The 286,479-nt window shown below is 47.6% G+C and overlaps 3 protein-coding genes and 1 pseudogene across 11 annotated transcripts; 1 reads left to right on the top strand and 3 right to left on the bottom strand.

Annotated features, from left to right (window-relative positions):
* Nucleotides 1-713: 713 nt before the first annotated feature.
* On the top strand, nucleotides 714-135,500 carry TTC7A (tetratricopeptide repeat domain 7A). Of its 7 annotated transcripts, none has more exons than XM_003908604.5 (20): nucleotides 714-1,242; nucleotides 9,847-10,010; nucleotides 15,688-15,856; nucleotides 34,858-34,988; nucleotides 38,768-38,883; nucleotides 53,118-53,196; nucleotides 54,024-54,181; nucleotides 54,763-54,826; nucleotides 65,869-66,006; nucleotides 66,577-66,660; nucleotides 71,221-71,325; nucleotides 81,852-81,969; nucleotides 83,485-83,542; nucleotides 84,060-84,132; nucleotides 89,030-89,190; nucleotides 106,091-106,207; nucleotides 109,652-109,749; nucleotides 111,770-111,904; nucleotides 120,708-120,910; nucleotides 133,665-135,500. In XM_003908604.5, the coding sequence occupies exons 1-20, from the start codon at nucleotides 1,059-1,061 to the stop codon at nucleotides 133,884-133,886; spliced, it is 2,577 nt and encodes an 858-aa protein (XP_003908653.1). In that variant the 5' UTR covers nucleotides 714-1,058; the 3' UTR covers nucleotides 133,887-135,500. The 7 variants fall into 7 exon arrangements, with proteins under 7 accessions (XP_003908653.1, XP_021780497.1, XP_009182414.1 ...); XM_009184149.3 differs by lacking the exon at nucleotides 133,665-135,500 and adding an exon at nucleotides 122,686-123,022 and having other exon boundaries at nucleotides 1,059-1,242; XM_009184151.3 differs by lacking the exon at nucleotides 133,665-135,500 and adding an exon at nucleotides 112,920-112,974 and having other exon boundaries at nucleotides 1,059-1,242; nucleotides 120,708-120,818.
* Nucleotides 135,501-147,074: 11,574 nt separating this feature from the next.
* Nucleotides 147,075-206,426, bottom strand: STPG4 (sperm-tail PG-rich repeat containing 4). 3 transcript variants are annotated; one of them, XM_009184146.4, is made up of 8 exons: nucleotides 206,036-206,425; nucleotides 204,969-205,232; nucleotides 202,745-202,804; nucleotides 201,228-201,485; nucleotides 181,625-181,689; nucleotides 181,372-181,426; nucleotides 150,660-150,764; nucleotides 147,075-147,219 (listed from the first exon to the last, which is right to left on the bottom strand). In XM_009184146.4, exons 2-8 carry the CDS (start codon nucleotides 205,047-205,049, stop codon nucleotides 147,103-147,105), a joined length of 741 nt encoding a protein of 246 aa, XP_009182410.1. In that variant the 5' UTR covers nucleotides 205,050-205,232; nucleotides 206,036-206,425; the 3' UTR covers nucleotides 147,075-147,102. The 3 variants fall into 3 exon arrangements, with proteins under 3 accessions (XP_009182410.1, XP_003908666.2, XP_017803004.1); XM_003908617.5 differs by lacking the exon at nucleotides 150,660-150,764 and having other exon boundaries at nucleotides 204,969-206,426; XM_017947515.3 differs by lacking the exons at nucleotides 147,075-147,219; nucleotides 150,660-150,764 and adding an exon at nucleotides 172,789-172,986 and having other exon boundaries at nucleotides 204,969-206,425.
* Nucleotides 189,387-190,859, bottom strand: LOC110741056 (annotated as a pseudogene).
* A 3,580-nt stretch (nucleotides 206,427-210,006) lies between the features above and the next one.
* CALM2 (calmodulin 2) lies at nucleotides 210,007-224,554 on the bottom strand. Its single transcript, XM_003908607.4, has 6 exons — nucleotides 224,399-224,554; nucleotides 218,705-218,735; nucleotides 212,248-212,391; nucleotides 212,057-212,163; nucleotides 211,516-211,651; nucleotides 210,007-210,648 (listed from the first exon to the last, which is right to left on the bottom strand). The coding sequence occupies exons 1-6, from the start codon at nucleotides 224,399-224,401 to the stop codon at nucleotides 210,620-210,622; spliced, it is 450 nt and encodes a 149-aa protein (XP_003908656.1). The 5' UTR covers nucleotides 224,402-224,554; the 3' UTR covers nucleotides 210,007-210,619.
* Between the last annotated feature and the right edge of the window lie 61,925 nt (nucleotides 224,555-286,479).

The following is a 286,479-nucleotide window of genomic DNA, read 5'->3' on the forward strand; positions in this document are numbered from 1 at the left end:
GTAACAAGTCTCCTGGCAAGGGTGGACCTCGGCGGGCCCCGCCCCGTAGTCCTGTGAACTTCTGGGCACCCCACAGCGCCGAGATAAACCCTGCTAAGCGCTCCATAGAGCTTTGATCACAGTCTTAGACCAGGATGAAGAAATAAATAAATACCAAGTTGGTGAAACAGCCTAAAGCCTTTAAGAAATCCAGGGCAACTGAGATTCCACAGAGGACAGGTCAACGGGTCAGGGAAGTCAAGTTGGAAAGAGGGACTCCGCTAAAATAAGAAAATACAAATGCTCTCAGCAGAGGGGCGTCCAGAGAGTCGCGGGCCTGGGAACGGGCCTGGGTCCTCGCGCAGCAGGCCAGCTCCCAGGAGGCTCGCCGTCGGGGTTGGGGCCCGTCGGCCGGCCTCTCCCCATTTTTGTGACGTGTCGGGGGCAGCAGCGGTGACGGGGCTACCACACAAAGCCAGGTCGTCGGGCGGTGGTCTCCCAGGCCAAGAGCTCCGATGGGATGGGGAGGGGGCGGGAAGCGAGGCGCCCCCAGGCGCCCGGGCTCCGCGCGGGATTAAAGTGAGCTCGAACTCCGCGGCGGCGGCGGCAGGGGGCGGGTACCGGGGCGTCCGCGAGCGCCCGTCGCGCGCCTGGCTGCTGTGGCCGCGCTGGCAGCCAGCGAGCCGGGCTCGCCGAGGCCTCGCCACGCCCCCGCGGGGGTGGAGCCGCGGCCAGGGGCGGGTCCGCAGCTGGCGGCGCCGGGGCCCGGGGCGGAGGCTGTGGCAGCAGCTGCAGCGGCGGCGGCGGCGGCAGCGCCAGGAGCTGCTGCAGCAGAGGCGGAGGTTGCTCCTGTACGCGTCCGGGCAGCTCAGCCGGAGCCGCAGCCCGGAGGCGCCGGGCGGTGCGCTGGGTGCTGCTGCTGCCGGCCCTCCGCCGCCCGGGCCCCCGCTGCCGCCCGGGCCCCGGCTGCCGTCTGCGCCCCCGTCAACCCCACCCGCGAGTGCGCCCCAGCCGGGACGCCGCCCCCGGCCGGGTCTCCACTTCTTGGCCGCACCTTCCATGACAGCGCCCGCGAGAAGATGGCTGCGAAGGGCGCGCACGGCTCCCACCTGAAGGTGGAGAGCGAGCTGGAGCGCTGCCGCGCCGAGGGCCACTGGGACCGCATGCCGGAGCTGGTCCGGCAGCTGCAGTCGCTGAGCATGCCCGGCGGCGGAGGTAACAGGCGAGGCATCCCGAGCGCAGCGTTCACCTTTCCGGACACCGGTGAGTGAGGGAAGAGGCTGGCTCGCCGGCAGCTAGCGCGCGAAACGCACCGCCTCCTCCAGGAAGCGCGCCCAGACCGTCCTCGGCCGGCAAAGGGCGTCCACCCGTCCACCGTGCTGGTCTTAGGAGCAGCCAGGGTAGTTAAGAAGGTCCTTCTGCCGCGAGAGAAAAATCACATGTAGTTTGGGGGCTTGGAGGGAAGAGAAACGGCTTTTCCTCTCTGTCCTTTAGGATAATGTGGCTAACTCTGTCTACCGTGAAATGGTGGTATCTGCACATTATGAGATCAGTGCATTGGCTGGACTCTTGCCCCCCACCGCGGTCCGAGGGTGGGGTGTCCCTAAACTCCAGCAGGTGAAGTGTGTCTGTCTCGTCTTTGTTCATAGTTCTTGCAAGTAAAGTTGAAAACGGAGCTCTGTCCGCAGCAGACAGGGGCGAGGGTTTGACTAACCCCAGGGTGGGGTGGTGGAGAAATGGGGAAGAGGCTTGGCCAGCCTCAGTTTTCTCATCTGTGGCGATCTCGGGACACATCCAACTCTGGCAGTTGGTGGCTTTAGCAGTAGGGCTGGTTTGGCTGGGCCGGGCTCTTGTGCTGGGGCGGGAAAGCACCCTGATGTGGCAGCGGGGAACACCCCGCCCCAGCCTCTAACCTCAGATCCTGTTCCTGGGGCCTTCACCTCACCCTCCCTGAGTCCTCTCTGTGGGCACAATCACTTAGGAGGCTTTGTGGAAGGAGGCAAGAAATAAATGAATACAGATACAGTTTTTAAAGACTGCCCAGCCTGTGGAAGGCTCTGAGAGTGACAGATCGTGATAGTAATAGTAATAGTCAACAGTTATCTTGTGCTTCCTGTGTGCCAGACACTGTCCTGAGCCCTTTAATCAACCCAGTGAAGCAAGTACTCTTGTTTGCCCCACTTTACAGATAAGGAAACTGAGGCACAGAGCAACTAAGTAACCAGTAAGTTGTGGAACCAGGATTTGAGCCCAGGTTTTGAGTACATCCTTTAAATCACTTGCACTATTACCTCTCAAAGATGTACAGCACAAAATCCCTGTCCTTGAAGAGCTCCCACAGTGGCAAGAAAGTGATTGGAGGGCAATTGTTTGTGGGTTTTTTGTTGTTGTCTTTTGGGTTTTTTTGTTTTTTGTTTATTTTTGAAGCAGGGTCTCTCTGTTACCCAGGCTGGAGTGTAGTAGTGCCATCTCAGCTCACTGCAGCCTCGACTTCCTGGGTTCAAGCCAGGCCTCCCAAGTGGCAGGGACTGCAGGTGCTGGCTACCATGCCGGGCTAATTTTTGTAGTTTTAGTAGAGAGGGGGTTTCGCCATGTTGCCCAGGCTGATCTCCAACTGGGCTGAAGCATTCCGCCCACCTGGGCCTCCCAAAGTGCTGGGATTACAGGCATGAGCCACTGTGCCTGGCCACTTTCTCTATTTTCTATATTCTTGTGAACAACCCTATTAGGAGGGCAGGAGTTATTGTCCCCATTTTAGACATAGGGACACCAAGGCCCGGAGAGGTCACATAATGTGTATGTGGGAAAGCCTGTACTCAAGCCTGAGTCTCTGCCATCAAGTCTCTTAGTGTCAGAGCTGGGGATGTGGACCCTGGGCTGGCTTCACTGTGGGAACTGGCTAGTATAAGGAAGGACATGAAGGGTCAGCGGGGTCTCTCCTGCCAGTTTTGGAGTCTGTGAATGATTTTTCTCCCACTGTTAAATCCAGATACACTATCACAAAGCATGCACTCACACTGGGACATATAGTCATACACGCATATGCACACACAGAAACATGAGGAACAAAAACAAATGCCTCCCAAAGCCCGTGCTTAGAGCGTTGTTTGGATTGACTGCTGTTTTGGTCCTTTCTCTACAGGGTTCCTTGATCACTCAAGGGATTGAGAGCTTGTTCTTTTTTGGGATTTGATGCAGACTCCCCTGCATCCCTGAAGGGAGATTCTTCACATCCCACTTGGCCTGTTTGACTCTTACGAGTCAGTGATCTGAAGCTTCCACAGTTACAGAATTGGGAGAGGTTCTGAGACTGGGGGTTGAAACCCATTTTACTGAGGCCTTGAGGTCCAGCGGTGTCTGATATTTCCCACAGAAATGAGAAGTAGCTCCCAGAGGCAGATTCAGGGAGCAGAAGGGGAAGATGAGCTGTGGGGACTCTTTCTGATATGGGGGGGATGAAAGATCAGTAGATGCTTCAGCAAAATAGGCCCCTGTACCCTTTTCCTGTCTGAGGTTGCTCCTTGCCACCCAGCCAGGGGGAAGGTGCTTGCTACTGTCTTCTCACTCACATCCGGTCTAGATTTGGTCAGGATGGAGCAGGGGAACCCCAGAGTCCTGCTTGCTGTGCTGGGGTTTGTTCATATAAAAACAAAGTTCCCATCTGAGTGATTAAAAAATAACTTTATTATGAAGAATTTTCAAAACATTAAAGAACATGAAAGAATGAGTCCCATCTATCCATCAACCAACTTCAGTGATACGAACTCATGAAGTCTCATCTGAGCTATACTCAACCCATTTCTCCTCCACATTTCAGTTTTTCAGTATGTACTTGTTAAATAAGATCTCTGGTTTTTTGGTTTTTTTTTTTTTTTTTTTTTTTTTTTTTTTTTTTTTTTAGAGACAGGAACTATCTCTTTCACCCAGACTGGAGTTCACTGGTATAATTATAGCTTACTACACACTCAAACTCCTGGGCTCAAGGGATCCTTCCACCTTAGCCTCCTGACTAGAAAGAAGGGCAGACTGGGCAACAAAGTGAGACCCATCTCTACCGCCCATCCCCTCCAAAAAAATTAGCTAGGCATGGTGGCACACACTTGTAGTCTCAGCTGTTTGGGAGGCCAAGACGGGAGGATCACTTGAGACCAGGAGTTCGAGACCAGCCCAAGCAACATACCTCAGGCACACATCAGCAAACCCAGCTAATTTTCAAATTTTTTTGTAGAAATGGGGTCTTGCTATGTTGCCCAGGTTGGTCTCGAACTCCTGTGCTTAAGCTATTCTCCTACCTCGGCCTCCCAAAGTGTTGAGATTTCAGGCATGAGCCCCCACACCCAGCAATAAAAACTCTTTTTAAAAATATAGCCACTGTACCATTATTATACCTTACAAAAAAATCTAACAATTACATTTTACAATTAGTTTATTAGAGTCAGGATCCAAATTAGGCCACACATTGCACTTGATTGTTAGGTTAGGTCTCCGTACCCCACCCAATATTTTGTTGTGAAAATTTCAAATATATAGTAAAGGTCAAAAAGAATTTGCAGTGAACACCTGTGTACCTATTAACCTTTTGCTGTGCTTGCTTTATTACATATCTGTTCTCTACCTATCCATCTTGAGACTTTCTTTTTAATTTTTTTTTTTTCTTAGAGACAGGGTCTTATTCTGTCATAGCTCACTTCAGCCTGGGCTCAAGTGATCCTCCTGCCTCAGCCTCCCAAGTGGCTGGGATCACAGGTGTGTATGCTACCACACCCATTTTTTTTTTTTTTTAGATGGAGTCTTGCTCTGTTGCCAGGCTGGAGTGCAGTGGCAGTGGTGTGATCTCGGCTCACTGCAACCTCCGCCTCCTGGGTTTAAGCAATTCTTCTGTCTCAGCCTCCCAAGTAGCTTGGACTACAGGTGCACACCACCACACCCAGCTAATTTTTGTATTTTTAGTAGAGATGAGGTTTCAGCATGTTGGCCAGGATGGTCTCTATCCGTTGACCCCATGGTCCACCCGCCTCGGCCTCCCAAAGTGCTGGGATTACAGGTGTGAGCCACCGTGCCCAGCTACCCAGTTAATTTTTTTATTTTTTGTAGAGACAGGATTTCACTATGTGCTCCAGGCTGATTTTGAACTCCTGGACTCAAGCAATCTTCCTGCCTTGGTCTCCCAAAGTGCTGGGATTATAGGTGTGAGCCACCATGCCTGGCCTTTGAATTTCTCCTAATCTGTAGTCACCCCACCCCGCCGCCCTGCTTTTTTTTTTCTTCTCCTTAAGACTGGAGATTGTTTTGAACATTTCTTCAGTTTCAGTTAGAAAGGGTTTGTTCGAGGCAGATGGCCTCTTGCTAGTTTCAGTCTTTTCCTCCTGGCTGTGGTTGGCAGGTCCTAGCCCTTTATAGTCCTGGGAGGTGAGCAGCTGCAGAAACCACTGTGCCCCTGTTTGTCCCAGCGGGGAAGGGCCCGGTCTGAACCCTGGCCTGGCTGGCTAGACCAGCGTTTCCTGACTGTGAATGGGTGGGTTTTGGAAAGGGGATCACTGTCATTCAAACATGGGGTCTTGAAGGGTGCCCCTGTGACCTGGCACTCTTGGAGAGGCCTGGAGGGGATGTGAGCTGAAGGGGCTGTAAGGAAGGTAGGCACTGAGGCCTTCCCAACACGATGGGGTTGGGAGACTAGGTGGCCAGTAAGTGGGGCTTTGGGACTTTGCTGAGGGCAGGGTGCTGAGCAGGGCTGCAGAATCAGCACCCAGGTCGGATTCACTATCGGTCTGATGGGAAGGTCTCCTTAAACGCCCCTGGGTAGAGGGAAGCTGCAGCACTTCACCAGAACTGGGATAGAAAGGAGGTTTCAGACAACAGGATGATAAAAAGCAACTTGTTTTCCCTTTGGAATGGCAGAGAAGCCTTTATCCACCTGAATTCTTTTTTTTTTCTTTTTTTTTTTTAAATTTCCTAGAGATGAGGTATTGCCCTGTTGCCTAGGCTGGAGTGCAGTGGAACAGTCGTGGCTCCCTACAGCGTTGAACTCTTGGGCTTAAGCCATCCTCCCACCTCAGCCTTCCAAGTAGCTAGGACTCTAGGCATGTACCTATAACCTCAGCTAACTTTTTTTGTGTGTAGCGACAGAGTCTCACTGTGTTGACCAAGCTGGTCTCTAACTCCTGGTCTCAATCCATCCTACCACCTCGGCCTCCCAAAGTGCTGGGATTATAGGCGTAAGCCACCACACCAGGCCTGAATTCTTATTTAACAACTAAAAGTCTAGAAGTTCTACTTCCGAAACATCCTTCAGTTCCATAGACTGGACAGTTGAGAATAGTTGGATGGAAAGAAGAGAGGAAGGCAAGAGAGAGGTAGGGCAGGGAGAGGAGAGTTGAGCAAAGGAGGAAAAGAAAGTGAATTTCTGCTGCCTCCTGGGTGTCTGGTAAACAAACAACAAGTAGATTGAGTTGGGGGCTGAAAGGGGCAGGCAGAAAGCCTTCTGAGAAGGACCTGAAGTGTCAATCAACAAAATAGTCTGAAAGTCACAGGTATATGAAGGTGAGGACAGTTCTTATCCCTGTCCTCGGATTTACAACTAGCTTTTAATGTACTGTTTTAAGTTGTTAAGACTATTGTTTATTTTGAAATTACCAGCAGCTCTGTTCTGCATGGGATGCAGGACAGACAGGGTATTTTTTGGCTGTGTTATGTTTTTATTATTGTTACTGGCTGTGACTCTAACAATACTGCATATCTTTTTATCATCTATAAAATGGTGATAATACCTACCTTTCAGGGCTGTGGAAATGAAATGATGCTATATGAAAAAGTGTCTGGCCCATACTAAGCCTTCAACAAATATTAGTGCCTCTTTCGCAGTCAGTCACTCTTATGGTTTAGAGATATGTGGTGAAGGATCAATTTTGTTTTGTTTAAATTCCCAATCTGGCCAGGCACAGTGGTTCACATCTGTAATCCCAGCATTTTGGGAGGCCGAGGCAGGCAGATCACTTGAGCCCAAGAGTTCGAGACTAGCCTGGCCAACATGGTAAAACCCGGTCTCTACCAAAAATACAAAAAATTAGCTGGGTATGGTGGCGTATGCCTGTAGTCCCAGGAGGCTGAGGCAGGAGAATTGCTTAAACCCAGAAGGTGGAGATTGCAGTGAGCTGAGATCATGCCACTGCACTTCAGCCTGGGTGACAGAGACCCTGTCTCAAAATAAATTCCCAATCTGTTATGCTCCGATACTTTCATAAAGTACAATAAAAATGAATTACTAGAAAAATAAAAGAAAAATACACAAAATACTACCTCCCAATTTTTTAGTATTAGATTTCAACAGATTTAAAATTACTCTGTCAAATTTCTAAAGGTGTACTCTTAAGTTTCTGCACTCATCTCCTTGGGATTGGATCACAAGCATTGAGAGACCCGCACCAGGCCATGGCCAGCCGCACTTGGAGCAGCCCAGGTCCAAAGGGGCATGCTGTGGCGGGGAAGCTGGTTTCTTTGGTGTGAAAGCACCCAACCAAGCAGCTCACCCAAGCGAGGAGCTCTGGTCTGGGCAGGTGGATGGCAGAGTGCACGGGATGGCCGCCGATGGTGCTGTGTCTGGTCGCACGGTCACCCAAGGGCGCGAGCCCTGCCAGTGCACAGAGGAAAGGGGGCAACGAGGCAGGGACCAGCTGGGGGGCATGGCCAACGTCCTGAGGGGTTCGTTTCCCTCTTTAGGCTCTGACTTCAAACCCCACCCCTGGCTTTACAGAGGCAAAGCAGGTTAGAAGCAGGGAGCAACTTTCCCCAAGGCCCACAGCTCTGGAATGCGGCTCTGACTGACTGGGTCTATGAGGATGTGCAAAAATAATTTTGATGTATGTTACCAAATTACTCTAGAGATTCTACCAACTTATAGTCTGCCAGCAATGAATGATAGTTTGAACCAGGTACTTTTTGGGCCATTTCCTCAAAATGTTAATTTTAAAAGTCATGAGGTACGTAGCAAAGGATCCCATAACAGGTGCCTTCAGAACGAAAACCCCCTGCGATGGTGTTCTCAGGATTCTGAGCTTTAGAATCATTCTCTGTGGGGAATCTCCCTTATGATAAGACATTCGTCTTCAGAGGCATGAAGTTTTTTGTGTTTTTCTAAAGATGGGGTCTCCCTGTGTTGCCCCGGCTGGTCTTGAACTCCTGGGCTCAAGCGATTCTCCCACCTCAGCCTCCCAAGAAGCTGGGACTACAGGCATGCACCACGGTGCCCGGCTAAGGCGTGCAGTTTTGGACCAGTGGCTATGAGATGTTAGCAAACTGTGATATCCTGAGAGTGAGGAGGGAATGGCAGCCCTGTACATCTGAGAACACTGTCCTGGTAGCAAAAAGAGCACTTTGAAAAAGATGGCACCAAGCAGTCATTTGTAGGGACATTTTTGGACTGGCACTTAACTCTCGATCCTGATGGCTTCCCTGTGGGGTAGAGAGATCCGATTCACTCAACAGGTATTTACTCAGTGCTTATATTGAATGGTGGGCCTGCTCCTCACCCCAGTTGTTGGGAGGGGCAATGAGCATAGCCACCCAAGAACCATGGTGAAACCACCCTTGACCTCAGACCCTGCACACTGAACACCCGACTCCCATGCTCGAGCCGCCTCTGCTGTAGGTAGCAGGAATCTGGTGGTCACAAGATGAGCTTTCAGTGTGGTAAAGGGAGGCAGCAAATAAACCAAGCTGTGTATTATTTTTATTTTTATTTTTATTTTTTGAGACAGAGTCTCACTTTGTTTCCCAGGCTGGAGTGCAGTGGTGCGATCTTGGCTTACTGCAACCTACACCTCCTGAATTCAAGCAGTTCTGCCTCAGCCTCCCGAGTAGCTGTGATTACAGGTGCCCATCATCATGCCCAGCTAATTTTGCATTTTTAGTGGAGACAGGGTTTTGCCATGTTGGCCAGGCTGGTCTCAAACTCCTGACCTCAAGTGATCTGCCTGCCTTGGGCTCCCAAAGTGCTGGGATTATAGGCGTGAGCCACCGTGCTCACTAAACCAAGCAGTATAAAACCACCTACTAGGTGGTGAGGGATGCAAATGAGCTACCCTCATTTGCAGGTATACCCTATATGTGAGAGAACTCCAGAAAATGCAGAGGTATTAAACATGTTCGAGGATTTGCCTTGGCGACAAATAGATCTGCTTCCCACCTAACTCTACCGTGGCTGCCAGGTTATCCTGAGTCATGTCAAATTGCCTTAAAAACGGAATGGTGCAGTGGCTGATGCCTGTAATCCCAGCACTTTGGGCGACTGAATCAGGAGGGTCACTTGAGCCTGGGAGTGCCATGATCATGCCACTGCACTCCCGCTTGGGTGGCAGAGTGAGACTCCGTTTAAAACAAACAAACAAACAAACAAAAACACTTAAAAATGGAGAAAACCAATTATGGTTACATAGAAATTAGCAGCATGTGAAAGTACATTATTAAGCCACTTCATGTATTTTTCCTCTTCAATCATTTGAGGAGAATTCCTTCTTGGTTTAAGAACTTATTATCCACAGCACAGCGTACGTATGACTTTGTCCCTTATTTTAAATTCTGAAATTCTGGGAATTTGTCCCCAGGTCCTGGGAACTCTGTATTCCCAACCATTAAACTACAGCAGAAAATAAATCCAAAGGGGCAATTTGTACTGTAATCGTGGTAGAATGCCTGTGTCTTTTCTTTAAAGGCTGTTGAAATTTATGGAAAATGTGCCTTTATTTTCTCAGACCTGAGCCGTTCATGTACCTGGTAGGGGTGGTTGGGTGGGTCCAGGAAGGAGTGTGCACTGCCCTCCATTATCCGCCTTGTTCAAGGGATTGCTGCTCTGATCCCTGCTTTGCTTTGCAGATGACTTTGGGAAATTGCTGCTGGCTGAGGCCCTCCTGGAGCAGTGTTTGAAGGAGAATCATGCCAAAATAAAAGACTCCATCCCTTTGCTGGAGAAGAATGAGCCGAAGATGAGCGAAGCCAAAAATTATCTGAGCAGTATCCTTAACCATGGGAGGCTCACGGTAAGTCGTCGGCCTTCAAGCGTGAGACCTCCTCTCCTCATCTGTGTTGCCTCCCATCTGTCCAGTCCTCCCTGGAACAAATGACTCCCTGAGTCATTTGGTCACCTGAGCAACAAGTCTCTCTTACAAACTGCCCTTACACTTACAGTAGCCACTGGCTGCATGTGGCCCCTTGAGCACTTGGGGTATGGCTAGTCCACATTGAGATGTGCTGTAAGTATAAAACATACACAAGGTTTCAAAGTCTTAGTACAAAACAGAGAATATAAAAGAGCAGTAACTTTATGTTGATTACATGTTCAAATGGTATATTTTGGATATATTGAGTTAAAGAAAACGTTATTAAAATTAATTTCACCTTTTACCTTTCTCAGTGTGACTAAAAATAATCTTACTAGACATTTTTAAATTACACATGTGGTTCACATTTGTGGCTTACATTATATTTCTGTTGGACAGTGCTTGGTTGACTTAATACGTGCCTGGCCCGTCGGGCACGGTAGCTCACGCCTATAATCCCAGCACTTTGGGAGGCCGAGGCGGGCGGATCACGAGGTAGGAGATCAAGACCATCCTGGCAAACACGGTGAAACCCCGTCTCTACTAAAAATACAAAAAAATTAGCCGGGCATGGTGGTGGGCGCCTGTAGTCCCAGCTACTCAGGAGGCTGAGGCAGGAGAATGGCGAGAACCCGGGAGGTGGAGCTTGCAGTGAGCCGAGATTGCACCACTGCACTCCAGCCTGGGCGACAGAGCAAGACTCCAACTCAAAAGAAAAAAAATATGTGCCTGGCCCTCTGGGCTCCTTGGGTCAGGGGGCTCTCAGGGAAATAAAACTTCAGGGAACCTGTGACCTAGTTAAAAACAGGCAAACATGCAGAGTTGGCTAGGGACAGAAGAGCTCCATAACAGGGCAAGCCCATTTAAGTCCACATGCAAAAAGAAAAAAGTCCACGTGCATTTATCAAGCACTTACTGAGTACAAGACACTGAGGGAAGTAGAGGACCCACCTCTCCCTCCCAGAAGGAGTATAGTCACAACTTTCTCTGGACTTTGCTGTTCAAAATGTGGTCCACCCACAAGCAGTGTGGGCATCATTTTGGAGCTGGTTAGAAATGCAATTAGAATTAGAATCTGCGTTTTAACAAGCTCTCCTGGTGATTGATATGTGCATCCAAGTTTGAGGCTGTGGCTGTTCTAGATTACAATGTATCCTTAGCTATAATAGTGGCATGGGTATGTCATTAGAAACTCAAAGAGGAGGGGGAGGGGGTAAAAAAAAAAAAAGAAACTCAAAGAGGAAGTGATCCCTCCCTCCCTTCTTCCTTCCCTTCCTTCCTTGCTTCCTTCCCCCCCCAACCCTTTCTTTCTGTCTGTCTGTCTGTCTTTATTTTCTTCAGGGTCTTGCTGTGTTACCCAGGCTGGTCTCCAACTCCTAGGCTCAAGCAATCCTCCTGCTTCAGCCTCCCAAAGCATTGGGATTACAGGAGTAAGGCACTGCGCCCAGCTGATTTTTAAAGAGATATTCCAAAGTAATATATTCACTTCCTTAAACCTTTTATTCCAACGTACTGTGTGCAAGGCATTGTGTTGTGCGCTCTGAGGGCAATCAAGACAAATCTAGTGTGGACCCTGCCCTCAAGGAGGCTGCAAGTCTCTTGGGAAGATAAGTCCTGTCAGTAAGTAAATAGCCTTCCTCCAAGGTGGACCATGATAGGAGTGTTATCCACGAGGAAGCAAGTCTGAGGGGGATGCTCTTTGAGGGTAAGCAGAGAGCAGACTCCGGGTAATGTAGTACTAGAATTGGATCCTTCTGGGGCTGGATCTAGACAAGGTTGTAAAGGTACTTTGGGGCTAGGAAGGGCAGACTGGAACACCAGGCCAGGATGTGCAGAGCTTATTCTGTGAGGGAGGGAACGGGAAGGGACAGGGGAGAGGAGAGTGTGTACTAGAAGTTTAAGGTTACTGCTTTTAGGCTCCTTGACAGGTATTGTAGCACTGGGAGGTTTGTATTGGGTTAAAATAACTGCCTGACCGTGAGCATGTCCGTTGACCCCACAGACCTTCCAGTTTATCATCTGCTGGTCAAAAGGGTTGGACCAGATTGATGGGGTTCAAGCTTTTCCCATCAAGACCTCTTTAATTAAATGTTAAATGTTTAAAAATTGTTTCAAAAATAAACATGATTCAGGCTTATTGTAAAAATTCCAGTCAACAAATAAGTAATTTGAGTGATAAATAGTCCCAACTGGCCTATGACTTACGCCTGTAGTCTTAGCACTTTGGGAGGCTAAGGCGGGAGGATTGCTTGAGCCAGAAGTTTGAGATCAGACTGGGCAACATGGTGAGACCCCATCTCTACCAAAATTTTTTTTAATTAGCTGGGCATGGTGGCTTGCATCTGTGGTCCCAGCTATCCAAGAGACTGAGGCTGGAGGGTCACTTGAGCCCAGGAGGTTGAGGCTGCAGTGAGTTGTGTTCATGCCACTGCACTCCAGTCTGGGTGACAGAGCAAGATCCTGATCTCTAAAACCCGGTCTAGCTCAGTTGTGTGGAGATCAGCAAAAACAAGCCACTTGTCCTAAACTCTGTTCTCCACGAGGTTGAGGCTTTGCACCATCCCATGTAGGCCTCCAAGGAACCTTCTGCAATGGTATTTACTATTAGCCCCATTTCTTTTTGTTTTCTTTTTCAATTTTTTGTAGAGACAGGGTTCTCACTGTGTTGGTTGGGGTGGTCTCAGATTCCGGGTTTCAAGCGATCCTCTTGCCTTGGCCTCCCAAAGTGCTGGGATCATAGGCATGAGGCCCTGTGCCCTGCCAAGCCCCATCTCTGAGACCCAAGAACAGTGATGACAACCCAGGCCTTTGGTGTCTACAGCCCATGCTCTAATGCTGTCTCTCACTTCTTGGTGCTGCCTCCCAGAGTACTGGGGTGGAAATAAAATAATGACTAAGAAAGTTGGATTCATGTGACGGATGGTGATCACACCCCTACTTTTATAGTTCCCACGTTAGTCCGTGAAGTATTTCCTCATCCGTTCTTTCCTCATACCTGGGTATCTCCGTGAAGTCCTTTTTCCCTTTTTATTGACAGGGACAGTGAGGCACAAAAGGAGTAGGTGATGCACTGATCCACACAGTAGAGGGGACTGTTCCCCTGGTAAAGCGACCTCCTGCGTGGCACCCTCCCACTGGGTGAGGGTTCCGTTCCCTGACTATTGGACTGATAGACCAAAAACATTTCATATCCACAGGCATGGGTCCCACGGAGGGCAGCGGACTTTTCATGCTGCCAAGTAAAGACATTAAAAAGCAAGAAATAGCAGCAAAATGATACCATTTTCTGCTCTTACTGTGCCATAACAGAAAAACAGCTTAGCATTGAAGGGCAAGGTAGATATCCTTTCAGAACTAAGAGCCGTTTTTTTTTTTTTGAGACGGAGTCTCGCTCTGTCACCCCAGGCTGGAATGCAGTGGCACGATCTTGGCTCACTGCAACCTCCGCCTCCCGGGTTCAAGTGATTCTTCTGCCTCAGCCTCCCGAGTAGCTAGGGTTACAGGCGCGTGCCACCACACCCGGCTAATTTTTGTATTTTTAGTAGAGACGGGTTTTCACCATGTTGTCCAGGCTGGTATCAAACTCCTGACCTTAGGTGATCTGCCTGCCTCGACCTCCCAAAGTGCCGGGATTATAGGCATGAGCCATCGTGCCCGGCCGAGCATCTTTTTAAATAGTGTGAATGTGGCTTTATAAAACATGCCCTGCATTGTCTAATTTTTCCCCAGCTTGGTGGAAGCTCTGTTGTAAACTGCCAGTGGTCCTCCATGAACCACCACTAGCCACACGCCATCAGCATGCCTGAAATGTCCTTCTGTGCCTCGCTGCCCTTGTCTCCATGTACAGGATAATGATAATTACACATACCCTGTATTTATCTTGCTCTTTTCCAAAGGAAAAGTTCAAAGCTCTTTTCTGGACTTTACCCTATTAACGTCCTCAGCATCGCTGTGATAGGCGGTGAGGAGTAGGTGTTATTATCTCTCCCTCACCCACGAGGAAGACGCAGCCCGAGCAGGGAGGAAATGAGCCCATGGCTAGAGACCAGTGCAGGGAACGCAGAGTCACTGCCCAGCCTGGAAGGACTATAGGCTGCATACCTCTGGGATGTGTCATCTGTGGCCCTGGCCCAGGGAGTGGGTGGCCTATCTGAGGAGACTAGCAAATCCCCTCAAAAGATTCAACTTTGGAGAGTTAATTAATAGAGTAGGTCAGGCGTGCAGAGGCTGAATGGGCTCATTGGTAGAGGCATTGGAGGAGTTCAGCTGAAGGGAGCTCCCTGGTAGTCGGGGAGGCTTTCAGGAGAAGGTGGGCCTGAGCAAGTCCCCAAAGGATGGAAGAGGATCTGGTTAGGTTAGGGTGAAGGGAACCTGAGGAAGCACAGGGAAAAGAGGAATGTGGACTCACAAAAGCCAGAAGGACGAGTGGGGAAGGAGAATTTGGCTTCCCTGGAGCCTGTCTGTGCCACGCTCCATTTCTCTTGGCTTCTGAGAGGGCAGTAGATGGTAAGGAGTGCTGGAGGCTTGCCCTGGGGTCACAGGGACCCCAGACTCTTACCTCTTTGCAGGGAGACAGGGGCAGCACCTTCCTGCCAGTGACAGATGCCAGGAGTGGGACCAGAGCTGCATCTTTGGGGAGCTTTATGGACAGATTGGTGCCTGTGTGGCAGGAGCAGTGCCCAGGGCCTGGCCCGTAGGCATTGTGAGCCAGCTGAGGACAGAATCAGAGGCAGCGGACCAGAACAAATGGCCTGAAGAGGTGGGAGGTCACAAGGAGAACTGGGGCCATGTCCAAGATCAGAACACATGCGCCAGGATGGCACAGCCCAGGGCCAGCACAGCCTCCCTCAGGCAGCAGCACAGGAGCCCAAGCCAGAGTAGGGGTGATCAGGGCTGTCCAGACCACTGCAGGCCCTAAGGGAGGCCCTGAGAGTTCCTCTGTGGGGTGGAGATTGAGATATAAGCAGCTTTTGAAAAAGGAGGGAAAAGAAACCAGGTTTAAATTCAGCCACTCTTGGCCTCTGTGATTCTGCACTTTGACCCATTTCTGATAGGAAGAGGATGGTGACGCAGCAGGCCCTCTCCTCCTCAATCTGTCCCTCCACCACTGTTGGGGAAGGCATAAGCCTCCCCTACAGGCTGTTTCTGAGGCCTTTTACCTAATTATGATTTGCGTATACATGTACACAAGAGGACCCCCAAAATGAGAAGCCTGGGGCTCCACAAAACTTAGCTCCATCTCTGACTCTCCACTTGTGTTTAGAATAAATGCCTGAGCTTCTGCGTGACCCCCATGGGCTGCAGTCTTTGGGGGGCTTCAGGAGAGGGAAGACAGGGCCTAGTCTGCAAGGTCTCTGGAGTCTTGCTGGGGACATAAAACGCACACATTTGAAACAATTAGGAACTCATATGAGAATTTCTTTGAGAGCCATGATGTAGGCTATGGACCATGGGTGAGAGCGGGGATCATGTGCTTAAGCATCAGGGAAGGCTTCCTGGAGGAGGGCGGGGGAATTCTGAGCAAGGTCTGAGGCAAACAGGGTCAAGGTTCAGTGGGGGGTGTTCACCCCAAGGTGCCTTTCGGGGAGGTGCTGCTAACATGTCCTTGTCTTTTCAGCCACAGTACATGTGTGAGGCCATGCTGATCCTGGGCAAACTGCATTACGTGGAGGGCTCGTACCGAGATGCCATCAGCATGTACGCACGGGCCGGGATCGATGACGTGTCCATGGAGAACAAGCCCCTGTATCAGATGCGGCTGCTGTCGGAGGCTTTTGTCATCAAAGGTAGCTGTTAGTGCCAGCCTGGGCTCCCCTCCACTGTGTGCAGCTCACTGCACTCTGACTCCCAGGGCCCTGCTGGGCTCGTGTCCAGATTCTTCACCCCGGTAGTGCCCATGCCCTGGTACTGGTGTCCAATGTGGATGCTGGTAGTAACTGGCCATGTTGACATTGCCTGGTGCCTGGGACATCAGGAGACTCAGATTCTCGCCCTGGCTCTGTCAACAACGATTACCCTACTGTGTACCCTTGGGCAATCACCTCTTCACTTTCTTTGGCCTCAGTTTACTTGTTTGGAAGATACGGTTGTAATACCTGCCCTCCCAGGGTTACCATGACCAAGAGGCATCAGCGGAGTTGTGTAGCCAGGTTGAGAAAGGTTTACAAAGTATGACCTCTCACTGGCAGGCTGGCTCTGCTGACTGGCGCTGGCCCCAGAGCAGGTGCTGGGCGCTGTAGGAGTCTGCTACTCCTCAGTTATTTGTTGGGCACCTGCCGTGAGTGGCCCAGGGAGCAGGGGCTGAGACCCAGTGATGAACAGTTCAGAACTGGTTCCTGGAGGAGTTCTCAGCCTTCCAGGGACAAGGGGTGCTCGGGAGGGGATTTAGGGACACAGATCAATGATGTAGGAATTTCATGAGGGGGCTGTGGACAGCCCAGCTGGGGAAACCATGCCATTTAACAGGACCCCAAATGTGTTCAGTGTTAAAGTCATCCTACCCCAAACTTTGTGCTTCAGGCTCCTTCTTCACTGGATCCCTGGCTGCGGGAACCCCTCTGCCCAGCCTGCTGTCAGGAATCTTGGATGTTTGATCATCTCCCTAGTGCCGCACAAACCAACCCCCAGAGAAAAGTCTAGAAAAGATGGCTGTGTTGGCTGGGTGCGGTGGCTCAACCCTGTAATCCCAGCACTTTGGGAGGCCAAGGCGGGTGGATCACGAGGTCAGGAGATCGAGAGCATCCTGGCTAACATGGTGAAACCCCGTCTCTACTAAAAATACAAAAAACTAGCCGGGCGTGGTGGTGGGCGCCTGTAGTCCCAGCTACTCGGAGGCTGAGGCAGGAGAATGGCGTAAACCCGGGAGGCGGAGCTTGCAGTGAGCCGAGATCGCGCCACTGCACTCCAGCCTGGGTGACACAGCGAGACTCCGTCTCAAAAAAAAAAAAAAAAAAAGAAAAGATGGCTGTGGCTCAGTGGGGATTTGGTACCTGACATTTGTAGAGTATGTGACACCCTCTATTATAGATAGGGACATTCTCTCCATCTTATATGTGGGGAAACTGAGGCCCAGAGAGGATAACTTGCCCAAAGTTACCCAGATTAATGGTGGAGCCAGTACAAGAACCTCCATGCTCTGACTCTGGCCTTGGAATATGAGTCCTCCAAGGCCCCTGCAACACACACTCAGTTTCCCCTGTCTCCCCTGGGTCCCAGGAGGAGTGACTGTGACATCTGTGGAGGGCACACCCTCCTTGACTCTGGCTGCTGGGACTTCCTGAGGGGGTTTGCCCACCCCAGATCCTTGGATCCCTTTTCCACTGGGTCCACACCATGCCAGGAAACCTGGCAAGATGGTCACTGTGGGTGGACCCAGCGCCAGCCGGTGGGAGGGCAGGTGCGTTTCTGGGACGGCCTGGTCTATGGGTGGTCTTCTCCGTTTGCTCTCTCATCCCCCGCTCTGCGCCTCTGGCACAGGCCAGCCTTGGGGGTGATCTGCATTTGGCATTTGGGTCTTTCAGGTCTCTTAGAAACCCTTTCAGCCATGGACGCCCTGAGCGGAACCCCCTTCCTCGGGCTTCCTTTCTGGGACTTTCTCCTGAGCCTGGCTCAGGACGGATTGCCCCCTGTCTCCTGCTCTCTCCTCTTTCTAGCATGCCTCCAGCTTCTTGGGGGAAACACAGTCCCGGTGGTCAGAGGTTCTGCAGGGGAGGTAAGGAGCCGGGCGCTGCCGGCGCGGGCTGCTCGGTCGCGGGCTGTGCTTGCTCCCGTTCCCCAGTGACTGCACATGGCCTTCCCTTTGCCTGCCTCCTCTCTGCCTGTCCTCCTCCCTGTCCTGCTGCAGTGACCATGCCTGCTGCCCGGCATGCTGAGGTTTGCCTGACCCTGCGTGTGCTTGAGACCATGCACGTGGCTACCAGGGTGTGCACGATGTTGATCTGCCTGGGTTTGGGGGATTTGGTGGGTCTTCCCATGCAGAGTAGAGGCCACACCCTTCGGGGGCTGAGGATGCTGGTCGTTGGTCCTGACTCCACCTGTGAGCATGAGGGTGGTGGCAGCAGGGGCCACAGAGTTCACAGAATGCTGATATTTATTCAGCCCCCCTCCATGCCAGGTAGACCCTCGTTGAGGCCCCTCTGTAACCCTCTGAGGTGGTGTTCCCCTCATTCTATGTCACGGATGAGGAGTTAAGGTTGGAAGAAGTGAGGTGATTCATGCGAGGTCTCACAGGAAGTGGCGGAGGCGGGATTTGAACCCAGGCAGCTGGAGCTTGTGATACTGTTGCTGAGAATCCTAGGATGAAAGGAATCAAGTGATCCAGGCCAACCCCTCATGTTACAGTTGAGGTAACTGAGGCTGACAAAAATGAAGCAGCTTGCCCAGGACATCAGTTAGCGTGTATTTGAACTGGAGTCCTCCGTCCCAGACAGCCACTCGATCTTGGGCCCCATTTGATGCTGGGCTGCCTGCAGGAGCCAGACTGACCCACACTCAGCACTCCTGGCCAGACTGTTACGCCATGGCTTGACTGGCCATTTTTCACAGGAATCTGCTCTGTGGTTCTGTGTGGTACTCTCTAGTGGGGTGGGGAGTCTGGGTCTCAGGCACACCGGACTGGAGGAGGAGGACAGGGCCTGTGTGTCACAGGGGGGCCTGAGCTTGCCAGACTGGGAGGCTCTGTGGGGGCCCCAGTGTGGAGCGATTCCAACATGGAGCTGCTGTTCTTTTTAGGGGATTCAGAAACAGGCCCTGGGTCTCTTCACCCCCACCCTCAAAAGACATAAAAACACATTCCCCTCACCCTCTTTCCCCATCAGAGTAGAGGGACTTGCACTGTGACCCTGTGAGGCGTCACTCACAAAGGCCCGGCCTTCCTCTGAAATGTGCACCCTTGTATTACACCCAAAGATGCGTTCTGATTCCCGGGAAAGCTTTAGATGTCAACCCAGGAGCCTGAGTGAAGAGGCAGTTGCAGCAGTCTTGGGTTTTCATTAGCCAGTGCAGAGACATCACATGCATATTTGTGTATATAAGGTGTAGGGGAGTACATGACCTCCACCTCCTCTGAGGGGAAAAGAGTTATTGTCCATGTCACGTCTATTTAGAAACAATAGAAAAACCACATGTTCCCCACTAAGATAGAAAAATAAGACAACTTCATGGGAAGACCTGTTGTTTCCATGTCCAGGTGGTCTGTGCCCAGCCACCAGCACTCCTGGTCCCGTAACATTTGAGTCACACATGTGCTCAGACTGACCAAGTCCAGCCAGGAGTAGGAGACTGGATTTTAGGGCCTCTTGGTAACCTGGGAGGTGGGCTGGGCCCTGCTGGAGGCTCTGGAAGAAAAACCACCTCTTCCCTGGTCCTGCCTTCCGCTGCTCCTGGCTGCAGAGAAGTCGTCATGTTGACCTGTTACTCAGTAATGCCCTATCCTGTGGCCAGCTGCTCCCAAGTCACCTGTGGCCCCGGGCAGAGCCTCCCCTGCCTGTCAGAATCCCCTGTTTGGTTCTTCATTTCCCAGGTACCAATTTCCTGAGCTCCTCTTGTATACCTGATGTTTGATGGCATTCCCAGAAACGTGGGGTGCAGACCCCTCCCTCTGGAAGCTGAGCCTCTGATGTATGTCTCTGATGTATGTGTATGTAGGGGGATGGGGGGAGGTGGGATGATCATATGTGCACCACCCAGGAGCTTGCAGGGCCCCCCCAAACCCACTGAATCAGAATCTACCCCTTATAACGTTCCCGGGTGATGTACACACACATTACAGTTGGTGAGACACTGCCCTGGAACACTTGTTTAATAAATATTTGTTGACTGATTTTTTTGTTTGTTTGTTTGGTTGGTTGTTTTTTGAGACTGAGTCTCACTCTGTCGCCCATGCTGGAGTGTGGTGGCGCAATCTCGGCTCACTGCAAGCTCCACCTCCCGGGTTCACGCCATTCTCCTGCCTCAGCCTCCCGAGTAGCTGGGACTACAGCCCAGCTAAGTTTTTGTATTTTTTTAGTAGAAACAGGGTTTCACCGTGATACCCAGGATGGTCTCAATCTCCTGACCTCGTGATCCTCCCGCCTCAGCCTCCCAAAGTGCTGGGATTACAGATGTGAGCCACCACGCCCAGCCTTGTTGACTGATTGTTAACCTTCATCTCTCCTCTGTAAATGGGAGGTGGTTGTTATGCCCATTTTGAGGATGAAGAAGCAGAGGAAGTTCATGCAGCCTGTAAGTAGCATTGGTGGCCAGATGGATGTCTCTAAAGCTTGTGTCCCACCTGTAACAGAGGAGCCGGGAGGCAGGAGGTGCTGGGAGGCAGATTACGGTTGCCTCTAAGACGGGTCACACAGATGAGGACTTTCTCCTCTCTGGGCCTCCTTCAGCCCTGGTGAAGCCCTGCAGTCATTTTCTTGGCATTTGCTTTCCCAGGGCGGTTTATGGGTGTTTGTGGATGAGTTGTTCAGAAAATTTGCTTTTATATTTCAACGTAACATCAGTCATCTTGGTTTAGACTAGAAGCCCACCCCTCTCCTACCCCATTCCCCAGGACCTGCCATGGCCCCCTTGTAACTTCTGCCAGCCCACTGACCCCTGACCAACCATGTCAGATCAGGGGAAGGCCCTGGAAAGGAAATGCTCCCAGCCAACTCCAAGTGCAGGTGACAGATATATCTTCAGATGAAATAGCTCCATTACCATCCTTGTTTGTTTGGTGAAGAGGGAACATCATCCATTTACTCTGTATTAAAAATAATCAGGCCGGGCACGGTGGCTTACGCCTGTAATCCCAGCACTTTGGGAGGCTGAGGTGGGCGGATCACGAGGTCAGGAGATCGAGACCATCTTGGCTAACACAGGTGAAACCTGGTCTCTACTAAAAATACAAAAAATTAGCCAGGCGTGGTGGTGGGCATCTGTAATCCCAGCTACTTGGGAGGCTGAGGCAGGAGAATGGCATGAACCTGGGAGACGGAGCTTGCAGTAAGCCGAGATCATGCCACTGCACTCCAGCCTGGGTGACAGAGTGAGAGTCTGTCTCAAAAAATTAAATTAAATTAAATTAAAATTAATAAAAATAATAAAAAGTAATCTAAGCTGGATGCGGTGGCTCATGCCTGTAATCCTAGCACTTTGGGAAGCCAAGGCGGGCGGATGACTTAAGGTTAGGAGTTCGAGACCAGCCTGGCCAACATGGTGAAACCCTGTCTGTACTTTAAAAAAAAAAAAAAAAAAAGTACAAAAAATTAGTTGGTCATGGTGGCATGCACCTGTAATCCCAGCTACTTGGGAGGCGGAGGTTGCAGTGAGCCGAGATCACACCAAGGCACTCCAGCCTGGGTGGACAGAACGATACTCCGTCTCAAAAAAACAAAAATAATCTAGAATGCTTTCAAGGCCCTTCTAGGATGGCCTGTCTTCAGTGCTGCCCACTCCCTTGGCAGAACCCTCTGCATTTGACCCCATGTGCTCATGGCTGTGAGCCCTGTCTTCCACTGAATTCCAAGCCTCTTGAGTACAGGTGTTCATTTCTTTTGTACCCTCAACCAGTCTCCCTCTCTCCTTTCCTGAAGCCCCACCTGTCAGCCTAATGAGGTCTGCTCCTGGTATCCAATATAATCTGTGAAGTTCTTCCCTTCACTTCTTCTTGGGACATTGTGCTTGCCTTTTTTCTTCACTCTGCACATAGCTGTGTCCTTACATTCTCCTCTGACACAGTTCAGGTGCATCCTGTGCCAGAAGCTTCCCTTAGTTGTTCAGCTTGCAGCATCGTCTCCCTCCTCCCAGCTCACTTGGACCTCAGCCCAGTATGCACGTCCATTCTCCCCAGTTAGGGGTCAGTATGTTCCTTCCGCCGAGTGTCTGACCTCTTGCAGTTGTATCCCCCAAGGCTCCTGGCCTGTCTCCCACAGGAGGAAGTAAAATTTGTCAGCAGTTGATTCAGCAAACACCTGCTGGGGATGCCAAGTTAGGGTCACTTCCCTTGAGGGAGTGGCAGGCGGGTGAGCAAAGCGTGCTCCTGGAGGGATGCAGCTCCAGGAGAAGCAGCTGTTTGGAAGACCCCAGAGTGGCTGGTCTGCTGCTCCTGCCGTGGCTCGCTGGGGCAGTGTGGCAGACTTCCTGCCTGGCCGTGGTGTCTCGGCCATATGGCTGTCCCTAGTTTTGTCCTGTGGGAAGCTCTGCCTTGACTCTTGGCCGTTTGGCCACCAGAAAGGGCCATTTGTGAAGAGTCCCCTCTGGGCCACTGCTTCTGGGCAGCCCAGCCCCTGATGGGAGTGGAACACTTGAGCCTACCTTATGGGTTGAACAGTGCAAGGACTTGTTTGCCAGGTTTGGGGTCTGTCTGCCTCTACAGCTCCCTAAAACTCTGTAGTAATAAGCCTTTGGGCAATTGGCATTGCATCATCTTCATGGCTGAGAACCTAGAGCCAAAGATTGTGTTGACTCTAAGTCCATGGATCTAGATCCAGGCCTTGAGGGTCTATCCCTCAGCAGCAGGCCTCAGGGCTCCTCTCAGGCACCCACCCCTGGTTCTCTAGCAATGCAGTGAGGTTTGCATGGGGAAGGATTCAGGCCTTTCCAGTCTTGTCTCCTAATAGAGTCTGGTCCCCCTGTCTCCTCTGGCACTGCCTTCAGCAAGGACAGGGAATTTTCAACTCCAGTTACCTGACTTCACTCTCAGCTGTCTTGCATTGTTTTATACAGACAAAACTTTCCTATTCAGAGGGGCTGCGAGGAGTGATGCTTGTAAGGCTTATTTTTATAGGGCTTAGCATAGGCTCCAAGAAGCATCTGGCATAGGCCGGTATCCTGAAGTGTTCTACCACATGCCCAGTGTCTCACCTCAAGACAAAATAGGCTGCATTCCAGCCGGTGGTGCTGCTGCTGTGTATCTGGAATTCCAGTTTCTTAGCTGGGAGATGGCAAAGTCCTCTCTGCCCCACCTGACCTCAGCCCAGCCAATTTTGTATTTCAGGAACTGTCCCCTCGGGCACCATGCCTCTGGGGATCAGTTTCTGCGTAACCAGACTTATGGTTGTAATGACAAACATGCAACTACAACTAGTTGGAAAGTAGCAACAAAAAAGAGGAGAGACTGGATATTTATGGCCCCTTGTAACTAGAAAGTTGTTGGAGCAGCATGGCATCAGGCATAGCTGAATCTGGGGGCTCAGCGAGGTCTGTTGAGGTCGTCCTCAGCAGCTCCAGGAGTACATGGTTCTTGCAGCATGGCACCCACTACCTCAGAAGGAGAGAGTGCCTGGGGAAGCTTCTCGCGGAAGTGGCTTGGTCTCATGCCCACCCTGGAGCCAATCGTGGTGCCCAGCACCTAGGATACTGAGCTGGTACCAGGGGTGGGATTTCCCCCACCCGAATCCTGTGGACTGAGATGCAAGAATGATTCCTCAAAGGAAAACCAGGGTACGGTTATGAAAGTAGGTGAAAGGCATGGAGGCAGAGCACCAGAGTGCAGGCAGCAATGATTCACCTCAGGGTACACCAGTAGTGGAAGGGTCAGACTGTGGACGTCGCTCTCTCTGACTCCAGCATTCGGGCTTGTTCGATTGAAGCACTCTTGCAGAGGCAGGTGAGATCCAGCTAGTTGTGGGGCCTTCACAGGTGAGCTGGGTGGTGAGCCTGAACTTGAGGATGAATCACCGACAGTTGAGTGGAAGAGGTGCCTTCCAGCGAGGGAAGGCCAAAGGGAAGCCCCAGGGGGAAACAAGGGGAGGTGGCTTGTTTGGAGGTGCAGTGTAATCATAATTCTTGGAGCCAAGAGGAGGTGTGTGTGGGATGGATTGGGAATGAGCGTGAGGGCCAGGTGGGCTCCACAAGAAGGCCCAGAGCAGAGAGTCCATGGTAAGGCTCAGGGTGTCTCTCTTTACTGGGGTTCTAGAACTTTGGCTGCGGGTCACCACACCGTGAGGTGCAGCACAGCCTGTTCTCCCTCAAATCAGGCTCACCTATGGGTCAGCACGCCATCTGTGGTCAGCACGCTGTCTGGGGCAATCTTCTCTAGGGTCTGGAGCTGGGGAGTCTGGGCCCTAGACTAGGATGAAGCCTTTGTGGATCCAAGGTAACGAATCACCCACTTTTTTATTGGTCTGAGCTCCGAGAGTTATTCACTGGCTTTGATTGGCTTCCAGGATGTTTTGGGGCCTGCTCTTTGGACATCTCCAGCCTTAGCCGGTTCAGCCTCCCCAAGCTCCAGTGGGTCTCTTCCATTTCTCCAGCCCTAGCTCAGTGTGCCAATGGCGTGGAGAGTGACTCATATTTCTCCAGCCATTCATTCTACCTTGAGCCTGGCAGACTTTAGTCATTGGTGCCTAATTTAGGGTTCATTGTGGCTCCACAGATAAGAGCGCAGGCCTCTTGAGAACCTGTCCTGCCCCCAGTGTCAGCCTGGCTGGCATGTGTTATCCTTTACCTCACACTCAGCACCAGGGAGGTCCTGGTGCCCTGACCCTAGTACACAGGAATTCTGCATTGCAGTGGCATGCTAGGTGGTGAAGCTGCTGTGCAAAGTCAAAAAAGGTGAAATGCCCTCAGCAGCTGGAAGGATTATGATCTGCAGATTCTCTTCTCCCAGCCCCTTGAAGGTGGGCTTCTTTTTTTACTCTTCTTTTTTGTCAGTGTAACCCCAAGCTATTCTGCTGTCACCTGGAATTGTGTCTCTGATTACAACTTTTAAAAAAGAAAGAACACTACGCTGCTTCCAGGACAGGATATGATAGCATATTTGGTTTTTGTGTTTTTAGCCCTGGTATGGCGGGAATTCACTGTTGATTTTGGCTTCCCTCTCCAAGGGGTGTGGGCTGTGTGCCTCACACGGACAGGAGCTCAGTCCTTGTGGCACTGCTGTCCTGGCCCCAGGTGAGAGGCTGGCTTCCAGATGCCGAAGGAGGAGCAGGCTGCTAGGGGATCAGGCCTCATCCAGCCAGAAACCTGGATCTAGTTGACACTGGTGCTTTTAGCTAAGGGGTCTTGGAATTAATCAGTTTTCCCTGGATTCAAATTTTTTTGTTTGTTTGTTTAGATAGTCTTGCTCTGTCACCCGGGCTGGAGTGCCAATGATACGATTTTGGCTTACTGCAACCTCTGCCTCCCGGCTTCAAACAATTCTCCTGCCTTGGCCTCCAGAATAACTGGAATTACAGGCGCGTACCACCACGCCCAGCTAATTTTTTGTATTTTTAGTAGAGATGGTGTTTTGCCATGTTAGCCAGGCTGGTCTTGAACTCCTGACCTCAAGTGATCCACCCGCCTCAGCTTCCAAAAGTACTGGGATTACAGGCGTAAGCCACCAGATGCCCCGCCTAGATTTTTTATTTGTAACTCTGGAGAAGGGTTAAACCCCTACCTAAGAGGTTATTGTGAGCATCACTTGAAAATATTTTCTAAGTGCATACTTTTTTTTTTTTTTTTTGAGATGGAGTCTCGCTGTGTTGCCCAGGCTGGAGTGCAGTGGCGTGATCTCAGCTCACCGCAACCTCCACCTCCTGGGTTCAAGCAATTCTGCTGCCTCAACTGGGATTACAGGCATGCGCCACCATGCCTGACTAATTTTGTATTTTTAGTAGAGATGTTGGTCAGGCTGTTCTCGAACTCTCGACCTCAGATAATCCTCCTACCTCAGCCTCCCAAAGTGTTGGGATTACAGGTGTGAGCCACTGCGCCCAGCCAGCATACTTTCTATGCTTTATACTATTTCATCTAATTTAATGATCATGGCTACACTACGAGCTAGGCCTTATTAGTAACTCCATTTTGTATTTGTGGAAACAGACTTAGCACTCTCTGAACATTTTGAGGTATATCCTTCCAGTCTTTTTTTCCCTATAGGCTTACATGTGCTTTTAAAATGTAAGTTCATGGCCGGGCGCGGTGGCTCAAGCCTGTAATCCCAGCACTTTGGGAGGCCGAGACGGGTGGATCACGAGGTCAGGAGATCGAGACCATCCTGGCTAACACGGTGAAACCCCGTCTCTACTAAAAAATACAAAAAACTAGCCGGGCGAGGTGGCGGGCGCCTGTAGTCCCAGCTACTCGGGAGGCTGAGGCAGGAGAATGGCGTGAACCCGGGAGGCGGAGCTTGCAGTGAGCTGAGATCCGGCCACTGCACTCCAGCCTGGGCGACAGAGAAGTTAGTATTTCATGAGTCGTTTTTCAATACACCTCTATGTCACTGTAAGTAACCTCATAGCATTTCATTGTAATGTCCTATCATAATTTTGTGAAGTCCCATCATTGGACCCGTATGATAAATCTTTTTTTTTTTTTTTTTGCCTTTATAAACAATACTGAAATGGATATCCTTGAAGCTAAATTTTGCATACATCATTTTTTTTTTTTTTTTTTTTGGTGGAGATGGGGTCTGTGTTGCCAGGGCTGGTCCTGAACTCCTGGGCTCAAGCAATTCTCCCACCTCACCCTCCCAAAGTGCTGGGGTTATGGGTGTGAGTCACCGCCCCCCGCTTTTTCTTTTCTTTTTTTTTTTTTTTAAGATAAATTCCTAGAAAGTAGAATTACTGAATCATAGAGTATACATTTTTTTGGAGACTTTGATACAGAAGCCAAATTGCCTGTTTTTTTTGTTTTTTCCGTTAAAAAATTGTGTTGGCTGGCCGGGCGCGGTGGCTCAAGCCTGTAATCCCAGCACTTTGGGAGGCCGAGACGGGCGGATCATGAGGTCAGGAGATTGAGACCATCCTGGCTAACACAGTGAAACCCCGTCTCTATTTAAAAAATACAAAAAACCAGCCGGGCGAGGTGACGGGCGCCTGTAGTCCCAGCTACTCGGGAGGCTGAGGCAGGAGAATGGCGTAAACCTGGGAGGCGGAGCTTGCAGTGAGCTGAGATCTGGCCACTGCACTCCAGCCTGGGTGACAGAGCGAGACTCCGTCTCAAAAAAAAAAAAAAAAATTGTGTTGGCTGGGCAAGGTGGCTCCCGCCTATAATCCCAGCACTTTGGGAGGCCGAGGTGGGTGGATCACCTGAGGTCAGGAGTTGAAGACCAGCCTGGCCAACATGGTGAAACCCTGTCTCTACTAAAAATATAAAAATTAGCCAGGCATGGTGGTATGTGCCTGTAATTCCAGCTACTCAGGAGGCTGAGACAGGAGAATTGCTTGAACCCAGGAGGTGAAGGTTGCAGTGAGCTGAGATTGAGCCACTGCACTCCAGCCTGGGTGGACAGAGCAAGATTCTGTCTCAAAAAAAAAAAAACAAAAAACAAACAAACAAAAAAAACAGTGTTAAATATACATACCATAGAATTGACCATCTTAACCACTTTTAAGTGTTCAGTTCGGTACTGAGACATTGTTGTGCAACCAATCTCCTGAACTCTTTAACATTTGCATTATTGTGCAACCAATCTCCAGAATTCTTTTACCTTGTGAAATCGAAATTCTATGCCCATGAAACAGCAACGCCCCGTTCCCTCCTCCCCTAACCCCTGGCAACCACTCTTCTATTTTCTGTTTTTATGAATTTGATTATGCAAGTACTTCGTGTAAGAGGACTCATACAGTATTTGCCTTTTTGTGTCTGGCTTATTTCACTTAGTAAAATGTCCTCAAGGCTTATCCATATTGTAGCATGTGTCAGAATTTCCTTCCTTCTGAAGGCTGAATGATATTGTATTGTACGTATGTATATATGACATTTTGTTTATCCGTTCATCTGTCAATGGACACTTGGGTTGCTTCTACATTTTAACCATTGTGAATAATGCTGCTATGAATGCTAGTGGACTGATATCTCTTTGAGACCTATTCTTTTGGGTGTACACCTGGAAGTGGAATTGCTGGATCATATGGTAATCCTATTTTTAAATGTTCTAATTTTAACAGAGTGATCTGTGAGGGTTCTTTCCTACCTGGCCTTCCAGTTTTCCCCTGAGAACTGAGTGAATTGCATTTTTTCCCTTCTTCCCCTGGCTGCAGGGTACCCAAGTCTGGGATTCATCGTCCGTGGATGCTGCAGCTGTACCTGCGCCCTTTTGACAGGCTGGGTAGGTGGGAGGGAAGGGGTTCTGTTGCTGAGGAAGTTTTCTGTTTTCTACCTCTGCATCCAGGGCCCAAAGCTCCAGGGCTCCAAGGGTGGGGCTTCTTGGAAGGGTGGCTGCCTGGGATGTGATGAGTCATTCAGACTGAAGGAGCTGGGACCAGCCTGGTGTTGGGTCTGAGGCTGTGCCAGGATCAGCTTGGCTCCAAATCGAAAGTTCTGAGTTAATGAAAAAGCAAGTCCTCCTCTTGCAAGGGACCTCTCCTAGAGCTGGGTGTTGGCACAGAAAGGCCCTTGCTGGTGGGAATCACAAGGCAGTGCCTGCCCCGCAGGGCTGCGTTACAACCCTCCGATGCCTCAAGGACTGGGCTCAGGGCAGCCCACCTTTATCCTGGATTGAGTGCTGCGGTCTGGCCGCTTGTGCAGAGGCACTCACGGGGCAGAGGGTAAAGCAACCCAAGCCTGGAGTCCCTGGGTGGTCTTCCAATCAGATGTTTGTGGGCAGGAAAATAGACCTTATCAACCAGGGGACACATACAAGGTTGCCTGCCCCTTTTTATGGGCAGAACTGGGTGACTGGACTGTGACCTTGCTTAGGAAAAGCCACTGCCAGCTCCAGAAACTTTTTGGCCCTGTGTATGTTGGAAATTGCTTTACAGAGGACCACCTCAGTGAATGTACCCCTGTACTTTGAACTTTTGTTTCTCTGAGTCATGACAGCTCCCTTCAAAAAGGCATTATCTCCATTATTTTTAGATAAATTTTCATGTAGTGAGATGTACAAATCTTAACTATATAATTTCATGAATTGGACCAGTTTAAATATCCATGTGACCAGTACTGTAACAAAGATACAGAACATTTCTATCACCACAGAAAGTCCGCTTGGGCTCTTTTCTAATTGGTCTCCACCCCAGGCAACCACTGTTTTGTTTTTGCTTTTTTTTTTTAAAGAGATAAAGTCTTGCTATGTTGCCCAGGCTGGTCTCAAACTTCTGGGCTCAACTGATCCCCTGCCTCAGCTCCCACAGTGCTGGGATTACAGACGTGGGCCACCACTCCTGGCCTTATTTTCTACTGGTATAGATTAATTTACTCTTTTGAATAAATGAAATCATACCGCATGTATTTTTTAAATGTCTGGTTTCTTTTGCACAATGTAATTTTTAAGTAATTCATTTGTGTTATGTGTATATGAGTTTTAAAAAAAAAATCTGAGTAGTATTCCATTATATAACTATACCACAATTTGTTTATGAATTCTCCAAGAATTTTTTTTTTTTTTTTTTTTTGAGATGGAGTCTTGCTCTGTCACCCACACTGGAGTGCTGTGGAGCAATCTCAGCTCACTGCAACCTCTGACTCCTTGGTTCAAGCAATTCTCCTGCCTCAGCCTCCCGAGTAGCTGGGATTCACAGGCATGTGCCACCATGCCCAGCTAATTTTTGTATTTTTAGTAGAGATGGGGTTTCACTATGCTGGCCAGGATGGTCTCGATCTCCTGACCTTGTGATCTGTCTGCCTCGGCCTCCCAAAGTGCTGGGATTACAGGCATGAGCCACCACACCTGGCCCAGGAAATATTTTTTAAGTGGAGAGGGAGGAACTCCTTTGGGCCGTACACTTGGCTATGTGAATACGCTCATTCATCTACGCATCCATCTGCATGCTTCCTAAACACCAGGCCCTGGCCATCACTGTGGTGCAAAGATAATCAGAAATGGGTAGAGAGGATGATGACAATGAAGGAAAAAGGCACATACATAGGAGATGCAGCCAAACTGTTCAAGTGGTTTAGACACAGGGAGGCTTAACTCTACCTGGCAGAGTTTCAGAGAAGAGGTGGCTTTGCTTTAATTTTTTTTTAAAATTGAGATGGGGTCTTGTTCTGTCACCCAGCTGGAGTGCGGTGGCGTAATCTTGGCTCACTGCAGCCTCCGCCTCCCGGGCTCAAGCGATTCTCCCACCTCTGTCTTCTGAGTAGCTAGAGTCACAAGTGTGCACCACCAAGCCCAGCTAATTTTTTCTATTTTTGGGGAGACAGGGTTTCACCACATTCCCAGGCTGGTCTCAAACTCCTAAGCTCAAGCAGTCGCCTGCCTGGGCTTCCCAGTGTGCTGGGATTACAGATGTGGGCCACTTTGCCTGGCCTACTTTGAGCTTTCAAGGAGGATGGGATTTGAGGTTCTTGGAGAAGCATGGTGGGGAGGTCCCTGCTGAGAGTGGAAGGAACAAATGCCACACGGGGAAGGTGGAAGCCCCACAGACCATTTTTCCTGAATTCACAGCTTTGCAGTGGCCAGCCCTCTGGAGGCTTGGAACTGGCAGCTTGAACTTGACAGCAGCTGGCATCACCCATTCCAGTGCTGGACCCAGAGGTGTGGCAGGAGGGAGCCCAGTCTCAGCACATCTCTCTGGGGACCACAGGGCAGCTGTGTTGAAACAGATCCACTCTATGTCCCCTGGAATTGGCTGTGCCCTGCCATGTGCGGTTGGTCTCCTGGGCCAGGCCTCTCAACAGTTCATAGGTTCGCCCCACCTTCTTGCAGGGTGGATAGGCTGCATGTCTAGGGAGCAGGGGCTGGCCCAGCTCTGGCAGTGAGCAACGAGGCCTGCCTCCTTGATTCTTTCTCGGTTCCTCTTCCCCCTTTAGTCCTCTGGAATGAGGATCCTCCCCCTCCTGGTTGTGAGTCATTTGGCAGGAGGCACATTGACACGCGGTGACCCAGGCACCTGGGTCTTTGTGTTGAGCAAGGACCTTCATGTTCTGTGCCCGCCTTCCTCCAGGCCAAGGCACCTGAACTTTGGATCTGGTCACACCCCAGCCTGGCAAAGGACAAGGTCACTGAATCTGTGTGCATGGGAATGTGGCTAAGAAAAACAATAATTCCTTACCTTGTATTTGCAGAGCACTTTGTTTTCTGTCAGACATGACCAGGCTTGTGTTTTTTCATCCAGCCAGCAAATGCTTGTCCAGTACCTACTGTGTGCCAGGTGGTAGAAAAGTAAGCACGATTAGGTTGATGTCTTGAAGGAGTCTACAGTCTGGGGAAACATATGAACAAATAAGTATAAGAAATGGTGAGTTAGGAATATGTGTAGACTGGGGCTTAAAGGAGGAATGTTTGGTTATACCAGGGACTATCAGGAAGGGCTTTGTAGAGGAGGTAGCATTTACTAGGTCAGAATGTGAACAGTAATTTTGGGTAGACTTGGTGGGGTGGATACACTCCACGCAGGATGAACAACTTGAGCGAGTCAAGAAGGCATCCTACAACCAAGCAGTTGGGAGCAGGAGGTCGGGTGTGGATGTGGCAGGTAAGGCGAGAGATGAGGCTGGAGAACTGATACCAGGAGGGCCTGGTATGGAGCCTCCAGAGGTTGGACCTTATCCTGTAGCAGTATGGACCCCTGGAGAGTTTTAGAAGGATCCCCCTGGGGATTAAAGTGAGACTGGAGGCAGGGAGGCCAGTTAGGAGGCCAATATAGTCATCCGCTCAAGACATAAAACCTGATATAAAGTAGTAGGAAGAGAGGAAGGGAAGGTTTGAGGACTTGGTCATTACGTGGATGTTGGGGCTTATAGGGCAGGAAACAGTTGAGGATTCTTCTATTATACATTCCTTCAGTAAGTTCGTCTTCACATGTAAAGTACCTAAAGTACCGTGTGGGCACAAAGACGAGACAGACATTGATTCTCCCCATTGAGAAACAATAGTTCAGAAGGACAGCACTCTCTAGTCAGGTCTATATTAGCTGCAAGTGTCAAAAAAAGGGACAGCAGGAGGGAGGAAGGGAGAGAGGGAGGGAGGAAGGGAGAAGACATGGGAGGTATTTAATGGCGCTCATACACTGGAAAGTTCCAGCAGGTAGAGCTTCAGGCAAAGCTGGATCTAGGTACTCAGTCTCTTTAGAAATCCACCCTTCTCCATCATGTCTTACCTTTTCTTTGCATGGATTTCATTTTTTTCGTGACTAAGAGTTTATTCAGTATTTTTCCTGTCTTAAAAAAAAGTAACCTGATGCAAATAGAGTTGTTTTTCTGTACAGCATTAGTTTCTAGTATGGCTAACAATGCTATATCCCTTCTTTGTTTCTTACAGATTGTTTTTATTTTTTGAGCTTTTTGGTTTTGGCCTTGAAGCTTTTATTTAAAAAATGTTTAAATTGCAGCAAAAAAGCCCCATACAACATAAAATTTACCATCTAAGCCATTTTTAAACGTACACTTCAGTAGTGTTATTTATATTCACATTGTATAGACTTCATTTTAAGGCAGGTTTTCTCTAACATTTCTAAACTGATGTCTGATACCAGCTTAACCACCCCAGTGGAAAGAGTGACAATTCTGAGACTGTTTTTTATTGGCCCAGATTGGGCCATGTGCCCACACTTAGCTGATTGCTGTGGCGGTCATGATCATCTGAGATTGCAGGAGAGGTGGTCAAAAGGAGAGGAAGGTGCTATTACTGATAAATGGGAAAGTGGTCGTCCCCTGCAGGCAGAGACCTGAGCATGGGTAACTTCTGCAGGGAGGAACTGTTGGGTTCCATGGGAAGCGTGCATGTAAAATGCTGCATAACTTGAGCACCTACTATGTGAGGTGCTGTGCAAGGGTTGTGGTTGTTCAAAAAAGTTCATATTTGCCCCCATGGAGCTTTCAGCTAGCTGGGGAGAGAAGAGCTGGCCAGAGATTACCAAAATACAGTGTAGAAAATGGTGAGCACCAGGAGAGTGGATGTTTTTCTTCTAACAACTGCAAGTGTAACCAAGTAACCCCATCTTCAGGCCAGAATTCATTGTGGCCCAGATGGTATTGGGTCCAGATAGTATTATGGTAAAAGATCCTCTTTTTCCTAGTCATGGGCTTACAACTGTATGCTTTTCAATTAACCAAAATGCACCCCAAGGGGCTGTTTGAGGGGCCAGAGACCTTGTTGCCAATGTCCAATCCTATTCCCTCTTTAAATCCAAGGCCCAGGAACAGAATGGAGCCCCTGAAAATGAGGCTTGTGGAACAGCAAAGTGAAGGGAAGGGGAGAAACTTGTCCTTGCATTTTATGGAGGAGATAAGAGTATGAAATTTCTGGCTGGCTTTTGCAGCACAGCCAGGTTCTCCAAGAGTGGCATGACAGAGAGAATGGAAAGAGAGAGGAAAAAGTAGAGTGACAGAAGAGGAGCTTGAGAGCCTTCCAGCCACCACATGGTGCAGGGATACTCTTGCTACCCTCATTTATCCCCGGTCAGGGAGGGCCTCAGTGCCCGGTGCGGCAGAGAACCGATCCCTCCCACTGCCGCAGGTCACCGGTTGAGGTGAACTGTTTCCACCCGGAGGGAGCTCAGGAAAGAAATCAGCCTGTACACAAAGTCATTACATTCACACAAACAAACGGCGTGCTTCCAAACAAAATCCCCAGTCTGAGTAGAGGGACTCCAGGGCCTGAGTGGAGTTCTGAACCCCCTGCCTCAGCTGGAGATACCTTGACAGGCAGCTGAGTCCCTATAGTGCCACAGATGCAAATGCTCAAAATGCCCAAATGATGCCAGTAGCGGCCAAGTCTTCACAGAGTGAAGTCCCAGGGACACCTAGAAGAGACAGAAAAACGTCAGGTATAGTCTAGCTTGCTCACCCAGTTTCAAGGTTGCTGGCTTCTTCAGAGGTCACTTTCTTTGTACCAGTGAAGCATTGGAGGCAGCAGATGTCATGCCAGGGGGTGAAAGGGAGGTTCCCCAAAACAAGAACATTTTGGCAGCTGCTGAGAAATCCCCTTAACATTTCTATTCTAGAGTCCAGTAGCCAGGAGCAGCTGGCACTCCCAGGCATCCCCCACCTTGCCTGGTAGTGAAACCAGGCTGATAGGCTCAGTCGTCCGAAGTGTGCTGCAGCCCTCGTAGGGGCCACCAAAATTGTAACTGAAACGCAGTTCAGTCACTCGCCACTTGCAGAGTCCAATTAACAAGAGTGAGGTCTGGAATAAAGAAAGTCACTTTATTCCAAAGCTTAGCTTAGGGGAAGAGGTACAGGCTCCTGCCTTAAAAGGTAACCACTTCACTTCCTGGGCAAAAAGCCGGAGCTTTTAAAGGGGAGCTTGGCATGAACGCCATGCAGAGGAGGGAGCAAGCAACTGCAGGGTCTGCATGACTTGCCTTGGTGCCTTACCTAGCAGGTAGTCGAGCTGGCACCATCGTGGGCAGAGCCAGGTTGTAAAGTGAGCGTTGCTTCAAGATACTCTCCGGTTGGGAGAGAGTTCCTTCTCAGTCACACTTTAGGATGTGAATTGACTGTTATCTCTAGAGGCAGTCTCCTGGTGGAAAAGTTCTGGCTCTGGAGCTTCTAAGTCAGCACATGGATAAGCTTGCTGTGTAGGGAGTGTCTGGTGAAGGGAAGGTAAATGTTTTGCATTTCTAAAGAGCTAAGTAGGAAGTGGGGAACAGGAAAAGGAAGAAAGAGGAAAGAAAAAAATACGTTTTTTTTAAAAAACCTCCTTCTCTTTTGCTTAGAAAAATGGGGATACTCCGTTACAGAGGAGGGGTCAGGAGTGGCTTCCCGGGGAGTTGGGCTGGGATGATGCAGTGTGATTCCCCACGTGCTGTCCCATCGCTTACTCCCAGCCACTGCTAACACCACCGTCGCTTCAGCTTCCTCCTCCCCTCCGCAGACCTCCGCCTCCTCCTGGCTGCACCAGAGTGTCTGCCCCCTCGGACGAGCCCACCCTGGGCCCATGGGGAGGGCCTGGAGTCAGGGGGCCCAAGCAGGACAGGTCTGAGGCGCCCTCTTCCTCCTGCAGGCCTCTCTCTGGAACGCCTACCCAACTCCATCGCTTCCCGCTTCCGCCTGACGGAGAGGGAGGAGGAAGTGATCGCCTGTTTTGAGAGGGCCTCCTGGATCGCTCAGGTGTTCCTGCAGGAATTGGAGAAGGTGAGCTGGAAATAACACCATGGTAGGAGCTGCTGTCTATTGAGCACCTATATCTACAGATCCCACTAAACCCATAGGTCACCTGTGTGCTAATTAGAAGGCACCTTCTCTGTCCCCCAAAGACACTCTACTTCATAGGTTGGAAAACTCATTATAGTATACTGAAGAATGAGACTCTTTACTGGAAAATAGTTTAATAGATAAATGAGTCCATGCCATCTGCTAGGCACCAGGAACTCCTTGGTGAACTCATCTTGCAGCACCAAACATGACAGCCGTGTTTGTATCCATTAACTTGTTGACTCCTCACAGCCACCCCTGAGGTTGGTGTTGTACTTATCCCTGTTTAATAGATGAGCTTTAGGAGATTGAATCATTTGCTCACCATTCTTTCCCTGGCAGGGGTGGTGTCCGCCTGGGTCTTGCAGCTGGACATCCTTCCCTGCTCTCGGTGTCCCAGAAGCTCCTCCCTGGATCCTGTGGGGGAAGCAGGATCTTGGGATTCCTTCTCCGAGCCTTTCAGAGGCTGGTGAAAGAGCTGGTCACAGGGCCCTGGCAGTTTTCAGATCTCCCTCCCTCTCCATTCCCTATGGTGGGTCTGGGTTAACTGTCTGCAGGGTATCAAGTACAGGTGGTAGCAGCGTTTGTGGTAAGTATCCCAGCCCTTCCCCTTCTGGGAGGCTCTGGTTTATTTTTTTTTTTTGCTTTTAATTTTTATGCATTTTATTAATTATTATTTTTTAGATGGATTCTTGCTCTGTCACCCAGGCTGGAGTTCAGTGGCACGATCTCAGCTCACTGCAACCTCCGCCTCTGGGTTCAAGCGACTCTTCTGCCTCAGCCTCTTGAGTAGCTGGAACTATAGGCATCTGCCACCATTTTTGTATTTTTAGTAGAGACAGGGTTTCACCATGTTGGCCAGGCTAGTTTTGAACTCCTGACCTCAGGTGATCTGCCTGCCTCAGTCTCCCAAAGTTCTGGGATTACAGGCCCGTGCCCGGCCTCCATTTTATTCTTTTTCCCTCCACATCTTAATACTATGCCATGAGGGGTCCTTAGTTCAATGCTAAGGGGACAGGAAACTGTATTCAACAGAGATCCTGCTAGCCCTTCTTGAGTGCCTGCTTTTGTGTCAGACACAACTCTAAGCACTTTACATTCATTCTGTGATTTAACCCTCACACTGACTGGATGAAATAGGCCCTGTTGTCGTTTCCATTTTACAAGTAAGAAAACAAATTTGAGGAGGAGTTAGCCTGCCAGAGCTTACCTCATTAATAAGTGGTATTGGCAGGATTTGAACCCAGGGAGTGTGGCTCTGAATGCTTGCAGGGAAGATATTGGGGGTGATGCTTAGGTAAGCTGTGGAGTAGATATTTAACATGTTAGATGGAAGGTTCTAGAGCAGAGTAGATTAGGGTTGGTGCCCTGAAGGAGGAGGTGGTCATGGACTGAGAGACTTAGAGCCCAGGAGACACTTGCACCTCACCTGCCTCGGCAGATGCCAAAATGTCAGTCCGGTACCCATTTTTGTGATGGGCCATTTTGGAGGAGCCTACCCCAGGCCAGGTCATTTCCCCTAGAACAGGATTCTCAACCTCAGTGCTGTTGATATTTGGGACTGGAGAATTCTTTGTTGTCGGTGGGGGCGGGGGGCTGCCGTGTATATTATAGGATGTTTAGCAGCATCCATGGCCTCTCCCCACTATGCCGGTAGCACTGTCCCCCTCGTTGTGACAACCAAAAATGTCTTCAGTTACTGACAACTGTCCCCTGAGGGCAAAGTCACCCCCCTGCTGACAGCCACTGCTCTAGAAGATGTCTCCTTGATTGGACTTCAGGAGGAAAGGAGAAGTGACTGATGGGCTCAGCAAATCTAGGACCTGAGTGCCCGTTCTCTGGCAGAGGCCACTTAGAGACTCAGCATGGTTGAGCTGACCTCTACCAAAGGGGAATGGGTCACTGCTGGACAGTAGTAGTGTTTTAGGAGTTTTTCATGTTTGCATTGCATGTGGTTGGGAGGAAACTTTCATGGAAAAGATAAAATCTGCTGCTCATCTGGAAGCCTAGGCTTTGGACTTTCAAAAGGGGATTAAGGTGATGAGCTATAGTGCCAGGCACTGTACTGTCCCTATCAAATGTCTGATGATGATGTCCAGGGCCAGAATCAGTGCCTGGTAGCAGTGGGCAGACAAACGGGGCCCTATAGTTGTTATCTTAAGTTGAGGGAGGGCAGGCCATAGAACCTTGTGCACCCTCAGAAATGCTGTGTGTCCCTCCTGAGACCTAGTCCTGACCTCTAAGGAACTAAGACCCTCTCTTAAATCTACTCTGAATTCTGAAAGAGGAGGCGGATGCCTCAGATTTTTTTCCCCTCAGATTAGACAAAGGAAATGGTATACAGAAGGCAGGCCAGTCTTGTTGGGCTGGAGGACCCTGTTAGGGCTGAGGCTTTTAAGCAACAGCTCAGTTAATGATGTAATTGTTCCTCAGCTTTTCCTGGAACCGGGGTGGGGGGGGTCTCAGTTCTCTGCATGTTCTGATGTTCCATGCTTGTTTGACAGGGACAGTACAGTGCCTGGCAGGCACTCAGATGTTTGTGGAATGAATTAACTGATACATAGTGCAAATAGCCTGGAGTCCGTTCCTGGCTAGGCTTGAGTTTGAGGTCCAGACTGACACCAGCTTTGTGACTTTATGCATTAAATTATTATTGATGGATTGATTGGGATGGAGTCTCACTCTTTTGCCCAGGATGGTCTGGAACTTCTGGCCTCAAGCGATTCTCTTGCCTTGGCCTCCCAAAGTGCTAGGATTACAGATGTGAGCCACCACATCTAATTTACGCTTTTGATCTTAGACATTTTCTGAGCCTCAGTTTCCTCGTCGATGAAATGCAAATAAAACCAGCCCTGTAGGACAGTTGTGAGACATAAATAAGATATGGGCTTGGGTGGCGATTTTGTAAGAGTTTCATTTCCCCTTCTCTTTCCTTAACTGGAGGTGAGGTGTGGACAGCAGTGAGACTAAGGAGACAGCTCCTGTCCTGTGGGAGTGAAGTCTGGTGGGAGCTGAGGTTTGCATACGCAGAACAGGGCAGCAATGCTGCTTGAAGTGGTCTCTCTACCACGTGCTCAGACAATGAGTGCTGTCTGGTTGAAGAGCGAGTGCTCAGCATGGCTCTGTACAGACAGGGAAGTCATCCTGCAGTAGGGGGTAAGAATGGAGAGGGGAACCTGACTGCGCTGGCTCTGCCACCACCCCTCAACCTGAGTGGCCTTGGGGCAGGAAGAGACCCTCTCTGTTCTCACCTGTGAAATGGAAATGATGACTGTTCCTACTTAGTAGAGCTGCTCTAAGGACTAAGTGAGTTAATGAATTTAAAGCTCTGTGATTGTTGAATGAATATTAGGGGCTTAGTGTGGTGGCTCATGCCTATAATCTCATCACTTTAGGAGGCCGAGGTGGGACGATTGCTTAAGCCCAGGAGTTCGAGATCAGCCTGGGCAATATAGTAAGACCCTGTTTCTTAAAAAAAAAAAAAAAAAAAAAAAAAAAAAAAGACACAGGGCTTGTGGGCATCTAACAGTTGGATGGGGAGAGAATGCTTTAGACATATTTTGAGTTAAAGCGAGTTAGATGGAGCCTGGTCTGAGAATTGCAACAATGTGCCCCTGAACAGCAGGGACTGGGATGGTGATGAGGCCACCTCCTCTTGCTGAGTGACCCCCTGCTTCAGAACTTTGAGACAACGGCTCTCTCTCTGTTCCCCTTCCCAGACCACAAATAACAGCACGTCGAGGCATCTGAAAGGCTGTCACCCGGTTGACTATGAGCTCACCTACTTCCTGGAAGCCGCCCTCCAGAGCGCCTATGTGAAAAACCTGAAGAAGGGGTAGGTCACTGGTAGTTGAGTGAGTGTGGGAACAATTCCCCTGGGCTGAGACTTTTGACGTGGCCTTAAGGCTGCTCTCCCTCTTCTCTGGCCTGTGCACACATACTCTCCCAGGAGGATCGGTGGGGACTGGCTTGTGTCACATCTTGTCAGACAGGAGTGTGCAGAGGCGTTCTCAGTGGGAAGGACCATGCCTCAGGAAGCCACGGAAGCAGTAAAGCCTGTGTGTGCTCAGGGGAGACTGCCAAGAAGAGAAACAGGAATGGGCATCTCAAGAGGGTAGGGTGGAGGGCTGTTGAAAAAGCAAAGGACAGTGAGCTGGCCAGTGGGTCTGGTTTTGTCCACTGTCGTCTGCGGTGTGGATGAAGTTATTTGGTTCCTCTGAGCCTCACGCTCCCCAAAAACCCAATGGGAAGGCAGATATCGGTTCATTCCAGCTTTTAAGGAGTGGTGAGGGATGAGGGAAAGTATGGTAGAAGTAAAGTTCTGGCATCACACCAGGGCTGTGGCTGTCCCTGCTGACGAGGCAGCAGAAATGCTTGTTTTCCTGTGGGTTGTGTTGAGGTCCTTCGGAATACTGGCCTATCTGAGACCTAAGAGCCACAGTGCCTGGAATGCCTTCCGTAGGCTTTTGCTCCTGGGTCTCTTGAGTTCCCTCAGTATTTATTGATCATTATCTTTACCGTCTTAGAAAAAGGGAAGTGGCAGGATAATAGGATCATCGTAGGGAGAAGGTCAGCAGTAAGACATACGAATAAAGATCTCTGTGACATGAATAAGTTTAAGGAAAAGTGCTGTGCCTTGATACGCATATGCAAATATCTCCATAAACCTTTTTAGTGCATAAAGAGCAGCATTGCCGCTAGCACATCCCACCTTCAGCCCTAAGGTGGTTTTCTCCTTTCTCAGTAAACAGAACATACAATCAAGTTTTACACCTCGATGTTCCGTTGCCCAGGGACGGGCAGGAGACAGATGCTTTTCTCTATCTCAACTGCCAAGAGGCCTTCTTTCCTCTTATATTAATCCTCCTCAGCACAGACCCTTCACGGGTGTCAGGCTGCGGGACGATAGGTCTTTCCCTTCCCATGAGGCCATATTTCAGACTATCACACGGGGAGCAACCTTGGACAATACCTAGCTTTCCTAGGCAGAGGTCCCTGCGACCTTTGGCAGTGAACGTGTCCCTGCGTATGTGAGATTAAGAGAATAGTGATGACTTTTCACAAGCATACTGCCTTCAGGCACTTGTTTAACAAAGCACATCCTGCACAGCCCAAAATCCATTAAACTTTGAGTCACCACAGCACATGTCTCTTGCAAGGATAAGGTTGGGAGTAGGGTCACCGATTAACAGCATCTCAAATACAGAACAAAATGGAGTCTCTTATGTCTACTTCTTTCTGTATAGACACAGTAACAGGCTGATCTCTCTTTCTTTTCCCCACAACTTGTTTAGTAGAATAAAGCACACTTACTGTTTTCTTCTACCTGATACTCTCTCTTTTTTTTTTTTTTTTAAGACAGATCTTGCTCTGACATCTAGGCTGGAGTGCAATGGTGTGATCTCAGCTCACTGCAACTCCCGCCTTCTGGGCTCAGGTGATCCTCCCACCTTAGCCTCCTGAGTAGCTGGGACGACAGGCATGCACCATCACACCTGGCTAATTTTTTGTATTTTTTGTAGAGAGGGAGTTGCACTTTATTGCCCAGGCTGGTCTCAAACTCTTGGACTCAAGGGATCTCCTGCCTCAGCCTTCTAAAGTGCTGGGATTACAGGCGTGAGCCACTGTGCCTGGCCCTACTTTATACTCAGTACAACACAGGTCATTTCTGTGACCAAATGTGGGGTTTTTTCCCCCACTCACAACCAGTTCTCTGACACCAGCTGGGTTTCCTACAATTAAATTCACCTCTGATGCTTGATCTGGGCCCTGGCAGGGGCAGGGGAAATGGAAGGGGTCTGGGAGGGGCACAGAGGCTCAGTCCCTTGAGAGACTGCCTTCCATAGCAGACACCAGTCACAAGTAGCAGGTCCCCAGGTTACCAGCAACTTCTGTCTGAATTGGCTACAAACAGACAGAAGTTGGTTCCATAAGTTGCAGAGGAGCTCATGGAACCCAGGAGAGCAGTTTACTTGCTAGATGACTGGTGTACAGTACCACATAAAATGGTACAGCCTAGCCAGGTAGAAGAGGTGCATAGGGTTAGGTATGCGGAAGGCATGCGGAGCGTCCAGGCCCCCTCCGGATGCACCACTGCTGCATGTCCAGCAACCTGGAAGCTCTCCAAGCCCTGTGCTTTTGGGTTTTTATGGCTGCTCCATTATGTAGGCATGTTGTATTAAATCACTGGCCACTGGTGATCAGCTCAACCTTCAGCCCCTCTCTGGCCCCTGACAGAAAAAATTTGCTGATCTATCCCCCAACTTTAAATAATCACTTTTAATATTTTGATACATGTCTTTCATGTTTTTCTATGCATAGATACACAGATTTTTTTTTTTCAACAACCACCACAAAATAGTATCCTAGAGGACACACTGCTTGTAGCTTGCTCTTTCCACCCAGGCTTGGCTGTGAGCCTCTTTCCTTCCTGCTTATCTCCCTTCCCCACAAAGCTCCTCGATGTGGGGGTCGAGGAGGAGGTGGGCCAAGTCCACTCCTGCAGGTGGGCTGAGGGCTATGTGGGGCTAGGCACATAGTGGACTTGTGGCAGGTCAGGCTTGATCTGGGCACTGGTGGGGACAGGGGAAATGGGAAGAGTCTGGGAGGGGCAGAGAGGGTGGGATGACGCTGAGGATTGTAGGACAGCAGGAATCTGCAGGAGAGGGTCCATGGCTAAATAAGTTTGGGAAACAATGGATTGAAGACCTCTGAGAGTCTCTAGAACCAGAGCCTGAAGGTGAGTCATGCATCTCCAGGAGGAGGCAAAGGCCTGTGAAGCTACTGACTGTTCGATGTGGTGCCCTTGTCTGGAGTGGGTCTCCAGGTGCTCTGGGACTGCCAGGGGAGCATTCTGACCAAAGCACACAGGTCTGGCCCAGGCAGCTTTTCCATCTAGCAGGTATCCCTGCCCAAGAGAGCTGCATATCAGTAACCTTAAGCTTGAGTTCTCAATTGCCTGGAAGAGAAGGAGGTGGAGTTGTTTGTCCAGAATGTGGAACAGGCCGTGGTGACGTCACTTCCAGGAGGCAGTGGCTGTGATGACTGCAGTGGGCAGGTGGACCTGGGCCTTGGGGAGGCAGACCTGCCCCAGCAGGACCGTTGGCCCAGGGGAGGCCTATGCCCTCTTCCTTCTCTTTCTCTCCACCCTGCCCTTGCTGTTGTGGGGGCAGGAACTGCACGAGTCCCTATCTTCCAAATGGAAAGAATAGGGTGTAAGGAGCCGGGAGCAGTGGCTCACACATGTAATCCCAGCACTTTGGGAGGCTGAGGCGGGAGGATCGCTTGAGTCCAGGAGTTTGAGGCCAGCCTGGGCAACATAGGGAGACTTTGTCTCTACAAAAAATAAACAAAATTGGCCAGGCTTAGTGGCATGCACCTGTAGTCTCAGCTTCTTGGGAGGCTGAGGTGGGAGGATCATCTGAGCCTGGGAGGCGGAGGTTTCCATGAGCTGTGATTGTGCCACTGCACTATAGCCTGAGTAGCAGAGTGAGACCCTGTGTCAAGAAAAAAAAAAAAAGAATAGGTTGGAAGGGCCCCTTCCAACTGGGAAACAGGCTGCCTCTCTTTCTCTCCTCATGCCTGGCAGACAGGAGAGTGAGAAGCACAGCTGTGGAGTCAGCACACCTGGGAGTGAATCCCAGCTCTTATGACAAGCTTGTGTGTGCATGGGCAAGTCCCTTGAGCTCTCTGAACCTCTGCTTTCCTTACCTGTAAGGTGGTGGTGAGGACCATGCCTGCCTTCTCATAGCGTTGTTGTGGGGATCATATTATATGTGAACACCCACCCACCCACCAGGGTGCCTGGTAGATCACAGCTGCCTAGAATTCATGCCTGTAATTCCACAGCTTTGGGAGGCTGAGGTGGGAGGATTGCTGGAGCCCACGAGTTTGAGTCCAGCCTGGACAACATAGTGAGACCGTCTCTACAAAAAAAATTATTTTTAATTAGCTGGACATCGTGGTGTGCACCTGTGGTCTTAGCTGCTCGGAAGGCTGAGATAGGAAGGTTGCTTGAGCCCAGGAGATCGAGGCTGCAGTGAGCTGTGATGACGCCATTGCACTTTAGCCTGGGCAACACAGCAAGACCCTGTCTCAAAAAAAAAAAAATACAAATACAAATAAAGGAAAAGAAAAGGAAAATCAAAGCCAGTATTATCATTTGTTTTTCTTATTTTTGTGTAGTCCATAGCTAGACAGGCTGCTGGCCCAAACATGAGCCACCTTTTGTTTTCTTTCTGTAATTTCTCAAGTTGTAGGCCAGGGAGGTGGTGGTGTCTCTGTTTGGAATGTGTGGCTGTGGAGGCTGGGAGAGAAGGCAGTTTACCCGTAAGGGTAGGACCCGCTGTGGAGTCCTGGGCTCCTTGGACCACCTGTGCCAGAGGTGGGGCTGAGGACAGCCCAGGGGCACTGAGAAGTGCAGCTTCCTTGCTCCACCTCCACTATCTGCTTTTTTGATCCTTTTTCGGTTGCTGAGCTTTGGTTTCAGAGAAACAGTGGCCCGGAGTGCTGGTTCCTGTTTTCATGGCCCGGCAGTTGAAGCTGGAGACCACCACTCCCCAATGGCTGCTACTTGGAGCCCCCTTGTCTCCTTCTGCCAGTTGTGAGCTCCCAGGGATGAGTCTGGGGGACCCGAAGAGAGGCCGTCCTCAGCTCTGCCTGCGGGAGATTTGGGAGGAGCAGGGGTCACCAGTCTAACTCCTCAGTGATTTATGACGAGGACCTGGGGCAGTTGTGCCTGTAAGGCAGAGGTGGCCTGCCGCCTGGTTTTTTGTAAATAAACTTCTGTTAGAACACAGCCATGCCCATTCATTTACATATAATCTCACCACAGACTTGAGTAGCCGCATTTGGGACCTTATGGGAAAGTCTGTAAAATTTGCTGTCTTTATTTGCGCTTTAGAGAAAGACAGTTTGCTGGCCCCTGCACTACAGAGGTTAAGGAGTCCTCAATTCCTCCCTCCCAAGGACCTGCAGAGGCACGAAGGCCAGAGGGGCTGTTCTTATCTATGAAAGCTTCCTGGAGTGGATTTCGTGGGGAGGGTGGGGAGGGGACGGTTCTAATTTCAATACTCCATCTCCTTCATTCATCCATTTCAGGGATATTTCTTAGGATAATGCATGCCCCTTAGGAAGTGCTAAATTCACACCAGGCACCTGCATATGTGTTAGTCCTGCCAGTATTCCCTGAGGGAAACGCCATAGTTAGCATCCCTGCTTCACAGATGGGAAATCGAGGCACAGGGAACAAAAGTGACTTGTCCTCAGTAGAGCCAGGATTCTGTGCGCAGGGCCCGGCTGACTTTCTTAGCTGGCGGTCTTATCTGATAGGCTACCTACCCACAGCAGGCATTCTGTTACTGAGCCCCTGGGCCACCACCCTTGGGGTGCTGCTAACCTAGTGTGGGTTCCCCAAGGATGCTCGCGCCCTGCAGGTGCTGTGTCCCAGCTTCTGGTGTGAAAACTTTGGTGGGTGCTCTCGCCATCTGGAGGAAGTAAGGGTGAGGCCCCGGGGGTAGAGGCTACTCTGTGGCCCTGAACAGGTTCCCCATCTGCCCCCTGTAGTTGGCTTCCTCCCCTCTAAGTGCTTCTGTTTGTCCGTGTCCCAGAGGGTGCAAGGGTCCAGTGAGAGGGAAGGAATGCAAAACACCTGGAGTATTTTCACAGCTATTATCTTCCTCTCCATTGAGAGCCCCCCCACAGCCACCTGTAGGGGTTGCCTGCTCCCCTTCCCCACAGCTGAATTTTCTGCAGGTATGACTTTAAGGTGAACATCAAGGACAGCCAGGAGGGAAAGAGGGAGAGAGACCAGCGGCAGTCATGCTTCTGCTGCGGGCCTGGCTGAACCATGTGTTTGGTGTACAGTGCTCTGGGAAGGCCAGGTGACCCCAGTCACTAATGAGGGAGGCTTGGAGAGGTTGAGTCACTTGCCCGAGCTCACCCACTGGGATTCCAGCTTCGAGCCTGAGCAGCCTGGAAACTCATGCCATTTCCAAATTTGGGGGTGTGGAAGGACAGCCTGGGGAGCACATGGGTGTGTGGGAGAAGCCAGAGCCTGGTGATGGCTGGGAGCATAGAGCCGATCCACAGTGTGCTGACTCCCACCTCTCTGGGACCCTGCATCACCATTCTCAAATGGTGTCTCCCCTTCTTGGGGGTGGTCCCTCCCTCCCCAGAGCCTGCTTCCCCTTCTGCACTCTGCTGAAGCCACAGGAGGGTTGTGGGTCTGTGTGTATGCAATGCAGCAGTGGGCGGAGGTGTTGACTCACCATCACCCCCCAGAACGCCCAAGCAATTTCAGTCACTTTCTGTTGCTGTAGCTCCACCCCCTCCCTTCCTCTTCTTTCTTCCTGAGGCACACATTTTGGTCCTTACAGCCAGGATCCTGGCTCCACCCCGCCCCAACCTCACCACCCTGAAGAGGGGTAGAAATTGAGTCATCATTTCTTTTCAAGGAAACAGCCCAAACATTTGAAAGTCTTGAAAGTCTTGGCGTGTAAGTAGCAGTCCTAGGACACGTGGCAGTTACTCAGCCTCTCTGTCTATTTCCTGTGGCCCATCCAGCCCAGAGGAGCTGGAGTTGCAGCCTGTGTGCCTGGCTGGGCTGTAAATAATTTCTGTGCGCCTTTCCTCATAATTGTGGCTAATATTTGTTGAATACTTACTCCATGCCAGGCCGAATGCGAATGCCTTTCTGTATAATCCTGTGAAGCAGGGACTAATAAAATCCCCATTTTACTGAAGAAAGGAGAGGTTAAGTAACTCGCCCAAAGTCGAAACTCACAAATGTAAACCCCATGAGCCTGGTGCTGAAGCTGGGTCTGTCCAGCCCACGGCACCACGGCATGTCTACATCAGTGAGCCTGTGTAGTACCACATTGTCCCTTGGGCACAGTGATATCCTCGTAGGTGAATCGTCAGTTCCAGTATTTTTTTAATATATTTGTTAGGAAGTTAAAAAATAATATAAAGATATCTTAGCCCAGGGTTGCTCAGCCTCAGCACTGTTGATATTTTGAGCCAGGTAACTTCATTGTGGGGCTCTCCTATACATTGTAGGTTTTAGCAACATCTCTGGCTTCCACCCACTAGATGCCAGGAGCACCATCCCTCCACTCCCCCCACTGCCCCCACTCCCCCTGGCCAAAAGTGACTCTGGAAATGGTTCCAGACATTGGCACATGTCCTGGGTGGGGGCACAGTTGCCCCCAGTTGAGAACCACTGTCTTAGCTGAAGGTGCTAGAAGCAGAGTACCTGTCAGATACTGACGTCAGCTCATCTGCATTAGGGCAACTCTGAATGGTCTGTTAAAGGGCTGCGGAGTCAGGGCAGCGTTTTCTGCTGGTTACATTCCATCCTGCCCGCCTGGGCTCTTGGGATGTTTGGGAAGCAGGGAGAAACCCTTCTCGGTGTTCAGGGAGCTCACTACCCCATGAGGGGAGTCAGGTTTAGGTGATGAAGCCCAGAGAAAGGCCCTCAGTTCCTGTCCCAGGTTGCCTCTGAGTGCCTACTATGGGCCAGATGCCCCGCCCTCACTGCGGGGTTCAAGCTGTGGCCAGGAGGAGGTCCCCTCCCGTGGTGGAGTGACCGTCCCAGAGGGGAGCCTGTGGTGGAGACGGTCAGGCAGTGCTCTGTGCTGGGGGGAAAGAGCAGAGAGGTGGGGGTGCTGCCTGGGCTGGGGTGGACCCTGAAGGTGTCTGAGGAGCAGTTCACCCCAAGGGGCCAAGAGTGGAGCAGAGGTGCTACAGTTCCTCAGGGGCCCAGGGAGAGGGGGAGATGGTGGAGCCTGCCTCCTGCCTGAGCTCATTCCCACATGGGCCTGGGTGGACCCAACTGCCAGCGAGCCTAAGGAGACCCTGCTGAGAACAGGGTGGAGCTAGATGGCCACAGGCAGTGCCCGCCCCCAGAGTTCAGCTTGTCCCTCCCATTGAGGACTTGACCTAATTTAAAGAGTGTGCTGTTGTCCACTGTGTATGGTGGGTGGCAATTGCTGGACCCCAGATGCTTTCCTTGGAGCTTCAGGAAAGCCTGAGCCTCCCCTTCTCTGGCTAAGCCTGAGACTGCTACCCAGTTCCTCATCAGGATGTCTGAGGGATGTTAATTTCCTCCAGGAGCCTTGCCCTATTGATTCAGCGGCTGATTCCCCCAGATGGCTCTTGCCCCTTGCTCTGTGGCTGATGACAGGGTTCCTAATTGAGCTAGAACTGAAGGCACAGGCCTGAAAGGGCCATCAGGAATTAGGAGGCCCCAGTGCAAAGGAGCCAGCGGTGGGTGGGGGTGGAGGGCATCTCTTCCCCTCACCACCACTAGAGGGCAGCCGTGGACTCTGTTTGGAGCCTGACCCCAGGCAGTTCGGCCACTTGGTTGCCAGGAGGGGGCACCTTTCTGACATGTTTTCTTGGGAGGTGGGCAATGGCCGCTGGGCCCAGGGTTCAAACTATAGGGGAGGCTCCAGAAATAAGCTTGGTTTTGTTTTACATGAAACTGCTCCAGGGTGAAGCAGTGGGGGCCTGGAAGGGGAGGGGGGGACCTTTCAGTGCTAGGGAAGTTGGTTGTCCCTGTCAGTGGCTATGACTGCACTAGGATGAGTGCCTGGGCATCTCCCAAGAACAAGAACATGAGCCGACTCTGTTCCTTTACCCAGAGTGGGCAACAGACCATTTCTCTCTGAGTTGGTTTTTCCCTTCCTTCCGCCTAGACCTGGCAGCAGCTATTCTTTGCCCTGGGCCCAGAGTGAGCTTAGTCCATGCACGTTGAACCAGGTGGGCTATATGTTTTGTCCTTGTTCTTGTAATTTTTTTAAGTTTGTAAAGCAACATGTGCTCACTGCACCAAAATCAAACAATAGAGAAGGGAGTGGATGTGTTTTCTAAGGGAGTTCCCTAGGACTTTGGCAGGTTGTTCAGGCGTATGAAAGCACTGTCCCTTTCCGTGTGTGTGTGTGTGTGTGTGTGTGTGTGTGTGTGTGTGCGCGCACGCGCGCTCCACCTTTCCAGCTGGATGCCAAGTTGGAGAGGCAGCAAAGGCACCTTAGAAAGCCCAGCCTGCTGTTTGCCGTGACCGCCATGAGGGGTTCCATCAGTAATTTTGCCTTGTTCTAGCAGCCACCTGGTATCTGCAGGGCTAGGGGAGGACAGGAGTCAGACTGTTGTCACAAATCTGGGGTTCCGGTGCCACAGTCACCCGACAGTGAATCCTGTTCTGAGAGCCTCCTGGTGCTCTGTGTCATGCTTTGGGGCACAGGGTAACCTCTGAGGCCCATTCCAGCCTCTCTGAATGCACAGCCTTTGTCCACTCTTAGCACCACCTCCTCAACCTTCCCCACTTCCATCCCCCACCTCACTAGAAAGGAAAGAGCCCGGCACCTGGACGACATCCTCAGTGCCACAGGAGGGAAATGTCACAGCCCTATTCTGGGCTGGGAGTGAAGAGGAATCCTCTGTTTGAAACAGAGGATTTGGGTCTGCAACAGGAGTGAACAGTTTGATGACCCTTTGAACTTCACCTGACCTTGTCCCCTGATTCACCCGTTCAGCTGTTGGGATCTGCCAACTGGCTATGCTCTTCTGGGTCTTTGACCGGTAACCTTTCGTACACAGTTAGCGGTACTGGCCCTGGAATGGGGACATCTGGCCAGGGCCATATGCATTAGTATCTGTTTAGGTTCCATTCAGCCGTCAGTTCCATGTAGTTTCTCATTCTCTGTTTCAGCTCAAACCCAGTCTTCCCTAAATATTTTTTGAACACTTACTGTATGGAAAACACTTGGCCAAGCTCTATTGTGAACAGAGCTGATGACCAGGCACTTGGTAGGCAGCTGGCACTTTGTAAAGACTTGGCAAATTGAGTCCCAGGAGTTCTGGAGTTCACATGGTCAGGAAAAGAAAATGTAACCATGCTGGGTCAAGAGACAGGTGTTGTCTTTTTCAGAGGTCTCAGGGTGAAAAGAAAGGAAAATCTGAACCCCTTTGTGCCTGCCGTAAGCCTGCCTCTCCCTTTACATAAGTGACGGCTTGGAAAGGCACGCATCTTCCAGGCTCTCTTTTTCCTGTTGGAACCTAGGGATTTATTTATTCAGTGATCATTTCTTGAGCACCTTCTATGCACCACACATTGTGCTGGTACTGGGATAATGAAGCCTACCTCCCTCACCAACCTCATGGGAAGCTGCACGGACTGAGTGAGGCAAAGGAAGGGCTCTGTGAAACGTGCAGCACTGCCTGCTGCCGCCCAGGGACCTGGGGAGCTTGCCAGCCCCTTGCACATCCCACCTAGAGGCTCCCCTAAGGTGAGCCGTGTCCTTGACCCATCATCACACCCACATCTCTCTTTCTGTTACTGGCCAACCAGGCTTTCCTTGACTTGGAATAAATGGCTTCATGGCTTCTCCCCACGCAGGCTGTTTCTGGGCCAGGGTTTGTTTGAGGCCCTGTTTGGATATTGTTAAAAGTGGGCAGCTTTGCTCAGAAAGGTCAGCATGAGAGACGAGAACAAAGAGATCTTTCAAGCTGGCCTCTGGCAGGGCAGCCAGGAATGGCTCGGAAAAGCCCCAGTTCCACCTGGCACTGGCAGCTTCAGAGCTGTGACGTGATTGCTCAGGCTCACGGCCATCTGCAGAGCCCTGGAGAAGCCCCGTCGTGTGCCTTCTCATTTCTCAGAGGGGTAAGCTGAGGCAGAGGGGCATTCCCAGGTCAGTGTTAGCTGGGACCCCGGATCTCTCCCTGTACAGCCCTGGATACTGGGATCTCTGGGTTTTTTTGTTTTTTTTTTCTTGAAGGGCATTCAATAAAAATTGGGATTTACCCAAAACATCCCTGAAGGTGATTATTTGGTTTGCTAAAGAACTCCTGGGAGCTTATATACCAGAATCCCTTACAGATTTGAAAGTAGTAAAAAGACACAGCTTTTAGATACAGAATCCTAAAATGCATAAGATGCAATGCTGATGTGCTGATTCCTTGAGAGACAGAGAGTGTGTGTGTGTGTGTGTGTGTGTGTGTGTGTGTGTGTTTTGGAGGGGAGTCTGCGTTTCTCCCAAGCTTCCAGGTAATGCCAGTCTGCTGGTGCAAGAGTGTTGATGATGTAAAGGCTAAAGGCTGAGCTCATTCGGCAATGCAGAGAGAGGACAGTCCTTGCGGTGGAGTGGGAAGAAGGGGCCACAGTCATTCTTGGCTTTGGCCTTTTGGTAGCAGGTCCCAGGACCTGCCAGCCTCCTCTGGGCCACAGGGCCCTAGGCAGCCCCGGAGTCCAGCCCTCTTCAGCCTGCTGCTGTTGGGCCCAGCTGCCAGGGTTGTCTTAGACTGATATACCAGAATCAGCCAGTTCTTTTCTCTTCCGGGAGCTCATGAGGTCTGTCCTTTTACTCAGTTTACTGCAGTCTGTCTTTTCCCTGTCTTCTGTTGGTGGCTGGTGCTGGGCTGTCCCCTAAGCTGGCCTGGCCTATGGGACCCTTCAGCTTTGTGACCACCTTCCTCCTACCAGCCCCCAGCCCCACAGAGGACAGAAGAACAGGCTTCCTGGTAGATAAACCAGGCCCAAGGGCAGGCCCGGGCCCCCCACAGGAAGCTTCTTTGGTTCCACTGGGGCCTCTGTCTCGGGAAATAACCCAGAGCTGGGGAGCAGGCCATAGGCCCAGAGGTTGGGACTATAGGCACGGGCACCACCACAACCCAGCTAATTTTTGTAGTTTTAGTAGAGATGGGGTTTTTACCATGTTGGCCAGGCTTGTCTCGAACTACTGACCTCAAGTGATCTGCCAGCCTCAGCCTCCCAAAGTGCTGGGATTATAGGCATGAGCCATCACACCTGGCCCACCCCAGAGTCCTTAATTCAGCAGGTCTGGGTGGGGGTCTCAGAATTTGCATTTCTAACAAGTCCCTGGGATACGGATGCTACTAGTCCAAGTACCACATTTTGAGGCCCTCTTGTCTGAATTATCATTTCTGTCCAGGTGTGGTAGTGGCTCATGCCTGTAATCCCAGCACTTTGGGAGGCTGAAGTGGGAGCATCACTTTAGTCCAGGAGTTCAAGACCAGGCTGGGCAACATAGCGAGACCTCATCTCTGCAAATAAATAAAATAAATTATCATTTCTTGGAGTGTGGGACGAGTACTTCTAGTGACACACAATGTGGTTTTAAGTGATGTGCACACTAACTTTTAAAAAATACTTCTGTTATTATTAAGGGAAGGTGAGTTATCTACTCACCTTAAAAGAAGAAGGAAGATATAAGGAAAAGTATGACATAAATAATAGTACTGGCGATAGGCAGCTAGTAGTAAACATGATGAATGAGGTATGCAGTCTACAGAAGTCTGGGAGACACTGAGCTAAGTGAAGTCCTCATTTTACAGACCGTACCCAGACTTGATGGTCTCTAAGGAGGCTGAGGTTCCCTGTCCTGCTTGCCACTCCCAGGTCTTCAGAGCACTTGGCAGGCTAGGGAAGGTCATCGTAACTCTGATCCTACCCCAAGAGTCTCCATTCTCAACTCTGAAGACAAGGGACTGTGTTGGTAATGTTGGTAGTTTGCACGGTTTTTGCTTGCATGTCCTGAGGCCAGAGCTTTCCAGAAGGTGAGGGACTTGATCTGCAAATGTGTCCTTTCATGGCTGCCAGGCCCCAAAGCCCCCAGGAGCCTGTTTTGTGCATGAAATTGAAGCAGGGGCTTATGTAACTTTCCTGGCTGCCAGTTTGGGCTGTTCACCCTCTGTAATCTTAATTTTTCTAAATTCGCTGTCCAGCAGCCTCTGCTTTCCCTTGTGTGGTGTGATCCAGGGAACCCCCTGAGCGGATGAGCAGGGCAGCCCTCACACTTTCCTGAGCATGTGCTATGTGGCAGGAGCTGCTGGGCGGAGCTTTAGGAACGTGGGAGTGATGTGCCTGGCCCTCAGGAGGCCACAGTGTGCAGTGGTCAGACCTGCAGGTGGATAATGACCTTGAGAGGTTTTACTTGCTTCACAAGAGGAATTAACAGTCAGGGCAACATGGGGAGGGGTCTGGGGAGGCTTCGTGGAGGAGGTGACATTGGAACTTACTTTTGAAGGATGAAGTGGGGAAAGGCTGTGTAAGGCAGTGGAAGAAGCCAGTGCCCAGACTTGATATAGGGGATTGCGGTCGTTCAGACAGGACTTGCTCGAGTGCTGGGGGCTGAGGTGGGAGAAAGGTGAGGGGCAGACCCTACAGCCTCAGACGCTATGCTGAGGACCTAGACTGGATTCTGTGAGCCCTGGGACCACTATAGGGCTGGATTTGAGAGAATCCAGGTGACCTTCCTGCATCCACTAGACCCCCAAGGCGCAGTGGGAGCAGTTTTTCACATTGCAGGCCACAACCTGTTAGTGGGAATGCAAGATCTATTTAGTGGGCTGCAGCCAGCATGTTACAAAACGAGGGTAGAGGGAGAAGGAAAATGGAAAACCTCAGTGTTGATTGCACATCGGAGAGATGGGTATTGTGTCGAGAAACTTCGGTTTTATGTCAGGGAAGTGTGTGTGGATACTGGGTTGCAATGTGAGATGTATTTCTCACTGTGGCTCACACTTTTAAAAGCTTTAAAACTATTTCAAGGCACAGAAGGCTGACTGGAAGTGGTGAGATTGGCTGGTGTGGTCATCAAGGCTCAAGGTGAGGCAGGCCAGCCTGGGGTCATGGTACTAGGGACAGAGAGGGGAGGATGGAATCCAGCATTGACCAGATACAGCAAGTGAAGCTGGAAAATTTGAGGCTGACTCAGGTCAGAAAGTCACCAGCCCAAGGTTCCTGGGCCAAGGTCACACCTTGTTTGAGATACTCAATCTTGGTACCCCTTTGGTGGTAAACTGGAAGCCCAAGTTGCTGGGGGGAAAGAGGGGAAGGGACTAGGGGAAAAGGGATCCTCCTTCCTTTTTGTTGATGTCCTGGGCCTCTAAAGTCCTGGTGTTACAACTCTAACTTTTCACTCCAGTTGTTGAATGTGTTCAAATAAAACTCTAGCAGGCAGCTCCTCCTGGGATCTGCTGGTATGCTGAGAGCATCCTTCTTTGCGAGCTAGGCTGGTAACAACTCTACTTCTGCCATCCTTCCACCAGGAACATCGTGAAGGGCATGAGAGAGCTCCGGGAGGTGCTGCGGACTGTGGAGACCAAAGCAACTCAGAACTTCAAAGTGGTAATGTGGGGTGCTGGCGGTGCTGGCTTATTCAGGAGTCAGTTTTGGTGGGAGACAACAGAAGTCCTTGCAGGGAACCTCTGAAGCAGGGGTGGCAGTAGGTCTCCTGCCTGCTCATGGCAGAGGTTGGTAATCACTCTCAGCATCCTTTCCCACGCAGCCAGGGAGGTGCAGCCTCCTTCTCCCTGTAGCACCGCAGATAGCACCTCATGTTAAATCAGATTTCAGATCTACTGCCAGCCCTTCCCTGGGCAAACTGTGTTGACAAACTTGCTACCACCACTAGCAAGGTGCTATGCGAACTTTTAGGGATATGTTTGCGATCCTAATAAATAACAGTGACCCTGCTTGCCTGCCCCAACACAGGCCTGCCCTCCTAGGCCTTAGTTCGTCCAAACCAGAGCCACAGGTGCTTCTCATGCTCTAATTCTCAGTCAAATAATCAGAAAGGCACCTGGGAGAGAGAGCTGCTGTGCCTGTGGCATTATGCTCTTCCCAACACTGCAGGGGCCTGCTGAATACTCAGAGTGGGGCTGGGCTCCAAGGGGTCAGGAGAGGGAGAAAATACTCCTCTTGTCTAGGAGAGGAGAGAAGAGAAAAGATGAGGTAGGAGCCGTCTGAGGCCAGCAGAGGGGTGGGAGCCCCAGTGTTGGAGGGACTGAAGGAGCAAGGGGGCTCCCTTGGGAGTGGGGTTGGGGGGCCTACCCATAGGGCTGCACATTGCAAGGGGGGCAGATTTAGCTGGGTGATGGGCAGAGGGCATTCTAGGTCATGCTGGGGTAGAGCTGACAACTGTGTCTGGGTCTGAGTGCTTCCCTCTCTGCCAGATGGCGGCCAAGCACCTGGCGGGGGTCCTGCTGCACTCCCTGAGTGAGGAGTGCTACTGGAGCCCCCTGTCCCACCCTCTGCCCGAATTCATGGGCAAGGAGGAGAATTCTTTCGCCACGCAGGCCCTGCGGAAACCTCACCTCTATGAAGGAGACAAGTAAGTTCTGCCTGCCCTGCTGCACCTCACCAGCCTCACATCTCGCACAGGGTTCTGTCCCCACTGGTGGCTTTCTCTTCGCCCCATGCTCTCCTCCAGTCTCCACTCAGCACACTGCCAGGCAGCCTCCTCAGTCTCAGCAGGAGCCAGATCAGCTAGAGAAGGCAGGTGATGGGGTCCAGGTTGTGGAGATAATCCTATAAGGCACTCGGAGGCCAAAGAAATCATTTGGAGGTGACCTGTCTTCCCAGTAGTCCTGTCTGATACACCTCTCTCACTTGTGCCGTTCCTCGAAGGTGGGGTCGCTCGTTGCCCCAGCCATTCCCTGCGGTGCTGGTGCTGGGAGGAAAGTTTCCTCCCCAGGAGCGTCCGCACTATTCCAGCCCAGCGGCCGCCGCCCACCGCGGCCTTTCAGATCCAAAACTCTGAGGCATATGGTATCCAGTGCCCATGAATTATGCAGGAAGGGGTCACCTTACCGGGCTGGGGCTGACTCCAGGGCAGAAGGCTGGCATGGTGGGTCAGTGGTGCTGTCTGGTGAGGTGCGTGCTCTAGCCAGGCCTGTCATTTGTGTCTTTCAGCCTCTACTGCCCCAAGGACAACATCGAGGAAGCCCTCCTGCTCCTCCTCATCAGCGAGTCCATGGTAAGCTCCAGGATGTCCTTCAGCGGCCTCTGGCCCTCTGACCCTGTGGGGAAGGGCTGTGGGGCCCAGGTACAGGCCATCCGTGACCTACCCAAACTCTGTCGCCCAGGGATACTCCTAAAGTAGATGCTTCTTGGCCCTGGGCCCCCATACGGCAAGTCTTGCTCATTAGGTTTGGGATTGGCTATAGAAGGCTTCATTTGGAGGCCTGCATTCTGCTGCTGAACAAGTAGATACTGAGTGCCTGGAGCCACACCCACCTCTTTTGGGATTAAAAAAATGATCATCAACAAGGTCTCAGTAAAATGTTACATAGCTGTGTGCTGGGTGCCGTGACAGATACAAGAACATGGCAGGTAGGGAATGGAAGGAATGTGCACTTTGGAGTCAGAAAGCCTGGAATCAGGTTCCAGTTCTGCATGTTAGCTGAGGGCTGGGGCACATCACTTATTTTCTCTGAGCCTCCGTTTTCTCCCCTGTAAGATAACAGTACTCACAAAGGTAAGCGTGCCTATGGAAGGAGTTCATTTATTCACGCAACAGCTATTTATTGAGCATCTACTTTGTGCCAGGCCCTACTCTAGATGCCAGAGATGCCGCAGCAAACAAATGGAGAAAAGTCCTTTCCCTCATGAGCTTACGTTCTAGTGAAGAGAAGCAGGCAGTAAATTAATCAAAAACTACAATATGCAGGGTGTCCACGCATGAGTGCTATGGGAAAAGAACACAGAGCAGAAGACGAATTGTGCTAGACGAAGCACACATGAAGTTGGCTGTTTAGACTTTTCTATAGGACCCATTGCTCATGTCCTAGTCAGGAAGATGAGGCAAACGCACCCATGTGGATGCACGCACACACTCATGCATGTGCACATATGGTGGCCATGGTACCAAGGAATGTTTGCCCAGGGCTAAGCACTTTGGAGGCTCAGCGTAAGGAGAGTGCAGTGTGGCTGTGTGGTTGAGAAGGTGGTAAGATGAAGGATGGACTGGACTCGTCCAAAGAGGCCACAGGAAGAATGGGACAGGAGCAGCAGAAGCCAAGCACAGAGAAGTCATCTACATGGTCAGGTCCAAGTCCTCCGACCAAGGGGCCCGTCAGAGCTGGTGAGCTGGGAACCACCGGGTTGAGAAATTGGTTTTTAAAAAAACAATGCATCTGAGAGCAGTGTATGGATGCGGAGGTTGAGAAACCAAGACCCCATGAGCAGGATCCCTGAACAGCCAGAAATGAATGTTCCCTTGGATGTCTGGGACCTTGCGATGCCAGGGCTTGCTTAGATAGCGTTGGTAATCAGATTACCTCTGGTGCCTCAGGCCTCCCAGCAAATAGGAGCAGGCACTGGGCTGTGGGACAGAGGGATTGCATCCTGCCTCAGCTGGGGCTGGTCCGTGTTGGATCTGAGAGTTTCTGTGTAGGGTGTGGATATTTGGATGGGAGTGCCAGCTGGCCAGGGTGTTGCCCTAAAATGTTTGCCTGTGAGGTGGGTAAGTGGTTGCCCAGGGGAGGGGCCATCTCACTGGTTAGCAGCTGTGGAGATAAGAGGCACCGTGTGCCACATCTGATTTTCATGGGAGAACAGTGTGCTTTTTACTTTTAAAAATGGGCCCTTACTCTGACCACAGACTGAATCCTGTACAGACCAGTACTCCCATCCCCTCTCCATTTTACCACATCCACCCTCCAGTGAGACTGCACTGGAATCACCTGTCTGGAAACATGGGTTTTTTGTGGTTTTTTTTTTGGTTTTGTTTTGTTTTGAGACAGAGTCTCCCTCTATTGTTTAGGCTGGAGTACAGTGGCGCAATCCTGACTCACTGCAACCTGTGCCTCCCAGGTTCAAGTGATTCTTCTGTCTCAGCCTCCCGAGTAGCTCGGATTACAGGTGTTCGCCACCACGCCTGGCTGATTTTTATATTTTTAGTAGAGACGGGGTTTCACCATGTTGACCAGGCCGGTCTCGATCTCTTGACCTCAGGTGATCCACCTGTCTCAGCTCCCAAAGTACTGGGATTACAGGCGTGAGCCACTGCACCCAGCCTAAACACCGGTTATTTTGTAGCCTTTGTGTACTGACACTTCTAGTGCAGTTTACAGGTAGGTGGTGAAAGGCTGAAAACAGGGTCATCTGTTAGGTGAGCATTATGTTCACCTAATTGAAATTGCCTAATTTTCAATTGTTTATGACCTACAAAAACAACAGTTTCATAAAAGTTCACTCTAATACTATATGTTCCCATCTTACAGATGACAAAAGTGAGGTCCAGGACAGGTATGGCTGTTGGTCAAGGTCGTATACTAATAAGCCTTGAAGCCATGACTCAAACATGTCCTTCTCCCTCAGCAGTTTCCAAGCCCCAGGATGCAGGGCTCCTGGACTTCCATCCTGGTGCTTCCCTTGCCCACTACTCTGATCCTTGGTCTTCTCAAGTGTAAAAGGCCAGGGAGGTGACTTTGGGGATCAGAGGGCTTTGTAAAAGGGACAAGCCTGTCAGGGTAAGGATGGTCATAATTTTTCTCCTGGTAGGGAGTGAGGCTGGGCTCTGTCTTCCCAAGTCATTTTCTGTAGCCTCTGCTTGATCGAAGTCCTCAGGACAGAGTTCAGATGCCTTTCAGTTAAGGCTGTCCACCCACTCCCAAACCCTCCAAGCAGAGAATGGCCTTTCACAGAAACATGGCCCATGCTTGGAGCCAGGTGGGTTTTCCTGAGTATGCGTTCTCTTTCTTTTTTTTGTTTTGTTTTGTTTTGTTTTGTTTTGTTTGAGACGGAGTCTCTCTCTGTCGCCCGGGCTGGAGTGCAGTGGCCGGATCTCAGCTGGCTGCAAGCTCCGCCTCCCGGGTTTACGCCATTCTCCTGCCTCAGCCTCCTGAGTAGCTGGGACTACAGGTGCCTGCCACCTCGCCCGGCTAACTTTTTGTATTTTTTAGAGACGGGGTTTCACCGTGTTAGCCAGGATGATCTCGATCTCCTGACCTCGTGATCCGCCCATCTCGGCCTCCCAAAGTGCTGGGATTACAGGCTTGAGCCACCGCGCCCGGCCGCGTTCTCTTTCAAGCAGCTCTTCCCCTTTTGCAAGACAGTGTGGCTGGCAGCCTGCCTCAGAGACTAGGGGTTAGGGGGTGGGTGAGTCTGGGTTGGCTGGCCAGGCGGTGTCCTGGGAGATTCCCTGTGGCGCAGGAAACAGGCACTGCCCAGACACTGTTTGCACTGAGGCTGGGAGGAGGCGCCTCTTGTGGGGCTGGCTGGTTTGTTTCCCCTTATACCCAGCCTGTTAGACATTCAGAAACTTGAGGGATTTGGAGGAGAGTGTTGGCAATGTACTTAGCTTTAGTGTTTCGTCTACGGTGACCTTTTCCCCGGGTGCTGGATCTGGCCTCTGTGGCCGGGAATGGTTTCTCCAAGTGGCCAGACCTGCCATTTCTCCTGCCTTTGTTTTAAATTCTCCTTCCCTCCAGTCTCATTCTTGAACAGTGAGAGGACTAGGGTATGGGTTCCACTCTACCAGCTTCCCAAGCTCCTGCCCTGATACCACTCAGCTGAACCCCAAGCCTCCGTGTACCTGTAGGGTTTTCCTCATCCCCCTTTCATATTGTCTGGGTTTGGCTGCAAATGATGGGCTTGGAGAGAAACCTCTAGAACAGCAGCTGTTGGCCTTGGCTGCTATTTAGGTTCTCCTAATACCTGCAGAATGTGTTATGCTGCAGTGAAAGCTTTTCCTGCAGAGCCAACCCAGGAGGCATCATCATCATTGCTTCCACCTCCAGGACATCCAGAGCAGCTGCTGCAGGAAACAGTGTTTGCAGGCTTCCTTATTTTGTGGTTTGGAACTCAGAGGAGTGGCTGTGTGGTATGGGGCTGCTACCTTGGATATGGTTTTTATTACAAGCTGACTATGTGCGATCAGAATGAATGAGGGAGACCTTGTCTTTTCAGAGGTAAATAGAAACCTTACTAATGCTTTCACAGGAATGGAAGGAGGATATGAAATATAACTGGTTGAAGATGATTTGTGTTTTAGACCTAGTTTTGAGTCTTTGGGGCCAAAATGGCATTTAAAAATCCACCTACTTATCATTGATTCATTCATATATCCATTATCTACCCACTTTCCCATTTATCCTTCTGGCCATCTACCCTCCCATCATTTCTCCATCCACCCATCCTCCTACCCACCATTCATTCATCCACTTATTAATCCATTCATCTATCATCCATCCATCCACCCATTAATCCATTCATCTACCATCCATCCATCCACCCATTCATTCATCCATCTACCCACCCACCACCAACCATGCATCCCCCTACCCATTCATCCATTTATCCATCCACCTCCCATTCATCCAACCACCCTTTCATCCATCCATCTACCCACCATTCATGTATCCACCTATTCATCCACCTATCATTCATCCATCCACCCATCATTCCATCCATCCCCCATTCATCCATCCAGCCACCTACCAACCCTGCATCCACCTACCATTCATCTGTCTATCCATCCACCATGTATCCATCCATTCATTTACTCATCTATCCATCCACCTACCATCCATCCATCTAATCTTGTTCGAGCAGCTACAGCATGCAGGACCATGCTCAGCACTGTAAAGACAATAATTAATAGTTCAATCATAGTTCCTGTCCCAAATGGACTCCCATCTACTGCAGTTTGTTCCCAGGGATGTAGAGGAAATCCTGGTCCCCAAATCAGAAAGAATGATCCCAGTCTGCTGAACCTCAAATGTAAATTCTTGTTTTTGAAAGAACTGTGTATCAAACCTGCCTGATTTTCTGAAACAGTTGGGGAACTAGGAGATACAGGAATCTTTATTATTTCTAAAATACTGATCTGGGACATAAAAATATGTGCTAAAGTAAACTGAACCCTTGGATCCCTGTTTCTTTTTGCTGGCGAACAAGTTGCTGCTCTTAGAAATGGAAAGGGTACAGAGCCCTGGTGTTGAGAGAGTGGGGTGGATAGGTAAGTCTCTGAGTCCTGGGACTCTGCAGATTAACAGACTTTGTGCCATGCCCAATGCTGGGCATCTGGCTATTTGAATCTTGAATTTACCATTCACAATCTATGTGGCCTGGGTGAGCTTCTTACCACCCTGAGCCTCGGTTTTCTCATCTGTAAAATGGAGCTAATAAGGTCTCTCTTGTATGACTTTGGTGGATTAAATAAGAAAATGAACGTGAAGGTGCCTGGTACATTTTGGTTCTTCAATATGTGCTCATTTTGTCCTGATAAATACTTGATTCTGACTTAGTCATTTTTGAAAACATTTATGTTCAGGTCTGATTGGGAGATAAATTGGATTAAGGATGCCATTCAGTTAAAAAAACAAAACAAAACAAAACAAAAAGTGCTTCCTGGGCTTGATTCCATCAGGGATTCAGCAGATGAGCACAGATTGTTTCAGCTTTTGGGATCTGGTTTGCTACAACACAAGGCCCTGCTCTGCTAAAGGCTGAAGCGGTGAAGGGTTTGATAACACTGCCAGCTTAGAGCCCTTGGTTCAGTGGAGGTGGGAGAGCCTCTCTCTAACTGGCGGAAAGAGCTGTTTTTTCTGCTGCAGGAGCCTGATGCAGCAGGAGCTTGGAGGCTGGCATGGGCCTGGCCTGGGTCGCTGGGTGGATGGGACATGTCACAGAGCATGTTATTTCTTGGCTGTGTGGACTGGCAGCTCAAGAGCCAGTGGTAATTATGTCTGCTGATGGGGACGACAGCACAGGGGGAGCATGACAGTGTCCTCCAGGGAGAGGGCGGGTGCTGGGTACAGATGCTGCCAGGAGACTTGTTTCCGGGGTAATTTTGCGGAGGGTGGGGGTGGCAGCAGCAGGCCCTGAGCCTTGTTCCTTGGCCAATGGAGAGCCTGTTTTTGAGAATGGGGTTGATCAGGGCCTTGCTTGGACTTGCTGCCCAAGGAGCATGTTCTTTGCAGAGAAGCAGCACCCAGGGCCTGATGGGGGAAGCCTGACCTTGTGTTTTGCTTCAGTTCTTTTATAAGCAGAGCCAGCCCAGGGTCTCTCACGGCATGGATGAGGCTATTGGACACTTCCTCGGAGGTACCTGGAGGCAGGGAAGGAGCCAGAAGTGAAGTCAGAATGTCTAGGCTGTAATTTAGGTCCCAACCCCGTCTCGTGTGCATTGGAAAGCTTACCTGGCCTCCCATCTGTAAAGTCTTCCCACCTGTAGAATAGGCTGAGAGTACAGAAGATTGTTGTGAGCGTTTTGAGATGCCGTACAGAGGTACAGAGCGTGCTCCACATGGTAGTTCCCTTTACTTCTCTTAGACTGGAGCCCTGTTTATGACCAGGGTTAGAGAGGAGAAACAGGGCTGGGCAGAAGGAGAGGTTAGTGCTGCCTGTGGCCCTACAGCCACCAAAGGATCAGGACTGGTCTTGTATCTTACCAGGTTGGAAAAAGCTGGCAGAGGAGCCCCAGGCGTCTAGAGCTCAGGCAAGCCACAGCGGTCCCAAACTGGCCGACTGAGGGAACGGGGGGTGGTTCAGCCTCAGCTCCCTGGGACCTTGCGCAAGGTAGTTCACCTTCTGGGGCTCAGTGTCCTTATCTGCAGAGGGTGGAGGGCAGTCAGTGATTTCATCCCTGCCCCACCATGGGGTTACTGTGAGGCCAGATGAGATGGTGGACGTGACAATTCAGCTTCTAAAAGAGTAATGTGGGCCAGGAGCGGTGGCTCAAGCCTGTAATCCCAGCACTTTGGGAGGCCGAGGTGGGTGGATCACTTGAGGTCAGGAGTTCAAGACCAACCTGGCCAACATAGTGAAGCCCTGTCTCTACTAGAAATAGAAAAAAATTAGCCGGGCATGGTGGCGGGTGCCTGTAATCCCAACTACTCGGGAGGCTGAGGCAGGAAAATCGCTTGAACCCGGGAGGCGGAGGTTGCAGTGAGCCGAGACCGAGCCACTGCACTCCAGCCTGGGCAACAAAAGTGAGACTGTCTCAAAAAAAAAAAAAAAAAGGTAATGCGTGTCACACACATAGGGCTGGCTATTTGACCAAGAGTAGTCCCTGCCTTAGGTTTCTCATGGGCCAGCCTGCCTGAGGCCTTTCCCTAAGGTCCCGTATTTGCTTCATGGATACTTGGTCAAAGACCAGAAATGTGTTATGCTCGCAGTGCTGAGCTGTTGGGTGATGGGTGTATGGGGACTAGCGTGGTTTCTTTGGCTTCTCCTCTTCTGACCTGCCAGAGGGCTTGCAGTGAATGTTCTTTAGTCTAGGAGGGGCTACCCTAGGAGAACAGCCAGAAGGACAAAGGCCAGGAGCAGGACAACTACACAAGCGCTAGATTTAAATCCTGGGATTAAATACATGGATTAAACAGAGCAGTGCATCCCCAGCACCGGGCAGCCTTGGGGTGGGTGTGGGGATTATGGCAGTGCACACTAGGCAGGGAGAAACCAGAGGAGAATATTCTGCCATATTCTAAGAACAGTGAGAAAGAGACGGTGAGAAGATTTAGTGTTCATGTATTACTTTAAAGGTCACAAGTGCATTCACATCTGTTACTGCATTTGATCTAGAGGATATTCTAATGAAAGCAGGTCTGAGGCCACCTCAATGGTGGAAGGGAAAGAATGTAGCTGGGACTAGGTCAGAGCTACTGCCAGAGCATGGCGGTACACCATGTGGCCTCAGGGCAGTGAGCCAGGGAGGAGGGAGCAGGACAGCTGGGGGTGCTGGGAGGGCACTGATGCTCCCATAGTGTCTGAGGCCCTGGCCCCTGAGCTGCACATGAATTTTATTCTACTGTGGCTTACCCACCAGCCCCCACGCCTGCCTTTTCTCTGTCCCATTTCCCCCTACCCCGCCCTGTTGCCATGGTTACACACACAGGCACTGCCCAGCAACCACCAGGACTATTTCACTTTGGCCCTGCCCCAAAGCCATAGTAACCACTCAGCCCACTTCCACTTCTGGCTGGGGAATCACAGCCCTCTCTTGCACAGGCCCCAGTTCGCACAAGTCCCTAGGACCCCCAAGGAGCCTTCCTGGCTGTCTGCCTATTGAGGGCCTATCACCAGCCTGAGGATTTGTGCTGCTGCTGCTGCTGCTACTGCTAGACTGATCCTCTCTTCTGTTCCTATTCTTCTGACCTAATTAACGCCCAGTTCTGAAAATTCACCCCTCCCTCTGCCAGACACAAATTCAGACACTGTTGTCTTAAAGGTCAAGGTCTAGAGTGGACAGGGGGAGGTTTCCACTCCAGGCCCAGAATCTTTCTCTCCTGAGTGTCACACCCTGCGAAGGCAGGTTGAGTCAAGTTCTGTGTGTGCGGCTGTGCCTGGGGCCAGGAGTCTAGCTGTGAGCAAGAACTGGTGAACCAGATGGGGGCGTATGGGCTGAGGTATGGGCTGGGTGGGGGGAGGACGGGAGAGGCCTGACCTCTCCTGGTGAGATGAGTCAGGGATGGTGCTGTAAGAAGGTGGTCCTGAATGGAGTTTTGAGGAGCTAGAAGGTGTCCAGGTTGACAGAGGGAACTGCAGCATGACCGAAGATGGGCCATGGTGACTATAGGGACCAGCAAGGGGTTCCATGTCACTGGAGAGAAGCTGGCCGGTTAGGCAGCCCCAGAAAGGAGTTTAGACTTTATCCCGATGGCCATAGTGATGGCTCGCGGCCCACTATCCCCTGAACAAGACGGGTCTGCACGGGCAGGCAGGCGGGTCCCCAGACCCTGGATGTGTCAGCCAAGCTGCTTCCCACCCCTGCAGACTACCTGTCCCCACTCCCTCCCATCAGAACCTCTCACTCCCACCAGAATTCCAGGTCAGCTTCCACTCGGGGATGTGCATTCTGTACTGCTGCTCCTTCCTGTTCTCCCCACAGACAGAGCCTCTGTGCCCCATCCTCTCACTCCCGAGCCACTCCTGCCTGGTGGAGGCCGCCCCTGTGGGTCCCCACCCGGGATGGCCAGAGCTGGGGAGCTACTGGAGGTGGCAAAGTGGGGCAGTACATTGCCAGGGATAGAACAAGGGCTGTATTCCTAGTTGGCTCAGGGGACTAGCTCCTGCCAACCCTCTCCCTAGAATTTCTTCTCTCTTCCTGTTGGTGGCTGTGTGGGTGGACTTCACTGGGAAGGAGGGGGATTTCTTGGCACCTTCTTTCTCCACTCCTCTCCTTCAACCCTTTGGAGCTCCTGAGTGGCTCCTGTTCCGCAGGCTGACTCCAGAACTCAGCCTTGCCGGGATTTCCGGGCATCCCGGCACCCTCTCCTGGGCCATCTGAGTCCGTGAGGGCATGGGCAGCACTCACCAACTGTGGCAACGGGGCAGCCATCAGAACCCCTGACCATCAGTCTCTCAGTGACCAAGCTGTCCCCCAGAGTGAGTCACCTCCTTGGGTCTTGGAGGTGTTTTGGCTTCCGGAGGCCTCTAGGAGGACACACTCCAGCCCTGCACTGCGGGACACACCCAGAGCCTGTGGTCTGGAGGCCTCAGGGGCTTGGGCTTCTGCCTCCAGCCCCTCACCTGGAGGAGGGGAGAGCAGTCCTGCTCAAGGGAAGCTATGAGGCCCACTTGCTGCACAGGAGGGATGGGGTGGCTCTGATGAGGGAGATCTGGGTTTTTAGGGCTGGCAGCTCCTTTTTATTCTGTTAGGAAGGCTGAGTTCTTGGTCTTGAGGTCCTGTGTATGGAAGCAGAGGAGAGCAAGTCCCATTGCACAGAAGGAGACTCAGACAGAGGGAGGGAGATGCAGGAGAGAGCCCCATTTGGCAGAGGGGAATGGGCAGGAGAAGGGAGAATGCTGGGGGCAGCCAGCAGCAGCATCTGCCCAGAGCGCAGCTCTGCCCAGCTCCCGCTCAGCCCTTGGAGTGGGGATGGGGATGTGACTGTTTCTGGCCCCAGAGTGTCCTCTGCCTAAATCCCTGCCCTGTGGCTGCTCGGAGGCGCCCATGACCCCTGCAGTGGGGGAGCCTCTCCCCTTCCACCCTGTCTCTTTTGCCCCCAGCCTGCGTGTTGTCCCCAGGGTATAGAGGTGGGTAGAGGGGTGGGACCACCTGCACAGACCAAAGAACAAAAGAGTCCCACATCCTTGATGGGGGGCTTCTGGCTTGGTGATGAGGAGCTCCCCTCTTGGAATTAGGCAGAATTTCCCACTCATACAGCACATTTCCCTCTCCTACCCCCACCCCCAGCAGCCATCTGGCAACTCTGTGAGCTACTGAAATCCTCGGCGCTGGATGCCAAGAGCGGAGTTCTTGAGTGTGGGGAAGCTCTCCCTGGGGAGGGACGGAGGAGAGTTTCCATGGTTGGAAGGAGCCTGGAGAGGGTCCAGGCTGGACACAGAGGGGAAGGGAAGGGGGGCTCTGGGAATGTCCTTGTCAAAGCTACTTGAAAGACTGAAGAGGAAGAGAAGAGGGCACTGGGGGCCACAGCCCAACCTCCCCACCAAGCGTCAAGCAGCAGAGCCACCTACCCGATCCAGGCACTTTCACATCTTAGCCGAAACTCTTGCTGTAATTGTGAGAATTGCAAACACACCAGGGACTGTTCCATAAAATGACTGGCCTGTGCTCCTCAAAAATGCCAGTGTCATGAGAGAAAGGTGGAGGGCCTCTTCCAGATGCAAGGAGATTAAAGAGACATGGCACCCAAATACAAGGTATGATCCTGGACTGGATCCTGGAATGAGAAAAAGTAACTGACTATAAAGGGCAATAATAATTCTATAGAGAGAGGAACATTGAGGAAGGGTTTTCGGTTATGAGACTATTCTTGCAACTTTTCTGTAGGCTTGAAATTTTGTAGAATAACAAATTTAATACCAGAAGCTTGACCCCTCAGAACTGCTCCCTCACCCAACCTGGGCTAAAGGTGGAAGATTTTCTCTCTTGGAGAGAGCCTTTGTGGAGATGAGAAAAGGCCGTTTCTGAGAGCGTGGCCATCTTTCTGGTCTGGGTCAGTGGCAAAAAGGTGATAGTGTCTGGGCCAGCAAGGTGGGGGCCCCTCGAAGACGGACACCTACTTATCTGCTGTCCTCACTCTTACCCAAACAATGTCCCACCCACAGGCCACTCGAGACGTGGTGCTGAGCCGGGTGCCAGAGCAGGAGGAGGACCGGGCAGTGAGCTTGCAGAATGCTGCAGCCATCTATGACCTCCTGAGCATCACGTTGGGCAGAAGGGGACAGTATGTCATGCTCTCTGAGGTACGGCCGGCCATGCAGCCCATCCCACTCCCCAGAGTCAGGCAGTCTGTAAAGGAAATCAGATGGAGCCATTTGTCCCTTCACCTGTCCCTCCCCTGCCAGGCTGCTCTGCCGCTTTGACCTTGGCAAGTTGTACAAGTCTCAGCTTCCTCACTGGTGAAATATGGGCAGTTAGAGAACCCACCTCACAAGGTTGTTGGGGAGAGTGCATGTGAAAGGCTGAGAACAGCGCCATGTACAGTAATAATAAATGTTCCCTGCTATTTTTATTGCATGTCTATGTTTTGAAAGCACTTTCACAAATCTTACTCCATTTGCTCTTTGGTATCACCCTGTGAGATCATTCACATGTTAAGGAGGTGAACTGAGAGGGTGGGAGACTTGAGCAGGGTCACACAGCATGCCAGAGGCAGGAACTGGGTTTCTGCAGGTTGTCTCCCAGGAGCCAAGTGCGGGCCTCCTGCAGCCTCCCAAAGGCAGTGACTTGGGCAGTGACTACCCTGGAAGGGTGTGGGTGGCTGGGGTGTGAGGACCCCTGGTGAGTAAGTGCTGACTATCTCCCCTCCCCAGTGCCTGGAGCGAGCCATGAAGTTTGCGTTTGGAGAATTTCACCTTTGGTACCAGGTGGCCCTCTCCATGGTGGCTTGTGGGAAGGTAAGGTCCAGGGGGTGCTAGGGGTTGTACACTCACCCTCAGGGGGCTCTGCTGAGGTGGATGGAGGGGTTTTCTGGCCAGGGGAGAGGGTGGGGACTATCCTGCAGCTGGTTTGAACCTCCAGGAGAGTGAGGGGCGTGGGGTGGGCTACACAGACACCTTGTGTGAATTCCTGTCCACATGTGAGCTATGAGTGTGCCGGTGTGCAGGTGTGAGTCTCTGGATGCTTTTCTCTGCGCGTGCGTACATGCACGGGAGCACTGTAACCTCTGTGCTGAAGAGCTAATAATGTGACGGCATGTGGCAGACATGAGGTGTATCGAGGGGAGGGAACGTTGTTCCATGTGGGCTGTAGCTCTCATCCTGTCCACTGAGCATGGCGTCAGGAAATGGCCTGCTTGTGGACTGGAGACTTGCCTCAGAGGGAAGCTTAAAGGGTGGAGCAGAGCAGCAGCACCCACAAGGGAGTTTGTAGGGAGTACTGCATGATGCATGGGGCCAGGAGCACCTGGATGGGGACAGGGCCCGGCGGGATGCTGCCCAGAGCAAGGAGCACCGGGCATGAGTTCGCTCTCTATCCACCCAGCTCCGGTGCCGTCACCCCTGCTTTCTGCTCCGATCAGAATTATACTTACATAAGCCTCTATTTTAAGCAGTGACATGAAAGGAAAACCTTTCTGGAGCTGAGTTCTGAGGGTGTTGGGGCTGAGGATGCTATGAATGCAGGAAATAAGGTGGCATGAGCTTGCAGATTGTTCCAGGAGCTGTAAATATCCAAAGCCCTTTCATGGGGCTGAGGGAATTCCTCGCCCCCCTGGCCCATCTGTGCCACGTTCCATTTCTGGCCCCGCAGCCGTCTCTCAGGAGGGCCCTCCCAGCTTGCCAGTGCCTCCTCCACGCACGAAGGGTGTGCCAGCCAGCTCGGGGCCTCAGCAGCCGAGGCAGGCCAGGTCCTGGCAGGGAGGGGGAAGAGGAGCAGGTGCTGCAGCCTGACTGTGGGGAGAGGCTTTTTGGGGGAGCCTTCCCTGTCCCCATCTGCTGGGCATGTGTCTTCCCAAACCTCTGTACTCTCCCCCATCACATCGGACACCTCGCAGAACATCTTGAAATCACAGCATGATCTCCTTGGCTTTGTGCTTAACAGGGTCTTGTTGAGGCTCGGGGAGAATTCAGAACACAGGGCAAGGCCCTGGCCCTTCAAGGGTTAGGGAGTGAGAGAAACCCTCCTACAGAACTGCAGGCAAAGGAGACAACGTGGGCAATGGTGGAGGGGGTGGAAAAGATGAACTGGCAGTAGGGATGGGGACAGGAAGGTATTGAAGGCAGCGGTCAGCCTGGGGTAGTAGGGACAGGGCCGGGAGGAGGTGGGGCTGGAGCTTCCATGGAGCCTGGGCAGACAGCTCACAGTGGCATGGGCCTGTTCTTCCTACCTCTGGGAAACACAGAAAACCCGTCTAATCTTGGTACAGTGAGTACAGGTGGGAGAGACCTAGGGCCAGAGCAGTGATTCGAACCCTTCTGTGGGTCATGGACCCCTTTCAGGAGGTAAGAGAAGCTGAGGACTTCCGCTCAGAAAAATTGACTGCACATGCAAGTTAGCTTTAAATCCGAGAGAGGCTCCTAGAAGCTCTCCAGTCAGTCAAAGGTGTCGTGATAGTCTGGGAGGTAAGGAGTCTTCTGCCTCTGACTAGCTGGACTCAGAGAGATCCAGACACAGCCTGGCACCATCCCAGCATCTAGGGAGCTGGTTTCATGACTTGGCTCCTTCACAGACCAGCAAGGTGGCCCCGGGAGTGGGCTTGCATCAGGGAGTTGAGATTGGCCAGTTCCTCATGCATGAGGCTCCATGGGCTGGAGACACTGTGCGTTCGGTGTAGCAGGAGATTGTTCTGGAGAGCGTTCTCCACCCGCCTTGGGAACCCTGCCCACCAAATCGGTCTGCCTGATTGTCCCAGGCAGCCCTCAGGAGTGGCCAGACCTTGCCTTTGCTGAAAGCGTAAGGTGGAATCAAGGGCCTGTATCTGTGATTGTGCCCGAAAGGCCTTCCAGAAGGTGAGTCTGGGCAGTTGAACCTGCAGGAATAATGGATGAGTTCCGTGGCGTGATTTAGGTCGTTCCTTCTCTTGGTCTCTGTGCGGCAGTTGCATTGGCTGTGTTGCTAGGTAACCAGCATGACAAAAAAAAAGCTGCTGCTCCGGCTGCTGAGTCCTCAGATGGCTCCTTAAATAGCAGCGTTTTTTGGTGTACATGGGGGTGGGGTGGAAGGGGGTGGAATGCAGAGGGTCAGGGTTAGAGAACCCTGTATGGCAAGGATCCAGAGTTTAGCAGCCATGAGGAGGAGGCTGAGAAGCCTGAGGCTTGCTAGGGTGTGGATGGAGGGTCTGGGGAGGGACTTGGAGTGGTGTTCCCAGGGCAGGGTCTCAGGAGGAGGTAGATAGCCTGACAGTGCCTTCAAGCCCCTCATACCCCCTGGCACCCGCCCACACTGGGCACGCTGTGGAGTCTCCCAGCCTGCAGGAGCCGGTCACCTGCTAACACCCTTTTGTGCTTGGCCTCCTACCCTCTTGTTTCCAGAGAGAGCCATGGGGGTGGTGGCCTTTGTTGTCTCTCCCACCCTTTCTGTGGGGTCCTTTGAGGAAAGAGCCATGGCCTCATCCCCTTTCCTGAGTGACCCCACAACCCCTAGCCCGGTACTGGGTTCAGAGCATACCCTTGGCAAAGACACCTGCAGTTGACCTAATAAGTCTGAGTCAAAGCCCAGGGAAATCTATCACGTCTGGGTTGAGAAAAGCTCTTCCTTAGATGGCGGGGAAAATGGGAGGCCAGCTGGAGGGAGGCGGGGTGTCCAGGGTGGACACAGACCATTCAGATCCTAGCTGTGCACCTGCCAGTTGCTCATACCCTGCTGTGAACAGGGGAGCCTCCCAGAGCCTCCATTTCCTTCTGTACCTCCAGAGCTGGGGGGATATGAGAGCTAATTAATGGGGGATTGCTTGGCCCACAGTAGGGCCCAGTACATGGGAATTGTCATAGTTACACACAGGTACCTGCAAACCTGGAGGTTGCACAGGTACAGGGGTGTACACACTGGGAGGATTACTGCTGAGTTTCCTGGAAAAGGTTCCAGCCCAGAGAGAGAGAGTGTGTGTGTGTGTGTTTGGGGTGGGGGGGCGGTGGGCAGGGAAACAGGAAACAGGCCTCCTTTCTGGCCACAGTGGTCATCATAGAGGCAGTGTAGGGTAGTGGTTAGAGCCAGGCTACGTTCAAACCTCAGCTCAGCCATTCATAGGCTGTGTGGCTTTGAACAAGCTACCTAACTTTGCATTTCAGTTTTCCCACCTGTACCAAGTAAAGTCAGAGTATCTACATCATAAGACTGCGTAAAAATTAAATCACTTGGTATTTAAAATGCACTTAGAACAGGGTTCTCCAGCCTCTTTTCTGTAATGGGTCAGATAGTAGACGGTTTTGACTCTGCAGGCCCAACAGTCTTTTGCAACTATTCCACTCTGCTACCGTATCAGGAAAACAGCCATAGACAGTATGTAAATGAATGCACATGGCTGTGTTCCAGTAAAACTTTATTTACAAAAATAGAGTGCCAGATTTGGCCTGTTAACTGTGTTTTGTCAACCCCAGACTTAGGACAATGCCTGCATATCCCAAGATCTGGATAAGTGTTTGCTGCTGCTGTTCTTATTACTGTTATTGGTAACATCCCTGTCTGGCCGTGGCTGCCCACCACCTCAGCCCTCCTTCACACTTGGCTGTCCTCAGCACGTCCAGTCTGAGCCCTGAAGCCTGGGGGGATCCTCAGATTCCTGTCTGGAGGTTCTCTCGGGCTCTGCCAGTTTAGAATATCTCCACTTCCTCTCCGCCAGCCTTTATACGACCCCCAACCCCTGCCATTGGCCATGCCTCCGGAGTCCTTATTTATTATTATTATTATTATTATTTTATTATTATTATTTTTTGAGACACAGTCTCACTGTGTCACCCAGGCTAGAGTGTGGTGGCACAATCTCGGCTCCCTGCAACTTCCACCTCTTGGGTTCAGGCGATTCTTGTGTCTCAGCCTCCCGAGTAGCCGGGTGTGGACACACGCCTCCACAGCCGGCTGATTTTTGTATTTTTAGTAGAGATGGGGTTTCACCATGTTGGCCAGGCTGGTCTCAAATCCCAAGCTCAAGTGATCAGCCTGCCTCAGTCTCCCAAAGTGCTGGGATTGCAGGTGTGAGCCACTGTGCCCAGCCCTCATTTAGAGAGCCCCTTTCTACCTCTAAAATTTCTGTGCTTGAAATTTGAATTCCTTTTGGAGAGCTTCCATTTGTTGTCATGTTAGCGGTCATCATGTTACCTAAGGAGCAAGGGTGACAGCTTCTAATCTTCAGATGAGGAAACTGAGGCCCAGGGAGGGATTTCTCTGCCCTGGCCCTCTTCCTGGCTCCTGAGAGCAAAGGGATACAGAGCAAGGCTTGGTTGTTTGGGGAGCTCGCCCCACTGTGGGCCCTTGAGATCCAGGGCTGTGAGTGACAGTGTTTCCTGCTGTTTTTTCTGCAGTCAGCCTACGCCGTGTCCCTGCTGCGGGAGTGTGTGAAGTTGAGGCCCTCGGACCCCACTGTGCCCCTGATGGCCGCGAAGGTCTGCATCGGGTCCCTTCACTGGGTGAGTGAGCTGTGAGGGCAGGGCCCAGAGGCCTTCTGTGGGGAGGGTGGCAGCAGCTGACTGTGAGTGGGGTGTGCACGTCTTGGCATGTATGTGAGGGTGCATGTGGAAGGTGGAGAGGATGGGAGCTATCACGCAGATGGGCCTGGGCAGGGAGAAAGTCTCTGAGAAGCCACCAGCCTCCATCTCCAAGGCAGGGTCCGCTGACTCAGGATGGTGTCTGGTTTGCGGTTCAGCCTTGAACTGTGGCCTCCAGAGAGTGAAATATAGGGAAGTAGAGGTGCCCCCCACCTGCCCAGCAGCAGGGTAGTAGGTAAGACTTTGAGTTACCTGGACCAGCCCCATCATTTCTGAGGCTTCAGATGATCTTAGCATCTAATCTCCAAGGGGTGCAAGGCACGATTCTTGGGGCAGAGCTGCTCTTGGCGACATGGGAAGGTGGTCTTTTCTGTAAGCCCCTCTCCTTCCTCTTGGCTCTAGCCCTCCAGGGCCCTGCCCTGTGCTCCGCTGCTTGCTTACTGCTCTCTGCAGAGGCAGCTGAATTGTTAGGAGGCTATGGCTCCAGGTATGCCCGCTCCCCAGTTGGAGGCCTTTACTGCAGGCACCTGAAGACCTGCATGAGATCAGCAGCTTGAAGTAGTGAAGGAGAACAGGGCCAGGAGCCCAGGTCCCCCGCCTTGCTGTGGTCCTCCTGCCCCGGGTCTGCTCAGAGGCTGGTCCAGGCCTATGGGGGCTCTTGGGCCACGGCACTGGGCCCCAGCAGTGGGGCCTCTGCGCAGGTATCTCTTCCAACTGGGGGCTCACTTCTGGACAATCTTTGCTTTCTTCAGTCCCAGTCAGCTTGCTGATTTCAGCCTCCTATTTCTACCCTCTCAAGCAACACAGAGCAAGTGCATCCTCCCTCCCACACGGTGGATATCAGGCCCTTCTGCACCCCATTGTCCCCAGTTCTTTCATCTGCTCTCTGGGCCCAGGGTCTCCTAAAGTGGGCACTTCACCTGGAGATGGCCTCCCTGTCTTCCTGTTGGCCTGATACCTTCAGCCACCCCCTCACCATTGTGTGCCCAGCTTGTTCTAAGGCAGCAGGAGCCAGGCTCTGGGTGCATACAGCAGGTGCTTCGTAATTAGCAACCTTTACAACTCTTCTTGCCACTTTCCCTCCTGTACACAAACAAATCATGGATTCTGGGGAGGGAGGCAATGAGCCTTCCACAAATTCCATGTTCCAACCTTTCTTCCCTAGGATTGGAAACTGGCCCCATCCCTCTGCTGGGTCCCCTCCTCGTCATCGCAGCAGGGCTCGCCTTGTCTCTGCTCCAGGGAGTCAGTCCTCCCAAGCACAAAGAAGCTGGGTGAAAAGAGCACCTGTCCCCTTTTCCACCTGGTTCTCAGATCTCTGTGTCTGCCGTGCCCCATCCCCTCTGGCTGATCAGGAAGAGGGGAAAGTGTGGCATCTGGCTCGTGTTCTTTATGCTGTCGTTTAGGTTGGGGAGAATTACATGAGATCAATCCTGTAATAGGCTCTGGGCTTTTGGAAGGAGCAGTGTAATGAGGTAGTTAAGAGTTTCACTGCCCACCCACTGGGTACCCTAGAGTAAGGCACCTAACCTCACTGTGCCTCAGTTTTCCCATCTGTAAAATGGAAACAGGAAGTCATAAGTCTCCTCAGGTGGGACATAAATGACCAAGTAGGGAGAGGGCTGGACAGGTCAGGGAGGCATCATGGAGGAGGCAGCCTCAGACTGGACTCAGAGGGCAAGGGAGGATACAGGAGGGTCAGAGCCAGGCCTTTGCTTTCCCCCGCCTCAGGAGTATCAGGGAACCCTTGGTTCCCAGGTCTTTTGGGGAAGACAGTTGGCACCCAGAGGTAGGGAGACCTTGTGAGCAAGCACTTTAGATGCGGGCGGCCCATGGGTGTTGAGCACATGCAGCAGAGGATGGAGATATGAGCCAGAGTGTGCAGAGCGGGTGGGCTCCCCGACCCCAACTCAGGCCGCTGCTTGCTCCCTGGGCTTCTGAGAGGGGCCTCAAGCTCATCTCTGAGATGAAGCCCAAAATACTCATCTCTGAGGGGGTGTTGCAGGGGAGGGCATCTGTGCCCCTCAAGGCTGCCAGCTCTGAGGTAGCTGTGGGTCCACCCAGCCAACGGCCGCCCTTGCCAGGAAGCCCTAAATTTAGGTCTTCCCACCATGCAGGAGCTGTTTCCCTCAGCAGCATAATTACAGTAATTATGTGCATTCAGATTACATGGTAATAAAATTAGGATCAAATCAGTCCAAATTGAAATCAGATGAGTTAGGAGCAAAGTAATCAATGACAACATAAATAGAAAAGCCCAAAAGGAAACTTAAACATGCAGACTTGTCATCAGAATCGAGGAGAAGAAAGGGTGAGCTGTTTAACTTCGGCTGGGCAGCATATTTGGGTTTAGGGGCTAGTTTGAGCCAGGGTTTAAATCAGGCACAGGCTAGAGTGATGTCCCACGGATGGCCTGGGGGTGGACTCCTGGCAACCTTCCCTAATCTGGAAGCTTCACCCCCTGCACTTCCTACCTGTCTTGGATACAGATCACGTCACGTTGTGATCATCTGTGTTTCCTGAGTGCAGGAATTATCTGTCTTTTCTTTGAAACCCCAGCCCAGGGTTCAGTGCCTGGTGCTCGCTGGATGGATCCTTCTTGCTGATGGACACATTCACTTGGCAATGAATTCTGTCGTATGTGGCGCATGACTTCCCAACTAGATGGGGAACTTGCTCACTTGCCATGTCTTGCACTCTGACCCCCTCTCCCCAACAGGAAGCCTTCATATAGTAGGTGCTATACTAGTAACTGACCAAGCGACACACACCTCAACTGGCCACGAAGGGACGGGATGAGGGGTCTGTATTTGGTTTGGGGGTTCTCCCAGCACTCTGCAGCTAATTCTTGCTCCCTAGGTGGCACTGTAAAGAGAGCAGGCTGTGGGGTATCCAAGGGTTCTGAGAAGGGAGGCAACAAGCTCCCCACAAATTTCGTGTTTGAGCCCCTTCTCGAGGACTGGAAACTGGCCCCATCCTTCTGCTGGATTCCTGCCTCACCATCCCTAGTTTTACAAACAGGGTCAGCCCTGTACTCTCTGTTCCCGAGGCCCACAGTGAAAAGAATGGGTCTGCCTGGCAGGCAGGGGGTGTTTGTGCATGAGACGGGGCACAGATCCCAAAAGGCGGCTCACACCCCCTTCGTCTCCTGCCTTTGCAGTTATTCTGGCTCACGTCAGCCCCCAGCAGGCCCCGCCAAGCCCCATGAGCAGGGGACAGAAATCTGGGGGTGGACAATTTGGCCTGGGTTGCAGGAAGGGAGGCTGAAACTAGGACATTTGAAAAACGAGTTGTGCTGGGTGAAGCTGGACTGGGTGGCCACGTGCCCAGAGGCGGAGCACCTGCTGTTCCCACGTCCTGTCCTCATGCCCAGAGCCACTGTTGGATACCCCACACCCGGTCTGGGTCTGAGAGCAAGGTTGTCTCTTGGAGATTGTGGCAGGCAGAGAGACGTGCATGGTCACGTGCTGGCTGGCTGATTCGGGGGTTTACACCAGGGTGGGAGTAGCTGAACAGGGTTGAGTTTGGAATGGGAGAGCATTGACCCTGCGGCTTAGCCTGAAGCTTCCCTTGGTGAGGGAGGGCTTCCCAGGCTCTGACTCAGTGACGCCAGAACTGAAATCAGAGAGGCCTGCATGGCAGCCTCCTGCCTTGGCATGCCCAGCCTCCTGCCGGGGTCCCTATATTTGCAGCAGAAGGAAAGAGAGATGTAAATATTTTTTTGTATCTGAATTCATTTAACTTAAAAAGTTGAAACCTTTACAGGAGGCAAAGAGGATAGGCTATGCATGTGTGGTGTCACACAGACAGGAGAGGAGTTGCAAAATGGAAACAGGGCATGCTCATCATTGGAAGGGTCTCTGATGCCATCTCTCACCTCCTTCCTGAGGAAGGCAGCAGGGGATAGTGGAAAAGTGCATAGGCTTTGGAGGCAGAGATGGTAGAGTTCAAATCTCTGCCTACCCATGTACTCCCACTTACTAACTGTGTGACTTTGAGGGAGTAATTTACCCTGTCTGTGCTTCAGTTTCCTCATCTGTAGCCTGGAAACAATCATGTCCACCGTTATAGGGTAGCTGTGAGTATCAGAGATGACATGAAGAGTGCCCCCACTTAGCACGCTGCGGGTACCTGAATGGTAGCTATCACTATTGTAGCCCCTTGAAAATAGCAGGCACACAGAAAGGATGCGCCTTTATGTTTTTGACTTCATTTTTCAAATTCAGGGGTGGGTAGAGCCAGGAAGATGGATTAAGTGTTGATGAGGCAGGGGAGAGAGAATGCCAGCCCTCCTGCCACCAGCTTGTAGAAATTGGAAGAGTGCCTACTCCTCCCAGGGAGAAAAAAAGGGGATTTTTCACCAGAGCAGCTAACAGCAGGTTCCGGGCTCTGTGGGAAGGAGCTAAGGAGAAACTGGAGGTGCTCTTAAAAACTCTGCAGGCTCAGAAATGAACTTTCTCTAGTTCCCAGAAAGAGAGGAACGAGGGTGAAGATTTCCAGGGTAAACCTCTTTGGCTCACTGCAAGGTGAGGTAACCCTTGAAATGGAAGGCAGTCCTGTGAATTAGCAGAGTGTGTGAGCAAGAGGCCAGTCTGTGTAGGGACCAAATTCAAGACACTGGAGAGACAGAGAAACTTGTAAAGTCACAGGAAATTTTTCCTTACTTATGTAACACAAAAACAAAGGAGCAAAACATTATGTCCTTCGATGCATCCTTTTTCCAGAGGGTCAGAGAGGAGAAACATGAAAACCTACAGAGGGCTGTGAATCAGCATCGGGAGACTGGGGTTGGAAACACAGCTCTGCTACTTCCTAGACAGGTGACCTTGGGTAGGTCGCTTCAGCTCAGCTCCCTCTGCCTCCGCGCCTTCTGCTGTGAAACACAGATGCCATCAGGTAGCTGTGGTGCTGTGAAAATGCCAGGGGAGGCCTTCATCACTGTAGAATTGCAGATGAGAAGGCGGGGAAAGATCTTCACCTGGGTTTTAATGGCGAGGTTCCATGGCTGCCCTAGATAAAGAAGTCATTCAAGAGCAGTGTATCATTGGGAGAAGGAAGGTTGAAGAGAACTCTGGAAACTCCTCACCCTAGAAGTATTTTGATGAGCAAGGAGGGCCCGGTGCTGTAACCTGAGCTTGCTGCAGAAGCAGCAGCCTGGACTACAGAGCCACCAGCTGTTAACTTGGAGGCCACAAGGAGGAAGTGTCTGGAGACAGGAAAGGGCACATGAGGTGCTAGGCAGGGAGGAAGACGACTGGAGTAGAGCAGAAGGGCCGGCGCTGGACCACTCCGCAGCCATCTGATTAGAGCAATGTTTCTGGATCGCAGGTGGAGCCCATTCGTGGGTTGTGAAATAGGACTCTTAAAAAAAAAAAGAGAATTTGAGGCCAGGCGAGGTGGTTCACACCTGTAATCCCAGCACTTTAGGAGGCCAAGGTGGGTGGATCGCCTGAGATCAGGAGTTCGGGACCAGCCTGGCTAACATGGCAAAACCCCATCTCTACTAAAAATAACAAAAATTAGCCAGGCGTGGTGGCAGGCACCTGTAATCCCAGTGACTCGGAAAGCTGAGGCAGGAGAATCGCTTCAACCCAGGAGTCGGAAGTTGCAGTGAGCCGAGATCGTGCCACTGCTCCCCAGCCTGGGCAACAAGAGCGACACTGTCTCAAAAAAAAAAAAGAAAAGAAAAAAAATTTTTGAGACTGGTGTGGTAGCTCGTGCCTATCATCTCAACATTTTGGGAGGCCAAGCAGGGAGGATCGCTTGAGCCCAGGAGTTCCAGACCAGCCTGGACCACATAGTGAGACCCACCCTGCCCCCTGTCTACAAAAAATAAAAATAACAAAATAAAAATTAAAAAGTTAAAAATCAGCCTGGTGTGATGGTGCAGCCTCCCAGCTACTTGGGAGGCTGAGGTGGGAAGATCACTTGAGCTCAGGAGGTCAAGGCTGCAGTGAGCCATGACCATGCCACTGCACTCCAGCCTGGGCTACAGAGCGAGACCCCATCTCAAAAATAAAATAAAACCTTGAAATAAACTATAGATTATCAGAGAATAAGACAGGAAATACTCCAGTGTATTACCCAGTGGGGTGAGTGGACCCTGGATAGGGGATGGAAAGCTCGACCAGCTCAGTATAGTGGACTGTGTGGGGCTGCGGAGGTGCCAACTTATCCACATGTAGAGTCACTCCTTGTCGGTGGCTGAGGATCTGGCTGAGAGACAAAAGGCAGACAGTAATGTCTACTCTCTGGATTCCAGAGGGTCTTTGATGCCACTTCCCAATTTGTCAGATCATGTAGCTATGAGGAACCAGGACTATACTCAGATGACACTTGCCATCTGAGATTTAGGCTGAGATTTAAAACCCTGGAAGATTAAACAAATTGTATAATACATATACAAAATATGTGTGTGTGTGTATATATATATAAGTATATATGAGTATTATAATTGATATACATATATATGTATATCTATATCTATATATATCGAGATATATATAGATATATATATGAGCCTGGCTAGGTGCAGTAGCTCACTCCTGTAATCCTAGCACTTTGGGAGACCAAGGCAGGTGGCTCACTTGAGGTCAGGAGTTCGAGACCAGCCTGGCCAACATGGCGAAACCCAATCTCTACAAACAGTACAAAAATTAGGTGGGCATGGTGGCACACACCAGTAATCCCAGCTACTCAGGAAGCTGAGACACAATAATCACTTGAACCTGGGAGGCAGAGGTTGCATTGAGCCGAGATCACACCACTGCACTCCAGCCTACTGGGTGACAGAGTGAGAGTCTGTCTCAAAAAAAAAAAAAAAAAAAAAAAAGCTGACCGGGCGCGTTGACTCATGCCTGTAATCTCAGCACTTTTGGAGACCAATGCAGGTGGATCACCTGAGCTCAGAAGTTCGAGACCACCCAGGGAAACATGGTGAAACCTTGTCTCTACTAAAAATACAAAAAAATTAACTGGTATGGTGGTGTGTGCCTCTAGTTCCAGCTACTTGGGAGGCTGAGGCAGGAGAACCACTTGAACCCCAGAGGCGAAGGTTGCAATGAGCCAAGGTTGCACCACTGCACTCCAGCTTGGGCTACACTCCATCTCAAAAAAAAAAAGCTTATATTATTATATTAAAGCTTATATATATATAAGAAAGTGTAGAGATATCGTATGAAATATACAGTTATATATCTACATATGTAAATATAAAGATATATGAGTTACAACTATTAATAATAGTTAATATTTTTTTAAGCACTGCTGTGAGCGTTGCCCTGTCTTATCTCATCCTGTCCTCCCAGCACCTCATCCAGGGAGAGACACTGTTGTTATCCCCATTTTACAGAAGAGAGAGGCAAGCACAACAAAACAAAGTGACTTGCCCAAGGTTAGCAAGTGACCAGCCAGGATTTGGACCAGGGTAGTTGGCCCCAGAGCTTGTGTTCTTAGCCGCTAGGCTGCCCTGCCTCTTTGCATGAAGCACCTACTCATGGATGTGGGGCTGATTCCAGAGTTGGGTGGGCTTATAGTATCTCAAAACAGAGGTGGCAGAGTCAAATTCTCAAGGGCTTTTGGATTTCCACTCTTGTGACATTATTCTTCCCTTTTGCCAGCTACAGTACCCATGTATATTAATACTGTGTGCTATTGTATTATATATTGTCATACTTAATGGAATTGATCATACTTTTTTTCCTTTCTAATCACTGCTGTGACTCTGCATGCAAAAAGCCTGCCTTGTGGTATGGTAATAGAAATCAAAATTGTGGCCAGATGTGGTGGGTCACACCTGTAATCCTAGCACTTTAGGAGGCCGAGACAGGAGGATTGCTTGAGCCCAGGAGTTCAAGACCAGCCTGGGCAACATAGTGAGACACCATTTTCTGTTTAAAAAAACAAAAAGAAATTAAATTATGTTGGCCATATAGGGAGATGGTACATTAAGCCTTGGGATTTTGATTTGAGGCAAATGCTGACACCATGCTTAGAGACAGTTTTAAACTACGTGGACAATGCTGGCAAGTACTGGAGAAGGAATGCTACTAATCTCGGGGTCAGAGTGGATCACAAATTGGACACACTAAGGATGTATGTCTTCACTTTGTAAAGCTAAAGGGTGATGAGCTCTTTTAATCCAGAATATGATGTATATGAACTGGAGAACAGATACTTTGCCAGTATTTGCTGAGCTGTGTTCCTGGTACCCTCGCTGCATGGGTTGCAGGAGCTGAAGCTGGCATCTGCTGAGCAGAAGGACATGGCCATGGGAAGAATATGTATTCATGGAGTGCAGCAGGTGTCTGGATTCTTTTTATAACTTGTGCTTGGTGTTTATAAGAAAGCTTGTTCTGTTTGAATGGAGCCTCATAATGCCTGAGATAGTGTGTGAGATGAGCCTCATCAGCCAGGGGTATATTAGGAAAGAAAGAGGGTGCTATTTGCTTACTTTCCCCTCCCTTGTTGCCTCCTGTTCTACCTCTGCCACCTCCTGGGGTAACTACAGCCATGTGATAAGCTCTTGGAGTTCCAACAGCCCTACATCAGCACCACACAGTGGGGCCTTAACTAGGGGCCACCTGGTCCTGCCAGCTCCTCAACCAGGCCTAGCACAGGGCCTGGTGCTACAGAAGCCTCAGTGGAGGGCTCTGGGGAGGAGGGAGGAGCAGGGGTCCAACCTGCCATTCTGCAGATGAGGACCTTGAGACACAGAAACTGAGTGTGTTCTTCAAGCCCCACAGCTGTCAGGTGCTGAGCCAGGACTGGAGCCTGTCTAGGGCTTGTCTTCCAGTGCTCTTCTCACCATGTGGCTCTGGCTTCAGGCCCCGGCAGCCCTCCTGAGTCCTGCTGCTGCGTGGCCCAGGAGACAGATCTTAGCATCTATAGCCTTGGGTCCACCTGGCCGGCTGAGGCTGAGCTGTAGACAGCTGTGGGGTTTCCCCAACTATGGCCTTCCATGAACCCTGGGTTCTCGGGCCTATTGGTGCCAAAGGCAGAAACCCAGCTCCGCAGACACCTTCATCCTTCCAGTGGCCAACCCAGCAATCTGGAAGCAGCCCACTGCCCAGGCTGGCAGCTTGAGCTCGCCCACGAGGTGGCTGGAGGGCTGCTGTGGTCAGCTGAGTCGGGCATGATGGGCAGACAGCCTCTCCCGCCATCTCCCTCCAGGCCATCATGCAGCTTCCTCGGCTTCTCTGTGCCTTGGTGTTGTTTTCTCCCCTGTGCTCTTCCAGTTTGCACATAGCTGACCCTGGCTAATAGCCTCTGTCTCATGATCTCAGTTCCTAACTCCAAGGAGAGAGAATCCACTGCCCCTCTTCTAGCTGTGGCCAGCGGTCAGGCGCCAAGATACCCAGAGCTGCCCATCTCCTGCTAGGGGGATGGGCCTGAGCAGGGATGGGGGCCAGGCAGGGGCAGCGCTGGCTTTGGGGCCAGGAGCCAACTTGGGTTTGAATCTCATTCCCTGGTCTCATGACTCTGTGAGCCTCTGGCCAGGAGAGATGCCCATGGCTGGGGGCTTTGATGTCTGGGTGGCCCTGAAGGGTTTGCATATGGCATTCAGTCCCTTGCTGTGGGTCAGCACCAGTCTTAGTGACAGAGGAAGCATCCCTGCCCTCTCTGGAAACTGGCATTTTCAGTGACATGAACTTGGGCACACTACTATACCAGGCATGCCATTTCCTGGGTTGGATGGGAGGAAGGGGGCCTTTTTTGGAGGCATGTGTGCCATGAGTGGGCATGACCAAGGCCCTGGCATTCCCCTACCCCCTAAACCGGCCTGACTCCTGTGGGGACCCAGAGTGTCCCCAGGCCCGCCTTGTGTGTGCCCCTCTCTTTGTGTCCCATGTCATGTGTGATGATGTGTGCACATGTGACCCATACCGGTTGGTCCATTTCCAACTGGAACAGTCCCTCCTGCTCCCAGGACAAAAACAGCCCCAGGCCTTTTTCCCCTGAAAGTTTGAGCTCCTTGTCTCAGAGAGGGAGCGAGCTCATGGACGGGGCCACAGTGGCTGCCTGCCTGCTCCATGGGGCTGGTGACATCCAGCAAGACACGTGTTCCTGAGGCCCAGCCCCAGACCGCTGCCTGCCCCCGCCCTGGCTTCCCTCTCTGCCGAGCAGGACAGGCACAGACACAGGCCCCTATAGAGGCCATGGGAGGAAAGGAGCTGGCCCAGACTGGCCTGGTCTTGGGTTCATGCTCTCAGCAGAACAAGCTCTGGGGAGCTGGGATCTCTGGGGCAAGGGAAGCTTCTCCCTGTGAGATACGTCACTTCCTACCTCCAGGGAGAGAGAAGCCACTGCCCCTCTTCGAGCTGTGACCAGTGGTCAGGCGCTGTGACCTTGAGCACAAGCTTCTGTTTCGGGAACAGGTCCAGGGAGCCACTCACCGGTAGAGGAAACTCCAACCCCACCCCCATGACCTCTGTTTCTCCTCTTTGCAGCTGGAGGAAGCAGAGCGCTTTGCCATGATGGTGATCAGCCTCGGAGAGGAAGCCGGGGAATTCCTCCCCAAGGGCTACCTGGCGCTGGGTCTCACCTATAGCCTGCAGGCCACCGACGGTGAGTGCCAGGCCCCAGGAGGCTGCTGCTTGGGGATGGCTCAGGCTTCCTAACTGCCTCGGAGGTATCTTGTCCTACCAGCGCCCATCCCCTCAGGCCATGCCTCCATAGGCACCCTGCACTCCTCTGGGACAGATGCCCATGTGTGTACACACACACACACATGCATACACACACTCACGCCCCTCCGACCCATTTCCACTGTTTCGCCCGGACTGTCGCCACCCTCAAACATGCCTTCCTCTCCCCTCTTCATGGACCCAGTTCCTCCCACCCCTCAAGGCCCAGCCCCAGCTCCAGCAAAGCCCATACTGATCTTCTCTGTGGAACTCCTGCTTCCCGTCTGTAATGCGCCATCAGCCTTCCGCCGCACAGTGTCTCCATTCTGGTTCTCATAAGCCTGCCCTTACCCTCAGCACTGCTATGACCTTCTGGAGCCTTTTAAATCCTCCTCAATACATGGCATAGGGCTGGGTACACAGCAGGTGCTTAATAACTACTTGTGCTCGGCTAATGGATTCTGCTCCTTCCTGCCCCACACCTGGCCTTCTCTCGACAACCCTGCCAGCTCAGCCATGTGTCTCACCCCGTCTATCAGGCAGCCACCTACTTTCATCTCCTGGTAGCTTGCTTGAGGGATGGGGAGTGACGGGCCACCACCCAGACCAAACCTGGAATAGTAATCAGCCCATGCCCACCTCCCCCAAACGCCAGTCGCTGGGAGCGGCAGTCACGGTGACGTAATCAGCCCATGCCCACCTCCCCCAAACGCCAGTTGCTGGGAGCGGCAGTTATGGTGACATCAGGTATAAATGAGCCCTACATAAGGAACACCTGGGTCTGCACATGCTGGTCAAGTGAGGAAGTCATCAGCCCCTTTGTCAAAGTCTACTTTGAGCAAGAACCCTCCTTGTGCCTTTAACTCTACAAATAGTGGTTGTTGTCTAAGCTTTCGAATCTGGGGAGCTCTGACAACTGTCAATGCTTGGTCCTCGCCAGTGGGATTCTGATCAGGTTTGGGAGGGGCCTGGATACAGTCATGTTAAAGCTTCCTGGGTAGTGAGTTAAGTGTGCAGCCAAGGCTAAGAACACCTGCCCTGCTGCATTTAAAATAGGATGCAGTTTACCAGAAAGGTGCCTGGTTTGGGTTCAAACTTCCTAGTGGGCCAGGAATCCTAGAAAGGTATGTGGCCAGGCAGAGGTGGTAGCCTCTCTCTCAAGATTTGGGCCTCCTGAGTGGGATGCCCATGTCGTGGAACGCTTGTAGGCATCGGCCTTTGAAAGGGTTAAGGTGGTTCAGGTGGTGGAGAATGCAATGCAGTAGAAGCAACTGGCATGCCAAGGAATGTGCTAGAGGCCAGGACATTGGCCCAGGCTGCCAGAGTTTGAGGTTTGCCAGATGGGGCCCTGGTGGGGCCTTTATCTGCAGAGCTGTGTGCTTTGAGGATGGTGCAGGGCTGGGCCGGCACCCTTCAGTGACCCCTGATGGCTCAGTCTCTGTCCTGTCCCCTGCAGCCACCCTGAAGTCCAAGCAAGATGAATTGCACCGGAAGGCACTGCAGACACTGGAGAGGTGAGTAGGCTCCCACCTGCAGCAGAGACCCCTCTTGCCTTTGGTGGCACATTCACAAGCTTTACCTCATTGGACGCTCTGATCTGGGCAGAACAAACATTTCTATCTCCATTTTACAGATGAGGAAACTGCACACAGCAAGCAGGGATATTCGTTTGGGGTTGGGCGGGCAGCCAAGCCCTGCCCTCAGCTCTGGGGGGGAGCTCCAGCAGCCACCAGGCTCAGTTCCTGCTCTCCCAGGGCTCAGGGGTCTAAAATGGGAATAGTAACCCATTGCTGTTGTAGTAATTACAGGAGATAAAGCAGGAAAAGCACCTTGCACAGTATCCTATATGTAACAGGGGCTCAAAATGGCATTCGCCTCCTTCTAGCTCCTCCCCAGCCACCCCTCCCACTAAACCCACCCACCCCTCCCACCACCCCGAGCCCTTACAGGGATTTCCTGGCAGATGCTCAGAGCAGCGGGGCCAGCTTCTCTGCCCTGGTGCCTGACTTGTCACTCCCTCTCCCCATACAGGGCTCAGCAGCTGGCACCCGGTGACCCCCAGGTCATCCTCTATGTCTCGCTGCAGCTGGCCCTCGTCCGACAGGTAGGTTGTCCCTGTTCCTAACCCCCGGGTCCCCGGGGATGCTGATCTTCTCCTGGAAACCCAGCTTACCATCTGTGTGACCCTCTGCAAGTGACTTCACCTCCCTGAGCTTGTTTCCTTATCTGTCATGTAAGCCCTTTGAGCCCTCATCAGAGGGTCCCAGTGAGGATGAGGTCAGGTAATGTGGGTAAAGCCGTGGCAGATACACAGGAAGGGCGTGTTCTCCGCCTTCACTCCCCCTACGACATTTCAGTGGCCTGAGATGCCGATGAGTGACCACCTGTCACTCATTTGTTTGTATCCTCGCCTTCCACTGCCTTTTCCCCAAGTGTCTTGGGGATAAAGTGGTGGGTTCATGGAGCTATTGCAGGATGGGCTTTCTCTGTGACCTCCAAGCTACTCCTTCACTGTGTGGACACCACCATCAGGCCTTGACCTCTGGGGCCCCATAGGGGCCTCCTGTCTGTTCACTGCTGGCTCCAGGACCACCCCCACTATGACTCTGCAGGCAGACCCGCCTTTTCCCCAAGGGTGCTGAGAGAATGTTGGTGTGTCCAGGACTCCCCACCTCAGGTCCTTCAGAGCCTCCTTTATTTCCCGTGGCATCTCAGCCTGCAGGCTGGTACTCTGGGCACACACACACAGCCTCTAAAACAGGACCTCTCAGGTGACTTGACCCTGATGCCTACTGATGCCCCCCACCTGAGTGCCCAGGGCTTGCAGACAAGCCTTTGGCTCCCACAGTGCGGTCTTCTCGCCTGCGTCACCCAGGAAATGGGCTGAGCTCCAGGCTGGTGGAGGGAAGCCCACAGAAGCCCATGTACTTGCTGTCAGGTGGAGGGCAGCCCTGCCTGCTGGGGGTGCTGCTGTGTCCCCCATACCAGCCTGGGGAAGCCCTACCTTCTGAGGAGGCAGGCCACAGCAGTCCCATTTTTCACCTGAGGACACCACTGAGGCCAAGCCAGCATAGAACCCAGGCCTCTGATCCACAGCCCACGGGGTCTAGGTACCCCGCTCCCCTGACCCTTTTGGAGATGGGGCCCTGGGAGCGTGCTCACCGGCTGGGGCTTAGTCTTATGGTCAGCTTGGTGAGCTGCGTTCCTCCTGCCTCTGGGGCAAGCCAGGCTCTGCCTTGCGTCAGCCTGACTCCTCCTCTCATCACAGTTACTCTCAGTACTGGGACCCCCTCCCTGTCACCCTATGCCTAGACCCTTATTCCGGCACCTGTGTCTGTCCTGACCTGAATTGTCACTCTGTTTCTGAGGCATTCTGTCTCCCTCTCCAGGTCCTTCTGTCTCAATCATTTTCTCCCCAACAGCCCTGATGCCATTCCGGCTGTTGTTTCCGCTGTCGTTGGCAGCTTCGCTCCCTTCCTCTTGTACCACTCCTCCCCCTGTGACTCCCTCCATCCTCCTCCACCTCTAGGCTGCGCCCCCACCCTGTCCCCACTCCTCACTCCTGACCCCAGGTCCTGGACAGGCACGGGGTACCTCTGTGCCCCTCCGGGAGCATCCCTCCACTCCTAGGAACGCCAACAGAAAGACACCTGACACCACTTTATTTTTAGTTCTCTGTAAAAGAACCAGTGCTTTTCTTGCTAACCAAGGGAATGATAAACCTCTGGTGATGCATTTTTTGACCTGTTCAATTACTGACCCCTCTCTAATGAATAGCATCCATCCTCTTAGAGAGATGGCGGGCCAGGCCAGTGGAGCCTAGCGCCCAGTTTCCTTGGAGACCTCATTTTGGCAGCCTCAGGGAGTTGAGAACTCAAGAACTCCCTGAATGGACAGTCCTAGCCTGCCTGGGTCTCTGAGGCCCCCAGCCGGCCCATCCTGCCCAGAGCACGTCTGGCTGGCCGGCACAGTGATGGCTATGGATTTGGATACGTAGCCCAGGATAGTCGGGTCTGCTCTGGCAGAGTCACCAGCACAGGAGCAGCCTTAGGGCCACCAACAAGCCGAGCCAGTGGCCCCAGTGATCTTAGCGTCCTCCTCATATGCTCCTTGACCTATCCACAAAGTAAGGTGCCCAGGGGAGAACTCTGGGCCTGGCATTGGTGCCCACAGCCTGCACAGAGGCCAGGCTGGAGACCAACACAAAAGCCAGGCAGACTGGGGACCCAAGGCACCACGAGAAGGGCGGAAGGCTGGGTTTGAGGTTTGGCAAGAAGCAGGACTCTTAAAAAGAGACTCATGAGGTTCCTGCAGGGATGGAGCCCTGACATGGAGAGAGTCACAGGAGCTAACGCAGCTCCCAGGCCTGAGAGCACGGAGGAACAAGTGCCTTCAGGCTGGAAGGAAGGGTCTTTCCTCTTCCTTAGTTTTCTGGCTTTGGGGCTTGAAGAGGGAAACTCACACTTCAGAAGTGTTTGTTCCGCCAGTACTTTGCAAGGCATTTTTTATAGTGTCTCATCTCCATGGACACTGAAATAGGTTTAACCATTATCCTCATTTTGTAGCAGAGAAACTGCAGCTTAGAGAGGTGAGTCTTCTTGCCCTAAGATACCAGCTGGGAAGTGGCAAAGCTAGGAGCCACACCCCAACCTGACCCCAGAGCCTCAGAGCAGGAGAGGGTGTTTATCTGTCAGCCACACATCAGGTTCTTTCCACATCACCGCATGAACATGTTCAGAGCAGAGGGTCTCAGCCATGGGTATGTAGCTGGCAGATTCTCTATCCCAGGGCCAGGCGTTCCCGGCCCTCCACCTTCCAGCCTGCCGCAAGTTTCTCTCCCAAACCTCTCTCTCCAGACCTGGTCACAGCCTTTCTACAGGGTGCAGAGCCTCAAGCTAAGGGTGCTGCTCAGTGAAACAGCAGTATGTGGGGGAGAGGATTCCCTGCATTCTGGGGAGTCAGGCCAGGTCGAAAGTACTAGGAGTCAGAGATGAGGAGGAGATGGCCAGCTGGGCCCTGCCATGCCCCTGGACCCACAGCACAAGGAGGGCTGGCCTTGACCTGGGACAGCTTTGAGGCCAGGCCCGTCACTCACCAAACACAGGCTTAGCAGCCTGCATAGCTCACACAAGAGCACTTGGCCTGGAGTCAGGACCCCCATCTGAGAGTGCCTGCTCTGCTGCTAACTCGCTCTGCTGCTAACTCGCTCTGCTGCTAACTTGCTCTGCTGTGTGAAAAGAATGGAAGGGATAGAAGATAGCATTTTTGCACGTACCTTAGCTCTTTGTACCCTTCTGTGGAAAAGCATATGCCTAATTTGCAGATAAGGGAACTGAATTCAGAGAGAACCAGGGACAAAGGCGAGTGAGCGGCAGCGCCAACTCTAGAACCCAGCTCTTGTGTATTCACAAATACAGGACCCCTCCACTGGCCAAAATGAGCAGGATCAATCAGCTCAGATGATAGGCAGCAGGTGGGGGCTGCCCCAGGCAGGGCATGGCGCAGGGGTGCCCAGCAGGGTGCAGGGGCCAGGGACTATGGGGTGTTTTGTAGAGAACGAGGAGATGACATAAGGGGGACAGCGGGCCACCTCAGAGGTCAAATGGGACTGTGTAAGGGGCTGCTGCAGTCACCAGGACTGGCCAACCTCTTTTGAAGAAGAGAGTTTATGTTGGTAACTGCCAGAATTCTTTTTTCTCCTTAATGCTTGTGGAAACATTCCCCAGACCCTGTCAGGGATGCACAGGCCAGGGCCCATGGGGCGGGGAGCTTTTTCTCTGAGGGTAGTAACCTCCACAGCTGAATGTAGATGGGTCTGGGGACGTAGAATCGGAGGCAAGGAGAGGGGCCTCAGGTGTCTCCTGCATCCACGGGACTCTTAGGGCCCATCCTGGGGATGTTGTGTTATGCTGAGAATGGTCTCTTTAGGAAAGGGCTCCTTGAACCTTCCACATCCTCCCATAAGTCCAGCTATGGGCAGAGACCCATCCTGGCAAGGTGGCAGGCAGCCAAGCAGGTGTGTGGTCTCAGCCCTGAAATAGTCCCCATAGGATGTACTGGGGCACCGACTGACCCCGTAACCCTGTTACCACTTGCAGGTGGGGCCCTGGCCACAGCTGCAAATCATCCATGCCCTCTGCAGCCAGATCCAGTAGAACATTGGAGTCCTGCCTGCGGGGTTGGCGGGAGCAGTAGAAGGTGCCCTTCCATGCTGCACCAGCCCCTCCTGGGCTCACTGACTGGGCTACTGGAGCAGCTGGGGCCTGCCCTCTTTCATGCAGTGCTCAGAGAAGGGAGGCAGCAAACTCAAGCCAGTGAAAGTTGGGACCTGTGGTGACCCCTGGTCTCCCCACCACATGAAGGAAAGGCTTTCCTGAGGCCACATCCAAATCCAGACCCTTCGAGTATGGCTCTCCTGACCCTGCATAATCTGGCCTCATCCCACCTGTCCAGAACCAGGCTTAATAAATATTTGTTGAATTGAAAAAAAAACACAAGACTAGAATCTGGATTCTAGTCCCAGATTCCCACTGTGCCCATGTTAGAGGCCAGTCTCCCCATCTTCTAGGCACTTGCCTCTGCATACTTCCCTTCCTGTGGTCAAGCTGCACCCCCTACCTGGAGCACCCCGTTTGCATCATCTCCTCCTGGAAAGCAGGGTCTCCTGACACATCAGTAGAACTCCAGGGTGACGTTTCCACACGTGGCTGCCTTGCCCTGCGGCTCCCACTCCTCCCATTTGGGAAGTACCTCCTGGTGGCTGCCCTGGTCCTTTGTGCCACACCACAAACCTGCTCCTCTTTATTCCTGAGGGTGACAGCAGACCCCTCCGCGCCAGGCCATCTGGGGCAGGTGTTTTCTCACAGCAGCATCCCTGCCCCCAGTGCCTGGGGCCCCCTTAAGTTGAGTGTGGGTGCCTTTGTTGACTGGCACCTGGCTTCTGAGTCCCAGGGCAGCATGTGCCTGGGGAAGGGCACTAAGCTGGTGGGTTCCTTCGACAGATCTCCAGCGCCATGGAGCAGCTGCAGGAGGCCCTGAAGGTATGCAAGGATGATGCCCACGCCCTCCATCTGCTGGCACTGCTCTTCTCCGCCCAGAAGCACCACCAGCATGCCCTGGATGTTGTCAACATGGCCATCACCGAGCACCCTGAGAACTTCAAGTAAGTGCCCTGAGAACACTCTGGCAGTGGGGGAGCTGGCTGGCCTCTGCAGCAGGTGCCCATGCACACCTGCCCTGCCATGGTGCCAGCCAACACACATGGGGTAAGCACCTGCTGCATGCACAATCCCTGGTAGAGAGACAGGGGGGTGAGGACAGATGGGGTCAGCAGATAGCTCTGGCGCTCTGCACCAGGAGGTGCCTGGTGGGGAATAGGGTGCACGTGCTGCTCCTCAGCCCCCATGAGGTGGGGTCTGCATGGGCTACAAGGGAGACTGCTTGAATGCACATGTTTGAGCTGCTTCTGCCTGCCCTGGGCTCTGCATGAGCCTCAGAATGAAACTAACTTGTGTAAGTTAATCATAGCCCTAACACAGCCAGCCAAGGATGGGATTCTAACACCAGCTAGGCTGGCGGCTGGAGACAGGGGTTACGGCCCTCCAAGGTGATCCTGCTCCTTCATATCTCCCCACCTCCCTCATTTACTGCATCAGCCAGATGCCCCACTTCTTGGAGCAAGGTTTAAGTTGCACTCGGCCTAAGTGGTGGTGGGACGCAGAGGACCTGCTGCCACCCAGCCAGGACACTGGGAACAAGGCCGTGCTGGGCCAACTGAGGCGGGAGGATGTGTTGCTCTGTCGGGGGAGGAAGGGGGAGTCATCTTTTGATTTCTGCCTTCTGCCCCTAAGGGCAGGTGACACTGAGTGTAACAGGCTTTGTTTCTCAGAGTCCTGTGATCCCAGATAAGGGACCTCTGAGTAACCCACTTCCCACTGTTCCACCTTAGGGCCTGAAGGAAGGTGATTTAGAACCAGCCCAAGGCTGTCCCCTGCAGACAGCAAGGAAGAAGCTAGAGTCCTGGCTGCCCTGATAGGTGACTCATGCTGTGTAAATAGGTTCACAAAGGATTAGGAAAAAATTGCTGGGTGATGAAGGGAAGCTTCAGTGGTCCCAGCCTAGGGAGGTTCCCGTCACTGGGCTTTCACCTCCGTCCATCCCCAGCCCATCAGAGGCAGGGCTGACCACAGGGGTGGGTTCAGGTTTTCCTGCACCCTTGGCCTCCTTCAGACGACAGCAGATAGTTCTGCTCGTGGCCTTTGCCAGCATGCCGAGCACTGCTGTTGGTGGCTTCCTCCTCCCCAAAGCTAAAGAAAGGTGCTTTGGGAGTGGCAGTGTTTCCTAAATATAAACCCCATAATGTGCCTCCCTGAAGAGGGGAGCCCCAGTGACCAAGGCCAAGGACAGGTGTTCATCCTGCTGGTCAGCCTGGTCTGCAGCCCCAAGACCCCTGAGCCTTGCCCTGCTTGCCCTGCTTCCCCTAGTCCACACTGACCCCTGCCCCGCCCATTCCCCCTCCATCCTGGCCTAGGCAGGTCCCCGCTGCTCACAGCCAGGTGTCAGCAGAATGGCCAACTCGACACAGCCTGTCTTTTGTGTTCGTGGCTGGCCCTGATTCTGAGCCTTGCCCCAGCGGCGTTCAAGAGACTACTAAAGGCCAGGCACAGTGGCTCATGCCTGAATCCCAGCACTTTGGGAGGCCGAGGCAGGTGGATCACCTGAGGTCAGGAGTTCAAGACCAACCTGGCCAACATGGTGAAACCCTATCTCTCATAAAAATACAAAAATTAGCTGGGCGTGATGGCAGGTGCCTGTAATCCCAGCTACTCAGGAGGCTGAGGCAGGAGAATCACTTGAACCCGCGAGGCGGAGGTTGCAGTGAGCCAAGATCGCACCACTGCACTCTAGCCTGGGCCACAGAGCGAGACTCGGTCTCAAAAAAAAAAAAAAAAAAAAAAAAGAGAGACTACTAAAAGTCCAGTCACTTCACCCCCAAAGGCCAGTAGCTTAGGAAATCCTAACACAGAGAAAACAGTGTGTGTGGACAAGGGATTAGTTACCTTGTCTCATTAATCCCAAGTACAGTACAGTAATATGAGGTACAAACATTTTATTTTTAATGAAAGTGCACAAAAGATGTAGGTTCCCCACTCCTAGTGCCAGTGCCTTACTTTGATCCCAGCTCCATCCTCGCGCCTCTCTGGCAGGGTCTGACCCACTGCCGCTGGCCTGCGTGCCTGTGTGTGTTTCCACTTCAGTTAGGCTTCATCGGAAACTGAAATGGCCAAGCAGAAAGACTTAGAATCCTAGGCTGGGGAAAGGAAAGGGCTCTTTGTCCACCCTGGGTCTGTGGAGCACAGGAGAAGCAAGAGGCCTGGCTCAGCTCGGCATCAGAATTTCCTAATGAAATCTTACTTGGAAACTGAGACTGTGATGCAGGTGGGAGCACCGCTGCTCTGATGGAGCCAAGGAAGGTGATTCACACCTGCCCAGTTCCAGCTGAGGGGGCCCCTCCATCCCAGCACCTGGCATCTCACCACTCAGCATCTCTTGCTGACTTCTGAACTGATTGCTTTCTACCAGGCTAAAGCAGCTCCCCTGGCCTGCTGTGGGGAGGCTAACTCCCTTTTTTGGAAATCTGGCTGCAGCCCAGGCTGTGTGAGGTATGGCAGAAAATGGGGTCTGCCCAGTGTGGGGGACCCACCCCTGTCTCCCCATCAGCTTCCTTGACCGTCACCCCAGGAGTGCCTCCTGCCTTCATCTTCCCAGGCTCTTGGACTGGGCTAGGAAGCTGTCCATTGCCCTGTGGGCAGTATGTGTGCCCCCGCTGCTGCCCTGCCTCGACACACGCACTTTCCACCCTTCCCTTCCTCCCATGCTCACTCAGGTGCTGACTCCTTCCCCAGGAAGTGTGCCACTCACTGACAGTGTCCTTGGTCAGGGGTTGCCTTGAGGTTGGTGACTGCCCCCAGGTGGCCCAAGGGTGGACATCTGGGTCTCCAAGAACCCCTGGACCTGAACTATGACATTTTGTGCATGCGAGTCTGAGTCCATGGAAATGGCTTTCAGCAGATTCTCAAAGGGAGCCCGACCTCAAAAAAGGTTGAGGAGCCCTGGTGCAGACTGCTGTTTGTCAACGTGCAGGGTAACTGTACCCCTGTCTCTCGTGCTTCCCCAAGGCTTGCAGGGAGCTTCCTGGAGAGCAGTGTTTGCAGGCAGGAACCTCTGCCTTGGGAACAACTCACCCATGCAGACATCACAGAGCAACTGCAAGGGCTTCAGGAGCTGTGGAGGGTGGGGCCTAGGGGCTGCAGGAGGGAGTCAGCTCTGAGGTCAGAGGAAAGCATTCCATGCCCTGAGGGATTCTGAAGGTTCTTCTGCAACCTGTACTCTACTGTCACTCACAGTAGAGTACGTGTGCTGTGGAGCATTTGGGGATCTGCAGGCCCCGCCCCCAGTAGTGCCTCACTTTCCTCAGTCTGCTTGTGCAGGGCTGTGGGGCTGGGGGGAAGCAGCAATAGGTTCTTCGTCTTGAGCCACCATGAGCTCCTCACCTCCAGGATCCCGAGGAGCTCTGTTTTGATCCAGCTGGCCCTAAAAGGCTGCAAAACTAATTGGGGGAAAAAAAATTACAGGGACTTTTGGCCTCCAGAATTGTAAGAAAATAAATCTCTGTTGTTTTAAGGAAAAAAAAAAATTGTGTCTCTATATACCATTTATAGAGACATAATACTATCTATACGGCTGGGGTAGGGCCGAGAAATCTACCTACCGCCAAACTATGGTGAGTGACCACAGGGTATGACCATCGTCTCTTTGTAAGTAAGCCAATACTATTCGCCACAGATGAAACCTCAGAGCATAGAAACTCATGGATTAGCAGGAAATGTCACTGAGTCCATTATAGGTCAGGGATCACTGAAAAATGTCATTGCTCTTCGATTGACACTGCACCCTGCTTCCTCAGCTGCTCTCTGCATTTGAGGAGAAGCCGTTTGTGGTTCCAGCTGTTGCCAAGGCAGTTAATTAAACAACCGGTCTGGTAAATATCACTGCGGCAAAACAACAAAAACCAAACTCCCTTTGTCCTGACCTCATCGTCCCCAGCAAGGTCTGTATCCACAGGACACTTAAAGGCACCTTATAGAGGGCTGTCCCAGTGCCTGAAGCCTATTAGAGGCGTCTCCTTTCAGCCGTCAGTGTTAGAGGCCATCCGTGCATGGGATCCCAGAACCTGCTTCAGGAATGGCAGAAGCTGGCTCATGCTGGGCATGGGCTTTGCCTGTTTCACCACTTTCAGGGAGGCCTGCCACAGGGGAGGAAACTGGTGGGGGAATGGACCCCTGTCCATGTGAGCTGGTCCTTGTGTGAGAGCCACAGTGAGGTCCCAGCCCTTGAGTCATGTCTGTCACTGGCCTGTGCCACCTGCAGCAACTCACTCCTCTTCCCCTTGCCTCTGTTTGCTCATCTGCCAAAAGACGGACACCTACTCTGTCTTCCTTGGCTTGTGAGGTTTATTGTGAGACTCAGGAGAGGGCACACAGTCGATGGACAGCCGTGTTTGAAAGGTGGCAGTATGGAGGGGAGAGGAGGCTGCCCACCAACAGCATCAGGCTGTATCCTGGGTCCCAAGTGTGGCAGTGCCTGGGGAAGGCCAGATAGGCCAGGAGGCGCAGGCAGCCGAGGCTGGCCCCTGACAGAGGCAGGGAAGGAAGCTCTGGGGAAAGGTTAGTGAGCTCCTTGACTGCACAAGAAGTCACCACTCCCATATAGGCAGACTCTAGGCTCCCGGAGAAAACCCAGCTTTTGTGGAGTCGAACTTTTGAAAAGCTTTCTGACTTCAGGTTAGAAAGCAAAGCAAAGAGGATCTTGATTTCTGTGCTGTGGGATGACCTTTAGTTAGTGGAGCTTGGGTTTAAAAAGGCAAAAAACGTGATGAGGCAGAGACAGCCCCACAGGGACAGCATAAACCTCGCGCGGTGGGAACCAGACACCCCAAGCAGCTTCCTGAAATCCTGTGGGCTTCTGACTAAGCCCTGGACACATGTGCCGGCTGGGCTGTCCCCGGCCAAGAGGCCAGGCCCGCAGGGGGCTTCAGGGGGCAGCAGCTCCCTATCCAGGCCTGGGTTCCGGGCCAAGCCGCGGAATGCGAAAGGTCCCGTGCACGCTTGGAGATGCCTGTGCGAGTCCTTTCTTCTCGTTTTGGGTATGAGAGGCAGCTGGGAGGCCCTACCAGGGAGGGGCAGGAATATGGGGTGAAGGGGAACGGGCCACTGATAAGCGTCCTTTCTGAAGCCATGGGCTCCGTGGGGCGATGGTTTTAGGTAACAAATTCCTTGGGCTTTAGTCAGGCCGCTTGTAGTGAAGGTCACCATAGTAACCAAACAAAGTTCCTCGGCTCATGATGGGAGCTTTCCAATAACCAGCCTGTCAGTCACAGCTCCCGTCCCAGGTCTGGCAGTCTGCCAGGCTGGTTTTGAAAGCCCAGGCCGTACATAGGTCAAGGGAAGAACAAACAATTTCCCCTTCCCCTCTCCACAGTGGGCAAGGCCACCTCCTCCCACCCCCCAAACCTCCGTCGGTGGTGGTAGGTCCGCTTGGGAGTTTCTGCTGACCCAGTACCGGTCTCAGGGGACTTGGAAAGTCCTGGGGGAAGCTTTCAGAGCTCGGGAGACCCTCCCCAGTACAGGAACAATATGGGCCTCCCAACAAGCCAGAGCATGTGCCTGTAAACAAATGGAAGCACACAGCCTTCTGCTCAGGAAACCTAGACTGTTTGGAAACTGTTAGAGCTGATAACCAGGCGTTAGCTGGAGCCATACCTTGGCTGACTCTAGCTAAGGCTAACGTTGGAGCTCAAGGGCACCCCTGGGATCTACCTGGCGTACCTCATGTTTTTTTCAGGTGGTGCATGTGATATATTTCTCATGGTCCATTCCACTGAGCAGGGGGATGAGTCCCGGGGCTTCTGTTAACATTTCTGACTTAAACCCAGCGTGTTTATTTGATTGTTCTTATTAAGGACTTGTAGTATATCAAAAGGATGCTTAGCATAGCAACACTCCAGTGAGGGGCTGGAATCAAAGGTATTAACACAAACATAGTTTATCACTTTGCTGGGTTCATTAAACACGTTTGGCTGCCACAGCCCCTGAGGAGGACACCAGCCATGGGGGAGCCTTGCAGGCCATGTGGCAGAGGGAAGTGTTAAGCCGGTCATCATCACTGGCAGCACCGGATCCTTCCCCAAAGGTCAGTTCCTCATTAGATAAGCTGAGTTGACATTCACATTTCCCTTCGTGGGTTGGCCCGTGAGAACCTCTGTGACCTCGCTCTGTGTGACATGTATAGGTGAAAGATAATGGTCATCATTCTCCAGTTAGTGGTCTGCCTGCATTCAGACTTCTAGCGTAGATGACACAGGTCATTTTGTTTGTCTGGGGAAGAGAGGAAAGAAAGGAAAAAGGAAGGAACATAGATATTTTCAGGCCTTGTTTTCAAAAGTGGTGGTAACCCTTTCCTTCTGGTACTTGTTGCTTTCCCTGCTTGCAGCAGGGGCTGGAGGCAGGAATTGTGGCCCAGGGCACATGGTTCTCTGTAGCAGGAGAGGCCCAGCCCCAAGACAAAGCCTTTTTGCCCCTGGGAGAAGGCCCATGCCCACGAAGCAGAGCTGACCTCCCCTTTGCAGTGGGAGATCTTTAGGTCCCTGGAGGTCTGACACAGGGCAGAGAGACCAAGGCATTTGCTTCTTTGTGTCTCAGCCCTGGCTGGGAACCTGCCTTTATTCCTAAGGTAAGAAGACCTAAGGGTCTTCTTTTGGGAAGTTCTTCCACCCCTGAATGGCCATGAAAAGGCTCTGTGTGGTTTACATTTAAGTCTTTCAAGATCAAGAATTTGTGTTTGGGGATCCTCTCAGGGTAGCTGGAGATAGCTGCAGGGAGGGAAGCCGAGACCTGAAGGCCAGTTGTGTCAGCCCAGAAACAGATAAGAATGCTGTGTGACCCTGCGGCCAGCTGCAGGGTGGGGCCAGGCTGCTCTCAGAGCAGCCCTGGGGTCCTTCACCAGATCAGGGACAGTCTTTGAAGTAAGGAGGCGCTAACTTCAGGAAACCAAAGATTTTGAGGCTGCTGATTTTTAAAGCTTCAAAGTGAGATCAGGTTAAATGAATTCATTAAGAGGTGGAAGATCATCATGAGCCTTATAAGATTAGAGGACATGGGTCAGTCTAATCCTCTAGACCCAAGGAAAAATAAATAGTTTTAGGGTTAAGAAGAGCTGCTAAAAAATGTCCCTTCTGTGTTAGGGATTAGTCTCTGGGAAGGTAAGAAAACCGGGGCTGACTGTGGCCCGCCCCCTTTCAGGGAGGGTAAGGCCTGTTAGAGTCCTTTAAAAAATCATACCTTCTAGGCTGGGCACAGTGGCTTTGGGAGGCCAAGGCAGGAAGATCACTTGAAGCTAGGAGTTTGAGAACAACCCTGGCAACATAGCAAGACCTCGTCTGTACAAAAAATTTTAAAAATTAGCCAGGTGTGGTGGCACACACCTGTAGTCCCAACTACTTGGGAGGCTGGGGTGAGAGGATCAGTTGAGCCTAGGAAGTTGAGGCTGCAGTAAGCTGTGATCACACCACTACACTCCAGCTTGGGTGACAGAACTGTCTCTTTAAAAAGGTCCTGAGCAGTGTTGGATTTAACATGGGTGAGAGACCATGTATCTGGGAGACCTAGATCACTCAGCACATCCCCCTGCATCCTGGCCAGGGTCTGGGTGATCACACCTGAATGGGGGTGAGGGGCAGGCTGGCCCCTCTCTCCCACTACAGGCCTTTGTTTCTGCCCTTCCTGCCCATCTTCAGAGGACCCCCTCAGGTCCACTTTGTCCCCGGAGCCCCTGTACTTCAAAGCTGAACCCCTCAATTGAGTACTAGATTCTGTTCTTCTTGTGTTTCCTAATGCGTTGGATGTCTTGTCTGAGTTTAGAAGTACCTTTGGGGCAGAGACTGGCCTCTCCTCTGCCTGCAACCCCCATGGTAGGGAAACCCCCACTAAGCACAAAACACACTCCAGTGGACCCTCCAGCTGCTGGACAGTGGGAGCTGTTTCGTTTTTTGGAAGCAAGAGAACCATGTGGGGGATTTGGGGATCTCACAGCCAGAGTGCTGTCACACCCCTCACCCAGTTTGGTTGTTTTGGTTTGGTTGCTTTGTTTTTTGGTCTTTACAGCACCCCTGTTTTGAAGATGAAGAAACTAATGTAAAGTTAGATGATAGCTCAAGATCACGTTGCTGATGAATAGTGGAGCAGAGGCTAGAACCCATGCCGGCTGATTGGCAGGACCACCCTGGTATACTTGAACTCCAAGAGCTTCAATAACAATGATGCACCCAGTGCTGGTTCCTGCCGGGCACTGCTGTGAGCACCTTGCTGCATTAGCTCTGTAATCCGCTCAGCACCCTAGGAGGGGTAGAAACTGTCATGATTCCCATTTTATGGATAAGGAAACAGAGGACTTAAGTAAGCACCTGCACGTAATGGGGGCTGGGGGACTGAGAATGAAAGTTTGGGCAAACTTGGATTGAACACTTTCTGAAGTGCCAGCCCCTGCTGGGCCTTTTATGTGCATGATGTCCTGCAGCAGTCCTCAGGGTAAATAGATGCTGTCATTCTCATTTTACAGATAAGAAACTGAAACTCTAGGCTTGGCGCTGTTGCTCATGCCTATAATCCCAGCACTTTAGGATGCCAAGGCGGGTGGATCATTTGAGATCAGGAGTTTGGACCAGCGTGACCAACATAGTGAAACCCCGTCTCTACTAAAAATAAACTTTAAAACAATTAGTGGGATGTGGTGGCGCATGCCTGTTGTCCCAGCTACTCAGGAGGCTGAGGCAGGAGAATCGCTTGAACCCAGGAGGCGGAGATTGCAGTGAGCCGAGATCATGCCACTGCACTCCAGCTTGGGCAACAGAGCGAGACTCCATCTCAAAAAAAAAAATAAAAGGGAAGGAAGGAAGGAAGGGGAAGGGGAAGAAGGAAGGAAGAAAGAAAGGAAGAAAGGAAGGAAAGAAACTGAGGATCTGTGACTTGCCCAAGGTCACATGGCTTCAAGGAGGGACACTTTGGTCATCAGACTTGGACCCTGCTTGTCACCACTGAGTCCAACTTGGTGCAACCCCGGGCTGGGGCCCATTTACTATACAGGCTCTGGCCTCCTGGCCAAGGAATTAGACTTTCCAGAGGCATGGCCTCCTGACTCAGAGAATAGCCTGCTTTTTCACTCAATTATGTGTTTTCTATAAAAATAGAACTCTTCATTAAAACAGCTCAGCACAGCCATCAGCTGCAATTACTAATTACTGTCCTTTTAAGAGATAATACCCCTTTCTATGCATTCACCACACCTGCTGCCACTTCCCGCCCACCCCGCCACCCCCTCTACCCCCACCCCCAACACACAGAGGGTTCCCAGAATGGCCAGGAGCCAGAGGGATCCGGAAGAGCTGCCCAGGGCCCAGTGAGCACACATGGGACCAGTAGGACCCAGAAGAATGGAGAGTTTCAGGGACACCCTGCAGCTTTACTTCCTTGGAGCTGCTTGGATCCTGGGAACACCCAGTGTTCCAGTCCTTGGTGAGCCCTTGTGACTCAACTTTCCTCTTCCGTTCTTCAACAGTTTGTTGAGAGCAGGCACCAAGGATACAAAGATAAGAAAGACCTAGTCCCCGCCCACATGAAGGAAGGATCTCGCAGGAAGACAGGTCTGACAACAGCAAAGATGACTGAGAATGACAGCTAACCTCTCTTGAGGGGTGACATGCGCCAGGCACAGGCTCTCTTTCCTTTACTCCTCCCAGCAACCCTCCTGGGCAGTACCATGACTGTCCTGCCTTGCAAATGAATAGGTACCATCAGAGGTGAAGGCACTTCTAGGAAGCAACAGGGCCTGGAAGTATACCCACGTCATCTGATGCTAAAGGCCATGTCTCAACTGGGAAGTGGCTCCCTCGTGTACATGGTGGTTACTCTGTTCAAGTGTTCGTTGCAGGTGCTGAGTAACTACAGGGAGTTACTTTCAGGAACATGAAAGTAAAAATGTGGACCCGTCGTGCTTGCTGCCCACACAGCCTGTGTGTTTCCCTGCAGCCAGCTCTGCTCTGCCAACTTCCCCTCCCACCAAGAGTGGTGTGCTGGGGTGAGCAGCCAGGGCCACAGGAAGGGTGAGGATTGGTGCCCCCAGGTAAGGCGATGGAGATGACCTCTGACCCCAGGACTATGCTTTGCTTAGCCAGAGACACCACAAAAATATCCCGTATTTACAGGATAACTATTTTTTTTTTTTTTTCGTTTTTGGAAAAGCCATACTAAGGGTCTCACCCTCAGATCTCTTTATAGCGGTGGGAAGAAATTGTTTGTCTTTGCCTTACATGGGAATAGCTCCAAGTCTTAATCCTTCCAACAAATAATTAGCAGTGTGATCCTGCCCTAGGAGTGCAGGCGAGGCGCGGCTAGGAAGAAAAGGAGGAAGAGGAGGCAGATGCCAACATTCTCCTGGGAACCTCCATCATCAGCCCACACTGGAGCGATTGGGGAGATTGGCAAAGCTGGCGGCCTGTGGCACAGCCATTTTCTAACGGGGAATAGAGACACCAGCCTCACTGGTCTCGGTCTTCCTCCACAGAATCAGGGCTGCCCTCGACATACAGACCCCGTGGGCTGAGATGTCCCATGGTTCAGCAGGGGCTGGCTCTGTCAGGTCACCTGAGTGCCTTTCTGTGCCCCTGGATGCTGCATCACGCTTGCAGATGACATGGGAGTCGGCAGGTCCCAGCGGTTAGGATGGTGGGTGAGGGAGCACTGAGCCTGGGTGTGGGGTGGCCAGTGTGGTCTACCAAAGTCTCTGGCAGCATCCTGATGAGGGCGTAAGCACGTAAAGAAGAGAGGGCTTATGTCTGCACTGGGCTCCCCACCCCGACCAGGGCCTGTGTGCCACATGGCTTGGATGGGCCTGCAGAGAGTACCGGGAATGGGTCACATCTCAGGACCCAGCCATCCTTCCCTAGCCCCAGCAGTGTGACCAAGCACTTGGAGTGTTTACACTGACCCACGCTCCTTCCCCTTTTCCAGAGTGAACACTCACTTTCACATCATCCTTCAATGCCGATGGCATGGCAAGGGCGTATGGCCTTAAAAGACCTCAGTGTTTACTTCACATGGGCTTCTACAGCTTAAACAGGAAAATGCTTGCAAGAGGGGTCACAGCGAGGATGCTTTGTCCAGAGCCCAGTTCCTGTAGCTTTATGTATCTCCTTTCATCCTCTTCCTGTCATAAGCCTGTCTTAGGTCCTAGGAGTGAAGGGCCTAGTTGAACAGGCCAAGAAGCTTGGGGCTTTCTGGGAGCCTTCAGAGGCACCTGGCCTGGAAACTTGCTTCTTGGGATCTGGCCGGCCTGCAGCTTCAAAGCAGGAGTCCCTTCCCTGTGTGCTGGAGAGCTGAATGCAGCTGCTACTGAGAGGTCATCACAGTTCAGCCTGGTGGGAGTTCGTGGGACAGGTGACTTTACTCCTATTGTACAGGTGTGGGACCTGTGACATGCCCAGCTGGGTGACCACAGAGCTGGGACTTTGGCTTGAGTTTCTGATTCCTGGGCCAGTGTGTATTCACTTTGAGTAACGACACAGTGTGGGGCTTGAGGACAGTACTGTGACCGTTGCTCTTCTGGAATGGCTCTTATTGCAGGGCATAAATGTTGAAAGCTGCTGGATTTCAGTATTCAGGCATTTCGATCAGAGACTCTCCTCAGTGATACTCTTTGGCCTTGCCCAGTGACTGTCTCCTGGGATGGAGGCCCTCCACCCCCACCCCAGTCAGGAGGAGCCAGAAGCTTCCACATCTGGAGCCCACTGTTCCTCCCCAGGTCCTGCTTTCACAGGGAGGAAAACTTTGCTTCTGGACAGTTTGGAATGGAATTGGCCAGCACTCTGCTTGTCAGCTGTGGGAGTCCGGCCCACACTGCAGCTATGGGGAAGCAAGTAACAGGCTCCAGGACTAGGCAGATACTGTGTGCTCAGCACTGCGCCAGGCACTGGGGAAGGGCAGCGGGGCCCTGCCTGCAGGCACTTGCAGAGCAGTTGGGGACGCACGATGAGGCACAGGACAAGATAAACGGCGGTTTCACCATCTATAGGCCAGGCTGGCTGCACACTGATTCTAGAATGTCTGACATTAAAAATGCTTGAAATGCCAGGTGCAGTGGCTCACACCTGTAATCCCAGCACTTTGGGAGGCCAAGGCGGGTGGATCACCTGAGGTCGGGAGTTCAAGAATAGCCTGACCAACATGCAGAAACCCTGTCTCTACTAAAATACAAAAAATTAGCCAGGCCTGGTGGCACATGCCTGTAATCTCAGCTGCTCAGGAGGCTGAGGCAGGAGAATTGCTTGAACCTGGGAGGCAGAGGTTGCAGTGAACCAAGATTGCACCATTGCACTCCAGCCTGGGCAACAAGAGCAAAACTCCGTCTCAAAAAAAAAAAAAAAAAAAAAAAAACTTGATATGAGTTTATTATTAAACTCTTAAGCCTAGGTGGCAAAAAAAAGATTATATACATAGTAGGGGAATGGAAAATGGTTTCCCTCCACCCTTCTAGGGAGGAGGGCTTTGACTGGGCTATGAATTAAATTGACATGACAGATTAATGGGAGAAAAAATGTATTTAATTATATACATATGCACGGAAGTCCCACTGAATATGAGATTCAAAGAAAGACCAGATGAGTGAAGCTTAATAGCATCTGGAGCTACAGAAAGGAAAAGGGGGTTGGGGTTCCCATGGGTGGCAGAGACAAGTTATAGGAGGGTGACAGAGAGGAGATGATGAATAAAGGTTCTCTTGTTATGCAGATAAAAATCTCTCAGGTGATAGAAGTTGTCAGGAGCAGCCCTCTTCTTTATAGATACTTTTACTATGTCGATTTCCCTGAGAGATGGAAGTTTCTAGGCCAGGCAGTGTGGCTCATGCCTGTAATCCCAGTGCTTTGGGAGGTTGAGACAGGAGAAACATTTGAGCCCAGGAGTTTGAGACCAGCCTAGGCAACATAGTGAGACCCTGTCTCACAAAAAATTAAAAAATTAGCTGGGTGTGGTGGCCCATGCCTGTTAGTCCTAACTACTCAGGAGGCTGAGGCAGGAAGATTGTTTGAGCCCAGGAGATCGAGGCTGCAATGTGCTATGATCACGTCACTACACTCTGCCTGGGCAGCAGAGCCAGACCCTGTCTCTTTAAAAAAAAAAAAAAAAAAGAAATTTGTTTTATAAAAGGGCAGCTTTTCAGAGCTACTTCTGTGTCTGCAGTTTCTTGGAATAACTAACTCAAAATATGCCGAAGTATATTTTGGGGTGGCATATTCTGGTCTCAAATAGTCATATTTTAGGGTGGTGTGTCCTGAGCCCCAAGTATATATATATGTATAATGTAATTAAGTGCTAATGGAACACAGTGCCAGACATTCAGAGAAGGACAGCGTGATTACATAGGGACATCTTGGAGGAGGGCTGGAGCCGTGGGATTGAAATAGTTTTTTTAGTCTCAGAATCCTTTATTTAAGTGGTGTTTTAAGCTCAGTTGGTTTATAAGACAGATAAGCAAGGGGAAGGGGAGCCCAGGCTTGCCTACTCTATCCCCAGCCCCAACTGCCAGCAGCCTCCCCTCAGCTTCGCGCAGGAGTCACAGCGTTCTGATGAGGCTGTGGCCACAGCTTCGATTCCTCCTGGCTGTGAGGGCCCCCAGAATGTCACCCACCAGCCCTGACGGCATGCCAGGGCTCCGCCAGGCTTCCTGCTTCCTGAAGACATGGGCTAGGCATTGATAGGTGGGTGAGTGGGCAGCAGCTACCTGTTGCAGTGGACAGGATGGAGAGGGGCCTGTGCTCCTTAGAAGAGCAGCTGAGTCGCTTCTTCTGAGGGTGTGGAGTTGTTTGCTGATCCCTGTTGGGAGTGGGAGAAAGTTCTGCAGTGAACTAGAGGCAAGCCAGCAGAGGCGCAGATAACCACATCCTGACATCAGGATGGGGGTGTGCACAGCCCCCATGGGGACACAGAAAGCCAGAGGGTGACATCTGGTTAGGAGCTGGCTGGGTATCAGAGGGGGAAGGGTGATCTCAGTAGAGGCTACAGCACAAGCACAGCACGACGAGTCCGGGAGCCTATTCCGAGGCTCAGGGAGCTGCTAATACCCATGTGATCAGTGTACCAGCACCCAAGGTCATGGGGAGGATGGCAGGAAGGGAGGGTAGAGCCAGAGCAGGAAGGCTGTGAAGGCCACACAGAGGCACAGAAGGCGAGGACCACGGGGCAGGGCTCTTTGCGGAGGAAAATCCCTCTGGCAGCGCTCACCTGCCAGCCCGAGGAAATCTCAGGAACAAATCTGGATCCTCCCAGGATCCTGGAGTGAAAGATCAGACCAGAGTGACTGGTGGAGCACTTGCCCCAGCCCAGAAAGGATGCGGTTGGGTTGAGAAAATCCGCTCTGGGCCACTCATGCTAATGGAATGTCAGCAGCTGCGAAGGTACAGCCTGCCTTTGGTAGAACTTACTGTGATGCCAGCTCAGTTTTCAGCCACTTCTTTGCCAGGCACATGGTGTGGTCGCGTCTGCCCTAGACCCATTCCGGCCCTCAAAGATGAAGAAAGTGAGAAGGGAGCTCTGGCAGAGAGAAGCGTGCTGAAGAGGCAATGCCTGCAGAGGGCCCGGGGAATGCAGCAGGGCTGGCCTGCCCAGGGAGCTGTCCCCAGGAATCAGCCCAGCCCAGGGGACTTGGCTGTCTGAGGGAGGGGCTTTCCCACCTCACTGACACCTACTGCTCCAACCAGCTGCCCCACCTTCCACACCCCAGCCTCTTCTCTCTCCCCAGCTCCCAGCCAAATCCCACTCCACCCTGCTTTTCACCAAACACCAGCTCCAGTAAGATCCCTTTCCTGTTTCTTCCCCTGCACTGAGTCTGATCCAAAAATACAGCCCTTGATTCTCTGGTCAATGTGTCATTTATAGTGCTCTAATTGTCTCGAAGGCAGCCATTGTGTTTTCTTCTCCATATTCCTGAAAGCAGAGGCCCCTGGTACTTGTGGAGTGTTGGATCCTTTGCAAACCTGGGGAAGGAGAGTACAGTGGCAGGACCAGTTGTCCCCAGCAGTTGCCCACTGGGGTCATTCCTACTCAGGGCTGTGTCCTGTGCTGACTGTGCACTCGGGTCTGTGCAGTCCATGCTAGGTTGATCCCAGTTTCTGCCCTTGGGACCTGATAGGCAAGCCAGGTGGTCCTTAGTTATGTTCCAAGACGGGTGCAGGGCATCCTAAGAATTGAGAGAGGTGGGATTTAAAGCCAGGCTTGGGATGGATGAAAATGAAGAGAAGAGGTGGTATCTGAGGGGCAACCTGTGTGCAGGGTCAGGAAAGGCATTTGGGGGATGCAGTGAGGAAGAAAAATTCTTGTCTAGAAATCCCCTCTTCTGAAGATCCTGGGGCAAATTCCACCCTCTTCATTCTCTACCAAGTTGCAATCTAAGAGACAAAGTGTGGAAAGACAGGCAGAGAATAAGGACATCAGAGGGCTTTATGAAGCTGGGAGCCCAGGTCTCAGGGCAGAGGCCCAACTGAGAGAGATCAGAGGAGCAGCTGCCAGGGCCAGGCCTGGCCTCGCCAGGTGGCGCCTGCAGCCTTCGCAGTCTGGGTGGGGACCCTCCGATGGAGCAGGCCTGTGTGCTACCCTCGGGCGGGCTGGTAGAACCACCGGGCAGTGTTCAAGTGCAGGGCCTGACAGTCCCATGGTCTTGCTCCTCAGCGGTGTTGAGAAGAAAGGGCCTCACTACTCAACCACTGGTGAGAAGCAGGAGGTGCTACTGTCTGGCCCTCAGTGGTTCAAACTCTCCGCAGGCTGCCCAGGCAGCTGGTGTGTGTTGGTACTGCTGGCAGTACCAAGGTGAAAATATGGCTGGACTTCCAATTTTTGCTATATAACCACTGCCTGGACCCCTCCAGAACCCCCAGACCTCCCCAGCATCTGAAGGGCCAACACCAGTCACAGCAGGGCCTCCAGGGCTCCACCCCAGCTCTTGATGAGCAAGTGTCGTGACTGGCCTGTGAGAAGCATTCTGGCTGTGCCTGCTGTGTCCAGGGCAGAGGGAGGGAGCCAGCCACCCCTCCTGGGGTCCTGCCTCCAAGTGGGACCAGCTCTTCTTCTCAGCCATTCTAAGGGCCACTCCCCACACTGGTCTTACCTCAGAGGACTTCAGGTTTTCAGGTCGAAAGAAATTCTGAAGTTGCTTGCTCTCATTGCACAGTAACTGTCCCTAAATGGTGATTGAAAAGGATTTCACGTCACTTTAATCCTATCGATTATGTAAGGGGAGCTGGCTATTTTGGGAAATCCAAGAAAGAATCCTTTGATAAAGCATAACACCGCCTTCTTTGTGTATCTCCAGGGTCAGGAAGCAAACTTTGCAGTTCCACTTAGGAGGTGTTGCTTGGGCACCTATACTATTGTGGCTGGCAAGGTGGGAAGCGGAGCTCTGTCCTTAGGGGACCTCCTTGCCAGTTCCTTGCTCTACCTTCACTCATGGATTCTAAGTCACTGTCTGGACGGGTCTCTTATCCAAGGTCCCAGGCTGGGCCCTGTGGGGAATGTGAGTGTAAGCCTGGTCCCACATTCAGTAGGCACAGGGCGTTGCTTAGTGGAGGATGTGGGTAGGAAGAGCAAACAGAGCAAGACCTCACAGGGCAGTGCTTCAGAGATGGGCAGGATGGCACGTGGTCAGGGGACACGGGGCATCAGCAGTGTGGGCACTGACAATGCTTCATGGGGTGCTTCATGCTTTGGCAGCCAAGATGGGAGAAAGTGAGGCACAGAGAGAAAGCAAGTGGTCCAGGGGCCTGGCAGAGGCTGCCGCCCTCATGACACTCTGCCTTCTGCAAGCTGGGGAGGTGGGCATGTGGGGCCGTCCTGGTGGGGCAGGATCCTCAAGTGAAAGTGGGCCCTCGCTGGGGTGTGCTGATGGCCGCTCCCTCCCCACAGCCTGATGTTCACCAAGGTGAAGCTGGAGCAGGCGCTGAAAGGCCCAGAGGAAGCCCTCGTGACCTGCAGACAAATGCTGCGGCTGTGGCAGACCCTGTACAGCTTCTCCCAGCTGGGGTGAGTGGCCGTCGTTATCTCTTGGGTTGCCAGAGGGTGGTTGCCAAGGCATCAATCCACAGCTGGGTGGCCACCATGCCTGCCAAGATGGGGAGGAGAGGGAGGCTGTTGAATGAAAGCATGGAACTTCTTGCCCACGGAGCTTTTCACATCTGTAGTCCAATTTGAACCTCCTGACAGTCCTCTATGAAGTACATAGAGACCCTGGGTAGGACATTGAGGTTGAGGAGTGGTAAGAAGGAAGAGAAATCATTCTTGAGCGCTGGAGCTGGGTGCTGGGCTTGTTCCTTTATCTTATACCTCAGCTGCTTACAGCTTATGCATTATCAGATTTTATTCCCAGCCCAGTGAGGAAACTCAGACACAGAGACTTTATATATAGCTTACCAGAATCACTCGCCTGGTAAGTGGTAGTGCTGGGACTTGAACCTGGGTCTCCTGAGTTCCAGCCCATGGAGGCTGTCACTTCTTTCCTCATTCCATTTGGAGGCTAGAAGAGGAGGAGGAGGTGGAGTCCTGAAGGGCCACCCCTTCTTCCCTAATCACCCACGCTCTTCATACCTCCTGTCTCCTGCTGGAGACCCTGGCCTGGGATCTGGATCTTTCATGGGCCAGAGCAGGGCAGTCATGTCCAGGCTGAATCTGCAGAAAGTCTTTGCTCAAACCCAATGGGACTCCTAGGCTTAGCCTATGTGGCCCAAAGGGAAAGAGGGCCTCCTGCAGGTCAGGGGCCCTGCCTCTTCCTGATCCTCTTGTCCTTCTTTGAGATAGCTGGCTGTGTCATCTCCCCAAGGCCTCAGGGGACACCCGCCTAGTGTGTATTTGTGTTTTCACAGAGACTCTGGGAGCCCAGAAGGCTTCCAGACTCCCCAGAGGAACGTCTGTAACAGTGAAATTTACAGAGGAGGGTAATCTGATGGAGTAAAACACCTTGGGCAGAGTCAGCCCTCACTTTGCAGGCCTGGGAGACCAGGGCAGAGCAGGACCAGTGGGTGGAAGCTGCCAGAAGGACACTCTGGGGTTGAAGGACTTTTCAGAATGGGAATGTGAAGCCACCTGGCAACTGGATGCATGAGGCCGAGGGCCACACTCTGGGTAAAGGGACCTGCATACCGATGACCTTTTTCTCCTGCTCACTGGCTGTGGCCACACAAGCAGGTGCACAACCCAGCTCCCCTCCTGCAAGGGGGTTGCCCTGGAGCTGGCTGCTCTGTTCCTGCATCCTTATCTGGATGACTGCTTGTCTCTTCCTCCAAGTGGTCAGTCGTGGTGGGACCCCTCTGAGCTGCAGCCTTGTCTCCCAGCATTGAAGACCTGGCCTGTGCCTCCATTGGAGCAGCAGAACTGCAGGCTTGTCACAACAGGAAGCCCCTAAGTACCTCTCCTTGGCTGCCCCAAACTAGATTTTACAAGCCCTGGTTTCTGATCTGTGGCCCCAAGTTCAGAAAAGAATCCTCCCTATCTCCTGGGAAAGCCAGGAGGATACTGGATCCAGGCTTCTGGTCCAGATAGCCCTGTCCTACACTGGGGGTAAAATCTAGTTTGGGGTAGCCAAGGTTTAAGACCACAGCTTGCAGGTCTGGCCTAGCAGACCTTCACTATCAGCCACACCGTCCACTGCTTTGCTTGGGCCAGCCCCACACTGCTGGTCTCATGTTCTAATTGCCCCTCAGGCCCTGTCCAGATACCCCTCCTTCATGGAGCCACCGACCACCCAGCCTCTAAAATGTTTCTTTCAACCCTCTCATGTGGGTTTTTGCTGATTGTTCAACTTGAACTGTCCCTTCTCCCCATCTGGGCTGTAAGGTTCCTCAAGGTAGGGACCATGCTGTATGTTGGCCTAGAACCAAGCGTAGTCCTGGAGATGGACTCTTTCTGGAGCCCTAGGAAAGGCCCCTTCACGGGATGGGAGAAAGAGTAGGATGGGAAGCTGCACCCAGCCCTGCTTCACGCCAGCCCTGCACCAGATCTGCCCACATTGTCTCATTTACTCCCTATGACCACCTTGTGTGATGGACATTCTCATGATCATTTTCAAGATGAGAAACCTAAGACTTAGAAAGGTCAAGTAGCATTGCCAAGGGTCACAAAGCTGAGAAGGGTGGCCCATGATTCCAACCTAGTGTTTCTGGCTTTTTTTGTTTTGTATTGTTTTTATTTTTCTGAGACAGGGTCTCGCCCTGTTGTCCAGGCTGGAGTGCAGTGGCATGATCACAGCTCACTGCAGCCTCTATCACCTGGGCTTAAGCAATCCTCCTGCCTCAGCCTCCCAAATAGCTGGAACTATAGGCACTCACCACCATGTCTGGTTAATTTAAACATTTTTTGTAGAGATGGGGTCACACTGTGTTTTTCAAGCTGTTGTTGAACTGTTGCCCTCAGGTGATCCTCCTGCCTCAGCCTCCCAAAGTCCTGGGATTACAGGCATGAGCCACCATGCCTGGCCTGTCTCTGGCTTTTTTGCACCACACTTTGTGCCTCCTGGGAATGGGAAGAGGTGGGAGAGGAAGGGAATCAGCCCAGAGCCATTGTGGTTTTATAGATGGTTTCCTCTGATGCCCACTAAAATTCCCAGGCCCAAGCTGAAGCCAATGTGAGCCTGAGTTAGGATGGCAAGGACACCCCTGGTATTCTTTGTGGGATCATCATCTTGGTGCTTCTCTGAAGGAAAGAAACCTTCTTGCCCTGCCTCCTCCTCTCCTGTGCCTTCTGCTTCTCTTCTCTAAGTTTCCCCAGTTGACAGGGTCAAAGGTTGTGGGCTTCCTCGGTAGTGGGAATGTGCTGGCTGGGACTGCTTGTGCCCTGGGATGGCCACGGCAGGCTTAAGCTGGAGGCTATTTCCTGGTTCCCCCCAGCCCCCACTCTGTGAAAAGAGGAACCCCTCCCCCCGCCAGCAATATAGCAGCAGGGATCTGGGAAATTGGGGACAGGGGTTGGGGGACAAGATGGGATCTCCATGACTGTTTAATCTGCCACCCCAGGGGCCTCTGCTGGCTCCTCTGGGGACACCCTGGCAGCCCAAGGAATGGAAGCCTGAGGCAGGGGGTGGCATCTGGGCCCTTTTTCCACAGGAGTTTGGGGGTTGCAGCACTTCTGGTGCCCTGTCAAGACCAGGCTTTCCTTGGCAGTCAGTCCACAGTCCCCACTCTCTGCCTGGCACTCTGCTGGATGTTGCTTCCCCTGGCCTGGGGAGCTTCTGACCTTACCCACTTCAGAGAAGACAGTAGGGAGGGTGGGAGAGTTTCCAGGCCTCAGCCTGTGTGGCATGCTACCTATGTTGATCCCTTCTGCCTCTCTGGTGATATTGGTGACTTCAGCTCTGTCTTTGGGACTGAACCCACAGCCCCAGAGCCTGCCTAGAGTGAGGCTGTCCCATTCTCCCTGTCAGTCCCTGTGACGCTAGCCCTCTACCTTACCGGACCCTGGCCCTCTTTTGCCTTCTAGAGGCCTGGAAAAGGATGGTAGCCTCGGTGAGGGCCTCACCATGAAGAAGCAGAGTGGCATGCACCTGACTTTGCCTGATGCCCATGATGCAGACTCTGGTAAGAATGAACTCCTTGGGCAGCTGTGTGCATGGACCCACAGCTCACGCTCCCAGCTTGAGAGCACCAACATGGAGAGGGGCACCTCCTGGCCGGGCCAAGCCCACCACTGGCTCCTTGCCAGCTGCTGCCCAGGTGCTAAGGAGCTACCCTTGGGCAACTTCTAGGGCTGATCTTGGCTCTGGGTAGGGGCTGGCTGCTGGTCCCACAGCAGGCGGTGGGCAGGGGAGGAACCCTGCCTCCTGCATGGGGGTGAAAAAAGAGGAGCCTGGCTGGAAAGGTGGCTGTGGAGCACAGAAACCATTTCCCCTTAGGCTCAAGCCAGAGGCCACAGTCCACCTAATGTCCTCGGCAGATCAAGTCAAATATAAAAGAATGAACTGAGCTCTTTACAATTCTAAGCTGAAAGCAGACTCTTTGCTGGAAAAACTCCTCCTGAAACCCATGGCTTGTGAAATTCGAATGAGTTCAGGAACTGCAGACTTACATTTTTCAACTGAGGACCTGCTTAAAGCAGAACACCTTCATTAAAAACACAAGAATGAGTCATGGGAAAGAAAGTGTGAGCGGAGTTGTATCTAGTGGAATTGCTCGTTTTTTTTTCACTTCTGTGGACATGAGCCAAGGTGCACCTTTGTTGTCAAGTGACAGAGTTGATTTCAGAAGCCAAACCTAGCACCCGACTTTAGAGGCACATCTCAGGGGTGTATGGCTGTATGCAGAGCTTCTGTCTCCCAGGAGGGAATGGTTAAGGTAGGGGGGAATGGTAGCTCCCTTGCAATTAAAGAGGGAAGAATCGGCCGGGCACGGTGGCTCAAGCCTGTAATCCCAGCACTTTGGGAGGCCGAGACGGGCGGATCACAAGGTCAGGAGATCGAGACCAGCCTGGCTAATACGGTGAAACCCCGTCTCTACTAAAAAAATACAAAAAACTAGCCGGGTGAGGTGGCGGGCGCCTGTAGTCCCAGCTACTCGGGAGGCTGAGGCAGGAGAATGGCGTAGACCCGGGAGGCGGAGCTTGCAGTGAGCTGAGATCCGGCCACTGCACTCCAGCCTGGGCGACAGAGCGAGACTCTGTCTCAAAAAAAAAAAAAAAAAAAAAGAGGGAAGAATCATGAACAAAGTTATTAGGACTCCACGTACACTTGTCTCATGAACTGAAGTCATCCGTGGTTTGCCCTGAGGTCTCCTGAGTTTATTGGAGCCTTTATTGCCTCTGTGACAGAGAGAGAGAAAGTGCTCACATTTCACCTGCATGGGAATTATAAATGTCAACAGCTTATGTATCCTGAACCGGAGCCCATGTCACTCAGAACTGCCACTGGGAGAGGTTTTCCAGAGGGCAGTATTCTGACTTGAGCTGCTATCCAAGGGTCCTTCTCAGCACAGCCTTGAATGGGGACCTTTCTACAAACAAATGAGAATATGCACTTGTGAAAACAGAGTGAAAATAGCCAACGGAAGAAAAGAAAAATCACTCCGAATTTCACCACCTAGACCTTAATAAATGACCTTTCAGACTTTTTTCCATGCCCATATTTCTTTTTTATACAAATGTGGTCCTGTTCTTTTGTAACTTGCTTGTTTTCACCTAACTATGTAGTGCAAACATCTTTCTACATTGATATCTGTGTTTGTACTTTGTTATTTTAATGACCGCAGAGTCTGGGATGATTATACCCCCACTTATTTTTAATCAGTCCCTATTGTTGGACACTGAGGTCATTTCTGTTGTGTTCACGTAAAGAGCATCTTTGTCGACATTATTGTTTTCCTAGGAATAGATTCCTAGTGAGATCTCTGCCTTATTGTCCTCCAAAGAGCTCCCCTCCCCAGCTGTGGGTGAGAGGACATAGTGGACCCTCCCTAGTAGGTCTGTGAGCTGCTTTCTGGCTGCCCAGCCACACCACCCTGTTTCGGGGTACCCTGTCTCCCCATGGTGCTGGGCAATGACTGCTCCTGGAGCCTGCAACATGTGGACCTCTGACCACTGCTCAGCTCATGCCCTCTTGCTCTGCAGGCTCCCGGCGGGCTTCATCCATCGCAGCCTCCCGGCTGGAGGAGGCCATGTCAGAGCTGACTATGCCCTCTTCGGTCCTGAAGCAGGGCCCCATGCAGCTATGGACCACGCTGGAACAGATCTGGCTGCAGGCTGGTGAGTGCCCTAGTCCCAGTGACACACACAGCCTGTCTGCAGGCTACCCATGCTCTCGGAACCCTGTCCTGGAGAAGGGAGCGTGGGGAGGTGGGGACTCCTTGCTAGGCCCACACGGGTTATGGAGTCCTCGCCTCTGGCAGTGCGTCTCCTTCTCTGCCCAGTGGAGATGGTGTCTACCTCCCTGCCTGGGAGAGCTTCCCTGGCAGCAAACCCAAACATGAGAGGATCGGAGGTCCTGAGAGGCCACATAGATGGACAGTTGTCTCGGTCTCAAAAACGGGCTTCAAACCCTAGAGAGCTCAGAGAGGGGAGGTGTGGAGGCCCCAAGAAAGAGAGGGCTGGGGTTAGAATTCATTGAAGGTGGAGGAAAGACTGGTAACTTTGAGGTTGCCATTCAGGTGACAGTCCCTGTTGGTAACTAAGTGGTACCATTGCCACCAGGAGTCAGTCTGAAGGCCAGCCAGTGTTGAGGAGGCAGGCTGCAGGAAGCCTGGCTCCAGAGTCCCACAGACCTGGGTTCTGAAGGCGGCCCACAATTGGCTAGCCCTGATCTGAAACGAGCCAATGTGTGACACAGTGAGGGTGGCCATTACAAGCGCTCAGCAAAAGGTGTTTGGCTTGTGTCTTGTCCATGGCATGGCAGTCATGGTGGAGGAAGAGGCAGCATGGCCCCATGGACAGCGAGTGTCCTAACACCAGCTGATGAATGCCCGGGAGGGACTCGCTGCCAAGAGTTTAGAAAATTTACCCTGACAGTGGTGTGAGAGGTGGATCAGAGTGGAAAGAGAGAGAACCAAGGCCAAAGATGACAAGTACCTGAATGAAATAAAATGGCAGCAGAAGAGAGAGGAGGAGGATAGGCTAAATGGACCCCTAAAGTACCCCAGGCCAACACCCCCTTGGCCTAGAGCTGCCCAAGCGAAGTTCTGGGCCCAGGAGCACCTCTTACATTTTCTCTGATTACCCTCCTCTCTGCTCCTTCCCCATCATGGGGGTGCGCTGTTGTCCCTAGGGGGAGTTGGAGAAGAAACCGAAATGATGATCTGTTACTGGGACATGGGGATTTGGTAAGTCAGAGTCAGAATGTGCTTGTTAGCTGAGAATCTAAGGTTTCCCACTGCATGTTCCTCACATACGGACACATTAGTATGCAGCACACCCCCACTCTCCCCACTGTAGGTTCTGAATCTGCAAAAAACACTGGACAGGATTCACAGGAAGGCTAGACATGGGAGCAGTTTAACAATGCAGAAACTGCCCAGTTAGCAGCTCAGGGTGCCCTCGGAGGCTGCACTTGCTCCACAGTCAGCTTGTTGGGTCTTAAGTAGGAAGAGGGATGTTGAAAAATCCAGAGGAATAGTAAACAAGGCCTTGCCTTAAGCAAAGATTCCCGTCTTCTTCTAAGACTTCTAATGACTTTTAAGACTTCTATGACATCTTCTAAGACTTCTAAGACTAAAATAATGACTTCCAACTTCCAAGGGGCTGCATGGAGCCCCAGCCCCCCCAGATTCGCACCCATGCTGAGGGCTTCACCAGCTTTAAGGAATGCAGCATAACACAGTGATCAGATTCTGCAGTTGTGGGTTTCCTGTGCCGGAGCTCCCAGGCCTTTTGTTTGAATTATTTGCCTTGGTTTTTTTTTTTTTTTTTTTTTTTTTGGCGGGGGTGGGGGTTGGTGTTTTTTTGTTTGGTTGGTTGGTTGGCTGGCTGGCTGGTTGGTTGGTTGGTTGGTCGGCTGGTTGGTTTTTTGAGTCAGAGTCTCACTCTGTGGCCCAGGCTGGAGTGCAGTGGTACAATCTCAGCTCACTGCAACCTCCACCTCCCAGGTTCAAGTGATTCTCCCACCTCAGCCTCCTGAGTGCTGGGACTACAGGTGTGCGCCACCGTGCCTGGCTAATTTTTTGTGTATTTTTAGTAGAGACGGGGTTTCACCATGTTGGCCACGCTGGTTTGGAACTCCTCACCTCAAGTGATCCACCCACCTTGGCCTCCCAAAGTGCTGGGATTACAGGCATGGGCCACCGCGCCTGGCCTGATTTGTCTTGTTTGTTTACTACCATCATCACAAGCTTGCTTGCAGTTTTCAGACTGTATTGCTGTATACTAGGGATACTAGCATGTTCTGGTAACTCCAAGTAAGGTTAAAGGCCCTCCTGAAGCCCGTAATTAGACTTGGGAATGTCAGTAGAAACACACGCTCTTCAGTCATTCGCATATGAGCCTTTCTTCTCTGGTCGTTATCTTAGGTATTCACTCCACAGGAGAGAACTCCGAGAACAGCATCTGAATGCTTTGAAAGTGGCGCCGCGTCAGGGTCAGGCAGTGTAGTATTAGGAGACCAGTGTGGGTGCATGTAAGAACAGATCCAAAATAGCAGTGTCTTGCACAAGGTGGATGCTTATTTCTTTCTCATGTAACAGTTTAGAGATGACAGCCTTGACTGGGACAGCGACTTTTCTGTCCCTAGGGTATCACTGTCGTCCGTGTGGTCCAGGATGGCTCTCTGCCACATTCACATTCCAAGGCAAACGATTAACAAGGAAGAAAGGCACCCCCTTCCCTATAAGGACATGTCCTGGAATTGGCACACATCACCTCCCCTCATGATCCATTGGCCAGAACTTAGTTATTTGACTGCCTCTAACTGCAGAGGGCTCTGGCAGATGTCATTATTCCAGGTGTCCCATTAAAAGTCAGGGCATCAGGCTGGGCACAGTGGCTCATGCCTGTAATCCAAGCACTTTGGGAGGCCGAGGCAGGCAGATGGCTTGAGCCCAGAAGTTCAAGACCAACCCAGGCAACATGGTAAAACCCCATCTCTACTGAAAATACAAAAAAAATTATCTGGGCATGGTGGTGCATGCCTGTAGTCCCAGCTACTCTGGAGGCTGAGATGGGAGGATCACGTGAGCCTGGGAAGTTGAGGCTGCAGTGAACTGAGACTGTGCCACTGCATGCCAGCCTGGGCAATGGGAGTGAGACCCTGTCTCAAAAAAAAGCGGGGGGTGGGATCTATCCTGCTAGAAGAAGGGGAGAGTAGACTGGTGACTGGTGCATAGCCGCCACAGCCAAGAAATGAACATGAGAAGGTGTCCTGGCTCTTTCATTCTGAGCATGAGAGAATTCCAGGGTAATTTGCACCCCCTGAGCCCTCTCCCCTCCCCTGGCTGCCATCATCACTAGCAAGCATCTACCAAGCACCTGTTGAATGGAGGGCTGCCAGGACCAGATCACCAGGGCAATGATCTCCCTAAACCGCCTCCCCAACCTGACCCAGGCTAAGAATATGATCAGCATCCCCACCCCCTCCCACCCTGCCTAATGACTCCACCAGCTGCAGCAAATTTGCAGGAAGGGAAAAAGATGTCTTGATCATTTTGGAAGGAGCTAATCCCCCTGGTTTGGTTCAAGATAAATTGCATCCCAATCTGTTTGGCAGTAAGTTCCATCATGAATTCACTCTTTAGTTGAATTCAAAGGGACTGTCGTAGCCTTCCTCTCTCATCTCTTGCCCTCCTCCCCTCCCTTCTTCAAGCCTCCTTCCAGTTCCAGTCCAGTATGAGAAGCTGATGAATGGTACCCACTTGAGAGACGGGCTGCAGGGCAGTACCTCTTGGGCAGCGGGTCTTTGTGAAAGTGAGAGAGGCACAGAGTCCCATAGACGCTCCAAGATCTGAGTGTTGGGAGAGGTGCTTTCCCTAAAAGCAAGAACCACCCCTTCATCCCCCATGACCCCCCATGATCTCAGGTCATGGCTCTGGGAGCTCACAGTGCACCAGAGTGGGAGACGCATGTAGGGAGCGTTCCCCTGTCCTGGAGGTCCAGGGGCTCATGGGCAGCTCTGGGCTTTCTCTAGGTTTAGGGGAAGCTGGCCTGAGTCTCAGCTCCCCGATGCCAGACTCCTGTGGTCTGGTGCTGGTGTCCTGGCCTGCAGTTGGAGGCCACCCCAGGTGTCTCCTGGGCAGAGTTGGGGGGCTGGGGTGGGGTGGCCAGTGCTGTGGCTGAAGCAAGTGTTTATGATGAAGCCATAGTCCAGGGAGAAGCTGGTGCTCGTCCTTGGTCCTGCATGCTCCTCTACTCTTTGTCATCCTTCCTGCCCCCTCCTGTCTTCATTCAGTGCCTTCTTCCCACATCCTCCTCTTCCCTAGCTCCAGCTTTTTCTTCACTCCTCCCAGCTTCCCGAGTCAGCGAGGCTACTCAGAACAGGCCCATGCAGCCCCTGACTGCCTTGTGCCCTCTGGGTCCCAGGGATGGAGGATCTCAGACCAACCTGAGAACTCCCTGCAGACCTTTGGATTCTCTGTGTTGGCCTGGGCGTTCTCCATTCTAGCCCCCTTGGTCTTCACTCTCCTTCCTCCCTTGCCCTCTCCCCACCTTCCTTTTCCTGGACATTCATATGCTCTGAGCGACTGATGCTTATTTCCTTTGGGTCACCAAAATGGCCCCCACTGAGGATCAAGGCTAGCCACGGTGAATTTCTTTGGGGGGCCTAATCTATTTTTCTACTGCCCTGTGGCTCACCTCTCTGAAGTCAGGGGGAGGGTCTCTGTAGGAAGCACACTCACCTGGGGAGGCCCTAAGAGGTCTTAGGAGTGGGCCCAGGCTCTCTGTACCCTGCTCATCAGCACAGGGCCAGCCTGCGGGCAAGGCCATCCCTCCAAAGAGGGTATGGAAATAGCCCATGGAAAGTGGGCCCATCCCCCTGCCTGGGGTGGGAGAGCCTCGGCTTTGCTAGGAAGACTGGAATCAGCTCTGAGTGCAGGGTTAGACCAGGATGCCTCAAAAAATAATAATAATAATAAAAGGGCCTCTTGCAAAGCTCCAGGGAACAGATGTTTTCCATTTGTAGCCTGCCGAGAGAAAGCACAGAGGGGAGAGGGGTGGAGAGAGATGTAGGGAAGAGGAAGAAAACCGGAGACAGACAAGCAAGAGAAGAGGTCAGCGGGTAGGCAGGAGGATGATGAGAGCAGAGAGAAAATCAGAAAGGGGAAGAGAGAGTGAAGGAATGGAGGGGCCCCTTGACGCTAAGGGTGCAGCAAGGTCCTGTGTGCTGGGCTGATGACCTCGACAATGAAAATTCAAGGAAAATGTGGTGCCCTGGCCAGAGGATGCTGGAATGGGTGTGGGCACCACTGGGACCTGGCAGCCAGGGCCGGGCTGGGAAGGATCAGGGCCGTGGGTGGATGCGGTGCCCCAGGGCTCCTGCAGCCGTCTGACCATGGCTGGCAAAGCGTCGAGCAGGAGCCGAAGGCATCTGCTCAGGAATACTGAGACTAGCAAGGGGTGGTGCACTGTCACCCCAGACCTGTGGGCCTGTCTGCAGGTCAGAGGCCTACCCTGGAGGCTGGCCCTGCTGGGCACTGTCTGCCAGGCCTCCAGAAGCCCACCAGAGGCTTCCCTGGGCTCTGGTCTGTGTCTTCTGGTTTCCTGTCTAACTGGGGATGGAGCCCGTCAGTGGAACAGCCCTACGGTTCCTCAGGACGTGTTCTCTGGTGTGTGGCCAGCCCAGCAAGGCCCAGGCCTCTGGAATACCCAGGGCCCCGAGGCAAGACGGATTGGGATTGGGTGGGGTGCCCTTTAGTTAAAATCTCTTGATGTGAATGCACTATGAGGGGTCCCCAAGGGAGGGACCAGGGGCAGCCTCTGGAGACAGGGCAGCAAGTTGTAAACAGCTTAATGAGCTGTGCCAGGGCCAAGTGGTCCAGGGGAGTGGGGAGCTTGACCCCTGGGCCCTCAGCTAAACTGAGCTTCTGGCGATGGAGGAAGCAGCCACCCAGCAGAAGTGACACCCACACACTTCCTTCTGCTTCTCCTCTCTCGTGACCCTGGGGGATTCTGCCACAGTGGAGCCCAGCCCACCTTCCTTGTCCTCTTAGTCCAAAGGCCTCTGCAGCCTTCAGGCTCCAGCTCCGATGCCACCTCCCTCAGGAAGACTTCCCTGACCACACCAGCAGCACCGACCTGGCACCTCTTGAGTACCCATAACACTCAGATGTGGCACTTGTCATTCCACTGCCCTGGTCTCTCAAGTGGTTTAGTGGTTCAGCTGCTCCCACCCCTGCCCCCACTCTTTCTCCTCCTCATGGGGAGACCAGGCACGTAGTCAGTACTCAATAGTTGTATGTTAAGCACTCTGTTCAGACGCCCAAGCAGCAGCTCAACAGCAAAGCAGAGAGGGAGAGCTGAGGCTGAGATAACCAAATCTCTGACCCCTCCCCCCACCAGCCATCTGCCCCTGGGTTCAAAGCCCCCATTTCCTGTGCTCTCTGCCTTGGGAATCTCTATTTCAGGCTGTCCCCAGGGGCTAGGGCCCGCATTTCTCTCCCATATCCGGAAAGCCTGGCTTCTCTGTGTTTAATTCTCTGATCCTCCCAAGTTATCACCTCCACTAGAGAAAAAGAGTCTTCTCACTCAGAAAGCGTTGTATTTTAGGATATGGCAGGCTACTCGGGTTGCACAATGAACCTTAGGCAGTGCTCGTGCTATGTACCCCAGTGCCTGTGTTGCAGTCAAGGCCTTAGTTAGGCCTCTCCTGCTGCCTATTGGGACAGGAAGAGAGAATGTCTGGGCCTGGTTTCTCCACCTCTTTCTGGGAGATTCCCTTGGGCATATCTGTTCTCTCTCCACCCCAGACATAATCTGAACTAGGGTAACCTCAGCTGTCAGCTTTTGCTAGGCAGAGTTCTTGGCAAAACCACAAGTCAGACTCTGCTGGCCCTTCTGCGTTCCCCGTCTGTATCTTGATCCTTCTGTGCCTTCAGCATAGGCTAGGCCCCAGGAGTGGGCTGCCAAGCCTGGGGGCTGCTTTGGACAAAGGCTGAGTGCCCAGTGAGGCTGAAGAGCCGCGTCTCCTAAAGTGCCTTAGTGTGGGGTGTGCCCGTGGGTCTCAAATGTGTGTGTGTGTGGGCTGGCCTGGATTGGAGAAAGTGCCCCATTCCCTACTCCTCTGGTTCCAGGACAGATCCTCTCCTGCCTGCTGGCCCAAAGGGGTGTGTGTCTGCTTTGGAGGGAGGCCACGGAACTGCTGGGGAGTCCAGCCCTGGCTTTGCCCTTTCTCAGTGAGGGAATGGGGCAGGGTCCTCACCTCCTAAGCCTGCTTTTTTTTTTTTTTTTTTTTTTTTTTGAGATGGAGTCTGGCTTTGTCACCCAGGCTGGAGCACAGTGGCACTATCTCAGTTCACCACAACCTCCACCTCCCAGATTCAATCAACTCTCTGCCTCAGCCTCCCGGGTACTGGGATCACAGGCACCCGCCACCATGCCCAGCTAATTTTTTTTGTATTTTTAGTAGATACAGGGTTTCACCATCCTGGCCAGGCTGGTCTTGAACTCCTGACCTCGTGATCTACCCGCCTTGGCCTCCCAAAGTGGTGGGACTACAGGCGTGAGCCATGGCGCCCGGCCACCTGCATTTTTTAAGTGAGGATTATGCCTCCTTCCAAGACTTGCTGTCAGGATTAATGAGAAAATGTTTCCCAAACCCGGGCTTGGCCCATCAGCTGTCCATCAGCGCAGGGGAGGTTTCTGTAGCTGTTACCAACAATGCTTGGTTTGTGCCCTCCTTTGCCCCTGAGCCTCTTCTCCCTCATCCTCCCACCCTATCTTTGGCAGGGTCATTTGGTTCTCCCTGGCTCTGAGCACATACCCACCTTCAGTCAGCCCCTGCCTGGGAGACCAAGGGACCCAAAGAGAGCTCCCTGGTCTGCTTCCATCCCCTTTTCCCTGGACATGCAATGAACAAAGGAAGTGAAGGAACACTGAAAAAGAGGCTGCAGTCACCTGAGCAAGCTTTTAGCTCAGGGGACGCCATGTCCCCTCGCCAGGTTCTGAAGTCAAACGGCCCAATGCAAACCCTGGCTTCACCACTTACTCCCACTGTGGCCTTAGTCCAATGCCTTGACCCCTTTGTGCCCAGTTTTTGCCCCTCTAAAGTGGGGTAATAAAAGTACTTGTGCAGGGTGTGGTTTCTCATGCCTATTATCTCAGCACTTTGAGAGGCTGAAATGGGAGGATCTCTTGAGCCCAGGAGTTCAAGACCAGCCTGGGCAACATGGCAAAAGCCCATCTCTACAAAAAATACAAAAATTATCTGGGCATGTTGGCACATGTCTGTAGTCCCAGCTACTCAGGAGACTGAGGTGGGAGGATTGCTTGAGCCCAAGAGGTCAAGGCTGCAGTGAGGCCGAGCATAGTGGCTCATGCTTGTAATCCTAGCACTTTGGGAGGCTAAGGTGGGCAGATCACTTGAGGCCAGGAGTTTGAGACCAGCCTGAGCCCCTCTACCAAAAATACAAAAATTAGCCAGGCATGGTGGTGCATGCCTGTAATCCCAGCTACTCGGGAGGCTAAGACAGGAAAATCACTTGAACCCAGCGGGGCAGAGGTTACAGTGAGCTGAGATCGTGCCACTGCACTGCAGCCTGGACAACAGAGGGAGACTCTGTCTCTAAATAAATAAATTAACTTTTTTTTAGAAAAGGCTGCAGTGAGCCATGGTCACATCGGTGCACTCCAGCCTGGTTGACAAAGGAGACCCTGTCTCAAAAAAAAAAAAAAAAAAGCTTGTTCTACAGGATTTTTGTGAGCATTAACTGGGATGATCTTGGTGCCATTGACTGGCACTTAGCAAGGTGCTGTTCCCACTACATCCCATAGTCAGTGTGCCCCATGCTGTGACTCGGTGGGATAGTGTTCGTCACCTAAGACCGGTTCCCCAGCTCTGAGGATGCAGGGAGGGGGTCAGGATGCCTCTGACTCCCCACAACTCACACCTCCCACTGCCCTTCTGGTTTTGCAGCTGAGCTGTTCATGGAGCAGAAGCACCTCAAGGAAGCAGGTTTCTGCATCCAGGAGGCAGCAGGCCTCTTCCCCACTTCTCACTCAGTACTATATATGCGGGGCCGGCTGGCCGAGGTGAAGGGCAGCCTGGAGGAGGCCAAGCAGCTGTACAAGGAGGCGCTCACAGTGAACCCAGATGGCGTGCGCATCATGCACAGCCTGGTGAGTCAGACCCCGCCCCCCTCCATCCACACTCCCGCCACCTCCTCCCACAGCCTCAGGGCCCTTATCCCCCTTTGTCCCTCCTTGTCCCCATACTCCACTGCCTGCCTGTGCCTTGCTACTGCTGTTCCCTGGTGTCTGGGGGAGGGGACTTCCCTCCTGCTGTGTTGGAAGAGACAGTTCTTGGGATACCTAGCCTTCTCTGGTAGACACAGGCCATTTCCCTTCAATCAGGGTCTGTGTTGATGACAAAATCTAGAAGGTTTGGTTGATACTCTTTGTGACTTCCTTTTGCTGTAAGTTTCTACAAAGGGATCTAGCCCCAAAAGGCTGTCATTGTTACTCATCAGACCCTTGCCCCGAAGGCTAATCCAGAATCTAGGGCGGTTACCAAAATGCTTTTCTTTCTGGGAGTCCCCAGACCCTCCCTGCCTTCTCCATTTCCAAGGAGTTCCACATATCTTTGGTGGGATTCAGGGGGTTTTCTGGGGTGGGTTGTCATGTCAGACCTGACTCAAGCACACGTTGAGAATGGTCCGTGGGGTGCTAAGAGGATCCAGTAGTCCCTGGTCCTCGTTCATAGGCTCAGGACTTGGGTGTCCAGGGCACAGTGGCCTCCCTGTGGGAAGCAAAGAGGCTGGGGAGCAGGATGCTGATACTCTTGTCCTCTACCTGGTGATCATGAGTAAGTCAGCCACCTTCTCTGACCCTTAGTTTTAATCGTCTGTTTGGTGGGTATCCTCTGGTCCAGGCAACATTTATTGAGCACCAGCTCTGACAGGTGATATTCCAGACCCTATAGATTATCATTTTTTCCCTGCTTTCCTTTGCTGCTTCCAGAGAACAGGTGTCCAGATAAATGTAGTGATCTGGAAGCTTGCAAGCCTGCATCTGTACAAGTGATTTTTGAAGGATAATCTAGGAGCCCACAGTTAGCAACAATCTTTCCCTCTTAGGGTCTGGGTTCCACCTTAGATATCTCCATGTGAGAGCACGTTGAGGGGAACAGCCATTAGGGTATCCCTGACGTCTGGCACAGAGAGAGCACAGAGGCATCAGGAGCATGGCTCCAGATGGCTGAAGGGTTGGCATTGCCAAAAGGGGGCTGATTTGTCTGTGAGTAGAAGCTACAGGCAGGGAGTTAGATTTCAGCCATGTCAGGGAAAACATTATAACTCTTAGCATAGTCTAGGCACATACTCAGTAATCATCTGGTGAGAGTGTTGCCAAGAGAATGCAGCGTCACATGGGGAGGAGCCAGACCAGGCCATCTTCATAAGGTCCTTTCCAACCTGACAGTCCTTGAAAAGGAAATAGAACAGGAATTCCCAGCTCAGCTATTATTCCCGCTGCCTGATTTCTGTAGATTTCTAACTTAGGTCTGTGTGAATGTTCAGCCTCGGATGAAGAAAGCTCGTGCAGTCACCATACGCCCTTGTCTGTGTTCCCTCCCACATGGCTGCATTGCCTTCCAGTCAACTCAACAAATGTTTGCTTTCTGCAGGAGGCTTCCTCCTTCCTCCCTCAATTTAGACATCAGCTTCTCGGATAAATGCCTCGCCAGAGGTCACATCCAGAAACTTGATTAGGGCAGTGGGAGGGAGGGTGTGGGCTATAACATTAGGCCTGCAGCCAGGCAGAGATGTCTGCCTTCCACTGTGTTCACGGATACGAGCCTGCAGGCTCAGCCCTGAAAACCCAACAAAATCCAGTAACAAGTACAATTTTGAAGTAACAGTGTACCATTTTTCATTTATGCTTATTCTTGTTTGTAGCTATTTTCCTGAAATTGAAGCAGTTTCCAAGGGGAGGTTTCCATGGTAACTGAATAGCCATCCAGAGTGGCTCCCTGCAGATGTTTCTGAAGTGGTCCCTTTTTCCTTCCTGGGGCGCCTTGCTGATTTGATGAAATTGGAGCCAGTTGGAGCCAGGCCTGCCCTCTTTTAAAGTTACAAGCAACCAGAGGGGCATTCGGCTTCTGCGTGGGCAGCCCATCCCGTCTACAGGCTCTGTTCCTGCCAGCATCCCACACATACGCATAAAGAATAGCAAATGTTCAGCCTGGGGAAGATTTGCTAAGCACTCATTTTCTAAAGACATTTGAACGCTTTAGTGAGTCGATCTCAAGTGTTCCCAGATCTAAGTGTCTTCCCTGTGCTGGCCTGAGACTCAGGACATCTGGGGTCTAATCCTGGCTCTGGCCCTGATCCACCTGGGGGACTTAGGAAAAGACACGCTTAACTTGCATGCTCCTGGTGTCCCCTTTTGTAGATAACGATCCTCATTGTTCCTGGGCCATAGTGTTGTTCTAATCATAATGAGGTGATGCATGTGAAAGTGTAAACGTCTGCAGTGCAATCCCAGAGACAGCAAAGCATAGCGTGGAAGATCCCACTCCCCTTCAGTCCCTCACCAGTGTCAGATATTGCTAAGCAATCACAGCACCTTTTTCCCACCGAGCAAAGATGTGATCTTGGAATCTTTTTCAATGTGATACAACATGATAGGAACGACTAGCTGTCATTCTAAGTCAGTTTCACATTTTTGTAAGGGATTCATTGTAAAAATAGTAGAGGAAAGAGACACATCAGTCATCTGAGCCTTTGTGAACTCTGGAGGTTGGTACAGCCTTGGAGAATTACCAAGAGAGGAATGTGGAAGGGAGGTGGTATCCCTGCTGTGGAATCAGGGCAGGCTTCCAGGGAGGACACTCTGGCCTTACCATGCCACTGTGACTTTATGAGGACGTTGGCCTCTGATCAGTACAAGGAGGAGAGCCTCCCCTCCCCTAAGGGCACAGCCACCCACAGGCCTGGGCTAGAGGAGCTTAGGGCCCCCAGCGAGCCCTCTGAGGTCGTGAGTGGGTCCTGCTCCCTGAGGTCTGGAAAGTGGTCGGTGAAGATATTCTTACTGTGCTGTGTGGGTGCTGGGTTTGGCCCTCTAGTCCTTAGAATGGGGTTGGCAAGTGCCAAGAGGCTAAAGAAAGCCCAGTGGGAGTTGAAGACTTTGCTCTTAGGGGCCAGGGGCCCCATGTCTCTAAGAATATAGGCTTTGGCCAAGAGCGGATTCTCTACTCTCCCTGTCTCCCTGTCCCTGCCCTAGATGCAATAAGAGATGTTTCTGTGGTTCTAGCCCTGCTCTGGGTTCAGCTCAGGGTTTTCTACCCAGACCAGGCAGGAAGGAGATGCCACCTTGGCAGTTCTCTGCTGGGCAAGAGAACCAGCACAGTTTGTCCCGAGTTTGTCCATCAGGCTCTGGTCCTGCTGGCTGCTGTCTGCACCGGGCTCAAGGATGGCCAGGGGCCTCTGGGAAACTGGCAAGTATAGAAAGAAAAAGAAGTGTGCTCTCTGCAGTGGAAATCAAATCACAGGAGCAGGTCCTGACAGTCTGCCAGCGTGGTCCCAGACTTCTCTCCAGGTAGCTGGAAATCCCACTCGGCTGGGGTATTCAGAACCGAATTCACTGGCAGAAAATTCTAGCCAAGAAGGGGAAGGCTGAACTTTGCCTGCCTGCCTGAAACGTGAGAAGGAAGGCAGAGGCCTCCCAGGATGCATAGGAGTCGCCGGTTGATACTGCTCTTCAGAGAGAGCTTCAAGGCTTGGCCAGGAAGGGACCCCCGGCAGCCTGCACGTCTCTTGGAGCTTATCTCTGCCCTGCCACCTCCCCGGATCCCCTCTGCACCAGGCACTTCCAAGGGCAGAATAGGTACCTGAGGAAACCAGGGAACTCCAACAGTGACTGGTAGACTGGTTGGGTCATTAAGAGCCCTCCCAGGAGGGGGTTCCTTTGAGGTCACTTGACTTTCGTGATGGGAGGGTCATTGGTTGGTCATGAAGCTGAGATTAGAGCACCTCATGGAATGAGTGGCTTGACTTGGTTTCCCAGTGTAGGGAAGGAAAAAACCATTTTCTCTCTACCTTTCTGAGTTCTTAGCTCGGACCCTGGTAACAGAAGACAGATTAACAAGGAAAAACAAACAGAACTTTATTAACATGTATAAAATGTTCTCATGGGAGATCCTCAGGAAAAATGAGAAAAGCTTAAAGAGGTAGCTTAGAGGTCTGGCACCGTGGCTCACACCTGTAATCCCAGCACTTTGGGAGGCCAAGGCGGGTGGATCACAAGGTCAGGAGATCTAGACCATCCTGTGAAACCCTATCTCTACTAAAAATACAAACAATTAGCCAGGTGTGGTAGCAGGCACCTGTAGTCCCAGCTACTTAGGAGGCTAAGGCAGGAGAATGACGTGAACCCGGGAGGCGGAGCTTGCAGTGAGCCGAGATCACGCCACTGCACTCCAGCCTGGGCGACAGAGTGAGAGTTCGTCTCAAAACAAACAAACAAACAAACAAACAAACAAAAGAGGTAGCTTAGAACTCTGGCTTACATAGCATTTTCAACCAAGAGCATACAATTTAAAAGAAGCAAGAGACAAATAAAAAGGACTTGGAGTCTCTGGGGATGGAAAATTGTGGGAAGACAAATCAATGGGAAACTAATGGTAGATAAAGGCTAGTTAGCAGAGCTTGTTATGTAGATTCCTTTGTGCCATCTCCAGGCTGATAAGGTTTTAACACTGTCTTCTGTGATCAGCCTTTGTCCTTCCTGGTTGAGGGGGAAGAGGGACACCCTTATAAATGTATATATCCGGCTTTTAGGCAAATAGGGGGAGGGCAGAGAGCTTTTCTTGTCTCTGCTTCTTCTCAGTTGCCTTCAGCTCAAAACAATCCTTATGCCCAAGTGACATATTTTGGGGTGGCATGTTCTGCTACCCTTCAGCAGCCCCTGAAGAAGGTCCTAGCCCTAGCCACAGAGCCACCAACTCTCCCTGCCCTCAGCTTGGCTAAGGAGAGTGTGGACACTTTGGTGCAGCTTGTCTGCACTGCAAGAGACAACTTGACACCCTCAGGCATGAGTGGGCAGGCGAGGTGTCTGGGTGGCACTCTGCCCTCTTCTCCCAGGGGCAGACTCTGGAGAGGAGGAGTTTCCTGGTCCCTCCCGTACCCCAGCCCCTCCCCTCCTCATGCTTTCTTCTTGGTGAGGGAGTTCCAGGCTCTCCAGAACCTCTCCCTGTCAGGCACCCCTGCAGGAGTGGGGAGATGGCTCTGCATGAGCTTTGGCTCTAGTAATGTAATTCCTGGGATGCAGTTTCTGAAGCATTCCTGGCATGTGACCCAGCTTCTTCTCTCTCCAAATGCCCCTGGAGAGACAGGAAGACAGCGTTGTTATCTGTAGTCCTCTTGATGACAGAGTGACGATGAATGATTTTCCTTAATTGGTTCCCTCTTGCTGCCAGTGTATAGCAGGCCACCTCATTCTTTAAGTGGGTTTGCGGGATCAAGAGCGTGGGGATGGCCTCAGAGCCTCTCATCTCTCACCCCAGGCTGTGGCATGAGGGGGCACATCTTAAGTCCCCAGAAGCTCCCTACCACTACCCCTGGTACCTCCCAAGGGGGGGACCTGAGTCACTGAGGTCCAGAGCTCTGCCTATCCAAGCCCTGAGGCTCTGGGCTGGGCCTTTTTAGGTGCTCTGGGACTCCATCAAGAAGGCTCTAGTCTCTAAGGCCAAAAGGATGAACTGTGGCCACACAGAGCTTCATCCGTCACTCCCTCCCCCTGCTGGGTGGCCCCTCCCCCATCATGGAGGGTTGGACCAGACACGAGAGGTGACAAACCTAAGACAACCCGCCCTGCGTTATGGGGGCGCTTAAGGGTTACTTTCCTCGCCAGGTGTCTCAGTCCATTTTGTGTTGCTATAACAGAATACCTGAGACTGGGTAATTTATTATTATTTTATTTTGTTTCTATTTTTTGTAGAGACAAGGTCTCACTATGTTGCCCAAGTTAGTCTTGAACTCCTGGGCTCAAGGAATCCTCCCACCTCAACCTCCAAAAGTTCTGGGTTACAGGCATGAGCCACCATGCGTGGCCTTTTTAAAAATATATTTTTTAATAGTAATTTACAATAAGCAGAAACTTATTTGCTCACAATTCCGGAGGCTGAGAAGTTGAAGATCGAGGGCCACATCTGGTGAGGGCCTTCTTGCTGCCTCATCCCATGGCAGAAGGTGGAGGGGTAAGAGAGTGTGAGAGAAGGGGAAGCTGAACTCATCCTTTTGTCAGGAACCCGCTCCCGAGATAACAGCATCAGTCCATTCAGGAGGGCAAAGTCTGCCGGACCTCATCACTTCTGGAAGGTCTCACACTTCAATTCTGCTGATTGAGGCTTCAGTTTCTAACACATGAATTTTGGGGGACACATTTAAACCATAGCACTTGGTCAGTTTTTTCTCCTGTCAAATTGGGATGATAATTTAGACTCTCTTGTGACTTCAAGGAGTAGTTTTAGAGCTCAGGTGAACTGAAAGCTGTGAAAAGATAAGTCAACATTGGGCATTTTTATCACTATATTCACATAGATGACTTGGTGGCATGTGGCCTGAGCCTGAGCCCCACCTTGGCTGGTTTCTGTTGGACCATACTTACTGTGGGATGAGGGTCTTTGGCCCAGATTTCCTTGTGATGCCAGCAGGGTGCTGAGAAGACAGGGAGGGAGTGCCTGGCAGGGACAGGGACCTCCAAGCTGCCTTTGAGGTTCTCCTAGGGTTGGTTGGCTGGGATGATTTTTAAAATGAGTATCAGAGCTGGCTCTGGAGGAGGCACCTGCAGGTTGGAGCAGGGCCTTCAAGTTCATCTGACCTAGACCTGAGTCCCACTTTGCCTTCACTCACTGACCAAGTTCCATAGCCTCTCAGAACTTCAGTATTCTCATCTGTAAAATGAGCCTTGCTATACCAAGCACCTAGGGAATTTAGAATTAGGCACCTTTAGAGTTAGGTTAAATCCATAAGTTAATGGTCCAGTCATTAGGGTTATTTTTACGTTTTTCACTTTGAAGCATAGCTGCCAGGCCATGTTCAGATGCTCTTGGTTCTCGGTGGGGAGTGGAAACCTGGTGCCAAGCCCCAGAGACTCATTGCAGTAAAGCCACCCCATCCCCACTGAGTCCACAGGGGAGTCTGGCCAAGGTGACACACCCTAGCTGCCCTGTGGATAGGACAAGAGTGCACACAGTGCAAGGCCCAGGCTGACCTTAGCTACGGGGAGGGCAGCCTGCTTTGTGGGGAAGAATGAGTTGAGGGACGAGGGAGAGACCTTGGGTAATCTGCACCCGTTGGGGCAGAGGCTCTGCGGTGGCAGGCTCAGGGGAGGCCCTGACCTACTGCCATGCCGGTTCAGCATCTGGTTGAGCATCTGCTTTCTGAGTTGAAGGAGGAAGGATGTTCTGAGCAGCTGAGGAGTGACACTCAGTGCCTAGCATTTTGGAGGCGCCCTGACACTGGGTGGGGCTCAGTGCACAAACAGCAGGGTTCCTGGGGACAGTGGCCTCTGCTGCCTATGCCCCATGTCTCAGGGTCCAGGACGCACCACCAGCTCTAGGCTTCTTTCTCCATGTTCATTTCCTGAGCTGTGGCAGGCGGCTTAGAGGCGTCTAGGCCATGAAAGGACATGGAATCTTGCTTCTTCTGGGCAGGGAAGTTCAATAGGAGCATCTTGGCTGTGTGACCTCTGATGAGGTGATTTTATTGTGAGTGCTCTCTTCACCCCTCACCAGTACTGCCTGAGGTCACACTCCCTGATGGGAAAGTGGAAGAGACGAAAGTAAAGGGTTCTTCAGGCCCACGGTGTAGGGGGTGCGAGGGTGTGTCTCCCAGCACCTGCTCAACGGGGATCAGAGACCCCTCCATACCCACCTTATTCCTGGGCTGGCACAACCCCCCACACACACCCTGAGCCCTGGATCAGGACTTCGGGAAAACCTTAAGCTGATGTAGGCTCCTGAAGTCCATCACCAACCCTGGTGAGGAAGCCTGTCATAGATTCAGATCTGAATGATACTTGAGCACTGCTGGCTTCATTAAGCTCCAGAATCCATTTTTTCAGAAAGAGTTAGAAAGACTCACCCTACATGGAAAGAGAAGGTGACGTGGTCCTTTTTCCCTGTCCAGCAGCCCCTTCCCCAAACTGACCTTCACTGTGCCTTAGGCTGTACCTCCTGCCCAGAGAGGGGAGCTTCTGTGACTGGGCCCCTTCTCACTCCCCATCACGGGGACTCATTTCTAGAACCAGGGATCCACAGGCCTAGCCACAGCCTCTTGACTGACCTGGAGGGCTGGGCCAGGCAGTGCTCCAGGATGGGCAAAGGCCCTTATAGACCTAGAACCTGATACCAGCCCAGGAAGGGGAGGAGAAAAGGCCCAGTCCCTGCCCAGAGGAGACGGCTGACAAGGAAGTCAATTTCCTGGTGGCTTGTCAGGCTCCAGAGTCCCCCAGGGTGTGACCCATCTGGCCTCTGGCCGCTGGCCCCTGCCCCTCTGAAAACAGACAACCCTTAGCCCCAGCTGAAGAGGCCTGCTGGTGTTCTTCAACATCTCACTTGTAAAGGACCCAAAAGAGAAAGGGACGGGCACCCCCTACCCCAGGAGACCCCACCTAGGTTGGGCTCCATGTGAATCTGGGCTCTTCTCAGCAGGAGCCGCTTCCTTTGAGGCCCAGGGGGCTCTGGGGTGAACACATCCCACCCCAGCACTGGGTGGAGCTGGAAGGGTTTGCCCCCCTTCCCACAGCAGGGAAGTGGGACCCTGTGGCTTTGGAGCTGCCCTGGCTCCAGGAAGGCGGTGGTGATGGGAGTGGGAGGTTCTCAGCCTGGAGAGGTGCCTCCCTCCTTCCCGTTCCAGGTCTGGTTGGACAGGTTGAGGCTGACACACCTGAGAGAACCCAGAACGCCAGAGAGCCCGGAGCTGGGCTGGAATGCGGGCCTCCCTGGAAGGGTGTGTCCATGTTCCAGGGTGGCGAGAGGAAGGGCCCTTCCTGTATAGCAGGCTCCTCCCAGCAGCCCTGGTGTCCCCAAAGGCAGGCTCCAGGGACCAGAAGGCTCCTGTAGCTTCCAGCTGATTCCTGGCTTCCCAGCTGGAAAGGCTGTTACAGAATCCCAGGAATGTGCCTTGAGCTCAGAGAGAAAATTCCCAAAATAACTTCTATAAATACTTGAGGGCAGGGGTGGGGAGGGAGGGCTCAGCCTGGCCCACAGCTGGCCTAGCGCCAAGGCTGCTTCCCAGGGCAGGCCCCCCTCAAAAGAAGAAGAGGCATGCGCACCCCTAGACCTCTGTACTGCTCCGCCCTTGGTGGGCATCATCAGGCACTGAACTTACGGGGTGGGATGGCGTGCAGTGGATTCTGAAAAGGCAAGGCCCTTTCCCTCATCCACTCCCAGGCCACAGCCCCTGGCCACACACTGCCTCTGCAAAGGACCTGGGTCCCACAGGGAGGCTCCCCGCTGAGTGTGAGCCCAGACCAGCAAGACCCTGGGCCCCTTAGGTTCTGCGCCTTCGTGGCCGTAAGAGGCAAGGCTTGCCAAGCTCCACGTGGGCAGCATCCCTGGTTGGAGGCCCACATCTGTAAGTGTGGGGTGCCTCTGGGTTCCCTGGCTCTGTGTTTGGGCTACATCCTGAGCTCTGAGCCCTGTTGAGCTGCTGTCCTTTGGGGAATAACAAAGCCGGCAGGAGGCTGGGGCTCTATCCCTCTCAGCCTCGGGAGGGGCAGGACAGGGATCGCATCCATGAGCTCCACAGTAACTAAGCATGACGTTGAGGCGGTTGTGTGGTCAGGAGGAACTCCGTCCTCAGGGAAGGCTTCCTGGGAGAGCAGGCTCTCGAGCACTTGAGATGTGGCCACACATCCCCACTCCCTGCGATCAGGAAGGGAGAGAAGGAGGAGGGTCCTGAGGTGGGAATTTCTGGGGACTTCCCCCAGAGCCCTGCACCTCCCTGGAACCATGTTTGTGGCTATAACCAGCCCAAAGCGCCCCCTTGGAGTTATGGTGTCTGATCACCATAAACAACTTTCAAATCCCTGTGGGCTGCCAGCACAGCTGTGGCATCTCCCAAGGGAAGGTCAAAACTGGGAGCCTCTCTGCAGATCTGATCTCCTCTCTCAGCGTGGGGCACCCCCTCACCAGGATGGGGGATGGGGGATTCACTTGGGACATTTGGATGCAATTGAGATGCCAGTTCTTGTTGCCACCATCTCTCTGGAGGCCTATTCTCTGGGAGGGTCGGGGTGCCAGGAGGATTGTCTGCAGGCCCTAGATGCAGCGCTGGGCTCAGGGCAGAGTCGGTGAGACCTCGCATCTTCCTGGGGCTGTCTTGCCCAGTTGTCAGGCAGCAAACAGCGCTGAGTTGCTACCAAACATGAACTGGGCTGGTGTCAGGGGCAGGTGGCAGAAGATCCTGTTACAGGCCCTGGGCCTCTGGGCCCCAGCCTGACCCCAGCCCGGTGTCTCCTTTCAGGCTCTAAGGTCAACACCCCAGGGTGGGGGGACATGAGCCAACCCACCCTAGCCTACAGTCCTCCCCCACAGAGATCCATGCCCTCTCCCAGCTTCTAGAGAGATCAGCCATCCACCAGCTCCCCGCCCAGAAGGACCCTCTGCTCATCTTGGAGGTGCTGCTGTTTGCTGTCTGCCCCTGCGGTGATTTTTCCAATTCATCATTGCAGACTCCTCACAAGAGCCCCACGAGGAGGGACAGTTCATTGCTTGGTTTACAGATGAGGAAACCACAACTCAGAGAAAGCTGGCCATTTGTCCACGGTCACAGCGCTTGTCAGTGGCAGAGCCGGGATTCCAGCCTGGCCAGGGCTTCCGGCCACCAAGCCCTGGGCTTTTTCCTCTCTACAGACACACAGAGGAAGTTACTGCAAACCTCTCAAACTGAGAATAAAATACACATACACACACACACCAGCCTGCAGACACATCTGGCCCCTTCCCAGACACCCACATACTTCTTGATATCAGGGGTTTTCAAACTTGTTTTTAGCAGTTGAGCCCTTTTTTCAAACAAAATCCCATGTGGAGGCTTAATACAGAAAACTTAACGTGTGGAAGCCACTCCGGGCCTGCCCCTCCCTGAGAGGCCTTGCCGGCCTTTCCCTTCTGTCCTGTGTTGCTCCCTCCTGGGCAGAACTCACAGGGCTCAAACCCTTCATTTTTGGTGCTCAATTTTGTGTCTGGCAGCCGTTGGCTGGCCTTCCTTCCCTCCTCCCTGTGGGCTCCGTTCCATTGTGAGCTGCTGGGGTCTGGCCCTTGGGCCGTGTGGGCAGAACAGCTAGGCCTCGTGCCCTGCTGGCCAGCCTGGCCACTACCCTTGGTCCCAGGCAGCCCTGAGTCAGCACCACTCCCATCTGGCGAGAGCGGAAGACCCTGCCTGAGGCTCCACCCCGCCCGCAGCCACCCTGTCCTCCCCTGGCCTCTGCACGCCTCATCCATGTGTGTGGTTCCTTGGTACGGCGTTGCCCAGGGCTAACAGAGGCTCTGTGAGGACAGCCTCTTCCTCCCCCGCCCCCTGGCCACAAGATCTCCAGCCAGCACCTATGGAGAGGGAGAGGCTTTTCCTAGGGCTTCCTGAGTGCCATCTTTCACTCCCGCCGAATTGGTTGTGTTCCAAGCTCTCTGAGGACTTGATGAAACCAGGCATGCGCATCTTCCCCAGCGCGTCTCCATAGCAACAGAGGGCCTAACTCTGGGGAGCTCGCTGAGGAGGAAAATGTTCCAGCTAAAAATGTACATGGCCATCAGTGGGCGGGCACTGGAGAGGGGGCTCCAGGCACATAGAAAGCAGCTCCCCACCCCCACTGCGGCCCCCGCCTGTCCAGGAAGTCGGTGGTGGGTTTTACCTCCTGTCTTTTAACAAGAGAAGGGTCCCCCCGAGGGACCATCTCATGCCACCCTCAGGGCTGAAACAGGGATCAGTGGGACAGCGCGAAGCAGCCTTTCTGCTGAAAGGGGGCCCTGCCCCTCTGCCTCCGCTCACTACCCTGTCCTAGCTACCCACTTCCCAGCGTGGGTAAAAGAGGATGTAGAGGGGACAGGGTGCCAGTTTCACTTCCCAGCCTCTTATGACGATTCCTGTTAGTTCCTCTATCTCTTTGGTAACAGGGTTGTTTGAGCCAAACAGCAGGGCCAAGCTTCCCTGCGCCTGACCCAGACCCCCAGGGCCTTTCATCTTTCAGCCAATCCAGCCTGTTCACCCAGCGCCCCATTCACCCAGCACCCTGTCCCCCGCCATCTGACTCTCCTCCTGTGACCCTCTCCTGAGGAGCCACCGCACACGCACACATGCTTGAGCTTTTCCTCCCCGGTGACAGTGATGAAGCCTCGTAATGCGTCCTCCTCAGTCTTTCTGCATCCCTGGGGTGAAGGGCAGCTCCGGGCCGCAGGAAGGACTGAGAGGCATGGTCCCACTGAGTGAGAACACACTCCTGCCAGACACTTCTCAGAGCTTTACACCTCCTGACTCCTTTCAGCCTCACCCCGCCCTCCAGAGAGATGCTGTGATTTTCCCATTTACAGATGAGGAAACTGAGGGCCAGAGAGCTGGGATTTGCCCAGGATCCCCCAAACAAGGTGACACAGCCAGGTCTGGTGACTTGAAAGCCAATTCCTCGGGACCGGCAGGAACAGAGCTCCTGCAGTGGGTTTCCCAGGAGGCTGGGGTTAAAGCACGGGTTGGGCAGGGCCAGGTAGGATTTACATGGGGAAAGGCACAGTCACTTGACAGTGCCCAAGCCAGAGACGCAGGAGCCTCTCGAGCTGATGGCTGCTGCCACCCGTGCACCTGTACTTGGCCCAGTTGCCAAGATGCCTGTGCCATGCCAAGACCCCTACTCACCCTGCCCTGTGCTTGGTCCACAGGGTCTGATGCTGAGTCGGCTTGGCCACAAGAGCCTGGCCCAGAAGGTGCTTCGAGATGCCGTGGAGAGGCAGAGCACGTGCCACGAGGCATGGCAGGGCCTGGGCGAGGTGCTGCAGGCCCAGGGCCAGAACGAGGCCGCCGTCGACTGCTTCCTCACTGCCCTGGAGCTGGAGGCCAGCAGCCCTGTGCTGCCCTTCTCCATCATCCCCAGAGAGCTGTGACGACACTGCAGCCACAGGGAGGGCGGGCCGGCCAGAGGGAGAGGCAGCGGTCAGTGTGGGGTGACAGTGGCATCAGGTGCGGGGCCTCAGGGAAATCCATCTTTAGTGAACGCCTCCGCAGCTGCAGCCCTCGTTCTCCTGGCTCGGCCAAGAGGGTCTTCCTGGATTTCTTTGTTGGTGCCTTGGGAAACAGTCTGACTTGAACCCTAAGTGCCTTTTTGCAGAGTTTTGTGGTGACCAGACTTGCACCCCAAGAGCTGGGCAGGGGGGAGCCTCACAATTGTCCTTCACCCTCACCCATGCCTCTGGTTGGGGGTCTGGGGATCTCACTCCCCACTCTCAGCACAGCACAGACTTCTGGATCCCTCTCAGGTCTTGCCCAGGGCAGTCACGACGTGAAGAAACTGGGCAAGTGGGAAGACGATGGGATTTCTGGGTTCCCTTCCCAGACTTGGAGTTAGCAGATGATGCCCACGTTGCCCCTCTTTGCCCCCTGAGGCCAGCTGGGCCCCACTGTGCTCTTTCCCTCTGCTACCAAGTGCCTTTGGGGCCTCTGGGGTCTAGCCAGGGGGTACTGAGCACTGGCCCTTACGCTTCCATTTCCACCCACCCCATCTCCCTGGAAATGTGTTCCAGCCCAAGCAGCCTCCGTTGGTTTTAGATCCTGTGGTTGCTAGATCCAGTCCTTTCTAATACCCTGAGTCAACACATTACTCCTGCAGGTCTTACGCTACAATGCAGGTCCCTCGAGGGCCAATAACATGGAGGTGGGCAATTCTAGGACTGTCGCCAGTACATCTCACCACCCACAGCCCTTTTTTGCCTTGATTTGAGCCTCACCCTAGCCTTTTGGGTTGCCCTGCCTGAGGCAGACCTGAGGAGAGGACAGAGCCCAGCCTTTCTCCTGTGACTGAGCAGGCCTCTGTGTCCATGACACCTTTTTCCGGGCCTGGGGGCTGTGGGTGTATGTCCTGCCTGCTGGCTCCCCTGGCCCCTGCTGCATGACGCTCTTGGAACTCTTCCCCAAGGAGTCAGTCCGCCAGGCTTATCAGGGAATCCTTTTGTATCTGCACTTTGGGTTTTAGTTTCAAAGCTCCATCAGGTACAGCTTACATTTCAGGATGTGTAGAAAGCTCAGGTGAGGGCTGCCCTGGTTTGTCATAGCTCCACCTTCCTCGGAGGGAGAGGGCTGTTGGAGACCCCCCCATCCATGGCACACTAGCTCAGCACTGCATGTCCCGACATGATTCCCAAGACAGCTGGTGCCTCCTGGCTTTCCTGCGGCAGGCCAAGGGGCACCCCAGAGGACGCTGGATCCTTCATGGTTGAAGGATCTCTATGTATGTGTGTATATAAATATAGTTTTTATATATATATATAAAAAATAGAGATCTATTTTTTTCTGGAATTATGTTAGAAAAGTAAAGAAAAAGCAAATGCTGTTGATTTATCTCAGGGTGCCCAAAGAGTTGTAGTCAATTTTTGGTACTAGGAAAGGCACCCAATGCATTTCCTGACTTTTAAGCAGTTCCTTGTTGGAAGCAGCAGAGGGCCAAGCCAAGTTGCTGACAGTGACTTTACAGGTTAAATAAAGAGACCCTTGGAGGGGAAGCAGGCTTGTCTGAAGCAGCATGTTTATTCACTGGGCATGTCGCTCCCGCACCAGCCTTGAGCCAGGCCCTGGAGAGGAGGGGCTGTTGCAGGAGGAGGGAGGCCAGAGAAGTCATCGAAGCCAAGACCTGGGCCCAGCTGAGGAGGGATATGGGGAAGGAAGGATGAGAGGGAGGACCCTCTGGGAAAATGTGGGTTTGAGCTGGTGAGAGTGTTGCCAGTTGAGGCTGGGCTAAAGCCTGGAGGGGGTAGGAGGAAGCAAGAGGGGTCCAGGCAGGGCTGATCCTGGCCTTTGACTTGTCCAGGGGGCCACCCCGGAAGCCCCTGCTGCCTCTGGGCATTGCTGGGAGAGGCCAAGGCAGTACTCATATCTGAACAGAGAGCCCCTCAGGTATTGCTGATGGGCCACCTTCAGCTGCAGGGAAGAAGACTAGGAGAGGAGGCATGGGAGAGACCTGGGCCTTGTTCAGATTGGCCACCTCTGCTGAGAAGTCCATTCCAGTACACCCCTAATAAGTTATGCCACATACCAATGTACTGTGGATGTTATAACCTGCATCAACATAATTCTAAACAATGCTGCTCATTTACACAGAAGCTCTGTTTCTTCATGTACTCCAGGGGACCACCATGGCACCCCCAAGGCTGCAGCCACCTCCTTTTGAAGACAGCTGTCCTGAAGCTTCCCCTTAAACCCAGGGCTGTTCTCGGCCATCTGGACTCCTCTCTTGCCACTCCTCCCTGTGGCCTGGCCTCCCCCAATGCCCACCCTCCACGCCACGCTCAGCCAGACATTGCTGTCCCCGTAAGGAAGGGCTTTGCTTGCAGCCTTTGGGTGCCCAGCTTCTCTTGCTGTGGCCTTATTTTAAGGTAACACATTTACAGACTTGAGTGATTGAACACTTGGTATCAAAGTACATGTCATGTACCCTAACCCCAGCTCATGGCCTCCTTGGGCGAGAAGTACAGGCCACGTTAGGTGGCAGGGAGTGTCTGCCAGCCTGGGGGAAGAGGCTTAGAAAGTCATCCTGCAGGGAGGGGAATAGAGGGAATGTGGAAGGAGGGAAGGCTCTGCCTTCCTCTTCTGATGGGAACAGGGTTCCCAAGCTAACCTTAAATTGGTCGAATGTTGGAGAGTCACGCAGCGGTGGAGACCTGCTGAGGGCCGCAGGCACTGCCTTACCCCAGTTGCCCATCTGCAGACCCTGTGCTTGCACAGGAACCCTCACTGGAGAGAGAGGCACCTGGCTCCTGTGTCTAAACCCATCATGCTGGGACCAGGGTCACCCCCTCGGACTTCCACCCACGTGCCACTTTCCAGGACACAGCTCCCACTTGTGCACTTTCATATTAACAGTGCTTCCTGCAGGCACAAATATGAATGGCATTTCAGCCGCCACCACCCAGACTCCTTTCTGGTACCAAAGTGCTCATTGTTGCATCCTATCCCCCACCCAGCACTCAGATGTCGTCACTGTGCAAATATTTCTTGGGCTTGGGAAGCCTCTGACTAAGCAAACCTCCCCATCCGCCTAGACTTTGATGATGACCCATGGGCAGGGAACCTCATGCCTAAGTGACCTGTGAAACTGACCCATGAGGTACCTATCCAAAGGGTTCTGAGAGGTCAGGGAGGTCCTGATTTGAAAAGATCACGCCATCCCCTGCCAGAAACTGAATTTTCATCAAGCTCTTTCAGTTGCAAAGAACAGAGACACCCTGAAGGTAACTCAGGAGACAGAAGGGAGCTCACTGGAACCCTAGGGCAGGAACTGCAGTGCCCAGGCCTGGGGCCAAAGCAGCCACACACCGTGAAGGAGGCAGCCAGGGTGACACTGCAGTCACCAGTCTGAGCTTCAAGGGGCAGCTCTACCACTACAATCTGTGTGGCCTTCAGCAAGTTTCTTCATCTCTCTATAGCCGTTCCTTCATCTGTACAATAAGAATGGTGGAATAGTGCCTGCTCTGTGGATTACGATTAAGTGATCCTAGAATAGTGCCTGGCCCATAGTAATCAATACACGTGAGCAATTATCATCATCTCTGCCTTTGCCTGCTCCGCCCTCCTCTCCCCGCTACTGACAGTTCACGGAGAGGTGCTGCTCCCCTAGAACTATATTCAGCACTGCCCTGGCCCTCCAGCCCCACCCGTGACTGACCACCTGCAGCACTGTGACCACTCCCCTCCTAATGGCTGAATCTTGAACGAGAGGATCTAATTAGTCCCACTCATTTTTCCATGGGCCAGTAGGCAGCCCGTAGACTGATTTTCCCTGGATAGGCGCCTTCTCTTGATCCAATCAGCTATGACCAGGAGGCATGGGCCTCAGGACACATACAGCTGCTTTTGCAGCTGGAGTGCTAAGTGGGCAATGCCCTGGGCCCTTCCGGTCCCCTGTGTCAGCCCATCACGCCATGCCGTGTCCTTTCTGGGAATGGGTACAATGCAGGTCCCTCTGGAGAGGGCAGACAACAGAACACACCCCCTTAAACACCCTCCTTTCTCCTTTGCATCATCATCACCTGAGGGTCCATCCATGGAGGGGCTCCTGTCCTGGTTGTGGTCTTGGAATGAAGATGACAATGGGAATACTGACGTGCCTCCTGCACTGTACTGCTAATACGATGCTTCACTTATCAATGAACTCTCTCCCAGTCACTCCTTTGATTGGGAACCTCTCCAATCAACAACCTTGGGAGGTGGGTTTTGTTCCCAAGAAAGGTGAAGAGATCACGGGGCCTCCACTCTCAGTGACTTGGCACAGGGCAGGGCCTGGGAGCACAAGGCCTTGCCCTCGGAAGACACTGCGTAGTGCCGGCTCACCCATTCTGGGCAGAGGCAGGAGCCTCCCCGAATCGCCGCAGCAGCAGGACCCTCTGGATCCATGGAAACTTGCATGACCAGGAGTCCTCTACAGGAGTGCCCAGGGGAGGAAGATACATAGGTCGAGGGGCCTCTTGGGTGCCCAGAACCCCCACTTGCCAGCCCCGCCCCACCACCAGCTTCGCCCCACTGGCTGCAGAGGAATGCCAGTGCTCTGTGATGCCTGCCACCCCAGCTCCTCTGCAGCGAGAGTAGAGGTCCCTTAAGCAGCGGTCACAAGAGGCCGGACATTGCCCCAAATAGAGTGTTCAGAAGATGCCCGAAAGCATGGGCAGCCACGGGAACTGCGTTGGGGCGTGGGACTCCACAATCCTGACCACTCGCTGACGGCATCGTGGCTGGGTTCCAGAGCCAGTGTGTTCCCCATGGGCTGTTCCACAGCTCAGAGATGCCGACACACCAATGTAGTGGTCCCCAACACAGGTGGGGGCTGTCATTGTTCTCTTGTTCTTGTTCCCGCTCACCCTCAGTCTCTCACTCTCTTAACTGTCTCTGGAATTTGGCAAGAAGTCCTTGTGGACTTCTTTAAAAACATGTATCATTGTTTCTTGAACCATTTGATAACAGGTTGCATAAATGGTACTCCGTTCCCCTTAATACTTCAGTATGTGTTTACCAAGAACAAAGGTCATCCCTGTATCTAACCACAGCGGAGTTAACAAATAGGACGTTCAACACTGCCGCTGTGCTCTTATCTAATCCACCGCCCCATTTCAGGTTAGGCACTAGTTTTCCTTAGAGTATTCTTCTCCAGCCCAGGATCACACCCTCCACTTTACAGCCAGCTCCTTCGGCTCCTCTAATCTGGAAGAGCTCCTCCTCTCCCTTTGCCTTTTGTGATGCTGGCATTGCCGAAGGCTGTAGCGGCCTGGCCTCTGCAGATAGGCAGAGGGAAGCGGGAGGCGGGGCGGGGGTGGCCAGGGGGAGCAGAGGCTAGAAAGCAGCCGAAGCCAAGGGGCTGAGAGAATGGAGGACCGTTGATTGGTAGGAGCTGGAAGATAAAAGCAAAACTGAAGGGCAGGTGAATCTCTGTGCAGGCAGAGCTTTGGAAACAAAAGAAATGGCCACCTACTTGCAAGGCGCATGGAGATGATGGAAGCACTGGAGCTCCATTCCGTCCTGAATGAGCTTTCCAACACCTGCAGCCTAACTGCAGGCAAGAGTCCCACCTGCCTCCTCTCCTTACACAGTGGCCCCCATGAAGACTTGAGGGACCCTGAGTGTGTGTGTGTTCCTGGCAGCCCTGCACATCCCCAGAGAGAGGCTCACTCTGCTTCCCTGCACCATCAGACAAGCGGAAGCAGGACATGTTCCAAAACTTCACCCATTGCTTTGGTCTGTGGCACCCACGCCCACTCAGAGAGCACATGTGCCAAGCTGGGAATGGCGCAGGCATGGAAGACTTCCTGAAGAGCAGCAGCTCTGACTCCTGAGGTGGGGCCCATCCCCACATAAAGGTCAGGAGCACAGACGGTCTCCCCCAGGGTGCACACAGCTGGGCAGTCTCCCGCCACCCTGACTGATCTCTCATTTCAGCCTGGGCCCAGAAGGAAGAGGCCACTGCAAGCTTCCTCTCTCCTGTCTGGGCCCGGCCTGAGCCATCTCAGGAGCCCTCAGCTCACTCCCCAGCCCCCACACAAGGCCCAGGGCTCAGTGGCTATGGTGGTGGCATCCTGCCCAGCACACACTCTCCACCCCTGAAAACACCCACGCCAAGGGTATGGGGCCCTTACACAGCCTGGCCTGGTGCAATCTGGGCTGAGGCCACAGAGGCCCCTGTCCTGGGGAAGGTAGGGGAAGCTGGGTGCTCTCCCCCATGCAGAGAACTTTCTGAGCTGGGAGCCCCACCCTCCTAAGTGCTTGTCTTCTTTCCTTTCTCCTCTTCCTTCTTTTCTTTCCTTTTTCCTTCCTTCCTTCCTTCCTTCCTTCCTTCTTTCTTTCTTTCTTTCTTTTCTTCCTTCCTTCTTTCTTTTCTTTCCTTCTTTTTTCTTTTCTCTATCTCTCTCTCTTTTTCTTTCTTTCTTTTTTTTTTTTGAGACAGAGCCCAGGCTGGAGTGCAGTGGCGCAATCTCGGCTCACTGCAACCTCCACCTCCCAGGTTCAAGTGATTCTCCTGCCTCCGCCTCCCGAGTAGCTGGGAGCCACCAGCCACCATGCCTGGCTAATTTTTTATATTTTTAGTAGAGACAGGGTTTCGCTATATTGACGAGGCTGGTCTTGAACTCCTGACCTCAAGTGACCCGCCCACCTCGGCCTCCCAAAGTGCTGAGATTACAGGCATGAGCCATCACGCCCGGCCTCTCCTCTTTTCCGGTCCATCAGGCCTCCTGTGGCCTCAAAGAGCCATGCCTCCCATGCCCACCCCACACCCTGCAAAATGCCTTTCCAGAATGCCCACGGAGACTCAATCCTTGTTTGTGCCTTGTCCTTTAAGATCCTTCCCACGCCTTCTAGAAGTCCCGTGCCAACTGCCTCCCACCTTACAGGGCCCTTGTGCTTTGGCAGAACACCCAGGCTAGACAGTCCTGTGGGTTCTGCTTCTTGAGTCGGACCCCCACATTCCACATACCCGGGCTCAGCCACACCTGTGGGTGCCCCCATGAATGGAACACCAAGTTGAGTCCAGGGAGGCGCCCCTGCGGCTGGAAGGCTTGCAATACAAATGTGGAGTGAGGCCGCCATGTCCCCACCCACAGGCTAACCTTGGCCTTCTCTCTCTGGGCAGATGGACTTGCCCAAGCCATGCACCATCCCAGCTCTGTACCCTGGTGGTGTCTGGGAGGGGACTTTACACAGGCACAGCCCTCCTGAGCCTATTGTGGCTGCTCAAAGCCCTGTAATTGGTCCCAAAGCCGTTACATTTTCTTAATGAAGTTACACATATGTTTAATCCTATTCTATAAATTAAATTACTTTAGAAATATGTATCTTTACATTAGGATCTTCTGGGACACACGGGCCATTGAACACAATTTTCAGAACCTTCATATTCATGTCTAAGAAGGTATTTCAGATAAAGCACTTTACAAATCCTTGAATAATGTGGCCACCAGAGATTTTATCTGGAGCCATAAATACCATTTGTAAAACATTAGGAGAGTTCTTCCCATCCCTGACCCCATTCTCCATAATGCAACTTTTAACTAGATTGCTTTTTAAGTGATCTACAGAGAGCTTGTTGATAATATCTAACACGAGCAACCATAAAATCAAAACTCTGAGGATGATTTCTAAATCAGTTCTAAATTTCTTTACTACTTTTTTTAAAAAAAATTATTTCATCAGATGATTTCCATCAGCATCCAACACCAGCAATGACTGAGGTTATTCAGGCCAAGAGATCTTCCCTAAATTGTATTTTGTGACTCAAAATAATCCAAGGAGGCTCCCCACACTTCAAGGTGACTTTCTACAAGGCTTCTATTTCCTGATAGATCATTGTGAGCTGGAGCACTTAGGCACCAACCAGCCTGGGAAGACACGAAGGATGCTTGGAGGGAGCACACGAAGGGCCAGAGGTGCAGGTGAGTATTTCAGGCAGAAGGGTACCTCGATCCCCAGCCCAGAGAAAGGTTAGAAAGGTGGTGTGGTAGGCTGAAATGTCCCCCAAAAAGTGTCCATGTTCTAATCCCCAGAACCTGTTAACTATGTTACATTACAGGGTAAAAGGGATTTGAAAATGTGATTGAATTAAGAATCTTGAGATGAGGCCGGGCGAGGTGGCTCATGCCTGTAATCCCAGCACTTTGGAAGGCCGAGGTGGGCGGATCACTTGAGGTCAGGCATTCAAGACCAGCCTGGCCAACATGGTGAAACCCCATTTCTACTAAAAATACAAAAAATCAGCTGGGCGTGGTGGTGCCCACCTGTAATCCCAGCTATTCAGGAAGCTGAGGCAGGAGAATCACTTGAACCTGGGAGGCAGAGGTTGCAGAGAGCCGAGATCACGCCACTGCACTCCAGCCTGGGTGACAAGAGCGAGACTCCATCTCCTAAATAAACAAATAAATAAGAATCTTGAGATGAGGAGGTTATCCTGGATTATCCAGTGGGCCCAATATAAGTACAACAGTCCTTATATAAGGCAGGCAGGAGAGTCAGAGTCAACAGGAGGAGATGTGATGATGGAAACCAGAGTGGAGTGATCGGAGGAAGGGCTGCGAGGAAAGAAACGCAAGTGATCTGTAGAAGCAGAAGAAGACAAGGAAGCCAACTCTCAGAGCTTCCAGAAGGAACTAGCCCTGTCAAAACCCTCGCTTTGGCCAAATAAGAATGATTTTGGATTTCTGACCTCTAACCTGTAAGGTAATAAAATTGTGTTGTTTTGAGCAACAAAGTCTGTGGTCATTTGTTACAGCAGTCACAAGAAATTCATACAGAGAGTTGAGTGAATGAGCTACCCCAGCACAGATGGGCACAAGGGCTCAGGGAGGCCTTTGTGAACCTGCACTTTGGGGTATTCTACAGTCCAGCTCCCATGCGCAGCCCAGGAGGGGCTGAGGATTAGAAGCCTGAATAGGCGTGACCCTGCTTGGTATATTTCCAAGTGTCTACTCTGATGCTGTTGAATTGGGAAAGCTCTAGCAACTTCCCTCCTTCTTGATGGCCCTCAGCGACCAAGCAGGGCCTTGGAGCCCTGGAACTTCAGAGCAGGGATGAGGGGGCAGTGGCCAGCCTTCATCAAGCCCTGCACTCCACCTGTGACCGGCACGGCTCCCAGCACATTGCCTTGCTGTCCCCCACTGCCTTCTCCCAGGCTGCTAGGCTGCAGTGGGGTGAGGTGAATAGAATGCTTGTCAGTGCCTGCCTCTGCCCCAACCCAGCCCACTCTGGTGACCAAAGATGCAGTGTCATAGCCTGAGCTGCCTTCCTGCAGTCACCCTGTCTGCCTACAGTTTTCAGGAACTAAAGTACACTCCCACCAAAGCAGTCGTGGCGCTACCTTGCTCCCATGCTAGTTCGACCCCTTGGAGCCCCTACAACTGTCTAGAAGGATGGCACCTTTTTCTGGGCTCAAATATGGGCAAGGGTGTTGTTAACAAGACAATGAGGGGCATGTGCTGGGAGGCCTCCCCCTACACGTCCACCCCCAGGAGCCCCTTCTCTTGCCACTCCGTCCTTCCTCCTCCGGTCACCCATCTCCTGCTCCTTCCTTATTCACGCCCCCATCACCTCTCAGCCTCCCATGGTTCCAGCCTTGGCCCCTCCTGCTCTCCAGAGTTGCCTTTTCTCTGAGGAGGCTGCAAATAAGCCCAGCCAGGGTCTGGGGCTTGGGCACTGGCCCCCAAAGCTCACCCAGCCCTGCTAAGAGGGTGGGATGGGCAGGCCATGAGGCCCTGAATCTAGAGCCCAACCCCTTCCCTTTGAGTGTGGCAGTTCTACGTGCCTGCAGCCCTGCCCTTGGCCAAAACCAAGGGGTCTGTAGGGACCCCAGCCAAGAATCAGGCCAGCAAAAGTGCATGGGTTCAGGCCCTTCCTTGTCCTTCTCCCCAGAACAACTGTGGCTTGGTCATGGTCAGGCATTAGCTTTCCCCAGAAAATCACGTAGGAGTGCAGCATGGCCAGCACCCCAGGGATCAGGAGGCTGAGATCAGCAGAGGAGAAGGAGGAAGGTCAGGGGCAAGGAACCCTATCTGGGCAAAAGCCCAGAGCAGGAAGAAACATCTGCTGGGGGAAACAGAGGCAGCCCAGACAGATGGCCCTGCAGAATCTTCTCCATTGGTTCTAACTCCAGGGGAAGTCTCTGCAGGCCCCCACCCCCTTCCTGCAAGCTTGTGTAAATGCTCTCCCCTTACGATTCCGACAGGGTACTCATTCTCTCCTGGGACGCCAGGGAGCTGCCCTCCACCCCAATTACACGCACCTCACATGGGCCCCCACAGCCATGCCTGCAGCAAAGGTCTGGGCCTTCCTGACCACAGCTCGTGGCCCAGGCGCAGACCCCTGACCCAAGGTGGCCAACTGGATTCTCTCTCCTAGGAATTGGAGACTTAAACCAAAGAGGTGTCTGTTCTATTCTTTTAGAATGTTGACTCAGAAAATGATATGAGGTTGCCACATTCGATCCTCTACACATAAAGAGGCAGTGAAAGCCAGCCTCCAAAGGGAGAAAAAAGCAGGCCTAAGAGAGGCGGAGGGGAGACCATGAGGCCTGAGAGAGGTGAGGAGAGACCATGAGGCCTGAGAGAGAGGCAGAGGGGAGACCATGAGGCCTGAGAGAGGTGAGGGGAGACCATGAGGCCTGAGAGAGAGGTGGAGGGGAGACCATGAGGCCTGAGAGGGTGAGTGAGAGCAAGAACACACACACACACACACACACACAGACACACACACAGAGAGAGAGAGAGAGAGAGAAAGAGAGAGACAGAGAGAGAGAGAGAGAGAGACCTGAGAGAGGCAGAGGGGAGACCATGAGGCCTGAGATATCAGAGGGAGACCATGAGGCCTGAGAGAGGTGGAGGAGGGACCATGAGGCCTGAGAAACATGGAGGGCAGATCATGAGGCCTGAGAGAGGCGGAGGGGAGACCACGAGGCCTGAAAGGGTGAGAAAGTGAGAGCAAGAACACACACACAGAGAGACAGAAAGGGGGGTGGGTGGCCTGAGAGAGGTAGAGGGGAGACCATGAGGCCTGAGAGAGGCAGAGGGGAGACCAAGAGGCCTGAGAGACAGGAGGGAGACCATGAGGCCTGAGAGAGTGAGAGCAAGACACACACACACACACACACACACACACACACCTAGAGTGAGAGTGAGAGAGAGATAAAGAGAGAGAGAGAAAGATGGCTCTTGCCAGACCCTGGTTTACACTTTTGTCGATGAGATGCCTCTAAGTCCTTACAATCTGACCCCCTTCTTCCCCTTGCTAGTTTGAGGGGTTTCTCTAATCTTTCCATCACTGAGCCTTGGCTAAGACACACACGGCCATCTCCCGCCTCTATCTCATTCTAGAACGGCATCTGAGTGCCAGATGCTGCCTGAGATGCTGCTTCATAGAGAAAACACCCTCCATCAGAATGACCAGCCATTACTTTCTGATCATGCAGGGGACTTTAGCCCACTTGGAGAATAAAATTGGAAACTATCTTCCCTGCAGCCATCTTCTCATCAAAGTGGGACAAGAGACACTATCCTGAGACATCAGTCTGATCTTCCAAGTGTCTGTTTTCTGCTCCAAAGGAATGTAATGCAGGGCGTTTATTCCACAAATGTGAACACATTCCAGGAGAGGACGGCCTTCCTTTTTGCCCCTCAACAACCATTTTACAAGGGTCTCTAAGTCTAGGGCTTTGCTGCAGCCAAGAAGAGACATTCCCTTTGGTTGGAGCCCAGTTCAGAGGAAAGTTGTGGAAGGCGGGTAATGTGTGTGTGGGAGGAACAGAGGGATTCTCAGGGGAACCAAAGCAGGGATCTAGAGAAGCCAGCATCATAGCAGTTAATGGGGAGGGGCTGGGCTATTGACTAAACTATAACAAAATGTAAGCATTGTATTAGCTCTTCACTGTATTAGCTTTTTAAAAAGACCCTTGCAATTATTTATTAACCACTCTGGAATCTCCCTAGCCTTTGCTGAGACACCACTGTCATGCATAGGATCCGACTGGCTAGAGCCCCTTGGGCAGAAAGCATGTGGTCCCAGCCTTCTGAGGACCCTCCTCCCTTCCCACACCCTCACTTGCACCCTCCACTGTCATTGGTCCAGGCTGCCTCCGTTCCCCTCCTGCAAATGTTTATTCCTCCCCTGAGCCTTTGCCCAGATAGGCTTCCTCGCCCCTGACTCTTTCCTCTCCTGATCACAGCCTCCTGAGCCCTGGGGTGCCAGCCAATCTATCCTCCGCCGTGCGGGCCACCCCTCACCTCCCAGGCTCAGGCCACACTGCCTTCTCCTTCCTCTGAATGCCTGCGGCCTTCCTTGTCACAATGGCTCCTCTGTGCACCTGGTGCAATGATTTGGCAGCTTCCTGAAACTACAGCTCGTCTTCCTGTTGGAATTGCCATCCGCGTGAGGGCAGCCCCTGAGCTTCAAACACAGGGCAACTGGCAGGAAAGTCTTGGCACGACGTGTACGGCCCTCCCCCAACCGGCACTACCCCACACTCCATTTCCGGCACAACCCTCCCCGAACTCAGTCACATGCCTCATTCATCTTTGTTTCAAGACTCCACTCTCCAACCCCAGCTCAGCACCTTGCACATAGCAGATACTCAAAATGTTGTTGACTTGAAAACACAAATATTCATCAGGTGGAATCAATATTGTTCTTTTCAGGGGGTTCGAAGAGAGAAAGAACCAGCTTTTGGGATGCTGGGACGCTCAGTTTGGCCTCTGTTTAATGCTGAACACCCACGGAAGTCTTCAAGGGGCCGTGAAGCCTTATAACCCTGATGCAGTTGAGTTCCAGCTAGAGAGAACACGGCCACACAGAGCAGAGACCAGACATCTCAGGGCCTGTCCGAGAGCAGTCCGGGGCACAGTCTGTCTGAATCTGCTCTTTGGTAATAAGCACAGTGAACATATAATTTATCGCTCAGACCAGGACGCTTTTGAGAGAGAACTGGTAATTATGCTGGGACTATCCCAGATAAGCAAGCAGGACGGTCACCTCAAGCAATCAATCATGTTCTGTGGCCAAACCCCTCCAAGGAAAAGACAAAATATAGTTTTCTAAACATAAGAACGTGCTAAACCTCAAAGTAGAGCTTGGTGCCAAGATTGCTTTATTTTAAAAGCCAATTGTGTTGTTGAAGAAAAGGCTATGTTCTCGGCCCATTTTGGCTATGGTCGGAGACTGCTTAGGGAATTGTCTTAAAGTTGTATATGCTCCCGGGCCTGGGGTTTTCTGAAAACAGAGCAGAAAACAGGGACTGATGAGACAGTGAAACCACAACCCTGAGGCTCCTGTGCCTGGCTGCTGGCTTGGATGTGGTGGACAAATTCCCCAAGGATGAAGACCAGAGCCACACCAGCCTGGGCTGAAGCCTGGCAGACCCTCTAATTGGAACATGTCCTTGGAGCAGAGGCTGCTCCTGTTAGGGGCTCACCATGAGGCTGGAGGGGGGCTGAGAGGCCAGGCCAAGCCAGGGGCCACCTAGAACCTGCTGGGAGAGGCAGGGTCACATGCCACCTGCACCTCAAGGCACGCCTTCTCCCAAAGAGCACTTGGCCCAGGCAACTCCTATCCCAAAGAATGCCATCATCCTTCCCCCGGTGACCTCGGCCTGGCAAGAAGTGAGTGAAGAGAATGAGTTCTGAACCTGGTTGGTCTAACTCAAAAGCCCAAACTGCCTCTCAAACTCGGGTTGTGTCTTAGTTATTGACCCAGAGTTATTAAAGTAAGGTGCTTCTCAACCAGGGTCCACGGACCCCAGGGTCAGAAGTATTCTCAAGGGATCCACAAGTTCTAATTTTTGAAAGTCATGTTTTTGTTTTTATAAAATGCTTGAACAAATATTATTATTATTATTTGTTCATTATTATTATTTTTTTTTGAGAGAGTCTCGCTCTCACCAGGCTGGAGTATAGTGGGCGTGATCTCAGCTTACTATAGTCTCTGCCTCCCAGTTTCAAGCTATTCTCCTGCCTCAGCCTCCCGAGTAGCTGGGATTACAGGTGCCGCCACCACCACACCCAGCTAATTTTTTTTGTATTTTTAGTAGAGACGGGGTTTCGCCACGTTGTCCAGGTTGGTCTCAGTCTCCTCACCTTGTGATCCACCCACCTCCGCCTCCCAAAGTGTTGGGATTACAGGCATGAGCGACCGCACCCGGCCGGGTTTTTGTTTGTTTGTTTGTTTGTTTGTTTTGAGATAGGGTCTCACTCTGTCACCCAGTCTGGAGTGCAGTGGCACAATCTCAGCTCACTGCAACCTCCACCTCCTGGGCTTAAGCAATTCTCATGCCTCAGCCTCCTGAGCAGCTGGGATTACAGGGGTGCACCACCACACCTGGCCCTATTTTGCCAATTATTTAAACAAAGCTTCTCTTCTGTAGTGATAAAATACAAATAAATGCCATTTTCACAGACTAAGACTTCAATTTCTTTTTTTTTTTTTTTTTTGAGACAGAGTCTCGCTCAGTTGGCCAGGCTGGAGTGCAGTGGAACGATCTCAGCTCACTGCAATCTCCGCCTCCTGGGTTCACGCCATTCTCCTGCCTCAGCCTCCCAAGGAGCTAGGACTACAGGCGCCCGCCGCCACGCCCGGCTAATTTTTTGCATTTTTAGTAGAGACGGGGTTTCACCATGTTAGCCAGGATGGTCTCAATCTCCTGACCTCGTGATCTGCCCACCTCGGCCTCCCAAAGTGCTGAGATTACAGGCATGAGCCACCGCGCCTGGCCTAAGACTTCAATTTCTTAGGTCGATGTCTCCCATGCTGGGGGCACATGCGCATATTCTTGAAGGCATTTGAGACACCAGTGTAATGATTAAGATCAAGGGTTTTAGAGCCCAACAAGCCTGAGTTCCAGTCCTAGTCCCACCACCAACGGCTCAGTGGGACCCTGGGCATGGGCTTCCCACACCTTGCCCACCTGCCTCTAAGGGGCTATGAGGCTCACTGGCGCCTCTCTAAGACAAAGAGACTTGGACAGGCCAGCAGTTAGCTACCACCACTATTATTCTCTACTATTATCACCTACTTGTCATTTCTACCCTGCCCTGCAGTTTCTTATCTCTTCAGGAGACAGTGAGAGTGGAGCAGAGCAGTCAGTCCAGAGCACATGAGATCAGCTGCCTGCAGAAACCGCTTTAAATGACAGGATGTTTCCCTTGCCAAAAGCAGAGGAGCAGCCTGGAAATCTAATCAAGTCCTGGCCAAACGTCAAAGGAAGCTGAAGCCTTTATTAGTGCTATTAATGAGGGTGCAACGTGCACGTGGAGTCCTGGGAGGCCAGGGCAGAGAACAGAAGGTTCAGGGGGCCTGCACCCCCACAAGGCCACCCCTTGGGAGGCTGTTGGTTGGGGTTCAGCCACCTTGAGAACATCAAGCTCAGTTCCCCTCCCCTGATTTCACTGCCACCAACAACCTTCTGGTTGTCTTCAGCTTCCATGAAAATTTTCTATAAGGGAGAGACTCCACCAATCAGTGCTCCAGTCACCAGGCCCGTATGGTGAATGCTTAGAAGTTAACACCACCTCTTCTGGCTTCTTGCTCAGTTGCCTGGGAGTTTGGTTAGCATGACTCAGTGTTCCTGAGAATGCCCGATCCCGTGGGCTCTGACAAACATGTTTCTGGATCATGGTGATGCCACTAAGGTGCGTGGATCCCCCAGCCTCCTGCTGTCAGTCTGTCTACAATTTCACTGGCAGGGCCTCCCCATTATCAATCTAGATTAAGGCTGTGCTACCTTACTCTGCTGCCCAGCAGCTCTGGGGCAGAGATTCTGAAGGCCATGGCCTGGGACATGGGCTAGGTAGGGCTAGAGGAGGTGATTTGCAGCCCAGGCAGTGGCAGCACTAGTCCTCTCCTACCTACCACTCCAACTTCTCCTCCTAGTCCCTTGATTCCCCCTGGGTGGGCCCGTTTTCTTACAGGCAGAATTTGTATTTCTGTCTCCCCAGCCACCTCAAATGAGTCTATATACCAGCAAGTCTTGGGGACTTTCAGACCGAGTTGCAGACTGAAAGCAACAAAGCTATGGGAATTAAAACTCTTTTGACATTAAAAAAAAAAAAAAATCCACTGTTGGTAAACTTCACATTACGCTTTTATAATCTTTCCTGGTCTTCTCTAGGTTTGGAGTTGTCCTGCATGCTCCCAAGATCCACGTTCTTTGTATCTCTCCATGGACCTGAGCCTCTTCCCTGTCTGTCCTGAGTCTCTGGGGATTGGGTGACCACTAATGCCTTAATGGTCCCATTCGGTTCAATAAACATGTTTCTGCTTCAAATTTTGCTTCCTTGGGCTCCCAGAAGCCACACACACACAGAATAGCCATTCTGGCTGGCAGGAGGCAGCCACTGCAGGCACCCCCAACAAAGCATCTAGTTGGTAACATTGATGGCTAATTAATGTGCTGCTTCCAAGTGGCCCCATAATTCAGCCACAGATTTGGGGCCTGGAGTCACTCTGAATCTGAAGTTGGTTGAAAATGTCCAGGTATTTGAGCATTTCACTTCTGATTGCCTTGACAGGCAACTGTATGTACCAGAACTGTATACACATGATCATTCCCCCATCTCACCACCAGCCCGCACCTCCCACACACACAGGAACAGAAAACCTACCACCATAACCATGCCCCTGGGGGCGGGGGGTGGTCTGTCTTTCCAAATACTTACTGAACGGCTGGGCAAGAATCGAGGGACTCTGGATTGAAAACAAGAAGTGACAGAGCTTGTTGGAGGTATTTTCACATTATAATCACCTGGACCAGGGCCTTCATGCTATTGAACATTTAAAAAATTGCTTCATTATTATTATACTAATATTTGATATATTTTAATGCTTTATTTGCCTTCTACAAATAAACATATGAATCAATATGATATAGTAGAAAAATCCCATGTTTGGTCTCAAGAGATCTCATTCAGGGTATGAGCTGGGACAAGTCGCTGTGAAGCGGGAGTAACTCCTGCCTCACCTCCCTTGTGCACGACGGTGAGGAGTGAAGGAGGGTTAGGTGAGCAGCACCTGCCTCCCTTGTCCCTGCCAGCATCCCTGATGCCCCTGGGCTCCCAGCCCACACTCAGGTCCCATCGTCCCCTCACAGCAGCATGCATGCCTCATGCCCTACTTGTCCCTCTGACTGTTAAAGGTGACTTGCTGCTCTAAGCTGTTAGCTTTATAACAATGCTCATTCTTTCATATAAATATCATATATGTTATCTTAGTCCAAAAAAGATTCATAGCAATTCACTGATATAAGCACAATGCTATGAGATTAACATAAATAGGTGAACACAATTTTAAAAAGACAATCACTCCAGTAGCAAAATTAGCAACAGCCAATTCATAAAGAGGATATACAAACATTTAATGAGCAAACTTCGAGGAAGGAGGGCTTTCACCTCATTTATAACCACATACATTCTAATTTAAAAAACAAACTTCCTTATTTTTCCCCCCACGGAGTGAGGAGAAGGGGTTCTAAAAATTTTAAAAAGGTTAATAAAGAAGAGAGAGAGAGGAAGGAAAAAAGGGAGAAAGAAAAGGAAGGAAAGAAAGAAGGGAAGAAGGAAGGGAAGAGAGGGAGGGAGGAAGGAAGGCGAGAGGGAAAGAAGGAAGCCAGAGCTTTAACAACCAGCACGAGCACTCCTTATGATGCTGGCAGAAGCATGAATTCGCTCAGCCTTTCCAGAGTGCAATCTGGGAAGATATGAAACAGCTTAAAAACATATACGCCTATCCAGAGAGAGAGAAAGAAGACAGGAGAATGGTTATTGGTTGTTCCAGGAAACCAGGGAGACAAATGATGAGTCTTGAGTCTAGAATGTGGCAGGGAAAATGGGAATAGCCCAAACACCACACTGGATAATGCTAACATGATGTTCATCGTTTTTTCCCCCCTCCATTTTCAAATAGCTAATGTTCCTTGCCTCCGGGGTGGGACAGGGCAAAAAAACAGAAATAAGTGTTTTTCTAGCATGATGTCTTGGATCTGTTTCTAAATAATGCAGGAGTTAGGGGAAGCAGGTGGGAGTAGTAGCCCAAAACACTGGCCTAAAGCTGAACATTGTGGAATTGTTGACTAGGTATATGAGGTTTCAATACAGTATTCTAAGTTATATATATTTTTCAAGTTTTCACAAAATGGAGTTTAAGACAACGTATATTTATTATTTTGACCCAGCAATTCCAGTTGTAGGCATTCACCCTAAGAAAACAATTGAGAATGCGTGCAAATATTTAGCCACAAAGACTGGAACATTGTTTCCAAAAGTAAAAACTGGGAAATAAACTAAATCATGGATGATATGTGCCTAGTTAAATAAATTACAATGCTTCCATCCAGCAGTCCAATGTTGATGAGTTTTTATAGACATAACAACTACTCCCAAATGTCATTAAGTCAAAAATGCAAGCTGAACAAATGTGCATAAAAATACTTGGAATGAAATTATCTCAGAATGTTCATAAACAGTAGCTTTCTTGGGGTAGTGGTGTGTTGAACAAAAAGGAAACAAAAATCTTTTTTTGCTTATATGCATTTTCTAATTTTTCTACAATGAACACAAGTACTCCTGAAACAAGAAAAAAAGATAACGTACAGATAAATGACTATGGAAATTAGGTAAAGAAAAAAAGAGGCCAGGCATGGTGGCTCATGCCTATAATCCCAGCACTTTGGGAGGCCAAGGCTGGTGGATCACTTGAGGTCAGGAGTTCAAGACCAGCCTGGGCAACATGGTGAGACCTTGTCTGTAAAAAATATAAAAATTAGCCAGTCGTGGTGGTGTGTTCCTGTGGTCCCAGCTACTTGGGAGGCTGAGGTGAGAGGGTCACCTGAGCCGCAGAGGTCAAGGCTGCAGTGAGCCATGATCACGCCACTGCACTCCAGCCTGGGAAACAGAATGAGGCCCAAGAAAAGAAAAAAGAAAAAAAAGAAAGAAAAGGGGAGGGGAAGGAGGAGGGGAGGGGATAGGGGAAGGGAAGGGAGGGGAGAGGAGAGGAGAGAGCCAGCAGTAAGGTCATAACAGGGACATGTATCTGTAAGATCCTTATAACAGGTAAGGCTGGCCACGAATGAGCGCCTCAGATTTTGCAGAATAAGCACTGCGCTGCAGACCCTCCACAGTTGTTTTTTTTGTTTTTGTTTTTTTTTTTTTGAGACAGTCTCACTCTGTCACCCAGGCTGGAGTGCAGTCATGCCATCTCAGCTCACTGCAAGCTCCGCTTCCCGGGTTCAAGCGATTCTTCTGCATCAGCCTCTCAAGTAGCTGGGACTACAGGTGCACGCCACCAAGCCTGGCTAATGTTTATATTTTTAGTAGAGACGGGGTTTCACCATATTGGCCAGGCTGGTCTCAAACTCCTGACCTCATGATCTGCCCACCTTGGCCTCTCAAAGTTCTGGGATTACAGGCGTGAGCCACTGCACCCGGCCCTTCCACAGGATTTAAAGCAAGACTTTCCCATTCTTTCTGGCAGGTGGCACAGCCATGTAATCAGGGCTGCCATTCTCAATTACTCCACCATGAATGGAGTCTGTTATTATCAGCCAAGCACACATCTGATCATCAAGAGATAGATGCACCTCATCATTTTACAACTCATGGCACAGAGATGACAACAGTCGTATTTTCAAACTGATGTATATACGTGTGACAGAGGTTGCTGTCAGGGTGAGGCTCTCTGTTTGGTGTGAATTCTGCACTCACATTGAATAAATCTAAGCCGTAAGAAACACAAAGAAGCAAAATGCCAAGAATATCTGCACAGGAACAGTTTGTGCAGGAGCCTCTCAGTTTGGCTATAATAACACAGTGCTCTGAAGCCAGATGAGTAGCTGGGGCAAGAGATGATGCTGGGTGTGCTACCACTGATTCCACACCTATGGCGGCCATCTGCAGAATGGCTAAGAAAGGAGCGACCTGCCCGTTTTCCCCAGGCCTAATGCGGCTTTGCTTTCTAAAGCTTCCTAGTCTCAAGCTGCCTGGGAGTCCAGGCATGAAGCCTGATGAGGCGTGATGCATTGCCATCCAATCCAGCAGTTTCCTTGCATGGACTTGGTCATCTGAATCAAAGGGACTAAGATGTGTTGCAGAAAGAAGTTACCGAACGCTATTCCACATGTGGCAGATGGGATCTTTAAGAGGGAGCATTAGGGAAGTGGATATAAGCCCAAGTTCATATTCCAAAGCCACAGGCATGTTGCGGCAAAGCCGTGACTATTCTGAGACTGCTTATGGCTGGGTCCTGCAATGGCCAGGAAACAACTCTAGCAGAGTCCCCACTGCTGCCCCATCTGAGGACAGCTTGAGTGGATGGTTCGGGATATGCCATTTCTGAACCCAGTTCAATGGGAGGGTGTTTAAAACAAGAGGGACATTTGAACCACGCCCTCTTCCTTAAAGCTGAGCACTCTGCTCTCTCCTTTACTGGGGATCCTCAAGTGTGATCTAGACCTTAGGTCTCACATTGTGTATGATACGTGTGCAAAGGGGGGCCTCGGGTTCACCAAGCAGCACTAAGCACCTCTTCCACAAATCAAATGGGCCGTTTCTTAAACCTTGCTTTTGTCAGGGTCATGCTTTGGCAACTGTGGGTTTCCCAAAGCTAAACCTTTCGAATACCACGGACAAAAACTCTGTCTCCATGGGAGAGCAGAATAGTCACCTTCCTAGAGTCCTAGAACTTGATGTCAAAAGAAACAACAGGGAAGCTTTATAGTATCTATTCCTCAGCTGTGGTACACGATTACATCTCAACCCTCCTGATGAGAATATCATTCTCTTCCCTTAGAAAATGCCCTGTTTAATTGTGCTTTTACTTGAGGGCAACTTTAACCAATAGGAGCTGTAAGGATTATTACACAGATGAATAAAATATTATCTTTGGCCTCCGAGGAGTTTGGAGTCTAGTGAGGGATACAGGCAGAACCAAACAGAAACACCACAAAAGAACAAATGGAGGTAGGAGGGGCTGGAGTGGTACTGAGCAAGAGCTGAGCTATCTGCCTGGCTTTCAGACACCAAACCAGGCTCTGGTGTAACGGGGCTGTCTTGTTAAGTGTGATCCCAGTGGGTTGCGAGATGTCGCCAAGGCCAGGAGCTTTCATCTCGCTGCAGAAGACTCAGACTTTCCTGGAGAGCTCTTGGGTCTCTGTCACACCACGAAGAAGCCTGGCTTATTCAGTTCCAACTTCTGATGGATCATCATGCTGTGGAACATTCCAGGCCTTTGGTAAGCCTGACATGCCCTGCCTGCACACACTCCTCCCCAGGGCTGAGAGGCTGGGACTGGGAAATCTATAGAATCCCTACACTCCTCTGGAGTGAAGACATGTGTCACTCTGGGGCAGCCCAGAACAGCCAAATGCCAGATGCCTCCTAGAGAATGTGAGAGTAGATGAAACTGTCCCAAGTTGTTAGGTATTGAATTCTATACCCCCCAATCATAAGCCCTGTGAATTTCCATTGTGTTGATGTGGCTTCCATGCTGAATGCTGTCTCTCCCCAGTTTTTAAGGACTTATGAATTTGGAATTCCCAGTACCTCAGCATGTGACCTGATTTGGAAATAGGGTTGTTGCAGATGTAATTATTTAAGCTGAAGTCATTAGGGTGGGGCCTCATCCAGTATGGCTGGTGTCCTTTATTAAGAGGGGAAATTTGGATACAGAGACAGGCTCACAAGGAAAACACCATGTGAAAACAAAGGCATGGAACTCTAAACCCAGGAAGACCAAGGAATGCCAGCAAGCCACCACGAGCTGCGAACGAGGCATGAACAGATTGTCCCTCACAGCACTCACACTGCCAACACCTTGGGCTGGGACTTCCAGTCTCCAGAACTGTGAGACAACACATTTCTGTTGTACTGGGCACAACAAATACCCAGTTTGTGGCACTTTGTTACGGCAGCCTCAGCACATGAATACATCAGTGTTCAGCTCATGTCTTTATTCAGCCAATATACATTGCTCCAGGCCGTAGGCTGAAAGCTGGGAATACAGTGGTATGTGACGGTCTCCTAATAGCTATTCTCTCCTTATTGCTTAGTGTTAGAACAATTTTTAACTGGGCTCGTGTCTACTCAGAATAAGGATTCACTTTCCCAGCCTCCCTGGCAGCTAGGTGTGGCCGCGTGACCAATCTTGGGGATATAGGACGGAGGTGGAAAAGGTGCATGCAAATTCCAAGGGGAAGTCTTCAGGAGAGCGCATATTGTGTTTCTTCCCCACACTCCTTCCTGCCCGCTGGGCCCCTGTTCCCTACTCTCTGGGACCACGAGGATGGAAGCCATGCTCAGCAGAACAGCCCGTGGGAGGAGTCTGATGCGGTGGAGTTGCCACACCAGCCCTAAACTGCCTACTGCAGAGACTGTATACAAGAGAGAAATCAATTCCTATCTTGCTCATAACATTGTTATTTAGGGTCTCTGTTACTGGCAGCAGAACTTAGTCCTTATCGACCAGGTAGGCGTGGATTTCCTATGCTCATGAGGCTCACAGTCGAGCAAGGAAGGCACACCTTACCAAAAATAAATAAACAAATCACAAATGTGGGGAGTATCACACAAAGGGATGTACAGGATGCTACGGAGAGTACACCAGAGAGTAAACCTATCTGGTTCAAGGGGTCCGAGGAACTCCTCAAGGAAGTACCTGTGAGGATGGTGGAAAGGTTTGTGGGAAGCTGGGTTGAGAAAGCTAGGCCAAAATGGGCAGGGCCTTGAGGACAAGCCTAGAGAGAAGGATGTTATTCATTTTAACCTTGCTGGGACAAATTCACTGCACTGCAAAAACAAAATAAAAAGTGTTAACTGGACTGTGCTGATTTAATTAGTAGAAAAGACCAAAGAACAGATGATTAGTGGTCGCCGGGATATCTTAATCCGTGTGCAAGTTAACAGTAGGATCTCAGCTCACTAAAAAAAAAAAAAAAAAAACAGTAGGAATTCTCTTCCGTTCAACTTTCTGAACCATGAATGTCTCAGGCGGTTAGGGACTGCCGCTGGGTTGAATGTGGCAAACCTCATTAAAACAAAGCTTAAAAAGTCAAATCCACACATATTCACTGAAACCTGCTGTGTGCAAGGTATATTTAGGCCAGGGATTCTGGCAGATGTTAAAGACATTTTGTCTAGGATCATTGACTTGAGGGTGCCTGCAATCTAGTTGTGAAGACAAGGACAAAAATCTAGTGAAAATCACAATATACACATTAAGGAACCACCATTACCACAACAAAAAAAAAGCAAACTGTCGCAGAATAGATTTAAATATGAAATGAGTGAGTATACCAACTTGGAGGGCTTATGATGAGGGGAGGCCACAGGGAGAGGCAAGTGGTATGAGGAAGCTCCAGGAACAGGGGTCTGGAGTAACACCTTGAAGATAGGGAGGACACAGGTGGACAGGGAGGGAGAGAGATGAGGGCAAGGGAACGGGGCAAGCAGGTAGAGACCGATGGAGTGCACTCAGATTCATGTGCAAAAGGGATTTTTAATCATTAGTATGTTACAAAATTTGATCTTAACTTGTTAAGACAAATGAGATCATGTAAACTCATGAGGAAAATAAACCATGGAGCAAATCCTTTAATATGAGATGTATGACTCAACCTGACTCCACAGTAACCAACTTGAATTTGCTAAACTTACTTTTAAAAAATCATCTTTCTCCAGAAAGCACACACATTCTGTTTCCCAGGTGAAGAATCTCTGTGCACTGCTATGGTCTGGATGTTGATGTCCCCCCAAAATTCATATGTTGGAACCTAATGGCGCCTGTGATAGTGTTAAGATGTGGGGCCTTTGGGAGGTGATTAGGTCATTAGGGCTTCTTCCTCATGAATGGGACTCCTGTGCTTATAAAAGAGGCCTGAGGAAGCTTGTCTGCCTTCCTCAGACAGGAAGGATGCTGCTTTCTAGCTGCGTCCTCTTATGGCGCAAGCTTCTGCCCTTCGCCACGTGTGGATGCAGCTAGAAGTGCCATCTATGAGTAAGGGGGCCCTCATCAGACACCAACCTTGATCTTGGACTGCCTGGCCTCCAGAACTGTGAACAATAAATTTCTATGGTCTATAAATTACCCAGTCTAAGGTATTTTGTTATAGCAGCAGGAATGGACTAAGTGGACCAAGAAACATGAGGTGTGTATTCATAGATGCCTGTATAGGCTCCTGTCAAAAAATGCACGGAGGGGCTGGATGCGGTGGCTCACGCCTGTAATGCCAACATTTTTGGTGGCCCAGGTGGGTAGATCTCTTGAGGCCAGGAGTTTGAGACCAGCCTGGCCAACATGGTGAAACCCCATTTCTAAAACAAACAAAAAAAATGCACCCTGGGACTTGAAATTCAACTTTCTCAAGTTAAACCTTTTTGCTTTTCACGTGTATGAACATGAGAATGGTTTTTACAGTTTGATGGCAGATGTAAACATCTAAATGTCACCATGTATTTCCAGTTTCTGCAAGCCTTCATTCTGAATTCTCGTTTACAGACCGGGGCAGGTTAAAGCCCTTTGGGTGCTGGTCTTCCAGGCCTCCTCTCTACCCTGACCCAAAATGGGTTCAGCAGGCAGGCTTCACTGCTGCTCAGTGACAGCTCCCCACAGACCAGAGAGCCCAGAGGGCTGCCCCTCCCTGCGGCCATCTCTACTTCACAGCATTCTTTCACACACCTACTTTCATTTAATCCTCATGCCAGCCTGATGCAGGAGGTGCTAATATCTCTATTTAACAGTTGAGAAAGTGAGGCTCAGCGGGGTTAGAAACCAGTGATTTAGCGTTTCAGCTGTGGGAGCCAGAGCCGGTTACTGGCCTTGCTTCTCAGTGCTGGAAAGTATCAGTACTTAGTTCCAAGCTGTTTTTCTTTAAAATTGCAAAGCTAAAGGGAATCTAGAAAGAGCACATAATCCACTCCCATTTATCTTAGCACAAACAACTTTCAGTTGATATACTGAAAAGAGAACGGGTCAGAAAACAATGATGACCCTAAATATCTATATATATCCATGCATTAAAATACAACTAATAAGCAGCATAAACTGAAATTACTACATGGGGTGGTAAAAATGATCTCCCCAAATTTGGTGTGTGTGATAGGTGGGAATACACTGCTCAAAAAAGAAAAGAAAAAGCCCCTCAGCAAGGAGGACAGAAAATCCTGTGTCGAGGTGGGTACAGAGAAAAACTACAGCCACCTCTCTGAGGCACTCAAGAGGAGGTGTGTGGCAGGGCCTATGCAACTCAGGAAATTCTAGAATTCTGTAAACACTGGTCTACAGGTTCCCAAGAGAAGGGGGACATACACGCTGGTGGATGGGGTAGAAGCAAACCTGTTAGGGGCCAAAACTTATTCACATTTGCAAAATTAGTAATTGACGATACCTCTGAAGTCTACCTTGGTACTGTTTATTTCTGCAAAGAGAGAAAATGTGACGGTCTGGGTTTCTAGTTAGGCTGCCGCACGGGAGGGGTAACACCAAGGGATCACAAACCCGCCCCACCTCAAGGTGCAGCTTTCACAGGAACACACATGCCAAGGACGCCCAGGTAATTCAGACTGGCTGTAGGTGTTCACTGCCTCATCCTCTGTTTTCTTAGGAGGCCACAGGAGCAGAAGGCAACCCACAGTGGTTTGAAATCTGAGGCAGTTCTGACCTCAAACTTGGACAGGGCTGGCAACTGCCCTGAATCCTCTCCTCCCACTTCCCCAGGCTGCTGCCCCAGGTGTGAGAGCTGCCCCGACAACGCAAACGGCTAAAGCCTCAGCACCGGCAGGAGCAGGACTGGAAAGTTCTTCTCTTACATCTCCCAGGTGCTTTGCTAACAGTAGGAGAAGCAACTTCAGACAAGTGAAGCACCAAAGGAATGAAGAGCATTGAGAAGAATGGAAATCTGGAAGGCCACCTTTCTATTTTCATGCCTCTGGCTCCTGGAGATTCCTTTCACTCAAGATAGCAAGAGCACCCTCTTTTTGCAGTCCAGGTAGTAGGTAGGTGTTGCCCCGCTTCCTGACATTCTTTCTCTAGTCTCTGGATAACTAAGGTCACTCCCTCAGCGTGGGTAGGGCAGAGCACCTCACGCCACACATAGAGATGGGTAGGGGACCTAGACGTACCAGCGGATCCCCTGTTCTTGATCACAGTGATTGGCCCAGGGGCAGGCACATGACCCTAACTGGCCAATCAGAGGAGCCTGCCTTTTCACATTCCTAGCTAAACCGGCAGGGTGTGGCCCTGGGGCGGCCATCTTGCCTAGCTCAAGGGATAGCTTGTGCAAAAGTAGGAGAGAGATGAAGATAAAACAGTACCTAACGTGCCAAGGTTATAGGCACCAGTATATTCTACCCCACCTTTATGTTTTTATTTTTTGCTTAAGCTAATTTGTAACAATTACAACTGAAAAAATTCTAACCAATACATTCACCCTCCTGTTCCCAGTCAATACATTGGTATAAGAAAGTGCAGGAAATTCTTCTCTCTCACAACTGGACGGCGATATATGACTTGGCTGATGTTAACGCTGTTGGAAAAGCAGCACAGATTTTTTAAGAAGAAAAATTGCCAGGATAAACATCATTTTCTTAGAAATTCTAGCACAGGCCAGGCACAATGGCTCACGCTTGTAATCCCAGCACTTCGGGAGGCAGAGGTGAGCAGATCACCTGAACTCAGGAGTTCGAGACCAGACTGGCCAACATGGTGAAAACCCGTCTCTATTAAAAATACAAAAATTAGCTGGGCATGGTGGCGGGCACCTGTAATCCCAGCTACTGGGGAGGCTGAGTCAGGAGAATCGCTTGAACCTGGGAAGGGGAGATTGCAGTGAGCCGAGATCCTGCCACTCAAATCCAGCCTGGGTGATAAGAGACTCTGTATCAAAAAAAAAAAAAAAAAAAAAATCTAGCACATCTATAAGCTATATTTGAAATGTTATATTTTTCCCAAAATGTTACCCACAAGTAAAACTTATCTTTGAGGAAGTTGAGACTGGGACCTATTTTAATCATCTTGGCTTCCAAATTCCATTCAAGCAGAAATCAATTTTCTGGTTTACTCAACCAGACTGTGTTTATTAATTCTTTTTCTGCTCCCCTAGGAATTTCAAACTATCAGCTTAGTTTTTAATTGAACTAAGTCCTTAAATGCTAAAACAGTTGGAATGATTCCAGTGTTTCACAATGCTGGTTTGAGGGCATAGTCTATGCCACAGGTCTGATACTTTCGAACTTTTAAAGGTGACTGAAACAGGCAGATCATGTAACAATCATTTGTATCTGTACAGACTCCTGTTTGTCTAATCCTTTCCTTATTCTTTATAGGCCTGTCAGGTTTTAAGAAATACAGAAACGACCGGGCGCAGTGGCTCACACCTGTAATCCCACCACTTGGAGAGGCCAAGGTGGGTGGATCACAAGGTCAGGAGTTCAAGACCATCCTGCCTAACACGGTGAAACCCCGTCTCTACTAAAAATACAAAAAAATTAGCCGGGCATGGTGGTGGGCGCCTGTAGTCCCAGCTACTCAGGAGGCTGAGGCAGGAGAATGGTGTGAACTCAGGAGGCAGAGCTTGCAGTAAGCCAAGATGTCGCCACTGCATTCCAGCCTGGGCAACACAGTGAGACTCCATCTCAAAAAAAAAAAAAAAAGGAAATACAGAAACACCCCAAAATATTTCTGATATCAAAGAAACCCACTTTTTTTGTTCCCACTATCAGGAAAGATATGTGTGTCTCATTTTTTCACTATATATACAACTAAGAGAAACAATAACTGCAAAGAATCTGCTTAGTAAATCACTACAGATCCCAAACATACGAATGACTCAGTCCCCAAACATCATACGAATGACTGAGTCCTAATTAAGTAGCAGAAAGTGGGACTATTTTTATTTAATAACAAAGTGTTTTCATCTTAACCATATTGATGGCTCTTTTCCTCAAACATTGCCTGTTTTCCGCTTTTAAAAATTATATATTGGGCTGGGCACGGTGGCTCATGCCTATAATCCCAGTACTTTGGGAGGCCAAGGCAGGCGGATCACTTGAGGTCAGGAGTTTGAGACCAGCCTGGCCAACATGGCAAAATCCTGTCTCCACTAAACATACAAAAATTAGCCAGGCCTGGTGGCGGGCAACTGTAATCCCAGCTACTTGGGAGGCTGAGGCAGAAGAATTGCTTGAACCCGGGATGCAGAGATTGCAGTGAGCCGAGATCACACCACTGCACTCCAGCCTGGGCAACACTGTGAGATTCCATCACAAACAAACAAAATTATATTTTGAAATACTGTGAAACCAATGGAAGAGAAAGAAATATAAGCAATCACCCTTAGTCACTGTGTCTCAGCATAGCCGTTAAAAGAATGTAATGCATTTCCTATTTTTCATACACATGATTTTTCTGATGTTAATCTTAATACACATCGCAATTTGATCCTGCATTTTTCACTACACATTAGATCATAAAGATTTCTGGTGTATTTTAATAATTTTCACAATCATTGTTTAAATGGCTGCCAAATATTTTTTGAGTGGATACATAATATTCTTTTAAAATGATTTCCCCTCTGCTATTAAATTGTTGCTACTGTTATCTTACTATTACAAATTATACCTTTTAAAAAATTAAAACTCATAACCACATTTGAACAAATTATCCCTTGATCATATTTTTGTATAGATGAATATTTCTGTATTTAAGATAATTAGTTTTGGAGGGTTTTCTCAAAGTAGAATTTGTGAGTGAAAAGGCAGTTTTTTATACCTTAATACATACTACCAAACTCCTTTCAAAGAGTTGTATGAATGTATACTCCCACCAGCAATAGACAAGAAAAGCACTGAGTCTCTGTAGTCTCAATGCCAAGAAGATGGTGGTGGTGGTGGGGAGGGATGGTCTTTAGAGAAATAAAATCTTCCTCACTCTTCTTTATTCTAATGGGATTAATAAGTAGTCATCAAAAAGTAGCCCCTGTATGTTCAAAGAAGTAGTGCAGAATATCTGATATCCTTAATGCCCACATTTTGAAACACATTCACGAGGAAATAAAATCATGCAGTTTTTGGTAGATCAAGAGACTTACTTAGGTCACTTACGAAAACAGTAAAATCAATTAAAGGGGAGGAGTGAGGGGAGGAGAAACTACAAATGAAAGTTTTCTTTTGTCCAGTTCTCTTGGATGAAAATGATTAGGATTTGTTGCTCTTAAAACCATGCTGGTGTGAGTGAACCGCACATTTTGGTCTTGGGATTTGTGAGGCTTGGTCCTTACCAAGGAGCTAAAAGTGAATGGTGTCTGGTAGAAGTTTTCAATACAATGTTTTTCTGTTGGTAAAAAAATGGCCCTAATTTTTACTTATGGTAGAACATGTCCTCTGGCGTCTACCCCAAAAGGCACATGTAGATACTCTCCTCATAGACTTTCCCATGGACAGAAAAATGATGCTCATCCATCACCAATGATTCAGTTATTTTGAAAATAACTGAAATCACCAATAAGTATACAACTTTACACTGGTAATGTGAAGATTAAAAATCATTTTCCAACCAAATTCCTTACCAGTTGTTTCTCCTGATAGCCGCCTACACTTGGGGACAAAATGTAATTCACCTGAATCCCTGACACAAAGAAGGCTGCATGTTTTGTTTTGTTTTTAACAAGTGAGAATAGCTCCTCTATATCAAGTGGACTTTGGGCACATAAGATCCTAGAGCATTTTTAAATTCAAGCTTAATGTACTTTTGATAACTAAAAAACTAAGTAGTAATCTGCTATGCCTTCATATTGTCATTATTCATTTTTTCATAGGTTAACCTTTGAGATTTTGTTGTTGTTGTTTTGTGGTTTGTTTTTGAGACGGAGTCTTGCTCTGTCACCCCGGCTGGAGTGCAGTGGCATGATCTCTGCTCACTGCAACCTCTGCCTCTCAGGTTCAAGCTGTTCTTGGGCTTCAGCCTCCCAAGTAGCTGGGATTATGGGTGTGTACCACCAAGTCCAGCTAATTTTTGTATTTTTAGTAGAAAGGTGGTTTCACCACGTTGGCCAAGATGGTCTCAAACTCCTGACCTCAAGTAAGCTGCCCACCTCAGCCTCCCAAAGGGCTGGGATTACAGACATGAGCCACTGTGCCTGGCCTAACCTTTGAGATTGTAGGTATAACTGACGAAAATATTTCAGTGAGCTCATTTTCACTGATCATGTTAAGAAAGGAAAGATGGGTGCCTGTATGTATCTTTTATAACTAGCCTCATTCTCAAAAGCATTTGAAAAGACTAGGTAAATGTCTATAGGTCTCTATTATATTGCACCAGATCTACAGGTCAGATTTCTGTTGATTGTAGGTTTCATACATCTCAACGATGAGGCAGCCTATCCTAAGTCAACAGGGCTCAAATGACACCACAACCTTAGAATGCAAAACACATTTCAGAAGAATTAGAGAGTTAAAACTTTTTTGCAAATGAAAAGTACCAGCCTGGACAACATAGTGAGATCCTGTCTCTACGAAAAAAATTAGCCAGGCATGTTGACACACACCTGTTAGTTACTCAGGAGGCTGAGGAGGGAGGATTGCTTGAGCCCGGGAGGTGGAGCCTGCAGTGAGCCGAGATTGTGTCACTGCACTCCAGCCTGGGCAACAGAGCAAGACTATCTCAAAAAAAAAGAAAAAAAATCAATAGTAAAAATTAGAAGAAATTAAAGTGAATATGTCTCTGGAGGGAATTTTTTAAGTAGTGGAAGAAATAAATAAGGGAAAGATACATAGATCTCATTCATTAATTCAACACATTTTTTCAGCAGTATATGAGGTAGTGGGCATTGATAAATAAGGCAGACACAGTCCCTTCTTTCATGGGACTTACATTCCAGAAGATGATGACAAACTACCTAATTTGATGACACAGACATTTTACATTTTAAACTTCTGTATAAATAAAATACAAGCAAAAGGAAAAATCCCTGAAAAACTTCAACAAATGTAAGTGCTAATATCTCTTAACTATATAGAGTTTATACAAATCAACAGAAACGAATACTAAAACTCTCCCCAATAGATAACTGGGCAAAGACCGTAACCAGAGTATACAGGAAGGGCCACAAGTAACTAGTTAATAAACACTAATTAGAATGCATAGCCATAAATCAATCAAACATATTAAATTAAAACAACTAGATACCATCTTAAACTATCAAATTAATGAATATTTTAAAAATAACAATAAACAAGACATACAAATTTGGTGAAATGAGTATGCTCTTGATTGCTAAAGGTCTGTCAAAATTTATCAACAACATGTATATAATCTCTAGTAAATCCCATTTGTGACAATCCATAGAAAGTAATGCCCAAATTTAGAAAAGACTATGCATTGAGCTGAGTGTAGTGGCTCATGCCTGTAATCCTAGCACTTAGGGAGGCAGAGGCAGGAGGATAGCTTAAGTCCAGGAGTTCAAGACCTGTTTGGACAACATAGCAAGACCCCATTTTCAAAAATAAAAATAAAAATAAGCCAGGTGTGGTGGCTCATACCTGTAATCCCAGCACTTTGGGAGGCTGAGGTGGGCAGATCACTTGAGGTCCGGAGTTCGAGACCAGCCTGGCCAGCATGGTGAAATCCCATCCCTACTGAAAATACAAAAAATTAGCCAGGCATGGTGGTAGGCACCCATAATCCCAGCTACTCGGGAGGTTGAGGCAAGAGAATAACTTGAATGCAGGAGGCAGAGGTTGCAGTGAGCCGAGATCACACGACGGCACTCCAGCCTGGGTGACAGAGCAAGACTCTGACTCAAAAATAAAATAAAATAAAATAATATAAAATAATAAAAATAAAAGACTGTGCATCATCTTATTACAGCATTTGTTTTTTATCTGAGTATTGAGTACCAATGTTCTTGCATGACAAAGTTGTATATGTAATCAAAAGTTATCATAACACAAATTATCCAATGAACTGACCACTTATAAAATTACATGCTATTCAAATATCCCTCCCTGCAGACAGGTTCATGCCTTTGTGAGTCAGTATCACTCCCTCATTCTTTTTTTTTTTTTTTTTTTGAGATGGATTCTCGCTGTGTCGCCCAGGCTGGAGTGCAGTGGCGCGATCTCGGTTCACTGCAAGCTCCGCCTCCCGGGTTCACGCCATTCTCCTGCCTCAGCCTCCTAGTAGCTGGGACTACAGGCGCCCGCCACCATGCCCAGCTAGTTTTTTGTATTTTTAGTAAAGACGGGGTTTCACCATGTTAGCCAGGATTGTCTCGATCTCCTGACCTCGTGATCCACCCGCCTCGGCCTCCCAAAGTGCTGGGATTACAGGCTTGAGCCACCGCGCCCGGCCACACTCCCTCATTCTTAAACAATCATCCAACAATACAAAATTTTTTTTTTTTTTTTTTGACAGAGTCTTGCTTTGTCACCCAGGCTGGAGTGCAGTGGTACGATCTTGGCTCACTGAAACTTCCACCTTCTGGGTTCCAGCGATTCTCCTACCTCAGCATCCTAAGTAGTTGGGACTACAGGCATGCTCCACCATGCCCAGCTAATTTTGGCATTTTTAGTAGAGACAGGGTCTCTCCATGTTGCCCAGGCTGGTCTTGAACTCCTGACCTCAAGTGATCTGCCTGCCTTGGCCTCCCAAAGTGCTGGGATTACAAGCATAAGCCACCATGCCTGGCCTATTTCTTATCTTGTACAGCTTTTTGTTTTACCTGGAGTCAATTAGTGCCTCATTTTTTTTCACTTGCACATTTTGCTACATATATTTTCTTCATTTTTCCCTGTCATATCAGCTGTTCTTGTGCCACTTTTTCTTTTGAAACATTCTTTCTTGAGTTTCCTATTTTCTTTTCCTATTATATTGATTGGTTTCTCTCTCAGCTTGCTGTACAGTGGTCAACCTGGGACATTTCTTCACTACTCCTCTCCCAGATCGTATCTATTTTCTCCTGGGTCCCATGCCTTCCTCTTTCTGGATCTGCTCCTTTGTTTTACTGTATTTATCACCAGCGACATCTTTTAAAATGGTATTTGGGAGGTAATTTTTATGAGTTTTTGCATGTTGAGTCTTTGTTTTCACAATTCATCGTTAGTTTGGCTAAATATAGAATCCCAAGTTGAAAATAATGTTCCTGTTCTCATCTTTCTGAGGATGCTAATTGTATTTTTTAAAAGTCTTCCCCTTCTATTCCCAGAGTTCTATTTTCAACCGGGTTTCCATCCTTCTGTCTATCTCCATCTCTTGTTCACGTTAAAAGCTTTTCTTTTTTTTTTTTTTTTTTTTTTTGAGACGGAGTCTTGCTGTGTCGCCCAGGCTGGAGTACAATGATGCAATCTCGGCTCACTCAACCTCCGCCTCCTGGGTTCAAGCGATTCTCCTGTCTCAGCCTCCCTAGTTGCTGGGATTACAGGTGCACGCCGCCACACTGGACTAATTTTTTGTATTTTTAGTAGAGACGGGGTTTCACCGTGTTTCCCAGACTGGTCTCAAACTCCTGAGGTCAGGCAATCCACCTGCCTCGGGCTCCCAAATTGCTAGGATTACAGGCGTGAGCCACCACATCCGACCTAAAGGCTTTTCTTACTTGCATGGTGGAAACTCTGGGTATGTGGCTAGGATATGTTGAGATCAGACAAGTGAATGGCAAATCCAGTCTTTTTCCTAGGGTTCCCTAAGTGTTAGGATATAGTGTTCTTTCCTCTGGGTTCATTGAGTTTTTCCAGAGGATAAACTCCACCAATCTTTTGCCCAAGGGGCCCATGCCCAGAGGCTGGCCTATGCTATGGTTTGAATGTGTCCCCTCCAAAATTCAGGCATTGTCAACGTGATAGTATTCAGAGGTGTGGGCTGTAAGAGGTGATTAGGCCCCTAGGGCTCCCTGCAGATCTAAGGAATAGAAGGATATTCAAATTGCACAAAATAGGTTTATCCCACATAAGCAGGAACTCCACTTATTTAACATTCATTGTTGTAGAGCTTCTCTGAAACTATTCTATTTCACATTTATGTCAAAATTGCTCATCTTATAAGAATCAACAGACTTATGTATTTTACAAGTTAAACATCTGTGAAAATTCCCAACATAGCAACTTTTTATTTTATTTTGTAGAAGGTTTTACGGAATTATCTTAAGGCTACTGTCTAAAAGCATAGCACACATGTTCCATGTACTGAAAGAACAGTTAATAATGACATAAGTGGGACACTTTCTCACATTTCTCCCTCTTTTCGATTCCTTTTCTTTCTCTCAGATACCCTAATTCTTGTCTCATTTATGTTCCTGGGAGCATGGCGGAGAAGGGGAGAGAATCTGATAGGTCACTAATGCCTTAGTATGAACTTGATCAGTATTTTCCTCCTTTTGGGAGCTTTTGCATTTAGAAGAGGACATGTGAAAAGACAAAATCCTCCACAAAACATTTCTCAACAGTTAAATCAAGGTTGATACCTGTCCGCTCTTGGGCTCTCATGCCAAAATCCTTACCTGTGGGGTTTCAGGCATTGCTACAGTGAGTAAGATATAAATACAAATTTTCCTTCCTGGGCCCGTCAACTAATGAATACCTTATGGAAAGGTTCTTTGACCCAAAAGCTGAGAGGACACCTAGCACTTTGGTTTATTTGATTTTTGCTTAGGATATGGGCTCCGAGAAATGGGTATGGGTGTCCCTTGCCTTAACCAAGCTTTCTCTTCACCCATGCCCTCTTCTCCTTCCTCTGCCTAGGGTCGGGCACTTGCTGGGAAGCTTATCAAGCAAATGCATTGGAAAGTTTTGGAGGTGGCTGTTGGAAGAAAGAAGATGCATGTGCTTCTATTAACAGATAATGGTTTTTGTTTTGTTTTGTTTTGAGAAGGACTTTTGCTCTTGTTGCCCAGGCCGGAGTGCAATGGCACGATCTCAGCTCACTGCAGCCTCCTCCTCCTGGGTTCAAGCAATTCTCCTGCCTCAGTCTCCCAAGTAGCTGGGATTACAGGCATGCGCCACCATGCCCAGCTAATTTTGTATTTTTAGTAGAGACAGGGTTTCTCCATGTTGGTCAGGCTGGTCGTGAACTCCTGACCTCAGGTGATCTGCCTGCCTCGGCCTCCTAAAGTGCTGGGATAACAGGCGTGAGCCTCCACGCCTGGCCCAACAGATAATGTTAAATTGAGTCATCAGTGTCTAATTTGGGGCGCCATGTTTCAAGTTCTGCATGTTAACCCATGTGTTCCCACATTAGCCAGACACGCGCCTTGTGAATCACAGACTCTCATTTAATATGTGTAAGTTTGTGTGTGCTTGCATGTATACACATTGGTTGGATAACTGACTTTAGACTATCCCTGCCCTGTTGAAGCACAAAGACAGCATTGATAAAATGTCTCACTTGCCTTTGTATCAACAATGCCTACTTGGCATAGGGTGTCACACACATAAGCATCCAAAATGATTTCTGCAATAGATGAAAGAACTTGCATATGAACTCATTCTACTGCAAAGGGGTCCAGTGGGGGAACCTGGCCTCATGACCAAGCCTCTGTTATCAGGGGGAAGTTGTCACTTTAGAGATAACACAACATATATATTTATTTATTTAAAATAGAGATGAGGTCTTGCTATGTTGCCCAGGCTGGTCTTGAACTCCTGGTCTCAAGGGGTCCTCCTGCCTTGGCCTCCCAGCATGTTGGGATTACAGGGTTGAGCCACTGCACCTGGTCTGACAGCACAATATTGACTACTTGGCTTTAGGTTTTAAGTGAGTTGCTTAAGTCAGGGGTCCCCAACCCCCAGGCTTCATAGCAGGAGGTAAGGGGTGGGCAAGCAAGGGAGTGAAGCTTCATCTGTATTTACAGCCACTCCCCATCACTCGCATTACTGCCTGAGCTCCAGCTCCTATCAGATCAGCGGCAGCATTAGATTCTCGTTGGAGGGGGAACCCTATTATGAACTGCACATGCAAGGGATCTAGGTTGTGCCTTCCTTATGATTATCTAATGCCTGATGATCTGTCACTGTCTCCCATCACCCCCAAATGCGACTGTCTAGTTGCAGGAAAACAAGCTCAGGGCTCCCGCTGATTCTACATTATGGTGAGTTGTATAATTATTTCATTATATATTACAATGTAATAATAATAGAAATAAGGTGCACAATAATGTAATGCGCTTGAATCATCCCGAAACCATTCCCCACCCCAACCCCGGTCCATGGAAAAATTGTCTTCTGTGAAACCAGTCCCTGGTGCCAAAAAGGTTGCAGACTGCTGCACTAAGTGGTAAGACAGCTCAAAACCCAGGTTTTGAGGTCACCAAAAAACTAACTTTCTCTAACCCTGACTCTATCTCTTAATAATTGTGTGACTTTGAGCAATTAATGGCCACTCTATCAAATAGAGATGATAAATTAATACCATCTCCCCAAGTTATGAGGATTACACGAGACAATCTGTGTCAGTCACTGAACATTGCACCTGGCACCAGAAGACACTAAATGGACAGTAGTCAAGATCATTATCAAAGTTCACCCTAATAGATGCTGTAGTTGATTTATAAAGTTTCTTCCAGTTCTAACAATCCTTCACACTTCCATAACTATGATGTTAATTTTTAGAACAATTAAACTGAACGACAAAATCAACCAAATGAGTTTTCGTATAAAAGCTGAATGGCACATTATGATGGCCTAAGTATTGAAGCATTTATCACAAGAAGGTTTGAGACATTGTTCTCTTGGCAAACATTGCTTCTTTACCACACCCACGCTGCACGCCACCATCTCCCACTGCTGGGATCAAAAGAGTTTCCTCTCTGCAGTTCACAAATTTATGGATCTAAACCAGATCCACAAGTCGGCTCTGGGAATGCATGTTTAAGACAGACATGAATCACAGTCCTGGGCTGTTTCTTTGCCTTGGAACATTTTCCATAAAAGTAGTCTTTTTACTTTTTCAAAGGACAGGATGTTCCAAATCAGTGAATCACTTTTATTTATAAGATGGAATGGATGAGGTGATATCAGTAAAAGTGGCAGAGTAAGCATCTCACAAAATCTCCTCCATAAAAGCAATAGAACATTTGGCAGAAATCGTCAGAATCGACTACCTTCTGCTATTTCACATACCAAGTAGATTGTCCTGCCTGAATTATTTTTCAGTTGCTCTGTACTAACAGTAAACAAATCATTATTAACTCACAGTCTTCATTTAAAGCATGCATTTCAAAGGAAATACAATATCATGCAGTGGAGAAAAAACTTGGTGTCCTAACTGCTCGCTGCCAAAGCCAACTGAACACAAGCATTTATCTCCATTCTTTTCCCATCAAATAAAAAAGACATAACTATTGTTATAGAACAGACTGGGGGCTGCTCACCCAGTGCAGTAAGACCAGATACCTCAAGTGAGGTTTGTAGTGGTAGAAAGGAAGGCATTTATTTGCAGGGTACCAAGCAAGGAGGACCAGGCAACTAATGTTTAAGTCCTGATCTCCACAGTGGCTTGCAGGTAAGAAGTTTTAAGGGTAGGGCTAAATGTGAGGAAAGGGTAGGGCTAAATGTTACAAGCAAAATTATAAATTATATATGGAGGTTATACATTGGTTTTATTTAGCCTAAAAGGGTGAGATTGCTTGAAGCAAGGGCTTACAGGTCATAGGTACATTTAAATATTTTCTGATTTGCAGTTGGATAAAAAAGAGAGGCTTGATTTAAAAATTTGGGGCCAGGCCAGGGGCAGTGGCTCATGCCTGTAATCCCAGCACTTTGGGAGGTTAAGGTGGGTGGATCACTTGAGGTCAGGAGGTCAAGATCAGCTTGGGCAATATGCTGAAACCCCTTCTCTACTAAAAATACAAAAATTAGCTGGGCGTGGTGGCCTACACCTGTAATCACAGCTACTAGAGAGCCTGAGGCAGTAGAATCACTTGAACCCGGGAGGTGGAGGTTGCAGTGAGCCGAGATCGTGCCACTGCACTCCAACCTGGGCAACAGAGAGACTCTGTCTCAAAACAAAAAACAAACAAAAAAACTGGGGGCCAGCAGAAAAGAATGTTAGCTCTGGCTTGTGGGTGTGACTTTTTCCAGGTCACACCTGGAAGAAATTTAGAATAAGAATGTGGTTAGAGTTTAGTCCCAGTTCCCCCTCATTTGACATCTATGGACTGGGCATATCCATTTGGTGGGGGTCCAGGTTTCAGTCATACGTTAAGATGTCATCTTTATTTCCTATAGCGGTAATAAACATCCTGTGATTTTAGTGTTCTTGGCTATGGTTTTTGGCTACTGTTATCTTTTTGTTATTGTTTATTTACTTCTCAGAGCTAGTCATTAATAGGTATCTGAAATTTTTTTGAAGGAATTTAAAATATAAAAAACATTTATGTTTGGGGGGCATGCAGGTCCCTAAGAGGGGGTTCCTGTTCTATCTCACCCTACCCTGCAACACACACCTATACATACACATACACAGAGAGCCAAGAGAAGACACAACAGTCAACATGAGATGATGACATATTTTTGGAAGATGTGAAGCAATTTGGAGGAATAGTAGCTGACCTGGCAGGGTAGAGAAGGCAGAAGCCTAAATCCTTGCAGAGGACTTGCCAAGGAGAAGCAAGCTAATTTGCTCCACAGAACACAAGAAAAGCTGGGGAATTTAAGGCAACAGGCACCTGTGAGGTGGGGGTGGGGGTAGATCTGAAAGCAGAAGGTCTGGTTGAATATTTTTACTTCAGGGCCCTGTCTCCCCTCACCCCTAGCTGTCAGGCAACCCCCCTTCCCACATCCCTGCAGGAGACAGGGAGTTTAGTTCTGAGGAGACTGCAGCAGAGATCTGAACTCAGGAGCCCCAAGCACTGTGAGGATGTGGGCCTTTACTGAAAACTGTAATTAAGTGAACTTCTACACACTGAATGATGAGACCACCAGCCCCTCCCTCCACTCAGCTCCCAGAACACTGACAACTGGCTTAAACCCCAGGCAGGAAGCTGATGAGTCATTTTGAATCAACTGATGTATCCTAGAAAAAAGACAGATACGGATATTTATGGGCTATCAAAGGAAAAGCCAGGTCCTTATCCCACCCATCCAGTATGAAACCCACCTGGAGATAATCCCCACCTGTATTCATTCACTATGGCTGCTATAACAAATTACTACAAATTTGGTGTCTTAAACAAACAGAAATTTATTCTCTCATAGTTCTAGGGTCTGAAGTCTGAATTAGTTTCACTGGGCTAAAATTACGTGTCAGCAGGGCCATGCTCCCTCCAGAGGCTCTGAGGGAGAAGCTGTTCCTTGCCTCTTTTAGCTTCTAGTGGCTGCCAGCATTTCTTGACTTGTGGCTGCACCACTGCAATCTTTGCTTCTATATGTATTACCCTCTCCTCGTGTGTGTGTGTGTGTAATCTCATTCTGCCCCCACCCTGGAGTACAGGATAATCTCCCCATCCCAAAATCCTTAACCACATCTGTAAAATCTCTGCCATATAAGGTAACATCCATAGATTCCAGGCATTAGGACATAGACATATCTTTGGGGGCTATAATTTAGCCTTCTGTACCACCCATGTACAGAGAGCTTTCAATCAGTCTTTTAGTCTCTCACACTTAAATGTTAGTGAGATCAAAAGATTTTTCACCTTTACTGGATATCTGAATTTCTTATTTATGAATTGTCTATTTATGTCATTTATCTGTTTTACTTTTCTGTTGTTTTTCCTATAGATTGTTATGATAATTTTATAGATAATGCTATTAATCCTTTATCTGCTAGGGATGTTAAAAATACTTTTCCTAGATTACATTTGCCTATTAACTTTGTTTGCAGTTTGTTTTCTGATACACAAAAAGTTTTTAATGTTATATAATCAAATCCAGTATTTCTTTTCCTTTGAAATTTCTTCCATTGCTATTATCTCAGAAAGTTTGCTTATCCTTAGATATATACTAATATATTTTTCTCCTGGTTTAATGGCTTTCAAAAGTATCTAATTCTTATAATCAACATGAAATTTATTTTAATGTGTGCTATGAAGTGAGAATCTAACACCTTTTCCAAGTTATTTAATAATAAGTTATCTAACATATCTTTTCCTTTCCCTACTGACTTGTCATACCATCTTTATCAAATGTAAAAATCTTATATTAATATATTCTAGGATCTGTTTCCGAGCTCTGTTCAGTTATCTCAATTTTTTTTTTGCAGATGTTTGCTATGTGGTCTTTTTTGATCCTGAGTTTGTAACTACAAATAAATAAATAATTATAGTGCATCAAACTATCCCAAAACAATTTTATATTTTCTTTCTGGTTTTTTTTTTTTTTGAGTCTGAGTCTCACTCTGTTGCCCAGGCTGGAGTGCAGTGGTGTGATCTTGGCTCACTGCAACCTCTGCCTCCTGGGTTCAAGTGATTCTCCTGCCTCAGCCTTCTGAGTAGCTGGGATTACAGGCGGAAGACACCATGCCCAGCTAATTTTTGTATTTTTAGTAGAGACGGGGTTTCACCATGTTGGCCAGGCTGGTCTCGAACTCCTGATCTCAAATGATCCACCTGCCTCAGCCTCCCAAAGTGCTGGGATTACAGGCGTGAGTCACTGTGCCCGGCCAATTTTATATTTTCTTATTCTTTCAGATGATTTATATAATTATTTATTTTTTTTGACATCCTACTGACGAGCTACTTATCTAAAAGAGTTCATTTTTTTAAAATCATAATTCATGGTCATGCATTTGGAGATATTTAGAAATAGAAAAGCATTTTCATATCTTTAAAAGGAAAGAAAGAGATATGCTTCCTTTTTGTTAATACCATGATCTATTGAATATCTCTAGCAATTTAATTAATTGATTCACCAAATACTATGTGCCAGTCACTTGCCTAGGTGCTAGGTAGACAGGAAAGAAATCCCTGCCTTCATAAGCTTACATTCTAGTGAGGGGGAAAGATAAAAACAGGGTAGATACATTTTAAAAGGTATTGTGTCTTGACAGTGATGAATGCTATGAAGTAAACAATAAACCAAGGAAGGGGACAGCAAGTTTGAATAGGTGACTTGGGAAGACCTTCCTGAGAAAGTGGTATTTTAGTCAAGACCCAAAGAAAGTAAAGGAGCCGAACATTTTCTTCTACAACTTGCCACAAATTGGTTACCAATTTCTCGTATATCTTCAGATATACTTAATGTATATATTAAATCAATAGCATTAATCATTCAGAGCTTATCTACTATGATGAGCAAAATGTGAATCTTACTATAGCAAAAGGATTCATAGTATATTTTATTTTGAAAAAATTTTATGGCTACATAGTAGGTATATATATTTATGGAGTACATGAGATATTTTGATATAAGCATATAATGTGTAATAATCACGTCAGGATAAATAGGGTATCCATCACCTCAAGCATTTATCATTTCTTTATGTTACAAACATGCGAATTATACTCTTATTTTTATTTAATTTAATTAATTAATTTATTTTTTGAGATGGAGTCTCACTCTGTTGCCCAAGCTGGAGTGCAGTGGCACGATCTCAGCTCACTGCAACCTCTGCCTCCCAGGTTCAAGCGATTCTCCTGCCTCAGCCTCCTGAGTAGCTGGGATTACAGGTGCATGCCACCACACCTGGCTGATTTTTGTATTTTTAGTAGAGATAGGGTTTCACCATGTTGGCCAGGCTGGTAGGCTGGTCTTGAACTCCTGGCCTCAAGTGATCCGCCTGCTTTGGCCTCCCAAAGTGCTGGGATTACAGGTACGAACCACCGTGCCCAGCCAATTTTTAAATGTAAAATAAATTATTGTTGACTGTAATCACCCTGTTGTGCTATCAAATACTAGATCTCATTCAATCTAACTATATCTTTGTACCCATTAACCATCTCCACTTCCCCTTTCCCCTTCCTCCACTACCCTTCTTAGTCTCTGGTATCCATCCTTCTACTCTCTATCTGCATGAGTTTGACTCTTTTATTAATAATTTTTAGCTCCTACAAATACATGAGAACATGCAAAGTTTGCCTTTCTGTGCATGGCTTATTTCACTTAACATAATAACCTCCAGTTCTGTCCATGTTATTGCAAATAGCAGGACCTCATTATTTTTTATGGCTGTGTAGTATTTTGTTGTGTATATGTACCACATTTTCTTTATCCATTCATCTGCTAATATACACTAAGGTTGCTTCCAAATCTTGGTTATTGTGAACAGTGTCCTGCAGAAAACATGGGAGCGCAGATACCTCTTCAATATACTGATTTCTTTTCTTTTGGGTATACACCCAGCAGTGAGATTGCTGGATCATATGGTAGCTCTATGTTTACTCTCTTGATGGATCTTTGTACTGTTCTTCATGGTGGCTTTACTAATTTACATTCCCACCAACAGTGTACAAGGGTTCCCTTTTTTCCACATCCTCGCCAGCATTCACTATTGCCTGTAATTTGGATATATGCCATTTAAACTGGGATGCAATGATATCTTATTGTAGTTTTGATTTGCATTTCTCTGATGATTAATGATGTTGAGCACCATTTTATACACCTGTTGGTCATTTGTATGTCTTCTTTTGAGAAATGTCTATTCAGATCTTTTGCCTATTTTTTAAAACATTATCAGATTTTTTCCTATTAAGGTTGGGCACAGTGGCTTATGCCTGTAATTCCACCACTTTGGGAGGCCAAGGTGGGCAGATCGCTTGAGCTCAGGAGTTCAAGACCAGCCTGGGCAACATGGCAAGAACCCATTTCTACAAAAAATACAAAAATTTGCTGGGTGCGGTGGCATGCACCTGTAATCCCAGCTACTTGGGGGACTGAGGGGAAGGATTGCTTGCTCCAGGGAGGTCGAGGCTGCAGTGAGCTGTGTTTGCATCACCACACTTCAGCCTGGGTGAAAAATCAAGACCTTGTCTCAAATAAAAAGACCTTTTTCCTATTGAGTTTTTTGAGCTCTTTATATATTCTGGTTATTAATCCTTTGTCAGATGGATAGTTTGCAAATATTGTCCCCCATTATGTGGGTCATCTCTTCACTTTGTTGACTGTTTCCTTGGTTGTGCAGAAACTTTTTAACTTGATGTGATCCCATTTATCCATTTTTGCTTTGGTTGCCTGTGCTTGTGGGGTGTAACTCAAGAAATCTTTGCCCAGACCAATGTCCTGGAGTTTCCTCAATGTTTTGTTTTGATAGTTTCATAGTTTGAGGTCTTAGATTTATGTTATGTTTTTGTTTTTTTTAACTAGAGACAGGGTCTCCTATGTTGCCCAGGCTGGTCTCGAATTCCTGGGCTCAAGGGATCCTCCTGCCTTTGCCTCCCAAAGTGCTAGGATTACATGCATGAGCCACCATACCCAGCCAGATTTAAGTCTTTAATCCATTTTGATTTGATTTTTGTAAAATGGCAAGAGATAGGGTTCTAGTTTCATTCTTCTTCATATGGATATCCACATTTCCCTGCACCATTTATTGAAGAGACTGTCCTTTCCCCAATGTGTATTCTTGGCACCTGTGTCAAAAATGAATTCACTGTAGATATATGGATTTATTTCTGCGTTCTCTATTCTGTTCCATTGGTCTATGTGTCTGTTTTTATGCTACCATACTGTTTTTGCTACAATAGCTCTGCAGTATAATTTGAAGTCAGGTAATATGATTCTTTCAGTTTTGTTCATTTTGCTCAGGATGATTTTGGCTATTCTGGGTCTTTTGTGGTTCCGTGTAAAGTTTTAGGTTTCTTTCTTCTTTCTTTCCTTCCTCTTCTTCCTCCTCCTCTTCTTCTTCCTCTTCTTCTTCTTCTTTCTTCTTTCTCTCCTTCTCCTTTTTCTTCTTCAGACACGGTCTTGTTCTGCTGCCCAGGCTGGGCTGCAGTGGCACACACATGGCTCGCTGCAGCCTCAACCTCCTCGGCTCAAGTGATCTTCCCACCTCAGCCTACCTGAGTAGCTGGGACCACAGGTGCATGTCATCATGCCCAGCTAATTTTTAAAATTTTTTGTAGAGATGGAGTCTCTCTATGTTGCCTAGGCTGGTCTTGAACTCCTGGACTCAAGCAATCCTCCTGCCTCAGTCTCCCAAAGTGCTGATATTGCAGGCATGAGCCACTGCACCTGGCCTCAGATTATTTCTTGTTGCTCATTAATGTCCTTTCCTTTCAGAATTTGAAGAACTCCCTTTAGCGTTTCTTGTAGGACAGGTCTGGTGTTGAAATGCCTTAGCTTTGGTTGTCTGGGAAAGTATCCTTCACATTTTAAGGATTTTTTACTGACTATACTATTCCAGGATGTTTTTTTCTTTCGGCACTTTAAATATGTCATGTCACTCACTCCTGGGCTGTAAGGTTTCCACTGAGAAGTCCGCTGCCAGATGTATAGGTGCTCCATTCTATGTTATTTTCTTCTTTCCTCTTGTGCTTTAGGATTCTTTCTTTGTCCTTGACTTTTGGGAGTTTATTAAATGTCTTGAGGTGGTCTTATTTGGGTTAAATATGCTTAGTGTTCTATAACCTTCTTGTACTTCAATATTTCTATCTTTCTCTAGGTTTGGAATGGTCCCTGTTATTATCCCTTTGAATAAACTTTCTACTTCAATCTCTCTCTTTAAGGCCAGTAACTCTTAGATTTGCCCTTTTGAGGCTATTTTATAGATTCTGTAAGCATTCTTCATTCTTTTTTCTTTTGTCTCCTCTGTGTTTTCAAATAGCTTGTCTTCAAGCTCACTAATTCTTTTTGTTTTGTTTTGTTTTGTTTTTTTGAGACAGAGTCTCACTCTGTCGCCCAGGCTGGAGTGCAGTGGCACAATCTTGGCTCACTGCAACCTCCACCTCCCAGATTCAAGCGATTCTCATACCTCAGCCTCTCAAGTAGCTGGGATTACAGGTGTGCACCACCACACCCAGATAATTTTTGTATTTTTAGTAGAGACGAGCTTTTGCCATGTTGGCCAGACTGGTCTTGAAGTCCTGGCCTCAAGACATCTGCCGCCTCAGCCTCCCAAAGTGCTGGAATTACAGACATGAGCCACTGTACCCCATCCAAGCTCACAAATTTTTTCTTCTGTGTGATCAGTTCTGCTATTGGGAGACTTTGATGTATTCTTCAGTATGTCAATTGAATTTTTCAGCTCCAGAGTATCTGCTTGATTTTTTAAAATTATTTTGATTTGTTTGCTAAATTTATCTGATAGAATTCTGAATTCTTTCTCTGTGTCATCTTAAATTTTGTTGCACTTTGTCAAAACAGCTATTTTGAGGTCTCTGTCTGAAAGGTCACATATCTCTGTCACTCTGGGATTGGTCACTGGTGCTTTATTTAGTTCAACTGGTGAGGTTGTGTTTCACTAGATGGTCTTCATACTTGTATGCTTGCCAATGTCTGGGCATTGTAGAGTTAGGTGTTTATTGTAGTCTTCGCAGCTGGTCTTGTTTGTACCTGTCCTTCTTGGGAAGGCTTTCCAAGTATTCAAAGGGAATTAAGCACTGTAACCTGTCTTTGGTCACTGTAGCTGCATCTGCATTAGAGGGCACCCCAAGCCTAGTAATTGCTGTGATTCTGGTAGACTTGTAGAGGTACTGCCTTGGTTGTCTTGGATAAGATCTGAGAGAGTTCTCTGGATTACCAGGCAGAGACTCTGGTTCTCTTCCCTTCCCTTCCCCCAAAAAAACGAAGTCTCTCTTTGTACTGAGATGGCTAAAGCTGAGGGAGGGATGACACAAGCACCTCTATGGCTAATATCCCTGGGACTGCGCTGGGTCAGAGCCAAAGCCAGCATGGTACTGGGTCTCACCCAAGGCCTGCAGTAACTACTGCCTAGCTACTGTCCATGTTCACTCAAGGCCCAAACAAAAGCTCTTCCCTTCAAGGCAGCATGCTGCCCCCTGGGCCCAGTGCAGACCAGAAATGCCATCTGGGAGCCAGGCCCTGGAGTCAGGAAACTTAGGAATTTGTTTGGTACTCTATTCTACTGCAGCTGAGCTGGCACCCAAGCCAGAAGACAAAGTTCTTCCCACTCTTCCCTCCCCTCTCCTCAAGCAGGAGTCTCTCTATGGACACAACCACCCAGGCCTGTAGCAAGTACTAGCTGGATACCACTAATGTTCACTCAAGGCCCTTCAGTCAGCTTGTGGGGAATGCTGCCAGGCCTAGGTCTCTCCCTTCAGGGCAATGGGCTCTCCTCTGGCCCAGTGGGAGTCCAGAAATGCCATCCAGGAGCCAAGGCCTGGAATTGGGAACCCCAGGAGCCTGCTTGGTGTTCTACTTCACTGTGGCTGAACTGGTACCCAAGCAGCAAGACAAAATCCCCTTTGCTCATCCCTCTCCTTTCCTCAAGCAGTAGTCTCTCCCTGTGACCACTGTAGCTGGGAATGTGCTGGGTCACACCTGAAGCAGCACAGCACTGTCTGGCTAAGGCCTGCAGTGAGTGTTGTCTGGCCACTGCTGGTGTTTATTCAAAGCCCAAGGGCTCTTTAGTCAGTAAGTTATGAATCTTGCCAGAACTGGGTCCTTCTCTTTAAGGCAGTGGATTCTCTTCTGGCCAGAGATGTGTCTAGAAATGTCTGAGAGCTAGGGCCTGGAATGGGGGCCTCGGGACTCTGCCTGAGGTGCCCTGTTCTGCTGTGGCTGAGCTGGTATCCAGATTGCAAGACAAGTCCGCTTTACTCTCCCCTCTCCTCCTCTCAAGCGAAAGGAAGGCGTCTCTCTTGAAGCTGCAAGCTGTGCTGCCTGGGGCTGGGGGATGGCTGCTACAAGCACTCCCTTGGCTGCCCCAGCTGGTGTCTCACTAGGTCTTATGTACCCGAAGTCCACTGCCTCTGAGCCCAGCACAGCACCAGAACTTGCCCAGGAATTGCAGTCCTTGTGGCCTAGACTGCCTTTCAAGCTTATTTAGGACCTCAGAGCACTTCAGCCCACAGTGGTAGAGAGAGCTGGAACTCAGTATCAAACGGCTGGGATGGGCTAGGGCTGGTCTAAATGCTCCCTCCATGGGCACCAACTGAATTCTGTCTTGTGTTGCTTTCCCTGTGACAGCCAGCACTGTGTTCCTGTGCAAAGTCCCACCATCACAGCATTCCCTTTTCCCCAAGGGCAGATTCTCTCTTCATGCCACATGGCTGCTGCCAGGGGATGGGGGAGGGTGGTGTTGGCAATTCAAGACTGTCTTTTCTACCCTACCCTCTTCAGTGCCTCTTTCCTTGACACAAAGTTAAAACCTGGTATTGCGATCCCACACCTGCTGTTTGGTTCTTATAGAGGTGTTTTCTTGTGTGAATAATTGTTCAGTTTAGTGTTCCTGCTAGGGGGAATGCTCACAGGAGGGTTCTATTTGGCCATCTTGCTCCACTCCAGAAAGCACAGCATATTTTAAACATCAAATTCATCATGAGTTAACTGTCTACATTATACTTACAGGAATAAAATAAGTTGTTGGGAATCTTTGAACTGTTGAGCGAAATACACAGCTCCTATATTAAAAAAAAAAAGAAAAATGATTTTCTAAATCTATTTTTTAAAGATCTTTGTTAACTTATTCCCTATCTTTCATTAAATATTTTAAAATGTTAATCTGCATATGAGGTGCATAAATGAGGTTTAAAAGCCATGAGGATTGGCATGTAGGTATGTAAACAGAAAGGCGGCCTATTTAGTAAGTATATAATTACCTGGAAGCATATTTGGGAACCGGTGCAGGAAGCACATTGTATTGTCCCGGAGAAAGCTGAAGTGACTGCACAGAATGGACAAGGACACCAATAGATTAATAGAGGTTGTAAACTCACTTCACTATCTGTCATTCATAATCTTTTATTTTATGACCATACAACATTGAATAATTCCTTCTTTACTTTAATAGTGGAAGAGGAAAAGGTACATTTCCAAAGGTGAAGCTTCAAAACATTTAACATATATTCGGTCTTCATGGTGAATTTTATAGATAACATGCCTGAGATGCTGCATAGGAAAATGTCAAATTGATCACATTTTTTCTTTTTATTTTTTTGAGATAGAGTCTCACTCTGTCACCCAGGCTGGAGTGCAGTGGCATGATTTCGGCTCACTGCAGCCTCTGCCGTCCCGGTTCAAGCAATTCTCTGCCTCATCCTCCCGAGTAGCTGGGATTACAGGTACGTACCACCACGCCCAGCTAATTTTTATATTTTTAGTAGAGATGGGCTTTCACCATGTTGGCCAGGCTGGTCTTGAACTCCTGGCCTTGAGTGATCCACCTGCCTCAGCCTCCCAAAGTGCTGGGATTACAGGCATGAACCATGGCGCCCAGCCACATTTTTTTTTTCTTTTTTTGAGGTAGGTTCTCTGTTATACAGGCTGGAGTGAAATGGCATGAACATAATTCACTGCAGCCTCAAACTCCTGGACTCAAGTGATCCTCCCACCTCCACATCCCAAGTAGCTGAGACTACAGGTGTGTGTCACTGCACCCAGCTACTTCTTTATTTTTTATAGAGACAGGATCTCACCATGTTGCCCAGGCTGGTCTTGAACTCCTGGGCTCAAGCAATCCTCCTGCCTCAGCCTCCCAAAGTGCTGGGATTACAGATGTGAGCCACTGTACCTGGCCTGATCACATCTTATTTTTATTTATTTTTTTAGAGACAAAGTCTCGCTCTGTTGCCCAGAGTGGAGTGCAATGGCGTGATCACAGCTCACTGAAGCCTTGACGTCCCAGGCTCAAGTGATCCCCCCACCTCAGCCTCCCAAATAGCTGGGACCACAGATGCGTACCACCATACCTGGCTAATTTTCTTGGTTTTAATAGAGATAAAGTCTCGGTATGTTGCCCAGGCTGGTCTCAAACGCCTGAGCTCAAGCAATCCACCCACTTTGGCCTCCCAAAGTGCTGGGATTACAGATGTGAGCCACTATGTCCAGCAGTGATCACATTTTAAATATTCTAGATTCAACAAATCAATTCAGCCATTTAGTGAGCCTGCTCTGGGGTAAAGCGCAGCACTAGTAGTAGGGAATACAGTGGTTAAGAGAGCTACGGTCCCTGACCAGCAGGAGTGAGAGGCACCTACAGATACAATCCTAACACAAACCACTGTCATCAGTGCTAAAAGACAGATAGAAGATATGGGAGTAGAAAGAGATTAAATCCAACTAGGTGACCTCAAGATGACAAACATGATGAGATTTGAGGGAGGCTTTTAAGAAGGGCAGGACTTCCTCAAGGAGCTCAAGCAAGGGTCTTCCAAGAAAGAGGGGCCTCACATCTAACACTATTTCCATCAGGAAATTGTTGCAAACAACCTGGGTGGCTCCATTGCCCCTGGGTCTAGGGACATCCCCAAAGGTATGATACAAGAATATCAGGAACTGGTTAAAATAGACAGGAGAGGTCGGGTGCAGTGGCTTAATGCCTGTAATCCCAACACTTTGGGAGGCCGAGGCAGGTGGATTGCTTGAGGTCAGAAGTTCAAGACCAGCCTGACCAACATGGCAAAACCCTGTCTCTACTAAAAATACAACAATTAGCCAGGGGTGGTGGTGGGTGCCTGTAACCCCAGCTACTCGGGAAGCTGAGGCACGAGAATCACTTGAACCCAGGAGGCGGGGGTTGCAGTGAGCCAAGATCGTGTCACTGGACTCCAGCCTGGGCAACAGAGCAAGAAAAAAAAAAAAAAAAAAAAAAATAGGAGGTATGTGAAGGAAGGGAGGGAGAGAAAGAAGGAGAATGAGAAGCCAGGAGGAGATCACCCAGACCTCCAGAGCTGGCAGGGAGGAGGGGAGGAGTTATATTATAAAATCCTAGGACCTGAAGTGAATAATCCCCTCCACCCCCTATTATTTTTACATCAGATTTTAAGAAACAATACAGCTTTTGTTGAAAAGGCATCTACCTCCTAGCACTACCTGGCACATGGAAGTTCACTACTATATTTCGCTCCGCAGGTGTCTTTCCCATATTAGTATACAACTTTGATTGCAGAAGCAGCTTTTTGTGGATAGAGTGATGATAACAAGTAAATACAAATTTTACGGTGAAATATATGCGTTTTCCTGATGCACCTGTGCTTGTTGAGTGCTCACTTGACATCACAAACACCAAGGAAACAAGGTCATTCTTGGGTAATTCTTGTGTCTTATAGAAGCACAGAAACACAACTTAAACGGGGCATTCTTGGGGGCCAGCAATGTCCTATTTCCTGATTTTGATGACAATTACATGGATTTCTGTTTGCTTTCTGTTTTTAAAATGTACATATTTGCTTTATGCTTCTCTCTCTCTCTCTCGCACATACACAGATATAAACAGGAGGCAAAAAAAAAAAGAAAACTGAAAAGGGGAAAAAAACTCTTAAAGCAGTCATTTATTTATCTATACTCAGCAATCCATGTAAGATTTCCATAATGAAGTGCTCATGGAAAAACTCTTAGCATTATTCTGGAAAGGAATATTGGTTACCTGTAACATATATATTTGTCCTACTATACTTGGCATTTACCATTCTTTGCTATTTAACATAGTTGAAAGAGGGCTTTTTTTTCATAGTCTTGATTAGTCATTTGCTTTATGTAGGAGACTGTTTTCCTGTGTATTACTAAACTTGGTTCCATTTTCCTTGGGTCTAATGGTACATATATATTTCTAATTCCAACATATGCTTCTCAGTTTTTTTTTTTTGTTTTTTTGTTTTTTGGAGACAGGGTCTTGCTTTGTCACCCAGGCTGGAATGCAGTGGTGCAACCATAGCTCACTGTACTTCAACCTCCCAGGCTCAAGCCATCTTCCTGCCTCAGCCTTCTGACTACTTGAGACTATAGGCATGTGCAACCACACCTAGCTATTTTTAAAAATTACTGTAGAGTTGAGATCTCACTATGTTGCCAGGGCTGGTCTCAAACTCTTGGGCTCAAGCGACCCTCCCACCACAGCTTCCCTAAGTGCTGAGATTATAGGTGTGAGCCAATATGCCTGTCCAGGTCTTCATTTTTAAGGCTTAGAGAATCTAGACAAGATGCTGGTAAAAATATCTGATTCTCACTAATTAATGTTTCAATCCATGCTGATTAGCCACCCAAACCTTTTTTTTTTTTTTGAGACTGAGTTTGGCTCTTGTTGCCCAGGCTGGAGTGCAATGGCACGATCTTGGCTCACTACAACCTACGCCTCCCAGGTTCAAGTGATTCTCCTGCCTCAGCCTCCCGAGTAGCTGGGATTACAGGCATGCGCCACCATGCCCGACTAATGTTGTATTTTTAGTAGAGATGGGGCTTCTCCATGTTGGTCAGGCTGGTCTCAAACTCCAGACCTCAAGTGATCCACCTGCCTTGGCCTCCCAAAGTGCTGAGATTATAGACGTGAGACACCGCACCCGGCCAGGCACTCAAATCTTATAAGAGCTTGAATGTGGCAGGATGATATTAGTGTGGATATATAATTCAGTTATGTTGCACCAAACACCATCAACGTCAGAAAACTGAAATAATGTGAAAAAAGCCAACCCTACTTACTAGGCTCTTGGTGTGACTACATATACATATATATCTACACGTACATATACATATACATGACTTTATTTAGAACAGATTTAGGGTCATAGCAAAATTGCAAGGAAAAAGATTTCCATATACCCTTTGCTCCCACACATGCATAACCTCCATTATCATCATCCCACACTAAAAATGTACAGTTGTTACAACTGATGAACCTACACTGACACATCATTATCACTCAAAGTCCATATGTTACATTAGACCTCACTCTTGGTGTTGTACATTCAAGGGTTTTGACGAATGTGCAATGACATGTATCCATTATTATAGTATCACAGAGTGGTTTCACTGCCCTAAAAATCCTGTGTTCTCCCTATTTATCCCTCCCTCCCCTCAAGCCCTGGCAACCACTGATCTTTTTATAGTCTCCATAGTTTTGCCTTTTCCAGAATGTCATATAGGTGGAATCACACCATATGTAGCCTTTTCAGATTGGCTTCTTTCACTTAGTGATATGCATTTATGTTTCCTCCATGTCTTGTTATGGCTTCATAGCTCATTGCTTTTTAGTGCTGAATAATATTCCATTGTCTGGATGTACCACAGTTTATTTATCCATTCATCTACTGAGCAACATCTTGGTTGCTTCCAAAGATGGGCAATTATGAATAAAGCTGCTCTAAACATCCATGTGCAGGCTTTTGTGTGGGTGTGAGCTTTCAAGTCCTGTGGGTAAATACTATGGAGCACAACTGCTGGATCTTATGTAAGAGTATGTTTAGTTTTTAAAAAAACGGCCAAACTGTCTTCCAAAGTGGCTATACCATTTTGCATTCTCACTAGCAATGAATGAGAGTTCCTGTTGCTCCACATCCTTGCCAGCTTTGATGTTGTCAGTGTTCTGGATTGGGGCCATTTCATATTTGTGTGGTATCTCATTGTCTTAATTTGCACTTCCCTGATGACATATGATGTGAAACAATTTTTCATATGCTTTTTTGACATCTGTATGTCTTCTTTGTATATTAAGGAGTTTGGCCAATTTTTTAATTGAGTTATTTTCTTATTGCTGGGTTTTCAGAGTTCTTTGTATATTTTGTTCTTTATCAGATATATCTTTTGCAAATATTTTCTCAGTCAGTGGCTTGTCTTTTCATTCTCTTCAGGCTGGTCTCAAACTGACCTCAGGTGATGCACCTGCCTCAGCCTCCCAAAGTGTTGGGATTACAGACATGAGCCACCGCGCCCGGCCAAGTTCTTTGATTTCTTTCATCAGTTTGTTTTCCTCATATAGATCTTGTACATATTTTGTTAGATTTATACCTAAGTATGTCATCTTTCAACATCCTAATGTGAAGGCATTATATATGTGTGTTTGACCTTACCAGTAATATTTTATTTCATAATGCAAATAATCCTTCTAATCATGAGTTCTGACACACGTAGTTTGAGAAGGAAGAGAAGTAAATTCATTTCATCTAATCTTACAATTTCTAGCCAAATGTTTGGTCAATGGAAGAGAGAGAAAGGCATGCTTTTTGAAAGGTACTGTGTTTTAAAATTCAAATCCCAGCTGGGCACGGTGGCTCAAGCCTGTAATCCCAGCACTTTGGGAGGCTGAGATGGGCGGATTATGAGGTCAGGAGATCGAGACCATCCTGGCTAATACGGTGAAACCCCATCTCTACTAAAAAATACAAAAAAAAAAAAAAAACCTAGCCAGGCGAGGTGGTGGGCACCTGTAGTCCCAGCTACTCAGGAGGCTGAGGCAGGAGAATGGCATAAACCCGGGAGGTGGAGCTTGCAGTGAGCTGAGATCCAGCCACTGCACTCCAGCCTGGGTGACAGAGCAAGACTCCGTCTCAAAAAAAAAAAAAAAAAAAAAATTCAAATCCCCTTTTTCATTGCTGGTATATAGGAAAGTAATTGACTTTTGTGTATTAACCTTTATCCTGCAAACGTGCTATAATTTGTTATTAGTTTCAGGAATTTTTTGTTGATTTTTTTGGATTTTCTATATAGGCAATCATGTTATCTGTGAACAAGGGCAGTTTTATTTCTTCCTTCCCAATCAGTATACCTTTTATTTCCTTCTGTTGTCTTGTTTCATTAGCTAGAACTTCCACTACAATGTTAAAAAGCAATGGTGAGAGAGGACATTCTTGCCATTTTCCTGATCTTAGTGGGAAAGCTTCTAGTTTCTCACCATTAAGTATGATGCTAGCTTAGGTTTTTTGTAGATACTCTTTATCAAATTGAGGAAGTTCCTCTGTATTTCTAGTTTACTGAGAATTATTTTCAAAAATGCATGTTAAATATTCTCAAATGTTTTTTCTGCATCTATTGACATGATTATGTGACTTTTCTTTTTTAGCTGTTGATGTGATCAATTATTTGATTTTTAAAATATTGAGCCAGCATTGCATACCTGGGATAAATCTCACTTGGTTGCAATGTTATAATTTTTAATACATTGTTAGACTTAATTTACTATCATTTTGTTGAGGATTTTTACACCTATGTTCATGAGACATATTGGTCTGTAGTTTTCGTTTCTTGTAATGTCTTTGTCTGATTTTAATATTATGGTGACGCTGGCCTAATAGAATGAGTTAGGAGGTGTGTCCTCTGCCCTCTATCTTCTGAAAGGGATTAGTAAAGAATTGGCATAATTCTTTCCTTAAATGTTTGATAGAATTCACATGTGAATGCATCTGGGCCTGGCAATGTCTATTTTGAAAGGTTATAATTACTGATTCAATTTAATAGATATAGGCCTATTGAGAGTCTATTTCTTTTCATGTGAGTTTTGGAAAATTCTATCTTTTAAGTAATTGGTTCATTTTATCTAGGTAATCAAATTTGTGAAATACGGTTATTCAGAATATTCCTTTACTATCCTTTTTAATGTCCATAGGATCTGTAGTGATGCCTCTCTTTTGTGTCTGGTATTAGTCATTTGTGTTTTCTCTCTTTTTTGTTAGTTAGCCTAGATAGAGGCTTATCAATTTCATTTTCTTTTCAAAGAACCAGTTTTGAGTTCCTTGATTTTCTCTATTGATTTTCTGTTTTCAATTTCAACAACTTCTGCTCTAATTTTTATTATTTCTTTTCTTTCACTTACTTTGGATTTAATTTACTCTTCTTTTTCTGGCTTCCTAAGGTGCAGACTTAGATGATTAATTTTTGGTCTTTCTTCTTTTCTAATACATGCATTAAATACTACAAATTTTCTTCTAAGCATTGCTTTTGCTACATCCCACAAATTTTGTTTTCACTTCCATTTAGTTCAAAGTATTTTAACATTTCTCTTCAGACTTTTTTCTAATAACACAGATCCATGTGTTATTTAGAGGTGTGTTGTTTAGTCTCCACATATTTTGGGGTTTTCTAGTTATCTCTGTGTTATTGATTTGTAGTTTAATCCTATTGTGGTCTGAGAGCAGACATTGTATAATTTCTACTCCTTTAAATTTGTTAAGGTTTTTTTTTTTTTGGATATGGAGTCTTACTCTGTCACCCAGGCTGGAGTGCAGTGGTGTGATCTCGGCTCACTGCAACCTCTGCCTCCTGGGTTCAAGTGAGTCTCCTGCCTCAACCTCCCAAGTAGCTGAGATTACAAGCACTCGCCACCATGCCTGGCTAATTTGTTTTTTTAGATGGAGTCTTGCTCTGTTACCAGGCTGGAGTGTAGTGGCACGATCTCAGCTCACTGCAAACTTCTGACTCCCTGGTTCAAGAGATTCTCCTGTCTTGGCCTCCCCAGTAGCTGGGATTATAGGCACGTGCCACCACACCTAGCTAATTTTCGTATTTTTAGTAGAGACAGGGTTTCCCTATGTTGGCCAGGATGGTCTCGATCTCCTGACCTGTGATCTGCCTGCCTAGGCTTCCCAAAGTGCTGGGATTACAGGCGTGCGCCACTGCACCTGGCCAATTATTTTGTATTTTTAGTAGAGATGGGGCTTCACCATGTTGACCATGCTAGTCTTAAACTCCTGACCTCAAGTGATTCACCTGCCTTGGCCTCCCAACCTGCTGGGATTACAGGCGTGAGCCACCGCTGCTAGCCCTGTTATGCTTTATGGCTCAGAATGTGATCTCTCTTGGTGAATGTTCCATGTGAGCTTGAAGAAATGTGTATTTTGCTGTTTTTGGATGAGGCAGTCTATAGATATAAATTATATCCTGTTGATTAAATGGTGCTGTTGAGTTCAACTATGTACTGACTGATATTCTGCCTGCTGCATTTGTCCATTTCTGACAGAGGGGTATTTATATTGAAGTCATCTATTTCTCCTTGTAGTTCTATCAGTTATCGCCTCACATATTTTGACGCTCTGTTGTTAGGCACATACACATTGCCAAATATAATTATATCTTCTTGTAGAGTTGACCCCTTTATTATGTAATGCCCCTTTTCATCCCTGATAACACTTCTTGCTTTGATGTCTGCTCTGTTTGAAACTAATATAGCTACTCCTGCTTTATTTTTTTTTTCAATTTGAGAGCAGGTACTGTTTGTTTATTAACTGACCAGATTAGAAAAATAATCATGGTAGACACTTTCGTTCGTTCTTCTAATAAGCCTGTTGATCTGGTCCCCCCGTTGCCAGCATCTCCACTTCTACAAAATGGGTGGTCTTTTTCTTCATTCCGTCTCGTGGAGAGGATAATTTGAAGGGTCACAAGAAGTTATTTGCTTCTTTGAAGAATTTTCCAACAGTATAGATCTCATGAATCAGATCCTCCATGCAGATGATGCCATGTTTACCAAGAGATTGAGCAATCAAAGCATTATCTGTTAAAGCAATTTGCTTCTTACTGCATTTGCTATAACCATGCTTGTAGATTAATTCATTTACTGACTTCAGATTTGGGTACTCCTATGTGATATATGGTTATACAATCCTAAGCATGTTAACTGAAGCCTTGTTGAGCTCCACAAATGTTCCATTGAAGATTTGATGAAGGCAAAGAAACTGCAACACCTTTTGGACCTTTGGGCTCACATCATTGATACCTCTGATCCTGATGACAAACGCCAATTTGGGTTCTGCAAGTACACAGGGGTTGCCAGCTTTTCTTGCCATTCTAACCATTTGAATTTCAGCTCTGTCCATCTGCCTATATTCCTTGTGATAGTGCTTTGCTTTTTCATAGATAAGCTTTCTCCTTGCCTTTAAAAGCATCTTTTGGGCAAACTTCTTTCTCAGGTGCTTGACCTTCAGCTCTGTGAAATTCCTTCACTTTTTCTTAAGGGTTTCTGGCACAGCAGGAAACTTCTTCTCTTTGACACCCTCCATGGTTGCAGTCAGAAAAGAGGCTCCTGCTTCTTTTGATTAGCATTTGCGTAGTATATCTTTCTCCACCCATTTACTTCTAATCTATATGTGTCTTTACTTTTTTTTTTTTTTTTTTTTAAATAGTGAATCACTCTGTTGCCCAGGCTGGAGTGCAGTGGTGCAATAGTGGCTCATTGCAGCCTCAAACTCCTGGGATCTAGCTATCCTCCCAGCTAAGTCTCCCAGGTAGCTGAGATTACAGGTGTGCCACCATGCCTGGCTAATTTTTAAGTATTTTGTGGAGACTGTGTCTTACTATGTTGCCCAGGCTGGTCTTGAATGCCTGGCCTCAAGGGATCCTCCTGCCTCAGCTTTCTGAAGTGCTAGGATTACAAGAATGAACTACCTCATCTGGTCGCTATGTGTCTTTACATTTAAAGTGGGTTTCTTGTAGACAGCATACAAGATTATGCTCTGACAATTTTGATTAACTCTGACAATCTGTCTTTTAATTGGTGGTTAGAACAGATAGCATTTGTGTAGTGTATCTTTCTCTACCCATTTACTTCTAAATCGCAGCCCACTGCGCGCTCCGCGTCCCGGGTTCAAGCAATTCTCCTGCCTCAGACTCCTGAGTAGCTGGGACTACAGGCGCCCACCATCAAGCCAGGCTAATTTTTGTATTTTTAGTAGAGATGGGGTTTCACTATGTTGGCCAAGCTGGTCTCAAACTCCTGACCCTGTGATCCGCTCGCCTTGGCCTCCCAAAATGCTGGGATTACAAGCGTGAGCCACACCACACCCCGCTGTGGTATCAGTCTTTTTCATGTCTGTACCTCTCTCTGGTATAGACTCATGAAAATCTGTGGCCATCTGTACTGTGAATTTCACAAGTTTTTCTCAGCTACCTCCTCACCCTTAGGTGGCACAGGATGACAAAAGCTGGCTGGAGTTGGGTATTGCCCTTCCCTCAGGTCAGTTAGGTCCTGATTTAATAGTTTTTCCTGAGGGCAGGCCTTGTTAATAAGAGAGTACCTGACATATTTCAAAATGGTTCCTTTTCCTCTCCTCTGCCAGCAGCAGGGGCAGGATTTTTCTCTATAAGAACCTGGGAGAGCTCCTGCAAGTAAACCTCAAAACATGTGAGGGTCCCCCTATGATTAGGTCCTCCTGGAGCTTTTAACTCTCAGATTTGCTAACACTTAGCCTCCAGCAATTCATCAGCTGTAGTTCAGGTATTCCTACCCCAGCCATGGTTGCTGCAGAAGTTGGGATATTCTGCCCTGGTAAATTGTAATTCTCTGTATCCTCCTGGCCATATTTCCAATTTTGGGGACAGTGTGCCCTGTGACCTCACTTCTCTTACAAGTCTAAAAGAATTGTTGATTTTTCAGTTTGTTTAGCTTTTAAATTGTTGTTAGGATGGAACTGCAACTTCCAAGCTATTTACATGGAGAACTGGAAACTGGAAGTCAGCGTGACACCATTTTGAGAACCCAGACCCATAAATAGGTGAGTCAGAAGGCAACAGATTTTCTACATCTTTAGAATCCCTATTAGAATAATCATAAGGTAAATGCAGCCAGAGGGCTGGCAGGTACAATATTTCCAGGTACTTTTTTTTTTTTTTTTTTTTTAAAGGCAGGGTCTTACTCTATCAGGGAGTGTGGTGGCGTGATCTCGGCTCAGAGATATCCTCATCACAGCTATAAACACAGCTAACAAAGATCAGTGAGTTAACTGCCAGATTTTTCAACCTATCTCTCAACTAATTCAAGGATGTATTTTGAACATATTCAAATGGATCCTTTGATTCATTCTCTAATTTAATGGGGTACCTTTCTAGCCTGGCTACCTCTTTTTGACCAAAAACAGATATAGGGGCAGGGAGGGAATAGAATCACCAAATTTGTTTCATTTTACATGAGCTTCATCTTCCAAGGCAATGCTAAAGCTAACCTGGACAGAAACTTCAGACAATTTCAAATTTCATTTGCTTAATTGTGATTTTCATTGAAATATTCCCAACCTAGGAAGTAAATAAGAGAATTTTTTTAAAATGGAACATTTTAAGAAAGAAAACAAGAGAACAAAAATGTTAGTTGGAAAAAATTTTAAGTTACTTACAAATGGGCATGATTGAAAGAGTATCATTTACACACTGAAAACAATATCAACAGAAAGAAAAAAATTAATAGTCTCCTTGCTCCCTATCGAACCTCTACTTTCCAAATGGAAACCACTGTTGGTGATTGTGAAAGTATTTCTCAGGGGAAAAAAATATGCATTTAACATCACATATATGTATATTTGTTTTCATTTATACAAACAGGATTATACTCTAAATATTGACTTGTACCTTCGTTTTTTTTTCATGTAGTAACAACTTAGAGATGCTTCCATATGAACACATATAGATTTACCTCATCTTCTTTTTTTTTTTCCTGAGACAGAGTTTTGCTCTTGTTGCCCAGGCTGGAGTGCAATAGCACGATCTTGGCTCACTGCAACCTCCGCCTCCTGGGTTCAAACGATCTCCTGCCTTAGCCTCCTGGGTAGCTGGGATTATAGGCGCCTGCCACCACATGTGGCTAATTTTTTTATATTTTTAGTAGAGATGGGATTTCACTATTTTGGCCAGGCTGGTCTTAGGTGATCTACCTGCCTCAGCCTCCCAAAGTGCTGGGATTACAGGCGTGAGCCACCATACCTGGCCAACCTCAACATTTTTAATGGTTGCACAGTATGTCATTTTAATGGGTGTATCATTATTTAACTGGCATTGCTGAGTTTAAGGCTATGTGCATTTAGAATGTTGCTAGGTTGCCAAATTGCCCTCTAAAATATTTGCACCAGTTTGTATTCATATAAACAACATATGAGAGTATCTGTTTCTGTATCCCCTTTGCCAATATTGGGTATCAACGTACAGTACTTATATAGTTGATCACCTGATAGGCGAAAATTGTGCCTCACTATTATTCCTCTGTAATTATTAGTTGAAGCCAAGCATTACTTTCTTTTTTAGTAATTGGTGTATCTCTTTGTGAATTGCCAGCTCATGCCCTTTGCTCATTTTTTGTTTGTTTGTTTGAGACGGAATTTCACATTGTCACCCAGGCTGGAGTGCAGTGGCGCAATCTTGGCTCACTGCAAGCTCCGCCTCCTGGATTCACGCCATTCTCCTGCATCAGCCTCCCGAACAGCTGGGACTACAGGCATGCGCCACCACGCCTGGCTAACTTGTTTTTGGATTTTTAGTAGAGTTGAGTTTTCACCGTGTTAGCCAAGATGGTCTTGATCTCATGACCTCATGATCTGCCCGCCTCGGCCTCCCAAAGTGCTGGGATTACATGTGTGAGCCACCATGCCTGACCACCCTTTGCTCATTTTTAACCAGAATATTTATTTTAATTGGATTGTAAAAGACCATGACTCATTTTCACCATTTGATGCAAGTGATAAAGCCAGTTAGTGATCAGCATTTTCTGGAAACTCCCTTGCATCTTCACAGTGGTAGTACTCTACATTTTTTTGCATTGACCGACCTTGTTCAGTAATGATTCACTGGCTACAGGCTGAGACAGCATCACCATCTTCTCCCTGTCCCATTCATTGTAGATAGATTCTGGAACCATGCTCTGACTGGCACAGTTTAAACTGACTTCAGGTTGTCCTGAAGTAACCCTAGCATGTTGATTTCAAGTTTATACTTTAAACTCCTCCATGTAAGTCATTAGATCCATGTTTCTAGTTGAAAATATAAATGATGCATTTCAAATGGTAATGGACTTCTACTCTGCAAAGTAGAGTTGCAGAATAGGACAACCTGTCTCTAGGACTTTGGGCAATGCATCTGGAAAGATACAGACTTCAATACATCCTTTCCTTAACAATTCCACTCTATGACTAGCCATAGGGGATGGTCGAATATATTAGGATATGTCCATATACAAGAACACTATGCAGCTATTAAAAATGATGTATAGACTGGACATGGTGGCTTACACTTGTCATCCCAGCACTTGGGGAAGCTGAGGCAGGAGGACTGCTTGAGTCCAGGAGTTTAAAACCAGTCTGGGTAACACAGTAAGACCCTGACTCTATAAAATAAATAAACAAATGTATAAATACATAAAAATAAATGATGTGTAAAGAATACATGATGGTATGAAAAAAATTCGTAATACATTTCTAAAAAGAAGAAATTCTGGTTTCTGCAAATGACATGCTAGGTTATTTATTTGGGCGATTAACCTTCCCACTGCTGCCAACTAGAAATGAAAGGTAAAATATTAAAAACAAACAAACAAAAGGTTTTTTGTTTTTTTGAGAGAGAGTCTCGCTCTGTCGCCCAGGCTGGAGTGCAGTGTCGTGATCTCGGCTCACTGCAAGCTCCGCCTCCCGGGTTCAAGTGATTCTCCTGCCTCAGCCTCCCGAGTAGCTGGGACTACAAGCACCCGCCAACATGCCCGGCTAATTTTTTGTATTTTTATTAGAGATGGGGTTTCACTGTGTTAGCCAGGAAGGTCTTGATCTCTTGACCTCGTGATCCACCCGCCTTGGCCTCCCAAAGTGCTGGGATTACAGGCATGAGCCACCGTGCCTGGCTACAGAAGAGTTTTTAAAAAGATACGGAATTGCCAACAATATAGTAGGAAACTATATGATCCTAAACCAAAAGGCAACAAGAAGCCAAGAAGGTAAGTGGCCCAATTTTGTCTAGAGGATGTTTGCTGGTCCAGACTAAATTCAACAGAACGCAGCAGAGTTTAAAAGAACTTCAGAGCCCTGGAAGAATCCAGGGGTCAAAGCCTGGGCCTATTCATGATAAACAGAGGAAGGAGTCTAATGGGAGATACCCACTGGAATTTGAGACCCTAGAAGGGTAATTCCTGAAAGTAAACTCTCCCACTTCACTCCATTGCCAAGGGGACTGCAGAGAGTTGCCTTGGTACTAAGCAAGAATTGGGAAGGAGAAGAAACCCATCCCTGAGAGAGTATAACCATGGGCTGTCCCTTTCATGAATTCCAGCCCAAATTCACAATGCTAGGGTGATCCAAGAGGACATAAACACTGGATTTTGAGTTGTACCAGACTAGTAGCCCCCCTAAATATTAACAGAAGCAAAAGCAAACCTAAGGCCTTGGGGAATTCACAAAAATACGTTTTCAAGAGTAATGAGCAATACACAGTTAAAGACAATCACATACACATAAGAAAACAAAATGAGTAAGGCCCAGTCAGATTTCAGGTATTTGAATAATCATTAATTCATTCACAGATTCAACCAATATTAATCATCAGACACTGTTCTAGACAGTATAATAATGAGCAAAACAGATAAATATTCATGTACTCATGAAACTTCATTCATGGGAGAAGGCAGGTTAACAAATAATCAATGTAAAGTGCAAGTAAATTATATAGTACACTTGACAGCTATAGATGCCAAGAAAAAAATACAAGAGCCACACAGGGAAGATCTGAAGCATTGAATAGTAAATTTAAATGAGGCTCATTGAGAACATGACACTTGAACAAAGACTTGAAGAAGGACAGAGAGTAGGCCATCCAGATATCTTGGATAAGAGTATCCCAGAAAAAGGGTACAGTGAAAATACCTTGAGGTTGGAGCGTGAGTGGTAAGTTCAAGATACAGCCAGAAGGACAAGTGGGTCAGGAAGAGAGTGACAGGGAGTAGTAAGACAAAGTCAAGAATGAAGACAGTTCACAATATCCCTGCTGGCCTTGAGAAAAACCACTCAGAGATCACACTCACTATCATATTGGTTTAACCTAGTGGTTCTGAACCAGGAGCATGGCAATGTCTAGAGACATTTTTGGTTGTTACAACTGGAAGAGTAGATTGCTAATGATACTTAATGAGTAGAGGCCAGGTGCTACAATGCACAAAACAGCACCCCCCACCACCCAATCACAACAAAGATTTATCCTGCCTAAAATGTCAGCAGTGCCAAGCTTCACAAACCCAGGATTAAACATACCGATGGATAAATCAAAAAGGGAATTGACCACAGTGGCTCACTCCTGTCATCTCAGCACTTTGGGAGGCCAAGGCAGGAGGACTGCTTGAGCCCAGGAGTTTGAGACCAGCCTGGGCAACATAGTGGGACCCCATCTCTACAGGAAAAAAAAAAAAAAAGAATTGGATATACAAGTTTGAAATTCAAGAAAAAAATCTAGGTGGCAGATATAAATTTGGTAATCACCAACAAATAGATGGTGTTCATAACCTTGACTGAGACTGGATGAGATCACCATTCAGGGAATGAGCAGAGATGGAGCAGAGGTTTGAGTGCCTGGGGCACTCCAAGATGGAGATGAGGGAAGAGCAGAGATGGCAAAAAATAGCTGAGAAGAAAAACCAAAAATGAGGATGGGGGGAGGAAGCATAGGAGGTCTGAAAAGAGGGGAGAGTGGCTGGGTGCGTGACTCATGCCTGTAATCCCAGCACTTTGCGGGGATGAGGCGGGAGGATCACTGGAGCTCAGGAGTTTGAGACCAGCCTGGGCAACAAAATGAGACCGCCTCTTCTAAAAATTTAAAAAATTATCCAGGCATGGTGGCTGGTGCGTGCCTGTAGTCCCAGCTATTCAGGAAGCTGAGGGGGAGGATAGCTTGAGCCTGGGGAATTGAGGCTGCAGTGAGCTATGATTGTGCCACTATACTGTAGCCTTGGTGACAGTGTTATAAATAAGTAAATAAATAGGATATACAAGATAAAACCACCCAAGAGAACGGAAAAGTAAACAGACTAGAGAAGTCCATTCAGTGCCCATTAGAGGTGAAGAATTTAGCATGAGACCAGTCATGCAGCTACATGGATGCAGGTACTAATACAAAGAGAGACATAACCAGGGTTGTGGCTTTGCCAAACAAGTAAAAGATGAGCAGTTAGAGGCAAGGGAATTGACAGTGTATGCAGGGAATAACTATAATGATTAACTATGGGATTGGAGCTTTGCAAGGAAGAAGGGGGTTGAGACGTAGTGAAAAGGTGGGAGAATCAATAGATTAGGATTGTAGCCTGCGGGGAATGGAGAAATTGTTAGGATTGGTATATTAGAGAGTGGGATTCATGTACAGATTGTAGAGTTGAAATTCTTGGTCTTGAAAAACATCTAAGGAGTGAGTGGCTGAGGTAGCGGAAAGTTCAAGAAACTGAGAAGCCAGGTTGTTGAAAGATCATCTACGTGTGTGTTGAAATTATTATATGAGTAGTGAAAAGAGTGATAGTGAGGGAAGGGGGCTAGTATCAAGGAATAAGGGGAGTAACCCAGGGGTCAGTGGAGGACTACAACACTAGTGGGAAAAGCAGGTCATAAAACTGTACATATGGAGAAGGTGGTCCCGTTTGTGTACATATATTCTACAATGTGAATATATTATTTATCTGTTAAGAAAAAGGTTATTAGAAAAATTACGGAGCCACCTCGAATCTTCTTTGAAAAGGGCCAAATATAGATAAGTATATGCATGTACACACACACATTCAAATACCTATATATTCCTTTTTTTTTTTTGAGACAGGGTCTTGCTCTGTTGCGCAGGCTGGAGGGCAGTGGCACAATCTCAATTCACTGTACCCTCCACCTCCCGGGTTCAAGCAATTCTCGTGCCTCGGCCTCCCAAGTAGCTGGGATTACAGGCCTGTGCCACACTGCCCAGCTAATTTTTTAATTTTTCTTACAGTAGAGATGGGGTTTCACCTGCTGGCCAGGCTAGTCTCGAACTCCTGGCCTCAAGTGATCCACCTGTCTTGGCCTCCCAAAGTGCTGGGATTATAGGTGTGAGCCACTGCACATAGCCTATATATATATATATATATATATATGCTTAATAAGACTCTTTAGTAGGGGTGACAGGGTTGAAAAACTAACTATTTGGTACTAATAGTTAGCCACTCAGCACTTGGGTGATGGGATCAATTGTACCCCAAACCTCAACATCATGGAATATACACGGGTAACAAACCTGCACATTCAAACCTGAATCTCAAATAGATTCAAACCTGAATCTAAAATAAAAGTTGAAAAAAAAATAGAAAGGCTCTTCAGTGTAGATTCTCGAGTTGAGTTACATGCCTCAGAATAAAGATACTAAAAATAGTGAAAACTTTATTGCAAATAAAAAGCAGCCACTGAAAGATATAAAATGAATATTCTGTGAAAAATCATAAAATTTGAGAATGCTGTTCTAGCTTAATGAATAATAATATATACTATATCTACCCCAAATTCAAATTATTCTGAGTTCTGCTACTAAAATATTAGAATTTTGAATTTTACTGGTGAGTAAACAATGTTTATCTTTCTCCTTGTGAACATATATATCTTTGAAATAGAAAATTAGAAAAACACTGAATCTTTCCAGTTTCTAGAGTTTAAAACTTTGTAGAAGGTGGAGAGGAAAGAAGAAAGTAACAGAAAAACTATGTTTTCAGGGGGTTTTATCCATCCTCCTAAGTAAGCCAAATTCTTTTGGTCTTTTAAAATTTTTAGTTTTGAGTAACTCCAACCTTGTATGTTTTCTCCTTTCAACACTGGGCCTTTGGCTGATTTTCAGGGACTTGTAAAAGCGAGAAGAGAGGAAGCAGAAAAGAAAATGTCAGAAGAGAATAAGAAAGAAAGACTCTGCATTTGAGATAACCAGAACAATTTCACATGTAGCCTGGTTACCTGGTAGCAAGCCATAAAGGTGCTAGTATAATTTACAGTTTGTATGCAACCACTGAAGCAAACAGGATAAGATATACCCAATGAACACTTATCATTCTGTTCTGTTTCAAAGCTATAATTTGCAAAGTAGTAGAAAGGTTTGATTTGACATGTGTTCATCCTGCTGAAAATTTCGTGTCCACTTTAGTAATTACAACCCCTTGTACTTAATTCAACCTCTGGCTGTAATACATTTCTCTCAGGTTATCACAATAATATTCTGATGAAGTTACGAAGATTGATACTATTATTCGCTTCTTTATAAATGGGAAATATTAATGCACAGAGAACTGAGACAAGTACCCAAAGTCCCAAGTTAACGAAGTCCAAGTCACAACTCTATCCCTTGAACAGACCGTGTTCCTGACATTTCCATGCCTTCAACAATGCTATACTCCTCCCTTGAAATACCTCCTTTGGATTCCATCTACCCAAACCCTGCTCCTCATTCAAGGTGAGGGGCACATGGTAGACTGGAAAGAGGACTAAATTTTGGTACAGAAGCCCTCAGTAAAAAGTGCTGCTTCACCTACTTAAGTATTAGCAATGTGCCTTTGGACAAGTTACTTAGTCTCTACTCACCTTAGTTTTCTTGCATGTAAAATGAAGTTAATATCTGTTCTACCTATTTCAGAATGCTTAAGAAGGAAGCAATTAAGATAATATACATGGAAGCCCGTAGTAAACCATTAAAAGCCATGTATTATACTTGGCTCTTCACTAATACATAAAAGACATATATTAGTGAAGGTCCAGTTAAGTTCTACTTAAGCCATGGAGCTTTCCAGCCTTTTAATCCAGCCTCCTTTGGCACTTGAACTCTCCTTTGGCATTTCCAGCTCCACTATTCGTCTGCGCACTTGATAAACTTTGTCCTGTATTGTTGCTTAAATACCTCCGGGTCAGGAACATCTTCCTTCCACAGAGCCTAGTGCAGGGCTGTGAGCTCAGTAGTGCTCTTTATTATCAATGCTATGAACGAACTGGTGGAGCTTAGAAGCTGACCCTCCTGGGACCACGTGCTCACTACTTTTCTTTTTTTTTTTTAATTAAAAAAAATATTTTTAGAGACAGCATGTCACTCTGTCACCCAGGCTGGGGTACAGTCGCATAATCATAGCTCACTGCAGCCTCAAACTCCCAGGCTCAAGGGATCCTCCTGCCCTGACTTCCCAAGTAGCTCATTTTTTTTTTTTTTAAAGAGTTGAGGTCTTGTTATATTGCCCAGGCTAATCTACAACTCCTGGGCTCAAGTGATCCTCCTACCTCAGCTTCCATAGTAGTTGGGACCACAGGCATGCGCTACTACACCTGGCTATTTTTCTTTATTTTTTGTAGAGATGGGTCATTTCTAAGTTTTTAAAAGCTTCCCTGTAGAGTGTAGTTATATTTATGCTCTAATAAGGATATGCCCAGAGGGGCACGGTTTTCTCTTTAAAAGAAGGTTCACCACATATACTGCTTGAAGAGATCAGAGCATAACCCAGTGACAGATAAGATCCTAGGGGCTCTCCAGGCTAGGGGAATCCCACCAAGAGTTGCCCAAGAGGGAAACATTTCTCCCCATGTACTCCCCTTAGATTAAGAAGACATTACAGGGAAAAATCTTGCTGGAAACATTTGCAAATCAGGCAGTCCTTGTTTGATTTCTATAGGAAATAAGACATCTTGAAAGTTTTCCATTTCTCCTGGGGGAAGATATACTCTATGTATAAAAATACTTTCCTCAGGGGCTCTTAGTAGCTTTCCCACACAAAGCAATCTGCTAGTAGTGCTTTACCTGATCTTTGTCAACTAGTGTGCTGGGGCTTGGCCGTGGTTTGTCTTTGAATGAGTAAGTAGCCGCTTGCTTCTTTAACAGGTCCAGGAAGCCAGGAGGCATATACTGCGGAAGATCATTTAGGACTGGATTGTTCCTTTGCACAAGAGGTGGTTTTTTCCTTCCTTCGTTTTTAAAATTGTAGGTTGCTATCACTGGATTTAACAGGGATTCTTCAATAAAAGTTTTCAAGTGGTAAGTGCCAGGTATAGGAGTATTCTGTGGAAAATTGACATCAGTTTTAAGACTGTATAAACACGTAACTTCTCCTAAAACACCATTCTTGGATGGGAAGCCCCCAAGTAACATTTCTCTTTGTTTTCAAGTTTAATGAAATTGTATCAAATACAGTAAACACTCTTGACAGAAGAGTATTTCAAAATCATGATTATTTCCTTTCTGAAATAATTGATGAATTATAGCAAATGGGTTAGAGTTGAAATTTAACTTTTTTTTTAATATATATTTTTAGTAGAGACAGGGTTTCACCACGTTAGCTAGGATGGTCTAGATCTCCTGACCTCGTGATCTGCCCGCATTGGCCTCCCAAAGTGCTGGGATTACAGGCATGAGCCACCGTGCCCGGCCGAAATTTAACTTTTTAGAAGGCAACTTTGGTGATTCAACTTTGGGATTCAACCTTGACTATGAATCTCAGACCTCTAGTGAGACCACTCAGGATAGTTTCTTGGCTAACTAGAAACTATCCTACATCTGTTTAGCCAATACTGTGTTTCTCTCTAGCCCTCAAGTGGGAAGCTAAAGGATAATGACATGAGACCAGGATAAACTGGCAGAGCATATGGCCTAGTTAGTCCAATAAGAGGTTTGGTACTTTCAAATTACAACCAGTGTGGCTGAATGGCCAGAACTGAACGTTTAGCCACTGCTGCTTTTGTGGCCATCTTTCCACTAAGCACTCAGCTCAGTTCTGCCATTAAAATTACTGCAATTCCAAGAAGGCTTTGACCCATGAAGTCCCTCTATTATTGAAGGGCATTGACAGAAAATATGTCTGTAATATAGAAATTCTCTGGAGGGGGATCTTCTGGTCATTTTTCTTCCATATATTACCATTTTGCTTTCACATCATATTGACCATATTAAGAACCATTTGCATAAGGTCTATACCATATAAAATAAAAACTGAAACCAAAACACCTTTCCAGAATGCATGCTTTTTTTGTTTTGCAATCTCACCCAGATCATAAGATCATAGGTTAGCCTTATCTAGATGTTCTGTAAAGCACCTAGATTTCTAGAATTGTTTAACTTTTCCAAGCTTCTATTGCATTCAAAATTAAGTTAGTTTCTCATTCATATGCTGACACTAAAATTTTAAGTATGAAATGAGGTCCATGCAGATCTGAACAATTACTGTTTTCTTCAATTAAGTGTTAGTCTTAAAAGGTATAACGGATTAAAATATTAATGGAATAGGAATAATGTGAATAGGAAAGACTGAACAATGTACATACTGTTAATGCTATTCTCCACCATCCTTCTCTTTCAAAAGAGGAAGTCTTTCGGGCTGGTTTCTATTAACAAACACAAAGTATGCTTATTCATTTGAGAGGTGATCCCTTGAAATTAAATATAAGTTATAAAACATTTGTTTGAAGAAATTCACACCCATACCCAACTGACAAGCCTTCATTAAAATAAAAGCTACATAATAATAAATTTGCCCATTTTCCTTAAATTGTTATTTTATGATCTTAAGTCCTTTCAAATAACTAAATTCTCTTTGATAAAATTAGAGTAATAAACATTCGCATCTCACAGAGATGTTGTACATATATTAAATGTGATGAAATGTGGTGTTCTTAGGAAGAAAAGAGTTGGGCTTGAAGCCAGACAGACTTAGGCTGGAACTCAGCTCTGCCACTTACCAGCTAGGTACACTGGGTAAGTTACTCAACTCTCATGCTTCCTCACAGTAGTATAAAAATAAGGCACTACCAGAGTTGCCATGAGAATAAAGCATTGTATGCCAGACGTGGTGGCTCACACCTGTAATCCCAGCACTTTGGGAGGCCAACTTGGGTGGATCACTTGAGGCCAGGAGTTTAAGACCAGCCTGGCCAACATGGTAAAACCCTGTCTGTACTAAAAATACAAAAAAATTAGCTGGGCGTGCTGGAACATGCCTGTAATCCCTACTCAGAAGGCTGTAATCCCTACTCAGGAGGCTGAGGCACGAGAATCACTTGAACTTGGGAGGTGGAGGTTGCAGTGGGCTGAGATCGTGTCACTGCAACTCCAGCCTGGGTGACAAAGCGAGAAGCCACCTCAGGGGGAAAAAAAAAAGAGTAAGGCATTGTACATATAAAGACTTGCATCTACAATCAGTGCTCAATAAATGTAGCTTTAATTTTTAACATCTCATCTGCCAAGTTAAGAAGCAGATTATTTTGGTATTCCTCAGTTTCCAAGGAAGCTGTTGTCTTCATATTTAGTACTCTATACCCATTCATCCATTATTATTTCATATTTATTTCAGCCCACTGTCCACAGAACACAACCGTTTAGTATATTCCTTTTGTGCTGTTTGTCCTAGGTAAAATCATTAATATGTTGAGCTCCCTTTTCATTTATAATGCCTTTATTACTATAAAATATAGGTCGTCAAGCAAGACTGCATTAAAAGTAATAATCTAATCAGTAAAACTGATATAATTCATTCTTCCTGTCTAGTAACTTAAATCTACTGTACTTATGAGTACCACTGGGTTTTATTTTATTATGATATATGTGAATTTCTCTAAAAAACATTGTCTCATGCACACTGCTAAAGCTGAGCTTCTTCCTTGATACTTCTTCGTGAGATTTATGTTGAATCTTCTCTGTGGCACTTTTATAGTCACAGAAATTAAACTTTCTCAGGCAAGTCAAGCCAGGTCTCCCACCCCTACCCCAGAATAAGGAAAATGAGATGGGAAGGAGAGGGAAAAAAACATGATCAATCTAATGGAAGACAATTGGCAGCTGCTGTTTTGTTTTGCCCAAGACAGGTGATCTAAATTCCACTTATCTACCATTTTAAATTCACTCTAAGGGGAAAGATAAAAGATTAGGTTAAACAACCCTCACCCACATTTATTTAAAAACGTAACAAAGGCCAGGCATGGCGGTGCATGCCTGTAAGCCCAGCTACGCGGGAGGCTGAGGCAGGAGAATCCCTTGAACCCGGGAGGTGGAGGTTGCAGTCAGCCGAGATCACACCACTGCACTCCTGCCTGGGTGACAGATCGAGACTCCAAAAGAAAAATGTAGCAAAGGTAGCTTCAAATATTTTTATACATACTAAAGTAGGAGGCGGAGCAAAACGTGTCTAGTAAGACCACAGAAGGAAAAACCCAGTCTTCCAGCAGATGGAGCAAAGAGGGAAAGAAATCCAATCACCATACTAAACCAGTTGTCCAGTTTAATTAGTAGTGGGAAGAAGGGAAAAATACAGAAAACAAAGGGCGAAGAAGAAAAAAGGAAGAAGCAAGGCGAAAAGAAAGAAAACAAAGGAAATGTCCAATAAAGACCAGGAAGGAAGGTCCGCAGGTGGAGACGTACGTGAGGGCAGGGAGAGAAGGGTAGGAAGAGGGAACCAGAAGGGCACAAGGCCTGGGATTAGAGAGCGGTGGGAAAAGGGCAGCGGGCCTGGTGAGGGGAGCAGGAGCCAGGCCGGCAAGGTGCAGACGATCTTACCGAGGCTGTGATGAACGATTCTCCACGCACCAGGTCCTCCCTTAGTGTGGTGGAGGCGGTGGCGACGGCTGGCTGGTCCATGGTGGCCTCCTCTCTCCCTAGGCTGAGCCTGGCGTCCGGTTGCTAGGAGGCGGGTGTGGCCTGCGGGCTCCGCGCGCGCGCGCGCGCGCGCGCTGGGACCGCCAGATTTATCTTTAGTGCTGGGGGAAGGGAAGCGGGCACGCACTTTGAGGTCCCGCGCGAAGACCTGCGCAGAGGAAAACCCTAGAAAAGAGACGGTTAAGAACGCATGTGAGAAGAAAATCTAGAGGGCTCTGGAGTTGCCAGAGAGCCCTCGGGTAAGGATCTGCGAAAAGGGAGGCTTGTTAAGGGCTTCAGCGTACCCACAATCTTCATCAGTTCCGTTCCAGTCCACCCCCAATCACACACCCGACAGGGAGGCAGTGTGCTTGGTAGGCATACTTACAGAAATCTGCCTTAGCACCCACTTTCTAAGGTTGTTTCTAAGCTCTTCCAAATAGAAACTCTGGGGCTGACTTCTCTTGTCTCTGACTTGCAGAGTGGAGTGAGCACAAGACACAGCGGGTTTCAATAGCTGTGAAACCACAGACCACCCCATTCTTTTCAGTATAGACCCTTTTTATTGTCAGCCTCTCTAATCTGTACCTTCTTTTTAACCTAGGAACATTCTCACCTTTAAAAACACACCCTCCACAACCTTAATTTCATTTTATACAGTACCTACTGTATTCCCGGGACTTCACATACGTTATTTAATCTTCACACCAACCCTACAAAGTAGGTATTAGTCCCATTTTCTGGATGAGGAAACACAGGTTTCCTTGGACGTTTAGCACAGTTCACTCAGCATCACACACAAATGGCAGAACCAGAATTAAAATCCAAACCTGACTCTAGAGCTCCACTGCCCTATACCACGAAGTTTCTGCTTCCCTTTACAAACTTTCAAGACTAATATGGACTCTTTTCTCACTTCCCATACTTTCCTAAAAACATCTTAATCTGGCCTGCACACAACTTTTAATTAAAATTGCACTTCAACTCACCAGTGATCCAAGTGCCAAATCCAATGGGGATTTTCAGCTCTTATGAAACTTGGCCTTCAATTTTCATTGCTGCATTGATTATTCCCTCATTCTTGAATCACTCTCCTCCCTTGACTACCAGGACTTGGACGCTGGTTGCATATGCTGACTTATTCTGTACTTGTTTCCTTGTCTATAGAGAAGGGGTTAATAAAATTGGTACCTATCCACATAGGTTATAAAGCAGATTAACTTGAAATGTTTACAGCCATGTCTGGCACAATGCAGTCAGTAAATGTGAGTTGTCATTACCTTTAGGACAAAAGCAACATTTACAATCCAATCTCTCACTTTTCTCTTTTCTTTTTTTTTTGAAACGAAGTCTCACTGTGTTGCCCAGGCTGGAGTGCAGTGGCACAATCTCAGCTCACTGCAACCTCGGCTTCCAGAGTAGCTGGGACTACAGGCGCCCGCCACCACACCCAGCAAATTTTTGTATTTTTAGTAGAGACAGGGTTTCACCATATTGGTCAGGCTGGTCTTGAACTCCTGACCTCGCGATCCACCCACCTCGGCTCCCCAAATTATTGAGATTACAGGCATCAGCCACCACGCCCGGCCACTTCTCTCCCTTATTAGGATGGCATGCTCTGCTGTATCATGCTTGCAAAAACCCCAAACATGCCATCTTCACATTTCTATTTGTCTTCACATATGCTAGCTCTTCTGCATGAAATGCTATTCCTTTCTTTGACCACCTGGAAAATCTCAAGTCAACTCCTCTGAGTAGACCTCTAAGCCTAATCCACCAAGTCCCAAAGGACCCCGTGACTATCATTGTTGGAAGATTCCTTTCATGACAAATCGTTTCTCCTCTAATTTTAAACACCCAAAACACGGGGTTGTTTTTTAATTGACCCCTTTGAACACAAGGACTAAAATATTTGTTGAATAAACCACTGACTGGTTTTCCCCTCTAAGTAAACCAAAGACTAGATTACAGCAATGCTTTTCAAAAATTGATATGCATACAAAATATCTGATGATCTTGTTTAAAAAGCAGATTGATTCCAATTCTGAGGCAGGACCTAAGATTCTGCTTTTCCAACAAGCTCCTGGGTGATTCTATGGGTGACTTTTTGAAGAGCAAGAGACTAGAGGACTTCTAGTTTCTTAAAATACTGGGATTCTAAATTCATTTAAGATAGCCTTAACAGGCACTAGGTTTAAAATGAACAACTGAAATTAGAAAGCGAAGAGGCAATACCAAAGTTCTCACAAATGTTAAGAGATTAATCAAGTCCATTCCCTGTGCCTCATTTCATTTTCTTATTTTGGCTGAGCCTGTAAAACTGGCTCAGCAGACTAGGGACTGGTACCCTCGAGACTAAAAGAATATGAAAGGTACAGAGAAGTCCAGAAACCCATACAAGGTGTGACATTAGAGATGGGAACATCTAGATGAGAAAATAGTTTAAGTATCTCAAAAATAGAAACAGCATGGGTCAATGACTTCAAGGACTATCAAAAAGCAGATTAAGCACATAGGATAAACAAAATGTTCCTTTAAGAAAACATTGTCTTATATAGTATCACTAAGATTTATTTCCAGATTATCCTAAGTTTCAGAAAGGGGGAGAGACATTTCTCTTGAGAATACAAATCTGTAAGAGCTCAACAGTGCCTGTTATGTATCAGATCTTTAAAATTGTTGCCGTCTTCTAAAAATTTTAGGAAAATACGTTACACCAAGGGTCATATTTAACTGCAATAGTGATGGTTTATTGGGAGAATCATCTAAGAGCAAACATGCCAGACAGTATTCTGGTTGGTACAATAGCACAATCCTATTAATATAACACTAATAGTATGGTTAAACTTGAAGGTGGGGCTGGGCGCAGTGGCTCACACCTGTAATCCCAGCACTTTGGGAGGCCAAGGTGGGCGGATCACAAGGTCAGGAGTTCGAGACCAGCCTGGCCAACATAGTAAAACCCCGTCTCTTCTGAAAATACAAAAAATTAACCGGGTGTACTGGCAGGCGCCTGTAATCCCAGCTACTCGGGAGGCTGACGCAGAATTGCTTGAACCCGGGAGGAGGAAGCTGCAGTGGGCTGACATTGTGCCACTGCACTCCAGCCCAGACAACAGTGCGGCAGTCCATCTCAAAAAAAAAAAAAAAAAAAAAAACTTGAAGGTGATATCACAGTCCTTGTCTATAGAGAAGGGGTTAATAAAATTGGATTACAATAGGATTATGTTGTAGGAAGCACTGGAACTGAGATTTGAACCCAGCTCATTATGACCACAGCTAAATTATACAATCATTCTACACTTGTTTCCTGTAAAATCAAGATGCCAAGACTTCATGACTTTTGTAAAGATTTCAACAATAGAAGTGACCAATTATGACATACAAGAGCCCAAAAAATGTTTCTCCTACATTTGTTGTCCTTGTTACATATACCTTGATATCAATTTATATAAACCTCATTGTTGATACTGGAAAAACACCAATTGACTGCCCAAGTCCCTCATTTTTCAGGGTCATAACTGGTTTAATAGCATACTTAATGGAACACTTAATGCAAATGCCAAGGACAATGCTAAGTGCCTTTCATTACTTCACTTAACTTTTTAAAAAGCCCCACTCATAATCCCAGCACTTTGGATGAGGTGGGAGGATCACTTGAGCCCAGGAGTTCAAGACCAACCTGGGCAACATAATGAGTCCCTGTCTCTACAAAATAAAAACAACCTTGTTTGGATTTCCTTTCGACAAAACTTACTACATCCAATTAAGGGGAGTAGAGTACACATCTAAAATCTTCCTATTTAACTGATTACCTGAGTTTCATGTGATACCATTAGGACTATCAGTGCCTGTAACTTCCCTTGCTCTAAAACACACTAATAGTAGTATTAAAATAGTCAATGGGGCAGTAACCTGCCAAATAATGAATTACCCCTGGGAAATTAAAGACCGTGTGGCTATAATAACCAGGTAACAATTACACTCAATGTTTTAATCTTGGCTCTGGTTTGCTATGGAATCTTTCATTAAGCATTTAAAAGGTAGTTTTAAAAAATAAAAACCCTGATAACCACCTTTGGAGTAGCTCAGATAATAGAGAAAGCAATGATAGAGGCCAGCAAAAACTAAAACAGGTGTAGTCATTGCCAATTTACTCCTAAAGACATCTTTTTTGTAAAATGTTACAGATGGGCAAGCTGAAAATTCTCATCTTATAGAATTAAAAAGCATAATGAATAAAATATTAGCTAATAGAAGTAAAAACTATAGGGATGCTCACCCCAACTAGATTTGGTGTTTTGTTTTTTTTTTTTTAACATGCAAACATTTAAAACATCATTGCACAGCTTAAGTCAAGGTGGACAAATGCCAAAGTTGAAAAATATAAAGGTAGGAAACAGTAAATACCTTCTTTATGCCAATTCCCATGCTAGGTACACTTAAGTTTTTGAGTCTTTCATTTGAGCCTTTTGAAGTTGTCAAATACAATCTGGATAAAGAAACAAAACAAAAAACTTGCCCCTCTTTTCCCGTGACTGCCACCATCTTGTTCTGTGGGCACAGAGGGGACCCACAGGTGTTGTGGGCCTAACACAGTAGCACAATATGACAGGCATGGTGGTGGAGGAAGGGCATGCATGATGGCGGCCCCTAAAAAGTGACCACACTAAGCCAGCCCCACAGATCCCCATCTTTTCGGTCTTCCTCCCCGATCTCTCCTTAGTTACACACTCCTTATTTTGTTCCTCTTATTTTCTGTGCTACCCTCCCTCTTTTCTCACTTTTCCAATCCTTTTCTCCTTCCCTTCCCACCTTCACTATTTCTGCCACCCATCTCCATACACTTCCCCACACGAGAAAAAATTATCTAGATTATACCAAGGAGAAACCAATGCCATATTTTATTTTCAAAATTATTAGACTTTAACAGTTAAATGACTCAGATGTAGAGCAACCATTGGGTAAATTGTAATTTTTTTATTGGAAAACAAATATACAACTTGGAATGGATTTTGAGGCAAATTGTGCCATAAGCAGATTTTAAGTGGCTAAACAAAGTTTAAAAAGCAAGTAACAATAAAAGAAAATGTTTCTGGTACAGGACCAGCAGTACAAAAAAATAGTGTACGAGTACCTGGATAATACACCCGTTTTGCAATAGTGCAACTTTTAAGTACATATTGTTGACTGTCCATAGTCCACGCAGAGTTACAACTCCACACTTCAACAACAACATGCTGACAGTTCCTAAAGAAAACTACTTTAAAAAAAGGCATAACCCAGATGTTCCCTCATTTGACCAACTCCATCTAACTTCAGATGTGCAGAAGGGCTTAGATATATCCAGAGTAAGCCACATGCAACATGTTACTTGATCAATTTTCTAAAATAAGGTTTCAGGACAATGACAGTAAGATAAGGGAAGAAAACATGGAGGAATGAAGTCCTAATTACTATACATGCATATTTTTTTGACAGTAGGGAGAAACCTTTTACAGATAAGTTACAAACAAAGAAAAGGCAAATAAACAATTTTGTACAAGAAATTTAACACATTCTGTACAAGGTCTTCACTTTGCTGTCATCATTTGTACAAACTCTGAAAAAGAAGAAGTACACAAAAAAATTGAGTCAATAGCAAAAGACAAAAAAAAAAAATCACATTTACTCAATCACTGAGTACTCTTTCCATTCCTCTCTTTCCTTAGAATTACCATTAAGTACAGAGGGAAGCGAGTTTATTCCCCAGGTTGGAACTTCATTAACCGTAACTATTCAGGATTATTAGTAAGAGCCAAATTAATGCTTTAGATAAGCTAATATAAAAAGAGCATTCTTGGCTCTATCTTAGTTTAGACTTGAATTTTAAGTCTGCTGGAATACAAGACAATAATGTAAATTCAGTTTTATGCTCTTTTCTAAGCAGTTACATCATGAAAAAAATACAAAGTTTTACTGAAAATCCTTCAATTTCTATTTGCCTTGCTTCATGATATGGCCATCTCAAAGTTAATACATACGATACTTCTGAAGCACATGTAAACTTCAGTTTCAGACTAAAGCCAATTAAAGAAAAAAGATAATACAGTGCGGGGAAAGAAAGTCACATTAATTTCATTTTAGGAAACTCAGAATAAGTTTGCTTTCCATTGTTCCACAATCCAACACAAACACTGTACAGTGTTTCTAACTTTACATATGAATCAACCAAGAATCTGGTTAAAATGCTGATTCCAGGTGTAGGAGTAGAACCTGATAGTAAATATTTGTAAATTAAGTTCTCAGGTCAGAGCAATATTGTCTAGTCTGAAGACAACACTCTGAATTTTAAAAAGGTTAAATATAAGTAGCTGTTTTAGCATCCTAATTTGGGGGGAAGGGTCACTAACTTTGATAGTTACCTAACAAGCACCTCTCATCTTAAAAATCAAAGTAAAGAATGAGGTGGTGAGACTGAAAGATTTACCTTCATAGTTTACTTGACCATCACCATCAATATCTGCTTCCCTGATCATTTCATCAACTTCTTCATCTGTTAACTTCTCTCCAAGGTTTGTCATCACATGGCGAAGTTCTGCAGCACTAATATAGCCATTGCCATCCTAGCAAAAAATTTAGTATAGTTTCTGAGTAAAATTACAGACTTGAGAGTTGGAATGGAAATTTATTAAGTTTACTACTAAATTTTGCATTGGGGGAAAAACATACTTTAGAAATGCATACAAATCTACACACACAGTTGACCTACAAATGTCATTAAGAACCAAGCAAAATGTCCTATATTGAAATCACTATTTCCTAAGTCCCAAAGTCAAGTGACACCTCCTTTGACAAGATTAATGCAATACATGTATTAGAAAATCTATACAGAATTCTTAAAAAGCTTTTGCTTGATAATTAAAATATATTGGTAAATCATCAAAACAAACAAACAAACAAGTCTTCATAATGAGTCCTGGTATCTTCATTTCATCCTCAAAATGTAACGTATCCAGTCCTTGACCTACCTTATCAAACACACGGAATGCTTCTCTAATTTCTTCTTCACTGTCTGTGTCTTTCATTTTTCTTGCCATCATTGTCAGAAATTCAGGGAAGTCAATTGTGCCATTACCTGAAATGGTTTAGTTGAAACATCAAATACAATTATAAATATCATTTCTTCAACCCCTCCCACCCCCAAAAATTAAAGACTTACCATCAGCATCTACTTCATTAATCATGTCCTGTAACTCTGCTTCTGTGGGATTCTGCCCAAGAGACCTCATTACAGTTCCCAATTCCTTTGTTGTTATAGTTCCATCACCATCTTTGTCAAACAGTGAAAAAGCTTCTTTGAATTCTGTTTGAAAGAAAGACCACAATCCAAATACAGAGATTAGCAATAAAATGTAACCTAAATGAAAAGTATTAACTCTTAAAGCCTACTCAGTGGTGGGATCGTGCCAGTGAACAGCCACTGCACTTCAGCCTGGCCAAACTGTAAGACCCCATGTCTCAGAAAAACCCAAAAAAAGGAAAAATACCAATGGAGGTAGCATCTGAAATGTGACTTTGATTCCTAAAGATTACCTAATCTTTATGATACCTTATGATAATATTTCAAATATATCTTTGGCCAATCATACGACTGTACTTTTATGCTGATCTAAGTAAAATTATCCTAGGTTTACAGAGGAAAAGAACTAAATCCCCAAATGACTGGCTCCTCTATTTGTCATTGAAGCTGCTCTGCGGAACATAATTCAAAATTACAGACCTAACCTAACAAAACAAAAATAAGACTATTAGTACCCAAATATGTATTTCTACAGAGTAATTAGACTGTTTCTGTATACTATGTTTAGTTAGAGTCAGCCACTAAGTCTAAATCAATCACCTACTAAATTAAAACAGGCTACTTTCCCTTTCTAATAAGGCAGGAGAAGGGACTATATAAACAGTCTGTAACAATGGGCAATCAAGATATCAATGTCCAGTTTTAGCTAAATGTATGTCACTGAGAACAACGATCATTTTGAGCTTTCTCTGGAATATTAAAACCCCAACCTTATACAGTGAAACAGATTATTCCTTAAGATCTTGTTGTGATAGTATGTTCCTTCTTGTTGTTTTTTTTTTTTTTTTTTTTGAGACGGAGTTTCGCTCTTGTTGCCCAAGCTGGAGTGCAATGGTGCAATCTCGGCCCACCGCAACCTCTTCCTCCCAGGATCAAGCAATTCTCCTGCCTCAGTCTCCCAAGTAGCTGGGATTACAGGCATGCACCACCACGCCCAGCTAATTTTGTATTTTTAGCAGAGACTGGGTTTCTCCATGTTGGTCAGGCTGGTCTCAAACTCCCAACCTCAGGTGATCCACCCGCCGCCTCAGCCTCCCAAAGTGCTGGGATTACAGGGCATGAGCCACTGTGCCCAGCTATATGTTCCTTCTAGTACATCACTACATTACATGGTAACCTGCTGGTGCAACACTCCAGACTACCTGGCTTAATTCACCATTTACAGATTAACAGGCCAGGTGCAGGGGCTCACACCTGTAATCCTAGCACTTTGCGAGGCCGAGGTGGGTGGACTGCCTGTGCTCAGGAGAAGTTTGAGACCAGCCTGAGCCAACATGGTGAAACCCCATCTCTACTAAAACACACACACACACACAATTAGCTGGGTGTGGCAGCGTGCACCTGTAGTCCCAGCTACTTGGGAGGCTGCAGCAGAACTGCTTGAACCCAAGAGGTAGAAGCTGCAGTGAGCAGAGATCTTGCCACTGCACTCCAGGTTGGGCACACAGAGCGAGACTCATCTCAAAAAAAAAAAAAAAAAAGGAAGAAACTAAAACAGACTAACTTTGATACTGCAAAGTTCTACCAATGAGTAAATAATACAGCTAGTATTTTCCAAGTAAGTCGTTTTCCAGAAGATATTAGACCCTATCAGCAAACGAATACAAAAAGTTTCCAAGTTCATGGGGCCATTAAGCTTTCCCAACATAGCCATACATTTGAAAATGTGTATGTGACACATGTTTAAGAAATGGTGTACCTCTTTTCAGTCTAAGGCCAATTTATTCCCTGCCTGTTTATCCCTACTCCAATTCGCATACACCTTCCAGTTTCATTCCATATTACCTCTTCTGTGGACTCAACTATTCTTCCACTCATTTGCCCATTACCACATAAATATCTTCACATCGCTTAGCGTAAAACTAAACTGAAACCTTAGTTAAAAAGTGTTTGCCCTTATCCCTCCCCAAATTTTGGAAGGCCTCCTAACAATCCACTATTTTAAAATGACATTCAGCTCCAACTCATCACCTGAAAATGCTGAGTTTACCAATGACCACTAGTCAGTCACCCAATCCATCAAGTATGTTTCAGTGTGAAGCCATGCGGTATAAAAACTAAAATGAGACTTTGTAACTTGACTACTGGGTTAGAATTTCCTAGCTCTGTTCCTTCTTCTGGCAATGCAATCTGAACAAGTTACTAAACCTTTTCTGCCTCAGCTTCCTCATTTCTGTGAAATGGCATTAATGTGCCCAGTATGTGCAGCAACACAGTATACCACGCCCACAAGGGGTGTTCACCTGGTCATCCCTCATAAAAAAATTAGTATGTGTGAAACACGTACAACTATGTCCAACAAATACTTAATAAATGTCAAGATAAAGATGATCTCATTTTCTTGCAGCATCCAAAACTGCATGGAAAACCTCTCAAAACTTCTCTTAGCCTTCGTAACAGTACTTTGATTTTCCTCCTACCACATACTGCCAAAGGCTCTTACTCCTGTCTCTTATGTCTAGATATGACCAATTTTATCCTTTTTTTCCCACTCCTTGGCCATTTCATCTATACTCACTTACAACGAAGATATCTTTAGTCTACTCATCTTGCTCAATAAATATCTTTATTTCTGGCTGTCTACAGGATATATCTCCCCTGGCTGATCACAAGCAAAACATATGAAGATGAATTCTATACTCAAAGCAACCCTAAAGATACTAGCAAACACCCAAGAGCCACTTTTAACTCTTTCCATCTGAAATCTGCCAACAAGTCTCGAATTCTACCATTTAAATACTGCCTAATTTTTCCTCCATCTCTACAATCAGTATTTTGGTTCAAGGCTCCATCATCCTTTGCCAGGGCTACTACAATTGCCTCCTAACTGCATTCTTTCTTATTTAAATATTACTGGTTTGTAGAGGAACTCATCTAATACCTATCAGAAGGTTCGTACCACACTAACTGATTTTATGAAAATAGTATACAGCGCTAACCTAGATCAACCTAATGACAAAAATAGATCAGGGAGTCTCCACCTACAAATAGCACAATTGATAAAGACATTTCAATTTTACTGTTTTTAAACAGAATGTAGAAATATCTAGAAATACATATATCAGCGTTCAGACACATTGCATCTTTCACCTAATATAAGTTACAAGAAAATTAAAGGACTGGGAGATATGTATTTGTTTATATTACATTCTCTGCTATGGGTATCTTTTAACACCACCATTAGGTGCATAAATTCCCACTGTTTAATTAGCAGTAGTCACCTTTCTATTATACGATTTAACGAAAAGCTCAACACTGGAAGATGCATAGTGTAAGATTATCTATGTATAACTTTCAAGAAATTTAAAAATCTAATAGCACTTAAAATGTTTGCTAGAAGTAAAATGCAGAAAAGAAAACCGTATCTATGCTAATACTATCTGTTATTCATTCAAGAAAGGAACAAATAACATTTCTTTTAAAGGTCAAGGTTTATTTCAAATTTCTACTTGTATTTTTATACTCAAGAGTAAAAATTACCTGTAAAACCTCAAAATAATCCCCAAAGTAAAATTTTAATTCACCTGCCTTTACAGTTTACCTGTACTTCAAAACTAGCATAATCTTTATGTACAGAAGCATATAATTCTAAACAGTAACTCCCAGGAATGACTTGAAATATAAATCCAAGAGTCAAAACCTAAACATACAATAAAGAGAACAGGTCCCGAATGCCACAGAATAGCTATCTTCTACATAACTGATAGGTGTAAGGAACCTACCAAAATCCATTTTAGCTATGATCAAATTGAAACTTTCAGAAAAATCTATTACTCAAGTTTTATTTGTTCATTAGCAACCCCAGGGCCCTTCCCTAATTAGTTTATTACCTAAACATATAATTTTATTAAAATAACATGTTTTTAAAATTTTATTAAAATAGGTTATCACAAGACAATTACAAATCAAATAACTGTTTATTAACTTCTATTTCTTCACAAAATTCTGAACTTAATAATCCCTTAAAGATCAGGTATTGGAACTCTTTTGGCACTTCATGCAATTGTTGCTATACATTAAGTAACATTAATATTTTTCTCAAACAAATTTGGACCTTGAAAATTTAATGAAAGTTTAGGTACAGATTTATTAAGGAAAAATTACTGTACATTTTTCCTATCAGTCTTCCAAAAGTCAAACACCAACAACTAATGACATCATGGCAGAGTTATCAATAAAATGAACTTGTTAGTGAAGTCATACTAGACGGAGGTTGCGCCACTGCACTCCAGCCTAGGCAACAAGAGTGAAACTGTCTCAAAAAAAAAAATTAAAAAATAAAAATGCTATCATTCTCATATTCAATAGACAGAAACTTTTTTTTTTTTTTTTTGAGACGAAGTCTCGCTTTGTCGCCCAGGCCGGAGTGCAGGGGCACAATCTCACCTCACTGCAACCTCCGCCTCCCGGGTTCAAGTGATTCTCCTGCCTCAGGCTCCTGAGTAGCTGGGATTCCAGGAGCACACCACCACGCCTGGCTAATTTTTGTATTTTTAGGAGAGATGGGGTTTCGCCACGTTGCCCAGGTTGGTCACGAACTCCTGACCTCAAGTGATCCGCCTCGGCCTCCCAAAGTGCTGGAATTACAGCCGTGAGCCACTGTGCCCAGCCAACAAACTTTCTTTTTAAAGAGTTGTGTGTTTAGGAGAGCAGAAATGACCATCAACTATGCAATAGGCACACTGATTAATACATTTTCTACCCTAAAGTGAACATGTTGTACTGTGTACAGTACGTACCACTACCTGACTGGGAATATTGAGAAATGAAAGGCAAGTGTACTAGAGAAGGTCAAAGTTTAAGACTGAAAGTATTAGATAGCCTAAAATAGTTTGGGAAGGAGATAGTATATTTATAAAAAAACTACTTCAGAAAAACATTTTGATGATACATTTACTTTGTAGAGATGGGGTCTCACTATGTTGCCCAGGCTGGTCTCAAACTCTTGGGCTCAAGTGAACCTGCTGCCTCAGCCTCCCAAAGTGGTAAGATTACCAGCCATTAGGCGCAGTCTGTTTTTTTTGAGGAGACATGAGATCAAATTGGTGATACCTTTAAAACAGTGTAACTCAACAAAAAAAATTATACCCAAAACTGTTTGCTTTTGTTCATAACATTCAATACATGTAATTTACCAACCTCAGAAAGTAAACACTAAGTCAAATTACACAATAAATAAAAATAAAACCTGCTTAAATTTGTCTTTAATACTAATAGCTTTCTACCTACAGTCCTATCAAATAGTATTTGTGATGAATATTTGAGGTGACTCGTGTAATTCTGGTATCCCGAAAATTTCTATATGCTTATGGAAGTGAGGAGCTTGCTTTAAATGGGCTATATAGTTCCAACTGCGCTTCTCACAGTTTTCTCCAGCATTAGAAAAAGTGCTCAAGTGCTTTTGAGCTCTTATCAAACCCTTCCTGGTTACTGTGAAAACTGTGGCAGATAAACTGCTTGGTGCTCATGCTAATAAAAGTCTCTAATGAAAACAAAGGAATAGTTTGCAAAGCATTTCAACACTACAATTTAAAAAAAAAAAAAAACAAACAACTCCAGCAAGGGGGGGGAAGTTTCCCCAACATTGACATTAATCAGCCATCTCAAAGTACAAAGATAAATCAAAAGTATTAATGTTCTATGGCATGGCATAAAGAGAACATGACATCAGGTTTTATGTAATAATTTCGCATACTTCCATAGCAAACTAAAAGGGATAATATTTAAGCAGCTTCATTTCAACAGCTGTCACTGCTTTTTAAAAGAAAAATCCATATTGCTACAGTGACATTTATAAAATAGAATGCCAACTTCTTAAATTTTTTCACTTGAGAAATGATTATTCTGACTGATTATATATGCAATTCTTAGGTTAAAATATTAGCTAATTTTAACAAGGGTAAATTCAATATTCCTTTTTTGATTCTCCATTTCAAGCTGCCTTAGTTACTTCTTAGCCCTCTTTTCTTGTGCAGGCTGATTTGAAGTTAGAGTGTTAGCTAGCCCAGAATTCCTGAATACTAAGGTAGTCTTCAGAAAACAAAACAAAGACCACCACTACACCACCAGGCTCCAAAGTATATCCACGCAGACTAAAATACATGTCTTTAATTACAATTAGCCCTGCACATCTTCCACCGGCAAGTTTACAATCCCACTTGCCAAAGCAGTTTGAATTACTGTATTATATTATACCCTTATGTTAGTATACATGACATATACCAAAGTCAATTATTTCACACAAGTCTCTTATTCTGATGTTGGCTATTCAATAAATAATAATCTAATGGGTACAATCTAGCTGAGTATTTCTCACCTGCAATCTGCTCTTCGGTCAGTTGGTCAGCCTACAAAGAGATCAAAGAGATAGGTTAGTGACTTGAGTATATAGATTAGCAGTTACAGAAACAAGTTTAAAACCTTTCAAGAGTTTTAAACTGTTTCATTTACTGTTTCATTTAGTTCCAGCAACAAACACATCTGGGTAGAAAAGGCACACATCTGGTTTTCTTATCTTCAAAGCTAAGCTGTCTTAACTCCAAGTTTAAGATATACAAATACTTCAGAATATTTTTGAAAGTATAATTTAGAATCCAATAGAAACACTGCTTCCTTTTTCAACATTAGAATAGCTAAACTTAAGCTCACTTCTATGCCAGATATAAATCACCAGAAATTCCCACTGAATCAAAATGCTTCAGGATCACAAAATGAAAATTACTCCCACAAATGGTTAAACACATCGTTTTGAAATTAAAGTGATCTAAAGAAAAAGGCACAACAAGCTTTTATTCCTTCTCACCCAGCAGACAAAATGCAAAGAATCCAGAGCTCCGAACTATAATACTTACCAAATGTTTAAAAGTTCAGCCATCCATTTTCTCTTGGTTTTTAAAATCCCAAAATAAGCCTAAGGCTTGTGATGTTTTTTAATAGCACTTGGTTTTCTTCAGAAAATATTTTCTGCCATTTGCTAAAACCCATTATAAATTTTATCCTTATTCAATCTTAATAATAACCTTATAATCTTATTATCCCCTATCTTACAGATAAGGAATGAGGCTAGGGTTAAGTGGGAGTGGGGCAGGCAAAATTAGTAGAACCAAGATAAAGCACTAAGGTGTCAGACATACCCAGTAACTTTTAGCTTTTAATTCAGAGCACATATATAAAGATGATTGCAAAATATCCATACTCCTTGTCGTATTCTTTGAACATACACTTTCTTTCACTGCTTATTAATATATACATCCATGAAGCAACTCCTTATGGGGTATTGAGAAGCACAGCCAAGAAATAGCTTCCTATCTAAAATCCCACCAACATGGGAGTCAAGTATACAATGATTAATCCATTCATTTATTTGTAGGAAAAGAAAAATAAACATTGCCTGGCTTTATTCTTTTTAAATGAACACATCCCTGGGAAAAGTAACACCTTAATGTGGAATGCCTTCACATTTTCTCTAGGGCACAGCATGAGAAAATTCAAGAAGGAATCCAGAAAGTAGTTTATTTTCCCTGCTCCGCAATTTTTATTTGACCACGATGTAAATCAAATTAAAAAAAAAAAAAAAGCTGGTAACTTCAAACTGAAGAGCCAATAATTAAGTTCAAATACAGAGTTTGTAAAATAAAAAAATGTATCTACTTTTATCCCTAAAGTCCAAATCTTCCACCAACAAATATTTGGTGTGAAGTCAGTCACAGATTGTTTACCCAAGGAATAAGGTTTAAAATCCAGTAAATCTACTGAATTATTTACTTTGTTATAATAGAAGCTACGTTACTTCAGTTTATTGCATTTTGCAGGACTTCCATCATTTCTGAAAGGAAGGGCAACCTGGCATGTATGGCGTGGGGGGGGAAAGCATCAAGTTCTGAGTCACAGGCTAGTATCCCAGCTCTGCCATTTAATAGCTGTGTGACCTTGGACGTGGTACTCAACCTCTCAGTTAACTTCATTTGTAACACAAGAACAACAATTACTTACCTTGCAGGGTTGTTGTGCAAAGTGAGATGCTATGTACAAAGCTAACCTAAAGAGTTAAATGGTAACCATTATTTTATATAAATTAACTAAACTAAGAACCTACAATGTTAAATATCAACCTGACGAGCTCAATTTCCACACAGAATGTAGGCATGCATGGCATTTATTAAGCCATCTATTCAATGTTAACTTTGTTTAAGCTGAGAAAATTTATGCAAACTAAATCCACAAGGTGCAACCCAGGGACAAATGCAGCAGGTGACATCACTTCAAAACTTAAAGTTGAGCTAAGTGTGTGGCAGACACTGTAACCTGTGTGAAAGTTGAAGGATCCCATACTTTGTACAGGAAGGGAGACAGGTTTGTTCTCTCTACATGGTGGGGGCGGGGCGGGGGGAATGGGATTTTGGGAAGGCTACTGTATATGAAACATGAGCGGCCTTAGGAAGAAACGAGGATGTTAGCAAAAGGAACCACTGTACAGTTTTGCTTGGAAAGTCAAAATTTAGGGACCTCATACCATGTTGTCTAACTCCCTACCTCCGAGCAAATGCAATCTTGGAAGAGATCACAAAAATCAGCTTCAAGGAATGAACTAAGCACCCAAGAGACTAAATTACTCACATAACCTGAAAGCTCTCAATTTTCCTTGGAAGGTTGACAAGCTTTTTGTATTTACTACTTATCCAGAGTTCAGGTTTTAGAATAAACTTTTACCAGCAATATCCAGAATAAAGCCTACTATAAATCAAGGAGACTTCCTAGCACTAACTTTCCCAACTGCTACAAAGGGGAATAAATTTGGTTCTTCCCTCTGTTTCCATGGAGTGCCATTTTCTTAGAAGAACCAGAAGAATTCTACTTTTGGGAAAACTCAAGTTCATTAACATGTATGTTTATCTCAGTAAAGTGAATAATAATTCACTAGAGAGACGACTTGTTCTTACTTACTCCCTTATTTCTGTAGCTATTGATATAATTCTTCCCACTGCTCTTGCCACTCCAGAGAAAGTTCTAGGCATTAGTATACACTCAGGTTCCTCCCTAGACCTCCTGTATTAGAAAGTTCATTTTGGAGAACCATAGATGATCTGTCAACACGAAGAAGCACGAACCTGTATTACATCAGTGACCTGAAGTGAATACATTAAGTACCTATCAAACATTTCCTACATGCCATTCAAAAGTATGCATGAATACTGTAGGAGTTTATCTAGTGAAAGGTGGTTTTAAAAAACAAAAACAAAACCCAAGTTCTTATCTGAATAAATGTGTGAGCCCATAGGCTTGAAATGGAACATGAACTGCTATCCTTCATCCATTCCTGTCTGTTCATTCCCATCAGGTGCTACTTTGATACAACAAAGGATTCCTATGTGAAGTTTTTTCTACAATTACGGAAGTCAGGATATTTGTTTTACCTATATCAAAAGCAATCTAAATTATTTCGTTAGGGTAAAAAGACAGCTGATTTTGAAGAATAGTACTTACATAGCATCTCTCACCAAAAGATCACTGGAACAAAATGGCTTCATAAAAATTAGGGCTATTACTAAAGGCCTAAATTCTAACTGAAGCTAGAGCTCTTTCTATATTTTAAAAGAGCCAACTCCTTTGATCTTCTAAGCCTAACAGAAACAGGCCTTGGCACTTATCGGAAAAATTATTTAGAGTCAAGTGACAAAAATTTTCTACCTTTTTACATCTTTTACTTACCTAATCACCCTGGCCTCAAAGTCCTCTTGAAGCAATCCCGTTTTCACTGAGCATATGCTGACTACATGTAAACTCAAGAGTTATATGAGCAATCTTAACTTCCATATAAAATTTTTTACACTTTAACCTGGGGTCCTAATTTTTTTATTTTTTGAGAGACAAGGTCTCACTCTGTTGCCCAGGGAGTGCACTGGTGTGATCATAGCTCACTACAGTCTCCAACTCCCGGGCCCAAGATGATCCTCCTGCCTCAGCCTATTGAGTAGCCAGGACTACACGCAGAGTCCACTATGCCCGGCTTTTTTTTTTTTTAATTGAAGTACTAATTTAAAATCTCAGTCCTCAATTATGAAGTTATCTGAAGGCAATTTTCAAATTTACTAATGGGATCTGTCAATTTGTATTGTTTTTTTCGACTTTGTCTCTTCTCGTAAGAACTGCCAATTTAACTGAAAACCCCCAAAGCACCAGTGATGCAAACAGTAACTACAAAAGCTTAACACTGGGCAACGGACCACAAAAGTGTGGATACCAACTCCACCAAGAAAAATCTATTCTAATTACTAATTATCAAAACTAATTAAAGAAAACTTTACCCTTCATTTATTTTTAAAAATAGCTTACTCCACAACTTGTAATGTTTATTACATATGCCTGTAACTACATCTTAAAGAAAGTAAATGTTAACCAGCACATTCAAATTCAGAGTATTTAAAATATCAAGATAAAGCGAATCCATCAAACTTCAATGAACGCTAGTTTTATTTAAGGTGAACTCCTCTCCCCACACCCATACAGGCTGGAGGTTTCAGTTGGCAAGGATCCCCAACTCCTGTTTAAGATGTCACCTTGCCTCCTGGACACACCCAGCGCTGTAACCACTTGGCAGAAGGAACCACAAAGTAAGTATCGCAGATGACCGCCCTCATTAGGGTTTTTTTTTTTTTTTTTTTTTTCAGGAAAGAACATGATCTCCAGTCTGAGGTGACCGGAAAATGCTTTTAAAAATTCCCTGCTCCTCCCCCCGCATACACTCTTCCATCACAGTATTCGACAGACAGACATCATACAAATGAAGTGAACGTTAAGACGACCTGGCAACTTCTACACGGAATTTAGGGGTCGTTTTCGAAGCAGCAGAAGGGGAGCAATGTTTTTATGTGGTCGTGGTTCTTTAACATTAGGACTGCACACTGTTCTCAAGAAAAGGACAGAGACAGGGGCTCTTCAAAGGCATCCGTCCAATTGTTTTTACAAGACCGACTTTCAGAAGGCAGTCACTCCGGAGCTTGCTTTCCTCAGGCGGTGAACAGGAAACGCCTTGTAGAACCCTAGCTGGAGTCGAACCCTTTCCATAACAGGATGTATATTGCGAGGATGCGCCCCTGACTTCAGGGATCAAGCTAATTTCTTTCAACGACACTTTAAAAAGCAATTTTTTTTTTTAAAGCATCCGGCCTGGACGGTGGAAGACGCCCCAGGGCCCAGATGGAGCAGGAAGATTAGGGTTGCCAGAGGCGGATGGGAAACCTTCGAGGCCCCCGCTCCCCCCGCCCATCCCCGCCAACGGCCCCGCAGCGCCGCGGAGATCTCCGCAGTCCTGCAGGTGCTAGCACAGCAGCTGGAGCTCCAGCGGGGCCGAGCGGGGCGGCGGCTTCGGGTCCCGCGCGGCGCTCGCCCGCCCCGCCCCCACCGGCCGCTCCCTGCGCCGCGCGGGCTCGGCCCACACAGCGCGCCGCCCGCCCGCCCGCGCGCCCCCTGGATCCCGGCACGCGGAGGACGCGGGCTGACTGCGGCGCCGGCGTTCGCCCCAGGGCCCCGCGCGCTCCTCCCGCCCCCTGGGCGCATGGCGGCCGCAAGCGGACAAAGGCGCTTCCTGGCGCCCACACTAACCGTCCGTTGGGGGGTTTGAATCCGGCCCCAGTTTGACCTTTCTAGACGCCAGACAGAAAGCTCTCTGCGCTCCCTCTCTCCCTTCCTTCACTTTCTCGCCTTCCCGTGCACTGGGTTGTCGCTCATCCCGGACCCAACCTCCTCCAGCCAAGCCCCCGAGGAGCTCCACCACCTCGGGAACTGTGCGTCCGGCCCTCAACTCACTAGAGGAAGCCCCCCTGAGGAGAATGGGGGTGGGGGAGCACCTGCGACACAACCGTCGCGGGCATCCCTGGCCTCTTTCGCGCCATCCCTCTGGCAGAAACCACTCCTTGAAGGTGTAAGGGAGGCGAGTTTCCTTTCTTTAGTCAATTCGCTCCAGTTTCTCCCCTCCACAGGCCCAGCGGCAGCAGCTCAGCGATGCACTCACCATGCTGCAAGCGCTACCGGTTTCCGAGACGCGACCACACAACCAGTCAGCTCGCTCGCTCCACTCGGACTAATTCTCCTCCTCCGCCCCCAGCGCCTCATAAACACCTCCCTCCAACAGATCCCTCCGCCGCATCCAGATAACGGAACATCGCAAACGAGTCCCGGCCAACCCCCTCCCCTCAAACTCTTCGCGGGACCCCTTTCTTCACAGTTATTTGGTCGATGAGGCAAGAGATCAAGGAAAGTGGACGAACGGATGACGTAAGTGGGTTTCATTTCCCAGCGAGCCGTTAAAAGGCCGGTGGAGCGGCTCCTGAGGGGCGCTACTTTGCGGCGCGGAAGAGCATCGTGGCGGCGATGCGTATCCCGATGGTCGTTGAGCCGGCCTCTGATTGGCTGGTTTGTACCTGCAATGCGTCACTCGAGCTCGCAGCCGCCGCCGCCGGGACGGTGCGGCTTCTGCCGTTGCTGCTCCGGCCGCGCTGTCCTGGCAACTGCGCCAGGCGGAGAGTCGCTGGATTTGCGCTTGGCTGGAGAACCTTCCTCTTCCACCTATCCTTCCCTGCCACACTCATGCACTTTCCCGCCCCTTATTGAGGGGTAGACGAAAACACCTTAAGCCGATAAAGAATGAAGCTGAAAGATTCCGATAAACACGAACCCTGAACAGCTTTTTAGCTTAGTGTTTTGGCCTCATGGAAGCCGCACGTTTTTCATTTCACCCACTCACAAAACCCATGTAAATCTGGATACAGGCAAATGTAGCTGTTCAGCTGACAGGCTAATCTCAAAGGGTCTTCCGTTTATACTTCCTCTTCGCGTTCTTTGCCGGGGGTAATTTACCAGAAAAGAAGTCACTCAAAAGTCCCAGTATCCGAGATTCAGTGGGATTAGTCTCTCGAAATGGCCCCTTGTTATCGTGGGGTAAAAGGGTTCTGGGTTGGACAGAGCTGGGCATGAGTTAGCTGGGTCCCTCTCTCGAATGCATAACCTTGGATGAGTCATTTAATTTTTAGCCTCACTTGTAAAATATAGGCTGTAAGATCTATCTCGAAAGAATGTTGTGGAAATTAGAATTATGCAAAGATTAGAATTAATGTAAAGTGTTAAAGTAACTGGCACAGGATAGAACTCCAACAATTGGTCACTATCATATGCCTTCCCCTTCATAGGAAATTTGCCCTTTTGGGTTTCTAACTCAACAGATTTAAATGAATATTTGAAAAACCACATAAAAACTAGCTCCTTGGTCCCATCCAAAATAAACAAAGGTGTCCGTACCTGAAATATTTAACAGGTGGATAGTGAACACCTACTGTGTGAACTCGATTTGAATATAATTGTAACTATAGAGGGGCTTATGAGATGCAGACGTGAGGACCTTAGCCCACTATAGAGGTTCCAGAAAGGGTTCCTAGAGAAGGTAACTCCTAAATTGTCTAATGTTATAAAATGGGCTAGGAAAAAGCAGGGAGGAAAGAAGGGAGCAAGTTCTGGGTGAAGCAAGTGACGGCAAAGGCCCGGAGGAGTGCCGTTGCGTGTTATGATGGAGGAGTTGCAAGAGGATAGGCATTACTAAAGCCCCAGGTAGACCGCCAGCCCCGTTAGGCAGAGAGGACGCTGGGAAATTAAAGAGGAATAAGGTTTAAAGCTCAAAATGCAGTTCCTTAAGAAGACTGTTGGTAGAATTCAACTCGGAAAAAAAAAAAAAAAAAGGTCATCACAGGCCATATCAAGGTCTGAGAATTTTCCAGTAGAAAGCACAAGCATATGGACCTTTAAAACCCAGTGAAAAGCATTTTTTGCAAGCCATGGTGAAATTTTGCCTACTGAAGACAGCTCCCTACAGAACACTGCCCTGCCCAGCAAGACCATTTCTGATGCTGACAGTTATCTGCACCTACTTGGAAGGCTTCAGTGGAATTTGACCTCCTTTAGCCAAGTTGGACATTTTCTCACACCATCAAAAGTCTTTTCTTTTCCAGGCCAGAGGTGGGTCCTCTTTTTTTAAGTCATGCAAACCAGGCATTAAATGCTCTTCCAATTAGCGTTGGCAACCCTGTGACCTTCCTTTCAGATGAATGACCAGTCAGTGCAAACTCAGGACCCTGTGCTTCTGTTGTCCTTGCTAATGTGGTGACGTCATGATGGTGGGGGGAAAGGAGATTTAATTAACTTTATCCTGTGAATGAAATACCACTGAGACAGAATGTTACTTCAAAGCGGGCACCTCTGCTTCAGAATCTGAGCTGAAAAGGGAGCCCTAAGGCCTCCATTTCATTACTCTGCATTCTGGTAGCTTCCAGGTCTTTCCAAGGTATTCTTCAGAAATTTGTCTCTGATTCCTCCTCAAATCCTCAGATGGAAGAGCCATCAATGATCTTTTCTTTCAACTTAGTCACTAAAAATACTCTCTTTACACAGTACCCCATTAGTATGCAGTGATTTTACTGCATGAAATTTTTAATGATGGGAAATTGAATGACAAAATGAATAATCACCTCCTCTAGAAAATGAATTTTTAAAAGGATTGATGTATAGCATATAAGAAGTGCATCGTTAAGTCTGAAATACAGGTGCATGCTCGGAGATGTATGTATCCATCTCTGGAGTTTAAAGGCTCCAGGAGCTTTAAAACAAGTATTTAGGAGTGAAATACGTTTGTTACAGCAGATACATAAAAGTCCACCCAGGTTTCTTAGGTTGAATTTCCATAAAGCCTCTCTTGCAGAACTTTCCTTGCTGACCTCTCTTAGAAGAGAAAGAAAATGAGAAAAAAGTCAAGAGTTACATTTAAAGCCATTGTGGTTTATGTGTATTTGAGACCGTTTCAAGTCAATTTATTTCTAGAGCATTTGTCTTCCACAACATGACATACAGTGCTGCCTGACTTTGGCAGTTGCCACTGAGAAAGTTGGTGATGACCAACATGTCAAGCCCTAGGAGGTGGTTGTCTTTGAATTTTCCTGTCCTGACTGGTAAGACCTTACAGCTCTCTGCCTTTGCCCATGCTGGGAAAGTGAGAATGTACTTCCTCTCCACACCTCTTCCTCAATTTGCAGGTCAGAGATAACACAAGCCCTATCCTTTGACACTTCCTTCCCATAGCTTCCCTCTTCCAGCCATCTGTGCTAATGACCAAGGTCAGGGTCAGAGGGACAATCACAGTACCTTTTTTTTTTCTTTTTTTTGAGACGGAGTCTCGCTCTGTCGCCCAGGCTGGAGTGCAGTGGCCAGATCTCAGCTCACTACAAGCTCTGCCTCCCGGGTTTACGCCATTCTCCTGCCTCAGCCTCCCGAGTAGCTGGGACTACAGGCGCCCGCCACCTCGCCCGGCTGGTTTTTTGTACTTTTTAGTAGAGACGGGGTTTCACCGGGTTAGCCAGGATGGTCTCGATCTCCTGACCTTGTGATTCGCCCGTCTCGGCCTCCCAAAGTGCTGGGATTACAGGCTTGAGCCACCGCGCCCGGCCTTTTTTTTTTTTTTTTTTAAAGACAGGGTCTCACCGTCACCCAGGCTGGAGTACAGTGGCGTAATCATAACTTGCTATGGCCTCACTCTTAGGCATGGCCTCACTCTTAGGCTCAAGTTATCCTCCCGCCTCAGCTTCCTAAGTAGCTGGGACTGCAGGCACATACCGCTGCGCCCAGCTAAATGTTTTTTTTGAGATGGAGTCTCGCTCTGTCGCCCAGGCTGGAGTGCAGTGGCACAATCTTGGCTCACTGCAAGCTCTGCCTTCTGGGTTCATGCCATTCTCCTGCCTCAGCCTCCTGAGTAGCTAGGACTACAGGCACCTGCCACCAAGCCAGTCTAATTTTTTGTACTTTTTAGTAGAGTCGGGGTTTCACCGTGTTAGCCAGGATGGTCTCCATCACCTGACCTCGTGATCTGCCCACCTCGGCCTCCCAAAGTGCACCCAGCTAATTTTTAAAATTTTTTGTAGAGACAGAATCTTGCTTTGTTTCACAGGATGGTCTTAAACTCCTGGCTTCAAGTGATCCCCCCTCCTCAGCCTCCCAAACTGCTGAGATTAGAGGCATAAACCACTGTGTCTGGTCCCCAGTAGCATTCTTGATTTTAGGGCCTATGTGACCTCCAACAGATAAAAGAAATAAACCCTAGATAGCCCAAGGCATCAAATTACATAATGAATCAACTTCTATGCGTCTAGAGTGGTACTAGTTATGTACCAGTCTTGAGAGAATAGTACTGAAATCAATTTCTTGTTCTGTGGTTCAGATAAAGAGCCCTGGTTCAGAAAGTTAAACTATCCTTCCTCCAGGATTATGGGGGAAAATGGAGCTGGGTCAGGAATCCAGCCAGGTCATGTTTTGCTGAGATGAGAGTTGAAGAGTACAGAGAAGGAAATGATCCCCTGGATACCTTGAATGGGTTTCTGCTCACATACACACCGGAAAAATTAGGCGCCTTCAGCTTTGATATTAACATTCATTTATTTGCTCACTCAAAAAATTTCGGATATCAGTTTAAGAGTGATCAGTCTCCTGGATTTGCCTAGGACTGGAGATTTTCCTGGAATGCTAGATTTTCAGTGCTAAAACCAGACAGTTCCAAGCAAACCAGGGTGGTTGGTGGGTCACTTTAGAAACCATGACCACTCATTCTATAAATGCCGGTAGCCTATGAGGTGCTAGAATTGTGCTGTGCTAAAGATGAACATGGGAGACCATGGAAGCACATGATGGACAAGCTAATGGGTAAGTGGGGAGCTTCCTAGAGAATGTGATCCGTAGAAGTTTGGGTAGAGGTGGAGAAAGAGGAAAAGGGTGTTTGAGACAGAGGAAAGAAACACAAAGGAACAGAGTCATCATCATTACCATCTCCATTGTCAACATCATCCTCAGGTCCACTCTCCACACTGCACCTCCTCCACGGTCCCTGGAAGCAGGCTCTGGGCTGTTTGAACAAGGAATTCTGTGGTCCTGGGGATCTGGTGTAGCCTAGAAGGGGTAGCAGTGTGTGGGCTCTGGGTGAGGAAGTCCCCTTGGCCTGTGTGCAGAGTACCCCTGGAGGAAGGACAGAACAGGGCCCTCTAAAGAGAGGCTAAGGGAGCTTCTCTCTTACCCAAGTCTGTAGGTGGTCCTGAAAATGCCTGCTGGCAACACCTCCTAGAGGCCCCCGGCATCACATCCAAAACTGAACACATGGTCTTTTCACCCAGACATCCTCTCCTCTATTCTGGTCTTGTTAAAAAGTGCCTCCCTCACTGTCACCAAAGCTACACTGAACCACTCCCAGGTACCTGGATGTGCTGTGCTCTTTCCCACTCCCATGTCTTTGCGTGTGCTGCTCCCTCTGCCTGGAAATTCTTTTCCTCCTTTTCCACTGCCTGCTGAACATCTGCTTATACTTGACCCAAGCATCATATCCCCTGTGAAGTCTTCCTAACTCCACCAGCGCCTCTCCTTGTGACTCAAAGTGAAATAATCATTATCTCTCAAAATATCCTTAAAACTTAATGGTACTATTTTCTTACAGGTTGGTTGCCCCAACGAGGCTGAGCTCCTTAAGGGACCTTATTTATGTCTGTACCCTTACCACCTGGCATGATGCTGGGACAGTCGATGCTAAATACATTTTGTTGAATGGATAGGTAGATGAATGAACAAAAATATTGTCATTTTTGTACATGCCTTTTTCACATGGCTTTTAATATTCAGATGGTGGTTTACAAAGCATAGGTTGTCTTAAAAATGATGAAAAAAATTTTTATCAGAGAAAGTAGCCAGCAGGGCAATTCTAATCTTCTTATGGAAGTTATTATTTAAATCAATTTGAAAATGGTAAATATGCCAGGCGCCGTGGCTCACACCTGTAATCCCAGCACTTTGGGAGGCCAAGGCTGGTGGATCACGAGGTCAGGAGTTCAAGACCAGCCTGGCCAAGATGGTGAAACCCTGTCTCTACTAAAAATACAGAAATTAGCTGAGTGTGGTGGCGCACGCCTGTAGCCCCAGCTATTTGGGAGGCTGAAGCAGAGAACTGCTTGAACCCGGGAGGTGGATATTGCAGTGAGCTGAGATCGTGCCCCTGCACTCCAACCTAGGCAATAGAACTAGACTCTGTCTCAAAAAAAAAAAAAAAAAAAAAGAAACAGAAAATGCTAAATACATACTTGTTCAAATATAGCTTTCATCTTTGGGTTTTTATATTGTACAATAATTCTGTATACAATTTTTAAATTGTGGTTTTTCTCATCTTATTTAGAGAATTTATGGTTCAGACCATATTAGCTTCATGACATTATGAATTAAAGCAATTAACCACCAAATAATTAAGCTGTAAAAATGTTGTACTTTCACTCTGAATGGTTTCACGGAAACGAGGGGATTGATGTTTTGCTGTATTGTTGGCAGCATGGAAGGTTATATGGAGGTGTGAATTTTTGCAAAGGTACCTCAAAGTGTAACTTCATTTTCTTCATATTGGCTTGCTTTTTAAGTATCTTTTGGCTAGTTTGACAGGTAGAAATTGGGATGCCCATTCTCAAGGCTGGGAATATGGCATTGCTGAGTACCTCTCTGTCCTTTTTCACACTGTCTTCCGTTCCCATTTAACTAGCTAGTCAATATTTCTAGGCTCTGCTTGTGGAACTTGGAGTAAACCATTGTCTGCTTTGAAAGATTTTTTGAATGTTCTAAATGAACTACCTACCCATCTTCTTTCTCTTCTTCATATTTCAATATTCTTTGTTCTGTGCTCAGGATCACATTATCTATCATATCTCGTATGGAACGGTTGGTAACAATGTCAGTTTGGAAGCTCATCTGCCATTTTTGCTCTCTGTTTGAGATGCACTGACCTCTCTTCTGAAGGGAAACCAGGAACCAGGGGCCAGACAGTCTGAGAAGGCAGCTGTCACCGTGATGAGGGCATGGGATCAGATGTGTACCCTGTTAAGGCTGGATTGGAAGCGTGTGGATTAATTCCTGAACATGACAAATCCCTCATGTTATTCGTTTTTATTTTTGATGCTCTGAGCTCACGTCAGTACAAGAAAGAGAGTATATGTGCTGGGGAATTTTCCCCTCCTGTGGCTTCAGAATATCTGCAGAGAGCCTTTCCTGGAAGGAAAGAGCTTAGTTTCCCCTCTGTATGAGGAAATAGGAGTCACTTAGGGAATATATCTTTCTTCTTTACAATAACAGGATTGATTAGGAATGAAAGAGCTTGTGTTTTGCTAGGGGTAAGCTTTTTTATTATTATTATTATTTTTATTTTTTTTTTTGACGGGGTTTAACCATGTTGGCCAGGCTGGTATTGAGCTCCTGACCTCAAGTGATCTATCCGTCTTGGCCTCCCAAAGTGCTGGGATTACAGGTGTGAGCCACTGCACCCGGCCAGGGGTAAGTTTTTTATTTTTTTTATTTTTATTTTTTTTGAGACATGGTTTCACTCTGTTGCTCAGGCTAGAGTGCAGTTGCACAATTTCAGCTCACTGCAACCTCTCCCTTCTGTGTTCAAGCAATTCTCATTCCTCAGCCTCCCAAGTAGGTGGGATTACAGGCACACACCACCATGCCTGGCTAATTTTTGTATTATTAGTAGTGATGGGATTTCACCATATTGGCCAGGTTGGTCCCAAACTCCTAACCTTAAGTAATCTGCCCACCTTGGCCTCCCAAAGTGCTGGGATTATAGGCATGAGCCTCCATGCCCGGCCAAGCGGTAAGCTTTTTAATGACAAAATATTTCCTTAGAAATTTTATTTTTCAATTTAATTTGAAAGATTTCAAATGTACGAAAAGTTGAAAAATAGTGTCTTAACTACTCATATACTATCCACTTAAGTTCAACAATGGCTGATGTTTGCTCCATTTGCTTTACTTTCTCTGTTTCTGTCTCTCCCTTTCTCTATACACACATAAACATATACACCACATAGAGACATGCAGATTTTTTTTAAGTGAATCATTTTAAAGTTGTAGACATCATACATCAGCCCCAAATTCCAGCATATTTCTCCTAAGAACAAGGATATTCTCCTGTAAAACCGCAACACCATCATCAAACTGTTTAAAAAATTGCGTATCAGCTGGGCACAGCGGCTCGTGCCTATAATCCCAGCACTTTGGGAGGCCAAGGCTGATGGATCGCTTGAGCCTAGGAGTTTAAGACCAGCCTGGGCAACATGGTGAAACCCCATCTATACTAAAAATACAAAAATTACCTAGGCATGGTGGCGTGTACCTATAGTTCCAGCTACTTGGGAGGCTGAGATGGGAAGATCACCTGAGCCTAGGAGGCAGAGGTTGCAGTGAGCTATGATCGCACCACTGCAGTCCAGCCTGGGCAACAGAGTGAGACCTTGCTTCAAAAAATTAAATAAATTCCACATCATCTTAGATCTCATCTGTATTTAAGTTTCCCCAATTGTTCCCCAAATGCTTTTATAGCTGTTTTATTTTCTCTAACTCAGATACAACAAGAGCCATACTTTGCAAAGTTATATCTCTTTAGACTTTTTATTTATTTATTTATTTATTTATTTACTTACTTATTTATTTATGAGACAGCCTTGCTCTGTTGCTCAGGCTGGAGTGCGATGTGGCGTGATCCTAGCTTACTGTAGCCTCGAACTCCTGGGCTCAAGTGACTTTCCTGCCTCAGCCTCCCAAGTAGGTGGGTCTACAGGCATATGCCACCACACCTAGCTAATAGACTCTTTTTTTTTTTTTTTTTTTTTTTTTTAGATGGAGTCTCTCTGTGTCGTCCAGGCTGGAATGCAGCGGCATGATCTCAGTCAGTGCAACCTCCACCTTCCAGGTTCAAGCAATTTTCCTGCCTCAGCCTCCCAAGTAGCTGGGATTACAGGCATCCACCATGACGCCCGGCTTATTTTTGTATTTTTAGTAGAGATGGGATTTCACCATGTTAGCCAGGCTGATTTTGAACTCCTGATCTCAAGTGATGCACTCACCTCAGCCTCCCAAAGTGCTGAGATTACAGGTGTGAGTCACCGTGCCCTGCCTAGACTCTTTATTCCTTTAATCTAGATCAGTTCTCCCACCTTTGCTTGTTTATTCATGACATTGATATTTTTGAAGACTCAGGACAATTTTCTTTTAAAATATTTACATTTTAGATTTGTCTAATTGTTTCCTCATGGTGTCATTTAACTTGTACCTCTATCTCTGCATTTCCTCTAAACTAGAATTTAGTCTAAAGGCTTAACAAGATTCAGGTTGAAGACTTTTGGCAAAAATACTTCGCGGGTAATATTTGTGTATTTCACGCTGCATAATCTCAAGAGCATCTAATAGCAATTGTTTCACTATTGTGATGATACATTTGATCACTTAGTTATGATGACATTTACCAGACATCACCATTGTAAAGATACATTTCCCACTTTAATTAAGTCATCTGTGGGGCAAAGCTCTGTCTTTGTATGAATATTCTGTTTCCCCAAATCTTTACCTAGTGATTTTATCACCCATTGATGATCCTTGTCTAAATCAATAATTACATTGTAGGTTGAAAAATTATGGTTTTTCTATTCTGTAATCCCTTCTACATGTACTAGCTAGCATTCTTTTTGTAAAGAAGTATTTTCTTCTCCCTTTCTCTCTTGTTGTAAGCATTACTATTGACTGGAAGTTTTTTTTCAATTCAGTGTATTATAATCAGTTACATTCACATTAAGTTTTGGTGTACAAGTTGTCTCAAATTTGGTCAGTATGAGCTGTTCAAGCAGCTCTTGTGTCCTTTTGTCTTTTTGTTATGTCTCCATCCATTTTTGGGTATTTTCTTGCTTTCTGGCACAAAATGTTCCAGACTCACCTTGTGCTTCCTCTGCTTGGACCCACGATCAACATTTTATTCAAGGATTCTCAGAGACTTTTAATACATCCTTTTTTTTTTCATTCTAAACTTTTAAAAAGTCACCATTTTATATATTTTGCACTCATCCTGTCCATAAACACTTCGATGGCTCTCCCTAGGTCTTCAGAAACTTTTCTTCTCAATACAGCCTTTATTCTGAACCCTTGCTCTCAGCACTCAATTCTTCATGCCATCTCCATGTAGCTCCTTCAGTTCTTCCTGAAGGTGTCATATTTGGGAGTGTAAAAGGTGAGCACTGGATCACACTGGAATATGGATAATATCATAAAGCCCACTGGGAAGCCGCAGGTGAAAGGTTGAGATAGGCAGGGCCTGGACAAGAGAAAGCATGTACCCTCAGCCAGCAGGATGCAATTATAACTGCCTTTGGCAGAGAAGCCATATCTTCCCACAGCCCCTACTCTCATCTTCACACTTGCTGCTGCTGCTGCTGGTGTTGCTGCTGCTTTGTGGCACTTTCCTGGGAGGCAGAGAAGCCTTGGAAAGAACAGGAGCTTTGCTTTATTCTAAGAGTTCAATTCTTGGTCTCCTTAGGGAGACCCCAAGGTCAGGAAAGAAAAAGAGTGACAGCTATTGCCCCAGTTCCCCATTCCAATATTCATACAAACCCATAAGACTTTTATTTTGACTATTTTTATAGGAATCACCCATGTTAATTTTCTCTTATGTTCAAGTTTCTTTATTTGAATATATTTTGTCTTATATACAGCCATACCACCCTGAATGCACCCAATCTTGTCTGAATGTATTTGGTCTAGATTTACTGTGTCTCTTAGTAGTAAAAAAAACTGGAATAATTTTACTTGCCAGTGATTCTTAGTTAACTTTATCATATTAAAACTTTTAGTTGTGAACAAAAGGTCTCCTTCAGCAGTGTCCTTCTGTGTCTAGTGAAGTTATCTCCAGCAAGCCCTGCGTTCTGTTTCCCCTCCCCAGCAAGCACCTCATGGGCTGTGCTCTCTTCTGTCTCCGAGTCATTTGACATTGTATAGGGGACCCCACACTGCACAGGGACTACTCAGGAAGTAGAGATTTGCATCCACATCACCACCAACTAGCTCTGTCATCTGGAGTAAGTCGCATAGCCTCTCTGGGCCTCAGATGGCAAGTCTGTCACATTATCTCTTGATCTAAAGGAGATTAGTAAAGTCCCTTTGGATAGTAAGAACCAGCATAATATTAACTTTTCTTGCTGTCACTTAACAATACGAATTGGTTTCGTGTAAGAACCAGGTGCTCGTTGGATTAAATTTAGAAAATTAGCCTGCCTGCGGTCTCTCTCTCTGCCTTTCTCTCTCTCACCCTCACTAAAAGCAGCACATGCACGCTGCTAGGAATCCTTTCCCTCAAATTATAGATTGTTTGAGTGGGAAGAGATTTCAGAGGTCATTTAGTGCAACCCTCTAATGAGGAAATTCAGACCCTAAAGTTGGGGTGATTTGCCCAAGATCCTGCATAGCTGGAGAAAGAGTCAGATCTAGAACCCATTTCCCTGGCTCCAATCTGTCTCCTGTATCATATCCATGACTGACTCCCACTACTACCCTCTTTAAAATTCTGCTGATTCTCTAACCCAGCCATAGCAATTGCAGCAACCCCCATATTCCACCTTTATCACATCTTCATGTGTGTTTTTATTATTTTGTTGTTGTTGTTGTTTCTTGAGACAGGGTCTCACTTCAGTTGCCCAGGCTAGAGTGCAATGGCATAATCTTAGATCTTGGTTCACTGTATCCTTGACCTCCTGGGCTCAGATGATTCTCCCACCTCAGCCTCCTGAGTAGCTGGGACTACAGGAGTGCAATACCACATCTGGCTAATTTTTTGTATTTTAGTAGAGATGATGTTTTGCCATGTTGTACATGCTGATCTCAAACTTCTGGGTTCAAGCAATCTGCCTCTGCCTCCTAAAATGCTGGGATTACAGGCATGAGCCACCATGCCCAGGCTATGTGCATTTTTAATCACTTCTCATTATGCTAAGAGTAACTAACTTTTTCAAACAGTATATCCACTATGTTGTAGGAACTGTGCTAAGCATTTTACATTTAGTGTCACATTGAATCCCCATGTGACTTATAGGGTCAATTCTGCAACCACTCAAGTTTACAGATGGAGTAACTAAGACATAAAGGATTTACATAATTTGCCCAAAGTCACACAGCTAGTAGTCTCAGATTTCTAACTCATTTCTGCCTGAATCCCAGACTCAAAACAGTGTGCTTTTCTGCTTGGGAGTACTTGTTTTCATTCACTCATTCATTAATCACATAGGTTCTTCAGTACCTGCTAGTGCCCAACACTGGACTAGGCACTAGGAGAAGAAAGAAAGAAACAGAGGCCAGGCGCAGTGGCTAACACCTGTAATCCCAGCACTTTGGGAGGCTGAGGCAGGTGGATCACTTGAGGTCAGGAATTCAAAACCAGCCTGCCCAATATGGTGAAACCCTGTCTCTGCTAAAAATACAAAAATTAGCCGGATGTGGTGGTGTGCAGTTATAATTGCATCCTGCTGGCTGAGGGTCCATGCTTTTCTCTTGTTCAGACCCTGCCTGTCTCAACCTTTCATCTGCCGCTTCCCAGCTACTTGGGAGGCTGAGACGCGAGAATCACTTGAATCCTGGAGGAGGAGGTTGCAGTGAGCCGAGATCGCGCCACTGCACTCCGGCCTGGGCGACAGAGTAAGACTCTGTCTCAAAATAAATAAATAAATAAATATCCTTTCTAACTGGAGATACAAAAATCCGTAAAGTAGCTAGAATACAATTCAAGGCAACATGTGTGATACAGAAATTCCAAGTAGTTCTTTTTGATGTCTAAAACTTTTATGACTAACAACCTTTCTGAAGGCAAGATTTAAACCTGTGGTTTCTAGGCCAGGCGCGGTGGCTCACGTCTGTAATTCCGCCACTTTGGGAGGCTGAGGTGGGCGGATCACCTGAGGTCAGGAGTTCGAGACCAGTGTGGCCAACATGGTGAAACCCTGTGTCTACTGAAAATACAAAAAATTAGCCAGGCATGGTGGCCCATGCCTGTAATCCCAGCTACTTGGGAGACTGAAGCAGGAGAATCACTTGAACCCAGGAGGCGGAGGTTGCAGTCAGCTGAGATTGTACCACTGCACTCCCGCCTGGATGACAGAGTGAGACTTTGTCTCAAAAAAAATAAATAAATACAAATAAAAAATCTGTGGTTTCTAGAATATAATGGGCTGCAGACAGAAGTAATTCTTGTCAGACAGAAAATAGAGATTGGAGTTGAGAAAGCAGGTTTACTGCTGAGAGGCAAACTAAAGTCATGGGTTCATATGGAATTTACAGATCCCACTAAAATTGTGTTAACAAACAATCAGCAATAAGAAAAGTTGAATACCTACTATATGCTAGGTACCATGATGGGTGCCTGGAAGATAGAAAGACAAGGAAGACAACCAGAACATTCAGCCCAGTCAGAAGTAAAGCCAGGTTTGGGTGCGTATAATACCTTATTGTGGATGTGATCACAAGTGACTGAGATTTAGGATTGTCTGAAGCATCTTGGAAAAGAGAATTATTTTCCACTGGGAGGTAGAAAATGACAAACTGAGATATTCTAGGAGTTTAAGAAGAGGAGACACAGTTTAGGGTTTGAAGTGAGGACGTGAAAGTAGGCCTGGCAGCCCTCCAGTCTTTTCTTTGTCCTCTACGTGAAGGGGCAGGTTCCCTTAAGATTGGAGTTTGATTTACTTTAATTGTACTAGTCTAGACCAACTCATTCCTGAGGTTGCTACACACTTATGAGTGAATCGTTTAACTATTTGTATTTCCTTGCTAGACTTTGGAATTATTGAGTCAACTTAAAAGCTTAAAAACAATACATTTGGTCAGTTTGGCCTGTGGCGCAGTTTAGTTTGAACAGAGATATCTGAATCTCTTCATTGGAGACTGCTTCACAGTTATTGAATTATGGAGTAAACATAATACTGTCATTAACAGTACAAAATCATTTCTTCCAATAATGATGGTGGCTAATGACTTCCTCTCCACTAAAACTTTGCATCCTTCATTCTGGAGTTTTATGATGCAGTAAAATAAAAGAAACAGTAACAACAACAAACGGAGTTTCCTGAGGAGAGATATTAATTCTTCAGACAGCTTTTCTAGCTCTTTAGACATTAGTTTTAATACATTAAAATATGCCAACTAGCCTTGAGGGAGTTAAAATAAATGGCCTCCCAAGGTTCTTCCCAGCCCCAGCATTCTGAGATACTTCACCTAGGCATTGATCCCTTTTTCAGTGATTTCACTTGTGCAGTGTGCATTTATTCCAGTAAGCACTGGGCTGTGAAAGTTACACAATCCTTTTGCAAAAGGGTTGAAGTTGAACAGGTTTTTACAATATGGCAGGCTCCTGAAGGGCTATCTTCCTGGAGGTTCCAGCCCAACCAACAAGCTGCCTCCTTTTACACAGGTCTGTGCTGTGTAGTTTTATAAATTGAAAATGGAAAATTTCCCCCCTGACTTTGAGGGCAGTATATTTGTAGTTCTGTGGTATGTGATGATCTAATACCCTGAAAGCCTGTTACCATGCGACAAAAGCTGAGGTCAATTATGATTCCCCATCAGTGACCCACAGCATCTCTCATGCTTTTCTCTGCAGTCTATTTTGAAGAGCAGACACTGTAACATTTTTAAAGGGAACAAGAATTATTATTTCAATGATAAACTGCTACACAGGCAGACATTCTTTTATGATTCATTGAAGTGCAGGTCTTAAGAGGTTATGCATTCTGTCTCAGTGTTTATTAAAGAGAGTGAAGACAAATAGATCAGAGAACAAATCAAACGTTGCACATCATAGATGCCAAGCACAACAGAATAATCCTCCAATGTTAATATATAGGCTACATAACCCCACTGGGCAAAAACATGTTTTATTCAGGAAAACAACAAATCAAGTAATCTCTCTATAGAAAGCCATTTACAACTCATTTGGAAATTGAATTCATAATCTTTAATAAAGCCTGTTTATACCAAAGATGAAGGAGTTTCAAATAAATAAAACAAAAAGCAATGATAAATTAGCTTCCTAGCCTTTATATGTTTATTACATTGTAATCATTCAAACCCGCTGAAGTCAAATTTGTTTTACCAGTTTCCTAAATTCAATCCAATGAGCTCCTGGTTCTTACACAAAACCAATTTATATTGTTAAGTGACAGCAAGAAAAATTAATATTGTGCTGGTTCTTAATATCCAAAGGGACTTTACTAAATGTAAATAATAGGATTTTACCATCCAGAAATCTATTATTCAAATGTAAATTCTTAGCACATATTCTGATACCCTTAAAATGGCAATGAAATAAAAAGCTGACCCTGGGGAACATGTCATACCCAACATGTTAAATAGGATGCCTAGGGCCTTGGTTAGAAAATAAAGAGCCATGCTAGAATTGTATTGAAAAATCGTGATGACAAAGCCGTTTCCATTTAAAAATCACAGTTCATCAACATCATCTAATCAATGGCTGGAAATGAATGGAGAGGTGGTCTCATTCTGCTTTCTGCTTGGCACCCAGCTTTGGATAATGCATTCGCATCACTAGCTACAAATCAGGCCAAGATACTCTGCTCAGCAAATTCCCTAGGACAGCAGGGTTTCTCCTCGGCAGAGGCCCAAGCTGGGCTGAAACCTCCCTGCTGCTGCCTGCTGCAGACCTTCCTCCCCCGATCCACTCTCAGCCTCTGGGATGCCAGCTTTCCCAGGAAATCCAAAATGCTTTCCCTTGTAGGAGCCTGAACACATACAATCTTTCTCAACACTGGGACTGCAAAGGCCTTAAAACATTTACTCCTCCCAAGTCTGCCTTATTAAACGATGTGAGATATTTTTCTTAACTGGGATTCTCTGACGGAGGTTGCTGTTTAAAAGGAGACCTGTGGCCATGTGGGGCAGGTCTGAGATAGGCTCTATTTAAGCCAGGCACTTCAGGTCATTCCACTCTGCCTTGTTTTCAGTCGAGGGAAGGGAGGGATGATGATTCCTCTCGGGGGAATGTGGGAGGAAAGGTAAACAGTGCACGTGAACTGCCAAGAGCTGCCTAGAACCAAGAAAGGCACATTCTCTCCTTCCCATTCATGGGGCAAATATTTACTGAGCCAGGACTCCGCATAGCGTTGCATGTGACTGGGTAATGGCTTCACAGGACCCAGAGTTTTAGGACTATGGAGGCTCCCTGTTTTCACCTAGCTAAGCTTGTATGGGGAATGGGGAAAAAAGTATTTCATAGACAGGCAGACCTGGTTTAAATCCTATGGCACCACTTAATAGCTGTTGCCTTTGAGGGAGTCACTTGGCCTCTCTGAGCTTCGGTTTCCTCGCTTGTACCATGCAGGATAATAGCATTTATTTTGGAGCGTTGCTGTGAGAATGAGAGTTAGTGCATGTCAAGTGTCTAGCTCAGGGCCTGGCACTGAGTCAACACATTTTCTACCATCCTGCCCTCACTGTCTGCCCCCTCCCCTCCCAGACCCCTTATCGAAGGGTCTGGATGCATCCAGCAGTGCAGCCCTTGGGCAAGCCTTACTTCCATGTCAGAGTTGCCAGGTCTATGAGAACAGGAGCTGTATGCTGCTCAGCTCTGCATTCGCCCCAGGATCAGCCGCAGCTCCATGGTGGGCGGTGCTGGCAAGCCTTCTTGCTTGAGAAATGGAGGAGAAGCCAGTCTCTCTCTCACTCTTTCTTCCTCTCTCTTTCCTTCTCTGTTGCCTTCTCTGCTGCAGTCAGGCCTGCAGCCAGAAAAAGCCCAGATCTCCTGCCATTGTTTCCTGCAGCCTCCACACTCCTGAGCAGCTGAGGAGGGGAGAAGACCAAGGCTGTTAACAAGGGGTGCTTCTTTAGCTTCCTGAGCCGGCCCACATTCCGGGAGGGGAAGCTTTTGGGGGAATGAGGGAAGGGGAGAGGCTATATATCCAGGAGTTCTGAGAGAGTGCCAAGCCACTCCTGAGTCTGTTTCCTCCCCCAACATTAAATCAACACAGTGTCCCCAAATTCACAGCACCCCTCCTCCTTCTGGGTGAGATTAAGAGAGTTAAGTACCTTTACTGAGCACTACTGTAGCCTAGGCACTATGCATAAGGATTTACGGTTCGGCTTAGTTCATCCTCAAAACATAGGGTATAGAGTACATCTTATTAGCTCTGTTTTACAAATGAGGAAACCGAGACTAAGAGAGCTTGAATTGCTCCCCCAAGCCACAGCCAGAAAGTACCTTGTCTGGGATTTGAGGGCCCCAGGCTGTCTGACTCTAGAGCCCACCCCCTCAGCTTCAGCAGGCTGCCTCCCTCCCCGCCACCTGCTAAGGAGGCAGCTGACTCATGGCTTTTGATTCATTCAGTTCTCTTTTCTGCATTAACATTGCTTCAGCCTAATGAACAAATATTGCATTATGCATTTCTCACTTTGCAAACATCTACATGAGGCTGCTTGCCTGCAAGCCCAAAAAGTCACTGCATTTTCAGGTGACATCTTGAAAGGCTGGCTTGTGGGTAGGTTAAAAAAGAATCATAGAATGTTAGAGCCCTTAGAGGTGGTCCTAAATCAGAGATTCTTAGGCTAGGGTTCAAAGGCAAACCTCAGGGGAGTCTCCAAAGCCCTGAATTTGTACATGCATGTATTTTTCCTAGGATAAAGGTTCAGTAGTTTCATCAGATTCTCAGAAGGGTTTGAAGTCCCAAGGGATAAAAGCTGTCCACAGTTTATCCGAGCAAGGGCCTCACATTCCCAGGCATGCTGCTGCCATTGTTGCATGAGCCAGCACAATTTGCGATAGAGAAAACCCTGAGTTCAACGCCAGAAGCAGAATCTGAGCTCTCAATCTTCTGGCAAACATTTTAAAGACTCATGAATTATTAAAATGGTTAATTAAGTCAACCTTCACCAGAGAATATTTGCTTTTCCCCCTCATCATTGAGCTCACTGTGAAACTTCACTTCACTCCATGGTTTGCTTAAGCACAGGGTCAATTCCTTTCGTTCCTTCTTTGCTGGTCTCAGAAGGAGAGCTTTGAGTGGCCTGCTGTGTTGTACAGTAGCAGCCTGCCGTACCTCAGTGTACATAGCTGGGAGGCTCTGAACCCTTTTTCTTTTCTCTGCCATCTGTGATTTGGCTCCATGCAGCCTATCGCCCACCTTAGGCCCACACTCTTTATTCTGCCAAGTCACTGTCCTCAGTGGTTCACATCCACCATGCCTGTTCCTACAGCTTCCCCTCCTACCAGGATCACCCTCCCCTCTAGCATGCTGTAATTGGCCTTGAACCAAAACATATACCACGATCATCAAGTCAGCCTAGCCCTATATTTTGCAGTGCATTAACCAGGTCTCTTTTTCCCCCTTCCCTCCACAACTAAATCCTACTTTCAAGACCCCTCTTCCATTCTGCCTCCTTTGTGAAATCTCATTGTTTCATCTATTTTGATTTCATCTGTTTTCAACTAGATTATAAGCCCCTCAAGGGCAAGAACTTATTTTCCATTCTTCTAATGTGTTTACCAATAGCTTAGGTACCAAGCTAGATGTCATACAAAACTTGTATTAATCAAGTAGTAGGCTTTTCTCCACCCTGCCTCATCCCTAATCTTTGAAATTGACCACTTGCCAAGAGGGTCCATTGCAAAATGAAAATTTAAGGCCCTAACTGGGGCAAGAAACTCAATCTCCTCCTTCCCATAGGCCCACTGTCCCAACCCAGGGTCAATAGATGATTCCTCAAGAGTCTATAGCTTCCATGCCAGGATGCCGCAGGTACTTGAATAAGGGATGGGTGGGAGGGCTCCGTCAAGTCACCAGCCAAATACACTGTGGCACTGCCAGTCCAGGACAGGGACCGCTGCTAACTTGCTCTACCCCAACATGTCAGAGGGTGCATACCCAACCTTCCCCATGCCTGTGCCCAGGCCCCTGCCAGGAGTAGAGGACAACAGTGGAACACAGGCACCCCCCACCAATGCAACCTGGCTGTTACCCCAGGTGGAGAGTGACAGCAATCATAGGGCTAGGGTAGGGAAGGGGAGGCCGGTGGGGAAGGGGTGGCTGGGTGCGGCCTGATACGTCAGGAAACAGAGGGCAGACTCTCAGTAACCCATCCTGGGGAGATGAGAAGTCCTAGGAAACCAGGATGGCAGGATTGTCAAGGTTTCAAGTCTCCAGGCACATGCTTCATTGTTCCATTGAGCTTCACTTACTGAACACAAACTCAAAGATAAAATTACTAAGAATTTGAAGATAGCAATGCAGAGCACTAAATGCCAAGTGTTGCATCAGTGGGGGTTAGCCTGTGTTCCACTATTGCCCTCTGTGGACCCCTTTTTAGTGTGGAGCCCTGTGTGACTACATTGGTCACAGGCCCATGAAGCTGGCCCTGCTTCCCAATCTGTTCCTGAAGTCTTTGGCATAACTCTACCTATAAAAATACAGAAGAATAGTGAGTAATTCACTTAGGGAATCACAGAGCTACCCTAATTGCTATGAGTATCACTGTTTGTCTCTTCTACACTTATATGTACACAAGAACTCATGACTTGGAAATATACCTGTAAGAGGATGAATAAAATTGGCCAGCAATATTAATATTGTAATAATAATAATATTTAATATTCAACAATCAGATATGCAGCTTTGGTAGAAAATTCTGTGTTTTTTTTTTTTAAAGTTAGCCACACCTACCTCTCCTATCCCCACCTAAGTCATTCTCCTTCTTGTCTTCCACAAAACTCAAGAATCTTTAATGTTTATCAGAATAGAAATGGTTAAAACAAATTTACTCAATTCCTATTAGGCCTCAACCAGAAGATTAATGCAGCATCACACTTTGGTTTTAAACCCAGTGTTAACCACTGTAAGCTATGTACTATTTTTCTCTCCCTCACATCTTTAATTCATGACTATAGCTGTATATTTATCCTAAAAAGATTTTTAAAAGGTTGATCGATCCAACTGGCACTGGCCTGGATTAGATCCCATGATGGATAATTTTTTTTTTTTTTTAACACAAGTAAGTAGTCCCTTTCCTCAACAGCTGAAGTCTTGATAGAGTGAAGCAGCCTTCAAGAGCTGAATTTCTGATCATGGCTGGGGCAAGCCCTGCTTCCTGTTTGCACTGATGACATCTGGGGAAGAGAGCTGGATGCTCAGTTGACTCTGAATTTCTCTTTTTTCTTTTAAACATCCTCAGACTTTGGCTGGATATGTGTGCCTTGTATAGCACCCAGCTGCTAGGTTAACATCTGTGCTAGGTTAACATCTGTGCACTGCTAATTAGTTGGGGAGTTTTGTAGCCCACAGGAGTGAGCTGCACTGTCCAATAAATGTAACAGAACAAGAGTCTAAGAATGGAAATGAGCTGCTGGGGATGTTGGATGGTTTTGCATATTGGTGTCCGGATCCTGGGAACAAGGTCCTTCATGGTTGCTAGTTCCTACTCATCTGCAAGCATTTCCAGGGACAGAGCTGGTTTTATTTATCTCTTGGTGTCTACTACATAGTTGGCACTCAATAAATACTTAATGAATTGATACAACTCCGCCTTCCTTCTTTGTCTCCATCTCACCTCCAAACTCTTCCCCTGGAATTAATATTACTATCACTGGCTTAGTCTTTGTTAGGAATTTTTCCTGTAAGTTTAGTTACTTGGTCTGGTGAAGCAACAACACTTTTTTTGGCATGCTTTCTGGACCAATGAGATTCCAATGGATTGCTTCTTTTCTAGACTTCCATACCACAGAAGCAACTTTGAACCCAGAGTTCCCTGGAGAAATGACAGATGACTCCTTTCCTTACTAGCTCAAGAGATCACTGATAGGATCTATTAAACTTTTTTCTGTGGGTTGTTTCTCTAGAGGTGAGGAATTAAATTACAGACCCAAACCCTCATTAAGCCAATATTCATTTTCCTCTTTTTTCATGGAAAGCAGTAATAAATCTTGATTTGCCTCCTTACTCAGTCCCTCAGCTAATAAAATCAAGGTGTTTCCTGAAATTAGATTAAATAATTTGACTCTCTTCTTTCTAGAGGTTTTAGAGCTCTCACTGACCTTTCTTGAAGAACCAGAAATTATCTTATTTTTTCTTTCAGTGGCCTGTGAATACCCTGTCATTCAAAAAGCAAAAGTAAGAAGAAGGGGTAAGATAAAAAAGGGAGGAAAACTGAGAGTTTCCATTAACTAGTGGTGTGGTTCCAGACTCTTTTGGAGCCTCAGTTTCCTTTTTGTGAAATTCAGGACTCAGATGAAAAAGCTTTCTTTAAATGTCCCTTTGTGGCTCTGAAAGTCTAGGTATCTCAGTGGGATGCAGGCTCCATAGATAGACTGTAATTCACCAGGTTTAAGGAAATTGTTTTCTTTGTGATAGAGCAATTTTTTTCTCTTCTTCCTCTTTTTCTTTTTCTTTAATAGAACAGAACAAAATGAGCTCAGATCATAAGTTCGGCTGATTTCTTTCTAAACCGCAGGATTCATTTTCTGAAATTGCTATCTTTTCCTTCAAAAGCCTTCCTCAGCCTTGTCAGTCAGCTCTATCACTTTTATATTAGATCTCTGTGAAATAAGGAAGCCTTTTAGAGTAGGTTTGGAATGTGCAACAACAGGGCACAGGTGTGGCTGAAAAGGGCCTCTGTATGAACCCCCAGGAAGCTAAATTGGCTTCCCCTCCATCATTTCCTAATATCTAGAACCCTATCCAGAATCTGAATGCACAAAATGCTGCTTGTCAATCAACCCATAGATAATTATTTTTCAAGTGACTATTAAGTACATGAAACTCTTGATCCCTTATATTTATAACCCAATAATTATACAGGCCTCACTTTTCAAAATCAGAGAAACCTTTGCTATTGACATTGAAAGACAACATTTTCCTAAAAGGAGATCATCTCAGAAAACTGTAGAGATTAAGACTTTTCAGTAGTCAGATTAGGTCTGAGTTCTAGCCCTTCCATTTACTAGAGGAGTAAGCTTTCAATTCCCTAGGCTTCAGTTCCTCCTATGTAAAATGGAGATAATTAATAATACCCCCCTCATAAGGTAGGGCAAGGAGTCACTAAAATTAATTATGAAAAGGGCTTAGCATAGTGTCCAGCATGTAGTAAGAGTGCTCAATAGGTTCAGTTATTATTCATCATGATATGGCATTAATAATACATAAGATAAGAGACCTTTGTTGGACTCAATCTGTGGCCTCAGGCATCATATGCTTTTGTGGATTTATCCTGGGCCCCTAAAGCAAAAGTAAAGTGGGAAAATGCTAGTATGTTCCAGTCATTTAAAGTAATGGTCAGGCACAGAAAGACAAACTTCAGCCCCTAAAGCAAAAGTAAAGTGGGAAAATGCTAGTATGTTCCAGTCATTTAAAGTAATGGTCAGGCACAGAAAGACAAACTTCATATGTTCTCACATATTTATGGGAGCGACAAACTAAAATAATTGAACTCATGGAGGTAGAGAGCAGAAGCATGGTTACCAGAGGCTGGGAGGGGTAGTTGGGGGTCAGGGGTAAGTGGAGATGATTAATGGGTACAAAATAGAAAGAATGAATAAAGACCTACTGTTTGCTAGCACAACAGGTTGACTACAGTCAAAAATAATTTAATTGTACATTTTAAAATCACCAAAAGATTATAATCAGATTGTAACACCAAGAATAAATGCTTGAGGGGTTGGATACCCTGCTTACCCTGATGTGATTATTACATATTGCATGCCTGTATCAAAGTATCTCATGTACCCTGTAAATACATACATCTACTGTGTACCCACCAAAATAAAAAATAAAAATTTAAAGAAGGTAATGGTAAATTTCTTTGAAATACCTCAAAATATATTTTAACATAAAAATTGCTTTCTTCAGGGAAAGAGAGAGAGAATAAAATAGCTTAAACAACTAAAAGAATTAAGAAGTTCTTAAAAAGAGAGAGAGGGGGAATGATTTTTGGCCCTTTGTTGATAGCACAGGTGAGTTGGAACTCTCACCCTTGGTTGTGATTGGTGCTCTGGCTCTAGCCAATGGGGGAGGGAGTGAATGACAAAGAGAGGAGAGGAGAGGGAATGAGGACTGTCATGGGGCCATGGCACCATATGGCCTGAAACAGCCCAGGACTCAGTAATGTTTGTTGAACTGAAAGCCTCTATTCTTCTATCATTCCCACCCCCTTTCCAGTCCCTGGAAATCAGATAGTGTTATAAACCTGGAGGGCCAAGGCAGATGATAGACAGTGACACATTGCATGTAGGGAGGATGGTCTGGGTGAAACAGCAGTCCTAGTTTTTACTTAGGAATTCAGACCCATGTTGAGATGAAGCTCACACAATCCCCTAGGGCAGGGGGTGGCTCAAAAGACCCAAAGGAATGCGTGCTCAGGTTTGAATCTGCCCTGGCTCCTGACTGAAGCCAATGTGGGGTCAACCACGTCATCCATGGACCTCTAAGAGGGTTCACTTATATTACCACATCAACAGCAGATTTCCTCTGGCCCCAGTCAGCCAGGAATGGATAAACAACAGAAGAGCAGAATGGCTTTACCAAGTCTAGCTCCAAATTGTGAGATGTCTCAGTGTAAGGTGTAGCCCAAGCAACCCTTGGGACAAGCTGGCCGACCTGGCTGGCCAGATCCTGAAGGTGGAGGTGACCTAAGTGAAGAAAGGAAAATTTTGCCCAAACAGAAATGAAGATAGCAATTAGACCTAGCCAGCCACTCAGGTACAGCGAGAGGCCATTTGAATTGGAAAAGAAAAAAAAAAAAAAGAGGTATGCAAATCATAACTAAGTTGTTGGTGGGAAGACACAGAAGAACAGGAAATGTGCATGCAAATAAGCGAAGCCTCCATTAATGGCTTCACTGCATTTATCAAAAGGGATTTCAATTAAAGTGATGAAGACCAAGGCAATCGCAGTAGGAAGAAAAGATGAATTTAGGATTAATCGCCTCTGTTGTTTCCTTACAGCAATTTAAAAGGGAAATGCTTCAGGTGAGAGCCTAGTTGGGAATTAACCCCAAGATGATGAGAATCAGATCTGTTAACAAGGAGAGGAACTCTAAAGACAGTGACTCCCAAACTTGGCTATACATTTGAACCAGTTAGGGAGCTTTTAAAACTTCCAAAGGCCATGGCCCAGACCAATTACATCACAATCTCCAGGGGTGGGACACAGGCATCAGAATTTTCTAAGCTCCTCACTGTGCAGACAAATTTGCAAACCACTGTTAATGAGAAATATGCATGATGGAGACGTGTTAGGAAAGAGCATGTGAGGTTACAGGGAAATAAATACAGTCATTAAGAAATGGCAACAGGCCCGGCACGATGGCTCATGCCTGTGATCTCAGCACTTTGGGAGGCCGAGGTGGGCAGATGGATTGAGCCCAGGAGTTTGAGACCAGCTTGGCCAACATGGCCAAACCCCGTCTTTACTAAAAATAAAAAAATTAGCCAGGCGTGGTGGCACATACCTGTAATCCCAGCCACTCAAGAGGCTGAGGCAAGAGAATCTCTTGAACCTGGAAAGTGGAGGCTGCGTTGAGCCAAGATTGCACCACTGCACTCTTGCCTGAGTGATAGAGCAAGACTCTGTCTCAAAAAAAAAAAAGAAAGAAAAAGAAATGGCACGAAATTCACTTGCCTTAGAACAGAACAGGATCTGTGTCTCTTGTTTTCTTTTTTTGTAATTTAAAAAAGTGTTCATCAGTGTTCAAGAAAAATGGATGAAGAGACAGGGTCCCCCCCTCTTTTTTTTAATCAACTAGAGTTAAATTCAAGTAATTTTTGAGTGAGGCCCTTGAACTTGATGTCTGGGAGTGGGATAGAAAACAAAGGAGTTCGTTGCCATTATGGATAAAGCAATTTATATATTTTTGCTTCATAGAATGTTCATATCCATGACCTAATTTTAACTTGCATCTCTGTGAAGTAGGCAGAGAAAGTATTATTTTTCTCTCCCACTTCCACAGATGGGAAAACAGATAGAGTCTCATGATTTACTCAGCATTACAGAGCAAAGCTAGTGGCAGGAACAGGAGCAGAATTTGGTCCTTCAGAAATTCCAGTTTAATGTCCTTCCTCTAAACTGTGTTGCCTTCCTGCCCTTGAAGAGCTCTGTAAGAGTGGGAAAATTTACAGTGATAACTGAAACAAGAAAACATGACACTTGGTGAGCCAAATGAAAGAGTTCTGCTATTAGGGGAAAAAAATCTAGAACAGATGCCAAGAGACACATCAAGGTGGTGGCAAAGTGCTGACCACCCTGCCCTTGAGGATGCCTTATGAATATTGGATGATATTAAAACACTGAATTTGCCTCCAAATTACACTGGGTTGGTGGGCAGAGGCAAGGCCGGTGAGGTCACAAGAAATAATTTTTAGAGCCAAAAAATGAAAGCATCCTTATAGTTCTTGTGCTTTGACCAACAGTTTCCGGGCCCTCTTAAGTAGGTTGTGAGTAGCAATGAGTTGTTGCCCTGGGTTCTATTATTTTCAAGAAACAGAAATTCCCTGGCATTGACTTAGCCACAACAGGGTAAAAGGGCAAGTTATAGGCCCTAAAACAAGAATGCAGTCAGGCTTAAGAAAGGACTAGAACTGGGAATTTGCAAACTGTCAGAACTCAGGGGGATATGTACTCTGTCCATCTTTCATTTCCTTTTCTCTCTTGAGTATTTGTGTTTGTCTTTTTCCTGAGGAGTTCCCTCTGCTGATCTGTTCCCCTGAGGGAGCAAAGATGCTTACCCACAGCTCCCAAGTTCATATTTTAGCCATACGAACCAGATCTATCCCCCACACCCCTACTCAAATACAGACTCCCGTGGAAAAAAATATTTGACCCAAATTGGCTCAGGAATCCATCCATGATCCAGTCAACTATGACCAGAGGTCAGCGTCACATTGTGTGTAAATAACTGTGGGAGCCACCTTCTACAGATGGTAGTAAGGCACTTACAGAGAGGAGTCATTTAAACTAAGCATATGTCTCAAATATATCTACCACTCATACTGACTAGGGTGGTTATACTAAAAAAAAAAAAAAAGAAAAAAGAAGATGACAAATGTTAGCAAGAATGTAGAGAGGTTGAAACCCTTATGTAATGTATATGGTAATATAAGTGTAAAATGGTGCAGCCACTGTAGAAAACAGTTTGGCAGTTCCTTGATAAATTAAATATAGAACTACCATATGACCCAACAATTCTACTCCTGGGTATATACCCAAAAGAATTGAAAATAGGTGTTTAAATGGACACTTGTACACAAGTGTTGATAGCAGCACTATTTAACAGCCAAAAAGTGGAAACAAATTAAATGTCCATCAGTTGATGAACGAATAAACAAAATGTGGTAGAGCCATCCAATGGAATATTATTTAGTCATAAAAAGAAGTGCTTGATCACAAAAAATAATAAAGAGAGAAAAAGTAAAACAGTGTCTAGTGATCGTGGGCAAAAGTAAATAGGCCAGGTGTGGTGGCTCATGCCTGTAATCCCAGCACTTTGGGAAGTCGAAGTGGGCAGATCACTTGAGGCCAAGAGTTCAAAACCAGCCTGGCCAACATGGCAAAACCCTGTCTCTGCTAAAAACACAAAAATCAGCTGGGCATGGTGGTGCATGCCTGTAGTCCCAGCTACTGGGGAGGCTGAGGCAAGATGGCTTGAGCCCAGGAGGCGGAGGTTGCAGTGAGCTGAGATCACACCACTGCACTCCAGCCTGGGTGACAGAGGGAGACTCTATCTCAAATATATATATATAAATAAATAAATAGAAGAAAGAGTACTGAGACATGCTAAAACACGGATAAACCTTGAAAACATTATGCTAAGTGAAAGAAACCATACACTACAGGTCACATATATGACTCCATTTATATGAAAAATCTGGAATAGGCAAATCTATAGGGACAGAAAGCAGATCAGTAATTGCCAGGGGATGGAGGAATGGAGCATGACTGCTTAATGGGTATAGGGATAAAAATGTCCTGGACATAGAAAGTGGTGGTGGTTGCAGAACATTCTGAAGGTACTAAATGTCACTGGATTTATATTTTAAAATGATTACAATGGTAAATTTTGCATTACGTGTGTTTTAATCACAATAAGAAAATATGTCTACCACATAAAAATGCTCTGAGAAGACTGATCACATTCATTGCCCAGGAGTAGCCACGCTGGGAACAATAACAAAATACAGTTGTTCCTCTGTGTCTGTGGGTTCCACGTTTGTGGATTCAACCACAAATGGGTTGAAAATATTTGGAAGAAAACATGGATAGTTTCGTTCTGTACTGAACGTGTACAGATTTTTCTTCTTGTCACTGTTCCCTAAACAATGCAGTATAATAACTATTTTCCTAGCATTTACATTGTATTAGGTATTATAAGTAATCTGGAAATGATATAAAGTATACAGGAAGATTACATAGGTTATATGCAAATACTACCCATCTTATATAAAGAACTCAAGCATCTGTGATTTTGGTGTCAGTGGGGGGTCCTGGAACCAATCCCCCACCTATACTGAAGGACAACTGAACATTGACTCATTCATTCAATGAGTAAACATGGATTGAGCATTTAATTGCATGCCAAGCTGTGCCAGGCATTGAGCGTGGCTGACAGACTAGTGGAGCACACACAGGTAAATAGATCATTTCTATTTAATGTGATAAGTGCTAAGACCAAGACACTCTCAGGGTGTTTTGGAAATTCAGATGAGGCATTATTATTATTATTATTATTATTATTATTATTAGAGGATGAGGCAACACCTGAGCTGATCACTAAAGATGAATAGGAGTTCTCCCAGTGAGGTGGCAGAGAGGGACAAAGGGCATTCCAAGCAGAGTAAAGAAATGCACAAAGTCACAGAGATGAGAGAGGATATAGCCAGTGGAGAAGGAGGGTAAATCATGTGGATAAGCCAAATGGCAGAGGCCCTTGTCTGCTGTCCAAAGGAACCTGGATTTCACCCAGGAGGTGGAGGCCAGTGCCTGAAGGAGCCTCAGCAGGAGAGTGCCAGGGAGAATAGGCAAAGGCTACGATTGGAATACAGAGGGGGAGCAGGAGAACAGAGTGTCATCATAGGGGTCAAGAGACGGGAGAGAATCAAGATGAGAACAGGGTCAAGAGCATCATTTCTTAGCTAGATGCTACGGCTCACACCTATAATCTTAGTACTTTGGGAGACCTAGGTGGAAAGATCACTTGAGGCCAGGAGTTTGAGACCAGCCTGGGCAATAAAATGAGACTCCATCTCTACAAAAAAATTAGAAAATCAGCCAGATTTGGTGGTGTACTCCTGTAGTCTTAGCTACTCAGCAGGCTAAGGCAAGAGAATCACTTGAGCCCAGGAATTTGAGGCTACAGTGAGCTGTGATTGTGCCACTGCACTCTAGCCTGGGCAACAGAATGATACCTTGTCTCAAAAAAAGGGTGTCCTAAGTAAGGCAGGAGCTGAAAGTGGCCACAGACTGGACAATGAGAGGGTCACTCTTGTCCTTTGTGCATTTTACTGTCATACCAGGCTGTGCCTCACCAAACTTGCTCTACCATGACATTTGGCTGGTGATATGGTTCGGCTGTGTCCCCATGCAGAATCTCATCTTGAGTTGTAATCCCTATAATCCCCACATGTCAAGGGAGAGACCAGGTGGAGGTAGCTGAGTCATGGGGCTGGTTCCTCCATGCTGTTCTTGTGATAATGAGTGAATTCTCACGATATCTGATAGTTTTTATAAGGGGGTCTTCTACTTTCGCTTGTTCACTCTTCTCCTTCCTGCTGCCTTGTGAAGAAGGTGCCTCACTTCCCTTTCACCTTCTGCCATAATTGTAAGTTTCCTGAGGCTTCTCCAGCAATGCCGAGCTGTGAGTCAATTAAACCTCTTTCCTTTATAAATTACCAAGTCTCGGGCAGTTCTTTACAGCAGTGTGAAAATGGACTAATAGAGCTGGGAAGGAGAAGAGGCACAGGATGGTAGAGAGGGAAGGTTTACTTGCTCAGGAGAAAGATCAGATGAACTAGAGAGAGATGGAAGGTAGAGGAGAGTGAGAGGAGAATACATGAAGCCAAGCTGCCAAGGCTGCAGAGCTTTCAGGAGGGGGCTGCCTTTGGACAGGTAGGAGGTAGCACGGCCTCTCAGCTTGGAGGAAGGTAGGAACGCTGGAGGGAAGCATATGTTTCTTGGTGGGGCAGAGAAGTGGGTGCATATAAACAAGGGAATTCCTACCTGATGGCCTCTATTTTCTCAGCAAAGCTCAAAGGGTGGGAAACACTTAGAAGGGCCATAGTGGAGAAGGGGGAGGTTTGCTGACACGGACACTAAGAAGTGTTTCCAGGCTGTTCAGCAGCCCACTAGGCTGTGCAGATGATGACTTTGTAGTAGCGCCAATCTGCGTGGGCTGTGATTTTCTCCAGCAGAGCTCAGGAGCCCAGGAGCCCAGATGTCAGAATGTAGGAAGAGCTGCCTGATAAGGCTGGGCCGCAGCCAGACCGGAGCAGCAGCAGGGCAAGGGCGGAGGGGAGGGAGGGCTTAGACAAAGGAGAGTGATGAGATGGCCCAGGAAGCATAGGTGAAGTAGAGAAGGAAATGAAGAAGTGGGGGGAAGGTTCTGATGCAGTGACAGAAAAATGGCAGGGGAAAGAGACTACAGGTTTTGAGGAGGTTGAAAATCTAGCACACTGGGAGTTAGGAGTGGGCGGGCTGGAAGGTGGGAGGCTCTGATCTGAGTGGGCTGGGGAACAATTCAAAGCAATATGTAATCAAGTGCTAAATAGGCTGGTATGAAATGTAAGTGGGCATAAGTGCTAGGGAGGAGGGTGCCGCTTGGGAGGGAGTGCTCAATGTGGATGGAGGAGCAACCCGGTGCAATTTGCTGCGTTCACATCTACAGCCTGTGCAGCAACCCCAGTGGGGAATTCAAGGTGACAGTGTAACAAATGGTATCTTGACGCTCAGAAAACCCTGGGTGGATCAAACCTTTCAGAGGACACAGTTTCTTTGGCCTCAATAAGGTCAGAAAGTGAACAATAGGAGAGAACATGAAGATTTTCCTAATCCTACCTATGAAATATTGCAGTGCTCTGTCATTTGTGCTCCTCCTCCTGCCTTGCCCATTCACTTCCTGCTTCAAATCGCTCTTCCTCTGATCTCAACATTTCAAGAAGTCTCATGCATATTGTACATTTCTACAGGATAAAGCCATGAATTAATGTGTTTATTGGGGAAGAGAGGGAGGTGAGTGGGAGGTGAGTGGGAGAAATCATCAAAGTGGTCCTTGGTGAAGACAAGGTTTGCAGCTTTTACTCTGGTCCACTATGAGCCCAAGGCCAGAGAAGTTAAGCCGCTGGCCTGAAGTAGCACAAGTAGTGAGCAGCAGAGCTCAGACCAGATGCATGACCCTCCGGGCCAGGACTCTTTTCTCAACACAGCTCAGGGGAAGCCAGATGATTTCCTCCCCTGTCTACCTTGTGATTGATCAAAACTTGAGCCTCTGTTTCTTTTATCTCTTAAGCTCTAAACTGGAATGAAGTCTAAACATCTGCGGGTTTTGCCTGTCTAACACCCACTGGCCCTCTTTCTTTTGATCCCAGTTTGCCTATAGGAAGCATTACTCCCCTATCTGGGTGGCTCCATTCAGCAATGACCACTGATGATGTGGCCTAAGGTAGGCCTGCTGGTTGCTGTTGTACTAAGATCCCACATTATCATTCCAAGCCAAGTCTTAAAACTGCTTTTCCTTCTTGTCTGTGAGATATCGCATGTCCTTCCAGAGAAATCCCCATTTCTAACTTTGTGTGAGCAGGGTCTGATACTTGATGCCAAAAAAACCCTGGAGGTCCCATATTTGCCATCAAATGAAAACACTATACACTAGGTCAGGATCTGGAAGCACTGCACATCCTGTCTGTCAGCAAATCTTACCAGCACCATCTTGAAAAAATGTCCAGGACTCAAACTACACTTCTCATCACTCCCACTGCCACAGCCCTGGTCCAAATCAACATCACCTTTGGCCCAGACTTTTTTTTTTTTAATAGAGATGAGGTCTCCCTCTGTCACCCAGGCTGGAGTACAGTGATCCAACCACAGCTCACTGCAGCCTTGAATTTCTGGGCTCAAGTGATCCTCCCACCTCAGCCTCCTGAGTAGCTAGGACTACAGGCATGCACCACTGTGTCCAGTCAGACTATTGCAGCAGGCTCCTTGAAGGTCCTGTTTCCACTTGTGCCCTTCACATAGCAACCAGGGGCATTCTGTTATAATGTAGGTGGGACCATGCCTCTCTTCTGTTCACATTCTCCTAGTAGCTTCCCCACCTCACTCAGAGTAAAGACAAAACCCTGACTATGACCTTCGTGGCCCACATGGTCTGACCCTGTCACTGCCTGACCTTCTCTCCTGCTGCTCTCTCTGTCTGACCCTCTGCCCCAGCCACACACTCTTGCTGCTCCTCCAGCACTCCAGGCACGTTCACACTTCTGAGCCTCTGCCCGTGCTTCCCCCAACTGGAAAGTAAGCTCCATGAGGGCAGGGAGTTTCGTCTGTTTTGCTCATTGCTATATCCCCAGCATCCAGCAGAGTGTGTGGCACAAAATGGGTGCTCACAGCTGGGCACAGTGGCTCATGCCTATAGTCCTAGTACTTTGGGAGACTGAGGCAGGAAGATTGCTCAAGCCCAGGAGTTCAAGACCAGCTTGGGCAACATAGGGAGACCCTGTGTCTACAAAAAAAAATTTTTAATTAGCCAGGCATGGTGGTCCATGCCTATAGTCCTAGCTACTTGAAAAGGCTGAGATGGGAGGATGGCTTGAGCTCGGGAAGTCAAGGCTTCATTGAGCCATGATTGCACCACTGTACATGAAAGAGTGAGACCCTGTCTCAAAAAAAAAAAAAAAAAATTAATCAATTGAGATTTGATGAATGAATGGATGAATGAATGAGCGACCAAATATGAACTAAGCAGCCTGGCACTTTATCCTGCTTTCCATCATGCTACCCTCAACATACACTTCTTCTGACATTCCCTGGAATGTTGGGTAGATGCTTTTAACACTTGAGGGATCTACCTTGTGTTGTTTTTTACTGCAGCCATAAGAAACAATCACTTTGTAAAATGTTTGTTTCTAGACGTGAAACTCAAAGGCTATTTTGATATATACAAAAATAATAATTTTTAAAATCAGAGAGAAGCAAGGAAACCAAAAAAAAGTGCATAAATATATAAATATGTCTTTGGAGATTCATTACATAAATTCCCCAGAACCTTTTCTCAGAAGTGTTTCACTTTGCTTCAATACTGCCTTGCATTGGAGAATTCTGCAAGTTTTCTACTAATTGCCCTTGAAGGTGTTTGCTTCCTGGAAGAAGCACATTATAAGTTATGGAAACAGAAAACCAGGATATTTTTATAAGAAGCTCAGCCTGAGTGTGGGGCCTGTGGCAAGCATCTGAAGAATAGCTCGTGCCAGCCACAGACCCATTTGAAGGTCTCAGGGTCCCTACTCCTGGGTAATACTATCCCCAAGGTGAAAGGAAGTGAACTGAAATAGCCAGAGATCGCTCTGAGATAGATTTTGCTCATTGTCCCTGGACTTCCCACAGAGATTCCCCTAGGCTCAGGAAATTCTATCTCCCTGATTTCAAGTGCTGCCCAAAATTTAACGATGCAGAAACAGAATTTCCCTGAGCTCTCTCTGACCTCCCCTTCCATTCTCCACTCAAATAGACCTAAAAAACAAATGTACAGAAAATCTCCTACTGGCCCATGAAAATTCACTTTGCAACCCCTTAAGTCTACTGCAGCAGAATGTTTTAGGCAGGGCTGGCAAAGTTTATCTTCAGTATTTATCTTTTTTCCCCACCTCTGCCTCTTCACCTTTCCTCACCTCCTTGCCCTGTCAAAACTCACTCTCAGGACAGATTATGTTATTAGTCATTTATACTTTGGGATTCATTTCAATGCCAGTGTTTTCTCTTTTCCAGAGATGATTATGTTTTTGACCACCTTTCTCAGTTTAGGCATCAACTGTCTGGGGAAGAGGAGAATAAGAGGAGCAAGAAGCCCATCTTTGTATCTCTGAAATATTACAATAGCACCAGCTACCATTTACTGAGCACTTACTGTGTACCTTACCGTGTACTAGGCACTTTGCAAATATTATACCATTTAAATAGTGAGTTCAGATTAAATGATTTAATACATGTGTTTTGCACAGTGTCTGGCACATAGCAAATATTCAATTCAAAGTAGCTACTATTTTTAAAAAGTCATAATCTTTGTAACAACCCTATGAGACAGGTATTACCTCATTTAATAGACAAAGAAACAAAATTGAGTGACTTTCCAAACTTGCTCAGATGATAGGTGCAGGACTAGGATTTCAGTTCAGATATATCTGACTCTAAAGAATATGCTTTTTTCATAACACCATTTGGATTCCAAACCACAAAAGCCTCTGCTTAATCTGCCTACCAGTGAGTATAGCCTGAAACTTGGGCACATCGGGAACTATGTCCTAAAATGCTTCATTTTTAATAAGACTTTATTTACCATGAAGAGCCTGAGAAGAGATGAGAGTCCCTAAAGTCCTGAAATGTCAGAGTCAAGCTCTAGCATAAGCCTCTTTGATTTACTTCTGTTCCCAAGAGTGGACCTGGAAAGAGACTATCCCTGGTTTGCTTTCTGGTTTGTTTTTTTGTTTTTTTTTTTTTTTGAGACAGAATCTCGCTCTGTCGGCCAGGCTGGAGTTCAGTGGCTCGATCTTGCCTCACTGCAATCTCCACCTCCCAGGTTCAAGCGATTCTCCTGCCTCAGCCTCCCAAGTAGCTGGGATTACAGGTACATGCCACCACGCCTGGCTAATTTTTGTATTTTTGGTAGAGACAGGGTTTCACCATGTTGGCCAGGCTGATCTGGAACTTCTGATGTTAGGTGATCCTCCCACCTCAGCAGTCCCAAAGTGTTGGGATTACTGGCGTGAGCCACCGCGCCCGGCCTGGTTTACTTTATTCTAGAAGACTCATAGACAGGTGGCTAATTAGTGTATAATGATGCTAATCCATGCCCCACTTCTTTCTCATATCTCTGTAACCCTCACATCCAGGTATTCTCTCTCCATTCAACACAACCCACAAGAGAATCAGGCTGCATGCATTTCCAGAAGAGTGAGTGTGTGGTTTCCTGCCCAGGGCGGTGGTGACTTTGGTTAAAACTTACTGTTAATACAGTTATCCCTGAATGAACCAGGTAGAACACCACCAAAATAAAACCCCTGATTCCATGTCTAACCTCCCAACCTGGAGCTTTTGGTTCACAAAGGCAACAGTCTAAGTAGGTCTAGTGGCTATAAAAACAACTCAGCCCAGTGCCTAGGCACAACAACACATTCATTCATCTGTCCTACCAGCCTCTTGGGCATGGAGGAATATTTGTGCTAGGATATAGCCTCCCTCAAATGCTCCCCTGCACATGTACTGACCACAGGGATTGCTTTTTATTCCTTGTGAAAAATGCAATACAGCTTCACCTTTGATATTCTGTGTAGTACCCTCTTTCAGCTGAATTCAAAATAAAATCCTTCTAGAAGATATTCCCCTCTGCAGGCTGCTTTGAGGTCTGAACGTGAAGCAGTCTGGGAGGCAAGCTGCATGGTTCTTGTTGAGATCAGTTTCCCAGGATCTACCCTGATGGATACAGCGTGATGTCTCCCAACAAGCTTGAGCAAAACTAGGGGGACTGCCTGCCCCCTTCGGGAGAGAAGTCTAAACAATGTAAGGAAGTCATTTCAAGGCTTCTCCAAGGTTCTGTTCATCAGACATGAGGTCTGATTGGTACAAATCATCCTTTGTGGTCATTTTGCCTCTGAATCATATAAAGATACGGAGACTTTGTAGTGCTATCCATAAACAGATATACTTTAAAAAGTTTTCTTTCCATATGAGAGAACATTGGTCTACAAGGCTGTTCTTTCTTCTTGTTCAGTTTTATCTATCAATATTCCTTGGACCAAATCTCATTTCTGGCTCTAATGGGGGCTCACAACTGGGCTGACATGGTCACAATAACTAGTAAGGTCTTGAGACAGCCTGGCAGCCAGGTCACTGCTACAATGGCTGGATCTCTGGTCCCCAGTGTCAGGGTTTCCTGGGTAACAGGCAGGGAAAGACAGCTGTGCTGGAGCTCCCTGGGCCCTGAGCAGGACCTAACTGCAGCTTTTGCCCTCCAGGATTCTGATGGCATCAGGACTGTGGGCAGCAACAAGGCTCGCTCAGGTGCTGGGCACAGAGCCCAGACAAGGAAGACTGGAGCAAGGCTGAACGCAGATTAGGGGATAGGCAGGGGATTAGGTAAGACTGGAAAGTATCACTAGAAACCTGTAAGACAGCAAGGAAAGCTTGGGAGCCAGGTCAGAGCAGAGTGATAGGTGAAGAGTCCATCTAGGAAGACGCTATGTGGAAATCAGAAGGCAACCTGTTGAAAGCAAACCTGGAAAATAGTTTTTAAAACAGCCAATTGATTTTTGACAAAGGTGTCAATGTAAATCATTAGGAAAAGGATAATCTTTTCAACAAATTGTGCAGGAATAAGTGTTTAGTCATATGCAAAAAGGAATGTCAATCATTACCTCATTCCATATGTAAACATTAACTTGAAGTTGATCTGTAGAGGCTGATCGGGCACACTGGCTCACGCCTGTAATCCCAGAACTTTGGGAGGCTGAGGCAGGTGGATCACTTGAGGTCAGGAGATCGAGACAAGCCTGGCCAACATGGTGAAACCCCATCTCTACTGAAAATACAAAAATTAGCTGGGCGTGGTGGCACACACCTGTAGTCCCAGCTACTTGGGAGGCTGAAGTTTGAGAATCGCTTGAACCTAGAGGCGGAAGCTGGATGACAGAGTGAGACTCCATCTCAAAAAAAAAAAGAAAATTGATCTATAAAGGCTAACAATATTAAACTATATACTTTGACAGAAAACATAAGAGAAAATCCTAGTGACCATGGATATGGCAAAAATTCTTCAAAAGAATTTAAAAAGCACGAAGTACAACAGTGTGAATATACTTAATGCCACCAAACTGTATGCTTAAAAATGGTTAAAATGAGGCTGGGTATGGTGGTTTGTGCTTGTAATCCCAGCACTTTGGAAGGCTGAGTTGGGCAAATGACTTGAGCCCAGGAGTTTGAGATCAGCCTGGGCAACATGGCGAAACCCTGTCTCCACTAAAAACACAAACAATTAGCCAGTCCCACTGAACTCCAGCCTAGGCAACAGGAGTGAGACTCTATCTCAAAAAAAAAAAAAAAAAAAGGTTAAAATGGTAAATTTTAAAAGTTTTGCATATTTTATCACAATTTAAAAAAAAGGGGGGGGCACAGTGGCTCATGTCTGTAATCCCAGCACTTTGGGAGGCCAAGGCAGGTGGATCACTTGAGGTCAGGAATTAGAGACCAGCCTTGCCAACATGGTGAAACCCCATCTCTACTAAAAATACAAAAATTAGCTGGGCATGGTGGTTCATGTCTGTAATCCCAGCTGCTCAGGAGGCTGAGACACAAGAATCGCTTGAACCTGGGAGGCGGAGGTTGCAGTGAGCTGAGATAGTGCCACTGCACTCCAGCCTGGGAGACAGAGTGAGGCTTTGTCTCAAAAAACAACAACAACAACAACAACAACAAAACAGAGAATGCCTTCTCTTCAGGCATTCGTCAGGAAAAAAAAAAAAAAAAAGCCTGAACTATTTAAAAATCAATAAATTGGACTTCAAAATTTAAAACTTTTGTTCTTCAAAAGACATTGTTACAAAAATGAAAAGGTGGGACATATAAAAAGCTGCAAAACCTATTTCTGACAAAAGACTTGTTCCAGGATATATAAAGAACTCTTACAACTCTATAAGAAGACAACCTAATTTTTAAAAAGCAGTCAAAAAGATTTTAACAAACATTTCACCAAAGAAGATATAAAATGGCAAATAAGCACATGAATAGATAGCTTAACATAATTAGTCATTGGGGGAAATGCAAATTAAAACCTGGATGAGAAACTACTATATTTATACTAGAATGGCTAGAATTAGAAAGACTATACCAGCTGGGCATGGGGCTCATGCCTGTAATCCCAGCACTTTGGAAGGCTGAGGTGGGCAGATGATTTGAACACAGAAGTTTGAAACCAGTCTGGACAAAATAGTGAGACCCCGTCTCTAAAAAAAAATTTTTTTTTTTTCAATTAGCTGGGCATGGTAGTCCCAGCTATTCAGAAGGTTGAAGTGGGAGGGTTGCTTGAGGCTGGGAGGTTGAGGCTACAGTGAGCTATGCTCAGGCCACTGTACTCCAGCCTAGGCAACAAGAGTGAGACTCTATCTCAAAAAAAAAAAAAAAAAAAAAAAAGATAAAAAAAGACTATACCAAATGTTGTTGAGGAAGTGGAGCAACTGGAACTCCTCATACACTGCTGGTGGGGATATAAAAAGGCATGACCACTTAGGGAAATAGTTTGGCCATTTTTCAGAAAATTAAACATATACATACTTACTATATGATCTAGCCATTCTCCACCTAGATATTTACCCTAGGGAAATGAAAACATGTGCACAAAAGACTTGCACTTGAAGGTTCATAGCAGCTTTATTTGTAATAGCCAAAAACTGTAAACAACTCAATGTCCATCAAGAGTTGAATAAACGAATTTAGTACACCTATATGATGGAATAGTACTCAGCAATAGAAAGGAATGAACTGTTGATACATGCACCAATATGGATGAACCTAAAAATAATTATGCTGAGTGAAAGAAGCCAGACAAAAAAAGAGTACATGCTGTCTGCTTCCATATATAAAACTCTAGAAAATGCAAATTAATCTGACAGAAAACAGATGATTGGTTGCCTAGGAACAGGATGGGGTGGGGAGTGAGGAATGGACTACCAAGGGGCACAGGGAAGCTTTTGGGAATGACAGACATATTCATTATCTTGATTGTAACAATGGTTTTATGGGTGTATGTATGTCAGAACTCATAAAATTGTATTTTTCAAATATTTGCAGTTAATGGTATGCCAATTATAATTCAATAAAGACTTTCCAAACAAGGAAAAGGAAGAAGAAAAAACCTACACTGTACCATCAATAGGCAACACCGGGTCATGGTTAGAACCTAGGCTCTGGAGGCTTCACTGGATTTGGATTCAGGCTCTATGACATGAATGACCTTGACCAAATCATGTGATCTATTTAAGCCTTGCTTTCTTCATCCGTAAAATGGGAGTAATGACAGTGTTAAGAAGATAAAATTATCTAGTATTTGTAAAGTACTTAGAACAGTAGCTAAAGAACTGTAAATGTTGGCTATCATCTTCCTCCTCCTCCTCCTCCTCCTCATCATCATCATCATTATTTTGTAAGGCTGCTGATTGAAATGCAAGGCACAGCTGGTAGAGATCAGCATTCAGGTGGTTGGTTAGAAGGGAGTATAAGAAATCAGGAATTCAAATCACACTGGCTTACCCAGAAGTCCCACCACCCCAAGGAATGATGTTTTCAGGCAAATTTCTGACTAGCCTGAGGCCAGTCCTCAGGTTTCGCAGGCTAGAATCTGAGAGAGAGAGAGAGAGAGAGAGAGAGAGAAAGAGAGAGAGAGAGAGAGAGAGAGAGAGAGAGACAGAGACAGGTTTCTAGCTGACACCTTGTTGGTATGGCACCAGTAACATTAGAAAATTGACTCTCCTCTGTTTCTTTTGCCTGGAAGTAATTTCCTGGCATATCAGAGGGACCACCACTCCAAAGCTTTTCACTTAAACCACCGCTCATCCCCCATGGCTCACATTGGATCTAGGTGCCACCTGAGAGGACCAGTGCTTTCTGAGCTTCCTTCTGGTCTGGGTAATCACAGCACATCCTCAGTCCCTACCCCAGAATAGCAATAGGCAGCAGCAATGCTACCAGCAACTGGTCACTCATGGCAAGGGCTGCAAAACCTGCAGAGAAAAATACAAGGCTTGGATGGAAACACTGGACTAATGGGGATGAAGGATGGGGAGGGGAGATGGTTGGTCAGAAATTGAAAGAGCTTTCTCCAGAATCCGTCGTAGGGCCCAGTAAGCGCAAATCCCAAAAACTGTGGAATCAGCAGTCAGTGCTGTGGTGGGATCCAGCAGGCCAGAAGTCTGGGCCCAGGCAATTTCATTATCTGGGAGAAATTCCTACAGGAGCAAGGAGGAGGGAAAAAGTGGGGAAAGGATCGTTCCAATGCATAGCTGAGCTAGGCCAGTGACTGGATCTCTGAGAGGGCTTGCACCTGAGTCAATGGTGCTGCATGGTAGGAAGGTGTCTTGGCTTGAAAGAACCACCATAGCAAAGCATTGGGACTCCCAGGAGTTCATGGCATGGCTGGGCATGGTGGCTCACGCCTGTAATCCCAGCACTTTGGGAGGCCAAGGCAGGTTGATCACTTGAGGTCAGGAGTTCGAGACCAGCCTGAAACATGGATAAATCCCATCTCTACTAAAAACACAAAAGTCAGCTGGGCATGGTGGCATGCGCCTGTAATCCCAGCTACTCAGGAAGCTGAGGCAGGAAAATCACTTGAACCCGGGAGGCGGAGGTTGCAGTGACCCGAGATCGCACCACTGCACTCCAGCCTGGGCGACAAGAGCGAAACTCCATCTCAAAAAAAAAAAAAGAGAGAGTTCATGGCTCAAAGTCCAGCTCCACCGCTACACTGGTTATGCTCCTGCTACAACCCCCATCCTTGTCTACCCTGCTCTGTGCCCAAGTGACCGATCTCTTTAGAATGCATCACCCAGGTTGCCTTGGGCTCTGGCTTCTGCATGGGTTTGGCTATGGAAGGAATGGGAGGGATGGGAGAGGCAGAGAAAAGAGAGGTAGGGGTTTTTTTTTCCTGTTCCCTCCTTGCTTTAGAGCCTGATCCTGGCAGTGGCTATGTCTCTCTGAGACTCTTAGGTCTACCCTGTGGTACTAATTCTCACCCCTCATCTCTGGCTATACTCTTTTCACTCCTTGACCCGTTAGGCTTGGTGGTGATATAGGGTAAATGCACCTAAGAGTAGTAACTTTTTTTTTTTTTTTTGAGACAGAGTCTCACTCTGTCACCCAGGCTGGAGTGCAGTGAGGCAATTTTGGCTTACTGCAACCTCTGTCTCCCGGGTTCAAGCAATTCTCCCATCTCAGCCTCCCAAGTAGCTGGGACTACAGGTGCGCACCACCATGCCCGCCTAATTTTTTGTATTTTTAGTAGAGACGGGGTTTCACCATTTTAGCCAGGCTTGTCTCGAACTCCTGACCTCAAGTGATCTGCCTGCTTTGGCCTCCTGAAGTGCTAGGATTACAAGCGTGAGCCACCATGCCCAGCCTGAGAGTAATAATTTAAGGATAACCTTAGAATGACCCTGAAGGGCAGACACACCTGAATGTGTGTTCTGAGCTAGGGAATCTGTGAGTCGTCATCCCAGAGATTTGTTCCTTATGTATGACAAACATCTGAGCCCCCGTCCCATTCCGTCCCATGGAAGACAGACGTACAGAGGATTGAGGCCCTGAGTTTTGGGTTAAATGAAGGTTGTCAGGTGGAGGTTTTAGGGGTAGGGTGAAAACGCTATATAAACTGCATGATGTTAGCAGGTAGTCGCAATTTTCCTGCCCAGACCCCGCCACTGGGTCATGCAGTTATGTTGTCCATCCCGCAGCCGCTGGACCATTTCTATATGTAAGGCAGTTCTCCTGTCCAGCCCATTGTCAGGAGACTCTCTCCCATGTATGTAACCCCCTAATAAAACTTCCTGTCTTATTTGCTGGCTGGAGGTCTCTTCCGCCTCTTGAGCCTGGTGCCTCGCCTATTAAGCTTAATAGGGGGTTCGGCACAACAGGTGGTAAGAGCTTCCTGCTGTTGCTAGTCTGGGTGCCCCATCAGCTTTGTTTCCTAACCCTACCTCTGCCTAAGCAAAAACCTCATTAGAACCATTTAGTGGATTCTACTTCTGATCAGAACCTGCCTAACGCAGCCACTGGTTAACTATGCCATCACCCGAGGTTATCAGTCTCTGGGCTCTGTTTCCTTATCTTAGATGGGGATACCTAAAAAGAAGTTGTGACCCAGGTGCGGTGGCTCACACCTGTAATCCCAGCTCTTTGGGAGGCCAAGGCGGGTGAATCGCAAGGTCAGGAGTTCAAGACCAGCCTGACCAACATGGTGAAACTAAAAATACAAAAATTAGCCGGGCGTGGTTGTGCATGCCTGTAATCTCAGCTACTCAGGAGGCCGAGGCAGGAGAATTGCTTGAACCCGGGAGGCAGAGGTTACAGTGAGCCGAGATCACACCACTGCACTCCAGCCTGGGGGACAGAGCGAGACTCCATCTCAAAAAAAAAAATAAAGTAGTTATGAGGACAGGACTGAATGAGATAAAGCAGGTAATGAGCCATGGCTTGTGTCCCAGGTGGGGCTCCAGCAGAGGGCCCTCAGGATGGTGATGCGAGGACTCTGTAGGTCTCCTAATTTCTTTCACCACCTCCCTGAGCCTTTCTTCCCCTTAGGTAAACCCAGTTCACTCAGGCTGAAGCGAGAGGAAGAACATTCCTCCAGCTCCTCGCCATGCAGGCCCGGGAGGTGGGAGGGCATTCTGCCAGTCCAGTATATCCACTTTGCTTCGGCAAAGGTCAGCCTGCCCAGAATAAGGAAGTACCCGCAGCCGGGAAAGGTAAATCCAAACCCGAAAGGACAGATAGTGAGCATTTGAATCAACACGGCCTGCAGCGTCCTTGCAGAGCCCTGTTTATGGGGCAATAAACCATTTAAATGACTCTGTGTTGGAACCCACAAGGACTCCTTGAAAAGCTTATCACAGATACTCCTAGTAGGGCTCCAGGACGTCTGGAGGGCCAGGCTGGGGTGGCTTTTTGGCTTCTGCTTGGAGCTGCCGGTTCCCCTCCATCAGGAACGCCAGCCCCTGGAGAGGCTGCCATGAGGTGAGTGCCCTGGGGAAGATCCCAGAGTTCAGGCTGGGCAGCCTGCATCATGGGTAGTAAAGGCCAAGTCTGTGTCTTCTGCCTTGTGGTGAGGAAGAGAGAAATTATTTCTTGCTTGGGGGTGTTGGGAGGAAGGGCTATGGTGTGGTGATAGAAGCATGAGCTGAGTGTGGTGGTGAGTGCCTGGAGTCCCTGCTATTCGGGAGGCCGAGGCAGGAGGATTGCTGGAGCCCAGGAACTTGAGGCTGTAATGTGCTATGATCACACCTGTGAATGGCTACTACACTCCAACCTAGCAACACAGACTCCATCTCTAAAATTTAAAAAAGCATGATGTAAACAGGAGTTTGAATCCTATGTTTGTTGCCTAACCTTGGCAAATGTACTTACGCTCTCAGTTTTATCACCTGTAAGATGGGAATAATAGCAATAATGTGCCTAATAGAGTTTTTGTGAGAATTAAATGAGATTATCTGCATATGGGCTTAGCAGAGGGCCTGGCACTTGGTAAGTGCTAAAAAAAAAAATTGTCATTGTCAAGAATGTTATCACTATACCCATCTTTTTCCATCTGGTTACTCTTCTCCCAGCTCTAGCAGAGCAATGGTCCCTGGGAGACTAAGAGATAATAACTCACTATCTACTTCTGGGAGGGTAATAAACACACCCAAGTAGCTCACATTAACCCAGACTCCGATCAGCTCTTGCAGATCAGCTCTTGCAGCCCGGCAGAGGCCAGAGGCTGCTGGAGGCAAAGGGCAGAAGCAGGAGAGAGCCAAGTGGCTGGGGCCAGATGGACTTCGAGCGGACGGACTGCAGAACAGTGCCAGTGGCTTCTTTGGGCAGCACTTTGGGTACTCTTTGACATAGGCTCGGAGAAGCTGGACATAACTAAACACCCCTTTATAGAAGGCAAAATAGTTGGAGGAGAGCCTCCATCTATGTTTTGAAAACCCGCCACCACTCCTAGGAAATACAATCTGCTGATGTTAGAAAGCAGATGTGTAGCAGAAGAGAGGGTAACACCAAGGGAACAGGCCAGCTGGGCCCCAAGAGGGTTCCCAAGGCCATAGCATGCCTTGGTGAATTCTTCTAGGTCTGGGACTACCCTGTATCAGGCTCCAGAATTTAATGTGGTCAACAGGCTGAGGGTAGATTTCCCTGTTAGGGATAGACTAATATTAACGAAGATCATGAAACATTAATATGTAGACCAGAATACTAATTCTTTCTCTCCTTTTCTCGCTCTTTCTCTTCCTCTCTCTCTTTTCCTTATATTTACCGAATACCTACTATGTGCTAGGTAGCTATAAATAAAAGTGTCTACCCTAATAGAGCATGCATTCTAGTTAGGGAGATTAAAACATGGCCATCTATGAAAATAACAGCAGAGAATGATTAGCACCAGGAAGGCCACGCAGCAGGGGTAGGCAGGGCTTGTGAGGAAGGGGCACACTCGGCCAAGGTAAGGCCTCTCTGAGGCCTTTGAGCCAGGATGGAGGAAGGCATTCCAGGCAAGCCGTCTTGTGAAACAACTGCCCAGCAGCCCGGGATCCCAGGCCTCTGGGAGTCTGCACACCTTTTCCTGGCAGGCTCCCAGTGCAGGGAGATGAGCTATAGTCAGAACAAGGACCCAAGCAAGCAAGGAATTAATCTCAGGTACTGACCGGTCCATGGAGGTCTGCAGTGGCCTCTCACCAGCCCAGCTCTCACCCTGCCCAAGGCCAGGATGTTTGCGGATCTAGGCTGCTCCCCACAGTAGTGCTGGAGGGGCTGTCCCGTTGTCCCTTCATCTACACATCCTTTCCCCAGATTAGTTAATGCAACTTAGTGGGCTGCCATTACGTTTTGCTTGGGTAAAATATCCAAATTGTTTAACCTCTCTGCATGTGTTTTCTCGTCTACAAAATAAGGATGAGAGCTAGCTTGCAAGGCCCTGGGGTGGAGATGAAGATTCGGCGAAGAAGTTAAGTTACGTAAAGCTATCATGCTTATCTACAAAATAGCTGGCATTCCATAGACAGTTAGTTTTAATTGCTGTATTCATATTATATTGATTATTCTGCCCCAGCCTGTGAGCCGTGTCAATTCTTAGAGGAACAGCAATAGAGCATAGGAATGACTCATAGAACATGGGCTCTGAGCACACAAACAAGCTGTGTAACTCAAGTTATTTAAACTCTCTCTGCCTCATTTGCCTCATCTGCATACTGGGGTTACTAACAGACCCCACCTCATGGAGTTTGGGAGGATTAAATGGGTTCATCCATATAAAGCTGTTAGAACAGCGTCTGGTGCCTGATAAGGGCCCAGATGTCCACTGCTATCATGTACTGCAGTATATTGTTTCCAAAGATGGCTGCAACAATTCGTCCCATTGAAATATGAAGAGACAGAGTCTGTTTCCTTCCCCTTGAATCTTGGCTGGCCTATGACTTGTGGAAGAAGTGATGTTCTGGGACTTCTGGGCCATAAGAGTCCTTGTAGCTTCCATTTTTACCCTCTAGAAAACCAGCTTCCACATAAAGAAATCTGAGCTAACTTGCTAGAGAGCCCACATGGAGAGACTGAAACCCCAGAGGATGAGAAACCACTTGAAAAAGAGCGAAGGTACCCAGTGGACAGCCAGCACCCACCGCCAGATGTGAATGAGGCTGTCTTGCATTCCTAAGATGCTGCAGCTGACATGAGGTGAAGCAAAGATGCATGTCCTAGCTGAGCCTGGCCAAGCTCCTGACTCATGGAATCCTGAAAAATAAATGGTTGTCATTTTATGTCCTTACGTATTGGAGTGGCTTGTTACACAGCAATAGGTTACTGAAATATATATGTACAAACATACATATACACACATATAAAATACATAAGTACATAACATACACACATATACACATGACTTCACCCATTATGTGTTGATTTTCTAGTTTCATTCTCATAGGCTAACCTATGGCATCTTGGCATCTCTTTAACATCCTACCTATATAATCAACCAGAGGGAGTTAAGTCAAAGGGTAAAATAATCCAGAAACAATGAAAAGTCATAGTCTCTACTCTTGGGATGCTTACAGTTAAAATGACTAAGGTACCATGAAACATAGATTTTAAAGCCCTCACATTTGCATAAAGTTTTGGACTTTCAAGGAACTATCAGAAACCATATGATTTTCCTTCAAAGTATCTAAAAGCGAATAGTTAACACTTTGCTGAATATTTTTTAAGTGCCAGGCACTAATCTAAGCACTTTACATGTAATGCATAGTGTGGCAAATTGTATTTTCTGCAGATGGCTGCCATGATATTTCCCATCCTACATGCTCTTCCTGCACCATGATGTTGGCACTCCACCCATCGAGTGGTGGGATCTATGTTCCCTCTTTTCGAAACTAGGTTGGGCTTTGTGACTGCATTGGCCAACAGAATATGTCAAAAGTGAAGCTATGTGACTTCCAAGGCTGGATCATAAAAATGCCATGCACTTCCGCCTAGCTCTCTTTTAGAAACTAGCCTCCATGCTGGGAGAAAGCACAAGTCACATAGAAAGACCACATTGTAGATGTTTTGGCTGACAACCAGCATCAACCACCACACGTGCGAGTGAGCAAGCCTTCGAGATGATTCTGGCTCTAGCCCCAGCCATTATCTGACCACCATTGCATGAGAAACCCTGAACAAGAACCACCTACTTGGGTCCAGTCAATTCCCATTAAATGACTGTCATTGTTTTAAGTCACTGAATTTTGAGATGATTTTTTATACAGCAATAAATAACTGGGACACACGGTTACTTCAATGATCATTTAATTGCCTACATCCCCCTACCAAAGTGTAAGCTAAAAGAAAGTAGAAACTGAGTTTGTCTTATTTACAGCTGTGTCCCTAGGATCTAGTTTGAGTAGATTTCTGTTAATTTGTTAAATAAGGCCGGGCGTGGTGGCTCACGCCTGTAATCTTAGCACTTTGGGAGGCCAAGGTGGGCGGATTGCCTGAGCTCAGGAGTTTGTGACCAGCCTGGGCAACATGGTGAAATCCTGTCTCTACTAAAAATACAAAAATTAACTGGGCGTGGTGGCTCGCGCCTGTAGTCCCAGCTACTTGGGAGGCTGAGGCAGGAGAATTGCTTGAACCTGGGTAGCGGAGGTTATAGTGAGCTGAGATTGCGCCACTGTACTCCAGCCTGGGTTACAGAGTGAGGCTCCATCTCAAAAAAAAAAGAAAAAAAAAGAATTTGTTAAATGAATGAACATGGCATTGCTCTTATGAGCTGCTGGATAAGGTCAGTAAGGCAGGCATTCTTATTTTGTAGATAAGGAAAACTAAGCCCAGAGAGGTTAAGTGACTTGTCTGAAGTCACACATCCAATAGCTGTCAGAGGTAGCTTAATACCACCCACTGTGGGGATTAAGTTTCAGTAGGAATTTCGGAGTGGACACATTCAAACCGTAGCATGGTCCAAAGCAACAGGCTGGTCCCAGGAAGAGATCTCTGTTCCCAAAGCAAACTCTCTGAAGGGGAAGGCAGCTGCAACATTGATGAGAGAAGATGACATGACTCCTCCTGTCTTGGAAACAGATTGCAGACCAGCAGAGGGGAGAAATGTTCTCCATGTTCTCCTTTATCCCCTTTCTTCCAGCCTTCCCAAATTTGACAGTCTCCATTTTGTTACCAATGGAGGGAAAAATGATAACTAAGATTTCTCTTGAATCTTGGCAACAGAGCTCAGGCTTTTATTAGCATGCAGTAAAAATGACATTAACCTCAATAACAAATAAATTAAATCCTGGTTGGCTCAGAGTTTAACATCTTGGCCTCTCTAAGTTAACTTACCAAGTGATTTACTTCCTTAGTGCCTTTAACCCGATATCCTCAGTAGCTGGCCTTCTTGTGGATGCCACTTATCTTACCTTATAGCTGTGTTCTTAGGATCTAGTGTGAGTACAAATCCCAGACAAACCTGAAAATGGGCTTTTGAAACAAGCCATAAGGAGTAAATGTGGCCAGGTGCCGTGGCTTATGCCTGTAATTTCAGCACTTTGGGAGTCCAAGGCAGGAGGATCCTTTGAACCTAGGAGTTCGAGACCAGTTTAGACAACATGGTGAAACCCTGTCTCTACAAAAAATTTTAAAAATTAGCCAGGCATAGTGGCATGCACTTGGAATCCCAGCTACTCAGGAGGCTGGGGCGGGAGGATCACCTGAGCCCAAGAGGTTAAGGCTGCAGCGAGCCATGGTGGTGCCACTGCACTCCAGCCTGGGCGACAGAGGGGGACCCTGTTTTAAAAAGTTAAAAAAGTAAACATGTTTTAGGCATGTTTTAGAGGCAGCTTGGGAGATAAGGGCCCTGAAGTATGCAGAGGACTGGCAGGCCAACCCCGATTATGAGTGTGTACCAGTCCTCTAAATTACTAGAAGCCTAAATTTCCCCATCTGTCCAAGAGGGAATAGTGTCACATTAGCATGCAGGACTTCTCCCTAAAAATAAAATTCTATACTAGAACATTTAACTTTACTCCATAAGTACTTACTACTTTCCAAGAACAAATTGAGGTAACAGATCCCCTGTGGAATGCAAAATATAGCCTCTGTTCTAAGGACTTCCCCTCTACTAAGGGAGATGAGTCTTACACATATAGAACAGCAGCCCATGGAGATGCCTTCATCAACCATCCCCTTCCCTTTAGTCAGATTTTATTTTTTATAGTAACTGCTGTGGTCAGGATGTGGGTGAGGGACTTAAAAATATTAGGGGAATGGAGAAAATGAAGGAAAGGAGGACAAAGAATAAAGGAATAAAAATGAAATTGGTTCCTACATGTAGTCCAAGAGTTTCCTGGTATTCTGAGGAAATGGAGGTTCTCCTCCCACCAGTACTATACCTTGACCTTCCTGGGGTCCTCCAGGCTGACTGAGACTCCTCAGCCACAAAACCCAGGATGGAAGCTGCAGAACTAAATGTGATAAGTCAGTCCAGAACAGCCCATGGAGGGCGGTTTATATGAATTTATAAGTGAATCACCCAGCCGCTCTCCCCATCTCCTGTAGTATCCCAGCCTCAGGGCTGGATCATGCATCAAGGTTTGGTCAGGGCAGGTGACCCAAAGGCTATAAGAGTCTTGCTGCTCCTCTCCTAGCTTCTGGGACCACTTACTGACTGATACAATATTAGAGATCAAAATGCCTCCCCCAAGGAACACCCCACTCTGATTCGACTGCCATTGGATTCCAGCCTCCTTTGTGCATTACCTTTTGTTTGAGCCTTTCATAAGTGATGACAGTGATTTGGGTTCACATACCCCCTTTTCTGAGGAAATATTTCTCAAGCACTTACTATATGCTTGAAAGAACATACTGTTCTAAGTTCTTTACATGAATTATTTCAGTGCTATAACTGCTATTATTATCTCCATGTTACAGATGAGGAAGCTAAAAAATTCTAGTGCAGTTGCTATGTATAATAAAATGCTCCAAAGAGATGTTTTGAAGACTATTGAAGGAATTGAGGAGATTGGAAGGCCAAGATCTGAACAAATGTTTGGCCACACAGTAAATACATGGCAAGCTGGCAGGATGTCCTTTTTCTCTAGCTAAACAGAAATTGAGCCAAGGGAAGGGCTATCCAGAAAGAATATTGGATTGGGAGTTGTGGAACGTGTCACTGATCAATAGACCTTGAACAGTTACCTCTCCGGGCCTAGGTTTCCTATCAGTGAAACAGGGGCTGGGGGGCTGGCTCTGGACACCCAGGCAGCTTGCCACATATTTACTGTATGGCCAAACACTTGCTCAGGTCTTGCCCTTACAATCTTTGCAACTCCTTCAGTGGTCTTAAGGATGCTGCTTTTTACCCATTTCACTATAGAGAGTAACGGCACCAGAAATGTTCAGTGTCCTCATCTGCAGTAAGGGTCAGCGTAATGACCTAGGGTTCAATGAGGCCACTAGTTAGTGGCCCTGGGTTCTACAGAGCAGCTGGAGGTGGCGTTCCTGGGAAATGAGCTGGCAGTTGCTACAGTTGGGCTCTTTCCCTGAACAGCTGGTGTGGAGAGCAAGGAGGGGGTGGGGGACAGGATAACCTCTGAGTCTCTGGCCAACTGCAATGTCTATTAAGGGCGGACCAGATGGCTGCTAGCCAATAACCCATGCCTGTGTGCTTTGCAAGTTGTAGTCTCTCCTTTTGAAGGTCTCTCTCCAGAAGATGGGGAAGGAAGTTTGTCTCAGTCCACTTCCGCACCTGTCCACCTGAGCTGGGCTTTAGCCTGAGCCTCTGCCTCTGTGTGGATCCCATGCGTATCCTCCTTCCCAAGGTCAATGTTTGGCCCCTCACATGGGCTCCAGGACCACAGTGCTTTCTTGAGCAGGCTTTGGGTGGTGATGGTGGGTGGTGGGCTCAGGGAAGATCACACTCCCTTTCTTCATACTCTGTTCCAAGCATAGATACAGGATCTCTTATTTTCCCAAGATTGTAAGGTTAATACCTTCAAGGCTGAAGTTATTGGGGCTGGCAAAAGAGTTATAATTACAGGGGAAAAAAAAAAAAACAGTTAAGTTGGAGGTTGCCTATGAACTCTCTTGGAGTCCACTGGCCCATGGCCCGGGGTGCCCTGCTTGCCTTTTCCCTCCAGGCCTGCCAGGCCTGCCATCTGATGGCAGAGCTCACTTAACTCCACAGAGAGGAAGGCCTTCAGCCAGATCTCTCCTATCTGGAGTCCAGGTCCCAACTTTCTGTTTTCCCCAGGTAAGAGGAAGTCTCCCCTCTTCCTGGGTGGCTGGGGTAGCTCTGTCTGCCACTAACCACAGGACAGTCATTTATATTAGCGTACATAGTCATTTATTTCCTCTTGTCTCAACCTGTCCATTCCAGAATCAGCTCTGAGGCTTTCCTCTGCATAACGAAAAAGTCCACTGTTTTTCCCAAAACAAAAAGCAGTCCTTTCCCTTAGGTGGATTTTCCTGCTTCCTCTTGCTAAACAATAAACAGCTGAAGCTTTGGAATTGCTGTGTACCTTGCTTCAAGCCTTCAAGCTTGCAAGGGTTTCAGAGTCTGACATGAGAGCACCCCACTACATAAGTAATAATCAGACATGTACAACCATATATGAGCCAGTCACAGATGGAGGCAGAAGGTGCCAGTCAGCCTTCAGAAGTAGGTCCTTCCAAGAGTCAAGGTTTTAAACTAAGCATATGATTAGAATGGCCTTCCAGTCTTTAGTACATGATTTCATCAATCAGCAAGACCAAATTACCCCTGTGTTTATTTAGGGAAAAAAAAAAAAAAAAGGCAATGACCTATGAATAAACAGCACTTGACTTTGAAAATTGCTACATTAAATACCCAGCTCCTCTGCACGATTACAACAGCCTCCGGAGCTCTTCCAAATTGTCACCTAGGATGAATATGACAGCAAACAATGCTTTAAAAGTAAGTAATCTGCTCTATAATTATTTTAGCGGCTGCAGCCGCCAACCAGCAGGATCACTTATGAAAAAGGATGCAGTTGTTCCTTATTAAAAATGCATGAATATACAGTCTCTTGATTGTGGAAATAATCATCAGACTATCTAACAAGACTTAGCCACAGAAGAATTAATTAGGGTGAAATTGATTAAGGAGAAGAGGGTAAAAATCTATCTGTGATGATTCAGGCTCCAATTAAACTCAAGCATTAATTCTCGTATTCTTTTCAAATTAAGAGACTCATCTAAATGTTCCTCATTAATATTCCAATATATCCCACCCTCCTTTAACCGGAGAGAAATGCAGACATTTCCAATGAAAGCAAAGGATCTATTCTTGTTGACTCTAAAGCGTCTTCTATCTTAAGGATTTCAGGAGATTGGAGTTTTTAAAATTATTTTAAATAAAAGATGGGAGGGGGTGGGTTGTGAAATCACCAAATTCATTCTGGTCTTGAGCACTGAAGATTTGTTCTGAGATTTCTCAAAAGCTTAAGGAAGCATACAACACAAATAATTATGTGACAGCCTCTTGAATTCTCTTTGTCTCGTGGTAATCTGCTCCGGTACAGATAAGAGAAGCTTGAAGGGGTCATATATTCCATCCCTTGCCTTGAGACAGAGCTGTACCAAACCAGAGACCCATATGTAATTATCTACCATCTCCTGAGAGGCCTCCGGGGACCAGGACTCCACTCCCTTGGTAACAGGATCGAGATCAGGCAGCTAATATATTCCCAGCTCAGAGCTCTTCCTCCCCCTCCTCCTCCTGCAGCCATTTGAAAGATGGGAGGAGAAACTTCCCCACACCATTGATTTTTCTTTCACTTTTCCTCCATTAGGAGCCCACTGTGGTTTCTGGCTCTTTGTGTCCAGACTGTGCTTATAATTCACAGGTCACTGACCTTTCCTTGTTCCTCCAATGACTGCTATCTTGGTAGCTCTTCTTCCATCTGCTGCCTTGGGTTTTCTCCTGTGGACGTTAAGGTTGGGTACTTCCTTTGAGCGAGGACAGGAAGCTCAGGGCCAAGAAGCATCCCAAGGGCTGGGAGCCTCCTCTGCTTGGGGTGCTGCCACCCAGGAGCAGCTCCCACCCAGCATCACCAGCCTTATCAGCGAAATGGGGGAGATAGGAGTAAAGAAGCAATTCCAAGCCCTTTGTTTTGCCTTGTATTATCTTGTTTTCTCTTTACCACCCTGAGAGTGGTCATGGTTCCCATTTTACTGCAGAGTCTGAACTGTTCACAGAGGCCTCCAAGCAGGACTATGAGAACAGGAAGCAGAATTTAGTCTGCCTTGGGGAGTCCAGCCAGGCCATCCCCAAAAATTTACCGGGCAGCCGACAGAGGAGAGGACACTCCAGGCAGAGGGAACTGCATTAAGGGATCTGGGAACAGCATGAATGCGGCAGCTTCATCTTCCTGAGCCTACAAGGGATGTCCCATTTACATTTATGAGAAAATATTCATGGCGTCCCCTCTCCACACAGCCCTTCTTGCTGGTCTCAACTGCTTCAAGCATAGGTGGGCAGATGTCTGTGGTGGGAGGATCTGGGGTACATAGGCCACCATGGAGTTGTGGGACTAAAGTCACTGAGAGCCTCAGGAAGGAGTCCAGACATTCCCATCCTTCCTTAAGCTTCATCCTTCCGGGGTGCAGCCATATGACCCTACATCCTGCTCTACCGCCTGCACCTCTATCCCCATGTTCACCATACATGACTTTGAATGCTAAGGGAGGAATATGGAGAGGCGACAGAGGCCTGTCTCTTCTCTCAGGAAGCTCCTTCACTTCTATGTAAATTTATGGATGCAAATTGTTATGTGGGGGCAGAGACCCTGAAGCAGCCAAGCCCCAAATGCAAATAATTATGGTGGCGGGGGGGGGGGGTCACCCAAACTCCACCCATCCACTGAGCCTAGGATCCCAGCCTCAACCAAAATATCCCATGCCCTGCACACACAGCCATGGCCAATCTTCTTCTTCTCCTTCCCTCCTGCCTTTTTTTACTCGATTTGTCTCCCATCTGTTCCTCTATTCCGTTATTAGCAAATTGGTTCTCAGGATCTACCTGGGACTTTAATATTGTCCTTGGTATTAAGGAGGGTGCAAGAGAGAAGCGTGTGATTCCTGCCCTAGAGAATGTCACAGGTTGCAGGAGGATGCCATTAACTCAATCAAAGCAAGTGAAAAACCACAATGAATAGTATATCATAAAGATTAAACTGAGTACCACCAATTTAATGTCGAGTGAAATCAAGGGAAGGAGGGAACCCCTGGGAGGGAGGCTGGGGTGATCAGAAAGGCTGCTGGGAGCAGGTGGGACTTGAATTAGGTCTTGAAGCTGAGTTGGCATCACATGGATTAAGGAGAGATAGGAAAGATGCCAGTGAAGGGCAGGCCTGAGCAGACACAGGCTGGAAGGCACATCAAGGAACCTTCAGCCTGGTTGGAGGGGAAGGTACTTGTTGAGAAGTAAGGAAAGCCAAACTTTGCAAGACCTTGAATGCTAGATTTAGGAATTAGGATTTTAGTCTAGACTGTTGGTTCCAAAACTGTAGTGTGCTGCAGAGGAATGCTGGTTAAAATGAAGGTTCCCAACTGGGAGCAGTGGCTCACACCTGTAATCCCAGTACTTTGGTGTTTTTGGTTTTTTTTTTTTTTTTTGAGACAGAGTTTCACTCTTGTCACCCAGGTTGGAGTGCAGTGGCACAATCTCGGCTCACTGCAACCTCTGCCTCCCAGGTTCAAGCGATTCTCCTGCCTCAGCCTCCCAAGTAACTGGGATTACAGGCATGTGCCACCATGCCTGGCTAATTTTGTATTTGTAGTATAGATGGGTTTCTCCATGTTAGTCAGGCTGGTCTCGAACTCCCGACCTCAGGTAATCCACCCTCCTTGGCCTCCCAAAGTGCTGGGATTACAGGCGTGAGCCACTGTGCCCGGCCAATCCCAGCACTTTGGGAAGCCAAGGTGGGCAGACCACTTGAGGTCAGGAGTTCAAGACCAGCCTGACCAACATGATGAAACCCCATCTCTACTAAAAACACAAAAATTAGCCAAACACGGTGGCACACGCCTATAAATCCCAGCTACTTGGGAGGCTGAGGCATGAGAATCGCTTGAACCTGTGAGGCAGAGATTGCAGTGAGCTGAGAGAGTGCCACTATACTCCACCCTGGGCAACAGAGTGAGACTTTTTTTGAGTCTTGAGACTCCATCTCAAAAAAATGAATAAATAAATATAAATATAAATACAAAAAAGATTAACCAAGTGTGGTGGTGGCTGCCTGTAATCCCAGCTACTTGGGAAGCTGAGGCAGGAGAATCACTTGAACTCAGGAGGCAGAGGTTGCAGTGAGTCGAGATCATGCCATTGTACTGCAGTCTGGGCAACAGAGCAAGACTCTGTCTCAAAAAACAAAAAGAAGGTTCCCAGAACTCAGCCTTCATAGGGATGGGACATTTTAAACAAGCACTCTAGATGACTGATGGTGGCCCCCATACGTTTGCTAGGTCTTGCATCTTTGTCCCTCCTGTGCAGCTGGCGTGGCCTGTGGGTACAGCCAGGACTTTGTTTGCACCATGGAAACTCCAGGGCCACAGAGGTTTCACCACTCTTGGCAAGGATGTTAAGCTTTGTCTCCTAGGAACCCAGAGACTGGGCAGGAATTATTTTGACTATGCTGTAGCCAAAGGGAAAGCAGCCCTGATGAAAAACGATTAGAGTCATTCCTTTAGAAGAGTCGAGAAAGTGCCTCATACCCTGGGACCACGTGGGGGCCTCTGTTGCATTTTCCTACTTATTAAAAGTGTAGCAAACAAGTAAGTTCGGTGAAGATTTTTTTATATGATAAAAGTGTTCAGCTGTAGGTTCCTTTATTTTTATTTTATTTTTGAGATGGAGTCTTGCTCTGTTATCTGAGATGGAGCGCACTGGTATGATCTTGGCTCACTGCAACCTCCGCCACCCACGTTCAAGCGATTCTCCTGCCTTAGCCTCCCAAGTAGCTGGGATTACAGGCATGCACCACCATGCCAGGCTCATTTTTATATTTTTAGTAAAGACGGGGTTTACCATGTTGGCCAGGCTGGTTTCAAACTCTTAACTTCAAGTGATCTGCCCACCTCAGCCTCCCAAAGTGTTGGGATTACAGGCATTAGCCACCACGCCTGGCCAGCTCTAGGTTCCTTTAAACCTAGAGGAAGGTTTAAATAGCCATTTTTAAATAATAGCTATTGCCCCTTAGCACTGATACAAATGTTGCATCCCAGATGTGCCCTTTAATAAATGTGTTTTGTGGCAAGTTACTTGCTGTCTCTGTTAAACTCTGTTAAACTTCTCCATTTTTATTGGAAATTTTTAAACCTAGAAAAAAGTTAAAAGGATAATAGTGGAAAACCAGTAAATCCTTTATCTAAATTCACCAAGGGTTAACATTTTGCCATTTGCTTTCTTTCTTTCTCTCTCTCTCTCCATATATATGTATATCTGTATATGTGAATATAAAAATATATAGTATGTGAATATAAAAATATATTTACATATACATATATATGCATTTACTAAAGCATTTGAAAGTCAAAGATATCATGACACTCAAGAACTAGGACAGGCCAGTTGTGGTGGCCCACACCTGTAATCCCAGCACTTTGGGAGGCTGAGGTGGGAGGAACACTTGTGGCCAGAAGTTTGAGACCAGCTTGGGCACCATAGTGAGACCTCATCTCTACTAAAAAAATTTTTTTTAATTAGCTGAGCTTGGTGGCACTTGCCTGTAGTGCCAGCTACCGGACAGGCTGAGTGGGGAGGATTGCTTGAGCCCAGGAGTTGGAGATTGCAGTGAGCTATAATTACATTGCTGCACTCCAGCCTGGATGACAGAGTGAGATCCTGTCTCAAAAAAAAAAAAAAAAAGAACAAGGGCATTCCTGTTATAATTTCTCTTATAACCACAATTTCATCACATCCAATAAATTTGACACTCATACAGTAATATTAACTAATGTAATAAATATATTTAGATGTCCCCAATTCTCCCAAAATATCCTTTATGGCTTACTAATTTATTTTTAGAGACAGGGGCTCACTCTGTTGTCCAGTCTGAAGAGCAGTGGCACTATCACAGCTCACCGCGGCCTTACACTCCCGGCCTCAGGCTATCCTCCCACCTCAGTCTCCTGAGTAGCTGGGATAAAGGCACACACTGTCATATCTGGCTAATTCAAATTTATTCTAGAGATGGAATCTCACTGTGGTACCAGGTTGGTCTCGAACTCCTCTTGAACGTCTCAGCCTCCTGAGTCACTGGGATATGACTTTAAGAAAAAAACAATCTGGTATACAACGAAGATTTTAAACCGTGTTTCTTTAGTTTCCTCTAATCTAGAACAATCCCCCTGCCTTTGTTGGTTGCTTGTTTTTCATGACATTGACATTTTTGAAGAGCCTAGGTATAAGTTGTCTTGTAAAATGTCTCACAATCTGTATTAGTCTGATTCGATTCAGGTCAAATACATTTGGACACGAACATGCTGTGAAGGTGAGGCTGTGCCTTCCCGTGGCATCCCATCGTACCAGGCGGTGCACCACGTCTGTGTGTCCTGTTAGTGGCGATGCTACATTGGATCAGTAGGCTAAGGTGCACGCTTACATTTTGACACTTGGTTACATTTAACTAAGCACTATGCAACTCTTATTAATCAATATAGTCAAATTATAAAGTCCTTGAGGGCAAGAACTGAGGCTTCGCCTTGGGAAAATAGTGCTTTACAGTTTACAAGACTCTTTCATACAGATTACCTCATTTACTCATCAGACACCCTGGAGGGAAATATTTTATTCCCACTACGCAGGAATGCAAGATCTCACTGTGCTTTGGAGCCTGACATTGAATCATAAATCTACCCATTAATAAATGTGTCTTATGACAAGTTACTTAACCTCTCTATTAAACTTCTGTTTGCTCAACTGCAAAATGGGGATAGTAATGTCTTCCTCCCAGAGTTGTTATGAAGACCAAATGAGGGTAATGAAAATAAAATGCCTGCCACAGTGCTTAGCACATAAAGAATATTCGAAAAATGCAAGTGGTGTGTTTATAGAGCTAAACACGTTATATATACACATGCTCACATACTCAACATGCATGTATACACTGATGTATAGGAAGGTCAAGGTCTGGCCTGTGGTCAACTCAGCTGAGTAAATAGCAGACCCCAGATGCAAAGCCCTATCTGCCTAACTCCAAATCCAGGTCCCATGCCCGTTGTCCACACAACACCACCCTGCTGGTGATGGGCCAGACAGTGTTGCCTTGTATGAACCATTTGGTCAAAATCATTTGAATAATGTGTATAAAAATTAGACTTGATCTTGTTTTTTTATATATATATATGGACTCTAGCTCTGTCACTCAGGCTGGAGTGCAGTGGCATGATCTCAGCTCACTGCAACCTCCGCCTTCCAGGTTCAAGAGGTTCTCCTGCCTCAGCCTCCCAAGTAGCTGGGATTACAGGCACATGCCATCATGCCCGGCTAATTTTTTATATTTTTGATAGAGACAGGGTTTCACCATGTTGGCCAGGCTGGTCTCGAACTCTTGATCTGAAGTGATCCGCCCGCCTTGGCCTCCCAATGTGCTGGGATTGCAGGCATGAGCCACTGCGCCCAGCCAGACTTGATCTTATTTACATCCAATATCGTATCTTATTTACACCTAACTTCAAGAAGCATGAAGCAAGGCCCTACTTCTCTGATTATACAGAATTGGCCAAAGGGTCCCATGCTGATGCCCTTTCTTCCCGGAAATCAGCCTGTGTGCTGCCCTCAGCTCATTGCTTTGTGTTACTTGGCAACCTCACAACATACCCAAACTCACCACATTGAACAGCAGTCACTGTGCATCTAGGAGGCAACACATTGTGGCTGGACAATACTGCATAGTTGATCCCAAATAGTCCCCTGTCCTGCCCTGCTCCTTCAGGGTCTTTGGTCTGGAGTAGGGGCAAGACTGGAGAATGGTCCTTGGTCAAGGTCCTTGTTTTAGGGGCTCAGGACCGGCAGAGGTCCCTGAAAGTCCCCTCAAGCATTTTCATTGGAAGTTCCCGTTCCTACTTTCTACTAAGCACCCCAGCCCCACCCCAGTCTACATAGGGAAAATCCACAGCAGCACTCAACCATTATTTTGAGTGAAAGGTCTTCATCCCCTTTGAATGACAATGGGTCCAGTTAAGAATTAATTCCACCCAGCCGGGATTGTGATGTGTGAGTTTGTTGTTCAGGTGAGGTCAGAGGTCTAGGGAAGGAAAAATCACTTCTAGCAAAGGTTTCACAGAGGAGATGGGCCTTGGGGAAGGGGAGTTGGATAGTCAGCAAGGAGGAGGAAGGCATTCCTGATTTGAGGGAGTGGGACACACATCGTATTGGTAAAGGCACAGAAGTAGGGTAGCAAAAGGCCTGGTCAGGGAACTGAGAGGCGGCATCTGCAGGGAGGAGAGGGAGGAGCCCCTCCCTTCCAGACACAGAACAGACTGGGGCTGTAGAGCGGCTAAATATTTCATTGATGGAAAATTGGATATGGCCGTGGTGCTTAGGATGTAGACTCTAATTTCACGGCTGGGTGTACCCAGATGGCTGATTAGGCTGCAGAAGAGAGGCTGCCTCCCCATTCCTGGTTTCCTGGCCACAGGAGGGTGCAGACACTGACCTTTTTTTCTCAATGAGGTCAGCAGCCACACGTGTTCTGGGTCCGAAAAGATGAACAAGCCCCCCACCCCAGCCAGACCCCATTGCTTCACAGGCCCCAGACCCACCTCGGTTCCAGTTTTTCAGTGGACACATATTTCACACCTACTATATGTCAGCCATCATGGTGAGCACAAAGGAGATACAGATGTCTCTGCCCAGGGAGACAGCTTAGGGAAACGGACCCCCTAACAGGTCTCTAACTGTGGAGACCACAAATGAAGTGCTAGGTCTAAGCTCCACAGAGGAGGCGCCCCCTGTGCTGCTGCAGTCCCTGCAGAGAGGAAGGGAGGGCTGCTAACCAACACGCAGCACGGACTGACTTCTGGCTAGACACTGTGCTAGGAGCTAATTCTGTACTACAACCTTTAATCCTCACAGTCACTCCAAAAGGAGATACCATAACTGCTAATTGCATAAACTAATGGCTTTCCAGCGGGAACATGTGCAAAGAATACATGTGAAAGAACTTTGAACCATGACGACCATTCAGCAGTTTGGAGAGGCTGGCACATTCAATGGAGGACCAGAGGGGGCTGGCAGGAAATAAACCTAGGAAGGTAGATAGACTGGGGCTTTGCATGTCAGGATGACACATTTGGACTTTATCCACTTAGCTTTGGGAGGCCTCTGAAGGATAGTGAAAAAGGTGGGGCCAAGTGTCCTCTTTCCCTCTTCCACCCCAGTGGGGTCTCTGGCTCTGGCCTCCAGATCGTAATAATGACCCATCATATCAACAAATATGGACTACACACCTTTACTGTGAGCCAGGTATCTTTCTGGGCACTGGGGAAACAGCAATGAACAGGAGAAGGGTCTCATCTCATGGAGCAATGGAGGAGGGAACAGTGGAGGGACACTGTCATCTAGTAAGCAAATACATAAATAAAAGGTAGTTTCCAGTAGTCATAGGTGCTCTGACAAAACAAAAACATAGCAATGGGACAGAGAGTGATGGGGGAGGGGAAGCTGCATGAGTAGGGACAAATAGGAAAGCCCTCTTGGAAGAGATGACATTTGAGCTGGGACCTGAAAGGTGATGGGCCAGACAGGAACAGATATGAGGAAGGGCATTTTAGAAGGAGGCGCAGGTATTTGCAAAGACCTGAGGCAGGAACCAGTTGAGTGGGTTGGAGAAACATGAGATTGAGTATGTTTGGAGCAGAATGGGCTGGGGAGGGCGTGAAGGAGGATAGGAAGACTTACAGGCCAAGGTGAAGTTGGAATTTTATTGTTCAATACTCAGCTCAAGGCCAGGCACAGTGGCTCATGCCTGTAATCCTAGCACTTTGGGAGGCTGAGGTGGGCACCACAGTTTTCTTTCCTGGGATTTGGGAGAAATACTCGGGGAACTTGGTGTCCGGGCATTTTCAGAGTTCTTGCTTTACAGAAGAGATAGTTCTCCAGCCTCCCATCTAGGTGGAAATGGTCATATTGGGGTGATCACCCTGGGAACAGCAGGGTAGGGTCCTTTTGGGGCTGGGGCTGGAGTACTGGAACTCAAAGAGCTTTCTGCTTCCCCCCATACCAACTTAATCCTTTTTCTTCAAAGAGGAAGCCCCAACCGCATCAGGCACATATGTGCTTCTGAACAATATCCCCAGGGGTGAGAAGGATAGCCCCCCCTGAGAGAGGACTCAGCACTGCTGGAGGGAGCCTGATACAGTGAGCAGAGAAGGGCTTTGGAATTAGGCCTTGGGTGTGTTTTTGCGGGTTATGATGGTCATTTACTTCTGTCAATTCTTCTTTCCTCTCCTCTCCATGGAGCTACAATTGGTAAGGATGTAGGGGTCTCAGGACAGGGAGTTGGGGGAGATAGTCAATTTCTCCCATTTCAAACGCTTTCCTGAAAGTAAGTTAAGTTCTTAGAGAACAATGTTCCATGCGATGACATTCCTGGGCCACAGAGGCTGCTCTTCCCCAACAGCCAGGCAAAGAGCCCTTAACATCAGACAAAGCCTGAGCTGATTCCAGAGGGAATAAGCAGTGAGAGGCACAGCATGGGACAGCCAGAGGGAGTAGTCCCAGGTCCCAGAGCTGGCAAGGAGGAAATGCCAGGGCCACACAGGACAGATGGCAGAAGTTTGGAGAACATTTTTAGGGACAGATTCCTTTCCCTTTACCCATGAGCCAAAGCAGAATTTCATCCTCTTGGCAGCAAACAGGGTCCCTCTTTCTCTGAACCAACCCCTCTGTTGCAGGGCCATCTCTAGGACATTCCTCCATGGGCAGGGAGAAGACATAGCTAAACCCTGGCCTGATGAGTCCTCAGAAAAACTAAGTCACCGCAAGTCGTCTTTTTCTGAGTCACAGAATCCTGAACCCTTTTAACATCTCTGCTGTTTTCCCCATCAGTGGTTAGATTGCTGTTTGTCCTGAGAATGAAATAGGAGTAGGTCGGGTGCTGGCAAGGTGGTTTCTCATGCCCTAGCCTCTGGACCATGGGAGCTGGAGAAACAAAGAGGGCCGAGGTATAGACCTAGAAAATCCAAGTGCTGGCCTCCTCAAAAATGAGCTGAGGCCGGGAACAGTGGCTCACGCCTATAATCCCAGCACGTTGGGAGGCGGGCACAAGAGAATTGCTTGAGCCCGGGAGTTCGAGACCAGCATGGGCAACAAAACAAGACCTTGTCTGTATTAAAAAAAAATAAATAAATAAGCCGAATATCAAGACTGGAGCAAATGGGCTAAGGTCTGCAGGGGATGGCAAGCAGGTCAGTCCTGGAAGGAGACTTGGGAAACGTGGCAGATGCTAGGCTAGGATTGCAGCAAGAGCCCAGCTTCATGACTGCACCAACCTGGAGGTAGGAGGGAGAGGGGGCTGATGAGGACGGGCCCTGGTTGGGCTGTAGTCCAGAGGCTGCGCTGGGACCTGAGCCAAAGGCAACACATGCTCCTGAAGTTCAGAGAAGGAGGCAATTTGTGTTGGGCTGGTTAGCGCCTTCCATCCCTCCAAAAAACCCGTGCTGGGCCTGATCTTATTGCAGTCGTTCTCTCTTGCTTCCGCCAGGGAGTCATGGAAACAATTTGGGGCGATAGCGAATAACTTTGTAGCCACCTCATTCACTTAGAGAACTTCCTTCCACTTTTCCATCCTCCTTTGGGCATTTCTTATACCCTAGCCTAGAAGTGACAAGAAAGGAGAGTGTTTTTCTGATTTCACAGAGCAGAGCATCACCCCTAGCCAAAGCTCAAGATGAGACAGAACTTGAGGCCACGTGTTTTAAAGAGTGCAAATTCATCCTCACAAATTTTTCAGATTCCATCTAAAGCATCCTTAGGCTGAATAATGAAGAATTCAGTTCTCGCCCCCACCCCCTCTCTCTGCCTTTCTCCACACACACATACCCTCCCCCGCACCCATTTCAGAATCTTTTCTTTTTCTGCTGCAGTCTCCTCCTCCTCCTCCCTCACCTCCCTTCTCAGCAGGAGCACACCAGGACAAGAAAATGCTACTACAGGAGGCTCCCAGCCACAAGAACTGGTTTCTCAGAATGAGTAGTTAATGTAGACCTGGCCACAAAGTCATTGCCACGCTGAGCACATTTCTGTCTCACCATGTCTGATGTAACTCAAGAAATAATGCAATTGCATCTAGTGGACTTCACCCAAACTGTGCCCTGGGTTGCCCTGGGGAGCTGGTTCTGCTGCTTCAGGCTAACTCACTTATTGTGGCAGGAGGCTGCTGATATGGTCAGTTCCCAGGGATCAGCTGCTCGAGGTGGGGGTTAGGGTGGGGGGGCAGTGGGAGGGTGTTGGAAAGGGCACCTATCAAACGTGGATTCATAAATGGGCTGCAGAGAGACTGGAAAGACTCCGAAGCTGAATGCACGAGTTTGTACGTGCATTTTTACTGGGGATGAGGATCAGTTTTTTTGTCTGATTCTCAAAGAAGTCAGAGACCCTCAAAATGGTTACTCATTTTGGGTGGTAGGTAAAACAAGAAATTGAAATGTTTCTCTTTTCATTTTTGCTCCCCAGAGAGTTTGAGTTTTATGCAATTTCTTG

Source organism: Papio anubis, chromosome 14, assembly GCF_008728515.1.
Source record: "Papio anubis isolate 15944 chromosome 14, Panubis1.0, whole genome shotgun sequence".
NCBI lineage: Eukaryota > Metazoa > Chordata > Mammalia > Primates > Cercopithecidae > Papio > Papio anubis.

Coding starts and splice junctions, on each gene's coding strand:
- TTC7A (XM_003908604.5), top strand. CDS start 1,059: ATGGCTGCGAAGGGCGCGCACGGCTCCCACCTGAAGGTGGAGAGCGAG. Junction 81,970..83,484: donor TAGCCTGCAGGCCACCGACG/GTGAGTGCCAGG, acceptor TGTCCCCTGCAG/CCACCCTGAAGTCCAAGCAA. Junction 120,911..133,664: donor TGCGCATCATGCACAGCCTG/GTGAGTCAGACC, acceptor CTTGGTCCACAG/GGTCTGATGCTGAGTCGGCT.
- STPG4 (XM_009184146.4), bottom strand. CDS start 205,049: ATGGACCAGCCAGCCGTCGCCACCGCCTCCACCACACTAAGGGAGGAC. Junction 181,690..201,227: donor CACTAGTTGACAAAGATCAG/GTAAAGCACTAC, acceptor CATTCTGTGCAG/TCACTTCAGCTTTCTCCGGG. Junction 181,427..181,624: donor GTTCCCAAATATGCTTCCAG/GTAATTATATAC, acceptor TTTTTAATATAG/GAGCTGTGTATTTCGCTCAA.
- CALM2 (XM_003908607.4), bottom strand. Junction 212,392..218,704: donor GACCGAAGAGCAGATTGCAG/GTGAGAAATACT, acceptor TCTTTCAAACAG/AATTCAAAGAAGCTTTTTCA. Junction 212,164..212,247: donor TAATGAAGTAGATGCTGATG/GTAAGTCTTTAA, acceptor AAACCATTTCAG/GTAATGGCACAATTGACTTC.